This window comes from Schistocerca serialis, chromosome 8 (genome assembly GCF_023864345.2).
Source record: "Schistocerca serialis cubense isolate TAMUIC-IGC-003099 chromosome 8, iqSchSeri2.2, whole genome shotgun sequence".
NCBI classification, from domain to species: Eukaryota; Metazoa; Arthropoda; class Insecta; order Orthoptera; family Acrididae; genus Schistocerca; species Schistocerca serialis.
In genome coordinates this window covers 328,543,486-328,831,843 of record NC_064645.1, presented here as the reverse complement: position 1 = coordinate 328,831,843, position 288,358 = coordinate 328,543,486, and the positions used below count along the sequence as shown (strand labels likewise).

The 288,358-nt window shown below is 44.1% G+C and overlaps 1 protein-coding gene across 1 annotated transcript; it reads right to left on the bottom strand.

The window, feature by feature from the left end:
- Nucleotides 1–72,450: 72,450 nt before the first annotated feature.
- LOC126417003 (E3 ubiquitin-protein ligase TRIM9-like) lies at nucleotides 72,451–222,520 on the bottom strand. Its single transcript, XM_050084890.1, has 10 exons — nucleotides 222,443–222,520; nucleotides 218,515–218,610; nucleotides 215,578–215,811; nucleotides 211,601–211,757; nucleotides 176,840–176,872; nucleotides 170,982–171,121; nucleotides 150,162–150,300; nucleotides 95,039–95,263; nucleotides 76,525–76,697; nucleotides 72,451–75,191 (listed from the first exon to the last, which is right to left on the bottom strand). The coding sequence occupies exons 1-10, from the start codon at nucleotides 222,518–222,520 to the stop codon at nucleotides 75,072–75,074; spliced, it is 1,395 nt and encodes a 464-aa protein (XP_049940847.1). The 3' UTR covers nucleotides 72,451–75,071.
- Between the last annotated feature and the right edge of the window lie 65,838 nt (nucleotides 222,521–288,358).

The window sequence follows — 288,358 nt, the reverse complement described above, 5'->3', positions numbered from 1 at the left end:
ACTGGTATTTTCAAGACAAAATAAATTATTTCAGCAACAACAAAAAAACTCTTTGGAACATAGCACAAAGTGAGACACGAATGTGTGAATTTTTTAGGCTAGTATTGAACCGATCGAAGATATTCTCAGAATTGTGGAACTAGCAGATAATTTAAGTCTTTTCTTAGTGAGTAGGATATAGTTTTCAACTAAAAGCCTTTCAAAACAAGGTTAACACATTTCAACCCCCTTTCAAGTGTATTAGTTGTTTTGTTAAACATAGCAAATAATTTTCGATAGCAGAAGTTCCTGACACAGTAGCGTTCGAAATATTGTTTCAAATCGCTTACAGACGATAATTGCTCGCGATATTACCAGCAATGCATCGTTCGTCTGCTGGGCATTTAATAAATAATTCACCAACAGAATTATCTGTTGTGTGAAATCCGAGGGGCACACAATGGCGTACGAGGTCATGTCAAAGTGATACTCACAGCTACCTCTAAATTACTTAACACAGAAATGAAAAGCAGCATTAAACAAAGACTGCTGTTGAGTCGGGTCTATTGCGTACAGTACCAATTGATCGTCAAAGTTGGCAACAAAAACAGTCTCTATATGATCAATACAAGATGGGTGAGGGGAAAGTTCCACGCTTTGAGGGGTGACAGTTTGGGTGATTCTGAATGAAAGGCATCACACGGACATATGTTTTGCACTGTTGCACTTCGTTAGTATCTAAGAAAACTAGTAAAAATAATAGAGAACAAGACAAATGTAGGCAGCAGTAAATGAAACATAGTGATGTGATGTTTTCTTTAATTGTGTACATTTCCTCACAAAGGATGTTCAAAAAGTCCACCGTCAACTACAACGCATTTTGCACCTCTTGTGTTACTGATCTGAGCCCATTTGTACAGTCCTTTACTTGAGCACATGCATGTAAAATACGAGTGATAAGTTCCGTGCAATAAGAAATGCCTTGGCTGTTGTTTCCGTCGACATATCCGTAACTGGAGCAGCATCAGCTCAACTGGTGCACAAGTCAATTGCTGCAAATACGTATCAGAATCTACTGCTGGAAGCAGCTAGGCGACTAAGTCAATGTATATGTGCGTAAATAAACGTGTGGTTTCAGAAAAATGACCTATTCCTTCAGCTTTCAGAGTCTTGTGCGACTGAAACCCGTCTGTAACGACCACGTAGCGTAATTCCGTTTTGGTTGTATTTGCATGTAAGTGCTGGTGAAGAAGGACATGCGACTGACGGGCGTGATTTTCAAACAGCTGAATGTCGGATACAGTTGACAAAAGGTCATACGTTCATTTAAGTTTTTTGTTCAGAATCACCAATACTATCACCCCTCAAAGTATGCACCTTTCCTCCGGTCTCACCCTGTATAGAGATTACTTTTCACGGAAATGTACAATTTTCGTATTCCGATTTTCCTGTAATGACAAGATTTTAAAAATTCATATTTCTCCAACACAAACTGCCTCAGAAAATCCTTAATAAACAGTCTGAAGGAGTGCATTTGCAGTCAGTTATTCTGAATATAAATTCAATGTCTAAGATCTCCATATTTGTTAAGTATATGTGCCTATGAGACTGTACGTTATTCCGGACAGAAAAATCTTCTGCAGCAGAGAGGATTCGGTATTTTTATTTTATTTCACAGTGACCGGTTTCGACAGAGCCTTGCTGTCATCATAGGATCTTCGTAAAATTCTTATTGACGTTCATACACACATGTACATACGTTAATAAGAATTTTTCGACGGCCCGATGATGACAGCCAGATTCTGTTGAAACAAGTCATTGTGAAATAAAGTAAACATACCAGTCAAACTTGGCTACACAAGACTTTCCTATTGAGCGGTAATTTCCAAGAATGATTGCCTATTGAAGTCGCGGGGTCCAAACGACACATATCGAACGTGCGATTGTATATCGATCATGCGAGTCTCGTGGCGGGTGTTATGAGTATGTTTACGGTGGTCACTACAGCAACGGCAAAAGAAGAGCGTTAAAAAACCACTTGCAATTACAAAGGACAGGACTTACCTTATTCGTCGTCGGTGTTATCGTCATGTGAAAGTCCATGTGATGTGTACGCTAGAGGGACGATTCCCTTTTTCCCACAGCCTGGGAAAACTCTGCCAAAATCACGCAAGAATATCGGCAGAGTGTCACATGCTTAAAAGTTTTCCCTGCAAACGCTAGTTGTGGAAGTAGAGGTACTGAAACAAGTACAGGTCGTCTCTTTGTCCTGGACGCCCTTCTCTTTTAATGGAAGACTTCACAGATCACCATCCGCTCAATATCCTGTGTGTGGAGACTGCGGTCATCCGAAGACACAAACTCCATAGAGTGGTTCACGAATTCGTGATCGATTCCTTCAGCTTTCAGAGTCTTGTGCGACTGAAACCCGTCTGTAACGACTCCCTGGTACTAAAGTACCAGGTAGTATGAAGTGCTTTATCAGACCCACTAAAGTGGCCTTGTCTCTGGACAATACTCTGACAACGAAACACTTCCGTTAGTCTCTTTCTTTTCCACTGAATACCCAAATGCGATCGATTTCACTTTTTGGTATTGCAGATAACTCAGTTTCTGATGCTGTTGCTTGCAACGTGTAGTCTCGAATCCAGCACGATGGAAGAATTACGCTGATCTGGATGGATAACATGGAAGAGTCGAACCACGTATTCTTCCTGATACTCGTTCGTTTTCCGCACTGTCTGCAATGGAATTGAAACGGTATTGCCAGCATCGAAACTCCTCTTGCGAAATTTTACACACTTTGCAGCTCCACAGTCAACACAGTCCCTCCGTTCGTCGTCCGGTAGAACTCCACATTTGCTGTAAAAAGTCAAACAATTTTCTACGGTGGATATGCATGGAATGAGATTTTTCCATGTGAGAGAATTCGCCGAAGAAACGTCAGGAACACTGGACATCACACTCTCCATCCACAGAAATCACCAGAGTTTCCCAAGTAAGTCGCAAATAATTCGCGGAGAACAGAGCAAGTAAATGAACGACGCAAAACAGATAAACATAGCAATCACAAATAACTGATCATAACGCCCGCCTCGAGACTAGCATGATCGATTTACAATCGCACGTTCGATGTGAGTAGTTTGGACCCCGCATCAATGACAGATCGTTCCGTATGAGCATGTACAACCTATTTATTTGTTATTAGTCCGTAGGAAGATGTAATCAGTTTAACGCCTGTGTTTTGGATGTCATAGATTGGCAGAACTCAGATGTTAGTTGATGCCTTATGCCTTATCTTCTGACTGTTATAGTTACTCCGTGCTCTTGCTGAATTTCACGGTATTCCTTTGACTGGGAACGGACACGTTCATTTTCTCGCTTGTCGCCCCCCCTCAAATTGTCGCTGAGCAACGGTGAGAACCGCTGCAGAGACTTCTTTATTGTTGAGAACTGCACGAAATATTGCTTCCTCCAAGAGGATATGTTGGAAATACAGCGTGGTGTCAAATGTCATGGGGTATCTCCTAGTATTTAATCGAACCTCCTTTTGCCCAGCGTACTGCAGCGACTCGACGTGAAATTGAATCAACATGTCATGAAAGTCATCTCCAGAAATATTGGGCCAGGCTGCCTCTACAGCCGGCTGTGATTGCGAAACTGTTGGCGGTCACACAAACCTTCGATAGGATTCATGTTGGACGATCTGGGTCACCAAATCATTCGCTCGAAATGTCCAGAACTTTCTTCAAACCAACTGCGTACAGTTGTAACCAGGTGACATGGCGCACTGTCATCCATAAAATTTCCATCTTTCTTGGGACCATGAAGTCAGTGAATGGCGGGAAATGGTCTCCAAGTAGCCGGACAGAACCATTTTCAATCAATGTTAGGTTCAGTTGGACCAGACGGCACTGTCAATTTCTTGTAAACACAGTCCACACCATTACAGAGCCACCACGAACTTGCAAAATGCATTGGGTTGGTGGCTTCATGCGGTCTGCAAAAACTCGAGGTCTACCATCAGCTTTTACCAACTGAAATCGTGACTCGTATGACCGGGTCACGGTTTTCCGGTTGTCTATGGTCCCACCGGTATTGTCACGAGCCCAGGAGAAGCGCTGCAAGCGATAGCCCGCTGCTAGCAAAGGCACTCGCGTCGGTCGTCTGCCGCCATAGCCTATTAATGCCATATTTCGCCACAGTGTGCTAACGGATACGTTAGTCGTACGCCCACATTGATTTCCGCGATTATTTCATGCAGTACTGCGTGTCTGTTAGCACTGTCAACTCTACGTAAACGCGGCTGCTCCCGGTCGTTAAGTGTATGCCGTCGGCCACTGCGTTGCCTGTGTGAGAGGTAGTGCCTGAAATTTGGTGTTCTCGGCACACTCTTGACACTGTGGAACTCGGAATATTGAATTCTCTAACGATTTCCGAAACTGAATGTCCCATTCGTCTGGCTCGAAATGTCAATCCGTTATCGAAATCCGTTAATTCTCGTCGTGTGGCCATAATCACGTCGGAAACATTTTCACATGAATCATCGGAGAACAAATTACAGCACCGCCAATGCACTGCACTTTCATACATTGTGTACGCCGTACTACCGCCATCTATATGCGTGTATATGGCTATCCCACGAATTTTGCCATCTTAGTGTAGTCACCACACAATTAAGGTAACTAGCTAGCGACAACAGCAGGATCGTAACAGAACTGTGGCGTCGGGGGTAATGCCCGAGAATAAGACAGGAGATAAGTAACGAAAAACTAAAATCGGAAGCAAAAGTGGAAATACCAGCAAAATAGGTTAGGCAAGACAAGTCTTACGCTATTTAAAATAAACAGTAATAAATAAATCTACCGAAACCATTCTGATATTATGATTTGATATTCATTACGAATTGTAAAGGTCAAATAACAATCTCGAACAGTACCTGATTGAATCTTTAGAACGAGAGGAACAATATGTGAACAGTTTTGGGCGAGGATACGACGGAGCATTGATCAGACAATTTGTCAGAAAAGAAAAATCGAGTGGTAATTTATGTCTAGTGCAGCAGAGGCAAGAGGCTCATCAGAACGAAAACTCATATTTGTAACCAAATGAGAATATTTACAGTGTTTTCTTTTCTTTTTCCTTTTTTTTTCATTCAGCATGCTGAAGTGCTGAGTGAGACACGGTAGGTGGGCGATGTTTCGTCGAGTTGTGTACCGTGAACGCACACAGGACGAATGCAGAATGGGGAGGTGACATCATTTTAGGTACTCCCAAGACTATATTTGCGCTCCCAAGACTATATTTGCGCCTGCGTCTGATGATTCTGTCTTAAAAGCATTAGATATTTTAATTTTTGATCCAGAAGACATATTAGAACCGAAGTATTCAAAGGTTACAGCTTGAAGAGGCAGGTTCGATAAATAATTTTTCGGTTTTTTAATTCTTCACTGGAAGTATCACTATCGGAAACATGATATTTAACAAATTTTGAAAGAAAAGTGATAACTAAATAGGATACTTTGGCTGCATAAGAGACTCAGACTGCGTTTCAAGGAAAATACAAGCATCACAAATTGTATTCGCTTCTTGTTGTAGTAATTCAAATTTATTAGGAAACATGAACATTCACACTGGGTGGTGGATAGCGAACAGAAAACAAGATAGTTCCTCACAAAAAATGATCGTAGTTAATTTTAAACTTCCAGCTTATTTTTGCAGTGACCTCCTTTTCTTATACACATTTTGATATGCTCCTAGTTCGTCAGCTCCTGCATCGGTGCCGTGCTTTTACACAACATATCTTCACTTTTCGGACAGCTAGGGTGAGACTCTCCCTCCCAGTGAAATTAAATACTGCAAGTGGTGAATGAAAACCGTAAAAGTTTGTTTGACAGGTCGAGTTTGCTTCGAGTTATTTCCCTGCGAGTAGTACTCCAGGAAAGAAATTATATGTTGTGAACGAACTGTAGATCTTACATTGTCTATGACTACTGTCTTCCCTTCTTAGTGAAGATAAATAAGACGGGGTGGGTTGCGCCTTGAGAACGGGCGATTCCAAAGAAGGAATGATTCCACTCCGTCTGGCCACTATCTAGCGTCTCAGGGTCACTGAACCGACACATCACCCTCCCATAACGACCTGTGAAATGATAACGATTTTAGTTAAGGAAAAATGAAGTAAATAACGTGCCTTTATTAAGTAATAAGTCAATTTGTCATGAAGAAGTAATAATTTGGGAAGTTGCTGCTTTTCTTTCTTTTCAATGGAGAGGCGCCCAGATAATAACTGTTTAAACAAGTAATAAGATGTTTCAGATCTGAGAGGTGAGGATTTGCGTGTGGAAAAGTATACGCGGTGTCGAAAATCTTGGAACACACTGTGTCTGTGCAGCGCTTAATTGACATTCCAAACGGTCTCTCGGAAAAAGCGAGCACCACGCAAACCGACGAAGCAAAATGTAAGTAAACAGACAGGGACGTGCATCGCCAGGAATACTGATTCAAGAGAAAAATCGTTGTGGAAAGTGTGTCTAGACTATGATCAGCCGGAAATGAACAGCAAAATTCCGAATGGAACGTGGACTATGCAGTACTTAAGCACAGCACGCACATAAGTAGTGATGCTACAAAACACGTGTTAGTTGGTTGCGTGTTCCATTGATCAACCGCACGGTACGGTAGCCGTTATGATGTGGAACGTGTCAAGTGCACAAGCAATGCACATATGAAACAGGAGGGTGTTACAAAAAGGTACGGCCAAACTTTCAGGAAACATTCCTCACACACAAAGAAAGAAAATATGTTATGTGGACATGTGCCGGAAACGCTTACTTTCCATGTTAGAGCTCATTTTATTACTTCTCTTCAAATCACATTAATCATGGAATGGAAACACACAGCAATAGAACATTTGCACTGAAATGAGGATTGACACATTTTTGGATGAATCATTGGCAGAAGTGTGCTTGTGGAGGCCAATCAGCTGCTGGTAGTGCCTGCACACACTGTACATGGTACGGAAACAACTGGTTCTCCCGTAGCACTCTTCATACAGTGAAGTGGTCAACGTTACCTTGTACAGAAGCAACTTCTCTGACGCTGACATTAGGGTTATCGTCAACTGCAGGAAGAATTGCCTCGTCCATTGCAGGTGTCCTCGTCGTTTTAGGTCTTCCCTAGTCGCGAGTCATAGGCTGGAATGTTCCGTGCTCCCTAAGACGCCGATCAATTGCTTCGAACGTCTTCCTGTCGGGACACCGTCGTTCTGGAAATCTGTCTCGATACAAACATACCGCGCCACGGCTATTGCCCCGTGCTAATCCATACATCAAAGGGGCATCTGCCAACATTGCACTGACTGCAAAACCACGTTCGTGATGAACACTAACCTGTTGATGCTACGTACTGATGTCCTTGATGCTAGTACTGTAGAGCAATGAGTCGCATGTCAACACAAGCACCGAAGTCAACATTACCTTCCTTCAACTGGGCCAACTGGCGGTGAATCGAGGAAGTACAGTACATACTGACGAAACTAAATTGAGCTCTAAGATGGAAATTAAGCGTTTCCGGACACATGTCCGCATAACATCTTTTCTTTATTTGTGTGTGAGGAATGTTTCCTGAACGTTTGGCCGTACCTTTTTGTAACACCCATATATATATATATAGGGTGAGTCACCTAATGTTACCGCTGGATATATTTCGTAAACCACATCAAATACTGACGAACCGATTCCACAGACCGAACGTGAGGAAAGGGGCTAGTGTAATTGTTTAATACAAACCATACAAAAATGCACGGAAGTATGTTTTTTAACACAAATCTACGTTTTTTTTAATGGAACCACATTAGTTTTGCTAGCACATCTGAACATATAAGCAAATACGTAATCAGTGCCGTTTGTTGCATTGTAAAATGTTAATTACATCCGGAGATATTGTAACCTAAAGTTGACGCTTGAGTACCACTCCTCCGCTGGTCGATCGTGTGTATCGGAGAGCACTGCAACATACATCGTGTTTCTAAAGAATGATCTGCCAACGTTGGTCGAAAATGTCCCACCGGAAACGTGTCGACGTATGTGGTATCAGCATGATGGTGCACCTGCACATTCCGCAATTAACAATAGACTGACCCTTGACAGGATGTTCGACGGGCGTTTCATAGGACGTGGAGGACGCATAAATTGGCCAGCCCGTTCTCCTGATCTTACACCTCTGGACTTCTTTCTGTGGGGTACGTTAAAGGAGAATGTGTACCGTGATGTGCTTACAACCCCAGAGGATATGAAACAACGTATTGTGGCAGCCTGCGGTGACATTACACCAGATGTACTGCGGCGTGTACGACATTCATTACGCCAGAGATTGCAATTGTGTGCAGCAAATGATGGCCAACACATTGAACATCTATTGGCCTGACATGTCGGGACACACACTATTCCACTCCGTAATTGAAAACGAAAACCACGTGTGTACGTGTACCTCACCCCTCATTGTAATGTACATGTGCGTCAGTGAAATAGACCAATAAAAAGGTGTTAGCATGTGGACGTAATGTGCTGTTCCAGTCTCTTCTGTACCTAAGGTCCATCACCGTTCCCTTTGGATCCCTCCGATACCCACGATCGAACAGCGGAGGAGTGGTACTCAAGCGCTCTCCTCACGTTCGGTCTGTTGAATCGGTTCGTCAGTATTTGATGTGGTTTACAAAATATATCCAGCGGTAACGTTAGGTGACTCACCCTATATATATATATATATATATATATATATATATATATATATATATATATATATATATTACAATACGGAGTTAAAGATTAAGATTTCTGTTATTTACCCCATTCCCTTAAATGACAAAAAATCCATATACTATATTTATAGATTTATTCATTCCTATTCAAGAACTTATACATGGTATAGAAGAAATTGTCAGGGAGATATGATTTCAATTTATTTTTGAAGATATTACTGCTGTCTGTCAGATGTTTTATGTCATCTGGTAATTTGGTGAAAATTTTTATAGCAGCATATTTTACCCCTTTCTGTGCCAAAGATAGGTCGAGTAAAGGATAGTGTAAGACTTTATTTTATCTGGTATTATAATCACGAATGTCACTGTTGTTTTTAAACTGGTCCATGTTGTTGAGAACAAATTTCGTTAGTGAGTAAATGTACTGTGAGGCTGTTGTAAGATTTCCCATCTTTTAAAAAGATGCCTAAAAGATGTGTGACTTTGAACCCTACACATTATTCTAACCAGTTTCTTTTGAGCAGTGAATACTTTTTGCCTACATGTTGAGTTACCCTAAAATATTATTCCGTATGACATCAGAGAGTGAGAGTATGCGAAGTATGTTAGCTTACTAATTTCTATATACTCAGAATTGGCAATTATTCTGATTGCAAAAGTTGCTGAACCTAGTCGCTTTAGAACATCCAAAATATGAATTTTCCAGTTAAGATTCTCATCTATGTGTACACGCAAAAACTTAGTATGCTCTACCCTGTCTACTGACTTCTGTTGATGTGTTATATTTATTGAAGGAACTGTACTTTTTGCAGCAGAAAATTGGATGTACTGTGTTTTTTCAAAGATTAGAGCAAGCCCATTTGCAAAAAACCAATTAATGATTTTTCGAAACACCTTATTTGTATCATTTTCATTTGGAGTTTCTTTCACTAGATTAATAATGACGTTTGTATCATCAGCAAACAGTGTCAGTTCAGCTTCCTGTTTCAGATAGGAAGGGAGGTCGTTCACATATATCAAGAACAGTACAGGACCCATGACTGAACTCTGTGGAACACCTAATGTAATTTCACTCCAGTTAGATGAAGTGTCAAGCTTATTTAAATCACCTGTCCCATAAAAGGAAACGTTGTGCTTCCTGTTCTGTAGGCATGACTTAAACCACTCATATGCTATTCCATGTATACCATAGAATTGTAATTTCTGTTACATAATGTCATGGTCCACACAATCAAATGTTTTGGACAAGTCAGAGAAAATTTCTATTGGTGAAATATTACTATTCAAAGACTTTTGTATGTGGACAGTGAAATTGTAATTGTTGTCTTAGTGGAACAGCATTTTTGATATCCGATCTGTGATGTACCAATTATCCCATTACTTTTGAGATGTCTAACCACTCTTGAGTACATTACTTTATCGAATATTTTTGAAAATGCTGTAAGCAAGAATACTGGCCGATAATGATTGACATCCGTGGTGTCCCCCTTTTTGTAGAGAGGCCTGACAATAGCATATTTTAACCTGTCTGGGAAAATACCTTGAATTAGTGACGCATTACATATGTGACTCAGAAAATCAGCTGTAATTGCTCCACATTGTTTTAATATCTTATTAGAGATGTCATCTACTCCAAGAGAACATTTATTTTTCAAAGATTTAATAATTTTACTTATTTCACAAGAGGTTGTTAGGTGAAAGTTAATCTGACAAATTTTTTTCAAAACAGACTCTTCCATTTACTGCCTGCCTTTTCTTTTGAACTGCTCTCATCAATTTTTTCTCCTACACTTAAGAAATGGTTGTTAAATACATTAGCTACTTGAGTACTGTTGGTTAGGATGGTCTCGTTCTCTTACTATTAACCCCAGTGGTTACTTTTCCTGTCTCCCTCCTAATAACATTCCATATTGATTTGATTTTATTGCCGGAGTCGTTAATTTCTTCTCTAACACAAATATTTCTTGATTTTCTTGTAACTTTTTTCTCAGTATGTTACAATAATTTTTATAGTGTAAAACAACTTCTGGATCTTTAGTAGTTCTTGTTGTCTCATACAGTTATCTCTTCCTTTCTGACGACACTTTAATGCCTGTAGTAATCCAAGGTTTATTTGAAAAGTGTGTGGTGTTACGTTTAGTAATTTTCTTTGGGAAACAATGTTCAAAAAGGGATATAAGTTTATCAAGAAATATGTGAAACTAGTGTGAATGACAAACACCAGTCACTTCTTCACAGGTGTGATTAAGACCTATTTTGTGAGCTGATGCTAGCCCTATCTTTTCATGGCCACTCGGCGAGGCGAGATGTCTTGTGGCCTGGACTTCGCGGCCGGGAGAGCGATGCAAGTTTCCATCCTTCCGTCTCGCAGCAGGATCCCTGTCTGGACCGGCGGACAGTGTGTACCGGCCAGGTGAGCGTCACGCGGTCTGACAATGTCGTCATTAATGAAGGACAAAAAAATTATATTAACTTAAAAAAAGAGTCCCCAGAACAGTACAAAAGCTGGAAATTTTTCTACTATACGCAGTCTTTCCAAATCGTTGAAGAACACTGAAACTTTACATGTATTTTCGAAACATCTGCGTAAATGTTCTCAATATGTTACAAATTGAAGTTTTCAACCATAACTGGTGTCTTTCATACCATTTATATATATATATAGTATATGTGATTTCAATATTAAGGTAATCTGACACACAGACATACAAGCCGCAACACGTTAAACAAGTCAGATGCTGTAGTCTGAGGGCTCCAGGAGGGTTTTCCATCTCTGGCTTTCCCATGATTTGTAGACAGAATGGGGGAACACTAATTTACATATTTCCCTAGGAGTACCCAAAGTCTTTTCAGGACTATGTCAATTCTGACACACAGTACATAGTAGTTTACACCACATTTCAGGGACAAAATCGCAACTACAGTAGCAAATTATGTACCACACATGCCTGAGGGCAATTACTTATCTATTTATGGTATCAATCTAAACGAATTGTCTATTGTCAAATGTTCAAAAATGAGCAAATCTCAGTTACGTAACTATGTGTAACAATCTCGACGGTACGTGGAACGTTTAAGCCACAACAAGTTATTTTCACGGCTTTAATACTCCAGGCGGCATTGTACCGTATCCTAGAACTGACTTTAGTAAAAACGTTAGATATGCGGTAAAAATACTCATGTCTAATTCGCAAGGTGAACTGAACCAAAGATGATCACTACTGGCCATTAAAATTGCTACACCACGAAGATGACGTGCTACAGACGCCAAATTTAACTGACAGGATGCTGTGATATGCAAATGATTGGCTTTTCAGAGCATTCACACAAGGTTCTCGCCGGTGGCGACACCGACAACGTGCTGACATGAGGAAAGTTTCCAACCGATTTCTCATACACAAACAGCAGTTGACCGGTGTTGCCTGGTGAAACGTTGTTGTGATGCCTCGTGTAAGGAGAAGAAATGCGTACCATCACGTTTCCGACTTTGATAAAGGTCGCATTGACGTTTATCGTATCGCGACATTGCTGCTCGCGTTTGACGAGATCCAATGACTGTTCGCAGAATATGGAATCGGTGTGTTCAGGAGGGTAATACGGAACGCCGTGCTGGATCCCAACGGCCTCGTATCACTAGCAGTCGGGATGACAGGCATCTTATCTGCATGGCTGTAACGGATCGTGCAGCCACGTCTTGATCCCTGAGTCAACAGATGGGGACGTTTGCAAGACAACAACCATCTGCAAGAACAGGTCGACGACGTTTGCAGCAGCATGGACTATCAGCTTGGAGACCATGGCTGCCGTTACCTTTGACGCTGCATCACAGACAGGAGCGCCTGCGATGGTGTACTCACCTGGGTGCACGAAAGGGAAACGTCATTTTTTTCGGGTGAATCCAGGTTCTGTTTACAGCATCATGATGGTCGCATACGTGTTTGGCGACATCTCGGTGAACGCACATTGGAAGCGTGTATTCGTCATCGCCATACTGTCGTATGACCCGGCGTGATGGTATGGGGTGCCATTGGTTACACGTCTCGGTCACCTCTTGTTCGCATTGGCGGCACTTTGAACAGTGAACGTTGCATTTCAGATGTGTTACGACCCGTGGCTCTACCCTTTATTCGATCCGTGCGAAACCCTACATTTCAGCAGGATAATGGACGACCGCATGTTGCAGGCCCTGTACGGGCCTTTCTGGATACAGGAAATGTTCGACTGCTGCCGTGGCCAGCACATTCTCCAGATTTCTCACCAACTGAAAACGTCTGGTCAATGGTGGCCGAGTAACTGGCTCGTCACAATACGCCAGTCACTACTCTTGATGAAGTGAGGTATCGTGTTGAAGATGCATGGGCAGCTGTACCTGTACACGCCATCCAAGCTCTGTTTGACTCAGTGCTCAGGGGTATCAAGGCCGTTATTACGGCCAGAGGTGGTTTTCTGGATACTGATTTCTCAGGATCTGTGCACCCAAATTGCGTGAAAATGTAATCACATCAGTTCTAGTATAAGATATTTGTCCAATGAATACCCGTTTATCATCTGCATTTCTTGTTGGTGTGGCAATTTTAATGGCCAGTAGTGTAATATTGAGTAGCATGAGTGTGCGATGTCGCAGATAAAGACACAGGCATTACAAAAAGCAGATGGCAAATCTTTTATTTCATGAAATGTTTCATATCTCTTTCTAGTATCGCCGAACTGAACGGACACACTAACATTTTGCTCGATGTATATCTCTCAAGGTGTGTAACAATTAATAATTTCTTAGTTTGTGTTTTAAAATACATTTATTACTGTAAAATTTAAATTAATATTCTTTTGTTTGTGTAAAAGTAGCGACTTGTGAGGGTACGATATTAAGATTAGTGATTTATTCCCATTGCTAATTGAATCAATTTTGTGAAAAACGACCCAGAGAAATGAAGTACTGAATAACAGCCGTAAGAAATTTCAGATTTTGCTTCAAGTTTCACTTGTACCGGACTGCGTCTGCAGAGTACGTTATGTAGAAACAGCTAGAACGGGGAAATCTTACATGATATTCAATGAGCTTAACCAAGTAAAATATGTATTTCCTTCATATACATCGAACCAGATACCTGAGATGAATTACAGAGCTCACGTTTCAAAGAATTTCTAGCCGCTGGTGTGAAAATACGATTGCGTATAACGTAATAATACCACAGCTCACCAAGGACATTTAACAGGTATATTGAAAGTAATTCTTCTCAAAGTTTATTTGAAAGTGAAGTCATTAAAGTTACCATTTGCATTTTAAACTTCAACGTGTTTAAAACAAAAATAATATTCACCAAGTACTTTTCATGCTTTGCTGAGATTCATAACAAACTACACCAGTGTAAAGAGCATTTATTTTTTTATTATTTCACGCTACACCGGCCATCTAGATTCAGGTTTTTTGTTATATTACTAAATCGTTCCAGGCAAATACTAAGATAGTTTCTTTCGAGGGCATGGCTGATGTCCTTCCCCTTTGTTAACAAAACAATCCATGCCTATGTTCCATCTCTTATGACAACGATGTCGATGAGACGTGAAAACGCTAATTTGCTTTATTTTTTTCTTCAAATCTTCCTTCTTCCCTTTGCAAGCACGTGGTTATATCAAGGCTATTCGCGATCGGTCGTGAAATGGATGAGTTGGATAGTGTCTCTAGTATGCCCGTCAATCGCGGACGTTCCTCTGTTCAATTCTGAATGACAAGAGAATACGTAAAGGCACCTAGAAAATAGTGTCTCCCGCTAAGTATGAGGACCAGATGAGAGATTTCGCTTAATGTCGTGCAGCCCACATAACATAACGGTCACACAATTCTCGGCCGTACTTTGAAAGGGCAATGAAGATGCTCCTGCAGCATTCTGCATGGGAAATGTTTGATCAGCCATAGCACAGCACATACTTGTCTCGTCCTGAGTTACATGTCCGCCCACATGAACCGCTGGCTATGAAGACAACGTTTCGGCACAGACAACAAGCTGTAGATGAGCGTAGAGAATTGACGGAAAAGACAGGTGGCTGCCTTCTATGACGAAGGTTATGGAAAGTTGGTACAACGCTACGACAAATGTCTAATCCGGAGAGGCGGTTATGTAGAGAAATAGCTGTAAGGTGTAGCTTCCTATTGCAAATAACACTTTTTTAATTTTCGTAATGGTTTCCAATTCGTGAACGAGTGGAACTTACTTTCCGAATAGCCCTCGTATGAGTTCAGGGTCTCCAACAGGCCAAACAATGATTGGTTCAAAAATGGTTCAAATGGCTCTGAGCACTATGGGACTTAACATCTACGGTCATCAGTCCCCTAGAACTTAGAACTACTTAAACCTAACTAACCTAAGGACATCACACAACACCCAGCCATCACGAGGCAGAGAAAATCCCTGACCCCGCCGGGAATCGAACCCGGGAACCCGGGCGTGGGAAGCGAGAACGCTACCGCACGACCACGGGATGCGGGCAACAATGATTGCATTCCTCTATTACATGCAATGGAACTCACTACATCGCCAGCATTGTTTTGTATTAAGTGATTTTTTCAGCATTTCTGGTTAAGTATTTGCACAGCAGACTGACGACAAACGTATCAGCGGCTCTAGCACACACTTCAGATCAACTTTCAACGAATGCTCAGAGGAAACCAATGTTTCGTGTGTTCAGGCGACAAGATTTTTGCATTTAAGTAATGTTCAGAGTTTTGTCTGGCTAAACAAACACCCACATTACCTGGTAGGCCGTTCTACAAGACGAATTACATCGCACTCAGAGTTTCATAATCATTGCCTCCCTTCCCGCACCCCTCACTTAATTCATTAATCTAGCAGCACTGGGTAATTATTCCTGTCTGGGAGAAATGAGTCTGTTTTCTGTTGCACTTGCGAAGGTTGAGAGGTGGCATGAGCCCCCTCTCATATTTCTATCTTACGATTTTCCTCTCTAATTGCATGCGGTGAAAAGTTGCTATTCCTTCACACGCGGACTTCCCACGCAGCGTCTCTCGTCACCCAGGTGGTCCGGTGACAGGCCGGCTCTTCCGATCTTGAAAGGGTAAGCCGACAGGTGTCAGGGAGTCGAGTGAATGCTTTCCAGACGCCGACATTGTCAAAAGATACGCCCGGAGGGGCCTGAAGTAGCGGCTGGACTAGAGGTTCCGTTACTTCGCAGAAACTTAGCGAAAACACTTTCTGGCGGGCTACCAGCGAGGCGTGGGAATGACTTGTGTACCCAGGCAGTTGTGGCGGGAAAATTTCCGCGTTTTCTGCAAAATAGTAACTGTGATTGGCTTGCTCAGGGCATAGCTCCGTGACGTAGCAAAATCAGCGCAGAAATTGGTGCCAGGAATCACCATTGGTGGAATGGTAGTGCTCCGGCAATAGAGTGGAATTTTCCGCCGGTTTTCGAGTTGCTGATTGGAACGTTTAACGACGGCCACTGTCGTGGGGGCGGGAATGTTCGGTGTTCGGCCTGTACGGGTGCTCAAAGGAGGTCGGCTCTCGCCTTTCAGTCGGAGTATGTTACAAGACTGAGCCCTCGCCGCTCTGGACAGCCGGCCTTCCGTTGGCTGTCTAATATACTTTTATTTAATTGTAACTGTTTGACGAAGTTGCTGAAGTTTCGACTTCAACGTAACTTTCCGAGTACAGTTGGCAATTGAGCGTTCTGCGTACAAGCGGCCTATGTTGTCTGTCTTGAGCAGTTTTGGCTAAAGTTGACTGTATCGGAGTTACAGTGTGACTTCGCTTGATAAAACCAATCACGGTAGCGTCAGTGATTGTGTGGCGAGCCTTCTTCGTCTCCCTCAGATGCGCATTTGTATTGCTAGGAAGTCTTCAGTCTGGAACAAACAGACCAGGGTAATTAGTTTCGGGCTATACTCGCGACGGGACGTCAAAGCAACCAGCCATCGCCTCTGATACGCCATATCGTGTTCTTGCAGTTAAAAAGACAGTTTGGTAATGTATGTCCGCAGCACCGGCAGATAGGGATTTTCCTAGGTGATAATCAGAGCTAAGCAGAGCGCGCCTGTTCGTCTTTCTCTAACTTTGTTCTGTCTTGGGTGTTCATCGTCTGAGTTCTCACTAATGTAGCAGCAATTAATGTTGGGTTAGCTGTGTGTCTCTCTTAAGATTTGAGTGGCAAGGAATTGGCTCCACATACCACTTCGTCATAATCCTCACAATCTAGTTTAGGGACAACTTCACCTTCACAGCGTTTGTTTGAGTATCCAATTTGAGCCAATTTGATGTATTGTAAATGTTTCATGTGTTTTTGTTTATTATTTTGTGTTTAGTCTTAAAAAAAACATATAGTTATTTTGGACAGAACTTTCATTCTGTTAATCAGTAGAGCAACCCTATCATTTCTCACTACGTTAATGAAACCTTCCTTTATTTAATTTATTTATCAAATTAAATTATTGCAGGTGCCAAACTCTTTTCTACTCCACTGGCAGGGTTGATTACAGTCAGTTCGCGTATTTTTTCTTAATCCATGTGCAACAGCAAAAGTCAGATTTAGAATAGGGGGGGGGCTTAGAGCATCATTTACATATGTAGATTCTAGAAGAATTTAGTGTTAAATACACTGCTAGCCCCGGCAACTCGCATAAAATGGCGACCCTTAGCCTCGGATCTTTCCTGTGAATCACTGATTAACAAACAGTATTCTTAGTAGGAACATTCAAATTTTTTTCTCTACTATTTTTAATGATTAGTACCCAAGTTCTTTTTCTTGTAATTCCGAGATTAGTTTTTATTAGCGGCGCATGATTTTAGTTTTTGGTACAGTATATATTTTTTGTTTGTTCATTGTTTTTTGTGTTTCTTTGATGTGGTGTCCGTACCACATCACATTTTGTTGGGTTTGTGGGCAGTTTCCGTACCACAACAAATCGTGCGTGTAGTTACAGCGTTGGAATGGCGTTGTTGAAATTTTATGTCTATGTGAAAAATATTGGGAGTAGAAGATTTTTATTGTGAATTTTAGATAAATTAGTTTTTTCATGAATGATCACGAGCTGTAAGGCACCACTATTAGCGAGCGAAACTAAAACAAAAGTGAATAGCATAATGGATAAGAGGCAGGTTACTGACGAGGATAGGTTCGGAGATGAGATGGGCACATTTTTAGCAGCACCGGACGACGGGGTCATTGATGAGGAAGATGATTTGGACGCGATCCTAGAGCAACGTCGCGACCATGATAGTGAGGTAGAGGATGAAACAGAGACAGGCACACAGGTCGAGACGGCAGCAGAAGTTTATAATCAAACGAACGAGTGCTGACAGAGGCCAGCTCGGTCACGTCAGAGCTCTAGTGCCCAGGTGTCCAGAGTTACATCACCCAGGTGTGACGAGGATCAAAATGATGACATTAACCCAATACTAAGCTTCCTACGATCAATGAAAGAAGAAGCTGACGAACAACGTAAGAAGGAGAAGGAAGAAGCTGACGAACAGCGTAAGAAGGACACTCAGGCAATAATTTCGCATATAGGGAAAATTCGTGGGGAATTACTAAAAATAAAGAAAGAATGTGGAGAAGCAAAACAAATGTCACTGGTAGCACAAAAAGTAGCAGGCCTAGCCAAAACGGCAGCAACAGGGGCAATGAAAGTCGCAAAAGTAACTTCTCAACTCGCAGGTCGCTTGCGACGTGCGACACAAGCCCACTCAAAATCCCTAGCGTTCTTAAAGACTCAAGATAATATCGCGGTTACGAACATCACGAAACGAATGAAAGAAGTAGAGAGTCGAATAGCAAAACTAGAGCGAAACGGGTACACGAGCACTGCGCGTTCGGATACCAATGATGGAGTACACAGAATTGTGTCTCCGAGGAAAAGCCCGCCGTGCTCTAGCCCAATGACCGAGTGCGGAACTAACAATGCACACGCAGAAACAGCGAGTAATAGCTCAATAATTGTAGCCCACTTAGGAGAGTGAATTCTGAGTGCCACTTCCACTGTGATACAGAGGTAGCACATCACAGTTATCAGCAAGATAGAACAGGACACTCAGCAGACGTGCAAGTATGGGAAACGAGTGACAACAACAGTGCGAGGATCAGACAGGATTTTGATCACAATCACTTCTTGTCGATGCTAAAATTCCAGAAGTTCAAAGAAAATGGAGGGTCGATGCATCCGAAGAGCTGGGTGATGCAGGTTACAAATTCATTACCATCGTCATGGCCAACCCAGGCAAAATTAGAATTCATGTGTGGACACATCGAAGGCCAAGCCGCGGAAAAGAAGCGAGGTGTGGCAGCGACGTGTCGGACTTATCAGGAATTTGTTGGTGCATTCCTAAGGACCTACTGGTCAAAGGAAACGCAAGACAGGATTAAAGAGGAAATAATATTTTGCCCTGAACTGGAAGTGTCCGGACAAAGGAGCACAACCAAATTTTTTGATGATTTACTCAAGAAGAATCAATTTTTAGATAGTTCATATAGCAAGGGAGAAATCATCAAATTTTGTTTTTCCAAATTGCCAGTTAGGTACCAACAGACACTTGTCGGGAAGTGTGGATCTGACATAGAAGCATTCAAGAGTCTATTGCGCGAACTCGAAGTAGTCTTTGATAAACAAGACGCAAAGGACAGGAGGAAGGGGCAAAGTAACAAATACAACGGGCCAGGGAAACAAGACGACAACAGATCGCATAATCGCACTGGTCAGTTAGGAAACCAGGGTTACGGAAATCAAGGTTACGCTATTCAAGGTTATGGAAACCAGAGATACGGAAACCAGAACGTCAGGGAACAGGGTCAATCTAGACAAGGAGTCTGGGACAGGTGGAATAACGAACGGCAAAGCGACCGTAATTGGAGAGAGCGAAACCAAGGACAACAGGAGAACCAGGAGATTGAAACTAGACCCGCAAATCCTAATGCACGTCAGAGGAGGGGTAGTCTGACAAGGGATTGGCGCTCGTCCATAGGACTCCACCACATCTCTCACACAAAGAAGTTCGTGGAACAATAGTAGTTTAAGTGGTGTACATAGTAGAATAGGCAAATATATGAATCTTTCTTCGGGAAACAATAATCGTTGCATTAATAGATTAAGATTGTTAATGTATTAACAGGCTGCGATGTCTTGTAAAAGAATTTACGGCTGCTAGTCTTTTTTTTTTTTTTTTTTAGTTTATGTTCGCGACTTCCAATGTCGATGGAGTAGGAGGCACTACAATTCCATGAGCAATGTTTTTGTCCTTTCCTGTCTGGTGTCCATGTTGAGGGATAATGATGAGTGAGGAGAAGTCGCACAAACGGGCGCATACAAGAACGTGCTTTTAGAAGCGTTCTGAGAAGTCGTGATACGCTCTATAGCGGTCACAACCAGTTCGTGAGACGTTCATACCAATGCTTGCAGGCACGCAACAGTGCACTGCAAGATTGTGGTATATTGCGTGATTTCGAGGATGAACATGGGCAGTATAGTTTTTACAGCGATGCGCCAGCATCGTTGTCTTGCAAGTCGGGGTGAACCTGTGAGCGTTTGACTCCAATGGTGCCCTAGACGGTAGAAATGCGGGCATAAAGCCTATCATGCCAATGTGCTGGTTGGGGATTTAGCGTGCTGCTTGTGACTGTCACAGATGAATAAATGAATAACCAAGGAATTATACTTGGAGATTCGTGACATACTGTGTAGCTGGTGTGTGGTGGGCGACGGAATCCTCAACAGGAACCAGTCTTGGCTTCGTCATATTACATTGGAAAGGTGCGCTTTCATTGCTAAAAACTGCATCACATACAAAATTAAAATCAACTATAAATTTATTGTCCTGTATAGCCATGGCTAACCCAGTCTCTGGAGTTTCAGTGAGGCGTAGTGAGAACTCGGAGGCCATGTCGTACGGCGCGCACGTCACTGTCGTCGTCAATAGTGGAGAGCAGCGAGACATCTCAGTGTAACAGGAATTATGTAAGAGTATTGTATAACGTAAAAAAAAAAGGTACGATATACTAGGATAAGTTAAACTGTAGGATTTAACAATAACTAGATTAATATTGTGGGGGCTTTCTGCCACAAGTGTTTGGCTCGCGCCTGTTGAGATGCTATGTTTCAGGTCACCAAACCACAGACCCCAAGTGGAGGGACGACGGGCGACCGAATGTAGAATAGTTGCATGTACTTTATAACGCAGTAAAACTTCCACCTGCATAATCATCTAATTTATTCAAAAGACATAGAATGTAGATCATTGGCAGTTGGTAGTTAACTCTTGAGCATGTCTGCTGTCGCTCTGTATAAGTAATAGTAATATAAGTGCGGGCCCGCACATTTAGTTGTCCATCCAGTATAGCGTCACACACCATGTACAGTAGTGAGATCGGTCTCTACACAAATATCAAGATAAATTATTTTCATACACCAAGATTTTGTTATAATGATAGCCATAGATTAATAACTATAAAAGTAAAATAAGAGTGTCTGGAATGACAGACCATCAATGTGTCATTATGTAAATTTATTATAACATAGAAGGTCATCGGAAAAAGTTAGGCATAAGATTTTTGTCAGAACTGTGCAGGTGACGGGTATTGTGGCAATGCAGAGGCCAGCCAGAGCAAAAACAAGTCTTCGGCTACCTCCAAGAAGGGGGGTGTCCAGTCCTGTAAGCTGACAGTCACCGGGCCGTATACCTGAGGGATTAGACGGGATCCTCGCCGGGCCACAACGAAAGAGAGGCTGGCCGTTGACACTGACACGCGAACCACATGCGACAGCCTGCTAGCTCTCCGGATGCGGCAGCCGTTTGGAGGGATTCCCTGCGGCAGACCACGTTGTCGTGAGTACACGAAGAAGATCACATATCGTATCAGAACCTCCACCTCATGTGCCTCAGGACAGAAAGGGACGCTATATACTCACCTGTTTGGTTTTTACAACTCACTAGCATTGGCCGATCTGCATACACAAAGCAGTATCGTGCCACACACTCTAACAAATGAATGGTCTCATTTCTAACTTCTCCTCTCTATTAGAGAGCAGTTGTAGCAATCGTCGCTCCTAGTTCGATCCTGTATGGATGACCTCACACACTTGTGGAGTCACTCCACGTGCCATCATCCCTCGTCGAACTGCAATATTGGGAAACGTAAAGTACTGTCCAGCTAGAGAAGAGACCTAGACTAGTGATGTATCCCAACTAGCAGGCCTCAGAGACATTTAATCGACATGAGGAGAGCCTATAACTGTGTCTTCACCGTACGGCCATGACATATGCATGGGTCTTGCTGCAATCTCAACAGAGTACTGCAGATGCTCCAGCACACCATATTGCTGTTGCAACAACGTAGCAACAACACCCGACGTTTAGCCCTATGTGATGTCAGTACTGTGGAATTTGTGAAGTGCTTCGAATATTTCTAATAATGTGATTTAGTGCCTCATTCTCAGCACAGTCATGAACATTGTGCAATGTGCAAGCACAACTTGACGCCCCATGACCCTTGTATTTTTTCTTAAATTTCTTTCGCTAGTGTTGTTTTTGTAATGTATGTCATACCTTGTATGAGTTTGTGTTTTACACCGTAATTCTTATGTAAGTGATAGAGTAGTGTGCAAAAATTACAAATTACTGTATTGTTCTCCACACCATGTTCTTTTTTTGTATTTTGTATTTATTGTTGTGTGTATGCAAACAGTGTGCCAGAAGTCCCCATAATCTGAAGCAGATACCACCACTGTCATTGTGAATGAACCATCAGTTCAGGGAACATTTTGTAAAGGTTATTCTTGCTGCAGGGAGACAGAATGATTCGGAGGTTGTAATTAGATTCTGAAAGCTCACAAAGAGATTGTTAACGTAAACAGTATCATGTGTGAGTGAGTTCAGGTTAGTTTAATGATTCAAATTGTTGTAAAATCTTGGGCATTTAATTGCGGAGCACTCCAACTCTGATTGTAAAGAATAAATTGCTACATATTTGGCTCACATGCCCGGGCCATATTTAGAGAGTGAATATCTGTGTGAATCGGTGTTTGGAAGGGGCTCCCTGGGTATGGATGTGTGATGTGAGTGTTAGAGTTCCACATTAAGAAGGTGAAGTTGGCTACATCATAAATAATCCTCCCTCTATGAGCTGCATTTTTCAGTTGCAGTGATTTTTTTTTTTAATTGAGTGTGGCATGTGGAGTCAGTTGGTAAGATTGTTCTTGGGCGATTGACTCACTACCTTGCTCCTAAGTGAGCCAACCGCTCACCAATTTCAATCTAAAATGGCGTAGGTGCTATGAGAGGTGGCATGAGCCTCCTCTCATATATCTATCTTACGATTTTCCTCTCTAATTGCATGCGGTGAAAAGTTGCTATTCCTTCACACGCGGACTTCCCACTCAGCGTCTCTCGTCACCCAGGTGGTCCGGTGACAGGCGGGCACCGCCGATCTTGAAAGGGCAAGCCGACAGGTGTCAGGGAGTCGAGTGAATTCTTTCCAGACGCCGACATTGTCAAAAGATACGTCCGGAGGGGCCTGAAGTAGCGGCTGGGCTAGAGGTTCCGTTACTTCGCAGAAACTTAGCGAAAACACTTTCTGGCGGGCTACCAGCGAGGCGTGGAAATGACTTGTGTACCCAGGCAGTTGTGGCGGGAAAATTCCCGCGCTTTCTGCAAAATAGTAACTGTGATTGGCTTGCTCAGGGCATAGCTCCGTGACGTAGCAAAATCAGCGCAGAAATTGGCGCCAAGAATCTCCATTGGTGGAATGGTAGTGCTCCGGCAATAGAGTGGAATTTTCCGCCGGTTTTCGAATTGCTGATTGGAACGTTTAACGACGGCCACTGTCGTAGGGGTGGGAATGTTCGGTGTTCGGCCTGTACGGGTGCTCTAGGGAGGTCGGCTCTCGCCCCTTCAGTCGGAGTAGGTTACAAGACTGAGCCCTCGCCGCTCTGAACAGCCGGCCTTCCGTTGGCTGTCTAATATACTTTTATTTAATTGTAACTGTTTGACGAAGTTGCTGAAGTTTCGACTTCAACGTAACTTTCAGAGTACAGTTGGCAATTGAGCGTTCTGCGTACAAGCGGCCTATGTTGTCTGTCTTGAGCAGTTTTGGCTAAAGTTGACTGTATCGGAGTTACAGTGTGACTTCGCTCGATAAAACCAACCATGGTGGCGTCAGTGATTGTGTGGCGAGCCTTCTTCGTTTCCCTCAGAGGCGCATTCGTATTGCTAGGAAGTCTTTAGTCTAGAACAAACAGACCAGGATAATTAGTTTTGGGCTATACTCGCGACATTATCATCACCACGACGGGACGTCGAAGCAACCAGCCATCGCCTCCGGTACGCCATATCGTGTTCTTGCAGTTAAAAAGACAGTTTGGTAATGTATGTCCACAGCACCGGCAGATAGGGATTTTCCTAGGTGATAATCAGAGCTAAGCAGAGCGCGCCTGTTCGTCTTTCTCTAACATTGTTCTGTCTTGGGTGTTCATCGTCTGAGTTCTCACTAATGTAGCAGCAATTAATGTTGGGTTAGCTGTGTGTCTCTCTTAAGATTTGAGTGACAAGGAATTTGCTCCACATACCACTTCGTCATAATCCTCGCAATCTAGTTTAGGGACAACTTCACCTTCACAGCCGATGTTTGAGTATCCAATTTGAGCCAATTTGATGTATTGTAAATGTTTCATGTGTTTTTGTTTATTATTTTGTGTTTAGTCTTAAAAAAAACATATTGTTATTTTGGACAGAACTTTCATTCTGTTAATCGGTAGAGCAACCCTATCATTTCTCACTACGTTAATGAAACCTTCCTTTATTTAACTTATTTATCAAATTAAATTATTGCAGGTGCCAAACTCTTTTCTACTCCACTGGCAGGGTTGATTACAGTTAGTTCGCGTATTTTTTTTTTATCCATGTGCAACAGCAAAAGTCGGAGTTAGAATAGGGGGTGGGGGGGGGGGCTTAGAGCATCATTTACATATGTACATTGTAGAAGAATTTAGTGTTAAATACACTGCTAGCCCCGGCACCTCGCAAGGTTAGCTGCGACAGATAATTTATAGTCAAGTGGATTTTTTACTACGTTTCCTGAATAATCTGATGCATCAATTACTCTGCTTTTAGATTTTTTTATTCCGTAGTTAATTATTAGGTATATAACTTTGCTTCCATCGTTTTGAAACAGATAGCAGTAGTGGCAAGTGGCGGTGCAGGTAGAGGTCGTAAGTGTCAAATGGTTCAAATGGCTCTGAGCACTATGGGACTCAACATCTGTGGTCATAAGTCCCCTAGAACTTAGAACTACTTAAACCTAACTAACCTAAGGACATCACACACATCCATGCCCCAGGCAGGATTCGAACCTGCGACCGTAGCTGTCGCGCGGTTCCTGACAGCGCCTAGAACCGCTAGATCACCGCGGCCGGCTCGTAAGTGTCGTACAATAAGCTTAGGCATTTGTAAACACAACGGCAAAAAAATTGTTCTTTTTGTGATTGTCATTTTCTATTGAACATGTCAGTTTACGAGGCCAATTTCCGTTATGAGCGAGACGTTTTAATTTTCTGCTTTACCATGAAGAAATCTGTACCTGATGCTGATAAAATGCTGGTTATGACCTACGGTGAGGCACCTTTTAGTGAAAGAACGTGTTTCAGGGCTTGAAGAAGTCGATTTCCACGTCAAAACCGACATGACGGTGAAAGAGAGATTTTCGAAGCTACTGAAACCGACGGAATCAATCAAGTGAGTTCCTTATGAAAAGCAGTTGATGTGGTTGAGGCGAGCTCTGGAAAGACAGACGGCCGCAATGCAGTGATAGGGAGGTTACTTCGCAGCATGACATTGCTCGACACATGTTGCACGTCAAAACGCTCTTGGAAACGTTGAAATGGGAAGTTCTACCCCATCAGCTGTATTCTTCAGACACTGTTCCCGCTGACACACGGCTCAACTGACCAGCACCTCCGGGCATGTGAACAAGTGAAGAAGAGGATAGATTCATGGATCTCCTCAAAAGACATCCAGTTCTTCCGCCGTGAGATTCGTATGCTCTCCGAAAGACAAGAGAAACTAAGGGGGCGAGTCAAATGAAAGCCTTAAATTTGTAATAACAAATCGAAATTTCGCACCGTTATCCTGTAAGTTGGTAAGCGTGCTACAAACAGCATGCAGAGTGGCCTGTAGGTGACATCATAGTGCAGATGCACACATACCGTCGCAGTATCAGTATAAAGATGGCCGCCCCACTTGCGACTTGCACCATGGAAGAACAGCGTTCTGTTGTTCGGTTTTTGAGTAGTGAAGGTGTGAAACCTTTCGAAATTCTTCGACGAACGAAGGTTCAGTACGATGATGCATGTCTGTCCGAGCAGCAAGTCTACGAATGGAGTAGGAAGTACGCAAATGGTGTGACTTCAGCGGAAGATGCTCCTAATACAGGTCAGGCACAACGAGTTGTGACTCCACAGAACATTGCAGCAGTTGAAGCCATAGTAAAGTAAAACCACCGAGTGACACTGAATGACATTGCAGCTTGTTTACAGATTAGTCATGGGTCAGCACACCACATTGTGCATGATGTGCTCCAGTTTCACAAAGTGTCTGCAAGATGGGTGCCCCGACAGCTGACTCCTGAAATGAGAGAACGACGTGTTTATGCAGATGAAGAACTTCTTCGGCACTGTGAACGAGGACGGCTTCTTTGCAAGAATCGTTACTGAGGACGAAACCTGGATTCACTTCCACCAGTCGGAAACGAAGGAGCGAGCAAGGAATGCCGCCATTCCTCATTACCAAAACCAAAGAAGTTTCGAACAGAACCATCAGCAGGAAAGGTTACGCTGACTCTCTTTTGGGACGAAAAAGGCGTCATTTTGGAGCATTACATGCCTAGAGGGACCACTGTCACCAGTGCATCATATACAGATCTCCTAAAAAATCATCTGCGGCCTGCAATCAAATCAAAGCGACGTGGATTGCTGTCAGCAGGTGTCCTTTCGCAACATGACAATGCAAGGCCCCACACTGCCCGTACAACAGTTGCAACAATCACAGACCTGCATTTTGAGTTATCTTCCTCACCCACCATACTCACCAGACATTGCCCCAAGTGATTTCAATATGTTCGGACCACTCAAAGACGCAATGGGAGGAAAGAAGTTCCATTCTGATGAAGAGGTACGCCACGCGGTGCATGAGTGGTTGCGCCGACTACCAAAATAATATTTTTCTAAAGGAATTTATGCACTTTGTAAGCGCTGGAGGACTTGCATTGAGCATGGGGGAGATTATGTTGAAAAGTGATACAGCTTTGTACCACTTCTGCACAATAAATAATATTTTAAAAAATATTTAAGGTTTTCATTTGACTCACCCTCGTATTATGAGCGATGACCAATACTTTCAATCGTAAATTTTTTGTAAGTTTTTCACAGAAAAGCCTCGATCTTTGAGGAAAAACGGCGGAAGCAAAGTTGCCCACTTAATAAAAAAGACAACAGTTGACTTTCGAGGTGTAAATTCAACTTTCTACCAACCACGGGGTGAGCTGCAACACACAGACGGCTGATACTGTCTGGTGCTGGCGGCGCAGCATTCACGCTGCCTCGACCGTGAGCAGCAGCCGTAGCGTGTGTCCATGAGACGGAACGAGGCAGCGCTGGATGAGGGGCATCTGAAATCTTAAGAGCACTCCAAGCCGACCGGAAGCGCTACCGCTACGGGCCTCTTCCGCGGAGTTTATCTTGGCCGCCGCCGCCATTTTGGGCCCTGAATAATTGAGAACAATTTCCGGTATCCAGGGTGCGCCGACCCGGTCAGGAGGCACAAAGGGGCGGCCCAGGGGCTCTGCGGCATTTCTCCAGGCTTCCCTGTCCAGGTGCGGCCGTGCCCTGCCCAGCCCGCCTCTGGAATTTAATAAAGGACCAACTTTTCCTTCTGGTTTACTCGCCGTGTACTCTTATTAAAAAGTTCCTCGCTCTTTTGGTAATAATAAGACAGCTCTCCTCTGTAGGGAGGACTGGAGCGCCCTCCGCCTAATCGACTTGGAAATGAAAGGAGGATGCTGTCAAAAAATCCGTCTCCTTCAGTATCGATTAGCGAGAATGTTTGCTAAAAACTTGGGAGTCCTTCCCGCAACAGTGTTGTTTGCATAAAAATTAGGCTGTGGCCTTTTTTGATTACGGAGGGGTAACGGGATTATAGTCTCGGCTTCTGAAACAAGCCTGTGGCAGAACAAGTGTATAGCCTTACCAAATACAACTTGCTGCCCATGTCCAGAAGTAGACTTGACACCACACGGTGTCGAATACTGCTCTAACAATTAGAAAAATTATATCTTGCCTGCAACGCTTTACTTGCATTTTATTTACTCATTTATTTACCTTTTATTGACGTTTAATGTGTAAATGGGGTGCTTCTGTGTTGGCAGCGGTGTGTAGCGCTTTGCGTGGGATCTCTGACTGCGCTTTCTTTGTAACAGACTCTGTAACTGGTTATACTCGTTGTTGGAAGTTAATCGCCACTAGTGTTGGGCAGTTGGAAGTTAGTCGCCAGCAGTGATGGCACTACTGTTGGGCAGTTGGAGGTGAACAGCCAGCAGAGATGGATGTTGAATGTGAGAAGTTAGCAGTGATGGAGGGTAGAGGTCTGAAGTGTTAGCGTAGGCTAACGATCTGGAAGTATCCGAGTTGGAGATTGAAAATTATTCATGACTGTATATCTTTGTACTGGATGTCAATGACGATTTATATTCGTGTCTGAACTGGATGTCACATTATTAAGGTAAAAAATACATTATTTGGTTTGCAACAAAATCTTTACTTTACTAACCACATGCCCATCAGTAGTTAGTGGCTTTAGTAGTTAGAATCTTTTATTTGGCTGGCAGTGTTGACGCTCGCTGTATTTCAGTAGTTCGCGTAATGGAGTTTTTTGTGAGTAAGTGTTTAATGAAATGTATAGGTTATTGTTAAGATTTCTTTTTAGTCAGGGTTATTCTTTTGAATTAATTACTTGAAGTGAGGTTGTAATTTTTTTGAGCAGTCAGATTACGTTGCTCTAGAATGTTGTGGGTCAGTGTTGACGTGATAAGAAAAAGTAAAGAGAAAGTAGGCAGAATCAAATAACGTAGAAGTTTTATCTTCCCAGTCATCCAGCGATTTAAGTACAGAGGCACACATTTAAATAAAGAAGTTTCAAATGTAGATTCCACGCTGCCAACACCTTATCACATAAGTCGTACACGTGATTATTAAAAATAGTTGCATGAGGATATGAATAGCAAATAGTATCTAGTTGGTTAAATGTGAAAATGTTCCACGCAGCATAACTTCGATCTCTCCCCATGTTGTGCAACATTTCGGTTAGTTTACAATTTTAATACAGTGATTGACATTTCTTCCGATTTTTGATAAAAAATATCATACATTATGAATGACACAGAGAACACTATTATTGTACAATGTTTATTATTTATTTTCGAGGAACGGTTTTCGGCTGTTACGCCATCATCAGGTAAAAGTATAAGTATGTGGTGCAGTGAAATTTTTTTGGACCAAAGATCTTAAACTAACGCACCTACAGAGTATCTCCATTTGCAGAGATGAAAAATTTTAATGTTTAGATTAGGAATAAAACAAGAAGGATTATTTGAGTGTAAATGCAATGTAATCTTACGGTCATTGATAAGACAGTAGAGATGAGAGAGGTCATCGAAATCTCTGTGCTCGATTCTCGCAACCAGATTACCTGTGCATATGAAGGCGTCATGATCTTTCCTCAGTATGGATAACATCGCTGTAATCAGTAACCGGAACTATAAAAGTTTGTAAAAGTTTCTTTTTCAGGTGAAGTTGGAAGAACCTTTTATATTTTTGTGACGCATGGAGGGACGCCGATGTCTCCTTGCACTCGGCAGTGTTTTCATCTATTACTACTCCTAGACTCTTTTCTGAGGGAAAGAAATTGATATTTGTCCCATTTAGAGTTAAAGAGGTAGGCATACCTCATATTTCGAGAATTACCAATAAATACCTCTTTGATTTTGGATGGGCTTAGCTTTAACTCTATAGACTGCGTGCATTTTGGTATTGCACACATGTCGGTATTAAAACTCTCGATAGCTGTCTTCAGGTTAATTGGTTTTGTACTTAGATACAACTGGAGATCATCAGAATTCATGTGGTATTTGCGGTAGGAAAAAACTGATGACACGTCTTTTGCACCCTCCATTGTGACTTTATGGGCCAGATATGACACACTGCTGGTGAAACGCCAGGTGTGAGTGACATTATTACATTGCACTTCTGATTATTCGATCTATAAGGGAAAGATTAAGAAATAGCTAATTATAAGACTGATACGTGGCATGTATACTATAGGCTGGCGCAAAAGCTCTCCATGGGTCAAAGAAAGCTAAATTAATTCTACATTGCCTTCCAGGTCAATGTCCTGGTGGAGGTGGTTTGTCGATGCCACCCTCCGACTTTTTATGAGTGCTTGTACAGTTTAGTGTGTATCTGTGTTGCTGTGTATGAATGTCATGGTGTAACTGAAACCGGCACATAGCCTACTCGCCTCGAACAAAACAGTGAGCAACGCCGGACTTAATGACCCTCCGACAGACAGGTCACCATTAATAGTTTCACATGTCTTCACTCGACGGAACACTGTAGAAAGATTTGGAATGGTGTTAGTGTACTCCATATGCCGGAACACTTTTAACAGGTCATTATTCTTCCATGTGGGGATGTAGGAACACAACGAGTATCTCTTTTCCGACGGTTAGGACTGAACCAGAATGTGAAAGTTATATCGGCAAGAAACGTGGTTAGTTTGCTACGTCACAGCAGGCAGGCTCTGACCCTTGCCAGTCCACGTAAGCTGGCAGCGGGAGCTCAGTAGAGGGTGGCACGTCCGGAGCCATAAAAGTCCGTGCTGTCGCCACCCCGGCTCCAGTCAGTTTTAGGAAGAGAGGCTCACCGCAGTGACGGAGTTGTCAATCGACTTTCGTGGTCCTGTCGAGTTCTGAGATGTTAGAACCACTGATCATCTCCCATGGTGTTGGCAGAAATGTGTCACCTAGGGAACGTTTTAGTAATAGCAATTTACCAGTTTACGGCAATACTGACTTTACGACTTATCTTAGAAGAAAGATTAAGGAAAGGCAAACCAACGTTTCTAGCATTTATAGACTTAGAGAAAGCTTTTGACAATGTTGACTGGAATACTCTCTTCCAAAATGTAAAGGTGGCAGGGGTAAAATACAGGGAGCGAAAGGCTATTTACAATTTGTATAGAAACCAGACGGCAGTTATTAGAGTCGAGGGACACGAAAGGGAAGCAGTGGTTGGGAAGGAAGTGAGACAGGGTTGTAGCCTCTCCCTGATGTTATTCAATCTGTATATTGAACAAGCAGTAAAGGAAACAAAAGAAAAATTCGGAGTAGGTATTAAAATCCATGGAGAAGAAATAAAAACTTCGGGGTTCGCCGATGACATTGTAATTCTGTCAGAGACAGCAAAGGACTTGGAAGAGCAATTGAACGGAATGGACAGTGTCTTGAAAGGAGGATATAAGATGAACATCAACAAAAGCAAAACGAGAATAATGCAATGTAGTCGAATTAAGTCGGGTGATGCTGAGGGAATTAGATAAGGAAATGAGACACTTAAAGTAGTAGGTATTTTGGGAGCAAAATAAGTGATGATGGTCGAAGTAGAGAGGATATAAAATGTAGTCTGGCAATAGCAACGAAAGCGTTTCTGAAGAAGAGAAATTTGTTATTGATTATAGATTTAAGTGTCAGAAAGTCGTATCTGAAAGTATTAATATGGAGTTTAGCCGTGTACGGAAGTGAAACATGGACGATAAATAGACTAGACAAGAAGAGAATCGAAGTTTTCGAAATGTGGTGCTACAGAAGAATGCTGAAGATTAGATGGGTAGATCACTTAACTAATGAGGAGTTATTGGATAGAATTGGGGAGCAGAGGAGTTTGTGGCACAACTTGACAAGAAGAAGGGACCGGTTGGTAGGACATGTTCTGAGGCATCAAGGGATCACAAATTTAGCATTGGAGGGCAGCGTGGAGGGTAAAAATCGTAGAGGGAGACGAAGAGATCAATACAATAAGCAGATTCAGAAGGATGTAGGTTGCAGTAAGTACTGGGAGATGAAGAAGCTTGCACAGGATAGAGCATCATGGAGAGCTGCATCAAACCAGTCTGAGAACTGAAGACCACAACAACAACAACAATACCGTTGTGTCTTTCTATCATTTAAAATCATACGATATTAGTGCTTATGTTCGTAATAAGAACGATGCAGTGTTCCTTCGAACATGGATGTTCTGGTATGTTTGCTGTCGTGACTTCATGATTCTTAGAAATGGTGAGTGTGATTACTGTTTTCGTGATCGAATTATTTACGAACATGAAAGTAACGTGCGGCTTATCAGATTATGTTCGTTTTAAAAATTTTGTCTTCAAATGCTCAATCATTGTGTACCTCTTAGTGTTAATAAATGGAAACGTATAAGGGACTATCAAAGAGTTTCCTCACGAAGGCCGTACAATCCAGAATCGGTCTGCTAATCAGGCAAAACTGTCGTGAGCATCGATGCAATCGTCCCATCAACGCACAAGATTGAAGATACCGTGTTCTTGCTACCTAAAGAAATCTGTAACTGCCTGCTGCAAATCCTCGTCCGGCAGGAACCATAGACCCTTCAAGGTCTTTTTCAAGGGACCGAATTTCAAATGTCTAATTGTGCTGGACGTTACACACGAAGAAGCATCATTTAAGACGAGTATTTCTTCACATTTAATAAATATAATTGTATTACTAATTGTTGGAATCTTTCTAACTGTAGATACCCTATGCCGTCCTCCTGCATCTTCAACGGACCTATTTCTTGGTTTCGTTTCATTTGACCTGTTTATTCATTTGTTGACCACATGCATAACATAATATCGTCTACTTAAGTGCTTTGTACACCAGAATAACAAATGTGGTGTTACCATAACACTCTTCTGGCACTGTGAATGCGGAGCATCGTTATGGCAGTGGTGGCCGTTCTTTCACACGAGTTAAAGCAACAATTCATTATATATTCAACTAAAAACTTCACTGGAATTTCGGAAACTATTCCTGCGTTTTCTTTCTTTGAAAGTGAGAATCTGTCAACTTCACAATCTTTATACACACCTGTACTTCAAAAAGTACGCATACTTATTACGAAAAGCACTTAACAGCAAACTCCTCCAATGGTAAAAGTGTGCTGGTTGTGTAAAACATGTTATATATCGTAAAGCAGAAGTTACACCAACTCAAGTGAGTGATACCCGCCACTGCGAGGAAAATAAACATCTCCTTTGCATTTGAAAGTAACTGGAACAACGAAAAAAACAACACAAGGAACATTGCTGTACAGGTACCAGAATGCATTTCGCCCGCATGGGAACCCTAATAGAAGATTTTCTTGTTTAGAAAATAAATCTCCTAAAATAAATGGCTCGTAAATTCCTTTTATTCTTTCTAGATGGCTGAGACTAAGTTTCTATTTGATTATTTTTCAGACGTGTCAGCGGCTTACTATCTTGTTTTTCGAATGGCAGGTTGTTTTATTGGCTGATCAACGTGTTTTGAATATTTATTCCTATTAGCGTGTTTTCCCCCCCATGAACCATGGACCTTGCCGTTGGTGGGGAGGCTTGCGTGCCTCAGCGATACAGATGGCCGTACCGTAGGTGCAACCACAACGGAGGGGTATCTGTTCAGAGGCCAGACAAACATGTGGTTCCTGAAGAGGGGCAGCAGCCTTTTCAGTAGTTGCAGGGGCAACAGTCTGGATGATTGACTGATCTGACCTTGTAACATTAACCAAAACGGCCTTGCTGTGCTGGTACTGCGAACGGCTGAAAGCAAGGGGAAACTACAGCCGTAATTTTTCCCGAGGACATGCAGCTTTACTGTATGATTAAATGATGATGGCGTCCTCTTGGGTAAAATATTCCGGAGGTAAAATAGTCCCCCATTCGGATCTCCGGGTGGGGACTACTCAAGAGGACGTCGTTATCAGGAGAAAGAAAACTGGCGTTCTACGGATCGGAGCGTGGAATGTCAGATCCCTTAATCGGGCAGGTAGATTAGAAAATCTAAAAAGGGAAATGGATAGGTTAAAGTTAGATATAGTGGGAATTAGCGAAGTTCGGTGGCAGGAGGAACAAGATTTTTGGTCAAGTGTTTAGAAGGTTATAAATACAAAATCAAATAGGGGTAATGCAGGAGTAGGTTTAATAATGAATAAAAAAATAGGAGTGCGGGTTAACTACTACAAACAGCATAGTGAACGCATTATTGTGGCCAAGATAGACACAAAGACCATGCCTACTACTGTAGTACAAGTTTATATGCCAACTAGCTCTGCAGATGATGAAGAAATTGATGAAATGTATGACGAGATAAAAGAAATTATTCAGGTAGTGAAGTGAGACGAAAATTTAATAGTCATGGGTGGCTGGAATTCGTCAGTAGGAAAAGGGAGAGAAGGAAACATAGTAGGTGAATACGGATTGGGGGGAACAAATGAAAGAGGAAGCCGGTTTGTAGAATTTTACACAGATCATAACTTAATCATAGCTAACACTTGGTTCAAGAATCATAAAAGAAGGTTGTATACCTGGAAGAATCCTGGAGATAACTAAAAGGTATCAGATAGATTATATAATGGTAAGACAGAGATTTAGGAACCAGGTTTTAAATTGTAAGACATCTCAGGGGCAGATGTGGATTCTGACCACAATCTATTGGTTATGAACTGCAGATTGAAACTGAAGAAACTGCAAAAAGGTGAGAACTTAAGGAGATGGGACCTGGATAAACTGAAAGAACCAGAAGTTGTAGAGAGTTTCAGGGAGAGCATAAGGGAACAATTGACAAGAATGGGGGAAAGAAATACAGTAGAAGAAGAATGGGTAGCTCTGAGGGATGAAGTAGTGAAGCCAGCAGACGATCAAGTAGGTAAAAAGACGAGGGCTAATAGAAATCCTTGGGTAACAGAAGAAATATTGAATTTAATTGATGAAAGGAGAAAATATAAAAATGCAGTAAATGAAGCAGGCAAAAAGGAATACAAACGTCTCAAAAATGAGAGCGACAGGAAGTGCAAAATGGCTAAGCAGGCATGGCTAGAGGACAAATGTAAGGATGTAGAGGCCTGTCTCACTAGGGGTAAGATAGATACCGCCTACAGGAAAATTAGAGAGACCTTTGGAGATAAGAGAACGACTTGCATGAATATCAAGAGCTCAGATGGCAACCCAGTTCCAAGCAAAGAAGGGAAGGCAGAAAGGTGGAAGGAGTATATAGAGGGTTTATACAAGGGCGATGTACTTGAGGACAATATTATGGAAATTGAAGAGGATGTAGATGAAGACGAAATGGGAGATAAGATAATGCGTGAAGAGTTTGACAGAGCACTGAAAGACCTGAGTCGAAACAAGGCCCCAGGAGTAGACAACATTCCATTAGAACTACTGATGGCCTTGGGAGAGCAAGTCCTGACAAAACTCTACCATCTGGTGAACAAGATGTATGAGACAGGCGAAATACCCTCAGACTTCAAGAAGAATATAATAATTCCAATCCCAAAGAAATCAGGTGTTGACAGATGTGAAAATTACCGAACTATCAGTTTAATAAGTCACATTTGCAAAATACTAACGCGAATTCTTTACAGACGAATGGAAAAACTGGTAGAAGCCGACCTCGGGGAAGATCAGTTTGGATTCCGTAGAAATGTTGGAACACGTGAGGCAATACTAACCTTACGACTTATCTTAGAAGAAAGATTAAGAAAAGGCAAACCTACGATTCTAGCATTTGTAAACTTAGAGAAAGCTTTTGACAATGTTAACTGGAATACTCTCTTTCAAATTCTGAAGGTGGCAGGGGTGAAATACAAGGAGCGAAAGGCTATTTACAATTTGTACAGACACCTGATGGCACTTATAAGAGTCGAGGGGCATGAGAGGGAAGCAGTGGTTGGGAAAGGAGTGAGACAGGGTTGTAGCCTCTCCCCGATGTTATTCAATCTGTATATTGAGCAAGCAGTAAAGGAAACAAAAGAAAAATTCGGAGTAGGTATTAAAATTCATGGAGAAGAAGTAAAAACTTTGAGGTTTGCCGATGACATTGTAATTCTGTTAGAGACAGCAAAGGACCTGGAAGAGCAGCTGAACGGAATGGACAGTGTTTTGGAAGGAGGATATAAGATGAACATCAACAAAAGCAAAACGAGAATAATGGAATGTAGTCAAATTAAATATGGTGATGCTGAGGCAATTAGATTAGGAAATGAGACACTTAAAGTAGTAAAGGAGTTTTGCTGTTTAGGGAGTAAAATAACTGATGATGGTCGAAGTAGAGAGGATATAAAATGTAGACTGGCAATGGGAAGGAAATCGTTTCTGAAGAAGAGAAATTTGTTGACATCGAGTATAGATTTAAGTGTCAGGAAGTCGTTTCTGAAAGTATTTGTATGGAGTGTAGCCATGTATGGAAGTGAAACATGGACGATAACTACACTCCTGGAAATTGAAATAAGAACACCGTGAATTCATTGTCCCAGGAAGGGGAAACTTTATTGACACATTCCTGGGGTCAGATACATCACATGATCACACTGACAGATCCACTGGCACATAGACACAGGCAACAGAGCATGCACAATGTCGGCACTAGTACAGTGTATATCCACCTTTCGCAGCAATGCAGGCTGCTATTCTCCCATGGGGACGATCGTAGAGATGCTGGATGTAGAACGGCTTGCCATGCCATTTCCACCTGGCGCCTCAGTTGGACCAGCGTTCGTGCTGGACGTGCAGACCGCGTGAGACGACGCTTCATCCAGTCCCAAACATGCTCAATGGGGGACAGATCCGGAGATCTTGCTGGCCAGGGTAGTTGACTTACACCTTCTAGAGCACGTTGGGTGGCACGGGATACATGCGGACGTGCATTGTCCTGTTGGAACAGCAAGTTCCCTTGCCGGTCTAGGAATGGTAGAACGATGGGTTCGATGACGGTTTGGATGTACCGTGCACTATTCAGTGTCCCCTCGACGATCACCAGTGGTGTACGGCCAGTGTAGGAGATCGCTCCCCACACCATGATGCCGGGTGTTGGCCCTGTGTGCCTCGGTCGTATGCAGTCCTGATTGTGGCGCTCACCTGCACGGCGCCAAACACGCATACGACCATCATTGGCACCAAGGCGGAAGCGACTCTCATCGCTGAAGACGACACGTCTCCATTCGTCCCTCCATTCACGCCTGTCGTGACACCACTGGAGGCGGGCTGCACGATGTTGGGGCGTGAGCGGAAGACGGCCTAACGGTGTGCGGGACCGTAGCCCAGCTTCATGGAGACGGTTGCGAATGGTCCTCGCCGATACCCCAGGAGCAGCAGTGTCCCTAATTTGCTGGGAAGTGGCAGTGCGGTCCCCTACGGCACTGCGTAGGATCCTACGGTCTTGGCGTGCATCCGGGCGTCGCTGCGGTCCGGTCCCAGGTCGACGGGCACGTGCACCTTCCGCCGACCACTGGCGACAACATCGATGTACTGTGGAGACCTCACGCCCCACGTGTTGAGCAATTCGGCGGTACGTCCACCCGGCCTCCTGCATGCCCACTATATGCCCTCGCTCAAAGTCCGTCAACTGCACATACGGTTCACGTCCACGCTGTCGCGGCATGCTACCAGTGTTAAAGACTGCGATGGAGCTCCGTATGCCACGGCAAACTGGCTGACACTGACGGCGGCGGTGCACAGATGCTGCGCAGCTAGCGCCATTCGACGGCCAACACCGCGGTTCCTGGTGTGTCCGCTGTGCCGTGCGTGTGATCATTGCTTGTACAGCCCTCTCGCAGTGTCCGGAGCAAGTGTGGTGGGTCTGCCACACCGGTGTCAATGTGTTCTTTTTTCCATTTCCAGGACTGTAGTTTGGACAAGAAGAGAATAGAAGCTTTCGAAATGTGGTGCTACAGAAGAATGCTGAAGATAAGGTGGGTAGATCACGTAACTAATGAGGAGGTGCTGAATAAGATTGGGGAGAAGAGAAGTTTGTGGCACAACTTGACTAGAAGAAGGGATCGGTTGGTAGGACATGTTTTGAGGCATCAAGGGATCACAAATTTAGCATTGGAGGGCAGCGTGGAGGGTAAAAATCGTAGAGGGAGACGAAGAGATGAATACACTAAGCAGATTCAGAAGGATGTAGGTTGCAGTAGGTACTGGGAAATGAAGAAGCTTGCACAGGATAGAGTAGCATGGAGAGCTGCATCAAACCAGTCTCAGGACTGAAGACCACAACAACAACAGCGTGTTTTATGTTTCGTTTGTAAATTATGGACAATTACAACTCACTCTTGCGAGAGAGAGCACACTCGTAGTTGCATAACATCATATATTAAGAAACATACGTTAACTAAATTAAGGAGAAAGTCCCAGAATCTTTTAGAAAAGTGAAGAATAAAGAAAACTGAAAGTAGAAGAACATGAGGCAGCGCACCAGCTAAAGCTCACTTCATAGCTCTTCCCACTACACCACCATAAATACATCAACTCATGATTGTCTTCTTTAAATAACGTCAGATGAAGTTTTTAACTGTCCATCTGTCACTATCTTATATTTAATTTTTAAATATCTTAACAAAACTGACACTTTTCGAAAGTCCTTAACACTTTGCCGTCCGCACGTCTCGTACAAATTTATTCGCTTGGCGCCAGCAGCGCTAATTCGGATTACTTGGCTTGTCGCCGGCCGCTTATCACCTTTCCTTTGACAACAAGCTTCAAATCCGATGAATTTTGCGCGCTTTCATTTTTCCAGAAATCCTCTATTTTTCCGTATCGTTCCACAAACTCGAATTTTCTTTTCAGGTAACTTCTCTGCAAGTTCTACATTGTTATAATAATTATCCATGTAGAGGTGATGCCACTTTCCATAAGAAGGTGTGAAACGTCCCCTTAGAAAAATTAATGAATTACTGTGCTGATAAACCTCTTATATTATTTGATTTCAACAGCTGAGCGGAACTGAACGTACTCACACATTTCGCTCTTTACCTATTCTGATCGACACAATATTTTTAGCGCAACTCAATCTGACTTTCAATAATCCCTACAAAAGAATGGCCCTGATTAACATTAACCTATACCTTTCACAAATCACTTACCCCACAAAAATCTTCGTTACTCGAACTACTGCAATACAGCGAGCGCCACTACTGCCAGCTAAATAAAAGATGCAAACTACTGAAGGCACTAACTACTGATAGGCATAGTTAGCAAATGAAAGATTTTGATAAAGAACAAACAATGTATTTACCTTAATAGTGTTCAAAAGTCATTATATATATATATATATATATATATATATATATATATATATACACTCCTGGAAATGGAAAAAAGAACACATTGACACCGGTGTGTCAGACCCACCATACTTGCTCCGGACACTGCGAGAGGGCTGTACAAGCAATGATCACACGCACGGCACAGCGGACACACCAGGAACCGCCGTGTTGGCTGTCGAATGGCGCTAGCTGCGCAGCATTTGCGCACCGCCGCCGTCAGTGTCAGCCAGTTTGCCGTGGCATACGGAGCTCCATCGCAGTCTTTAACACTGGTAGCATGCCGCGACAGCGTGGACGTGAACCGTATGTGCAGTTGACGGACTTTGAGCGAGGGCGTATAGTGGGCATGCGGGAGGCCGGGTGGACGTACCGCCGAATTGCTCAACACGTAGGGCGTGAGGTCTCCACAGTACATCGATGTTGTCGCCAGTGGTCGGCGGAAGGTGCACGTGCCCGTCGACCTGGGACCGGACCGCAGCGACGCACGGATGCACGCCAAGACCGTAGGATCCTACGCAGTGCCGTAGGGGACCGCACCGCCACTTCCCAGCAAATTAGGGACACTGTTGCTCCTGGGGTATCGGCGAGGACCATTCGCAACCGTCTCCATGAAGCTGGGCTACGGTCCCGCACACCGTTAGGCCGTCTTCCGCTCACGCCCCAACATCGTGCAGCCCGCCTCCAGTGATGTCGCGACAGGCGTGAATGGAGGGACGAATGGAGACGTGTCGTCTTCAGCAATGAGAGTCGCTTCTGCCTTGGTGCCAATGATGGTCGTATGCGTGTTTGGCGCCGTGCAGGTGAGCGCCACAATCAGGACTGCATACGACCGAGGCACACAGGGCCAACACCCGGCATCATGGTGTGGGGAGCGATCTCCTACACTGGCCGTACACCACTGGTGATCGTCGAGGGGACACTGAATAGTGCACGGTACATCCAAACCGTCATCGAACCCACCGTTCTACCATTCCTAGACCGACAAAGGAACTTGCTGTTCCAACAGGACAATGCACGTCCGCATGTATCTCGTGCCACCCAACGTGCTCTAGAAGGTGTAAGTCAACTACCTTGGCCAGCAAGATCTCCGGATCTGTCCCCCATTGAGCATGTTTGGGACTGGATGGTGCGTCGTCTTACGTGGTCTGCACGTCCAGCACGAACGCTGGTCCAACTGAGGCGCCAGTTGGAAATGGCATGGCAAGCCATTCCACAGGACTACATCCAGCATCTCTACGATCGTCTCCATGGGAGAATAGCAGCCTGCATTGCTGCGAAAGGTGGATATACACTCTACTAGTGCCGACATTGTGCATGCTCTGTTGCCTGTGTCTATGTGCCTGTGGTTCTGTCAGTGTGATCATGTGATGTATCTGACCCCAGGAATGTGTCAATAAAGTTTCCCCTTCCTGGGACAATGAATTCACGGTGTTCTTATTTCAATTTCCAGGAGTGTATATAGCAGTTCATGACATTCAGTCTTACAAATTTACTGTCTCTGATGGACACACGTCCAGATCATCCGCTCTCAAAATTCCGCCATTTCTCTTCCCACGTCCACCACTGCTGGCGGCTGACCTCCAACTGCGCAACACTATGCGCTGTTAACAGCCAACAGCGCAAGACTACAATAGCATATACTCCAACAATGCAAACCAACCACAGCCTTCACACAGCACAGTCAGTGATTTTCATATAGAGCGCTACGTGTGTTACCAATATAAAAATCTAAACAGCGTACTTACAGGTGTCAATGGTTCCATCACTGTTTTTGCTAAACGTTAGCAAGCACCGGAATATATCTTGCATGAGGAAATGCATCCCGTACTCGAATCACACAGCATCCGAATGAGTATGCCATATTTCGTAATTTTCGACGGATTGTAAACTTAAAAATTTGACTGTCCACGCGACGGTATCATTCTTTCATCAGTTGAGATGTTTTGACTTAGATTAAACTTTTTTTTAAACTTTTTGGAAAAATAATCAGTTACGAATTGCACTTTGAAAAGCCGGTCGGCATTATGCGGTTTATTGTTGTTGTCGGAAAAATGTAAAAATGATAATATTTGTCTGAATCGGTGGCGGGATATCGTTTTGCGAAATATCGGTGTGTCTGTCAATGGATTCGTTGACCAGTAATAATCGATCCTTGCTTTTTTTTACAGTTTCCATAAGGACAGCAAGTCCAAACCATTTTCTAAGTTCGGGTCCCGTAACATAAACAAATTTGGCATTTTTTTATCTAGTTTCCTTCTGTTGCAATTTTGACTGTAATACTTGTTGGTTTCGTTGCTAATATATTCAAACAGATCGTTCCCAATATATAATTCGACGATAACCACGATGCTCTGTGTATCTTTGGGAAATATGTGTGGACCTGGAGATCCTTTAAATTTATTATTGGTTCTCAGTAAATCATAGTCTGTCTTCTTCGTCTGATTCATCCGTAGCGTTCGCCGAATTCTTCTTGGACGTATTTCACTATATTCCGATGATTCTGCTTCACTTTCAACTTTTTTTATATCCAATGTCTTCTTCCCAATCGGGCAAGTCCACCGGAACGTCAGACAAGACGATCGCGCATTCATGTAAACAATCGTATCGTCTGTTTCGTCTGCCATGATGAAAGTGCACAAGTACTTATAAAAACAAAAACCTTGTTGAAGTGTGTAACTTATTGTTACCTACACAAAACACCAACAGACTGAATAAGATACTAAAGTGCTGTCACCGGCCACTGCGCGGTACTATGCTCACGACACCATTGTGGTGTCGCCGGTCGGCAATGTGTCAATGTGCTGATTTTAAGGAACAGCGTGTATTCATAGGACATAAGCTATAATAAAAAGCCCCTACCTCCGCCTCCCTCCCTCCCGCCCCCCCCCCCCTCTCTCTGTCTCGCTTAAGCGAATTCCCTTCAACATTCTCCATCTAGACCAACTTTGAATCCATAAGGAACTGTTGTGCACAGTGACCGTAGACTGTAAGGAAGGAGAGACACATAGCAATATGTCGCAATTCCTTTAGTTTTCATTACTCTTGCATATCTAGATTACGGCTATAAATAGCCATCTTCAGTGAATTTGAGTTACTATCCAACAAATTAGAGGTAGTACATGTCACCGTATGATCTTAATGGTGTAGACATAGCTATACACCAGTAAGATCGTGTGGTGACATGTAATGCCGCGAGTTTGTTGGGCTGTAACTCAAATGCACTCATATGATTATTTATAGCAGAAATCTAGATATGCAAGAGTAATACCAAGTAATGGGATTGAGGCTAATTGCTGTGTGTGTCTGCCCTTTCTCCATCCAGTACAGCACCACCTTTTCTATAGTTGCAGTAAATCTGCATCGAGTTGTGCAGTTTCTGTGCACTTTAGCTAAGCTCTTTACTAATGTCCTTTTCTTTAATGATGCTAAAAGTTAGTGAAGGAATATCTCGGCTGAATATTATGAACATATCATCTTTGAATACATCCACTTTTTCCATTAAACCAGGAATTGTTTTTATTTTAATTACGACCTTGCCCCCCCCTTACCGCTCCCCCTCCCCACCCTCCGTCCTAACTTCTTCAAAGGACCCCTTGCAAAGAGAAACGTGGTTTCACCGTCCTTCAACTACTTTCCATATATGCTCACGATAATAGCAAACGAACAGCTAACTACCTTCACTGTTTCCGAAATGCTCATCCGCGGGCGCCTATCATGTCAGTGGATTTCCCAATTTGTAGCCCCTATCGTCGCTAGAGTGATTCCCCATTCGTCTCTGCTCAGCTTATGTACTTTCCTTACTACGTTACGTTCCTATAACATAACCAAATGCCTTAAGACGGGCAGTGGTCATAATGCTCGGCTCATAGGTGTATGTCGGAGTAAGGAATCCGTTTCTGATACTTCTTGGAACATACGCCATCGTAATTTCAACAGACTTCTTCTCCATGAAACACAACACCTCTCATATAGAGTCTGTGAGTGGCATTTGGCGAACATTACCGTAGCGCGCTTGTGTTTACTAACGAACCCCTGAAGAAACCACCCACTCCTTGTTCTATTCTCTCTGTCTTTTCTATTAATCGTACTTATTTCCATTCTGCTGTTCTTTCATGTCCTTTGCCGTCTCTGACAGAATTACAATCATCAGCAAATTCCTAATTTTTTATTTCTTCTTCCTGAACTTTAATTACCTTACAAAATTTCTCTTCCTCCTTTACTTGTTATTCAATGGACAGGTCAAATAAAATCGGCGAGACGCTAAACCCCTGTGTCACTCCTTTCTCAACAACTAGTTCCATTTCATGTACTTTGACTGCTATAACTGTAATCTGGTTTCTCTGCAAGTAAATTTTCACTCTCTGTATTTTGGTCCTGCTACCTTCATATTGCCTACGTGTTTCAGACGACATTACCAACAACTTAGCTAAATTTTGAAATGATATAGACGTAGGTTTGTCGTACTTCAACATATAAGGAGTGATCAAAAACTTTCCGTTTGAGGACGTTGCTGCAGCGTATACGTAATGTAGTGCGATTCCGATGGGGGGGGGGGGGGGGGGGTTAGAAGCACCGACGTGTAGACGAAGAATTAGTGTGGTATTCGTGTATTTCTTACGTGCGTGCGGTAATTACAGAAATGTGAACTATAGTGACGTTATTATCAAATGCTTCTAAACAGAACCAACATGCTGTTATTTTTTTCTTGGCTGCCGTAGAAGAAACACCGGGAGACATTCATGAGAGAATGAAGAATGTGTATGAGGCAGTATGGCTGTCTACTGCCGCCACCTGGGAAAGCTGCGACAAGGGGCGATGCTGCTTCATGATAACCCACGTCCCCAGATCGCAAACGTCGTAGCGAATAGAATACGCCAAGTTAAGTAGGAGACATTTGAGCTACAGTCCTATAGTCCTGATCTTTCCTCATGCGATTATCATGACTTCAGTTCCATAAAAAAGGCCTTGAATGGTCGACGATTCCTGTCGCGGAAGGATGTACAGCAGGCAGCTACAGACTCCTTCACACAACAGGACTCATTGTTTTACCAAACGGGTTTCTTCAAACTGATGCGTTGGTTGGATTATTTCTCAATGCTTAATGCTCATAACGATTCTCAACTGTACGGCCGTCGAAGGAAAACGATCTGACCGCCCCCTATATCTCCTAAGATAAGTCTTAGGATCAGTTTTTCTTTGTGTATTGCTACATTTCTCCGGAACCAAAACTGATTTTCCACAAAGTCGGCTGCTACCAATTTTTTTCCATTCTTTTCTAGCTATTTTGTGTCAGTGTTTTGCAAACATTGCTGCTTAAACTGATAAGTTCGGTAAAATTCACACCTGGCAGCCCAAGCCTTCTTTGGAACCGGCCTTATTTCATTCATCTTGGAGTGTAAGGGTATTTTGCCTGACTGACGTATTTCGCATACCAGGTTGAAGAGTCCTGTCATGGCTGGCTCTATATCTTTATAAACATCCCGCAAGCCACTACAAGGCGTAGAGTGGAGGATACTCGATACGACTGCTACTCATTTCCTTTCCCGTACAATTCACAAATAGAGAGAGGGAAAGACGAGTGTGTATATGCCTTCGTACAAGCCCTAATTGGTCTTATTTTCATGGTCCTTATGCAAAACGTACTTGGAATCGTTTTGCAGTCTGCTTTAAATACCAATCCTCTAAATTTTCTCAATAGTGTTTCGTGAAATGAACGTCATCTTCCTTTCAGGGAATCCCTTTTAAGTTCATGACGTACCTTCGTAATACTTGCCACTGCTGGTAACAAATCCAGCAGCACACCTCTGAGTTGCTTCGATGTCTTCCTTGGTGGGTGATGCCAAAAACTACATAATGAGCTACATTTTTGCTAAAATTCTCCCATTAAATCGATGTCGACCATTCGCCTTTCCTACAACCGTCCTTACATGCTCGTTTCCTAACTACTAATGCTGTATTCGAACATTATGGGACGGTTTTTCCTGTTCATTTGCATTAACTTGCGTTTTTCGACATTTAGAGCAAACTTCCATTCGTAACACCAACTAGAAATTTTGTCTAAGTTATTTTGTATCTCCTACAGTTACTCAACAACAACATCTCCTCGTTCACCACAGCATCATCAGCAAACAGCCGTAAATTGCTACTCACCCAGTTCGTCAGATCACGTATCAAGATTTACGTATATTGATAATATGAGCAGCCAGTCAGACAGATGGATAGGGCTTCATCAAGGGCTCCCTTCGACGCCTGGATTGGCGGAGTTCTAGTAAAAAATGATTCTAAGCACTATGGGACTTATCATCTGAGGTCATCAGTCCCGCAGACTTAGAACTACTTAAACCTAACTAACGTAAAGACATCACACGCATCTATGCCCGAGGCAGGATTCGAACCTGTGACAGTAGCAGCAGCGGTTCCGTGCTGTAGCGCGTAGAACCGCTCGGCCACAGCGGCCGGCGGAGTTACAGTAGGCTTAACCTACTTTGCCTCCATATCTTCTGCAGTTGTGCGCAGTGTGTGTTTCTCCTTATATTGCTGTTGCCATCACGTTGCTCTTCTCAGCTAGTAAGGCTTCGTGGCTGCCTGCAGCGCGGACAGCTGTGGCTGCCTGTAGCAGGCCAGACTACGCTGTTCCCGGCGCGGACGGTGTAGGGAGCGCCGCTTTTAGTCTGACTGCGTGGCAGCCGCGGCCCGGCGCTCAGCACTGCCTTTGCTACTCTCTGCAGTGTCTCGGCAAGGTGCGAGACCTTTTCGAGCACTGCAGAGAATGTAGAGACGACTGCAGCCAGCTCTGTGGGGTGCACAGCGGTTGCTGTGTGGCGCCTGGGTGCAGCTGGGTAGCGGGCGGCGGCTTGGGTGTTACCGCTCCCGCCGTTTCGTCTTCTTCGTTCCTTCAGCGGGAATAGACGCGTTGCTCGTCAGTTGTGCCCTCTCGGGCTTGTACCCGCTGTGGTGGAGACGACGGTGGTAGCGTCAGCAGCCGGTGTCATCCTCCTGTTTGCCGGCCTCTCAGTGGCCTGTACCCCTCGGGCACTCCTCACAGTATCCCTGTTTCTGATGAAAACTCGTCAAGGACAACGTAATGGATTCCACTAATTAAGAAGTCTTCGAGTGACTCTCATACACTGAAGATCCAAAGAAACTTTCACACCTGCCTAATATTGTGTAGTGTCCCCGCGAGCAACACGAAGTGGCATGAACTTCACTAATGTCTGAAATTGTACTGGAAGAAATTGACACCATGAATCCTGTAAGAGTACGAGACACTTTGAAGGAATTCTGGATGCGTGGGGTGTCGCATTGTCTAGCCGGAGATGTATCAGAGATCCCATTTCACTCCAAATTCACACGCCCCCACACTATTACAGAGCCTCCACCAGCTAGAACAGCCTCCTGCTGACATGCAGAGTCCATGGATTCATGTCGTTGTCTCCACACCGTACACGTCCATCCACCCGATACAATTTGAAACGAGACTGGTCCGACCAGGCAACATGATTCCCGCCATCAACAGTCCAATGTCCGTGCTGACGGGCCAGGTGAGGCGTAAAACTTTGTGTCGTGCAGTCATCAAGGGTAAACGAGTAGGCCTTCGGCTCAGAAAGCTCATATCGATGTTGTTTCGTTAAATGGTTTGCACGCTGACACTTGTTAATGGCCCAGCACTGAAATCTGCTGCAATTTGTGGAAGGGTTGCACTTCTGTCATGCTGAACGATTCTCTTCAGTTGTCGTTGATCCCGTTCTTGCAGGATCTTTTTCCGGTCGCAGCGATGTCGGAGATTTGGTGTTTCATCGGGTATTTGATGTTCACAAAACACTCATAAAATGGTCGTATGGGAAAATCCCCACTTCATCGCTACTACAGAGATGCTGTGTCCTATTACTCGAGTGCCGACTATACCACCACGTTCAAACTCACTTAACTCTTGATAACCTGCCATTATAGCATCAGTAACCGATCTAACAAATGCGTCCGACACTTGTCTTAATATAGGTGTTGCCGACCACAGCGCCGTATTCTAACTTTTTACATGTTTCTGAATTTGAATACGGATGGCTGTACCAGTTTCACTGGCGCTTCAGCAGATAGGCACCGTGTTGAACGCTTTTCGGAAGCCTAATAACATCTTACTGCCTGTTACCCTTAATTCGTGGTTCGCAGGATATCACATGAGAAAAGAGCAAACTGAGTTTCGCACGAACGATGCTTTCTAAATCGGTGCTGATTTCGGGGCAAGCTTTTCCTTCTCAAGGAAATGTCTTGTATTCGAAATCAGAATATGTGCAAGAACTCTGGGGCAAACGGATCTTAAGGATATTGGTTTGTAATTTTTTCTTATCTTTATCTTTTGCCCTTCTGATGTACAGGATTCACCTGCACTTTTTCCAGTCGCTTGGGACTTTGCATTGCGCAAGAGATTAGCAATAAATGCAAACTAAGTAAAATCGAATTGAGATTCCATGCGACCTGACGACTTATTTTCTTTTCAGTTCTTTGAGCTGCCTCTCTATGTCAAAAATGTTCAAATGTGTGTGAATTCCTAAGGGACCAAACTGCTGAGGTCATCGGTCCCTAGTCTTACACACTACTTGAACTAACTTATGCTAATAACGACACACACACCCATTCCCGAGGGAGGACTCGTACATACGGCGGTACCGACCTCGCAGTCCGTGACATGACGCCTCAAACCGCGCGGCTACTCCGCGCGGCCTTCTCTATGTCAGATATATCTATAGCTCTGTCTCCTTGTGGGATTCTGTGAGACGTCCAACGAAGGTATGCTTGTACGGTCCTCTTGCGTGAATGATTTCTTATGCACAATGGTTTTACTTTAATTTTTGGCAAAATATAATATAATTGTATTTATAAGTATGTTATTGGCTTCAGCTTTCCTTTTGCTGTCTGCTGCTGCCACAATAGGCTGGTCAGCGAATAAAGGGGTAGACTGTACGTAGGACCTGAATTTATTTGGATCTTTGGCAAGATATTTTGATAATATGACGGTAGAAGTTGCTGTATGCATCGTGATCTCTTTACGGACGCATAGATATCTGCTAAATTTGCCTGTTGTCATTTGCACGTTCTTTTTTAAACCGAGAGTGACATAGTCACCGCCTCCTCAGCATTTTCCGAATTTTTATTATTAAACCATAATGGGTCTTGTCCAATCTTAATCCACTTACTCGGCACATACTGCTCCAGAGCGCGATTCACAATCAGCTTAAACTTTACCCGTAATTCCCATATATCCATCATACAGGAACTAAATAATGTCCATTCATTGTCTAAGTGGTATGCTAACAATCGCTCTTTCTAGCAAAAATATTCTTCTACTCTGTCTGACAGATTTATTAACCATCATCTGTATGATGACATCATGACCACTAATACCTGTCTCTACACTGACATCTTCGATAAGTTCAGGTCTGTTTGCAGGTACAAGGTCTAAAATATTTTCGATGGTTGTGAGTTGTTGCACAAGCTGTTCAAGACAGTATTCAAAAAACGTGCTCAAAACTACCTCACAAGACTGCCTGCCAGCACCACCAGCAATGAATACATAGACGTCCCAAGGATCACTAATTCTGAGGGAACGTCGCCGGCCCCAGGGCCTTGTTTCTACTAAAGCCTTTCAGTACTCTTTCAAATACCACTATCCAGTCTTCGATCGCATCCTCATCTACATCTTCATGTCTTTCCATAACATTGTCTTCAAGTTCGTTTACCTTGGTACATTTCATAATGCTTCCAACATGAAGCTTTCCCTTTTGACTTAGCATGGGTTGGCCATTTGAGTTCTTAATGTTTGTATGCTTCTTCGTCTTTTTTCCAAACACCTTGAAACGTCCCCTTTCAACAATTGTACAAGACTGTGCTTAAACTGACACACAATGTTTTTAGCGCAACGCAATCTGACTTTCAAAATTCCCTACAAAAGAATGGCCCTGACTAACATTAAACTATACCTTTCACAAATCACTTACCTCACAAAAATCTTCGCTGCTCAAGCTACTGCAATACAGCGAGCGCCACTACTGCCAGCTAAATAAAAGATTCAAACTATGGAAGGCACTAACTACTGATAGGGATAGTTAGCAAATGAAAGATATTAATAGAGAACGAACAATGTATTTACCGTGATATCATCATATATAAATATAGCAGTTCATGACAAATTACAAAACTCCGCCATCTCTCTCCCCACATCCACCACTGCTGGCGGCTCACCTCCAACTGCGCAACGCTATGCGCTGTTCACATCCAGCTGCCTAACACTACAATGGCGAGTATTACAACAAAGCAAACTAGACACAGACTGCACACAGCACAGCCAGTGATTTTCATATTGAGCGGTACGTAACGTTGCCAAAAAGAAAACATAAACAGCCTACTTACATAGAGAAAACATAAACAGCCTACTTACATAGCCCCCATGCTCCCCACAAAAAATTTTACAAATCTTTTTTGGGCAGTGGCCAATAATGATTTGATAAAATTTTTCATAATTACAATAACAAAGAAATCAAATGCACACACTTATTGATACAATGTTGGTCAAAAGCTCAAATTTCCTCACAGTCTATAAAGATAGTCCTGATTCATCACAGTAAAATAGCAGTGTTTTTCTCAAAGTCTGAGCAGTAAAAGAAAATGCACACAGAAGTAGTGGATTTCCATGCAGTCTTGAAGAAGTAGTGTTGTCCTTCCAACGGAAAGACAGTGCTGACTCTTGACATGCAGACAGGTAATGGGCCACAACATAGCAAACCCACAGCAGAGTCATTTGACGTTTTGAAGAATATTGGTAGGTAGGTCATCACAGAACAGACCCACTGTAGTCCTGGTAGAGATTACAGTATTGGTGGGCCACCAGAGGTGCAGACCCACTGCAGTCCTTGTAGAAATAATGGTATTGATGGATCATCAAAGATGTAGACCCACTGTAGTCCTTGTAGAGATAATGGTATTGGTGGATCATCAAAGATGTAGACCCACTGTAGTCCTGGTAGAGACGGCCATCTGTTGCAAATGTGCAGGTGCACAATCACCATCGAAGACAATATAGCAAGTCCATAACCACCACTTGTGCACTCACAAAGTTTTTGGAATTGTCCTTAGAACCAGCAATGCTGTTATCCAGTCCATTGCAGAATTATTAACACACGTGCAAACACTAACAGTCCCTACTTCTCACATATTGTCCATGTACTATGACCAACAGAAACGTGTGCAGTGAAATGTAACTAACAAGTTAATAATATCATGAACTGGTGACAATTACAATTTTATAACATGAGAATACAATTACAAAGGTACAAAATGCATCATTAAAAACATAATAATACAGATAACATTTGTAGTAATAGGGGCTTTACAAAAGAATAGAAATAAACATATACATCAGTGTTACAGGAATTATGACATAAGTAAATACATAAAAGATCAGAATAACTTTCGAAACATCAACTTCACACATGAGCATTAAACAGAACGGAATTAACCCACATCCACCACTGCTGGCGGCTCACCTCCAACTGCGCAACGCTATGCGCTGTTCACATCCAGCTGCCTAACACTACAATGGCGAGTATTACAACAATGCAAACTAGACACAGACTGCACACAGCACAGCCAGTGATTTTCATATTGAGCGGTACGTAACGTTGCCAATAAGAAAACATAAACAGCCTACTTACATAGAGAAAACATAAACAGCCTACTTACAACCTCTCTGATTTTCCTACAGCTGCATCTATCTTTCCTCTACTCATACATACCTCTACAGGCTGCTGTCTCTCGTCTTGTCATTCTTGGTTCATCATTTTGCATTCTTTCTCAATCTCATTTTTTAGACGCATGTACGCTTTTTCGAGAACTGCATTTTACAGCATTTTTATATTTTCTGCTATCGTCAGTTAGACTCAATATTTTGTGTTCTATCAGAGGTGTTCTACTGGACCTTACCTTTTTGCCTATTTGATTCTCTGCTGTTTCCATCAAAGCTACTCATTCGCGATCTGTCGTATTGCTTTCGCTTTTTCAGTCCAACATTTGTAATGCTCTCTCTCTCTTAAACTCTCAACAAACTCTGGTTCTTTCAGTTTATCTGGGTCCCATCTCTTTAAATTCCAACCTTTCTGCAATTTTTATTTACTTTTAATGTGGAGTTTGTAAACAATAAATAATGAACAGAGTCCACAGCTGCCCCTGGAAACCACATACAGTTTAAAATCTAGTTTCTAAATATCGATTTCACCATTATACAGTCAATACGAAAACTTCCACTGTCCTCGGGTCTCTTCCACGTACACAACATTCTATCGTGATTCTTAAACCAAGATAATTAAATTGTGCTCTGTGCAAAACTGTATCAGGTGTCTCCCACTTTCATTCCTTTTTTCCCCCCATCCATGTTCTCCTCGTAATTTACCTCATCTTCCTTTTCCTGCAATATGATTCCAGTCACCCATCACAATTAAATTTTCGTTTCTCTTAACTATCTGAATAATTCCCTTTGTCTCATCACACATTCTTTCACTTCTTTATCATCTGTGGATCTACTTGGCATTTAAACTGGTACTAATGTCAAGTGCGATACCAGAAAGAATAGGACTTTTGTACAGGTCGCTACAGCGTTATCAATATAAATAAAACAGTTATCAAGCAGGAGTAGGCCTAGTAATAAATTAGTAAACAGGGATATGAGTAGACTGCTGTGAACAGCGTAAGCGAAAAGTAAAGGTAGAGTCTGTGGCACAAGCCTACGATCGGTCTATTGGCCTGACCATAGGTAAAATAAGTTACAGTCTTCATTTCACATAGCACTAGGAGGGTGCAGATGGCTAGCCTATTAACCCTGGAGAAGGTCTCAGGTAAACATATGATAGCATGCTAAGTGGACGTGGGGTCGTCGTTAAAGCACTGGAACGAGGAAACATCACCCGACCCTATCTGAGGTCAATCCCAGGATGCCCAGGCCTGGAGTCTAGTGCTCTACCCGCTATACCACCCAGGTCACATGAAGAATATAGTGAATCCATTATCTTAGTCAAGATAGACTTGAAGCCAACTAACACTTGTAAATTGTTCGCCGTTTGATAACTTTATGCACTACCCGCCATGAACCATGGACCTTGCCGTTGGTGGGGAGGCTTGCGTGCCTCAGCGATACTGATAGCCGTACCGTAGGTGCAACCACAACGGAGGGGTATCTGTTGAGAGGCCAGACAAACGTGTGCTTCCTGCAGAGGGGGAGCAGCCTTTTCAGTAGTTGCAGGAGCACAGTCTGGATGATTGACTGATCTGGCCTTGTAACACTAACCAAAACGGCCTTGCTGTGCTGGTACTGCGAACGGATGAAAGCAAGGGGAAACTATAGCCGTAATTTTTCCCGAGGGCATGCAGCTTTACTGTATGGTTAAATGATGATGGCTTCCTCTTGGGTAAAATATTCCGGAGGTAAAATAGTCCTCACTCGTATCTCCGAGTGGGGACTACTCAAGAGGACGTCGTTATCAGGAGAAAGAAAACTGGCGTCCCGCGGATCGGAGCGTGGAATGTCAGATCCCTTAATCCGGCAGATAGGTTAGAATAGTTAAAAAGGGAAATGGATATGTTAAAAGTTGGATATAGTGGGAATTAGTGAAGTTCGATGGCAGGAGGAACAAGACTACTGGTCAGGTGAATACAGGGTTATAAATAAAAAACCAAATACTGGTAATGCAAGTGTAGGTTTAATAATGAATAAAAAATAGGAGTGCGGCTAAGCTACTACAAACAGCATAGTGAACGCATTATTCTGGCCAAGACAGACACGAAGCCCACGCCAACTACAGCAGTACAAGTTTATATGCCAACTAGCGCTGCAATGGCGAAGAAATTCATGAAAAGTGATGAGATAAAAGAAATTATTCATTTAGTGAAGGGAGACGAAAATTTAATAGTCATGGGTGACTGGAATTCGATAGTAGGAAAAGGAAGAGAAGGAAACGTAGTAGGTGAATATGGATTGGGGGTAAGAAATGAAAGAGGAAGCCGCATGGCAGAATTTTGCACAGAGCATAACATAATCACAGCTAACTCTTGGTTCAAGAATCATGAAAGAAGGTTGTATACGTGGAAGAAGCCTGGAGATACTGGAAGGTTTCAGATAGATTATATAATGGTAACACAGAGATTTAGGAATTTTGTAAGACATTTCCAGGGCCAGATGTGGACTCTGACCACAATCTATTGGTAGATTAAAACAGAAGAAACTGCAAAAAGGTGGAAATTTACGCATTTGGGACATGGATAAACTGACTAAACCAGAAGTTCTACAGAGTTTCAGGGCAAGCATAGGGAAACAATTGACAGGAATGGGGGAAAGAAATACAGTAGAAGAAGAATGGGTAGCTTTGAGGGATGAAGTAGTGAAGGCAGCAGAGGATCAAGTAGGTAAAAAGACGAGGGCTACTAGAAATCCTTGGGTAACAGAAGAAATATTTAATTTAATTGATGAAAGGAGAAAATATAAAAAATGCAGTAAATGAAGCAGGCAAAAAGGAATACAAACGTCTCAAAAATGAGATGCACAAGAAATGCAAAATGGCTAGCAGGGATGGCTAGAGGACAAATGTAAGGATGTAGAGGCTTATCTCACTAGGAGTAAGATAGATACTGACCACAGGAAAATTAAGGAGGCCTTTGGAGAAAAGAGAACAATTTGCATGAATATCAAGAGCTCAGATGGAAACCCAGTTCTAAGCAAAGAAGGGAAAGCAGAAAGGTGGAAGTAATATATAGAGGGTCTATACAAGGACGACGTTCTTGAGGACAATATTATGGAAATGGAAGAGGATGTAGATGAAGATGAAATGGGAGATATGATACTGCGTCAAGAGTTTGACAGGGCATTGAAAGACCTAAGTTGAAACAAGGCCCTGTGAGTAGACAACTTTCCATTAGAACTACTGATAGCCTTGTGAGAGCTAGCCCTGACAAAACTCTACCATCTGGTGAGCAAGATGTATGAGACAGGCGAAATACCCTCAGACTTCAAGAAGAAAACAATACTTCCAATCTCAAAGAAAGCAGGTGTTGGCAGATGAGAAAATTACCGAAATGTCAGTTTAATAAGTCACGGCTGCAAAATACTAACACGAATTCTTTACAGACGAATGGTAAAACTGGTAGAAGCCGACCTCGGAGAAGATCAGTTTGGATTCCGTAAAAATGTTGGAACACGTGAGGCAATACTGACCCTACGACTTATCTTAGAAAATAGATTAAGGAAAGGCAAACCTACATTTCTAGCATTTGTAGACTTAGAGAAAGCTTTTGACAATGTTGACTGGAATACTCTCTTTCAAATTCTGAAGGTGGCAGGTTTCAAATACAGGGAGCGAAAGGCTATTTACAATTTGCACAGAAACCCGATGGCAGTTATAAGAGTCGAGGGGCATGAAGGGAAGTAATTGTTGGGACGGGAGTGAGACAGGGTTGTAGCCTATCCCGGATGTTATTCAATCTGTATATTGAGCAAGCTGTAAAGGAAAAAAAAAGAAATATTCGGAGTAGGTATTAAAATCCATGGAAAATGTTGTGGCGTAACAAGACAGCTGCGCCACACTGAAGTAGCCGAAAGGCACGCGTAATCTCACGTAGGGTATATAGAGGTCTGAAACAGGATACGTGATGAATGGTAGCAAGAAAAGTACGTAGCTGCTTTTATACTTAACTTTTAATCCTTGTTGTATACATCGTTCTTGATGAGACATTTCATACGATAACTATCAAACTATGTAAAGCTAATGGCGCCTTGCTAGGTCGTAGCCATTGGCTTAGCTGAAGGCTATTCTAACTGTCTCTCGGCAAATGAGGGAAAGGCTTCGTCAGTGTAGTCGCTAGCAAAGGCGTCGTACAACTGGGACGAGTGCTAGTCCGTATCTCGAGACCTGCCTTGTGGTGGCGCTCGGTCTGCGATCACACAGTGGCGACATGCGGGTCCGACATGTACTAAATGGACCGCGGCCGATTTAAGCTACAACCTAGCAAGTGTGGTATCTGGCGGTGACACCACATTCCTCCCCCGCAAATCGGCGAACGGTCTTGTTATAAGGCTTCTGCCCGCCGTGTGGAGGACCCCATGTTGACGTATGCGATGAGGTGGGGAGCCTAACAACAGGCGAGGCTGTGCCACCCGCACCCGGCCATTCGGTCCGAGGGGAGCTAGGAAACGCCTGAAAACCTAGTCCAGCGTGCACGTCAACATGCGGTGTATGCGTCCGTAAAGAGACAGGAGGGGCCGAAGGGTCGACCTCCATTGCGTCGGGGTACCCGACGCGCGATGACGTCATGTGGTCCGGAGCGGGCAAGAGTTCCATGCCGGAGGACGGCTGGTCACGGGAAGCGATCGGCGGCGCGTGACCCAGGGAGGCGCTTGGCGGCTGCAGCGAAGCGTCGAATGCGGGCGGCGCCGGCGGGAGAACAGGCGGCGGCGGCGGCTGCGGCGGCGCGTCGCCATGGGGCAAAATGGAAGGCATCGTCGGTAACACCTGGGGATGAGGCGAGCCAGTAGATGGGTCCCCAGGGCGCTGACCGGACGGCACCGTCGCTGAAAGCAGACGGGGAGCGGCAGAACCCGTGCGACGACAGAGGCGCAGCTGATTGAGATGCCGACGCACCTCACCAGAGGCCCCCAAAACCGAATACATCGCGCGGCCGAGGCAGCGAAGAATGCGCCCTGCGAGCCAACGCCGTGAACCTCGATAGTTGCGATAGAGTACAACGTCGCCTGGAGCAAAAGCAGGTGGCTGCCGCTGCACAGGAACCTGATGCGGCGGATGCAGCAAAGACATCAAGGTTCGATGAGGACGACCGTGGAGCAACTCAGCCGGCGAGCGACCATCTCGGGGCTGAGAGCGATACAATGACAAAAAGAGCAACAACGCGTCCTCCCGAGAATGCGACTCTTTCAACTTCAACATCTGTGACTTGAAAGTCCGGACCAATCGTTCAGCGGCACCGTTTGACTGAGGCGAAAACGGCGCGGATGTCAGATGTTGAATACCATTGGCCTGGCAGAATGACTGAAATTCTGCGGACATGAATTGTGGGCCATTGTCGGAAACAATAGTCTGTGGAAGACCTTCAATGCAAAAGATAGCAGACAACGCTTGGATGGTTTCAGAGGACGTCGTGGAAGACATCTGGACAACAAAAGGAAAATTACTGAAGGCATCTACGAGAACCAACCATCGAGCATTCCAGAATGGACCAGCAAAATCGATGTGCAAGCGTTGCCAAGGGGAAGTGGCGTTTGGCCATGCAAAGACTTTCCGCGGCGGCGCGGATTGTTGTTCGGCACACGCCATGCAAGAAGAGCACATATTCGTAATCGCAGCATCGATTCCGAACCAAGTACAGTGCTGACGAGCAAGTTGTTTCGTTCGCACTATACCCCAATGTCCTTGGTGAAGAAGCCGTAAAACAGAGGACTGTAACGACTCTGGACTGATCATTATCAGAATGCAACAACAAAACACCACGTCGAACAAAAAGTCTCTCCTTATGAGCAAAAAATCGGCGAACCAACGGATCCTCGATCCGAGACTTTGACAAAGGCCATTGCGTAGCAACAAAACGCAAAACGGTAGCAAGGACAGGGTCAGCAGCTGTGGCTGTAGCTACACGACGAAAATCAATCGGAAACGATTCGACCACTTCATCGGTTTCCGAATCAATGAAAATGCAAGCAAGTTCGGAAGAATCGAATGCTTTATCCTCAGCAACAGGCAAATGGGACAACGCATCGGCGTTTCCGTGCTTAGCAGTGGACCGATACAAGATATCGTAGCGGTACTGCGAGAGGAAAATAGACCAGCGAATGAATTTCTGCGCTGTACGCGGAGGTACAGGCTTGTTCGGATGAAAAAGCAACGTCAAAGGTTTGTGGTCTGTGATGATGGTAAAGTGACGACCATACAAGAAATCATGGAACTTAGTAACACCAAACACGAGAGCCAAAGCTTCTTTCTCTATCTGCGAATAATTTCTTTGCGCAGATGAGAGCAGTTTGGACGCAAAGGCAATAGGGCGATCATGCGAGCCAACTTTGTGCGCAAGCACAGCACCGATCCCGAAATCCGATGCATCTACCATCAACAAAAGGGGTTTCTGGGGATCGAATGGCGTAAGGCAAGTATTAGAAAGCAACGCCGATTTCAACTGGCGAAAGCCGCGTTTGCATTCCGGCGTCCAGACGAACGGAACACCCTTACGGCGTAAGCTATGAAGCGGAGCTGAAATGGAAGAGGCATTGCGCAGAAAGCGATGATAATAGTTAATTTTACCCAACACACTCGTAGCTGTTTTACATTCTGCGGCGAAGGCAAGTCCTGTGTGGCACGGAGGTGCTCAGGACTCGGATGTATGCCTTGGGCATTGATGACATGTCCCAGGTATGGTAAGTCACGAGCAAAAAACACACATTTGTCCTTCCGCAAGCGAAGACCATTTTGTCGCAATACCTGAAATAATGTTCGTAGGTGTGCTAAATGCTCGTCGGCTGTCTTTCCGGAGATCACAATATCGTCCAGATAGTTCGCAGCAGTAGGGACCGACGCACAAACAGTTTGTAAATATTGCTGAAACAATGCAGGGGCGGATGCACACCCGAATGGCAGTCTTTTGAAGCGGTACAAACCAAGATGCGTGTTAACCACCAAGACGCGCTGGGATTCGGCGTCCACTGGGATTTGCAAGTACGCATCTGCTAGGTCCAACTTGGAAAAGTATTTACCCGGTCACAGTTTATCAAAAAGATCTTCCGGGCGGGGTAAGGGAAAAGTTGCAATCACGAGTTGTGGATTCACCGTTGCCTTGAAGTCCACACAAAGTCTCAGTTTTCCGGAAGGTTTTGGCAAAATTACTATGGGTGAGGCCCAGAGAGAAGCTTGCACACGTTCAATTAAACCTTGTGATTCTAAATCGTGTAATGTTCTTGCGACCTCATCACGCAATGCGTGGGGAACATTGCGTGCTGGGAAAAATTTCGGTTGCGCGTTTACTTTCAGTTCCAAATGTGCTTCATAATTCTTAGCGTAACCAAGGCCCGGTGCAAAAATGTCTGCAAATTCTTCACATAGACGAGAAACACTGTCTGAAGGCACAGTCTGATTCACTGATAGGACCTGATTTACTATAGACATGTTAAACAACTGAAATAAATCTAAACCATCAAGTTCACTGCAGTAGAATAACGAAGAACGTAAAATGACACAAGTTTTGTTTGTCCCTTGTATGTTGCAAGAAGGCTGCACTGTCCTAACACAGGGATCTGCTGTCCTGAATATGTAGTGAGCTTAACAGTTGCGGCATGCAACGGAGGTTTGCCCAGTTGTTTGTACGTGTCGTGATTGAGCAATGAAACTGCAGCTCCGGTATCGAGCTGGAATGGTATGACCTTGCCATTAAAGTCCAAATGTACAAAAAGTTTATTGTCCTGCTGACAACAAGAGCGACTGTCTCGTGCAATTTGAACTGATACAGGGACAGAATCACTTGCTAATTGACGTGATTTTCGGCGACGTCGACGCACAGTATTTGTGGGACGCACACAGTCACTGTTAGAGAAAGTGGCACTGGACGAAGTGTAATTAACTACATGAATGTCCATGGGCGAAGGTTCACGAGCCTGAGTGTCCTTGGTTCGATTCCGGCGCGAAGCAAAGGGCCTGGAATGATTAAGAGTGTCTGATCTGAGCTTTTTCTGGCAAACACTTTGAACATGTCCTTTCTTATTACAGAAAAAGCAAATAGCTTTGCGTGACGGGCAATTTTCACGCGAATGTCTAGTAGCACAGCGCGGGCATGATTTCACTGCATTTGTATGTTGGCGCGGCACACCTGGTTTAGAGCGTGGTGGCAGCTGCTCGGACGTGCGCGAGGGCAGTTTACCGGGCCGCGCAGCGCGCCCGGCAGCCCGGTTAATGTTACACACTGCTGGCGAAGTTGCAAATGATTCCTGAGCAAAGTCAAGCGTGTCCTGTCTATCCAATATGTCTATCACTTGCTGAAGGGAGGGATTAACGAGTTTCAAAATCTGCTCCCGTATGTGAACATCAGAAACGTTCTGTGCTATTGCATCACGTACCATAGTATCTGAATAAGGGAGTCCACATTCACACTCAAAAGCACAATCCCTTGTAAGGCCTTGCAATGTTGCAACCCACTCCCTATTAGTCTGACCGGCCGTACGTTTTGTACGAAAGAACGTATACCTTTTGGAACGACATTGACTGTTTCTTTGAAATAGGTGTCCAATGCCGATAAAATTTCTTCGTAGGACAGAGTTGCTACGTCGCATCGGGGAAACAATTTCACTATCACACGGTACGTTTGCACCCCTACACACGCCAGTAAATGAGGTTGCCGCTCGTTACCTTGAATTCTGTAGGCGGCGAGATGAAATCCAAACTGGCGTGACCACTCAGTCCATGTCTCTTGGGTTGGGTCAAACTTGCGAAACGGCGGTGCAACTGCATGTTGTGGCTGCGGTAGTGGTGAAGCGGTGGCTGCCGCATCGTGTTGCAGAGCACGTTGACCCTGGATGAGCTGTCCAAGAGCATCCAATAATGCCTGCGTCTGCTGATTCTGCAAGCGATAAAATTCGGACAGTACATCTGGCGAAGCCATGACACAAGTAAATGTAAGCAATTAGAAAGAACAAGACCCTTTCTGTTGTCTCATCGCCAACTGTTGTGGCGTAACAAAACAGCTACGCCACACTGAAGTAGCCGAAAGGCAAGCGTAATCTCACGTAGGGTATATAGAGGTCTGAAACAGGATACGTAATGAATGGTAGCAAGAAAAGTACGTAGCTGCTTTTATACTTAACTTTTAATCCTTGTTGTATACATCATTCTTGATGAGACATTTCATACGATAACTATCAAACTATGTAAGGCTAATGGCGCCTTGCTAGGTCGTAGCCATTGACTTAGCTGAAGGCTATTCTAACTGTCTCTCGGCAAATGAGGGAAAGGCTTCGTCAGTGTAGTCGCTAGCAAAGTCGTCGTACAACTGGGGCGAGTGCTAGTCCGTATCTCGAGACCTGCCTTGTGGTGGCGCTCGGTCTGTGATCACACAGTGTCGACACGCGGGTCCGACATGTACTAAGTGGACCGCGGCCGATTTAAGCTACCACCTAGCAAGTGTGGTGTCTGGCGGTGACACCACAGAGAATAAATAAAAACTTTGAGGTTCACCGATGACATTGTAATTCTGTCAGGGACAGCAAGGGACTTGGAAGAGCAGTTGAACGGAATGGACGGTGTCTTGAAAGGAGGATATAAGACGAACATCAACAAAATCAAAACGAGGATAATGGAATGTAGTCGCATAATTCGGGTGATGCGGAGGGAAATGAGACACTTAAAGTAGTAAAGTAGTTTTTCTATCTGGGGAGCAAAACAACTGATGGTCGAAGTAGAGAAGATATAAAATGTAGACTGGCAATGGCAAGGAAACTGTTTCTGAAAAAGAGAAATTTGTTAACATCGAGTATAGATTTAAGTGTCAGGAAGTCGTTTCTGAAAGTATTTGTGTGGAGTGTAGCCATGTATGGAAGTGAATCATGGACGATAAATAGTTTGGACAAGAAGAGAATAGAAGCTTTCGAAATGTGGTGCTACAGAAGAATGCTGAAGATTAGATGGGTAGATCACATAACTAATGAGGAGGTATTGAATAGAATTGCGGAGAAGAGGAGTTTGTGGCACAACTTGACTAGAAGAAGGGATCGGTTCGTAGGACATGTTCTGGGGCATCAAGGGATCACCAATTTAGTATTGGAGGGCAGCGTGGCGGGTAGAAATCGTAGAGGGAAACCAAGAGGTGAATACACTAAGCACATTCAGAAAGATGTAGGTTGCAGTAGGTACTGGGAGATGAAGAAGCTTGCGAGGATAGAGTAGCATGGAGAGCTGCATCAAACCAGTCTCAAGACTGAAGATCACAACAACAACAACATGACCTACTAGCTGAGTGCCTGGCGTTGTATATATTTCTTCCAGTCCATCTCCAACTACATCCCCTCTCTGTCCCTCTCCTCTTTCAACCCCTCTCTATCTATCTCCTCTATCTCTCTCTCTGCCCACCTCCTTCATCCCCTCCTATCCCACTCTCTGCCCATCTCCTACTGCCTCTTTCTTTTTCATCTCCTCCTCCTCCTCCCTCTCTCTGTCCATCTGCTATTCCCCCAATCTGCTCCTACCCCATCTGTCCATCACCTGCTCTTACCTAAAATTCCATCGCCTCCCTCCCCCCCTTTTTGTCCATCTCCACCTCCCCCTTCACCGTCCATATCCTCCTCTCCTCTTCTCTGCCCATCCTCCCATCCCCCCTGTCCTGCCCATCTTCTCCTCTTTCCTTTCTCTATCTCCTCCTCTTCCCTGTCTCTTTCAATTTCACCCTCCCCTCTCTCTGCCCTCTCCTCTTCCTCGGTATTTGTCTCCATCTCCTCGCTGTCTGTCCATCTCCTCCTCCTCCCCTTCTCTCTCCACATTATCACTCTCGCTCCAATAGGAGACTGGTCGTTCTTACCCCAACAGTATTTCTCTCCACATCGTAACTAATAAGTGTACCAAATTTAGTTGAAATCGTCCAAGGAGTTTAGGATGACCCCCTTTTCGTGTTTGCCCTCATACACACATGTCAGATATATTTCAAATATATTAAACATATTTCTCACCTACTTGTATACCCTGCATCTCTAGCGAATTTCACCTTGCAGTTTCATTTTCACGCGCCACTATGTTTACGACGTCGTATCTCCTTATCTGTGTGCTGTACAATGATACAATTTTGCAGGTACATCCAGAGGTATATGTAGTTATTGTCTTCGAAATGTGTTGCGAATAAAATCTATAGTGAAGACGTAATGCATGATGCGGCATTTTTCAGTCATCTCAATGTATATGACGTCATATCCCCTGAACTGTGTTTTGTACTATTTGACGTCATGTCTCTTGAACTATATTTCTTAAAATGGTATAATTTTGCAGGCACATTCAGTGGTATATGTGAATACTCTGAGTAAAAGTGTCGCAAAGTACAGTTAGTAGTAAAGAAGTAGTAATTCAAAATGTCATGCCTGATGCGGCAATTTCACGGCATGAACAACGAAAATGTAGTAAGTGAGAAACTTTTTTCCTTTCATCGTTTTGTGTCGGTTGTCAGCAAGTAATAAAGTAGATTGGAGAAACATTTGACATTTGCTGAACATAATTTCGAACATCATTCTAATCACGTCAAATGTTTCTCTAATCTATTTTGTGTTTTTATGTTTAGACAAATTACACTCCTGGAAATGGAAAAAAGAACACATTGACACCGGTGTGTCAGACCCACCATACTTGCTCCGGACACTGCGAGAGGGCTGTACAAGCAATGATCACACGCACGGCACAGCGGACACACCAGGAACCGCGGTTTTGGCCGTCGAATGGCGCTAGCTGCGCAGCATTTGTGCACCGCCGCCGTCAGTGTCAGCCAGTTTGCCGTGGCATACGGATCTCCATCGCAGTCTTTAACACTGGTAGCATGCCGCGACAGCGTGGACGTGAACCGTATGTGTAGTTGACGGACTTTGAGCGAGGGCGTATAGTGGGCATGCGGGAGGCCGGGTGGACGTACCGCCGAATTGCTCAACACGTGGGGCGTGAGGTCTCCACAGTACATCGATGTTGTCGCCAGTGGTCGGCGGAAGGTGCACGTGCCCGTCGACCTGGGACCGGACCGCAGCGACGCACGGATGCACGCCAAGACCGTAGGATCCTACGCAATGCCGTAGGGGACCGCACCGCCACTTCCCAGCAAATTAGGGACACTGTTGCTCCTGGGGTATCGGCGAGGACCATTCGCAACCGTCCCCATGAAGCTGGGCTACGGTCCCGCACACCGTTAGGCCGTCTTCCTCTCACGCCCCAACATCGTGCAGCCCGCCTCCAGTGGTGTCGCGACAGGCGTGAATGGAGGGACGAATGGAGACGTGTCGTCTTCAGCGATGAGAGTCGCTTCTGCCTTGGTGCCAATGATGGTCGTATGCGTGTTTGGCGCCGTGCAGGTGAGCGCCACAATCAGGACTGCATACGACCGAGGCACACAGGGCCAACACCCGGCATCATGGTGTGGGGAGCGATCCCCTACACTGGCCGTACACCACTGGTGATCGTCGAGGGGACACTGAATAGTGCACGGTACATCCAAACCGTCATCGAATCCATCGTTCTACCATTCCTAGACCGGCAAGGGAACTTGCTATTCCAACTGGACAATGCACGTCCGCATGTATCCCGTGCTACCCAACGTGCTCTAGAAGGTGTAAGTCAACTACCCTGGCCAGCAAGATCTCCGGATCTGTCCCCCATTGAGCATGTTTGGGACTGGATGAAGCGTCGTCTCACGCGGTCTGCACGTCCAGCACGAACGCTGGTCCAACTGAGGCGCCAGGTGGAAATGGCATGGCAAGCCGTTCCACAGGACTACATCCAGCATCTCTACGATCGCTCCATGGGAGCATAGCAGCCTGCATTGCTGCGAAAGGTGGATGTACACTGTACTAGTGCCGACATTGTGCATGCTCTGTTGCCTGTGTCTATGTGCCTGTGGTTCTGTCAGTGTGATCATGTGATGTATCTGACCCCAGGAATGTGTCAATAAAGTTTCCCCTTCCTGGGACAATGAATTCACGGTGTTCTTATTTCAATTTCCAGGAGTGTATTTCATGACACAACTGATTGAGTTTTGCTACTTCCTTTTTTTTTACTTTTAACTTATGGTCGAAAACCATGATGATGTTGACGCCTTATTTGCTTTCCTAGCGTCTTCTGTTCCCGAAATGTCCCGAATTTAGTACTTGGTTCGAAGGAAACCATTGTGGGAGTTAAACATCGCACCATCGTAACTTCTTATGCGCAAAATAGCTAGACCCTGATAAGATAAATTTTGTAACACCTCATTTGTCTTTGTAGTATCACCTGTTGTTGAAACGTTCTAAATTTTGTACTTGATTCGAAGAAAGCCATTATAAAAAAATTAGCACTCCAACGCAACCTTTTTTTACGGAAACAGCCACGCCTTGAAAGGATGAACTTCTTGACACCCCATTTAATTGCCTAGCGTCTTCCTTGGGGAGCACTAGATATCATTTCTCCTTCACTGGACGATTTCCCGTCAGTTACTGCAAACTATTCTCTTTCACATAATAAATGACGAATCCAATCGCAAAACTAGGACGATACTCCATAGGAACCCCATCTGATTAGAAGCCACTTGCGAGGAACGGTGTCCAAATCCTTTCGGAAATCTACAAAAAATACTAAATGAATGAGATCCCCTGTCGGTAGAACTCATAACATCGTGTGTATAAAGGGCCAATTGTGTTTAACAAGAACGACATTTTCTGCATCCGTGGTTACTGTACGTCAACAGATCGCCTTCTTTGAGATATATCATAATGATGGAACAATATGTTCCAAAAATATTACTGCAAATCGATGTCAGCGATAAGAGTCTGTTGCCGCTGGTAAAATTTATGAACAACCAGAATCTCTTCGGTTTGTCTGCCAGATTTCGAGACAGAGTTTCACTTTGGAGACTATTAAAAACATCTCGCATTTACGTCTGCGCTATATTTCGAACTTCTGTAAAACACTGCCAATCTTGGATATTTCAAGCTCTTTTAAATATGGGGGGGGGGGGGTCTGCTACATGTCTTATTAATTTATGTGGTATAAATCTTTAAACTGCCATCAGTACTATTTCTTTGAATTCAAGGAACGTCTGATCTTACACCAACTGTTTGACAAAGTTCCTGGCTGCAATATGTATGCCCAGTTCTCGTCATACGAAGGTCTATCGTAACCGTTTTGGTGGTCCAGTGGTGGTGCAGTGGCGAAACGTTGCATGGGCCTATTGAACCCAGATCTTTGAACACAATACACTTACCGGTCAGCGTGGTCGTGAAACTGAACTCCTTCCCCGTGTGTGTCTTTTCCGGCGTTCTTTCTTCCATGACTTCACTTTTATGGATGAAAATGCACTACCGCATCTAATTTCGCAGGTGGAGAAGCTCTTGGAAGAAGAGGATATTCGGCGAATGGATTGGCCTGTGTCGGTCGCTGTGGCCGAGTGATTCTAGGGGCTTCAGTCCGGAACCGCGCTGCTGCTACTATCGCAGGTTCGAATCCTGCCTCGGGCATGATGTGTGTGATGTCCTTAGGTAAGTTAGATTTAAGTACTAAGTCTAGGGGACTGATGACCTCAGATGTTACGTCCCATAGTGCTTAGAGCCCTTTGAACCATTTTGATTGGCCTGTCCTTTCCTCGGATTTTGATGGGATGATTTTGAGCTTTACTGCAGCACGTCCACATGCTCCAACGACCATCCAACAGTTATTAACCTCGTTGGTGGAGGAATGGAACGCCCTTCCACATCCCTTTATCAGTCTTGTGGCCAGCAGAGGAACATGTTGGATAGCTTCATTGCCATCTGTGGTGATCATTTACCCTATATCGAACCACGGTCCGCCTTTTTGTAGTGTCCAGGGGACCATCGTCAATCGCGATGACATCAGTGTATTACTTGTCTTTGAATAAAGTACTATTTCTGTTCGTCTCATTACATATTTCTTTCGATTACCTTATGTACCACAATGTAGCATGTACTGTCCAATTTTCATCGAGATATTTTACTCGACAGTGGCAAATCGTGCGAAAGTTATTTCGTTCTTACGTTTTGCCACCATTGTAGTTTGGAAGAAGGAGACTATCACTTAGGTATACTCCGGGCATCTTCTACTCCGCTTTTTTAAATGGACATTTTTGCGCTTATTTTTGGTGCATCGGATGTTACCGCATGTAGTCCTGCCATAGCCAGCTTAAGTGTCATTGACGATGATAGCCAGTAAAGCTACCAGATTGTGGGGATGTCGACTACTACCTGCTGTCCCAAATATACCAATCATTCTCTTTACGATGAAGACTGTGATTTAGCTAATTATCTGAAATGTGATAGGACACCTTACTGCTCGTCAAACTGTTGGTGTCATATTAGATGACGGAAATGTCTGCAGTATGCTCATCATAAAGGTGTAGAAGAAAGGATAATACTTAGTCACCGAGATAACTGAAGTAAACATCCTGGTTCTTTTCCAAGTGGCTCTGAACCAGTGGGCTCAACTCATGATATGAAAAACACTCCAAACGATCATCACTGCACTGTTGGATGTCTTACGTATTTTGAAAAGTGATAAAATCGCTATTCCTCGGGTCACAATACTCAATTTCAGTCAGCTATTGTCCAGTTTCTTTGATTCCTGGACGACTGAAGACGTGGTGTTTTATGCACCGCTGTGACCAACGACCTTTTGTAAAGTAACCTACTCTATTTGTGAATTTCATACAGTTTCCTCTACAATTTTCGCTTGTAAAATGCTGTAGATGGAGCTGCTTTCAGTGACAACAGCACTTCCTGTTATTTGTGAAACTGAATGTCACTGACAAAGCTTTACATTTGTCCCTAGTCCCTATCAGCTAAGATTTGTTTATTGCCGCTGCTGATACGCCGTGTTACATAGGTACAAGTGGTACACCATTTCTTGTAGACACGATTTGTTGACGCAACAAAAATTGGACAACTCGATTCACAGTCTGATCATGGGCATTTCCAAACACGATAGATCCCTCTTCTATTTTGTCGCGTCCCGGCATTGAACTCTCTCACTGTACTGAGTCCATACAACTGGCTGACTCAGACACACATGACTAGCCAGTGGCCGGCCGGAGTGGCCGAGCGGTTCTCGGAGCTACAGGCTGGAACCGCGCGACCGCTACGGTCGCAGGTTCGAATCCTGCCTCGACCATGGATGTGTGTGATGTCCTTAGGTTAGTTAGGTTTAAGTAGTTCTAAGTTCTGGGGGACTGATGACCTGAGAAGTTAAGTCCCATAGTGCTCAGAGCCATTTGAACCGTTTGAACTAGTCAGTGGTGAAGGGTCATGTGACTACGTGACACAAGTTCTGTACCATTTAAGGCACACCTAGCTTTCCAGTATGCTCTCTTAAGAAGGGGTAACTAATATTTCACCCAGTGAACTGTTCTGGACAAGCGATACCATCGCTTCGCAACTGTAAGGAAATTCGGAACCACTATTCGTGGTAAACTCATACTAACAGCCGAGTGCAACAATCTCGATTAAAAGCTAATTGTGTCAAAGTCGGCATTTAATCACGTTCAACAAAAAACTATGTTGCACCGACCCCGATCAAACGTAAGTGAGGGAGTTCACGGCGGATAAATTTGACCATGGCTCACGCCTGGTTTTCTAAAGATGACCAGGGTTTTATAAGCACGCAGTTTTAAGATATCAACGTGTTTCAATGTATTGAGACACTCATGGTTTCATATCCCATACCCTTTATGTAATACGAAGCCAGAAAGTTTATTAAATTCTGAATCACGCTTACTAGAGAAAAACTAAACTGTGCCTCCACGTATTGCCTGTTTTTCTTTAGCAAGGGAACCGCGCAACAATCGAATTTTTTAATATACATCTCCCCTGGCAGTTCGTTGCAACTCTCGAAAATTCTCAAGAAAATCGTTTTCTGTGATTTTCGACCACGTATAATGTACTAAAATAAGGTAGATCCTTTTCGGCAAGGAGGATGGTACTGTGGCAGCTTGCTTGCTAGCTGCGTGGAGGGCCTGTGTTCGCCTCGTAGTTGATTCAAATTTTTAAACAAAGGTGCTAGTTCTATGAACATTTACGTGAAGTGTAAAAAACAGAGAGATGGAAAAAAATTTATTTTGTAGTTTTTTCAATTATCTAACCTTGATTCGCAATCTTTTATAAAAGATCAGTAATAAGGATTTTTATTTGCAGTATACGGTTAGAAACAAAATGACAAGCATTTTTGGTAAAAATGACAGATATGTAAATTAGCATACATGTCATGAATTTTATATTATTTAAATAACGTAAATATTCGAACTGTGAGGGAAAAAAAACGAAAAAATAATATCTGAAACGAGTACTGTATATTTTATCTTTTATACTGCAGCCATCAGCCCTTTTATTTTCAAAAACTATTGCATTTACACTGACCAATTCGACAAGCACATCTGTTTGAAACTTTTAAATATTTTGTGTTGTTCTTTTGTTTTCTATTTCGTCCAACAAAAACGAACTGAAGTGGCAGCACGTGATAATGACACTACTCACCAGCGATTGTCTAGAAAACTAATGTATATAGGCGTTTGTGTGAAAATTCATATCTCTACTAACATCTTTGCATCTCCAGGTCGCTTTACATTGCAGTATACATAGTTAACTGCGTCAAATATACGGTTGGCTTAAGACGTTTTGCTGACTGGCGACTGACGTCTGTGCACCACACAGACAGTTTAAACGCGATTTACTTTTGACTGAGATCACGTAACTTCGGGTACCTGGCTTTCTGTTTGAGACTGGTGCACTAGGCCATAAATGGTGGGTAAACATGTTATTGCCAAAGAAGTAAATCATTGGACAGTTATGCACTATATGTCTTAAGTGTCTAGGAATTCGTTCATGCAGGAACGATTATTGGGTCGAATCATGTGTCAGAAGGGATAATTTGATAATTGGAAAGTGAAGCTCATCTGTAAAGGAAATTTATATACTAACCGGATTTTTTAGTATTGTCAAGATGCTTGGTATCTTCATGGAGTCTGCTGAATTAAAATATCTAAGCAATTCACAGGAGTACTACCCTTGACACACTTCAATCTTACTTTGAGACATTAAGAAACTTGCCAGTGGAAACAAATGGTTCAAAGACAGACAATGAGTTTGAATTAGGCAAGCACAAACCTGATTTGAAGCAGTTCTTCTTACAAATCACTGAAGTGAATTCCTTGTGACACTCTCCTACCTACACTGTATACCTGTGATGCTTGAGTACCAAGCACAAACCTGATTTGAAGCAGTTCTTCTTACAAATCACTGAAGTGAATTCCTTGTGACACTCTCCTACCTACACTGTATACCTGTGATGCTTGAGTACATGCTCAGTTGAGAAGATCATCTATCTTTGATAATCTCACTAAGCAGTGGCTATCCTGGATATGCTGGTAAGGCATGCAGTATCCATATTATCAGTTGCATGTATGTCTTAATTGCACACTCACCTTGGTTTTCTCTGAAGTGGAGCTCTGCACTGCAGTCCTCCTTGCAGAATTCTTCAGCAACGCTGTAGTAAGTTTGAAACTCATTTGGAGTTTCAAACTTTCACTTGTGCCAACTAATTCTATTTACATGATGGAGAGTGGAGACAGATGACTATGTACTTGTACATTCCTAAAGCATGTCTTCAGTCTTTTCATTGTGGAAGGTGGTCATTCTACTGATGATGAAGTCACCAGTACGGTTAATATAAGTTCACAGAGCTTATAGAATTCTGGAAGTCTAGTGTGAAGTTCATTTTGATACATGAAACTCTGAATTCTCTTCACAGACATAGCTCCAATATGTTGTGAAGTGGACATAGCACTCACTTCAAACTCTATTCTAAAAATATCAAAAACTTCCTTTGAACCCTATATTCTCCTTAAGTCTTCAGACACCTTCTCAGGAAACACCTCTGCAAGAACTGAGAACTTCTTTGAGTCAAACATTTTAATAAGCTTTCGGTCACACAGCGACATTTCACTGCATGATTCTAGTATGTAATATCTCAAGGTAGATCCTTCTGTAGTCATCCTTTACACATTTTTCTGTGATGTTTCCCTTTCTTCTTTTCCTTGGAGTATCATGTATGATTTCAGCTTTGCACCATATTTCTTTTTAAACCCATCGTATCACTTACATCACTTAATGCATGAGTGCAAAGATTTATTAAAAATGCTTATGACAACCACTTCAAAGGATTAGAAATAACTGCCAATCAGTTGCAACATATAAGTTTATTTGAAATCCATTGAAGCACAGCCATTTTTAAACACTTACTGTAACCTAACTATTACAATCACTCATTTAGTGAAATGGCTGGAAAAAATATCATTCAGACACATTAAGCACGAATAATTCATCTGTTGCTAAACTCACTACTTCTTGCTGCATTTGGGGGTAGCAGAAGAGAAAACATGCGAAATCCAACTTTCCTGTTGCATCATCTACCAGTGTTACACGTGAGATTTGTGTGATGTCACAAATGGCCAAATGGGAGTTGAGACAACTATATTGCCTTGCTTATACATTTCAAGAACTATCACAAGGAAGTGCCCATGCAGGTGCACCATCCCTTGTGCAACACAGAACTAGCAGTCAGTTCAGAGGAAAGAAAATACAGACTGTAAAGTTGGTATTATATCATAATTTAATTATTATGAATGGATAATAATGAATATTTGTGACTTAATGACTCACATATTTAAACAAGCATGCAGCCATGCTCTATTTGTCCCTGTCGTTAAGATCCATACTTAATCATATTGGACTCAGTTGTATGAGTCTCCACATAAGCAGATAACATCACTAATACCAACAGATTGTTTTCATATATGTCAGTCCTGGAAACAGTCTCAGTTTCCTGTTTTGTCTACATTAACATTAAAAGAGATACTGGCCTTATTTATGGCAAACACTTGCTACAAAAAATCACCTGGAGCCGTACCATACTGTGGTAATTCTACTGTCTCCTTGTGTCATCAAGAGACTGAAAAAAATCCGCTTTTTGAGTTTCATATCAGGCATATGCTCGTTTATCAATCAAAATTTTTAAAATTTCTAGATCTTCTATGTTAAACTCATCTGCCTGTCTTCTGGTACATTATTATTTACAACCAGGTCCTCTTAATACCTTCTTAAGTTTTCATGTAAAAATTGACTGCAGACCAAAAAAAGATCCAAATAACCAATATGTATGAAACTGAATATATCTAATAAAATGTCCAGTGCTTGCAGTGATCTCATACTCTATTAATGTAAGTATGTAGATTTCCACAGATTTCTGCAATAACAAAGTGATGACGGACCTTAGATACAGTGTAACATAAGGCTGTATAATGACACTGACACACCGAGCGAGGTGGCGCAGTGGTTACACACTGGACTCGCATTCGGAAGGACGACGGTTCAATCCCGCGTCCGGCCATCCTGATTTAGGTTTTCCGTGATTTCCCTAAATCACTCCAGGCAAATGCCGGGATGGTTCCTCTGAAAGGGCACGGCCGACTTCCTTCCCCGTCCTTCCCTAATCCGATGAGACCGATGACCACGCTGTCTGGTCTCCTTCCCCAAACCAACCAACCAACCAATGACACTGACAGAGAAACTATCATTCTAGATCCCTACCACAAATTATTATAATGTGTTTACTTGAGTGACAGTTTGGAGAATGAAAGTCCTCTCAAAAACCATCTTCATAAACACTTTGAGAAATATCAGTGTAGCAGAATATTTTCTGTAATGAATAGACACAAAGATAGTATTTACTTCATTTCCTTATAGTAGATTCTATTGCAAAATATGCATATTATTCAGTTCCTATGAATTTCTAAGAATGGGCTTGGATTATGCTTAAATATGAAACTTCCTGCAGCATACAGTACACCTCAGCTGCATACATTTCTTCTCTCCAGTTATGACAAGAGAGATCTAGTATCCCACCAAGGATCACTAGACCTGTAGAACCAGCATTTGTCTCATTGGTGGAAGAGTGTCACCCATGACCTTGCTGAAAGAATCATTCTACCTAATTTACCTGCTGCAATGTAGAATGAACTTTGGTCTCTATACATCAAGAAATTTGTATCAGGGTAATCTTTTTGTGAAAGGTAAATAAATCAGCTAATCATATTTCTGGATGAGGAAACAGGATGAATACCCAAGCTATACATGTTATAATAATACAGTTAATCAAAGGTGATCACATAATAAAATCTGATTCTCTATTTGTATATATTACCATTAAGTAGACCATACTGAGGTAAACCACTCACATTATGAAGTTTATATTTTCAGAGTACCTGTCACTATATTTGTTTAGGACCATCTGAAGTAAATAGTTACATTACTTTGCAATGGTGTGGAATAGCTTATCTTTCATTACCCTCTACACTTCATTCATGTAATATATAAAAAGAAGTGAATATTTTTACAAATATTTGAAGTTCACAACTTATATGATTTCTGGGACTTGCAAAACAATATTCAGTTGCATTTTAACTATTTTATTAGCAATAACTTTCAATATACAAATTTACAAGGGATACAAATTTTGTGCTTATAAAATATTAGTAACACTTCAAGTAATTTAAACATGAGGACCACTGTTTCTTCAACTCTATAGACTGAAGACTATGTAAAAGAATGTATATCATGGCAGGTTATGTACCACATAAAATTAATATTAACTGATTCACTGTAACAGACAAGAACTGCAATTATAACAAGAAACAGTCACTAAATTTACTGAAGAAACATGTTGTTCAAACAGATATATATACTAAACAATGAAGTGTGAACAGATTGTGTGGTAGTCGCTAAATTACATTATAGTTTATTCAGTGGGAGAAAAATATTATAAGTTAATTTGTGAAGGAATAATCTTTGGCAGCATGTTCTGCAGGTATATCAAGCATATAGTTACATTTTACTGTACAGACAAACTGTTTTCTAAAGACATGGATACATCTAATGTAACTTTATACTAGCACATCCAAGAGTTAGTCATGAACTTTGCAATGGCAGAATTGTAAATTTCTGTGTATTGACAAAATTTCACCTTACAAACATATCTGAATCTCATAAAAGTTTCCAGTTTTATTCTACCTCTGTGAATCTCATTGTGAGTAATGCAATTCATCTTGAAGTATCATGGAAAATGGGATAATTACTCATCCCTTAACACCAAATACAATTCAAATTCAATAGAATAAAAGTATCAAAAACTTTTAATAGCCACAGCAATGCAGTTGCATCTGTATAGGCTATAATGCAGTTCTATATACAGCTATGATGTACATTAATTTTCATCATAATGATCATTTTAAAAACTATTTTTCTGGCAGTGACAATACCAAATAGAAGTTTTTTTTAAGAATAAAAAATCCACCAAATATAAATAACACTTATATTTCTTTGAAACATTTAAGGACAATTTCTGGAAGTTTTGAAGTGGATGGTATTTTATTACTAGTCATAAAACTTATAAAACCAGTGGTGTTAGCATTTTCTTAGTCTAGGCAGTTTTAGCTTTCTTCTGAATATCAGTCTTTGGTGATGGCTTCAGTGAGCATATAAGTTATTTATAACATCAAGAGTCTATGTAGCTTTTGCTTATGAATTTAAAAATGTAAATTGAATTCAGTCAAATAAATCAGTCATCACATTTATGTATTATCTAACAGCAGTCATTGCTTCATGTTGCCTTGAAATACAAATAGGAAAAAGGGGTTTAAAGTACGCCTGACAATGAACAATTTTCGTATATAGCAGTAGGTGATACCCAAACCCCAAATTCAATCTTTGAAGCATGTCGGACCATTATGTTCTCTAAAAAAAATTCTGAGCTGATATACTTTAAAAAATTACTTTTAATTTTAAGAATGTTTGTGTCTTGTCCCATAAACAAATATCATCCTTGAAAAAGTTAATTTCAAGTCTATTTTCTCCCATAAAATAAACTACATATTTCACCCACTAGTAAATACAAATGAAATAATCCACACATTGGAACTATTACAAATACATCAATACGATTGCTCTTGTTTATCACTACCAATAACTTATGACAGGTGTGGATTTTACATATAATGAAAATTATGTATCTGTTTTATTTACCATTTGATAAATATTTACATACAATAACATAATTATGGCATCTGGATATTATTTCTTTTGGACGATAGTGCAACATCCATAAATTCTATTACAATAATTACAAAGTGTAGGTAATTTTATAACAGGAAAATCTAATTATCAGGCCCCAGTTCTGAGCTAATATTTCTCAACTACCTTTCATAGAATGTATCACCCACTTGTTCACTAGACTGGATTTCCCTCCTAAAGACAGGAAGAAAGGGCAGGATAAGGGGCAGTGGGAGATCCTTCATTAAGGTCCATCTCTTTCTGTGTGGATGAATATAATTTCCTCGTTTATGTAACCTTCATCTCCACTTGATTCAGAGAACTTGTGTGGTAGTCCGTCATAGTCTCAGACCAGCAAGGTTCTGTTATCATTAGTTACCTGTTTTCATTGCTGCAGAACCTGGTTGCTAAAATAGACAATATTTATTGTGGAAATGCTCAACAGTATCTCAGTGTGTTAACTACAGACATCATTGCTCTGTCAGTCATGTAGTCATTTCTGAATGTTTAAAACATTCAATGTGATGATAACTTTGGGCAGGAAAAATTGTGTGTACACATATTAATCCTGTGCACATAATGTTTTATCTTATCCATTCGTTTAATCATTCACATGTCTTTCATGAATCTACATAAGGGTAAAGAAAAATAGGATTAAGGTCTGCTTGACTGAATATTCTTTGAAGAATGTAACAGTGGAACACGTCTTTGTTGATATGTCGACTCGTTATAAGAGTTTCAAATAAAGATGGGTTGGAATATGAAGCATCTAAAATGGAACCAAGCAGTTTGCTTGGATCTAAAGAGTCTACAGTGATATCTGGAATGCTCTCGGTAGTGAGGAAGTGAAACTTGTCGCATCGTCAGAGAGTGTCTGTTATAATCTAGAAAGGAACCACTGTTCAGAGGTCAGTGTCAGTGGATGGGAGGCGTTCCGGCACTTCGGTGTCCTCAGGAGGAAGAACTGCACTGCTGGCCGCCTCTGCTGCTGGTGCCTCCGGGAGACCCGGGAACAGCTGTCCTCAGCTCTCGTCCGAGTCAGATGGTGGATCCAGGGCCGTGTGGAGGGTGACTGCCACTCCACGGTTGAGGCTCACGGCTGGGTAGAAGACGCCATAGAGGCCATGGAACGCTATGGGCCCCTGCAACACAACAGGAAACTGGTCTTAATACCTTTGTATCATCAAAAATGGGCACATGCTGGCTAAAATGTAATAGGAAACATAGAGCAGGTGGGTGGCATGAACCTATCAGAATTATCCAGAACGATGAGTAACTATGCAGTTGCATATTTTGGTAACTGATAGCTATGTTTTAATGTTGTACTAAAACGACAAGTCTAATATCATTGCAAAACAATCTGTGAATGAAGAAATAAGTAATAAATCAAAGCTCTGTCTGGCTGTCACGATTTACAAGTTTACCAACTTTGGTCATGAATGCTGTCAGTTTGAGAAATCTACTCTGTAGGAATCAGCATGGGTTTCGAAAAAGACGATCGTATAAAACCCAGCTCGCGTTCTTCGTCCACGAGAGTCAGAGGGCCATAGACACGGGTTCCCAGGTAGATGCCGTGTTTCTTGACTTCCGCAAGGCGTTCGATACAATTCCCCAAAGTCGTTTAATGCACAAAGTAAGAGCATATGGACTATCAGACCAATTGTGTGATTGGATTGAAGAGTTCCTAGATAAAAGAACGCAGCATGTCATTCTCAATGGAGAGAAGTCTTCCGAAGTAAGAGTGATTTCAGGTGTGCTGCAGGGGAGTGTCGAAGGACCGTTGATATTAATAATATATATAAATGACCTTGGGGATAACATCGGAAATGCAATCCGAAAACAAAGGAAGTAGGTTACAGTACACTTGTTCGCCCACTGCTCGAATACTGCTCATTGGTGTGGGATCCGTACCAGATAGGGTTGATAGAAGAGATAGAGAAGATCCAACGGAGAGCAGCGCGCTTCGTTACAGGATCATTTAGTAACCGCGAAAGCGTTACGGAGATGATAAATAAACTCCAGTGGAAGACCCTGCAAGAGAGACGCTCAGTAGCTCGGTACGGGCTTTTGTTGAAGTTTCGAGAACATACCTTCTCCGAGGAGTCAAGCGGTATATTGCTCCCTCCTACGTATATCTCGCGAAGAGACCATGAGGATAAAATCAGAGAGATTAGAGCCCACACAGAGGCATACCGACAATGTTTCTTTTCACGAACAATACGACACTGGAATAGAAGGGAGAACCGATAGAGGTACTCAAGGTACCCTCCGCCACACACCGTCAGGTGGCTTGCGGAGTATGGATGTAGATGTAGATGTTTAGCAAGGAAGTGAGTGAATTAATTTATACAGTAACCTTCCCCAAAACTGGTAATCATTTACCAATGGTATATTGAGACTCTGGAAATTCCACTTTGAGGGCAACAAAATTTACTAGTGTGTCTCACAATCAGAGCTGAGTTCCCCAGTATGTACCTGTGGTTCCTCATTGACGTAGAAGCTGAGGGTGTGTCGCTCCAGGTCTAGCAGCACACCCACGGTGCAGCCAACTTGAATCCCACCCTCGCACCTCTGTTCGTGAACGCTGTCGTGCATGAACCACGACCGCTGGCGGTCGATATACATGCTCCATCCCTTGTCATCCTTACCTGCAAAACACATGCAACAAACTGTTACTAGATAGCAGTAATGATTATTACATCAATATTTATTTGATATTACAGAGGATTAGATAATGTAACTTAGGAATATTTGCTGGCAGGGAAGCAGTGACACACACTGCAGATGATTGGAGCATTTCAGCTCTGACACTCTCAATGCAGCCTTTAAGTCTGCTGATACCAGTGTGCATTGGAGATCAGGAGTGTAATAATCAGATATAACTTGAATACAGTATTAATTTAATTTCATATAAACAACTTATAATGTCAGGAGTTGGGTATTTTAGGTCAACTCAAGGAGTTTTATTATTAATCATATGACTGATTTCTTAAGATATGGTGACCATTTGTTCCAATTTTCCCAGGACAGCCCCTTTTTTTCTTCGGAAATGTCTCGTTGTCCCAAAAGTGTTTTTGGTGACGCTTCAGTGTCCCACTTTTTTGCGATTCCGCTTGGTTAAGGTATTTTATGCTACTTGACGTTAGATTATCAATATGCTGCGCACTGTGCAAATACACTGAGGGGACAAAAGCCACTGGATAGTATGCACATATAAACATGGTGGTAGTATCGTGTACACAAGGTATGAAAGGTCGGTGCTTTGGTGGAGCTGTCATTTGTTAGGTCGAGCAGGATAGGGTGGCCGATGCACAGTTTCCCGTTTTCATCCAAAGAGCTGGGTGAGTTCATTCGAGTGTTCAGAAGGGGAAGCCGACAAGTGCTTTCACCTTTCGTCCGGTCAGCGATCACAGAATCGACGCGCATGCCCTTCAGTTTTTGTCAAAAAATTTTACAGAAAATCGAAAAAAATGCAATGAGAAATAGGAGTAGTTATGATTTTGCTCTGGTGCATATTATATAACATGTTGCTGCGAATGAAATTTAGCTAACATATTGAATTTTTTCTTTAGAGTTGGTTGGAGGTCTCTACCTGTCACCAATCTTGAGAAAATTGATCTGACATAGCGCACTCATTTGCGATCGCACCACTCCAGCGATAAAGCCAGAGTGAAATTCCTAATATTTTTTAAACGGTTCGAGATATCGAAATAAGATTTTAGCAAATGATATCACACAAAGTGAAAGTATTTTGCCATGTGGTTATTATGTGAAACTTCATTGTATACCGTGTTATTCCACTAACTGGAGAATTTTCCGATGGAAGAATATTATTTTTAAGGGCCATCGATAGCTGGTGAAACGAGAAATGCTGTCGGCTTTGCAACAACATTAGTGAAGTCAATACACGTTTGTTTTGTATCTGGGATGTGCCTTCTCATAAGATGCTGACCTTACTTTTCCTCAGTTCCTAACTTAATAAAAGTTAATAAATTACAGTCTCAGAATTCTCTTGCAGTGGCGTCTGCACAACATGATAGTAAGGTGAGACTCTGTAAACTCCGCTGTATTTTACCGAAAAATAAAATTTTAATATGGCAACAAGAGGAAGATGTAGGTTTATTCAAAATTCCTCACTCGTGACTCGTCCCTGAAAGTTACAAATCGTTAACAAACCAGGCGAAAATAAATCGCTGCACTTTCGGCGGCATTCTTTTTACGTACTAACCAAAGAAGAGGTGACAGATCTTTCTGAATGGTCACCATGCAAGTGTGGACGTGGAAGGGCTCATCCTAATATTTACGAAAAATGTGGGTGTTGGCTTCAGTTTAGAACGGCATTTACCCTCCAGCGCTCTGAGCATCCCCCCACCACTGCCGGTCTCGCCACGCTTCCCCAGACGACTGTTCATCTAGCGGCCACGGCATTTTGCGCGTACGTTTTCTCTGGTTATTCATGTGGGAAGGTTTCCGACGCGTAATTACACAACACGACAGGAATCAATAGATTTTCAGCGCGGAATGGTAGTTGGCGTGACACGCATGGAACATTCCATTTGGGAAATCGCTAGGAGATTCAGTATTCCGAGATTCACAGTTAAAGAGTGTGCCGAGAATATAATCCTTCAGGCATTACCTCTCATCATGGACACCACAGTGGACGACGGCCTACGCTTAACGGACGAACGAGAGCAGCGGCGTTTGCATAGAGTTGTCAGTGCTAACAGACAAGCAACACTCCGTGAAATAACGAAATCAAGCGGGACGTACGACGAACATATCAGTTAGGATAGTATAGCGAAATTTCGCGTTAATGGACTACAGCAGCAGATGACCGACGCAAGTGCCTTTGCTAACATCACGACATCGTCTGCAGCGCCTCTACTGGTCTCGTGATCATATCGATTGGACCTTAGGCGACTCGAAAACCGTGACCTGATCAAAAATGGTTAAAATGGCTCTGAGCACTACGCGACTTAACTTCTGGGGTCATCAGTCGCCTAGAACTTAGAACTAATTAAACCTAACTAACCTAAGGACATCACACACATCCATGCCCGAGGCAGGATTCGAACCTGCAAACGTAGCGGTCACTCTGCTCCAGACTGTAGCGCCTAGAATCGCACAGCCACTCCGGCCGGCGTGTGACCTGATGAGATGAATACTGATTTCAGTTGGTAAGAGCTGATGGTAGGGTTCGAGTGTTATGCAAGCCCAACGAAGTCATGTACCCAAGCTGCCAAGTCACTAGTGATGGCTTCACAATGGTGTGAGCAATGTTTACATGGAATGGACTGGATCCTCTGGCCCAACTGAACGGATCACTGACTGGAAACGGTTATGTTCTGCTACTTGGAGAGCACTGGTAGCTATTCGTGGAATTTATGTTCCCAAACAGCGATGGAATTTTTATGGATGATAGTGCGCCATGTTACAGGGCCGCATTCATGTTAATATTTTGCACTTTTGGTAGTACCGATTTATGTTCACTGTTTCGTCATGCCAAAACGAAGAAGTAATTTTAACAGCAATATGAAAATGAAATTACTTTTACTATTAGCAGAGGGTGCGCAGCTCATGGTCTCACAGTAGCGTTCTCGCTTCACCGAGCACAGGGTCCCGGATTCGATTCCCGGCGGGGTCAAGGATTTTCACCTGCCCCGAGATGACTGCGTGTTGTTGTGTTGTCTTCATCATCATCATTCATTCCCATTACGGTCGGAGGAAGGCTACGGCAAACCACTTCCATTAGGACCTTGCCTAGTACGGCGGTACGGGTCTCCTGCATTGTTCCCCTACGCTCTGTCAAGAGGCATGGAACTTCATTTCAATTTCCCATTAGCAGAAGAGAAACTGTAGAATGTACAGGTGCATTATGCAAGTCAGACTATGCTGTTGGACATGGAGGACGGTCTGGTATTGTGAATCGTTAAGACGAATAAATATCGCTCGAGTGTTCAAAGGAAAAAGCACTTTTGATAAAATACGTATAGTTAAAAGTACGGACAATTCATCAATCAACGTATTATAACTGTTGAAATGACATTATTTGCTAGGGAAGTTGTGATTATTGGCGTATATGCACCCACGAACGACACAAAAGATAAGGAGAAAGATACATTTTGGGACACCCTCAGGAGACTATTGAAAAAATCCCAAGAAGAAAGGAACTGATTATCATGGGAGATCTGAATGGAAGGGTAGGAATTAGAGAATCTTGTAGAATAGTAGGAAAACATGGAGAGGACGAATATAATGACAATGGGGAACGATTGATTGCAATTTGTGAACAATTTGATCTAAAAATTACCAACACATTTTTCAAACATAAGGACATTCATAAATATACTTGGCAACAGAACATCAAAGAACTTCGTTCTATAATAGATTATATTATCATTAGGCAAACAAGTAGTTTCAAAGCAGTAGACGTCAGATCTTATAGAGGAGCCCAGTGTGGATCAGACCACTATCTAGTTAAAATGAAGTCTTTCTGGCCATGGAAGAATGCAAGGAGTGATACAAGTAACATAAATAAAACGAACCAGACTGAGAAAGATGAAAATTTACCTTTTAATATTGACAGCCTACAAGACGAAAGTATCAGAACACTCTTTGCGGCCAGGATGGAAAGGAAACTGGCTGAATCATTTGAAGGAAGTACAGAGGAAATATATGACTATATAAAAGCTAATGTGAAAATCATAGCAACGGAGGTGTTGGGTAAAAAAGATAGCAACCACAACCGTGCAGCAGAGTGGTGGTCAGAGGAACTAAAGGTCCTCCTTAGAGAAAAACGAAATGCGTTCCTTCAGTGGTTGAATGATAAATCAGAAGAAACAAGACCAATATACAAGGAAAAGAAGAATGAAGTGATGAAAAAAATAAGGATGGCAAAAAATGAAGCATGAGAAAGAACATGTGCCAAGGTGAATAGCAAATTAGGATTTGGGAGAGCAAAAGAAGCATGGTCAGTATTGAAAGGGCTTCGACAGGATACAAAAAGCAAAACTAGTCTCCAACTGATAACACAAAAGGAATGGGAAGAGTATTTCCAAAAATTATTAAATGAAGACAAAGAAGAATATCTAGAAGAAGGAACAGGGGAAGATAAAGGACATGAAGATGATGAGATCCAGATTTTAGAAAGTGAAGTACTTCAGGCGTTGAGAACAGGAAAGAATGGTAAATCACCGGGACCAGGCAATATCAATCTGGAGTGTCTGAAATATGGTGGTGACAAAATTGTGAAACTGATAACGTAGCTCTTCAACAAAATGATACATGGAGATTCAATACCCAACGAGATGAAACTAGGTTACATTAATACAATATTTAAGAAAGTGGATCGCAAAATTTGTTCAAACTATCGAGGAATTTGTGTTACAAACACATTAATGAGAATTTTTGCGGAAGTAATTAAAAACAAACTGGAAAAAAATTTTAGAACCCAAGAAGAACAATGTGGATTCACGGCTGGGAGATCATGTGTAGATCATATTTTCACATTACGACAGATTTTGGAGAAACATAGGGAAAAATCAAAAAATATAGGATTAATTTTCATTGATCTAGAAAAAGCATATGATACTGTTCCAAGAAAATTACTTTGGAGAGCACTACATATGGCAAACATAAACCCTCCCTTGATTAAAATAATACAACAGATGTATAAAGATAACATTTGCCAAGTGAAAGTTGGTAATAAACTTTCACAGAAATTTAGAACAAGCAAAGGCCTTTTACAAGGTTGTCCCATGTCACCATCATTATTTGAAATCTATACAGATATTAGCCTTAGAACATGGTCTCGTAAATGTAATAGTATGGGATTAGAAATAAGAGATGGAGTTTACCTACATCATTTATTATTTGCTGATGATCAAGTAGTCGTAGCACAAGATGGGGAGGATGCTACCTATATGTGCAATCAACTAGCAGTAGCAAACAAAACTTGGGGTTTGAAGATTAATTACCAAAAAACAGAATACTTGACTAATGATTCAGATGAGCTATACATTGAAGGAAAGAAAATCAAAAAGATAAACACTTTCTGTTATTTAGGATCCATTTTAGAAATCGAGGGAAAATCAGAGTCAGAAATCAATAAAAGAATTAGTAGCGGAGGGAGGGTCATTGGGATGCTTAACTCAGTCTTATGGAGCAGGAATGTACTGAGCAGAACTAAAAAACGAATATACAAATCCATATTAGAGAGTGTGGTTCTGTATGGAACGGAGACCTGGACAATTAACATGAAGCACATTAAAAAATTACAAGCTCTAGAGATGGACTTTTGGAGAAGATCGGCAAGAATCTCCAGGAAAGAAAAGATAAGGAACACCGAAGTAATAAGGAGAATGGAAATAAAAGAAAGAATATATGACGTAATGGATAGGAAGAAATTACAGTGGTACGGGCATGTACGACGAATGGAGAAAACCAGAATACCAAAATTGATACTGGAGTGGGAACTGGAGGGGAGAAGAAGAAGAGGACGACCAATGACCACCTGGCTCCAAATTGTACAGCACACAATGAGGAGAATGGGCGCAGAGGAAGAGGACACACAAGATAGAAACACCTGGAGAAATATTTTGTGATTATACTTTAAGAACGTTTATTGTTTGTATTGTAATTTCCAAGTAAATTATTATGTTGGAGATAAGCCTCTGTAATGAGGAAAAGCTCAAAATAATAATAATAATAATACAAGTACGGTGACATTGGATCAGAATAACTGTAAAAAACCATTTGGTATCATCTGCGTGCGTGGGCACAAAGCTAAATTTGAATGTTCATTAAATTTTGTCAACATAATTTGTGTCCCGTTTTTTGCTTCAATGTCCCAGATTTTTTCTAAACTATTTAAAATGTTCCGTTTTTTTAATAAAAATTAAATGGGCACGCTATCTTAAAATCATTCCTATACTTTCACCCCTGTGTTCCTGAGTCAATGCTAATATAATAAGACTATGGGATGATTTACTTTTGTATGAAACCATAAAAGCTAGCCTAATTTTTTTATTGTGTCCTTCTACTCAAACTCTGCATGAAAAATGACGCATCAAGTACATTTACATAACGCGTTGTGAGATGTTTAAATTTGTACTGTGTGCGCTGCAAAACTGAAGGACGAGGTAGATGAAGTAGCATAAAATATTAACAATTCGATGGAAAGGAGTAAAAGTGCGGAACCCAGAGGTCTTCCAGTCTTGCACGGAGAGCTGAACGTCACATGCTGTGAAGTCATCGTCACTACATTGCCAAATGGGACTGGCCCGGAAACACGAAGTGGTCAAAGGATTGGGAAGAGAAGTATGTCTCAATCAATGAGCACTGTGGTAGTCTTCTTGATTATAACATAGCCTGGAGACAACAACTGGATGACTTCACATCGGGAAAAGTCATCGAGAAACTGGAAGAAAGAACAAATGTGACGAGTGTAGCCCAGGCGTTTGGTATTTCTCATAGCATTGTTTCACGTGCATTGCGAACGTTCTGAACCATAGGCGCTGCTGCCAGAAGGAGAGGAGAGGTCGACCATTATCAACTAACACAGCGGATGACCACTACAGCGTACAAAAGGCAAGACGGGACCCACGTCAAACAGCAGGTGGAGCTGCAACCACACTTAACAGGACTGCAATCCATGCAGTATCACGCTCCATAATGGCATGGCGACTATATGGGAGAGGTCACTTTGCCCAGTGTATTGTGTTCTGTTGACACCCACACACTGATAGTACCATCTGCAATGGTGTAAAGACCATACAGAATGGACCAACGAGGAAAAGGGGCACGTACTCTTCTTGGATGAGAGCAGTTTCAGTCTTACATGGCGAGAGGTGGGAACTCTTAAAGCATCCAAGAGCCTTGTCGAAGATCATCGTTTTGGTGGTCCAGGTGTTATGGTGTGGGGAGGCATAGTGTCGCATGGGCGTACTGACCACCAAATCTTTGAACACGGTAGACTCAGCTGTCACTGTAGTCCTTCCCCATGTGCGCCTTTTCAGGGGTGCATTCGGTCGTGACTTCATTTTTATATATGTTAAACCGTGACTACACTGCAGAAGGATGCACTCTAGGAACGAGAGGATATTTAGCGAATGGACTGCCCTGCCCGTTCCCCCGACTTAGATTCCACTGAGCATCTGTGGGACACATTATGGGACCATACTCCACCACGTCCACATGCACCATCGATCATCCGGCAGTTGTCAGCCGCGCTGATGGAGCAGTGGAACGCCCTGCCACAAGAGCTCCCTTCCAACAATATGGCTGGCATGGGAGCAAGTTGCACGGCATGCACTGCATTCTGTGGCGATCACAATGAGAACCATGTCCCGGGTTTTTCAATCTCCAGGGGCTCATGATACGTCGTGGTGATTTCAGTGTAATTATTGTTCATGAATAAAAGTGTCATTTGTAATGATCTCCTTGCCCATTTCTTTCAGTTACCTTCTGTACTGTACTGTGGCAATGTTTTCTATGTATGGTCCAAGTTTCATTGAGTTATGTTGTTTGGCAGTGACACATAAGTTTTATTTTGTCTGCAAGTTTTGCACACCTGTGTGGTTGCTCTTACAATTTAATTTCGTTTATATGCCAACTAGCTCTGCAGATGCTGAAGATATAGATGAAATGTATGACGAGATAAAAGAAATTATTCAGGTAGTGAAAGGAGACGAAAATTTAATAGTCATGGGTGACTGGAATTCGTCAGTAGGAAAAGGGAGAGAAGGAAACATAGTAGGTGAATATGGATTGGGGGGAAGGAATGAAAGAGGAAGCCGCCTTGTAGAATTTTGCACAGAGCATAACTTAATCATAGCTAACACTTGGTTCAAGAATCATAAAAGAAGGTTGTACACCTGGAAGAATCCTGGAGATACTAAAAGGTATCAGATAGATTATATAATGGTAAGACAGAGATTTAGGAACCAGGTTTTAAACTGTAAGACATTTCCTGGGGCAGATGTGGATTCCGGCCACAATCCATTGGTTATGAACTGCAGATTGAAACTGAAGAAACTGCAAAAAGGTGGGAATTTAAGGAGATGGGACCTGGATAAACTGAAAGAACCAGAGGTTGTAGAGAGTTTCAGGGAGAGCATAAGGGAACAATTGACAGGAATGGGGGAAAGAAATACAGTAGAAGAAGAATGGGTAGCTCTGAGGGATGAAGTAGTAAAGGCAGCAGACGATCAAGTAGGTAAAAAGACGAGGGCTACTAGAAATCCTTGGGTAACAGAGGAAATATTGAATTTAATTGATAAAAGGAGAAAATATAAAAATGCAGTAAATGAAGCAGGCAAAAAGGAATACAAACGTCTCAAAAATGACATCGACAGGAAGTGCAAAATGGCTAAGCAGGGATGGCTAGAGGACAAATGTAAGGATGTAGAGGCTTGTCTCACTAGGGGTAAGATAGATACTGCCTACAGGAAAATTAAAGAGACATTTGGAGAGAAGAGAACCACTTGTATGAATATCAAGAGCTCAGATGGCAACCCAGTTCTAAGCAAAGAAGGGAAGGCAGAAAGGTGGAAGGAGTATATAGAGGGTTTATACAAGGGCGATGTACTTGAGGACAATCTTATGGAAATGGAAGAGGATGTAGATGAAGACGAAATGGGAGATAAGATACTGCGTGAAGAGTTTGACAGAGCACTAAAAGACCTGAGTCGAAACAAGGCCCCGGGAGTAGACAACATTCCATTAGAACTACTGATGGCCTTGGGAGAGACAGTCCTGACAAAACTCTACCATCTGGTGAGCACGATGTATGAGACAGGCGAAATACCCTCAGACTTCAAGAAGAGTATAATAATTCCAATCCCAAAGAAAGCAGGTGTTGACAGATGTGAAAATTACCGAACTATCAGTTTAATAAGTCACAGCTGCAAAATACTAACGCGAATTCTTTACAGACGAATGGAAAAACTGGTAGAAGCCGACCTCGGGGAAGATCAGTTTGGATTCCGTAGAAATGTTGGAACACGTGAGGCAATACTGACCTTACGACTTATCTTAGAAGAAAGATTAAGAAAAGGCAAACCTACGTTTCTAGCATTTGTAGACTTAGAGAGAGCTTTTGACAATGTTAACTGGAATACTCTCTTTCTAATTCTGAAGGTGGCAGGGGTAAAATACAGGGAGCGAAAGGCTATTTACAATTTGTACAGAAACCAGATGGCAGTTATAATAGCCGAGGGGCATGAAAGGGAAGCAGTGGTTGGGAAAGGAGTGAGACAGGGTTGTAGCCTCTCCCCGATGATATTCAATCTGTATATTGAGCAAGCAGTAAAGGAAACAAAAGAAAAATTCGGAGTAGGTATTAAAATTCATGGAGAAGAAGTAAAAACTTTGAGGTTCGCCGACGACATTGCAATTCTGTCAGAGACAGCAAAGGACTTGGAAGAGCAGTTGAACGGAATGGACAGTGTCTTGAAAGGAGGATATAAGATGAACATCAACAAAAGCAAAACGAGAATAATGGAATGTAGTCAAATTAAGTCGGGTGATGCTGAGGGAATTAGATTAGGAAATGAGACACTTAAAGTAGTAAAGGAGTTTTGCTATTTAGGGAGTAAAATAACTGATGGTGGTCGAAGTAGAGAGGATATAAAATGTAGACTGGCAATGGCAAGGAAAGCGTTTCTCAAGAAGAGAAATTTGTTAACATCGAGTATAGATTTAAGTGTCAGGAAGTCGTTTCTGAAAGTATTTGTATGGAGTGTAGCCATGTATGGAAGTGAAACATGGACGATAACTAGTTTGGACAAGAAGAGAATAGAAGCTTTCGAAATGTGGTGTTACAGAAGAATGCTGAAGATAAGGTGGGTAGATCACGTAACTAATGAGGAGGTATTGAATAGGATTGGGGAGAAGAGAAGTTTGTGGCACAACTTGACTAGAAGAAGGGATCGGTTGGTAGGACATGTTTTGAGGCATAAAGGGATCACAAATTTAGCATTGGAGGGCACCGTGGAGGCTAAAAATCGTAGAGGGAGACCAAGAGATGAATACACTAAGCAGATTCACAAGGATGTAGGTTGCAGTAGGTACTGGGAGATGAAGAAGCTTGCACAGGATAGAGTAGCATGGAGAGCTGCATCAAACCAGTCTCAGGACTGAAGACCACAACAACAACGGTGCTAAATGTCACAAAGTAGGTTTAATCTAAAAATAGCACACTTCAGTATAAACTACAGAAATAAATCATTAAGTGCAGTTTGAATAAGTTCAATCAGAAACTGCGAAATTCACTTTTGCATTAAATTTAGCGTGTGGCTCACAGAATTATATGTTTCAAGTACTGCAGTTCGACTGATACAAGATAAGATAAAATGATATGAATCAGTACAAGCAGATACATCTACACAGCACGGAGAAAAATTGTGTCGCGAAATTGTAACCCTGGATAGCTGATGCCAGTAGGGACCAAAATTACTAATGTTGTGTAGGTCGACAACGCACCATTTATAAACCACGGAAACTTGGCGCCACGCGCTGCTATTGGCCGTGGGATTGCCCTGTTGCGGTTCGTCGGTTGATGGGCAGCGCTGTGGTTGTCGGTTTACCGAGCGTGGCCTTGGATGCATCGCGATCTCCGGCAGCCAAAGCATTTGCGGTCATGCGTTGTCCAGAACATCCGGCAACAGGGCAATTCCACGGTCAATCGGAGCTCATAGCGCCAAGTTTCCGTAGTTTAAAAATTGTGCTGTCGACCTACACGACAATAGTAATTTTGGTTCCTACTGAAATCGCCTATCCAGGGTTAAAATTTTGTGACACAAGTTTTCTCCACCCTGTATATATGTATAGGTCATGATGAAAACTAAAGAACCTGCAGTCTTTCATTCACTTGCGCCTTTGTCCTGCTGTTCGCAGAGTCGGCACGGTTACGATAGGATTTGGCATGCTTAATTTTAAGGGGTGGCAGATTGCCCTTCCTGTCGCCACCCCGTACTCCTGGGACGGAATCAGTACACCCCAGCTGTCTGCGTGTAGAGTAAATCATGAAAGAGTGCGAACGTGTTTCAAATGTCTTCGAGTCGTGTAACTGAGGCGGGACGTGGGGACCAGCCCGATATTCACCTAGCGGGATGTGGAAAACCGCCTAAAAACCACATCCAGGCCGGCGCGCACACCTGCCCTTGTCGTTAATCCGCCAGGCGGATTAGATCCGGTTTCGCTGCGCCTACCCAAGTCCAGGAAGCAGCGTATTAATGCTCTCGGCTAACTTGGCGCGTCAGAGAACCTACAGTAGCTAAGAGAAGTTGAGATGTCCATTTTCCATCATCATATATGAGATTAAATATTATCAGTTGTACACTTACAATACTGTTAGATCCCAAAGTTTAGCAGCAGCAAGAAGTAGCACGATATGTATAAGTTGTCGATGCTAAGTTGAGCTCCCGTTCCCTACATGTTACCAGTAGTACATCTCGGTACACTTCTTGTCGACTGTCTTATGTTTACGACTGCTGCCTCCTCTAGTGATCTAACTGCTGCTTCTTGTCGACAGTCTTATGGTTACTACCGCTGCCGCCTCTAGTGATCTAACTGTTGTAGCACTATAGTGACACGACGAACTCGTGTTTTGTGAGTCGGCGGAAAAATAAATGGCACAACGATTGCGTTTGAAAATGAACAATGTATGACATGCTTTCACATAATCTTGTTACTTCCATATGCAATTGGTATCATAGTTACTAATTATCTATGCACACTTGCTTTAAGTAGCTTCATGGTATATCAGGCAGATAACGTCCCCCACGTTGCGTCTCTCTTCAACGTGGGCACAAAACTCTCCTTCCCACTTTCTCCCCACCTCACACTGAATTCAGCTCGAAGGTAAACTTAGCACCGATAGCCTATATCGACTTGTCTCGATATCTATGGAGTGGAACTACGGCATCTGAAATCAATAAAACTTGACATAAAAGAAGCATGGGTTAAACAACATAGTAATTACCAAAAACTTTCAGTGTCTGAGAGTATTATTCGTACTGGTTTAACAATAGTATACTTCGCGTCCGCCAGGCGAAGCCAAGAGAGGGCGTGAACCACATATGGAATTAGGAGTGCAGAGTTTTTATTTGTATACTGAGTGAATACCCATTAAGTCTCTGTGACATAATTAGTTTTTTGTGTCACCTACTTATTTTAGTTCTTATGGCATGTCATGTCTCGATACTGACCAACTCATCTATATGAAAAATTTTCATTTTGAAGTCTTGCCCCTTGCCCCCTCCCCCCCCCCCTGCCCCCCCGCCCCACCGCCCTGCCTCCTTCTCCTGTCCCACCGATACAGTTTCTGTGGACGCCCATGAGTATATCAATACTTCAGTTGGGCGTACTTAAAATGGCGTAACAACACCTGGTGACTAGTCCACAGGGTCACTTAGAGTTAAACGACGAATAGAGTCTGCGTACGTTTCAAACCGTTTCGTAGTACTTATTGCAAGGAAAGAGTTACAGTACTTAACTCGACTGACATTCAGCTCTTTGTGCAGTTTGACTGACGTGACATTTCACGTTACGTTTTTTATTTATATACTGGAATAGTGGAGCGTTATTAAATAATTGCGTTAGTTTCATAATGCTAACCTCATATAACAATAAATGTAATTGTGGTACCATCCATTCAATATTAAGGTTAGAGGGTTACCACTGAAATAAATCATAAGTTTTCTGTTCCTAGTGACCTCTTAAATACATTAGAAATGAGAATAATGCCCCAGAAGACAGACACCTTGGAGAAAAAGACTGTACAATGGAAATGTGATTTTATATGTAGTGTAATTAATGAGTCGTAAACAAACGTAAAATGTTTAATTGCTCATTTAATTACAGGGACGTAATTACCACTCCCACAGTGCCTGCGGGCACGGAGGGGAAGGCCACAAATCATTCTGTGGTTTGGTATACCTAAACATACAGGTAACAGTCCAAAAGCGCTACCAATCCTTTCCCTGATTCAGGACACATACAAATTATGCCTTAAAACAGTTTTGAGAGCATTTTCAACATTATTTTCATCTGAAAAACAGTAGAAGTTGAGACCATGGTGAAGTAAACTGTTGAATAAGGCGAAATCACGTAAATCCAGTATTACGGTCCTAGCTTTTCCGCTATAAGTCAATATCATTGTAGCTTGTTCAGTGGAATGTTGCGAGGGAAATCTCCCGCAGTGCTGACAACATTTGCAGCTCGTACTAAAATCTGACCACTTGATGTGATAGTAATTAGGCAAGGAAGTAACAAAGTTCCGTGAAAGGGCGTTATAGTGACGTCCATATTCTCATATGTTATTTATTTGTAACTGTGAATACGAAGTGAAAGTAAATTAATGTCACAGCTCAAGGTCAAACTGTTAACCACGTAATGGCTAGCGCAGTGGCAGTTGGTATAGACGTGCAAGTACGGTGGAAAGCGTGACGAAAACTTTCGAATTCTGTCACCGGATTCCGAGCAGTACTATGGGTCATTAGTTAAACAAAAGTTGGATTAGCTATACAGCAGGGTCACGTTACGCGAATGCAGTGGAGCCTGGCGTACAAAGAACTGAAACTGCAAGGTTACATGACGCAAACATTTACGTATGACGCAGACTAATTGCTTGGATGACTGCCACATGAGTGTGAAAGAAAAGGAAATGGTAAGTTACGTGTCCGCTACTTCCACTGAGATAGGGAAGTTTTCTGGTATTAAATTAAAAAAAGTGCGAGTTACGTTTGAAGAGTAGTATGGCAATCACATTTTAATTTAAACCCAAAAGATTTTAAAATATAAGTGCAAGTAATATAAACATAACTCGCCACATCTCAGCGACGCTGTTCGATGTACCCAATGCAGCTAAACAATCAAATAAGAAAATAATCTACTCACGGATACTAATACCTTCAAAGTTAATAATTGCAGTGTCTTGTTGTAATCAGTAATAAATTGCAATGATGTGCCTTTTTAAAATGGGTCTGTCTTCAGGAGCACTACTAACGTCAGGCTGTGGAATTTTTATATATTTGTTTAGTGTTATTTCATATTATTCATATCAAGCATTAGAAAACAAACATTCTAGAAAAACACATTACATAGACTACAATCATTCTTTTAGCTCAGTCAACAAAGATCAAAAAATATCTTTTTGCACAGTAATAGGGGGGAGTGTAACGGGCAGTGGTCGTCAAACTTGTTTGGTCACGGTTGCGAGGAGGCACGTCGGGCCGCAAGTGTAGCGATCTTATTGTTACTAATTGGTACGTTACATGAATCAGTATGTTACGAGCCCCCAAAAGACTAACTATAGTAAGACTGGAATATATAGGCCGGCGGCCCCCAGATACTACTCGTTAACAGTTTGCAGCATTCGTAACACTTCGTGAGTGTGTTAAGTGTTTCAGATTGCTGCCACAATTAGTGAGAAGTAGATGTGACACTGTAGTAGCCTGACGAAGTGTTGTTGTGTTGTCTGTGTGAGAGGACGGCTAATTGATTAATATTAGTTATTACAATTATGTTTAACAGCTTCACGTAGGCGCTGACAAATGTTTTTCTCGCATTGTGGCAGCACGTATTCAGACTTTTTTCCATCTAACGGCGCTGCTTTTCGTATTTCTCGTCGTAACGTGGCGATTGTATTCTGACGCCAGAGGCTGCATTGACTTTTACAAAAATAACCACAAATTATTCGATATCACATTTGTTCAGAAAGCTCTCTCGTTGAAGCGTCACAGAAAATTATTTTGTTCACAACTGTTCGCTGCGCCTGGCTGATAGGTAATACATTATACATTACTGTTTCGCTGGTAGCATAATTGGGATGCAATGAAGGCTGAACTACCTGCCGCTCAATCTCATTTGCCGTTCGTGGAGAATCATTTTAGGGACGGCACAACTATAGACTACAAATGGATTAACAACACTTTCAAAGTAAAGGACCCAATATGAGTCTGTACTTCATTGCGTGAGTGCTTTGGTTTTCAAAACCATTAATGAGAAGAGTTGCCAGAAATAATGAACGGACTTATCGACGGAACGTCAAAGCCAAGTGTATTTACTGTGTTTGGAGTTACTCGTTGAATTATATTCATACCGGTTCATACTGAAACACCAGGTTACTTTCTTTTACCTCCACCAGGCTCCTCTTCAATAACCTATTCGCTGTTACAACTTCGTGTTGGAAGCTATACAAAACTCACGACATTCGTTCGTCCTCACGATCAATTGCATCAAATAATAAAAGCCATGAATTAGTATTGCAGTATGTATAATGCCTACCTAACGTTAATGCTGACTGTTTATATAATATGAATCAGTGCGCTGAATGGCACATTTTTATGACTGACTGTGTAATTTATATTACCGCTTAACAACCGCTACGAATTCAAGGACTTTATTATTTTGATGCCACTCGTTTTATGTCTCCCAGTATGATGTAAATTTCTTCGAATGAGATCCTCGGACTGAAACTGGTTGTTTAATAAATAATAACAGCAGCTCTTGGCGACAAAATATCACATTTTTTCAAACTGTGGGGTTACATTCGTGTCTGTTTTGGCTACGATAACCAGTTTATTATACTGTTCGCAGTAGACCAACCGCAGTTCCATTTTCTTATTCATTCTTCGAGTTATTGTAGCGCGTATTACTCGTATTGTTGCCAGACCGTCATTAATCATTGCTGATAATCGTGGAAAGTGGTACACCCGTTTTGAGCGTATTCGAATGTGTTTTACTCAAAGCGTAATTTGTACACTATTGTTATTTATTGATCCATGAAGATCTGAGAATGCAAGCAAGCCGCTCCTTCTCCTCTTTGGTATTTCGGTTGTGAATCGTCGTGTCATCTTCAGAGTCAACTATACGGGATACTGACAAGTGTTTTATGCACTACTGGCCATTAAAGCTGCTACACCACGAAGATGACGTGCTACAGACGCGAAATTTAAGCGACAGGAAGAAGATGCTGTGATATACAAATGATTAGCTTTTCAGAGCATTCACACAAGGTTGGCGCCGGTGGCGACACCTAAACGTGCTGACATGAAGAAAGTTTCTCATACGTAAACAGCAGTTGACTGGCGTTGCCTAGTGAAACATTGTTGTGATGCCTCGTGTAAGGAGGAGAAATACGTACCATCACGTTTCCGACTTTGATAAAGGTCGAATTGTAGCCTACTGCGATTGCGGTTTATCGTATCGCGACATTGCTGCTCGCGTTGGTAGAGATCCAATTACTGTTAGCAGAATATGGAATCGCTGGGTTCAGGAGGGTATACGGAACGCCATGCCGGATCCCAACGGCCTCGTATCACTAGCAGTAGAGACGACAGGCATCTTATCCGCATGGCTGTAACGGATCGTACAGCCACGTCTCGATCCCTGAGTCAAGCGATGGGGACGTTTGCAAGACAACAACCATCTGCACGAAGAGTTCGACGACATATGCAGCAGCATGGACTATCAGCTCGGAGACCATGGCTGCGGTTACCCTTGACGCTGCATCACAATCAGGAGCGCCTGTGATGGTGTGCTCAACGACGAATCTCGGTGCACAAAAGGCAAAACGTTATTTTTTCGGATGAATCCAGGTTCTGTTTACAGCATCATGATGGTCGCAACCGTGTTTGGCGACATCGTGGTGAACGCATGTTGGAAGCGTACATTCGTCATCGCCATACTGGTGTATCACCCGGCGTGATGGTATGGGGTGTCATTGGTTACACGTCTCGGTCACCTCTTGTTCGCATTGACGGCATTTTGAACAGTGGACGTTACATTTCAGGAGAATTACGACCCGTGGCACTACCCTTCATTCGATCCCAGCGAAACCCTACATTTCAGCAGGATAATGCACGACCGCATGTTGCAGGTCCTGTACGGGCCTTTCTGGATACAGAAAATGTTCGACTGCTGCCCTGGCCAGCACGTTCTCCAGATCTCTCACCAATTGAAAACGTCTGGTCAATGGTGGCCGAGCAACTGGCTCGTCACAATACGCCAGTCACTATTCATGATATACTGTGGTATCGTGTTGAAGCTGCATGGGCAGCTGTACCTGTACACGCCATCCAAGCTTTGTTTGACTCAATGCCCAGGCGTGTCAAGGCCGTTTTTACGGCCAGAGGTGGTTGTTCTAGGTACTGATTTCTCAGGAACTGTGCACCCAAATTGCGTGAAAATGTAATCTCATGTCAATTCTAGTATAATATATTTGTCCATTGAATACCCGTTTATCATCTGCATTTCTTCTTGGTGTAGCAATTTTAATGGCCAGTAGCGTATTTATTGATCGTTACTAGAGCAAATTTTGGCTTGCGCCGGAGTAAGTGCTGATTTACACTTCTTGGTAGATTTAGACTGTGTGTCGTGACTGGAGAGAGGTGAGGATGAATCAGATAAGTTTTTTATAATTGCAGAAGATGCTGGGACGACATAATTCCCACGTAAGGTCTGTTAGCGGGTTTATTAACTTTCATGTGTTGAGGTCAGGGGATGTTGGAGGCCGAAGTACAGCCTCTGCTTGACCTCTGCATCTTGGACCGTACTGGCGCGTTTGACGTCGTCTACATCAGCGGCAACATGTGTCGAGCCCCCAATACGCATGCAACGGCACTCGTATAACTCACTTGCTCAAGGACAGATACTGACACTGTAGAGTTGCACGTCGGTCGACCAATGTATCGATCTTACTGTTAATTGGTAACCTATATATATTCGTTTGATATGAGCACTCAATACATTAGCTGCAGTAAGGGCGTAATTAGTTGGCCGCTGGATCCCAAGAAATGGTCGTTAAAAATCGGCACCACACTTCGTGTCGCCTAGTCTCTGCTTTAGACTGTTCATCCTCAGCGACCCTAAAGTTCTAACACTGTAATTCCCTGACGATTTGTTGTTGGTTGTCCGTGTGTCCGGATTCTTGTTTTGGTTCCTCACTTCATGATACCTAATGAAGTAGTGAGTGAGTGGGACTCACCGAGCATCTGGTCCCTGCAGACGTCGATGCGGGCGACGCCGAAGCTGGGGTCTGTGTCGGAGTCGTAGCGGTCGACGGTGAACTCCCAGTAGTGGACGCCGCGCGAGAAGCCGACGCCCGCCAGCGCGACGCGGTGCTCGTAGCCGTCGCAGGTGACCGTGCAGTTGTCCTCCGACAGCCGCAGCTCCGGCGGCAGCGCGCACGCGTCCAGCGTGAACCACGCCACTGCACAACACAACATGACGGTAACACGTCAGCCAGCATGGCAGTGGAGGCAGAACAACGTTACTACGGTCGGAGCGAAAGACATGCATGTGATAGAGAACATAATGAAGTCCTTTGTGAAGAGCCAGGCACAATTTTAAAATTATAATAGCAATCATAAACATGCGAGTGCAGGCTTTCTCGGCGAATTTCATATATGAAGTTGGGTTGGGTTGTTTTGGAGGAAGAGACCAAACATCGAGGTCATCGATCTCATCGTATTAGGGAAGGACGGGGAAGGAAGTCGGCCGTGCCCTTTCAGAGGAACCATCCCGGCATTTGCCTGGAGCGATTTAGGGAAAGCACGGAAAACCTAAATCAGGATCACCGGACGCGGGTTTGAACCGTCGTCCTCCCGAATGCGAGTCGAGTGTGCTAACCACTGCGCCACCTCGCTCGGTCATATATGAAGTCTTCACGGGTTGTCAGCCGAGTAGCATCGTCGTCTCGTAGCAACGTTTCGATGGAATGCATCTCCGTTATCTTCAGGCGAAATGTCGGGATATCGTCGGTCGCGGGCTTATATCTCAGCTGGACCGCTCTCCGCTTCCCACGGTCGGCCAATCACAAAATGGATACAGTGAGACACAAATAAGGAAAGCTCTGAAGACCGACCACAAGAAGAGAGACCAGATGACGACGAAGCAATGGGCTCTGTGTTCTTGCCATACGCGGATCCTCCAACGTCCAAGATCGCGAGAATTCTCAAGAAACATTAAGTGAAGACCGTTTTCCGCGCAGCAGGAAAAAACAAAGACCTTCTCGGTTCAATCAAGGATCCACTCGGTCTGACAGCACCAGGTGTGTACAAGATCGGATGCGAATGTGGGATGCAATATATAGGACAGACGCAACGCTGCATCTCACAGCGCCGCAGTGAACACAGGCATGTACGCTTGGGTCAGACCAACAAATCTGCTGTGGCGGAACATAGTATTGACGATAAGCACACCTTCGATTTCGAGGACACAAAGAAAATATGCAGTACAAACGGATTTTGCGACTCAGTAATCAAAGAATCCGTAGGAATACGGTTACACGACAACCTAATCAACCGCGACAGTGGCTACCATCTCAGCACAGCCTGGGAGCCTGCAATCAGGAAAATCAGAGAAGAACGTTCCGTTCCACCAAGGGCCGCAGACGGAGCAGACAGAGACGGACGCCGGGACTCGAACCCCGCGCACGAAACAGGGAGAACCCGAAATCGACCAAAAAATCTCGGATATTGTTCAGGAAGATTTTCGAGTATTTTTATATGAGATACCCACGGTCGCCGTTAGTTCCATACGGAGTGACAATTAAATATGATTTTTTCGCTTTCTTACCCAATTGTCTTACTTGAGAACACAGAGTAATGCAACGACACGTGGTTGCTGCTGCTCCGGAAACAGCTACCGTAGTGCTGTATTGCCGCTCTTCCACAGAGTTCAGTGAAATCATACACGAATAGCATATCGGACATCTCTTTATCAGAAAGCCTGTCTATACCACAGTATATCACAGTTAACGTATGCCCAATACTGCCGGGAAAACAATTCCGAGACAGAATCCGGCAGTACTCAACTCAAGCTTGAGGGTGGAGAGTAATATGACTATTACTACTGCCGGCCGCTGTGGCCGAGCGGTTCTAGGCCCTTCACTCCGGAACCGCGCTGCTGCTACGGTCGCAGGTTCGAATCCTGCCCCGGGCATGGATGTGTGCGTTGTCCTTAGGTTAGTTAGGTTTAAGTAGTTCTAAGTCTAGGGGACTGATGACCTCAGATGTTAAGTCCCATGCAGTCTGGAACCGCGAGACCGCTACGGTCGCAGGTTCGAATCCTGCCTCGGGCATGGATGTGCGTGATGTCCTTAGGTTTAACTAGTTCTAAGTTCTAGGGAACTAATGACCTCAGAAGTTGAGTCCCATAGTGCTCAGAGCCATTTGAAACATTTGTTAAGTCCCATAGTGCTTAGAGCCATTTGAACCATTTGGTATTATTATTGTCAACAGCAACAAGTGTGAGTGAACAGAACAAATTTCTTTTCAGACAAGGGACACAGTATGTACATCGTTCAGTAACTAATGCAACACATTTTATTCTCGCTCACTTTCGTTTGAGAAAATGCGGAATTTATTGTGGCACTTCGTAGAATATTCCTGCTTAAGCTCCTATAAGTTTATGAAGATACGATAGGTAGCGGTGCTGTGCATATACTTCAAAATGGCATCTCATGTGGAGGTACGTTCCAAGCAGAGAGCGTTCATTGAGCAACACAGATATTCAAAGGCACTTGTAGAATGTCTACGGATATCTGGCAGCGAACCAAATCATGGTGAATAGAGCAACGCTTCTGTCATCATCGCAACAAGGTCGCGAAAATTATCTGATCCGCCGCGCACCGGCCGGCGGCACACGCCTGTAATTCTTGCCATGTCGGAACGTGCGGACAGTCTCATTCGATGTGATCAACGCATGCAAGGGAACTTCTTCTCCATGACGACGTAAGGCCTCACTCATGTCTCCACACCTGAGAGGAGTTCACAAAATGTCATTGTGCAGTTGTTCCTCATCCACTGTACAGCCGGGATCTCACGCCTTCTGACTTCCATCGGTTTGGTCCACTGAAGGATGCATTCCACAGGCAGCAGTACGTGTATGATGAGGAGGTTATTGATACAGCAAGACGTTGGCTCCAAAGTCGTCCAGTAGAGTCGTACCATAAGGGTATACAGGGCCTCTCAGTAAGGTGGCGTTAAGGCCGTCGCATTGAACGGAGATTTAGTTGAAAACCAGGGTTTTTCAGCCAGAGGAGTGGGGAATGATATGGTGTATTGAAATCCTGAATAATACCAACCCGCTATCAGAAAAATATGTATTGCCTTACTTATTGAAATGCCCTCGTATTTTCAGTTCAGTACAAATACTTATAACGACAAATGGAAGTAAGAACTCAAATGAAATGGGATTACTCTGCAACGAGCCACCAGATATCACGCGTGTCTGACACCAAAATACTAAGCTGATATGAAACTTCCTGGCAGATTAAAACTGTGTGCCGGACCGAGACTCGAACTCGGGACCTTTGCCTTTCGTGAGCAAGTGCTCTACCATCTGAGCCACCCAAGCAGGACTCACGCCCCGTCCTCAGAGCTTTACTTCTGCCAGTACCTCGCATAGTTCCTTCCAAACTTTACAGAAGCTCTCCTGCGAACCTTGCAGGACTAGCACTCCTGAAAGAAATGATATTGCGGAGACATGGCTTAGCCATATCCTGGGGGATGTTTCCAGAATGATATTTTCATTCTGCAGCGGAGTGTGCGCTGATATGAAACTTCCTGGCAGATTAAAACTGTGTACCGGACCGAGACTCGAACTCGGGACCTTTGCGTTTCGCGGGCAAAGGTCCCGAGTTCTGTAAAGTTTGGAAGGTAGGAGACGAGGTACTGGCAGAACTAAGGCTGTGAGGACGGGGCGTGAGTCGTGCTTGGGTAGATCAGATGGTAGAGCACTTGCCCGCGGAAGGCAAAAGTCCCGAGTTCGAGTCTCGGTCCGGCACACAGTTTTAATGTGCCAGTAAGTTTCATCCCTGAACAAGATTCGAAATTTTGTATGTGGAGTTCGGGTTCACCTTGTATTATTATTTGTAATAGCAAACGCTCACAATTGTCCATTATAAAATTTGTAGCATTACATTTCGGCATTTCGGCAAAGAAGATAATTTGATTGAGCGCCGAACATTTTCCAATTACGTTAAGTAATCACTATGGCAACCAGGAGGGAAACTTTTGGAAGTGAAGCTGTTAGCTTCATGATTAACAAGGAGCGCGGTACCAACAGGAAAGACAGTTTTATGCTGGCGCTGCACGCCCTCCCGTCTGGTTAGGTAATCACTTTGACGGCCAGGAGGAAACCTGTAGGAAGCGGAGGCCTCCCGGGCCCGGAGACGGCGCCGCGTCAGCGCCATGATGGATATCCCGGGGAGATTACCCGCCGCTAATTGGCGCTCGGCCTATCCATCACGGCGCGACGTCACATCCCGCACCTGGATACAAACTTGCGTTGCGCTGCGCCGGAGAGGTGTGCTTTTACACGAGATCTCGTATGGCGCGCCACGTGTCTCTGCCGGACTTGAAATGCGTCAAGCTGAGACGGAGTGGCATGTAATCTCTCATAATGCTGCAGAGATATTCCACAGCCGCGCAGGAACCTCACCACCAACGGCACTATTAATTGTCTTTATTTATCATCGTCGTTTATTGTTTTCGTTTAAGATCCCACGACAGGGACACAATGAATTCTGTACATTATCTCGGCGACTCATATACTGGTTTCCTGCCATCCTAAGTAGGGCCGCTGTTACAAGAAATACTGAATAACCAGCCACAACCAAAGATCAGATGAGAGGTTGATAGCTGTCAGGTAATTCCTCGACCACACTACTTACAGAAATATCGTCAATATGAGAGTAGTGTTATACGTAAAAACGATCCCTGGGCAAACAGAATCTCAAACTCTCATTGCGTCTGAAAAGAAACAATATAAAACATATTAAATATAATCATGAAGCCACAGTGTCTGACCGACGACCTCAACAGTTTGTTCCCGTAGAACCTTACCTACCTTACCACAGTGTCTTTTGCTCATTCTAAACGAGTCTTGGACAGAATGCACTGTTCTGCTTTGTATCCTCTGTTTCCTCTATCAGTGCTCTGTCTAACGGGAGATTTAAATGCTACCTCGTTCCATGGTGGACTACACTGTCAATCAGTTTCACAAGTGAAACTTCCTGGTAGATTAAAACTGTGTGTCGGACCGGGACTCGAAAGGTCCCGAGTTCGAGTCTCGGTCCGGCACACAGTTTTAATCTGCCAGGAAGTTTCATATCAGCGCACGCTCCGCTGCAGAGTGAAAATCTCATTCCAGTTTCACAACTATCCCAATATTGGATTTCCTACAATTACACTTGCGCGGTCATTCCACTTTAACTCGCTCCGTTCGCCTATACCTAGATAAAATTGACGTGACTACTTTCAATGACTGTCTGACAATCGTGTAATGGCCAAGAACTTGGCTCGTGTGCAGTGCTCTTGCATGTGTGTGAGTCTCTCTCCCCCGAGTGCACACTTCCCCCTCTACCAAGCCATCCTGTATGACAGGGTGGGGGTTGGAGGGGGGGGGGGGGAAGAGGAGGAAGCGGTGGTAGGGGGACACTGCGAAGGTTCTGCACGTGGCATGAGGCTATGATTCGTATTTATCAACAACATAGATCACAAGAAAACAAATTACTAGTATTGCTGAACAATTTTTAGCACCCTGAAGACATAATAAAAATTATATCTGGCGCAAACTGTAGGCATTCAGACAGACAGAGTTTCACACATTTTCCTTACTCAGGTGGCCATGCAGAAGCGTATTATCTTGTTTCATGACAGAAAGAAGTCTTTCACTCAGATATGTTGATCAAAACATTGATATTACTTACGCAACCTCATTATGGAGATGTGGGAACTCTTCACAAGGGAAACAACGTAGAACTCCTGGACAGCTTTAACGTAACAGAATTTGTCTTTAAAAAGGGGAATTACATTCTAGAGCGAGTAGTTCCATCTGAAGATGTACAGGGCGCTTTCAGCTGAAATGGCGAATAGTCTCAAAAACAGTTCAAAAACAGATTCAAAATTGGCTGTGTCCTCAATATTTTAGAAATCTGTTCGCATAATTCTTTCAATTATAGAATGCATTGTTCAAAATACGCTTTCCCTTTCACGCCAGTAAGCTTAGGAAATTGACGATGTTCCTTGTCAGAAGTTGCCCCTTCCACAATGCGATTTTCTTTTTAAATGCATTCACTTTCACCATGGAATGTTCCTTTTTGCTTCAAGAATTCAACAGCAGCGGTTCTTAAATCGGAATTTCGTTCCATGTATGTTCTCTGACTTAACTTACGTTTTTTCAGTAAGATACAGTCTCCATACTCTTAATTCAGTTCCATCAAAAACTGTTGCAGATGGCAAAATAATAATGCGTACGACTTCAGAAAATTTGCTGTTTGCACCACCAGTCCCATCACGTGTTCTATGCCTACATATTTAACACGAAATGCTCCTTGATGTAGAGAACAATGAAGCCCGTACAAATCGTCTGTCGATCCTTAGCTCTTTCATCGTCAACTAAATTTTTAAATTATCTCTGCGTGGTGATGTAATGCCGTTTCACAGCAAATCTGCGGTACCCTTCGATTATGCGAATACATAATAGTTATTAAGAGTTCTCATTCTTCTCCTCTGTAATTCCGATTGCTTTTTAAAGGTCTGCGACGGAAGATAGCAAGGTTGCTCCTTTTTGCGGAAATTGTCAGTGAACCTATGAACAGAGTCGCATCGCACTGGTAAATGAACTGTCGCTCCATACCGAGGGACCGAGTAAAACCGAGATGTACCGAGTAGTGGCGAACCGGTTGGATCCTCAGACCGCGCGCGGGAAGCACATTGTGCACACGTGACGTTTTGAAACCGTGGCCGTCCCTGGTGTAATCATATAGTAACGGATCTTTACGCCTATTTATGGGGAATACATTACGCATTTTTATATTGAACAACAGCTACCAATCCCTGCTCCCAGCGTCTATCAACTGCAGGTCTTCCTGAATTTCGCTAAAATTTTCAAGCGTTTCAGCTATGCACAGGGTGTACGGATTTAAGGTTCTGTAGCATTTATTGCATTCAACTTACAAATGCAAATAATACAAAAAATGAAAGAGCAACTCAATCAGTTTGATTTGTATAGCAGTGCGCAAAGGGAAGTGTATGGAACGACCAAGAGGGACTAAAGGACGTGTTGAGCGAGTGAGAGTCATTCACGCGTTGCCCTAAGAAATCGGTTCGGAAGGCTAGTCGTGAGTTAAAAGTTCCAGCCACGTCTTTGTGGAGATTTTTAAGGAAACATAGCTACATCCTTATCGTTTGCTGTTCTTACAAGCTCTAATGCCAATAGACTACGGTTTACATGGCGGCTTTGCAAACGAAACGTTTCTGCATGACGTTGAAGATTTCCTGAATCCTGTCGTGTTCAGTAATGAATCGATATTTCACATGACGGGAAATGTGGCCACTCATAATGTTTGCATATGATGGTCAGCAGTGCCCCACGAGATGGTACCGTTGTAACGAGGCTTCCCTAAATAAAATGTCTGAGCCACGTCCCGGCGAAAAGTTTATGGCCACCTTTTTTCGGTGAAGCAACTGTAACTGGTGTTTTAATCTTCATGCACTGAAACTATGACTCTATCCTCAACTAGAAGAAGCTGAACCGCAGAACTTCGTTTGGCAGCGAGATGGTGCGCCGCTTGACTAGCATAACACAGTGCGCTATTGGTTAAACGACGTTGTAACCGACCGCTGGATTGGCTACAAAGGGCCATGTGACAGAGCTCTTTTTTTTTTAGGCGACTTTGCTGAAAGAAATTATTGTTGAACACCCGAGAGGAAATTTTAACCATCTGAGAACGTTACCAGAACAGTTCAGGTTTGTTCTTAATAATTAGCGATGCGACAGGTAAGAAAGATCTTGTAAGAAGTATTGTCACCAGAAGTGAAGCTATAGATCACATTGCGAATTTTGGCAAGTGGAGGTTCAAATGCATCTCTACAGTAGATAATGTCCGTTCTACACGTAGATGTTTAACTTTCTTGTATTTTTAGTAATTCATTTATGTTTTTCCAATGTAATTAATTTTGCTCACCAGCTCAGTTATCGTCAATCCATCGATGTCCAGGCCTTGTAGGACTGCCTGAAGTGCATCAATAAGTCGCTGTTTCTCTCTGTAGCCAGAATCATTGAAATCCCGTGAACACTTACGCAGAGCAACAATGTCCAAGAAGCGAATAGTTTGCTCCGTTTGCAACTTTGTATTTCACTTAATCGCAAACCACTCGCAAATACTATTTCCGTGTCGCCAGATTTGGAATAAGCCGGAAGTCTTTAGTTTCATCAGCGACTTCAACAACAAAGCTCAGCGCATGTGCAAAGCGCGATAGCGCACTTTCGAAACTTGGTTTCGCAAGTTATTATCGTCGTTGAAGATAGCCTTATTCAGCGTCGGGCCTGGTGATATAGTAGTAAAGGGCGTGCCTAGATACAAGATGTAGCGAGATTGATTCCCGTCGGATTGATGAAAATTTTCCGTATGCCTTTAATCAAGCCTTCACCTTTCAAAAATGTGAGGAGTCGGCAAGAACGACGCGTGGTTCGGATTCCTTGTTAAACAATAACTCCCCTTTCCCTGGTTGCATAACTGGGGTAGGTCAGTGAAATGGAGGTCGTCGAATTGGCGTCCAATTGAAAGACCTGCAACCGGCCATTGAGCTCCGTGAAATTATTATCATTAGACATTTAATAATGTTGCGAAGAGGTGCCTAGGCTGCCTAACGAGTGAAAAAGGTGCGTTCTTGGCGTACCCGATGACGGCGAATTCTATTTGGGGTGGAACAATTTGGATAAACTCGAGTGTAACGACGGGTTCACACATGCAGTTGAAGTGCCGCCACAGCTCGTGGCATTAAGTAGAGGCACTGCGAGCTACCCTTCCCACAGGACGTGACAAATTCTATGTGTTTGCACAGTTTTCAGCGTGGCGGCAGCTGAAATCATATAAGCGGATATTAATGTTTTAATGCAGGTTATGGCATTAGAGCTGCGACAAGACTTAAATACAAGGAAAAAAGAACGTATATGTTTGATCCGAAAATAGAGGTCAGGCAGCAATAAAATAGGTAACAAACACATTTTTAAAATAAATAGAATTGAAGGTGAGAATGCTGTCTGCTAAGGCAAACCAACCAACAGCAGGCAAAATTTCAGAATTTTTTATATTCGTTAATGTAGGTATTTTGCGTACGATACCTCTATTTTTTTTGTTTCACACACTCAGGGTCTGTTTCGCGCATTTAATCCACAATTTATATACTGCTTGGCCTCTCAAAGTACGAAGTTTGTACAATTACATGAAATGCATTCGCAGTTGCGAATAAGGGGAGCCATCACATGTATAACGGACTGACGACAATGAAAATTCGTCCCCTACCGTGACTGGAATCCGGATTTCCCGCTTTACGCGAGTAGTCGCCATAACCGCTTTGGCTATCCGTGCACGAATGAAGGCCAGAGCCAAACTTCCCTATGTCGTCGTTCATGCTTTACGACGTGCAATTATATATGTTATGTAATTCCGGTATGGGGGAGGGGAGGACATGTTCATTGAAAGTCACTGCCTGGTATCCGCGCATAAATACGATATTGCAGTGCCTGTGTTGTTAAGAAGTGCGTGTTTGTACACACGCACACTCGTACACACACAACTGCTGCTATAGGTTGTCGTTCTTGTAGCTCTGAAGCTGCAAAAGTGTACCTGCAGACTACAGTTTCGAGATTTTTTCACTGTGAGTGAACGACAACACACTGAAATCGAATGGAGAACAGCAGCAATTATTCACGATAACTACCAAATAATGCCGGTTTTTCGAAGTACAGCCACCACAGAGCAGTTGAACGACGCTTTTCAGTGACGGGGAAGTCTAGTTGCGACACAAACTACAACCCAATTGAAACTTTCGTGGCACGAAAAAAGTTGCATCTCTTGAGTGACGCCACTGAAACCTGGGTGTCCATATATGCAACTGCCGTGCGGTTCTAGGCGCTACAGTCTAGAGCCGAGCGACCGCTACGGTTGCAGGTTCGAATCCTGCCTCGGGCATGGATGTGTGTGATGTCCTTATGTTAGGTTTAATTAGTTCTAAGTTCTAGGCGACTGAAGACCTCAGAAGTTAAGTGGCATAGTGCTCAGAGCCATTTGAACCATATGCAACTGTGGCGCCACTACAGAATGCCACTAGCTAAGGCGTCACTTAACTTGCTTGTGTGAACCCAGCTTCAGTGTGTGGGAAATGAGACGAAGCAGACGGGACGCGGGAGGTGGCAGCGTCAGCCGCCACGTGTCCAGAGGTGAGGTGAGGAGAGGAGGGGAGGGTTGTCAGAGTGGTGGGCCGTAACTCAGCGCTGTCGCCGCCGTCGCCGGCGCTGGTGGGCACAATTAGCACGCCATTAGGGACGGACCGCGCAATTTGCGTGCCTGCCACATCCACGGCCACCCCCTCAGCGTCGGTAAGAGCAACAGCGCCAACACCGGCGGCACACGCTCCCGTAGCGTACTCTGTGCAGTACGGTGTTATTCATAAGCACTTGGCAGCTACTCACGAATGTCCACTGTCGGCTGTAGTTATCGTATGGTACCGCTAGTTGCTAGATATGCTAAAGCTGTAAGGACGAACTGATTTACGCTGGGAAAATATTAGTTCCAATTTTGGCCACCAGGTGCAAATCTGGCGCTGTGAAAGCAAGAGAGACGCGAGGTAGTGCTTCCATACGTAACTGATTACAAACAAGATGTGAACAGAAAAGGTCAAATAAGTGAGAGAGGCGTAATGTTTTGTTTTATTCTTAACCACTACTTACACGATTTGTTCAACATGAGCACCGGAGACGTTGACGAGATGCTGTATTCGCAAAACGAACTGATCAACAGTGGCCCGCAGGAGTTGTGCTGGAATCTGGGCACTCAGAAACGTGTATCTGTACACTGGCCTACGGATTATGTAGAAACCGAAAATTTCCTTGGCAAAAGCATACTTTTAGAAATCCCCAGAGCAAAAAGTCACATCGATTCAAATCCAGTGATCTTGGAGTCCATGCATCTGGAAAACCTCAAGATATAACACATTTGTGGAAGGTTTCTTTAAGTGAATCTCCCACTGTCCGAATGGGACAGGCCGAATGACATGAGATGTTGCCCGATGTTGCATGAAAACAGTTATTTCCACACAGCTGCGCTCTTCCAAAGCTGTAATAACTTGATGTACAAGGTGGTCTGCCGGCCGGTGTGGCCGAGCAGTTCTAGGCGCTTCAGTCTGGAAGAGCGCGACCGCTACGGTCGCTGGTTCGAATCCTGCCTCGGGCATGGATGTCTGTGATGTCTCTAGGTTAGTTAGGTTTAAGTAGTTTTAGATGTTCAGTCCCATAGTGCTCAGAGCCCTTTGAACCATTTTTACAAGGTGGTCTCGATATCGTGCACACATCACGTTATACCTGACAGGCCTTCTGGGTGTATTCTCTTCAAAGAACGGACCAAGAATAAAGGTGTTTGTGAATCCACGCCACACAGTCAGATATGGCGAGTGCAGTAGCTCTTCGTGCGCAACACGCGATTTAAAATTACCCAAAATTCGTCAGTTCTGCGTATTCAGTGCAACCTATAGTGCAAAATGAGCCTCCATAGAACATTGACCTACTGCATGTAATCAATTTCGATCCGTGACAGAAACCTAAGAGCAACTTCAGAACGTTGCTACGGATCATTAGGTTTCAGTCGCTGCACCTGCCAGTCAGTCAGGCCGTGTCCGCTGCCGCGCAACGCCTCTCAACTTGCACGGTCATTACCGCTCCCACCACTTAAAAAATTTTAAAAAAGATTTTTAAATTTTAACTACCGCTTTCACCAGATGACGGTATATTGGACATGAATGGTGGGGAGTGGCTACAGGGCAATGTTCAACGTTACTATGTTATAAACAGCGTATATTGCCTGAGGATGCACCAGTAAGTGGTGCGAAACCGGTCGCAGATTTAATAAAAATCATTCATACAGCCAGTGCGGAATTTTCTTTGAAAAATGTCGAAGTTTGGCTGTGGTTGCCCGCCCTACAAAACAATATGTCAAATGATAGTACTCTAGTGCTGCCGAGCCACGCAGGATCATTCTGCTATAGTTTAATGTATGGAATAAACTTAGATGTGGAGAAGTGAATGGTCGGTAATGTTGAGCAATCCCAATATTTCTAATTACCATTATAACGCTATAGGGACATTCGGTCCCGTGGTGATCGATTTTTCTTTCACTTCTACTTCCCTCTCCTTGTTTCCTTTTATTTGTACATTTTTCTGTTGGTAAAGTTGTAGAATTTCGGCGTTGGTGCTGAATATCATACAGGGCGTCCCAGAAGGAATAGTCAGTATTCAGGGATATGGCAGGAATGATTTTTCGAAACAAAGAAGTCTAGAAAACATGTCCTCTAAACAGGATACCTTAAGGGCTATGAACACTTGCTCAGTAGAAGAGATGTGTTTCACAGTAGCAAAGATGAACGAATGCTTGTTCTTAAGATATGCATTTCAGAGCTCATGTTTACTATACTTTTCTTGTTAGAATTCTCGTTCGAGTCATATTCCTGAAAATTGACCATTCCTCAAGGACGCCTTGTATATTCAGTGTCATTCTGAAAGAAATACAAAATGTACAGAATATAATTACCCGTCGTAGACTCACAAGACGACGGAGTCCGGTATAACAGCAATCTACACACACAAAAATATAAAAGTTCGTTTGTGTAAAATAGTAAAGCGCCATAAATTTATCACCGATAGCTTTGAAAGTTTGACACAACGTTCATTCAAATAGGTGCATGCTTTTATAACCCACTAGAGCGCCACATATAATACATAAATGTATGTGTGATAAGTAGAGGGGAAACCTCCATAAAAATGTAAATGTTCATTTATTCAAAATCTTAAATCTCTGAATGTTCTTGTCCGATTGCTTCGAAATTATGACACAACGTTGCATTCGAATATCTGCGTGTTTCTATACAATTATTTTTAATGTAGATTATTCATAAATAAGTATGTAGTATATACAGTGGAGATATTACCAAACATCTCGAACAGTTCTTGAACAGTTTACTTTCAATTGTTACATAATGCTCTAATAAACATTCAGACAGATACTTGAAACGTCGTTAGCAAAGAAGAATATTATGATTGGAATACTACTACAGATTCTGAATATGCAATAAAAATATACAAGACTCAAGGTCAGAGAGAGGGAGGTAAGTGGATACAGACAGAGGGATGCGAGGAAACAGAAAGAGGAAAGGAGGAGATGGGCAGAGAGAGGGGGAGTAGATGGCAGACATAGAAAGGGGAGAGGAAGTGATGGAAACAGATAGGAGAGTGAGTGAGTGAGTGAGAGAGAGAGAGAGAGAGAGAGAGAGAGAGAGAGAGAGAGAGAGAGGGGGGGGGGTGGGGGAGTGAGAGAAGGAGAGAGAGAGAGAGAGATAGGGACGGAGAGAGAAGGAGGTGCCAGGAGCAGGTGGCCAGAAAGGAGAGAGAAGATTGACAGAAAGTAGGAGTGGAGGTGAAGGACAGAGGGAGGGGACGGAGGAGGAGATGGACAAAGGGAGGAGGTGGACAGAGATATGGGGAAGAAGGAGATTATAACTTACAACCAATTCCCATACATGTTAGAAATATGTGCTATCTCTTTTATTTCTTTTTCATTCAACCAGACTGAGCCACAACAACGTGTGGTGGGGAATAGCTAATAAATAAATAAATAAACAGTCGGCGCGAAGTTGCAAGGAAAGAAGACAGCTGAGTCAGGAAAACTTTGCGTTACTCCGAGTCCGTCGAGGATGACGAACTTGTAGAATACGAAAAATGCTGAGTCGATCTCGAACTGCATGACACGAGAAGACACGCGAGTAACGAAACGTTATAGGCAGTAACAAAACAGTACTTGGTGTCTCGTGGGATACTCGTTACTCAGTAACGAATACATACGGTGCGCCAGAGTCCTACTGGTGGTCGTCCAGCGAGACGGCCCCGCGGGAAGCTGGCGGCCTCGCACCTCTGCCGAAGCGGAGGCGCCGCAGAGGCAGAGTGGCGCCAGATCGATAGGGCGGCAGCCAGCCGGCCGGCCGGCACGCGCCGCTGCCCTCGCCGTGGCCGCCGCCGCGCCACACACCGCGGCTCGGCCCGTTTTTAAACCGCAGCGGGCGACCACCCACCCACCACCCACCCAGTCTCCCTTATCTTACCGCCGCGCCGGCCGCGTCACGCCCACCGTGCTACAGTACGTCGCGACGCCACGACTGGCGCTCTGACACTACTGCTACCGCTGTGATGGTACCCCGCTACCACACATCCAGTGACGCTTCGTGCTTGGCGTCCACAGTCAAATGAAATTTTGAAAGACACATATCTTTTCCGCCGTTGACGGAAATGCTTCATTTTTCAATGCACAATTGCAAGTTTCGGCACATGGGCCATTGCCAAGTGCATCTCGAACATAACCGCTGTTTGGAAGAACTTATATCGTCACGTGACGGAAATAAGCAATCTAACACATTCATTAAAGTTTTTTTAACTGTCGTGATCACAATAATACACAAATTTATGTGGTACGTTTTTACTGTACATCAATTTGTTACTGTTTTATTGCTTTTATAAATAATCTACGTCTTTCATCCCGGTAAATTTTTCACTTTTAGGGAAACGTAATTTTCCGATTGGCTCCATAGGTTCGGAATTGCACTTAATAACCTTCTTTACATGACAAATGGTGTATTCAGTGCTTGCCTCTTTAGTGAACATGGTGGTCTTTTACTATTTTTACGCTCTAACACCTTTTAAACAATGAACGTCTTAAGTATTTTAGGTGTTCACTTAAACTGATAGGTATTTTTCATTTTTTTACATCACTCCGAGATACATTTACTGATGATGGTGTTGTAGCCTACGTGCATATAAACACTGATTCTCTAGTGAGACCGTTACATTATCACAATTTTACTTTTAATTATTTTGAAGTAATATATATTCTTAAATATCGTTAAATTCATTTTAACTTAGAGGAAATTTTCTGTTTATTGTTATTTTTCAGATCTGAAGATAGTTGTCCCGCAACCGAAACTAGCAATCAACAGGTTGTAAACTAACGTATTACTGTGGTCAAGACAATTAAAAAAATTAAGATAACATCAGCTGTCATAGTTTATAACGAAGGTGATATATCTACTACAAATGTGTAGGTATGAATTTCGTGAATGTCTTATACTTAAGAAACTTGCTTTTCTCCGTTCTCTAAATTTAAAACAAGAAAACTAGAAGGTAAAATAAAAACGTTAAAGAAACTTTTCAAACATTAAAACACTGTACAAAGCTTGTGATCATGAAAATGAAGCGCTTTACTGCCACTAAAAGTAGAAGGACCTGCCCAGAGAAAAATGGTATGTTGTAGGAGGGGAAAATGTTAGGTGTTTATGACGGGCGGAGGGTACCGTTACAAGTATAGAGCATTAATGGATGGTAGGGATGGAGACGGAGTAGATGGGGAGACAGGAACGGAGGACTGGTTTGGAGTGTAGGTAAGGTAAATATTGCAGCGGAGATTGTGCGGAAAAATAATTGTTAAAAAAATTCAATACGTTCCGCCTTTTCTGACTTATTTCGCATTAGCCAATCAGGTCGTCACAAGCGCAAATTCAAGCAGCCTGTCAGAGGCGGTGTCAGCAGACGAGTTCTTCGTTTAATTTCCTCAAACTGAACAAACATACGTTTTGCTCACCTAACTCAGAATCTTCACTTCCGAAGAACTGGACATAACGACAAGTGGTTACTTACAAACCCACAGACGTCTGCGCATTACCGTTTTTTAGGCTTCAACTGCTTGAATCTACGTGCGCAACGACCTGATTCGCTAATATCACTGTTAAGTAACTCGGAAGCGCTGCGAAGTATGGAAACTTTTCCTTCACAATTATTTCTCGGCACAACCTACCCTACAACACTCATACAAATTTTCAGACTGTTTATTACCACCCTGTATGTAATGTTTTCTATGTTCCATGTTAAAAAACATTTTGCAGTTGTGGTTAGGCTGCAGAAGCACTTAAAGTGGTATAAGTGTGGAAATTTCATTCATGTATTTGAAATAAAACTGCTGTTTATTACAGTCTCAGCTGCGATAAAAAGAAGACCAAGAAGTCGCAAGCACAACGTAAAATACCTAGATTTTTGCTGATGATAATGTGATCTGCGGAGAAACAGAGCTGGTAGTGCCATTAAGGCTAGAAAAAAGAAAGTCAAAAATTCCAGAAGCACACTATTAAACTCAGTGAAAGCCATACCAGTATAAACGGCAGTGGACAGCGAAGGGTGACCAAGAAACTGCAAGCTAGATAATTACACCCTGGAAACTGTGGAAAACTTTTCCTAACTTGGAAGTGTAATATCTCGAGACAATTTAGCCGTCAAAGAGACTGTAAATACCGTTTAGCGGAGCTCATCCTTCTATCGACTGGTTACAGCGGTTCTATGGTATCCCACAGTGCCAAGAAATGTAAAAACAGCTACTTCAGAACAGTCGTGACATATGCTGCCGAGCAGTGGCGGCCGCGAATTCGGCTCGCGAGCCGTGCTCTGGCACGAATACCACAGATCTCAGCCTAGCTGCACACTTCCCCCACTGCCACAGCACGCTGTCCGAGCGTGGGGAGGAGGAAACTGTGAATCCGACACATTTAAATGGCAGTGCAGTCACACTGCGTACAACTTGGTATTTCACAACTACAATTCTCGACAACATAGTTCAGACACAAAAGGAATGCTGAGTATTATTTAATACTTTTTGCCATGCTGAAGACACAGTCTCGTTTCTTCTGGGACAAACTGCCGACATGCGGACAGACACAGATACTTTCACATTTTTTCGCACCCAGGTGACTTATTTAGTTTCATAATCGAAAGAAGCATGTCACACACATACATTGATCGAAGTATTGTAGCACTTCTGAAACTTCGTTATGGAGAATAGGAAACTCTGAGAAGAACAATGTAGACGTCCTGGACAATTTCAACCTAAAATAATTTGTCTGTAAACCGAGGCTTGCATTGCAGATCAATCAGTTGCACTTGGACTTGTGCATTTCATTTAAAACGGCAAACGGTATCAAATTCGGCCAGAAACTGAATGTGAGATGGGCAGTGTCCTCAGAACTCTTAGAAGACTACCCCTGTAATACTTGGAGGACCACGACAAATAGCTGAACCCTCGCATTTTCTTTAATACAAGTGAGCTTAGGGAACTAGACTGTGTTTGGCAGAATTTTTCCCTTCTACAACGGAATTTTCTTTTTAAATGTGTCCCAATCAAATCAGAAGTAAGTTGTTTAACATCTTGCAGTATCTTACTGTGGGCAGTGTACAGTCGAATGCACTAACACTGTAATGTCTGCACTCCACACAGATGTTCTAATTTTCGTTCCTACACTCCTTTTTCCTTCATAAATTTGACAACAGTGAGTTTTAAATAGAAATATCGTCCTCGCATGCCCACTGACTCAACCAAAATACATTACAATAATATGTAAAAAATCTCCCTATAGTTCATTTAGTTCCGTCGAAAACTGTTGCAACTGAAATGGAATAACGCATCTGGCTTCAGAAATTTTATAATTCCTCCCACGAATGTTTTTACATGCCCGCAAATCAAGCGTAAAGAGTTTGTTGATGTACAGAACGGTGAATCCCAACTGTCGATTGTCGTAATTTTTTACTCTTTCATTCTCAACTAAATCTTTAAATTCTTTCTACATAGTATTGTAATGTCGTTCTGTACAAGTCTATTACGCGATTGCACAGTAGATACTGATAATTCTCATCTCTCTCTGCTTTCATTCCCATTCGGTTTTAAAGGCTTGTGACGGTAGATCGCTAACTGCCTCTTTTTGTGTAAACAGCCACTGGACCTGTGAACGTACTTCATACCACGAACAAGTAGTAAATGGAAATGAGCGTTTGATGTCATTGGCCGGGAGGCCCCTTGCGGGGCAGGTGCGGCCGCCTTGGTGCAGGTCTTATTACATTCGACGCCGTATTGGGTGACCTGCCCGCCAGATGCGGATGAAATGATGATGAAGACAACACAACACCCAGTCTCTGAGCGGAGAAAATGTCCGACCCGGCCGGGAATCGAACCCGGGTCCCTCAGCATCACAGTCCACCACGCTGACCACTTTTTTTTTTTAGAACCACTTTTTTTTTTTACAAACACTAAATGAAATGCATCCTCTGCCAAAAAGAAAGAAAACAAAAGATTTTAAAACAAATCACAAATTGAAAGAAACAGGGATGGTGTTTTTATTTATTTATTTTCAATAAGGATCACTCTGTTAAAAGGAACATATAGACCATTTCATCGTATAGTATGTGCATTACATAGTGAGTGGTGAGAGAAGCGTGAGGTTCATCATCAGCTGTCAAATGTGCACACCGACTGCACCCGGCACATTCCAACTGCGTGGGGGGGTCAAGGAAGACTGCCTGAAGATAATTGGCAAAGGTTTTCCGATAGTGTGACCATCTATGAACCTCACTGTGGGCTTGCTGCAAAAAATACCAAAAGTCAAGTCGCGACGTGGCAGTATCCCCATAGAGGTACGCGATCGTCCAACCTTTGATCCAGATGATCGACTGTGATTTAGGTGCCGGAAAGTAATCACTCTCCGGATGTAAGAAGGAAGCAGGTGTAATATGTCGCGGGGTCACACGGAGGTAGCAAGCCACCATCTGTCTTCCTAGGAGCCAGACGTCCTCCACCGCGATACAAGTTAAGCGGTGATGGTCGTCATCCACTTGGTGACATTTCGGGCATAGTGGAGTGTCCACTAGTCCAATTGCATGGAGCCGTTGGTGGGTGTTGAACTTGCCACAGGCGACAGAGAATCACAGTGCCCGAACGAAGGTAGGAAAGAATTTTTGGTGCACATGTCTCCAAATCTTCGGCCAATGCAACCTGGGGTGTTTCAGTTCAATTACATTACAACTTATCCGTCGTAGCAGCCAAACATAAAAATCCTTCGCGCATGGCGGTCTCGTGCGCGGAAGCTCGTCTCTGATATAACTAAGTTCCACGATAAATGTTGAGACATGCGCAAAATGTGGCGTAATGTTGCCCACCGCCACCGGAGGTGTGAGGGACGCTGGAATCAGGAGATCCAGTAGGCGGGATGTAAGGGAATCACGCCCGCTACGCCATTGCTTATACATTGTGGCTGGAAGGAGTGCCGTCGCACGGCAGTGAACATTCGTAAGTCCGAGTCCCCCCTTGTCCGTAAGGAGAGTGAGCGTTTCGTATCGCACCTTGAGGGGCGATCCAATCATCACGAAATAGCCTAGTGCTGATTGAAGTCGACGTCCGAGCGTGAGTGGTAGGGGCAAGATCTGCGAAATATGCACCATTCGAGAAACCACATAAGTGTTCAGGTACTCGACTCGCTGCAAAGGATCAAGGCGCCGTAGGAGATGTTGTCGGACCATGGTACGTGTTGTCTGTAAAATACGTCGGTAGTTAACTGCTGCAGTATGTTTTACAGATGAGGTAAAGTCTATGCCGAGATAGCGGAATCGTTGCACATAAGGAAACGGACTGATTTCTTCCGGCGTAAGGCCCCTTCCCACCGGCATTGCCGCCGATTTGTTCATGTTCACTGCACTACCCGCCGTCACACTGTGGTCCAACAACAGTTCAAGGACCGTCTTCACCTCTTCCTCAGAACGAACGAGCAGCAGGAGGTCGTCCGCATAGGCACGACATTTGAAGGTGTAGCCCCGTAGTTCCATCCCAGAAAGAGAATTGGTGAGCCTCCCAATTAATGGGTCCAACGCTATCGCGAACAGCAGCATCGAAAGAGGGCAGCCCTGGCGAATGAATCGTCGAATTTGAATGGGCCCTGCTATACGCCCATTAACCTGTACCAAGGATTGTGCGCCCCCGTAAATCCTTCTAATGAGACCAGTAAAACGGTCTGGAAAACCCATTTGTTCCAGTACAGCATACAGATAGTTGTGGAGCACCTTATCAAAAGCACTGTCAAAATCAACCGCCACCATCGCCGCTTTAAGCTGGCACTCCTCCGCCAGCGCTATCACATCACGGCATTCGCCAGTAGCTGTTTGCACATTCACCGATCCACCCGGTGTCGTCTGTTCCGGAGAGAGAACGCTACGAATTAACATACGACATCGGGACGCTAGCAACCGTGCAAAGATCTTATAGTCGGCATTAAGCAGGGTGATGGGGCGATAATGTGTGACCGTAATTCCTGACTTCGGTTTATGTACTAGCACCAGGAGGCCTTCCATAAAAGCCGGTGGAATAGGCGCATCGGAATTTAACATCTCGTTGTACATTTCCGTCCATCGCGGTGCCATTTCGTTGCGAAATTCGCGATAGAATTCAGCAGGAAGCCCATCAATGCCTGGGGACCGATTCAACGCACCTTGTGCGATCGCATCATGTACTTCCTCACAGCTAATGGCTTCCAGTAAGGTTCCCGCGGCTTCCACCGTCAGTGTACGGGAGACGGACGTGGCTATACGGTCGAGGTCATCGAAAGAGGCTGCTTCTTCCCGATAGATGTGTTGGTAATGGTCGACGAATGCAGAGACAATGACCGCTTGTCGCGTCACTCTTCAGTCTTCGCGGTTAATTAATTCCCGTACCAAAACGCGTCGTCGGTGCTTTCGTTCATTCACGACGTGGTGCATGGAAGGAATCTCGTGCATTATCGTATCGTGACATCTGGCGCGAATCATGGTTCCCTGAAGATGTTTCCGAGCTAAAGCCACTAGTTTAGCTTTTATCCTTTTGCGTTCGATCCAGATGTCCTGTCCCGGCGGGCCATCATCCAGGTCGTGCAGTGCTGCAAAATAAAAGTCGGTGGTACGGCGGCGCCATTCTGCCATATCCCTGCTATATGAGATGAACGTACGGCGAAGCGCCGGTTTAGCACAAGTCAGCCACCAATCAAGCATCGTCGCATACCTTCCAACCCTTCGCTCGCACATCGTCCATGTCTCAAGGATCCGTTGACGGCATTCAGGATCATGTAGATGTTGAATGTTTAGTTTCCACGGGGCCTTACTGTTCCACACCTCACTACGGGGAAGAAGCACCGTACAGATGTAAGCGCTGTGATCGGAAAATGCCAATGGCCAGCGTTCCGCGTCCTGGACATCATTTGCATGAGCCCGTGAGATATAAATGCGATCTAATCTGCTCGCCGAATGACTTGTCACATAGGTGTATCCCGGTGCAGCTCCATGTCGTAATTTCCCCGTGTCACTAAGTACAAGGTCGTTGACAACGATTCGCAACTCCTGGCTGATGTTTGCTTGCGGCCATTGGTCTTTCTGGCTGAGAACACAGTTGAAATCTCCACCAATTATTACACATTCAGAACGTCCATGGAATAGGGGAGCAATGTCTTCTGCATAAAATCGCGCCCTTTCCCGCCGCCGATTGTTTCCCGACGGTGCATAAAGATTGATGGTGCGTGTCCCAAACGTCGTGAAAGCCATTCCCCTGGCCGACGGAAGATAACACACGTTTTCCACTGGGAAGCCATCTCGCACGTAAACTGCCACCCCACTCCCATTGTGATCTCCATGTGACGAATAGGATTGGTAGCCTGCGATGTACGGGAGTGCAGCTATGTGGACTTCCTGCAGCAAAGCAATATCCACATCAGATGCCCAAACCGTTTCCTTCAATAGGTGTATCTTGGCCGGTGAACGCACGTCATTGATATTTAATGTCGCAATACGGTTCGCATGGCGTTGAATCCCACTCTGTCGAGGCGCAACAACATCTCCCTGCACCGGCGCCGGGGGCTGAGTGAGAAGACGTTCTCTCGCCCCTCTCCCTTCACCTTCAGCAATTATTAGTCCGTCTTCGTGAGTGCCGGCTGCCTCTGTATGACGTCCGGCGCCTCCTCAATATCCTCATACCACATCTTTTCAGGCTGTGATATATTCGTGTCCATAGCCACAGCATCTGCATCTGGAGAGCCAACTGGCTGTGATTTCTCTTCAGCATCATCACGTCCCGGTACCGTCAATGTGACAGACCTCTGTGGGTCGGATCGAACAGTTCCCAGTGCCTCATCCTGTTTCGTAGAGGCTGTAGTGTCGTCTTGGTCCACAGGCACATCGTCGTCGGGGCAAGGGGAGCCATCCCGAGGAGGTCGTGCGACGCCGCCGTTTCCTCCTTTTCGGGGAACGCTGTTTGCGTGATCTTCCGTCCGTGTCCTCAGATTGCAGGGAATCACGGCTGCCCGACAGAAAAGCATCCGTAGGAACTGGAAGTGTTTCGAGTCCCATCGTTGAACTTCGCGGGAGTTCGGTCGAAACTAATGATGTCGTCTCAGAGTGCGTTTCAGACGGAACAGCATCCGAAGTGGCTGGAACTGCTTCTTGTACTATCGGTGTGCTTGGTGGGAGTTCGGTCTCATCTGATGTTGTCGCCGTAGATTGTATGCTCGACGGAGCAGCATGCTCTGTCATCCCGACGTCTGCGACAAGGTTTCGGAGAGTGCCATCTTGATCTTCCACCGAGGCTGTGTCCTTTCGGTCATCAGCGGACGCAGTGAGGGCTTTGGCATAGGTGATCGGTAGTACTGTCATCGCCGGCGACGGCTCCCGCACATCTGAAGGCAGTTGCGTAATCCGCCGTTGCATACAGTTCGACCTGAGGTGTCCCTCCTGGCCACATCCAGAACATGTACGTGGTTGACCATCGTAAATCACCACCGTCCGACAACCACCAATTGTCAGATAGGACGGTACATGCTTCTGAAGATCAATAGTGATCTGCCGCACTCCGTTAAGAACGGGGTATGTGGCGAATTGTGTCCAGCGTTCTGCTGTGTGACCATGTACTGTGCCGTATGGCTTAAAAGCCTCGATAACTTCGTCAGCCGGGAGCTCAAATGGCAGCTCAAAAACACGTATTGTCCGTATACCCAGACCAGCATGTTCTACAGTTACCGTGCCGACATTCCCGTCACTATAGCAAAATCGTAGACCTGCTTTTGTCGCCTGTAGAAGTCTCTCACACGCCGCGTCATTTACCATCTTAACATACACCGTGGGGCTAACGATGGATAGGTGAATTCCGATAATATCGTTTGGCGGTATCTTGACGTCCTCTCGAATGAATCGTTCCACTGCTAAAGCCTTTGGTCGTTCGTAGTCTTTGCAGAAATTGAATCGTAATGTAGTTTACCTGTACTTGTTCGCCATGATCGTTGTTACTAGCCCGTGTGCAGACTAAGTTCACAACTAAACAAACACTCGCACACACCGCACAGGCGGAAGTATCGGACCTCCGCTTCGCACGGCCGCTAGCGCCGAACTGTAACCCACTCAGCTGTCGGGAAGAACACGAACAAATAGGGAAGGTTAAGCAGCACTGACACCACTATTCTGCCGAACTGAAGAGAATTGTTCCGACAGAAAAATGACATGTCCCCATACTTAGTGGAATTTCGCGCTACATCGAGTACTTCCGAGAACGACCGAGATAGGCCGAGGCTGAGGCAGCATGCGGCCGGCACTCCTGGGACGAGTGTGGTTTGACAGGCCGTGGCCTGCCCTGCTTTGATTGTTTCTGTTCCGTCTGTTTCTGCGTGTGTTGTAACGTTTGTTTTCCTTGTGGAATTTCGTGGCGCTTGTGTATATCATATTTATTATTTACGCATGGCATATATGTATTTCAGGCCACTGAGGATGCTTCATAAATAAAAATCGAAACGCATATGGCATAAAAAAAACAGTCTTACATTTACTTGCGCAGATGGATCAAATCTCCATCAAGATAACAGTAATAACAAGTTAGAAGCAACTAAGGAAAGACAGAAATCATTTAGAATAGAGAGGTAATCTCTTGACGCACCCAAGAAGGATAACAACTGATCGATGAGATTTCGGGATTGCATCCGGATCATGTTGACTTCTTGCCACGATATTTCGGCTGGCAATCGTCCAGCCATCTTCAGGTGAGTGTCCGTCACTGGAGACTGCAAGTTCCCGGAGTCAGCTTTATAGGAAAAAATTGGCGCGAAAAGACATGCGCATTGGTCTCCGTCACAGGAGCGATCTCTATCGAAATCCGCGCCCTCTGGAGCTACTGTTCCATCTGTGGCGCGCAGGCGCATGCGTAAAGGTGAAAACTACATGTCCGCCCTCTGTCGGAATGCGCGCCCGCGTCCCTAAAAACAGACGTCAGATCTCGCCAGACGTGTCATTATGAATAAATTGTCTTCTCTCAGAGGAAATTAGAGAGATCACCGGGTCCCAAGCCATGTCCAGTTGAAAACCGCCATCACGATTTATAAGGTTTTTCGCTAGGCGTATCTCCACAGACTCGTTAATTACTGAATCCCAGAAACTATTCGCTGGGGCCAAGATTTTCGTGGTAGAAAATTCCATAGCGTGTCCTGTGTTAATACAGTGCTAAGCTATGGGTGGCTTACTGGGCTGTGAAAGGCGAGTGTGGCGTTCGTGTTCGACGCACCTTTCATGTACTGTGCGTGTCGTCTGACCGACGTAAGCTTTGCCACACTGGCAAGGAATTTCCTCTGAGAGAAGACATTTTATTCATAATGACACGTCTGGCGACATCTGACGTCTGTTTTTAGCGACACGGGCGCGCATTCCGACAGAGGGCGGACATGTAGTTTTCACCTTTACGCATGCGCCTGCGCGTCACAGATAGGTGGTGGTGGTGGTTAGTGTTTAACGTCCCGTCGACAACGAGGTCATTAGAGACGGAGCGCAAGCTCGGGTTAGGGAGGGATTGGGAAGGAAATCGGCCGTGCCCTTTCAAAGGAACCATCTCGGCATTCGCCTGAAACGATTTAGGGAAATCACGGAAAACCTAAATCAGGATGGCCGGAGACGGGATTGAACCGTCGTCCTCCCGAATGCGAGTCCAGTGTGCTAACCACTGCGCCACCTCGCTCGGTGCGTCACAGATAGAATAGTAGCTCCAGAGGGCGCGGATTTCTATAGAGGACGCTCCTGTGACGGAGGCCAATGCGCACGAGTTTTCGCGCCAATTTTTTGGTATAAAGCTGACTCCGGGAACTTGCAGTCTCCAGGCGATCATCATAGGCCGCACCACCCACTCCTTCCGCCTACATGATTTCTACCTCACCATTTATGGCCGTCCTATCCACCGCACTCCTACCCTCAAATACCTGGGCCTCACACTCGACCGCCACCTCACCTAGACTCCCCATCTCCTTACCATCCAACACAAAGCTCACAACTGCCTCCTCCTCCTGAAACTCCTGTCCGGCCGGACGTGGGGTCTGCATCCTTCCACCATCCTTAGCACCTACAAGTCCTTGATCCGCCCCATCCTCTGTTATGCCAGCGTGGCTTGGATTTCCTCCCCTCCCCGGTTCTATAAAGCCCTCCAAATCCTCGAACGCCATGCGCTCCGCCTCGCCTTCCGCATCCGCCTTCCGTACCTCACGCGCATCCTCTCGACCTCATCCCCTTCCCCCACCTTCTACTTTTCCTTGAACATATCCGCACACTATATATTGTCCACCGCCTTGATCCTCTCACCCCCTGGTGTCTCCCTTCCTCTCCACCCCCAACCTGTTGCCACGCCTTTACCGTTGTGTCCCACCCTCTCTACATCTCCACATCCTCCATCTACCCCTCCCAGTTGATGAGCTTTGCACTGACATCTACCCTTCCTACCAACTCTAACCCCATCTTCCTGCCTCAGGGCTCCCTCTCCTCCCCCGCCCTCCTCCTGAGCGGCTTCCCCTCCTACTCCCCCTCCCTCTCTTGTGCCCCCTTTCAGTGCCTCTGCACTTCCCCCTGCCTTGTCTTCCCTCTTCATCTCCTGCCCCACATGTCTCCTGACTCTTAGTGTACCCGCTGACGCCCCTACTCTCTTCATCCCGCCGCTTCCCCTGCTGCCCCTTGCTCTCCCCTCCTTTCCATCCTCTCTGACCTTTCCCTCAGCAGGTCCCACCTGGCAGTTTTATTCTTCGTCGTGTGTGCTCCAATTGGGTTTTAAGTGTGTTGCTACGGAGTGTTTTTAATACTGTGGCCGACTTTTAACCTGTGCATGCACATTCAGTGTCTTCTCTGTTTTAAGAATCACCAACTGTGATTTTTAAATTTGTGGTGACTTTTTAAACTGTCCCCCATGAACGTCCACATGTCAGTGTATTTTTACCTCCATTTTCTCCCCTTACTCTGTTTTATGTTCACCTTTTTTATCGCCTTATGTATGTATGATTTTATTCTTGTTTTAGTTTCGTGTCACTCGGCTGAAGAGCGGCGGATTGTGCCGCTGACAGGCCTCCCCTGCCCATATGGGGCAGGGGAATGAAATTACAATAAAGAAAAAGAAAAAAAACTTGCAGTCTCCAGTGACGGACACTCACCTGAAGATGGCTGGACGATTGCCAGCCGAAATATCGTGGCAAGAAGTCAACATGATCCGGCTGCAATCCCGAAAATCTCATCGATCATTCAATACGCCGGGAAAACTTCAAGAATCACAGGATAACAACTGTCAACCTGATGCAGGCTTGTTGCACGCGAAAAGTTTATTCTTCTGCTCCTCAGTGTGTGACTGCTGAGTTTCCAGCGAGGAGTCTAGTCTGCTGCTCTCCTGTACGCGACAGTCCTGAGCTGCACGCGAGAAGTTTAGGTTGTTGCTCTCCCGTACGCAACGCAGAAGGAGCGAGGAGGCGGCGGACCACAGAAGCGTCGCTGGCGGGCGGCTCCCCCGCAGGCACAGGCGCGCTCGCGGCAGTGGGCGCCTGGAATGCGGACGAACGAGAACGAGGGTCGCAGCGGCGTCGCGCCGCAGCCGGCATTATTGATCATGACAGGCGGCCGGCCGTGCACGCGCCGCACGCACTACGCACTGCACGGCCGTGTCGCCCGCGCGCCCGCTCCCTCGTCGCGTCTCTGTGGCTGCTGCCGCGCCAGAAGGGTTGCCTACCCGCCGCAGGCGAGGGGCTCCCGGCGTCGCATCCGCAGCCGTCTCCACGGGTGGAGCAGCGAGCGAGTGCGGCGTCACAGTGCGTGAACTGCGACCAGCGGCGGTCGCCGTCCTCCGTCATCACCGCTTGGCAAGGGGACGCAACTCGCCGTTTTGTGACGAAATTGAAATTGCGACATTAGCCGCAATCAGACAGAGAAATAATTTCAGTATATAAAACATTCTCGGTATTCTTGCCGCGTCAGTTCTGGATAAAATCTCGAGCTTCCGACGATTACCTCCATCGTCATCTCCCGGAGCTGCCTGTCTTCACTGCTGCTGTGGCAGCCTCTTTATAGCCCGTGGATGGCTTCTGATTGGTCGGCCTGTGATTGGTCGGCGATTACGTACTGCTGTCGCAGCGGGTGTGACTGTGTGCGCTGGTGGCGCCACCGCTTCCGTTGGAACATAAACGTATGAACGTTGGAAGGAACGTCTCTGGTGCTTCTCTGTATCAAGCGCTCGTTTCCATGCACAGCTCGGACGGTATCCGCTATCGCGGTTAAAGTTCTTGTGGCTAATTGTTACTTCAACAGCCTCCTTAACAAAAGAATCCCAATACATAGAGGCATGGGGACAGAACTTTAGTTTCATCGAACAATATTTTATGTTTGTTTGTGAGGCTGTGCTCCGAAATTGCCGATGCTCCACACTCACAGGACGAAACACCGATTGCAGTTCTTCCTTTTTGTGGCGGGATTTCCAGGAAAATAGGAAGACCCCTTCGCAGACGAGGTATAAAACCGATTTTTCGTCCTCCTAAGAAAATTAAAGATATGATGCGCCCTGTTAAGGACAATCTCGGCCTCAGGGTCCCTGGAGTTTATAATATACCCTGTGAGTGTGGAAGCAATTACATAGGTCAGACGATTCGTACCGTTTCCGACCGCTGTGCAGAACACCAACGCCATATTAAAAATAGAGAACTGGAGAAATAGGCAATTTCGGAGCACAGCCTCACAAACAAACATAAAATATTGTTCGATGAAACTAAAGTTCTGTCCCCATGCCTCTACGTATTGGGATTCTTTTGTTAAGGAGGCTGTTGAAGTAACAATTAGCCAAAAGAACTTTAACCGCGATAGCGGATACCATCTGAGCTGTGCATGGAAACGAGCGCTTGATGCAGAGAAGCAGCAGAGACGTTCCTCCCAACGTTTATACGTTTATGTTCCAACGGAAGCGGTGGCGCCACCAGCGCACACAGTCACACCGTCTGCGACAGCAGTACGCTATCGCCGACCAATCACAGGCCGACCAATCAGAAGCCATCCATGGGCTATAAAGAGGCTACCACAGCAGCAGTGAAGACTCCTCTTCAAGCTCCAAACCTTCGCCCTTCCCATTAACTACGTCCGTCTGATCGGTTCCTTTCTCTCCCACCGTCCTTCCTACGTCACCATCCATAACACGGATTCCTACACCTTTTTCCCCTCCGCCGGTGTGCCCCAAGGCTCCGTCTCCTCCCCCCTTCTGTACCTTTTGTACACAGCAGACATGCCGCCGCCGTCACCCCTCGTCCACCTTCTCCAGTTTGCCGATGACACCACCTTTCTTGCCATTGCCCCCACCCTGCAGCGCTCCCAACACCTTCTCCAATCCCATCTTGACCGGTTCACCGCTTGGTGCAACCAGTGGTTGCTCAAGGTCAATCCCTCCAACACCCAGGCGATCATTGTAGGCAAAACAACCCCTTCCTTCGGCCTCCTTGATTTCTATTTCACCATCTATGGCCGTCCTATCGCCCTCACTCCCACGCTTAAGTACCTTGGCGTCACCCTCAACCGTCGCCTCTCCTGGACTCCCCATCTCCGGACAATCCAAGCCAAGGCACGCTCCCGACTCCGTCTCCTCAAGCTCCTTTCCGGCCATACATGGGGTCTGGACCCCTCCACCATTCTCCACACCTATAAATCCCTCATCCGCCCTATCCTTTGTTACGCCCATCCGGCCTGGGTGTCCGCCCCCCCCCCCTACCTTTTATAAATCCCTACAAATCCTTGAACACCATGCTCTCCGCCTCGCCTATCGCATCCGTCTCCACTCCCTCACGCGGATCCTGTATGGTCTCATCCCCTTTCCCCACCTCCTCCTTTTCCTTGACAGGATACGGATCCTGTACACCTCCCGCAAACTCGATCCTCCTCATCCGCTTGTCTCACCCATCCTCTCCCAACCCCACCCGCTGCTGCGCCTGTATTCCCACGTCCCACCTGGTCTCCATCTCTCATCCCTCCTTACCCTCTCCTGAGGTGGCTTCCACCAGCTCCCTCTCCCTGATGATGTCCTCCTCCCCTCCTTCTGCCCCTCCTATCAACTTTGAACCTGCCCCCCCCCCACTTCCAGTGTCCTTTCCTTTAGGCACCCTCCCTCCCTTCTCTTCCCTTCCCTTCTCTTTCCTTTTCCCCCGTCCCCTCCCTCCACCCCTCTTCCCCTGGGATTCCCCTCCCCCATCCTCCCTCCCCCATCTCCCCTGCCCATGGCATCCCTGCTCTCCCCTCTCCCTCTCCCACTCCCTTTCCCGCTCCTCCTCTCTTGGCAGGTCCCCAGACTCGCACACGCTCAGTGAACATTCGCGCGCCGGAGATCATCGCCATCAGTGTCTCGTGTGTGTGCCTTCGTTTGTGTTTAGTGTTTGTTCGCCGTCATGCCACCACTGTTCACGTGTACCGTCGCCATCATCCGTGTTATGTGCGCCGTGTCAACTAGTGCTTGTGATGTTTCTCGTCCAGCGTGAACGGCTCCATGTTTTTTGTTTTTTAGTGTCTACATTTTTTGCCCGCTGTTTTTGTCTTCTCTGTGCCACCTCTATGTTTTACTTATTGTAAAACTAAGGGCTGAAGAGCGGCGTCCTCTGCTGCTGACAGCCCGCCTTGTGTAAGGTGATCAAAATCACAATAAAGGGAAAAAAAAGCAGTGAAGACAGTCAGCTCCTGACGATGACGATAAAGGTAATCGCCGAAAGCTCGAGATTTTATCCAGAACTGACGAGGCAAGAAGACCGCGAATGTTTTATATATAAGTACTGTCGCGAAAAACTTCGTTCCCAAATAATTTCAGTGATGACAATTGAAAATTTGTGCTGGATCGTGCTCTAACCCGGATTTCCCGCTTTACGCGACCGGTATGTTTCTAATCACTTCGGCTATCCGAGCACGCTTCGCTTCCAACTCAAATTACGTGAATAGCGTCTCTTGTCCGAAACCGTCACTGCTAGCGGTATCACGCCGATATCGGACGACGATGATTGCATCTGCACGAAATGATATTTAACTGTCGTCAAGGCGCATGTATCTATATAAAAAATCTCGCCTTTTTGTTACAGATGCAGTTTTTTCCCCAATTTCTTGGTCCCCGTACAGACCTCTATTTGCATCGATTGACTATACCGTCGGTTCTTGGTACAATATTTTACATAATATGAATGAAACACATACAATATTGATGTCACATTCTACAATATTTATTATTTGCTTCTCAAACCTGTTACACCATCATCAGATACATCATTGCACCTGATAATTGCGTAATAGCTAAGTATCGCCACGTAAAACAAATAATAAGTATTGTAGATTATCATACCAGTGTTGTGTATGTTTCATTCATAACAGACCATTATTGTTTCCGTTTCTAAACTGCACTTCCACTATACTTACTGACCCTACGATTTCCCTTACAACCTTTTCTCAATTCTTTCCTATTTCTCCTGGTGTCACTCGAAATGTACATCCAACAGCATAAAGAGTTCCTCGTATGACAGCTGAATTGTAGTCTGTTAACACTTAACGTAACAAAATCGACAGATTTAAAAATAATTTCTGTAGTACCACAACGAACTACGATAGGACCGTTACTATTCACAACGTATATAAATGATCTGGTAGCAAGCGTCGGAAGCTCTTCAAGACTATCTACAGGTAATGCGGTCGTCTATAAGAAAGTAGCAAAGCTGCAGAATGGCCCGCATAGGATTGACGAATTGTGTAGGCTCTTGCAGTTGACCCTGGACGTAAATAAATGTAACTTATTGTGCATACCTAGGAAAAGCAACCCTTTACTGCACAACTACACCGTTGACAAATTACTGGTTCAGATGGCTTTAACCACTATGGCACTTAACATCTGAGATAATCAGTCCCCTAGACTTAGAATTACTTCAACCTCACTAACCTAAGGACATCACACACATCCATGCCCAAGGCAGGATTCGAACCTGCGACCGTAGCAGCAGCGCGTTTCCGGACTGAAGCACCTTGAACGGCTCGGCCACAGCGGCCGGCCGAATTACTGGGACCATTATCTACGGCAAATTATCTTGGAATAACTATCCAGAGCAACCTTAAGTGGACTGATCACATAAAATGAATTGCAGGAAAAGCAAATGCCGCATTGACATTCACAGGAAGAATCTTAAGGGAATGTAACTTATTCAAGAAGAAAGTGGCTTATACAGCGTTTGTGCGACCGGTTCTTGAGTGTTGTTGATCAATCTGGGAACCTTACAAGGTAGGACGTATAGAAGATACAGAGACGATCCAACGAATAGCGACGCGTTTCGTCACGGGACAGTTAAGTAGGCGAGAGAGCATTACCGAAATGCTCAAGAAACTTCAGTGGCAGATCCAACACAAGAAGCGTTGTGCACCACAAAGATGTTTGCTATTGAAATTTCGAGAGAGCACTTTCCGGGAAGAGTCGGACAACATATTACATCCTCCCACAAATATCTAGCGAAATGACCACGATTAAAAAGTGAAATTAGAGCTACTCAGCAATCATTCTTCCCATGAGCCATTCGCGTGTGGGACGGAGAAGAAGTACCCTCCGGCACACACTGTTAGGCGGCTTACGGAATGTGATGTAGATGTAGACAGGCATAGAATAGAATTGAATGACAGATTATTTTCACTACAGTCACCTTCAACCGGATGGAACGACAACTCTCATTTCGAAGCTCTTGCTTTATTCGCCACTTCATCTAACCCGCCACCGGCTGATAGGATATGTGATGTTATTTCTTTGATTACAAAATCGAGTCAAATTTACAAAGAACTTGGCAGTACGACCTGACTTATCACAATGATGTTGCACCTTTCCTGGCCAGGATGTATGCACTGGTTAGGTTAGAAGGGGAGCCATAGGACCCTTGTATCCTCTCCGTGAGGCACGTCAGTCTACAACTGTCGTAACTGGTTTTTGATGTCCTGGATACCGTCTCTGGGAGAGGGTCGACATCCGAGCTGGTGCCACAAATGTCCTACCGTGAACGTATCTGAGGATCTCATTGGTGACGTGAGCATTACAACATCGCAGACAGTTCATAGAGACACGTATGATATGTGGACGAGCGTTATACCGTTGAATAACGGAACCACGATACTGTCACACCATACCTGACATATGAGGACACCGGATGTCAGTGACGTACCGTTGTGCTGTCCGAGTTCCCTCAGTCACAATCACCTGTGACCTGAACTCAGAGTGATGCCTCCGTGTACCATGATGCTAGGAGTAACTCTGCCGTTCGTCACGAAAACATTAAAAAGAATGGAACCTCTCCCCGGCCGCCATGACCTCCAGCGATTGTCATAGGTGTACTGCTGAACCTAGATTCATCGCTCAGCATAATGTGCGCCACTCATCGGCATTCCATGCTTCCCGGACATGGCACCATTCCAGAAGGAGGAGGAGGAGGAGATTATTGTCTGACGTCCCGTTCACATCGACATCATTAGAGACGGAGCACAAGCTCGGATTAGAGACGGACAGAGAAGGAAGGCGACCGTGCTTTTTCGAAGGAACTATCCCGACATTTGCCTTAAGCGATTTAGGGAAATCACGGAAAACCTACATCTGAACGGGCGGACGCGGGTTTGAACCGTTTTCCTGCCGAATGCGAGCCCAGTGTGCCAACAACTGCGCTACCTCACTCGATGGCATCATTCCAAACATGGCCGTTTGGTGTTGTGGTGTTATCGGCATCCTCCACAAAGGACTTAAAATGTTACAGGTATTCCATTACTTGTCCTCAGTCAGCAGGCGCAAATGTGAACGGGTCACGATGTGCTTCATGCACAGGACGGCGATCCTCCTTGCTGGCACTGACAAGGGGAAGGCCTCAGAGACGGCCAACCGATTCGATTCAGATTTGGCAGGTCGCTTGTGTACAATCTAAAACGAAGGAATCTAAGATATTTTGGGTCAACATCCCCACGTTTTTGAGAAAATCGCCCCTAAAGGTTATGACGAGCGATCGACTCAAAGTTGGCGGGATCGATAGATAATTGTAAATAGAGCCTTTTTCATTATGAGGTATGGGGTCCGAAAACGCACACTTTTCCAGAAATCGAGGTAAGAAACTTTTACAACTGCCGCGTCTGTGCCCACAGGGTTAACGCCTGTCGCCTACAGCGCCGACAACGCCGGCACGGTAGCTCAGCGTGTTCTGTCAGAGGGATAGCTGCCCTCTGTAATAAAAAAAAAACTGAGTTAATAGATCAACAACGAGCTTACAAGGGTGTCTTGCGACGTCCGCCCTGATCAGATGCAACGAACGAAAACGAACAAAATGAAATTAAAAAAAAAAAAAATAGCGCAACGGCCAAGGTAACTGGCTGGGAATCGGAAAACCCGGGTTCGAATCTCGTTGAAACCTAGCGGATGTTATTCTTTTAGTTTGTATTTTTCCGTATCCCAATTGATAGGTATAGGAGGGTTAACAAGGTAAGTAAATTAATAAGGAATTATAATAATCAGGTAGGCAAACTAATTTCCCGAACGCCGTGAGTTAGTAAAGTATTAAAATTTTAAGCCTTGTCACATGAAAACAACTCCGAGTAGGAGTGCTGCGAATTCCTCACGAGGGATCAGAGATAGCCAACCGTGCGAAGCTTGTTTACAGCGAGGCACGGGACAGAATGCACACGGGGAGAGTTATGTTGTCCCGGTTGCCTCTTCGTCATTTCGTCATATCATAGGGAAGGAACAGTGTAGCTGTCGAAAAACTGCATTCATTAGATGCTCTTGGTGCCGTGAGTATATTTGTTTCGAATGTTTATATGACAAGTAACATCCATCTAGTTGTTCGAAGAAAAGTGAGGACACGTAACAGTGACTGGAAGAGCCATTGTAAAGTAACCTGGAGTAACATTTTAGTTGTTTACTATCCCAAGAGGTTTGAGAAATTTATTTGCCTACTTTATTATCATTCCTTGTTGATTTACTTACCTTATTAACCCTCCTATCCCTATCAATTGAGATATGGAAAAATACTAACCAAAAGAATAACATCCACTACGTTTCTTCGACATACGCAGCCAGTTACCTTGGCCGTTGCGCTATCGGTGCTGTCGGCGAAAAGCGTTGACCATGTGGCTACAGAAGCGGCAGTTGTAAAAGTTTCTTACCTCGATTTCTGGAAAAGTATGCGTCTTCGGACCCCATACCTGGTGATGAAAAATGCTCTATTTACAATTATCTATCGATCCCGCCAACTTTGAGTCGATCGCTCGTCATAACCTTTCGGGGTGATTTTCTCAAAAACGCGGGGGTGTTGACCCAAAATATCTTAGATTCCTTCATTTTAGGTTGTACACAAGCGACCCACCAAATCTGAGCCGAATCGGTTGGCCGTGTGTGAGGCCTTCCCCTTGTGAGACGTGGTCGACCAGAAACTTGACGACAAGTACGCCTTCCCTCACGTTCCCATGCAGTCCAACACTGGACCACTAGCCGGCCGGAGTGGCCGAGCGGTTAAAGGCGCTACAGTCTGGAACCGCACGACCGCTACGGTCGCAGGTTCGAATGCTTTCTCGGGCATGGATGTGTGTGATGTCCTTAGGTTAGTTAGGTTTAAGTAGTTCTAAGTTCTAGGGGACTTATGACCACAGCAGTTGAGTCCCATAGTGCTCAGAGCCATTTGAACCATTTTTGAACTGGACCACTATCAAATAGGATTACTCCACAGATCTGCATATTGCATCATTTGACCAGCCTGCCAAATGGAGCCACTCAATGAGGCCCCTTTCAAACCCTGCCAGGGGCCGATAATGCTCACACGACCAAGCGGCAGTTCGCTGTTCTTCACAGTGACCACAAAATCTGACGCTGTTCATCCTCGTTATATACCTTACTAGGCCTGGCATCACTAAACGCGAGCAACACTAATATACTCTGGTGGCCGTTGTGCCTGTTACAGAGAACCGCAAATCTAATCATTTACATACCAGCCAATGGTGTGCGCGTGTGCGAAGACAGCCGATCATGTCTTCTGGGCGGCTAAACCTTTTTTGTCAGGAGGTGTATTTAAATTTATCAGCTTTATAAATTTTTCTATACGCAGGATGTTTCAACAGCAATAGTAAAGAACCCAGGAGGTGGTAACATAGACTAAGTAGGATAAAACATTCCGTATAGCATTTGTCATATTTTTATTTAGTACAGTGGTACAGGTGATTACAGAGATAAGCGTTGATACTCCAGTTGCCGTGACTTTATTTATCGTTTGTCATTTTTATTTTGAAGTTCAAGTTATAAAGTTGTGCTCGAGTTTACGTATCTGAATTCTGAACAGCAATTGTGATTTGTCGGCTATTCTACCCTACAATCTAAGCGTGCCACACATACACTCCTGGAAATGGAAAAAAGAACACATTGACACCGGTGTGTCAGACCCACCATACTTGCTCCGGACACTGCGAGAGGGCTGTACAAGCAATGATCACACGCACGGCACAGCGGACACACCAGGAACCGCGGTGTTGGCCGTCGAATGGCGCTAGCTGCGCAGCATTTGTGCACCGCCGCCGTCAGTGTCAGCCAGTTTGCCGTGGCATACGGAGCTCCATCGCAGTCTTTAACACTGGTAGCATGCCGCGACAGCGTGGACGTGAACCGTATGTGCAGTTGACGGACTTTGAGCGAGGGCGTATAGTGGGCATGCGGGAGGCCGGGTGGACGTACCGCCGAATTGCTCAACACGTGGGGCGTGAGGTCTCCACAGTACATCGATGTTGTCGCCAGTGGTCGGCGGAAGGTGCACGTGCCCGTCGACCTGGGACCGGACCGCAGCGACGCACGGATGCACGCCAAGACCGTAGGATCCTACGCAGTGCCGTAGGGGACCGCACCGCCACTTCCCAGCAAATTAGGGACACTGTTGCTCCTGGGGTATCGGCGAGGACAATTCGCAACCGTCTCCATGAAGCTGGGCTACGGTCCCGCACACCGTTAGGCCGTCTTCCGCTCACGCCCCAACATCGTGCAGCCTGCCTCCAGTGGTGTCGCGACAGGCGTGAATGGAGGGACGAATGGAGACGTGTCGTCTTCAGCGATGAGAGTCGCTTCTGCCTTGGTGCCAATGATGGTCGTATGCGTGTTTGGCGCCGTGCAGGTGAGCGCCACAATCAGGACTGCATACGACCGAGGCACACAGGTCCAACACCCGGCATCATGGTGTGGGGAGCGATCTCTTACACTGGCCGTACACCACTGGTGATCGTCGAGGGGACACTGAATAGTACACGGTACATCCAAACCGTCATCGAACCCATCGTTCTACCATTCCTAGACCGGCAAGGGAACTTGCTGTTCCAACAGGACAATGCACGTCCGCATGTATCCCGTGCCACCCAACGTGCTCTAGAAGGTGTAAGTCAACTACCCTGGCCAGCAAGATCTCCGGATCTGTCCCCCATTGAGCATGTTTGGGACTGGATGAAGCATCGTCTCACGCGGTCTGCACGTCCAGCACGAACGCTGGTCCAACTGAGGCGCCAGGTGGAAATGGCATGGCAAGCCGTTCCACAGGACTACATCCAGCATCTCTACGATCGTCTCCATGGGAGAATAGCAGCCTGCATTGCTGCGAAAGGTGGATATACACTGTACTAGTGCCGACATTGTGCATGCTCTGTTGCCTGTGTCTATGTGCCTGTGGTTCTGTCAGTGTGATCATGTGATGTATCTGACCCCAGGAATGTGTCAATAAAGTTTCCCCTTCCTGGGACAATGAATTCACGGTGTTCTTATTTCAATTTCCAGGAGTGTATTTTAAACTGCTGAGTTTCCGGATACGGTGTTTCTGTACAGGTTTTGTAATGTAAACGCTGCTGCTGCTTCTAGTGAATGATGGAGACACTTTCACTCCTTACTGTATCAACAAAATAGTCTTAATATCGGTGGTCCGATGAATACTCGCACTTTTATTTTCGAGCCATGCTCATACAGCCATCTCAACAATGGAATGTCAATTATGACGATACGAATGTAAGAATAACGCTACAGCCAGTCCCCGAACGGACGAAATCTGCGACCAGGCCGGGAATTAACCCCGAGCCACTTCGCTTACAAACCCCCGCGCTGACCCCGCAGCTGCCGAGGAGCCCGCGCCTTTGTGAAACGGTTCAAATAGCTCTGAGCACTATGGGACTCAACTGCTGAGGTCATTAGTCCCCTAGAACTTAGAACTAGTTAAACCTAACTAACCTAAGGACATCACAAACATCCATGCCCGAGGCAGCATTCGAACCTGCGACCGTAGCGGTCTTGCGGTTACAGACTGCAGCGCCTTTAACCGCACGGCCACTTCGGCCGGCTTTGTGAAACGCTTCACTGTAAGCGTGTGCTGTAGTCTGATAGACAGTCAGTTGACTGCGTCTTTTGTGTTAGCGCATCGTCTTACAAGGCCTAGGATCTACACTTCCTTGAAAACGAGCTTCTAGCATTACAGGAAGTGGTTCCACCACCTACAATGGTGGACACGTTCTTCCACTACTATGGTGCCCTTGAAAATTGTAGTCGTCAAGTGACACAGCATCCAGAACGACTTTTGCTCACAGCTTTCGACTCCGTCGTTTCCGAATCAGGCATCCTTACTTCAAATTGACACATTTACCCTTCTCCACCATTCCTCAAAGTCTGTAACACCATCACGGAATAACCCTGTATAATGTGTACAAGAACCAAGAAAGAGAAATAACAGTTGAAGACGGGGAAGGAAAAGCTCGAATTATGGAGGGTATAAGAGAGCAATGTAGTCTTTCACTCTAACTGTTCAATCTATACACCGAAAAGGAAATGACGGAAATAAAAGAAAAGTTCAGGATACGCATTAAATTCAAGGTGAAAGGATATCAACTATAAGAGTCTCTGATAATATTACTATCCTCGGTGAAAGTGAGGAATAATTGCAGAACGTTTTAAATGGAATGAAAAGTCTAATGAGCACACAGTATGAATTGAGGGTTAACTTAAGAAAGATTAAAGTAATGAGGAATAGCAAAAAAATGGCTCTGAGCACTATGGGACTTAACATCTATGGTCATCAGTCCCCTAGAACTTAGAACTACTTAAACCTAACTAACCTAAGGACATAACACAACACCCAGCCATCACGAGGTAGAGAAAATCCCCGACCCCGCCGGGAATCGAACCCGGGAACCCGGGCGTGGGAAGCGAGAACGCTACTGCACGACCACGAGATGCGGGCAAGAGGAATAGCAGAAATTACACTACCGCTAAACTTATCAACATTGGGAACCACGGAGTAGAAGTAGTGAAGGAAATTCTGCGGCATTGGATGCAAAAAATCACCAAGCAGTGAAGCAATTATGCTATACTGGAAGCAAATTATCACATGACGAACGAAACAAGGAGCAAGGAGGACATAAGAATCAGACTGTCACGGCAAAGCGTACATTCCTGGTCTTAAGAAGTCTCCTAGCATCAAACATCGGCCTTAATTTGAGGAAGAATTTCTGAGAATGTATGTTTGAAGTATAGTGTAGTGAAACATGGACTGTGAGAAAATAGGAAAGGAAGAGAATCGAAGCGTGTTATACAAGGGTACTGAAGATTAGGTGGACTGGTAAGATAAGAAATGAGGACGTACTTCGTAGAATCGGCAAGAAGAGGAACATTCGGAAAACATTGATAAGAAGAAGGGACAGGACGATATAACATGTGTTAGGACACCAAAGCAATAACTTCCATGGTACTCGAGATAGCTCTAGACCGCAAAAGACTATAGGGTGAGACAGAGGTTGGAATATACCCAGCAAATAATTGACAACGTTGGGTGCAAGAAGTAGTCGGAAAGAAACAAAGTAGAGACATAGGCCCGATTCTCGGCGGTAATTCTTTGTTGATAAAACTTCTAAGCTGCCTTTGTAAGCGTAGACCAGATGTGGCTTACATTCAAAGAAATAGTATCGACAGCAGTTGAGAGACATATATCAAATAAATTAATAAGAATTGGTACTGGTCTCCCGTGATACAAAAAAAAAAAAAAAAAAAAAAAAAAACAGATCAGAACGCTGTTGCAGAAGCAACGAAACCAGAATGTCAAATTTAAAATGAAACAAAATCCCCAAGACTGGCGAAGGTATATAGAAGCTCGAATTTAGCACAGTCTTCAATGCGAGGTACTTTTAATAATTTACACAGCAAAATTTAGTCTCTAAATCTGGCAAAAGAGAGTCTGGTTATATGTAAAGACCACTAGCAGCAAGACGCAAACAACACCATCACTGCACGATGGTAATGGCAATGTTGCTGGTGACAGTGCCACTAAAGCAGAGTTACTACATACGATTTTAGGAAGTTCCTTCACCAAAGAAGACGAAGTTAATATTCCAGATTCGAATCGAGAACAACTGCCAACGTGGGTAACTCGGTGTAACGAAGCAGCTTAATCACTTAACAAAAACAAGGTATCTGGAACAGTTTGTATGCGAAATAGGTTCCTTTCAGAGTACGCTGATATAAAACATCCTCACTTGGCAATCTTATACAGCCGCTCGTTAATCGAAAGATCCGCACCTAAGGACTGAAATATTGCACAAGTCACACCAATACTGAAGAAAATAAATAGGAATAATCAACTGAATTACAGGTCCCTATAATTAACGTCGATTTGCATTAAGATTTTGGAACATATACTGAGTCCGAACATTGTGAATTATCTCGAAGAAAACGATTTATCGACAAACAGTTATGACGATTTCAGAAAATATCGTTCTTGTCCAACACAAATAACTCTATATTCTCACAAAGTAATCATTGCTACCGACAGGGGAAGTCAAATTGATTCCAAATTTTTAGGTTTCCAGAAGGCCTTTGACACTGTTCGTCAAGGGCGACTTGTACTCAAATAGCGGGCCTACAAAGTATTGCAACAGTTGTGTGACTGGATTCGTGATTTCCTGTTAGAAAAGTAATAACACACGCATATTCAAAAAAATGGTTCAAATGGCTCTGAGCAGTAAGGGACTTAACTTCTGTGGTCATCAGTCCCCTAGAACTACTTAAACCTAACTAACCTAAGGACATCACACACGTCCATGCCCGAGTCAGGATTCGAACCTGCGACCGCAACGGTCACGCGGCTCCAGACTGTAGCGCCTAGAACCGCTCGGCCACTCCGGCCGGCACACGCAGATTCATGGAGTAAAACAGAAATAATATCAGTGGTTCCCCAACGAAGTGTTGCAGGCTCTCTGTTCCCGATAAATGATTTAGGAGACAATACGAGCAGCCCTCTTGCATTGTCTATAGATGATGTTGTCATTTATCGTCTTATAAAGTAATCCGATGAGGGCAGCTCATTTTATACAATTGCGAAATAGGGGTAGGGTCTCACCGATATGAGTATGGGGGAGACAGTGTTGCACGTATGATACGCGGAGTGGGCGGGTAATCATAAAATGAAAGATGTTTTTCGTTGCGGAGAGATCCTTTCGCGAAATTTCAGTCTCTAACTACCTTCTCCGAATGCAAAAATATTTTGTTGACGGACACATACATAAGGAACGTAATAAAACATGATAAATCGCAAAAAGATTTACGTGTCCGTTTTTCCCGCAGGAAGCTCGGGAGTGTGACGGTACAGACATGGCTTGAGGGTGGTCCGATGAACTCTCTGCCACGCACTTAATTGTGAATTGCTGGATAATCATGTATATGTAGATGTCGAAACGCCTGTACGTATTTCTATGCCATTCAAATTTGTCTCGTTCTGGTGCCTCTTGTGAGATACCTCGCTCCTTGTTTCGCGGACCACGTTTTTGTTCGGACATAAGCACGCTATGTTTTGTCAGTTCCGCAATTGTCCCTCTTTAATACATTCTCCTCTCGCATAAAATGTAGATTTCAATAAAGATCTTTCAGCTTAACGGCCGTTTCTCGCCAGCGGTCCCAGATTTTCTCGGCGAACGGACGGAGGCGATTCGCCATTTTACGACGGGATCGTGCGTGGTCGCTTTGCAGCGTGTACGGCGCCCGCCCGCGGCTGGCGGGGGATCGTAATGTTTTTACAGCGGCGCAAACCTTCCGACAATATGAATTATTCCGCCATAAACTCCGCGTTTACGCACGCAGCGACAAACTGGGGCACAATAAAGACGTGAATAACGGTTGAATACGATTCTGGGAAATGGCTGAACTTGGATAGTTCTAAGAGACAACAATCTGCAACAAAACTTTGCACGATACAGTGATGCAACTATTCAGTCTGGAGACGGTGGATCACGGTTTGTATCAAGCATCGTAGATAATGGCAACAGTTCACAGTTACTAAAGTGTTCTGCCGTTTACGCACATCGGAGAAGTCTAGTTAATCACATAACCAAACTGTGGTTGTGATAGATGTATCTCAATATATATCTACCACGTCGTCGATCAGTCTACGTACATGTGTTATTTTTAGTGTTGTGGTCTACAGTCTGAAGCCTGGCTTGATGCAGCTCTCCACGCTACTCTATCCTGCGCAAACATCTCCGAATAACTACTGCAAGCTACTTCCTCTTAAATCTGCATACTGCATTCCTCTCTTGTCTCCCTCTACAATGACTTTTACCCTAGACATTTCCCTCCAATTCTAAACTGGTGATACCTTGATGGATCATGATGTCTCCTACCAAACGATCTTTTCTTTCAGTAAAGTTCGCCCCGTATCCTCCCCCTTTATACGCAGTGAAGCATGAAGTAGTACGTTCGAGAGAGACAGATGGGGACAGATATATAAGTAAATTCACGTCGCCAATCTCAGGAAGTGCAATAGGGATTTTGGTCTGGATTTCACTAATAGATTCACTGATCGTTTCAAACATATTATAGAAGCTAGCGACCAGGCGTGTCTTTGCACGGGTAGCAATCAGTATCTAAGGCCAGATCACTTGACTGGCTTAGCGTATTTTATTTGGGGTCAAGAACAAAAATAAGAAAGCAACGTTAAGTAAGTGAATACCATCACTTTCATTTACAATCTATGCGATCTGACCAGCATGTCTGAAAGCGTGAATGTTGGTGTGTTTCATACGGAATTGGGATTTGGAGTGACATCTCATGCCAGTCATGGAAGCACATCGTGATGTAAGTAATACGTAAAGAACCTATGTAAATATTGTATGCGAATCTATGCCAGTCAGGAATTTATTTGTGTGTGTGAGAGTGACTCATTGTATACCGTAGTCTGGCTGAGGTGGCACAAGTGAAAGAAAAATAAGAAGAAACTCACGTGATGTACATGATTAGCTCTTGTTGCAGTGCTCCTCTCTTGTGAACCTTAGTGATGCATTGTTGAATCACGTCCACAATTCTTTGTTGTGGACTTTTTATGGCAGACTTCTTTGGCGTGCCATGCAATGAATCGTGTCCACATCTAGGTTTAATTCAAGGAAACAGAAAGCTGGAATCTGAGTCATCTACTGCGTTGCTGAGGAACTATATACATACAAAGCAAAGCCGTTGAAATACTTTTTCCGAAAACGTTTTCCTAGAAGCACAAAAGTAAAACACCACTTTTTTTTTTTTTTTTTGGATTCGCATGGTTTCTCACCATGCAACTGTTCTCAAATTATTGCAGGGAAACTGTTGGTTAAAATATTTGATTATTGCAAATTGTAAGTCTCATGAAACGACCTGATGATGAGATGCTCATCTTTTCATTACTGATACAGTTTCTAGCCAAACGCTCTGCCACTAGACCATCACACCAGATGCGAATTAGTTCACTCTTTCTGATCCCCCAAGAGACTGATGCTCTCTCGTGTAATGGTGAATGTTCGCTAGGTTGCAGTAGCATCGTTTCCACATCTGAACTTTTAATCCACCTCACAGTTCACATAATTTCTACGAGATATTTACAAATTAAATACAAAAACCTTCCTAGTGAGTCAGTATAGCTGTTAGTCAACCTCGGATGATCAGTTTCTGAGATTAGCCTAGATATACACACGGACGCGAGGAAGTGGCCTGAATTTTTGTACACCATGTTCGGAAATTGCCGTTACAAACTTCTAGGACTTGTAGAGGGGAGTGAGTACATAATATTGGTGAATGGGGACCAATGCCTGAAAACTCAACGATTCCGTTCCACGACAGTTTCAATTCAGATGTTTAACTCATCCACTTCTGAGTGAGGAATTGAATTTGGCGTGACACAGTACAGTTACTAGCTAACAATTTGAAAGGAAACATAACGAAACATTCATTTATCACTTAAGCACATTTTTTTGTATTAATACTTAAACATTACGTGCCTGCATTGATCCAAGACAAAAGAGAACCCAGCACACTGTATGTACAGGACAAAAAAAATGGCTCAAATGGCTCTGAGCACTATGGGACTCAACTGCTATGGTCATAAGTCCCCTAGAACTACTTAAACCTAACTAACCTAAGGACATCACACACATCCATGCCCGAGGCAGGATTCGAACCTGCGATCGTAGCGGTCGTGCGGTTCCAGACTGAAGCGCCTTTAACCGCGCGGCCACTCCGGCCGGCGACAAAAAAAATAAAAAAAATGGTTCAAATGGCTCTGAGCACTGTGGGACTTAACTTCTGAGGTCATCAGTCCCCTAGAACTTAGAACTACTTAAACCTAACTAACCTAAGGACATCACACACATCCATGCCCGAGGCAGGAGTCGAACCTGGGACCGTAGCGGTCGCGCAGTTCCAGACTGTAGCGCCTAGAACAGCTCGGCCACTCCGGCCGGCCTATGTACAGGACAGTACTGATGCATTACAACAGCGGCTCGATGTGGCGACCCCCAACCTTGTTACACACATTGTACCTATGAAGCATGTTCTGGTGCGCACTCTCCATCCCGCCTGGTGTGTCTTCAGTTTCTAGTGCAGCTGCCAGAAATCGTACTAGCAGATCTTCCACTGTCTCTGCAGTAGTCTCGCTGCAAGGTAGACTTTAAGTGACAGTAGGTGACCGTCTGACGCAGTACACGTCATTCTGTCTACTCTATTGCATACCAGGACAAACAACTCTGAAACTTTTCTCTTTCCATCAACAGGCCTGGATGGTTACATATCTGAGTTGAAACTGTTGTACAACGGAAACGGTACATTTCTGAATATGGGTTCCCATTCAGAATATTATGTACTCATTCTGCTGGATAAGTTCAAAATGGTTCAAATGGCTCTGAGCACTATGGGACTTAACTGCTGAGGTCATCAGTCCCCTAGAATTTAGAACTACTTAAACCTAACTAACCTAAGGACATCACACACATCCACGCTCCAGGCAGGATTTGAACCTGCGACCGTAGCGGTCGCGCGGTTCCAGACTGTAGTGCCTAGAATCGCTCGGCCACTCCGGCCGGCCCTGTATAAGTTCTAGAAGTTTTAACGGGAATTTCAGTACAATGTTTATATAGAAATACACACTCTCCTGTGAATCAAAAGAGAATTGTGCTCGAAGATGGACATGCTTGTCGATACACGTTAATACCGTTGCACTTCACGCTACGAAGTTCGTGAAGTTCGTCTAACGGAAAGCACTAACGCCCTGTTGAGGGCTGGGTAACTATGTAAGTAGGCTGTTCAGGTACAGTCATTCATTAATTTTCTAAGGGGACGTTTCAACTACCCGCTGTTTTCCCAACAATACAGGCATATCTGTAGAATCCTTTTAAAACTTCAGAGTTCACAGGTTAACTTAGCGTCAAGTGAATATGCATTAAAGTCGAAACTCTCTCCTCAACCTCAAAGACGGTGAGAAGAGTGTGTCTCATCTATACGCAAAGCAGAATTTAAAGCTAATGCACTTTTCTTGGTAGTAGTTTACGTCGGTCTTTCCTGGCGTCCCACTCTTCTAACGACGAGCGTCAGGAGTGTTTGAAATACACAATAGTATTCACGCCTTGCCGCAGCCTCGCTACTTTAAGTCAGCCAACAAAATTACCCAGACAAAGAACTCGACATGCAGATGAGAGGGCGCAGTAACAGGGAGGGCGGTTACTGCTCGAGAGTTTCGGATGCGGGATTCGGGGGTGGGGGGAGGGGTGAGTCAGCGGTGTTTGGTGTCGCCACCCCCGGCCCGGGCCAGACGGAGCGATAACTGGTGTCAATTATGTCACGCGGCAGATTGAATTTAAATTGGAAATCTGGGCTGTCTGCCGTCTGCTCCCCGACCAGCTAGTGCCCGCGGCGGTGGCCTCTGACGCCGGCTAGAGGCGGGGTGCTTGTTGCTGTCATCTGCATTCGTTACCGCCGAACACCGAAGAATTGCGTCACTTCTGCAAACGAAGTCGAGCTACAATGTATTCTCTGGAGGTTGGAAGCGAATTCTGCCAACAAAGTTTCTCCAGTGTTTTAATGTACAGACGAGGTCGCCTGTGCCGAGATCTACTCGTACAGACCAAACAGCGAAGGTCCTCACTGCCTGCATTTACGCCCTTCGTGACTTTTGTTTACTGGAGATTACGCTGTGATCAAAGGCATATTTCTGTGACTAACGTTTCGGTTCTTAATTCTGCAGGCATCATCAGCGGCTATAAAGACTCAGATAATTGTTTTAAAATCAAACATGCTCTGTTCGGTTTTTCGAACCTTGTTGAGATGCAATTCATCTCCAAACACCTGCAGCTCATCTATCAATTACCTCCCCCATGCTCACCTGTCTTCACAGAACCTACTCTCCAACACCTCATAACACCAAATTTCTCAGAAGACACACTCGGTTCTCATCCTGAGAGAGCTTAACAAGAAAAATGACGCACCACGGAAGATCCATCCGAATGGGAAAGAACTCGGTGCATGTTATGTACATATAAAGGCAAACAAATGATTACAGTTTCAGAAAAATTTGATGATTGAGCCAAGAGAAGGAGTTTCAAAAACTGAGCAAGTCAATAGGGCATTGGTCCACCTCTGGCCCTTACGCAAGCAGTTATTCGGCTTGGCATTGACTGACAGATCTGTTGAATGCCCTCCTGAGGGATAACGTGTCTAATTCTGTCCACTAGCGTGTTGGATCGTCAGCATGTCGAGATGGTTGGAGGTCCCTGCCCATAATATTCCAAAAGTTTTCAAATGGGGAAAGATCCGGTGACCTTGCTGGCCAACGTAGGGTGTCGGAAGCTTGAAGACAAGTAGCAGAAACTCTTGCCGTGTTCGGGCGGGCAGTGCCTTGCTGAAAGGTAACCACAGGTTTCCTTACTATGAAGGGCAAGAAGACGGGGCGTAGAATATTGTCGACGTACCGACGTGTTGTAAGGACGCCGCAGATGACGATCAAAGTGGTCCTGCAATACGAAGAATTGTCACCCCTGGCCATGACTCATGGTTGTCAGGCCGTATGGCGGGCGACAGTTATGTTGGATCCCAGCGCTGTCCAGAGCGTCTCCAGACCCGTCTTCGGCCTGGAGTCTCTTTAACTGGAGTATAATTGTCTTCAGTGATGAGTCTCGCTTCGAACAGAGCTCCGATGATCAGTGAAGACGCGTATGGGGACGCCACAGACAGCTGTGGGACACCAACCTGACTGTTGCCCGCCATACGGCCTCACAACTAGGAGTGATGGTACGGGGTGACGTATATTTTCATTCCAGGACCCCATCCGTTGTAATCCGCGGCACCCTTACAGCATAGAAGTACGTCCACGGTACTCAACGTCCCGTTCTGTTGCCCTTCCTGCGCTTACATTTCAGCAAGACAACGCCCGCCCGCACACGGAAGGCGTTTCTACAGCTTATCATCCTGCTTTCCAAACGCTACCTTGTCCTGCAAGGTCGCCAGATCTCTTCCCATTTGAGAACGTTGGGAGCATTATGGACAGGGCCCTGCAAGCAGCTCGGGGTTGTGACGATCTAACGCCCTAGCTGTACGTAATTTGGCACAATATCCCTCAAGAGGACGTCCAATAGCTCCATCAATCAATGCCAAGCAGAATAATTGCTAGCAAGAGGCCAGAGGTGGACCAACATATTACCAACTTGCTTAATTCGTGAAACTCTTTTCTTGAATAGTTCATCCACTTTTTTAAAAATTGCTATCTTTTTTGTCCGTACAACTACATAAGATCTGCTGATTTCCGTCCAGTTTGGATAATTTTTTCATGGGGCGTTCTTTTTTATTTGATTTATTTATTTATGTATATCTTAGAGTGTATCGTCACTCGTTTATCTTTCATAATCCTTATTTTTTGTAAGTGAAAGACCAAGGAGTGGCAACGTAGCCACAGCTGCCTTGGCCCTACAGAAAAGAAAGCAAAGTAAGAAAATAATAATGCTGCTAATCTCTTGGAAAGTATGTATGAATGAAGAGGAACCGAGACAAAAAAGCCTCAGTCTTACTTCACTTTATCAACAGGTTCCACAATACTCTTTTAACCCCTCTAGGGGCACGCTACAGCGCTGTCGCACAGTGTTTTCAGTTCCTACCAAGATTACAGACATTGTGACGTGACTGCCACATATCGCTTCTTGTTATTGTTTCATTTTTCTCCGCTTATTTCGTGGTTATATTATTGTGAGCACTGGACTTGTGCACCTGAGGGTAAAATTTTGTTTTGTTCTCATTGAGAAGGTTTGGCCTCAAGCTCCTGTTTGTCAGCAGAAGGCAGTAGTCAGTGAATCTCGTCAGGAGGGGTGAAAGTCCACTGGAAGTTGAGCAGTTTTCGCGGAAGTACACGCATGGCCTGCTCTGTACTTTTGTTGGCCTTTTCTACACGAACATCAAAGGAGGGGACGCCGTGGCACTGCCCGATCTGAGTAAGAAAGTCAGTTTCTTTCACTCCAAAATTTTGGTGTGTTATAATCAAATGAGTCGTCCCCACCCCTCCCCCTCCACAGTTCTTGCCGGCTGGAGTGGCCGAGAGCTTCTAGGTGCTACAGTTTGGAACCGCGCGACCGCTACGGTCGCAGGTTCGAATCCTGCCTCGGGCATGGATGTGTGTGATGTCCTTAGGTTAGTTAGGTTTAAATAGTTCTAAGTTCTATGGGACTGATGACCTCAGAAGTTAAGTCCCATAGTGCTCAGAGCCATTTGAACCATTTTTCCACAGTTCTTAGTGTGAAGAGGCCACCCTACCGGGTACTCACTGCTCCAGGGCAGGACCCAACTGCTGTTTGTAAATGTCCTTTTTGTATGCCAAGAGTGGGCGTTGTTGCTGCATTTCACCCTCCCTTTTTTTTGTAAAATAAGTAATATTCTCGTTCATCACATGGGCAACAGCACTGAGTCGCCCTCGGCGCAGTGGTTAGCACACTGGACTCGCATTCGGTGGGAGCCCGCGTCCGGTCATCCAGATTTAGGTTTTCCGTGATTTCCCTAATCGCTTTAGACAAATACTGGGATGGTCCTTTGAAAGGGCACGGATGATTTCCTTCCCATCCTCCCCTAATGCGATGGGACCGATCACCTCGCTGTTTGGTCCCCTCCCCCGAATCAACCAACCAACCGCTGAGTGGCCAACTCCATGGACACGCTTTTTCTTAGGTTAGAAGTTGAGGGTTTAGAACGAAGACCCTGGCGATTTATGTCCCGGTCACTCTCTGGTGCTGATTGCACCAACTAGCTGATTTTGGAAAAATGTCTCACAATTGCGGCAGCGCTATCCATATTCTGAGCGGCGCACTACTACTTGCTTTCCAACGCAACTTGTGCTGCTTAATTGGTTATAACATGTGCCAACCTCTGGTGACGTTAACTTTGAATTCACAGGCTGCCCAGATGAGGAGATCTTGTTATGTTTTCTCTATATAGTCTTCCACATAATTTGGTACCATCCCACAGTGTTAGCTTCATTTTGTAATTTCATCTAAGATTTCTGAGAACTTTGCTCTCTGGTTGTTAATTTTGTATGAATTACGTCAGTCATTTAAAGCAAATAAACATCTCTTATTTTTCAGTTTTAACTTAGATTTCTAGGACACTTACTGTACTGCAACTTTACACTGGATGGGCGGGGACTCAAACCCCGACATTACCGTTTCGCCGCGACTGCAAACTGTTTTCCTCGCACTACAAGTTCGAGTGTTTCTCTCTACAGCGTCAGCTGCCATTTCATGTGTTTAAAACACTTCCTTATTACTTTTTATGAGACATAATAAGGCTACGACTGTTATGCATTTACGAATCATCACTTTCCGCTCGCGCACGTGCGAGCGCAGATGAAAAGGTCTGCCGTTTCCCGTTAGAGCTAATGCGGGAGTGCGGCGGGCGCTAATGTAAGAGCAATGGCACGTGCGTGGGCCCGTTCTGAAGGGGAGGCAGCGCCGTCACGCCAGGTGCATCGATCTGCCGGCGGGCAGCCGCTGGGGAGTCGAGCGGTCCGGCCGTGCAGTTTGTCACGCCGCCTATCTGCCGCGTGTAAATTCGCCGCAGTGACTGCCCTGCTGGAAATCACCGCGGGGGACCGACAAATCTGCCCGTGTCGCTACGTCCACAGCCGCGACAGGTTGACGGGCGCAGAGGGTGGAAACTGCAGATCGCCCACTGGCATCACGCAGCGGTTTCATCACGTTGATTTTTTTCTTCAATGATCAGACGTACGTGTAGAACAAAACCTAGACTTCAGATTAAAAAAAAAATACAGGATGTTCGGAAATCTCCATTTACAAACTTCTAGAACTTGTGGAAGGGAGTGAGTAGATATACTACAGGACATTAAAATTGCTACACCAAGAAGAAATGCAGATGATAAATGGGTATTCATTGGACAAATATATTATACTAGAACTGACATGTGATTACATTTTCACGCAATTTGGGTGCATAGATCCTGAGGAATCAGTACCCAGAACAGCCACCTCTGGCCGCAATAACGGCCTTGATACGCCCGGGCATTGAGTCAAACATAGCTTGGATGGCGTATACAGGTACAATTGCCAATGCAGCTTCAACGCAATACCACAGTTCATCAAGAGTAGTGACTGGCGTATTGTGACGAACCAGTTGCTCGGCCACCATTGACCAGACTTTTCAATTGGTAAGATATCTCGAGAATCTGCTGGCCAGGGAAGCAGTCAAACATTTTCTGTATCCAGAAAGTCCCGTACAGGACCTGCAACATGCGGTCGTGCATTATCCTGCTGAAATGTAGGGTTTCGCACGGATCGAATGAAGTGTAGAGCCACGGGTCGTAACACATCTGAAATGTAACGTCCACTGTTCAAGTGCCGTCAATGCGAACGAGAGGTGACCGAGACCTATAACCAGTGGCACCCCATACCATCACGCCGGGTGATACGCCAATATGGCGATGACGAATACGCGCTTCCAATGTGCGTTCACCACGATGTCGCCAAACACGGGTGCGACCATCATGATGCTGTAAACAGAACCTCGTTTCATCCGAAAAAATGACGTTTTGCTATTCGTGCACCCAGGCTCGTCGTTGAATACACCATCGCAGGCGCTCTTATCTGTGATGCAGCGTCAAGGGTAACCGCAGCCGTGGTCTCGAGCTGATAGTCCATGCTGCTGCAAACGTCGTCGAACTGTTCGTGCAGATAGTTGTTGTCTTGCAAACGTCCCCATCTGTTGACTGGGGGATTGAAACGTGGCTGCACGATCCGTTACAGCCGTGCGGATAAGATGCCTGTCATCTCGACTGCTAGTGATACGAGGCCGTTGGGATCCAGCACGGCGTTCCGTATTACCCTCCTGAACCCACCGATTCCATATTCCGCTAACAGTCATTGGCTCTCGACCAACGCGAGCAGCAATGTCGCGATACGATAAACCGCAATCGCGATAGGCTACATTCCGACCTTTATCAAAGCCGGAAACGTGATGGTACCCATTCCTCCTCCTGATATGAGGCATCACAACAACGTTTCACCAGACAACGCCGGTCAACTGCTGTTTGTGTATGAGAAATCGGTTGGAAACTTTCCTCATGTCAGCACGTTGTAGGTGTCGCCACCGGCGCCAACCTTGTGTGAATGCTCTGAAAAGCTAATCATTTGCATATCACAGCTTCTTCTTCCTGTCGGTTAAATTTCGCGTCTGCAGCACGTCATCTTCGTGGTGTAGCAATTTTAATGGCCAGTAGCGTAATATTTTGAACTGCTATAACCATTTGAAAACATGTTCGTAACGCTACCACTTTAACAAGTAATTGTTTAGGGGTGACCAGGTATATCACTTGTTTTACAATACCACTCGTTAATAGCCAAAGAAATAGCTCGTGTACTCGTTGACGTCTTCTGTTCACCGAGATACAGTGCGGCCTCTTCCAGTTCGGGTGAGCGGCCTCTCCTGTCACGCCTGCTGAAGCTGAAGGTACCCTTTCTCGAAGCTGTTCCGTAATTGCGGCTAAAAGGGTATGTGGTGGAGTCGGACCTTGTGGAGAACGATCCTGATAACTGAAACGTGCAGCTCTTCCATTACCGTGAGCTTCGCCATTCAGAAGGATCATGCCGGTGCCTTCTGCAAACGTGTACTCAACTGGTCAAACGACTCACAGAACCGTCAATGAAGCTGTAACCAGGTCAGACAGGTAGGGTGAACGTCAGATGACATCAGACAATCCGACGTACGTACCCCCCACAATGACTACCCTGCTCCATACCTACCTAGCAAACATGTTTTCAAAAGGCTGTAGCACGGAAACGTTTTCGGATATGAGTTCCTGTTCGAAATATTATCTACTGACTGCCCTATAAGACCGAAAACTTTGTAACGGGAATTTCAGAACACCCTTTGTAACACACGAATTAACAGGTAAATCCATCAACTCAAGCATAGCCAAACTTTGATGACGGCGGTGCCGATTCATATACTTGATTAAGCTCGCGAGTCATCTCGCCACGAGACGCGACAGCAGCGCCGCTAGCGCATGAATTCAAGACTGTGGCGTCCATGACATTAATGCACTATGTGATCAAAAGTATCCGGAAACCCCCAAAAACATACTTTTTCATATTAGATGCATTATGCTGCCACCTACTGCCAGATACTCCATATCAGCGACCTCAGTAGTCATTAGACATGGTGAGAGAGCAGAATGTGCCACTCCGCGGAACTTACAGACTTCGAACGTGGTCAGGTGATTGGGTGTCATTTGTGTCATACGTCTGTATGCGAGATTTCGACACTCCTAAACATTCCAGTATCCATTGTTTCCGATGTGATATCACTATCACATCGGAAACAGTGGATCTATGAGTGTTTAGGAGTGTCGAAATCTCGTTCGTAATGTGTGATAGGCAGACATCTATCCAGACCATCACAAAGGAATTCCAAATTCCATCACGATCCACTACAAGTACAATGACAGTTAGGTGGGAGGAGAGAAAACTTGGATTTCACGGTCAAGTGGCTGCTCGTAAGCCACACATCATACCGGTAAATGGCAAATGACGCCTCGCTTGGTGTAAGGAGCGTAAAAATTGGTTTAACAGTGGAAAAACGTTGTGTGGAGTGACGAATCACGGTACACAATGGGGCGATCCGATGGCAGGGTGTGGTTGTGGCGAATTCTCGGTGAACGTCGTCTGCTAGCACGTATAGTGCCAACAGTAAATATCGGAGACGGTGGTGTTGTGGTGTGGTCGTGATTTTCATGGAGGGGGCTTGCACCACTTGTTGACTTGGGTGGCCCTATCACAGCACATGCCTAAATTGATGTTTCAAGCACCTTCTTCCTTAGCGGTGTTGAAGAGGAATTCAGGGATGGCGATTGCATCTTTCAACATGATCGAGCATCTGTTCATAATGCACGGCCTGTGGCGAAGTGGTTACACGACAATAACATCCCTGTAATGGATTGGCCTGCAAAGAGTCAACATCTGAATCCTATAGAACAACTTTGGGATGTTTTCGAATTCCGACTTCGTGCCAGGCCTAACCGACCGATATCGATACCTCTCCTCAGTGCAGCACGCCATGAAGAATGGGCTGCCATTCCCCAAGAAACCTCCCAGCGCCTGATTGAACGTATGCCTGCGAGAGTGGAAGCTGTCATCAAGGTTCCAGCATTAGCGATGGAGAGTGCCACGAACTGGTAAGTCATTTTCAGCCAGGTGTCCGGATACTTTTGATCAAATAGTATATGCAAATCGTAAACCATCTAAATGAATGTCACCCGTTTCTCGACACGTCACGCTGACAAATTATGCCTCAAAACTCACGATTTTGAGAGTAGATTCATTTTATTTTCACCCGATCTTCAACTATTTACATTTATTTAAGCGTCGTGAACGCTGTTAGTTGTTTATGACGATTTACAACAACTGTCTTAAAAACTTCAGTGGCAAAATTCTGCAAACCCGTTAAATAAATAATGTTCACAAAACGTAAATAAATGTAAACATCTAAAGATGGGATTTGAGCTATACTGAAATATGATCACGGAGAAATTAATGTCAATGAATGGAAGTGGTTGCGCCTACTTCTTTATAAATTGCCTTAAATTTCGACAGCTGCACAGTTGTTATGCATCCATAATGCAGAAGAATTATTTAGTAATGTTAACACAGGGAAGAATAGAAAAATAATATACTGCGATCAGATAGGCAATCCAGGCGACAAGCAATTAACAGGATCTCTGTGCTTTTTGGCAACGGGAAGGTCATTCGAACGTGTTAATATCCACAAACACCATTAGCAAGCTTTTTTAAATAAGTACAAAAATCCTTTCGTGACTGTTTATGTTGGCATGGTTTGTTACTGTAACATTAAAAAAATTAATTCACCAGAGATTCGTTCATTTTAAAAAGTTCAAAAGCCTGATTCACTTGAACATAGTATATATCAGCTATATTATGTGAAGACAGCCTAGAAAAATACAAACAACAAAATGGCGAATTGCAAAACCGATGTCACTCTCATTAACATGCTCTCTATGTCTTGGTGTTCCTGAAAATATTTTTGTCAGCATCAGTACTGATCGTAAATATTTCAGTATTGAATATACGGCAATACTCGCCCTCACACGGTCGTTATACCACTTGGCACGAGACCTATCGTTCTGCGCCTCTTCATGTGCTCATGTGCTTTTAGAGCTGAGAAGAGCGACGTTACTCGATGGATGGGCATGCTAGAGACACTGTGCAACACATCTGTCCAAAGCTTCAGCGGATTTTCACTGTGGTTTTAATTTCGCGACCGATCAGATCTTGAAAAAACTGTAGCCCCGGTAGAAAGAAAATTTTTTTCAGTTTGGGAACTGAGAACGCTAAGCCTCACGTGTAAGTGATATTCGTAATAAATTACACATGTAGTTTGAAGGAACTCCTACCGTAGAAAAAAAAGCCTTCGAATTAATAATGAGAAGAAAAAACGGAATAAACAACAGAAACTTGAGACTGAATATCCGAAAAGCTTGTTCGTTCCTTTTTTGTTTGTAACTGGAGCCACTGCAACTTAAAAAAAAATAAAAAACGCGATCAGTCTAATTGATAATAAAGCTACCTTTCATTCGTTTCCTTCCCAGTAGTCAGTTAACATCTGACGCTGTTCAAACTCCTTATATACACTACAAGGTCATGCAACAACTCTAAACACGTACAAAGTTAACACACTCTGGTGTCGTTCTATCAGTCACAGAGAAATGCAACTCTAATCACTGACTTACCCACCGATAGTGTGTGCGTATTCAACGTTACACAGTCATCGACTGTATCTTGTGAGCACTTCACATTTTTTGTCAGGCAATGTAGTTCACAAACTGAACAACAATAAAATCTCGCTGGAGGAGGTTTAGCGTACCCTGATCCCACTTTCCCCTCACAGAGACGCAGGAAATACGTTTCCAATATCCCCGTAAACTACGAACAGACTCAAAGTCTATTCGTGGTTTGTGCTGGGAGACCCATAACCTGGCCACGGATCCATACTTGGTGTGGTGGAAGCGACTGAAGTGACAGTGAAGGGTGGGACTCACCTTCCGCTGTCTGGAGGCCGATAAGCTCGCTGTAGTCTCCCTCGCCGGTGCTGTTGAAGGCCTTGACGCGCGCGTTGTACATGGAGTTGAAGTGCAGGCCGTCCACCGTGCATATCGTCTCCTTGCCGCAGTAAACTTCCTGCGGGCACAAGACACAAATCGCTACAATCAACAGATTAGGGTTCATATATTTTTTAAATGTGGAGGACCAATAACGACAGCAGTCGTCTGGACAGCACGACATGCTCCCATGCGTTTGACGGGGGTGTGATTCCCAGTGACTGACTGGTCCGGCCGCAACATGTGTTTTACGTGGTGGCACCTGAAGATGAAGCTTTAAGATTCGAAACCGCTCATGGAATAAATTCAGAAAATCACTAGCAACTGAAGCGGATTTTTATTCTACGGTGCAAATATGTTTCACAGTAGCGGATGTTCACGTTATCAAATACAGAGTGGTCCAGAAAAATATAGACACCATTTGATATTTAACATCTTTGGAATAAAATAACATATCGTTGCAATTTTTGGGCAGTAGAGTAGCCCACTGGACAAACATTGACAAACATGTTATCTACCGGGTGTTAATGTGTGGTGTGATGTGTCATCCTGCAGTTTGATTGGCCCATTCTTCTTTGAAGGTACCGCAACCGATGAGGTGTATCTTCATACGCTGCAAGCATCGATTTTATCTACTATCCGAGAGGTGTTTTGAAATGAAAAATTTTACCTGCAACAAGATGTGGCTCTCCCTCACTACCCCAGAGATGTCAGAGCCTTCTTGGATGAAAATCTACCTGGATGATGGATAGGTCGAAGACTAGCTGTTGAGTACCCACCACGGTCTGCAGACCTTACACCTCTTCACTTCTGTCTATGAGGACCTTCAAAAATGAAGTTTATCAACAGAATCCAGCTACACTGTTCGAGCTAGGAGAAACCATGGAGGCGTCCTGTGCAGCTATCACACCGGTAACACTCACAGACATAGTTCGGTCAACAGTTCAGCGCAATCGACGTTGTTTGGCTGCTAATGGGGGTCACTCTGAACATATGAAATAATCTTCCCTCCGTGCAAGAACTGTAATGTTATGTCATTTTGTCCACTATACTGACTATACTGGACCCCTCTGTACTTCATACAGCCAACAGTAGTTACGAAAGTGCCATGTTAAATAACTACAGCTTCTGCAATAGAATAGCAAAGAGAGTTCGAAGTACAAACATAAGTTCTTAATGAAAAATTGAAACACTAACACTATACATCCAGCAGCAGTTACAAAAGAGCCAAGTTAACATTAGCGTAATTTTCATAACAGAACAATGATAAGAGTGTAAAGTACAAAGATAAGATTTTAATATAAATTAAAAACATATAATTACTATCCAGGTTTCGAACTGGGCCGCTCCGTAATGAAAAGACATCCGCAGCAAATTAAAACTGGAAGATGAACAAAGGCGTCGTTTACAAAGATCAGTTCTTAATGCAAAGGAAAAAACACAGACGTCCCAGTTTTCCAACTCGTGTTGTTCCAACGAAGTACAAGCTCCACACAACTTAAAGGTCCAAGCTGAACATCGGCGTCTTTTAAATAGTTCGTGAGCAAATAATATCTATATACAAGGTGGTCCATTGATCGTGACCGGGTAAAATATCTCACGAAATAAGCGTCACACGAAAAAACTACAAAGTACGAAACTTGTCTAGCTTACATGGGAAAACCAGATGGCGCTATGGTTGGCCCGCTAGATGGCGCTGGCATAGGTCAAACGAATATCAACTGCGTTTTTTAAAAATAGGAACCCCCATTTTTATTACATATTCCTGTAGTACGTAAAGAAATATGAATGTTTTAGTTGGACCACTTTTTTCGCTTTGTGATAGATGGCGCTGTAATACTCACAAACGTATAACCCGCAGGTTCAAAGGAACTTCCAGATACGGTATAGGAAGCACCCAATGTTGCGGCGTTCGATACGCCGGTCGTACAGGATCTTTATGCACACAGGAAGCGTTGGTGTAAAACATTATACTGGGCGACGCGGAACAATTGAAGCCTCACGGTTGGCCTTGCAAAGTTCATCGCAGAAGTCTCTTCGGCGGGCGTCGCAAGAGCCACGAATCCCTAAGGCGGCAGTGCACCGTTTCCCTCGCACGCGTTTACAGATGTATTCACACCGACGGCAACATTTGCACTCATTGAAACCAGACGATAAGCCACAGCTTATACAGTTCGCCGTGAACGTCATTCGCCGTATAGCGGAGGATAGAAATTTTCTAAACAACTTGGCATTTTCTGGTGAAGCAACATTTCACTTGTGTGGTAAGGTATACGAACACAATGTTCGCCTCTGGGGCACAACACAACCGCATACTGTGACGGAAGATATACGTGACAGCCCGGAAGTGAATATGTGGTGATGTTTGACGGCTGATCGCATTGTAGAATAATTTTTTCTCGAACAAAACAGTTAATTCTAACAATTACCTTGTTTTGCGTTACCACAACTGGCTGACCGCCAAGACACAGTCGCTTTCCAACAAGATAGTGCACCGCCATATTGGGCTAAGATTGTGCGAGATGTTCTAGATCAGATGTTTCCAGATCGGTGGATTGGTAGGGGTTGTCCAATTACCTGGCCTCCTAGGTCGGCTTGACATTACACTGATGGACTTCTTTCAAGCCGGCCGGCGTGGCCGAGAGGTTCTAGGCGCTTCAGTCTGGAACCGCGCGACCGCTACGGTCGCAGGTTCGAATCCTACCTCGGGCATGGATGTGTGTGATGTCCTTAGGTTAGTTAGGTTTAAATAGTTCTAAATTCTAGGGGACTGATGACCTCAGATGTTAAGTCCCATAGTGCACAGAGCCATTTGAACCAACTTCTTTCTATGAGGGTACATCAAGGATGGAGTGTACCAAATGCCCGTCGACAACATTAGTAATTTAACGAACGGAACTGTTGCTGCCATTACCGCATTTGATAGGGACATTCTGCGCCGAGTGTGGATAGAGAATGAATAAACACTGGATGTTATGCGTATCATGAAATGCGTATATGCTGCAATTGATAAATGGCGTAAAAACTTTGAGATATACTACGTTACATAAGCTAAACATGGTATGAGTAACTTAATTAGTTTGTATGCTTTAACATTCTAGAGTGGTACCGTATCTTTTGAGGAACTCGGTACATACAGTTTTTCAGATCATTAGTAAGAGTATCGTATTTAATACTATTGTCGTATTCTGACGAATTCTGCGTCCGAACAGGCCTTGGAAGGCCCAACGGTACCGACCGGCCGTCGTGCCATCCTCTCAGCCCAGGGGCGTCCCTGAATGCGGATACGGAGGTGCATGTGGTCAGCACACCGCTCTCCCAGCCGTTGTCAGTTTTCGTGACCGGAGCCCCTAATTCTCAGTCAAGTAACTCCTTAGTTTGCCTCACAAGGGCTGCCTGCATACCGCTTGCCAACAGCGCCCGGCAGACCGGATAGTCACCCATCCACATGCTAGCCCAGACCGACAGCGCTTAACTTCGGTGATCTGACGGAAACCGGTGTTACAACTGCGGCAAGGCCGTTGGCCTGTTCTGACGAATACTGACAGAAAATTCAATTAATGACATTACGGAATACTTCAAATTCGTAGATCCATGCACACATAAACCACAAGCCGGATAAGCAAGAGCTTGCTGTTACATGCAAACATGGCGCGTTGCCAGTGATACTTCACGCTAAAGTCGTTGCAACAGCAGCAGCAGTGGCAAAGACAGCAGTGGCAAATCTCGACAAGGAATCGCTGGTGCGACAGTACCGCCACTACACCTGCAGAGTGTCTGCCGGGGGTTTAAACGAAACAGCTCGGAAAGGGAGTGCACGAGAAGGTATAGCTGTGGCGGGTCTCCAGCGAGGCATTTCCGCAGCAGGGAAACACCACCTGCGCCCTCGCACAGCGAGACGAGGCTCTGGCTCTCCGGCGCCCACTAGACGCGGTACAACACGGCTCCGCCTCCTCTCGCTGCCTTCCCTCCGCTCCTTCGCCGCTCCGTCGCCTCGGCCCAACCTCTCGCCGGAGCAACTTAATCTGGGCTGGCTGGCTGGCATTAACGATCCCGCTCGCGGAGCCTGCGAGACCGCTCCGTCCCAAAAGAAAGGCGACGAATTAACCTTTTACTCCCCATTTACGTTTAGACAACGGTGTTATCTCGCCTCGAGTACAACAACGGGCGGCGGTTATTGTCCGCCCGGACGGGTAGAATAACAAACAATGAGAGGCCGTTACTTAAAGCGGCCGGCGGCGATAGACGTGGCTAATACATTGTGAGCGTCGGTACGGCTCAGCTCGACCCTCCGTGCTCGTAACAACTGGCAGGTGTTGGTCCCGCATGACCCCGGCCGTCTCTCATTACAATGCGCTGCGTGCAGGCCTACAGGCTGTACACCTTCCTCCACCAAGTCTATTTTACGCTAGCTATATACAGCTACTTGCTGACGACGGCGGGTAAGTATACTGTACATGTATCTTCTATATAAATAAAAATATAGATGTTCGTTTGTACGAAAACCCTAAATCTCTGAAAGTTCTTCACCGATTGCTTTGAAATTTTGGAACAACGCTGCATTCGAATACATGCGTGTTTTTATACGCCTACTAGGCCGCTATATGGTATATAAATACACCAAGAAGAAATACAGATGATAAACGGGTGTTCATTGGACGAATAAATTATACTAGAACTGACATGTGATAACATTTTCACGCAATTAGGGTGCATACATCCTGACAAATCAGTACCCAGAACAACCACCTCTGGCCATAATAACGGCCTTGATAAGCGTAGGAATTAAGTTCAAATGGTTCTGAGCACTATGGGACTTAACTTCTGAGGACATCAATCCCCCAGAACTTAGAACTAATTAAACCTAACTAACCTAAGGACATCACACACGTCCATGCCCCGAGGCAGGATTCGAACCTGCGACCGCAGCGGTCACGCGGTTCTAGACTGTAGCGCCTAGAATCGCTCGGCCACCTCGGCCGGCCTAGGAATTAAGTCAAACAGAGTTTGGATGGCGTGTATAGGTACAGCTGCCCATGCAGCTTCAACACGATACCACAGTTCATCAAGAGTAGTGATTGGCGTATTGTGACGAGCCAGTTGCTCGGCCACCATTGACCAGACGTTTTCAATTGGTGAGGTGATCTGGAGAATGTGCTGGCCAGGGCAGCAGTCGAACATTTTCTGTATCCAGAAAGGTCCGTACAGGACCTGCAACATGAGGTCGTGCATTATCCTGCTGAAATGTAGGGTTTCGCAGCAATGGAATGAAGGGTAGAGCCACGGGTAGTAACACATCTGAAATCTAACGTCCACTGTACAAAGTCCCGTCAATGCGAACACGAGGTGACCGAGACGTGTAACCAGAGGCACCCCATACCATCACGCCGGGTGATACGCCAGTATGGCGATGACGAATACACGCTTCCAATGTGCGTTCACCGCGATGTCGCCAAACACGGATGCGACCATCATGATGCTGTAAACAGAACCTGGATTCTTCCAGAAAAATAGGTTTTGCCATTCGTGCACCCAGGTTTGTCGTTGAGTACAATATCGCAGGCGTTCCTGTCTGTGATGCAGCGTCAAGGGTAACCGGAACCATGGTCTCTGAGCTGATAGTCCATGCTGCTGCAAACGTCGTCGAACTGTTCGTGCAGATGGTTGTTGTCTTGCTAACGTCCCCATCTGTTGACTCAGGGATCTAGATGTGGCTGCACAATCTTTTACAGCCATGCGGATAAGATGCCTCTAACCTCGACCGCTAATGTTACGAGGCTGTTGGAATCCAGCACGGCGTTCCGTATTACCCACCAATCCCATATTCTGCTAACAGTCTTTGGATCTCGACCAACGCGAACAGCAATGTCGCTATACGATAAACCGCAATCGCGGTAGGCTACAATCCGACATTTATCAAAGTCGGAAACGTGATGGTACGCATTTCTCCTCCTTACACGAGGCATCACAACAACGTTTCACCAGACAACGCCGGTTAACTGCTGTTTGTGTATGAGAAATCGGTTGGAAACGTTCCTCATGTCAGCACGTTGTAGGTGTCGCCACCGGCGCCAACCTCGTGTGAATGCTCTGAAAAGCTAATCATTTTCATATCACTGCATCTTCTTCCTGTCGGTTAAATTTCGCGTCTGTAGCACGTCATCTTTGTGGTGTAGCAATTTTAATGGCCAGAAGTGTATATAAACTAATCATCCAGAACATTATTACCACCTACGTAACAGCCGGTATGACTTTGGCACGGATAACAACGGCGACGCGATGTGGCGTGGAAGCAATGACGCCTTGGTAGGTCGCTGGAGGGAGTTGCCAGCACACCTTCACATACAAGTCACCCAATTTCCAAAAATTAGGGGGCGATGAGCTCTGGAGCCACGTTCAGTCAGCCGTTAGTGTGTTTCTCGAACCACTCCATCACATTCATGTCCTTGTAACATAGCGCATTATCTTCCTGAAAAATGTCGCTTCCGTCGGGAAACATTACCGTCATGAAGGGCTGTACAATAATCCTTGGCCGTCAGGTGCATTTTATGAACTCCACTGGACCCATGGATGCGCACGTGAATGTTGCTCAGAGCATAATGGAGCTGTCGCCAACTTGTCTCCGTCCCACAGTACAGGTGTCAAAGAGCTGTTACCCTGGAAGGTGACGGATTTGCGCCCACCCATCGGCATGGTGAAGAAGGTATCAGGAATCATCAGGCTATACAACGTTCTGCCACTGGGCCAACGTCCAGTGCCGATGTGCATTGTAGCTGCAGAAATCATGGTGTTAACACTGGCACATGCAAGGGTCGTAGGCTGCGCACACACATCGTTAGGAGTGTTTGGTGCACTGTGTGTTCAGACACACTTGTACTCTGCCCAGCGCTAAAGTCTAATGTTAGTTTCGCCACAGTTCGCTGCCTGTCCTGACCTAACAGTCTGCGCAGCCTACGACGTAAGACATCTGTAATGAGCGGTGGCCGCCCAACCCCACGACCCCTGCTAGCGGTCTTACCTTGGTTTCGCCACGTGTTGAACACTCGACAAGTCGTGCTGTTTCCGAAATTTTCGTGCCGAGCCCCCGGGCCATCACAATCTAACCTTGGTCAAACTCAGACAGATCGCGCGCCTTCTCCATTCTACACACAGACAGCACACTCACTGATACTACATGCGCCGTGCATGTGTCTGACTAGCGGTCATTCCTCGCAAGGTGCCGCTGGGAGACGCAAGGTGACGATAGAGATACGTTGTGAGTAAAAAATCTCACGCTTGTTTGTTCGATGTATTAAATTTCCGATTTTTCTGGAATTTTGACATAACTTCGCATTTCAGTCTGCGCATGATTTTATATATCTATTGGGGTGCCATGTAGTATACAAATATATATTATGTATATTTTATATAATGTACTTTAGCTTTATGTTTTTACCCGTAATGACAATTTATGTCCGAAAAGGAGGCAGTCTGTTGCTTATAGTATTAACTGCTTCATCACTTAATTTCCAAGGCCTGTTTCCGTGTTTCCTTCCTTTAATATTAGGGGCATTCCCAGTAGTTTGAAGACTAGAAACTAAATAGTGAAGCTTCCTTTTTGATATTCTCTGCTTTATCATACATAAGTTACGCAGACTATAGCTTCTTTCACGTCACTTCCTGTTTGTTCTCCAACTCTGCTTGTAAGGTGTATTGTTAAATCTTACTTCACATTCACCTTTCCTAGGCCTTGTGTGAGTATCTTAAATACATAAACGACATCATACAAATAAGCATTCTGCAACTCTACAGATTCCATTAAGCTGAATTCTTTTAAAATAAGTTGACTGTTATCTTCAGGCCCGTTGTCGAAAACTTTGTAACGTACAATGTAAGTTTTGTCCCAACTCATCGAACAGTGATTAATCTTCTTGTTTACTTGAGATATGCGACACTTTCACTACAAGCATCACCTTCCATATCAGCATTTTCACAAAAATGCGGATACTTTGGTCCATTATATAAAGACCTCTACGTAAATGCTTAACGTGCCAAACAACGCACAGAATTACAACAATGTTTGAGAACAAATGTTTGTCGGAGTTGCGATCTGTATCATGGCTTGTGCCCAACTTTACAGACCAGCACCTCTTGGACTAATCATTGTTTCATTTGGACTGAGTTCTTCCTTTCCCTGTACAGCTTCTTTCCAAAGCTCATTTACAGTATGAATGGAGTTGTTTTTTTGCACTTACTATAGTAAGAAGTTTTGGGTCTGTTTCATACTTTCATACTCCGGTGAAAACTCGAAAAAAGATCAAGCTGTTTCTTTTCCTGGACCCTTCAGGTTCTTTTGTCAATTTTATCGCTAAACTCGTTTCTGTTACTCCTCACTACTTTCGTCTTTCTTTGGTTTGCTGTCAAACCGTAGTGAGTGCTCATTAAACTGTTCATTCAATTCAACAGGCCCTGCAGCTCTTCCTTTTTTTCCTGAGAATGGCTATGTCATCAGTGAATCTTCTCACAGATATCCTTTCGACTCTGTTGTAGACGTGCGAAGAAACTGCACCAAGACCATGAACACTGTCCGCGGTTTTCTTTGGCAGTACGAACTACAAGCCTTCATATTCGTCTCTGGGAGTTAATGTTCCAAAAATTAAATTAAAAATGTGTCTAGTCTTCCGGTTCTGACAAACTTTTTAGGGAGAATTACTTCGGTCATAAGGGCAATGCCGGAACTCGAAATACTCTACGATATTACCAAATGCGACCTCTCTGCCCTGTTACCACCTTGCCTGGCGTTTGTTGAACATAACTGGACGCTGCTCGAACAGCCGGCGCTATTCTTCAGTGTGGAGGTGCAAACGCATAAAAACATAAACAAAGGGACAATTATGATATTTTCAATCTACATCAACATCTACATTCGGTGAACCGCTTTACGTTGTGTGGCGAGACTCACTTCCGACGTCAGTGTCATCAGTCTCTCCTGTTCCGTTAACGAACGGTGTGAAGAAAGAACGACTGTCGGTTAGCCTCCGTATGAACTCTAAACTTTCTTATTTTACTGTCGTGTACACTTCGTAATGTAAATTCAGAAGAAGTGATATGCTGGCTGAGTTTTCTTAGAAAGTCTCCTCTTGGAATTTTAGAGTAATCAACTCCGTCCAGCAAAACACTTCTCTTGTAGCGTCTGCTGCGGGAGTATATGAGTATCTGCGTAAAGCTCTAGCGTTTCCTAAATGTTTATCTTTAGGTTTTCTCTGTAGTTCACGCGAGGTGTAATAAAAAAAATACGGTGAATCGATTTTTTTACCAGCAAATGCTCACGTTACAGCCATATGATGTAATTTTTCCGACAGTCTGATCCGTTGAGGCAGGCGGCGTCAAGTTCGAACACGTCCTGACTTCAGGTTGCCTTCCATTCAGAAGGCTGTTGCACTCAGCGACTGTTATGTTGACTTGTAAATAACAGATTTCAGCTATCAGTCGTCCTTTTTAATTCTTTTTATTGGCAGATCCAGATTTCAGCTAGAAACCAGCCATTCTAATACACTATCATTTTCGATCCATGCATGTAATGCCTGTTGGTCGGGCTTCATCCACAGTTCATCGAATACGCTTAGGTGAGGTTGTATTTACCGCGTCTGTCACGCATCATGGATTTCGAACGCGTGAATGTTAAGTTAGGTTTCAAATTGCGAAAAAACTGCCAGGTAAACTCACGAAATATTGAAATCAGTACATGACGATAATGCTGTAACTCTGAAGTCTGTTTATAAGTGATGAGAGCGATCTAAAAGCAGAAACGAGTCAGTAGAAGGCGAACAACGTTCAGGACGTCCATTATCCTCAAAAACAGAAGAAAACGTGCAAAAAGTGGCAACAATTGTTCGCTTAAACAGGCAAATAACTATTCAAGAGCTTACCGAAGAACTGAGCGTTCTCTAGGGGTCCGTGGAAAGCCTTTTAACCGATAATTTGCAATTTGTTCTCACACGTTTGAGTGCTGAACAGAAAGAAATCGTATGTCAGCTGGCGCGAAGTTGGAAGATCGTCTACATTCATATCCAAACTTATGCTCTAAGTTGTAACTGGAGATGACCTTGACACGAAAATTCAGAGTTCCCAACTGCAAACCAGCGTATCTCCTCACCGTAAAAAGAAAAAGGCACATTAGTCAAAATCGAATATCAAAGTCATACTCATTCATTTTTGCTGATATTGAGGGCTTGGTCCGATTGAAGTTCGTTACAAGGGCAACAACTAAAAAGACGAATTTTACGAGGGTGTACTGCAACGTTTGCGAAACGATGTACGAAGAAAGAGAGCAGAAAATTGGGACAGCGGCTTCCTTCTTGATCACAACAAGCCGACACGTCACGCCTCGCTTTTAGTTCGCAAGTTTTGGCCGAAACAAGTGCTGTTCCTGTCTGTCTACATCCAACGTACTCACCCGATGTAGCACCATGTGACTTCTGGCTCTTCCCAAAAATTAAAACTGTGCTCAAAGGAAAACTTTTTGACACCATTCCTGACGCTGAGAGAGCCACGACAGAGCAGTTTGATTCCAATTTGAATCTATTTATTCGCGCCAAATGGCTCTAAGCACTATGGAGCTTAACATCTGTCATCAGTCCCCTACACTTAGAACTACTTAAACCAAACTAACCTAAGGACATCACACACATCCACACCCGAGTCAGGATTCGAACCTGCGACCGCAGCAGCAGCGCGATTCGAGTTGAAGCGCCTAGAACCGCTCGGTCACAGTGGCCGGCTCTAAACACCCGTGAGCCGCCTAGACGCTGGATAACAAAGCGTCTGGGGCACTGAGTCAAATACATGGAGGCCCAATGGGATCGAAGAAAAACCCGTGGCTATCAAGCTACATTCCTCCTCTCAAAGTTCATCTAAAATTCGTATATCTGTTACAGAGATGACACAGTTATGGGTTCCACACGCACGTTTGCCGTCTTATTCTGTACATTCACCTACTTCAACGAAAGCGTGGAGTCTTAGCAAGTGACTGACTCTACATCCCAAGTAAATATGAAACGATATTCTACCAAACTCACGCTCTTCCTAGTTATACTGCCCTTCTGAAGCAGACATTCTTTTTCCAGCATAAACTAGATAAAACCTGTTTGCCACAAAGTAGATGCCGTCGGAAATCGTCCAATGAAGAACTATCCTTATTCCAGCAGGCTTCTCCCGATCTGTTTGATAGGTACTGACCCCGTCGTACTCATCAGAATATGCCAGGTGAGAGTCCCGTTTCTGGGCAGCATGCGGGCCGACATCAGATAGCGTCGCCAGTGAAGGCATGCGGGCTTCTTTCCTTCCCGTCTTCCGGTGTGGCTACGTTCCCCTCGAGTAGGTGCCGTGACTGGGCGGATTCCTAGCGGCATAGCACGACGCTCGGGACTCAATTGAGACGTTATTGTGGCGGGGAATGTAACAGTCCCAACGAGTCTAATGTGAAAGCAGAACTGTTACTTACGATGTATTCAGAAAGTTGCTAACGGAGCGTGTCAAAGATCTGTAGACACTGATCACAAAGCGTGAACATCATGATTAACATGAACCTGCACTACCAGTACCCTGTAGCGAATCATCACCTAATGTAATCGTGCCAATCGTAGGTTTCCCACGGAGAAATTACACGGCCCAGTAACATTAATGTGACCGCCGCCTATATTTGACGTCGACGTGCAATAACAACTTACAGACGGCAGGTGGCAGCAATAGAAGTGGAAGTTGTATAAAGCGTGTCGGGGGAGGGGAGAACGCGGAAAAGGAAAACAGTGCGGTTCTAGTCGTAATGCGGAAAATGCGCGATTTATCTAACTTCCAAAAGGGCATGGTCGTTGGCTTTCGGGCCAAGGGTGGAACCATTTCCGAAACGGCTAAATCTGTAAAATATTTGTGTGCCGGTCTGGTGCAAGTATACAGCGAATGGCCAAAATGGCGTCATCCAGAACCGACGCCGACGCAGCTGTGGTGCGCCAAGCACCATAGATTACAGCGGTGAACGACAGCTGCTGAGATGTATACGGGCGAATAGACGTGCAGTTGTTCAGTAAGACCGCTCGCATGAACAGTGTTTCCTCAACGGCCGTTCAGAGAACATTGCTACATATGGGTCTCTGCATCAGGCGCGTGTTTAATGCACCCATACTGTCTACTGTTCATCGGCGACCAAAGCTGGAATTTAAACGCCAATACCGCAACTGGACATTCATTCACTGAGTGGCGACAGGTGATCTTTCCAGATGAAGCGGCAGTCGTCGGAAGGGTCCAGACTGGAGGAGGGAGCGTTATGGTCTCGGGAATGATTTCGTGGCATTCCCTGGGTTATCTCGTCATTCTGGAAGAATGCATCTATACTTGGGGACTATGTTCACGCCTTATATGCAATTCGTTTTTCCCTGGGACGATATCATATACCAGCAGGACAATACAACTTATCACACAGCTCGCAGTGTACATGTGTTGTTAGAAGAGCACCAGGATGAGTTTACCGTTCTCCCCTATCCAACAAACTCACCAGACTTAAAGAGAGTCGAAAGTCTGTGGTATCACCTCAATCGGGCTCTTCGCAGAAAGGATTCCCAACGGAGAAACCGAGCGCAGCTGTCACTGCACTGGAGGTGGCATGGCTCCATATCCCTGTTGGTTAAAAATGGCTCTGAGCACTATGGGACTTAACTTCTGAGGTCATCAGTCCCCTAGAACTTAGAACTATTTGAACCTAACTAACCTAAGGACATCACACACATCCATGCCCGAAGCAGGATTCGAACCTGCGACCGTAGCGGTCGCGCGGTTCCAGACTGTAGTGCCTAGAACCGCTCGGCCACTCTGTCCGGCTATCCCTGTTGGTACCGTTCAGGAACTCATCGACTCTCTTCCTGCTCGTATGGCAACAGTCCGCTCTGTAAAAGGTGGTTATTCAGGCTTTTGGCAAATGCTCACGTTAATGTGACTGGACAGTGTATCTATCAGTTCTGAAGCAGAGCAAAGTGGTATTTTCTCCTTTTTTAAGAATCTACAGTATTTAGAGAATCTATGGTATACAGAGAGAGTGAAAGATTTAAGATTTCCTAATCATCATCATCAACACCAGCACCAGAACCACCATCATGAACTCCACTTACAGGGACTAGGCTGTCTGCCAGTTTCCTCTTCAAAGGTTACTGTTGAGCCCTCCCCGTTTTGGTCCTACCAGAGTTTCTTGTTTTTCACACTGTATCTCCATAATCGTTTCGTCAATCTTTCTTCTGGAATTCTGCTCACATGCTCTTTCCACCTGTTTCTGTATTTCTCTACTGCGTTGTTTCTCCCTTCGTTATACAGTTCTTCTCGATTTTTTTCATTCGTAATCCGATATTGATGTCCGAAACTTTTCGGAGTTTGGAAATCGCGGCTGGTTAGGCTCTACAGACGTAGAGGTGACAAACTGCCCTAGAGGAGAAAACCCGGAAGGCAAATCCTGCAGACTCAGAGGTAGTGAAGTGGCAATCCCCCCGGCTGTGCGAGCCTGTAACGAGACCAGGGAATGCTCAACCACTGGCACTCTTCAAAGGAAAACAAACCCTGTGGGGTATCAACGGAAACGACCTAGATATACATTTATGAATGAAATTCTGTGGACTGTCAGTATTTCGGTGTTTTAGACTTTTATTTCCAATATGTGTTACGGAACGAAAGTGTCGTAGTCAGCATGTCCAGTACTCACTTGAGAATCTTCCTCAGCATGACTGCTTTACCAGGTCATAACGAAAAGCCGCAAGCGAATATCGAATACCCTGACGGTGGAACTTTCGTTTCAGAATACACCTCGAAAACAATTATCTAAAAGTAGAAAGGCTTTTATACATAAATACAGAGGGAAAATTTACTTCGGTGAGCGATGTTGGGGTAGAAATAATGCAACAGGGTACTATCTGTTTCAAAATCGACCAAATATGCCAGATAACCTTTAGCCCTGGTGATTCGGTGACTCATTGCGTATATATGTATTTCCTTTTACAGCGGTAGTAAAGTAGAATTAAGTATCCGAATATTCCCAAATCTGGGGTGACCATCGGTCTCATAGACTGCGATGAAAGTCAGAATACCAAACTCCTCGGAGTTGCTTTTGTTGGTATCGGGTGAATGACTTCAGTTCCATTCTGTTCGTTAGGTATCACTGATTCGTAGCAACGGAAGTGTGTACGGTCAGCGCATCACTTCATCAGCCGTTAAAGTTCAATTTTGGAAACTGGAGTCACCACTTCTGCTTCAAATGGCTCCCAGTTATCCTTCAAGAAGTCCTCTGTGTGACAGACACATGTCGTGCTGTGGAGGGGCACCACAGTTCACTTTATCACACAGTGTCCACAGCGTCATTGTCGTGAGTTACATTGGCCACTGACAACATATACTTGCCGCGCGGGATTAGCCGAGCGGTCTAGGGCGCTGCAGTCATGGACTGTTCGGCTGATCCCGGCGGAGGTTCGAGTCCTCCCTCGGGCATGGGTGTGTGTGTTTGTCCTTAGGATAATTTAGGTTAAGTGGTGTGTTAGCTTAGGGACTGATGACCTTAGCAGTTAAGTCCCATAAGATTTCACACACATTTGAACAAATACTTTTTGTTAGGTAATAGCTTACTTGTACAGTTTTTTTCAGCAGTGAATCCCTATCTGAACTCGGTTGTTTTTTGTATCAAGGAGGATTCTCTGACAATGTGACTTCGTCATTAACTACAAAATTACAAAAAGAAACGTAATTGTAGTGTAAAATTATACTATTTTCAATTCTTCAGTTTTTTACCAAATAACCATAAAAATTCATGTTTAATAGGTGTGTATTGTTTGACCATTGAATTATATTTCGTTTTCGCCTCTCCCTTATAGAAGATAATATAGCTTCTTCCCCCTTGAATTGCCTGCTGCAGGTTTTGGTGAATGCACACTCCTCCGCAGAAAAGTGAAAATTCATTCTCAAACAGCAGCAGCCCCCCATCGCACTGGTATTCCGGCGGCCTTGATATCGACACTCGCATATCCATCACTATGAAGTCTAGCCTCCTCTTCTACTTTAATGAACTCACCTAAATTTTCGAAGTAAAGAATCGAGGTGAGCGTTCAAAACGTAAATCTTGAGGGTCACCAAACAGACTAACTCGTCAAACTGCATATTGGCTGTAACAGCAGCGTTATAATTTAATGTGGGTGCTTCCTGCTGTCTAAGAATTCCGTATCCACCTCGCTGAATGATACTCAAGCTTCCGTCTCGTGCACAGCCATTTTTGACTCACAGTAAGAATCGAACATTTTGAAAATGTCAAGTAATTTAACGCGCCTTTGTTAGGTGAGGAAACATTTTACATCTTTATACAAGGCTTTCATGTACTGTTTCATTAGGCCCATCTTAGTGCACGGGGGCAGTAACATATATTTTTTGGATCCATGAACTTCTTGCGCAAAATGTTCTTCTCACAACACTTTAAAAGTTTTCTTCCAAGGTTAGTTTATTTTGGACCAATATTGATTTCTTGCCCTGCAATCCCATTCACAATTAATATTCTTAGTTGAATGTATATATGTAGCATTAAATTGGCTTCTTCTTTGCCCTTTCCAGTTGTTCTACGGGATCGGCTATTGGTATATGGTTTTAGCACCTTCAATGTTAAGTTGGTGGTTGGATGCCCTTCCTGACACCATAACCAACACCCTCCTCCACTCTCCCTTTCCTCTCCATGGGGACGGAATTTGTGCGTGTACCCCATCAGCCTGCGTGTAGTGAAACTCTCTTGTTCAAGTATGATTTCGTTTCTCCAAGTGTTTCCATATTGTCTATCTGAGGCGAGACGTGTGTAAGAGCTCGGTATTCACCAAGTCGCATGTGAAAAACAGCCTAAAAACTAAATCCAGCGTGGCGTCCACACCGAACCTCATTGTTAATCTGCTGGGCGGATTCGATCCAGTGTTAACACGCCTCGCTGTGTCCCGGAAGAGGGCGCTTCAACGTGTTCGGCTATTTGGGCTGGCCTGTCAGTAAACTGGCTAAAAATCCGGGCATAAACAACAGAAAATCGGTGGATTATACGACTTACTCGTCATCGGATTAGGATTAAGTACACATAGAAACCTAATTGAAGAAATTAATTTATACTGAAGAAAGGATTTTCTTCTTTGTCAGTCCTTCGATGTTAACGGGCTACCACGAAATAGTTGCTGAAACGATTACAGTGCCATCAGACTGACAACAGTAAAAATGAAGGTCCAAATACGTGAGATTTACTGGACTTCCGCCGGCGGGAGTGGCCGAGTGGTTCTAGGCGCTACAGTCTGGAACCGCGAGACCGGTACGGTCGCAGGTTCGAATCCTGCCTCGGGCATGGATGTGTGTGATGTCCTTAGTTTAGTTAGGTTTAAGTAGTTCTAAGTTCTAGGGGACCGATGACCACAGTAGTTAAGTCACATAATGCTCAGAGCCATTTGAGCCATTTACTGGACTTCTCTAAGACAGAAATTCCACTTGTGGCTACGTAGAGGACTAGAAGCCATGTAATATTCTCAAAGTCATCCACTTCTATATCTTCGTACATACTCCGTAAAACACCGTACAGCGGATGGCGGTGGGTACCTTGTACCGCTACTGGTTACTTCCTCTAATATTCTACTCGCAAATGGAGGAAATGAAAAACGGCCGTAGGAAAGCCTTCCTATGAGCTCTGAATTCTCGTATTTCATCTACATGGTCCTTACGTGAAATTTACGTTGGTGACAGAAGAATCGTCCTGCAGTCGGCCTCAAATGCTGGTTCTCTGAATGTCTGCAGTAGTGCCTTGCGGAAAGATCATCGTCCTTCCTCCGGGGATTCCCATTTGAGTTCTTGAAGATAGTACCTCGTGGTGATCTAACCAAATCTAGCAGCCTACCTCTGAATTGCTTAGACATCTTCCGTCAATGCGACTTGGTGGGGATCCCAAACACTCTAACAGTATTCCAGCACGGGTTGCACTAGCGTGCTATACACTGTATCTTTTATGGATGAGCTACACTTTCCCAGAATTCTCCCAATAAAACACAGTGGAGTATTCGCCTTCCCTACTACCAATCTGATTCGTTTGCCCAGTTTCTTGGTCTCAGTGAAATTTATGCCACATCATTGTGCTTTTGGTGGTGATTAGAAGTTTCGAATACTATCTCGACACCCCGAATGTTCACTTTGTACCGCTCACTTTGGATGGCGATAATAGATCGGAATCTAATGCCGCCTGTGCTGCATTATTAGTCGGTTCTTTGCGGCACCCTCCTTAAAGTCAGACCTGGCGCTCATTTATAGCTTCAACGCCCCCTCCATGCCGCACTAGAACGGCTTACATCGACCAACAATAAGTGGGGACCATCCCGTGAAGCCTTGGTTATTCTACGCGGTACCGCTCTACACTGCGGCACTCCCTTCACGCAGAAAGCAGATGAAATCTTTAACGGTATTCACGCTGGTTTCCTGTCATCGGAGCCCTGTCATTTCCATTGATCAAGGCTTTGATTACACGCTAAGGCTACGCACCTTCCGATCAATTCCGCGCCGCTGCGTCTTCGTTCTTGAAGGCCAGCTATCCGCCCGCCTGCTGCATATGAATAGCGCAGCGGAACCTCGTGCCGGTAGAGTGCGTAATGAGGTGGCGTCTCGCTCCGGCTTCATTGTCCCGTCAGCTTTCACCCATTAAAGTGTCGGAATATTTTATCATGAAAGACTGAATACGTCTAGGTCGAATAAGGTACCCGTTGGGAAAATTGCCGCATAAGAAATGTAACACGTGTCCCTGAGCGCTATCGCTGAGGCACAAACGTAACATCATAATGGAAATACCCAAAGAATTCCTGATTTTGTTTAAGTAAACGAATACTGATGTCAGCTCTCATTTGATGAAGTTGCAAACAAGCGTGTTGATATACGAAGCCTGCTGAAAAGTAACGCCTCCTAATTTTTTATGTGAAAGCTCTTCAAGCTTTTTAAACAAAACAAATGTTATTAACATTCTACATTTTTATTCTTCATGCCCACGTATTTATTGTTCAACATAGCCACCCTGGCGACGAACGTATTTCCTGCAACGAGCGACCAGTTTGTTGATACAGTCACTGAGGAATGTTTGACAGAGCAACAACTTCACCTCTGCTTGCACCTCTTCACTATCAAACTGAAGTCCTGGATGTCGTACTTTAAGTTTTGGAAACAGATGAAAATCAGATGGGCCCAAGTCGGGACTGTATGTTAGATGATCGGTGACAGTGAACCCAAGGCGTCGGATTGTAGCAGATTTCGCAGCGCTTGTGTGTGGTGTGGCATTGTCATGCTGAAGAAGTGGGTACTCTGTATGAGGACGAACTTGTCGAATACGTCCTTCCAGTTTTCCAAGGGTCTCGCAGTACCTTGCACATTTTATTGTATTGCTTTTAGACATGAATTACCAATACACCACCGTCGGCAAGTGATGGTTGAAGTGATCACTGTAGCAAATATCGACTAATACCAATATTGCTGGTCTCTGTTTTGATCACAACCGAGGTAGATTCTTCCTACACGTCGGTCAGGGGCCTGAAGATGGCGTAGCAAACCGCCGAAACTGGTTGCCAAATAAAATAAGGTTGGAAATTCGACGGCTGAAAGGTGTTTAATTAGACATCCTCTTGAAAACCATTAGTGACATTACATCTTATTTCAGGCATCATTTATTTACCATGTTTCGCATTATATCTGGACGCTACGTAAGGTGGAAAATTTGCTATCATGAGCTGTAATACAGAGCGGTACTGCAAAGCATAGGGAGCCCATTTGCACAGCCGGTAAGTGGCGAAGGAGGATGGTCGCGTCATTTATCTCTGTATGGCGTTGGTTGTGTGTGACGAACCGGCCATTGCATAGGAGTGTATATAGCAGAGCTGTTATAGACACCGAGGTACCCGACATACAGGCGTGTAATAACTACTTTTTCTGTCACAAATATTAACAACAAGAAGCCACTTTGAACATAATAAGTGGCAGGGGTAGTCTAGGAGTTATTAAAGATTCTTTGCTATTATTAAAATACTAACTGAGAATCCGGTGTTGCCTAGGTATGTATTTATTCCAATTTTATTAGCTGATCTCCTCCATCCCACTCTCCCTGTCCATCCGCCCCTCCCCTTCCATTGTTTCCTCTTTGTCCAGCTGCACCATCCCCTCTGCTTCCATCATCTCCTCCTACCCTCTCTCGTCCATCACCTCATCTTCCCTTTCTGTGTCCATTTCCCCCTCCCTTCTATTTGTCCACGGCCTCCTCCCTTCTACCTGTGTCATTTTCTCCTTTCCACTCGCTGTTCACCCATCCCTGCATCTCCCTTTTACCTCCACGTTATAGTCCCCACCCCAATAGCAGATTGCCAATTCTTACTCCCACACTATCTATTTCCAAATAGTAAGTAATATGAGTACCAAGTTTAACGGGAATCGATCCAAGGGTTTCGGAGGAGAATTTTACTCGTGGTTTTCCCGGGTATGCACGTGTCACATGTATTTCATAAGTATATAACAAATTTCACAAATATTTGTACAAATTTGTATCACTGGCGAATTTTGCCCTGCAGTTTTATTTTCAGGCAGATCACTGTTTATGACGTCCTACCTCTTGGACTATGTGTCGTATAGTGATATAATTTTACAGGTACATTAACTGGTACATGCGATTATGGTCAGAAAAATATAGTACTAAAGCAGTAACAAATTGGAAGGTCGAGCCTGATACATGAACAGCGATAATGTAATAAGCGATAAACTTTTTTCGTTTCATCATTTTGTAGTCGATATTAGCGAGAAAAATTCTCGTATGTGTTTGAAATCATGTGTAAAATTTGTTGAAAGTTATTAAGTGCTCTCATTCTAAAATAGTGGGGGAATATAGCGTGGTTATTTACGAGTCGTCATCTAAGCTTATTTTCCACCGCCATCCCCACATGTTTGAGAGGTACATTGTTCTTACTACCACAGTGGCTCTTCCCAGACAATAAGTGAGATGTGTACCAGGTTTGGTTGAAATCGATCTAGTGGTTTAGGAGAAGATATGGAACAAACACACATACATCCACTTTTATATAAGAAGAATAAGATCCACATTTCATATTGTGAAAATACGGCCTGTCTTAGTGACAAGGTGGTAGGTCACTTGTAATGGCACCAAATAAAATAAAATGAAAATAACACGAGAGCGAGTAATTCTTTCCTTGCTGTCTCACGTGAAAAAAACAAGCTGAGTTTAGCTCAAGTGCTCCTGCTTCACCATCTACGGACTCGTGGCTATACTGAGAAAGAAACATTGAGGTTTAGTTCAGGAGCGGATCTTGCACATTTACAAAAATTCGCAAATACAAGAAACCAAAGATCAGACTGCTTAACGGTCAGTGCATCTGATTTCTTTCCTGAAGACAGAGGTCAAATTCTCGGTACTGCCAGTATTTTTCTTCTTTTTTCCTTTTTTTATTTTTTTTATTTTTTTTATTTTATTTTATTTATTTTATTTTTTTTTTTTTTTTTTTTTTTTTTTTTTTTTTTTTTTTTTTTGCGGGATGATTAGAAACCAATGGGGGATCAACTTGAATGGGAAGCAGAAGCTCTGAAGCTGACAACGGCTGAGATGTGTTGATCCCAAGTCCTTCCACACCACACCCTAATGCCCCTATATGGCAGGGGACGACACGGCGGCCGCGCGGCCTCCTGGGCGTGACGGCAGAGCAAGGCGGCACTCACCCTGAACTCGCCGCCGCTGCCGTCGTCCAGCTCGAGGACGTAGCCCTCGACGAAGGAGGTGGGCGGCGGCTGCCACGCCACCGTCACGCTGTTGTTCTCGGCGCTGCACTCCTCGGGGATGATGATGGGCGCCGCGGGAGCTGCAGAAACGAAGTCAACTTCAACATTCACGGTACACTGGAAACACACAAGTAATATACTGTTACCCATTTCAGCTGCACAATTGTAATAGTTTTTCTTGTTAACAATCAAGCCGGAAAACGCGACTGAGACCAAAAGGGAAGTGTGCTTCATACTTTAGGTTTAAATAAGCTACGAGCACGCTGCATGCATAGAACCAAAGAAGGTGAAATCGTCTAGGTTGATAGGACGCGTTGTGTTCCTCTTCATTCACTACCTGATCAAAACTACCAGGACATTGCTACGTTATGGAGAATCTACCAATAGATGTTGGTTGGTTGATTCAGGGGAGAGGACCAAACGCGAGGTCATCAGTCACACTGGGCTACGAAAAGATGGGGAAGGAAGTCACCCGTGCCCTTTCAAAGGAACCATCCCGGCATTTCCCTGAAACGATGTAGGAAAATAACGGCAAACCTAAATCAGGATGGCCGGACGCGGATTTGAACCCTCCCAAATGCGAGTCCACTGTGCTAACCACTGCACCACCTCGATCGTTATCGTTAGATGTCACGAGAGTCGGATCTGCCTGTCTAAAACCAGGCACTGTGTATTCTATTCTCAGTAGAGGAGAAGTAATAGCAGAATGGGTCGGTCACGAGACCTCAGTGACTCTGAACGTGAACTAGTTACCGGCTGTCGCCTGAGTAACAAATCCATCGGGGTCATTTCAATCCTTCTAAGGATACCCAAAATCGATTGTTGATGTGACTCTGAAATCGAAACGGGAAGGAACAACCACAACTAAACCAAGCCACGGCAGACCTCCTGTAATGAAGGACAGGGTCTGTCGAGCATTGCGAAAGGTTTGTGTAAAAAAATGGCATGAAATTAGAGGAAGGAATCACTCATGAGTTCCAGAGAGATACCAGCAGTCCAGGCAGAACAGTGACTGTGCGTAGGGGGTAGAATGAGTTACGATGGTCAAGCAGCTCCTCATAAGCCACACATTTGTGTATTCTGTATTAAGTGATGTTTGAGGTGGTCTAAAGACCGACACCACTGCACAGTGCATGACTGGAAACGAGCGATTTGGAGTGATGCATCACGTTATACTCTGTCGCGCCCCAATGGAAGGGTTGGGGTTCGACTAATGCCTCTACGTGTAGTGAAGTACCGAGAAGGTGGTGTTACGGCATGAGATTGATCTCCGTGGTTAGGGTATGGTTCCAAATAAAACTATAATTGCGGAAGGTTATAACCAAAAGCTCGAGGACGATAACTGTTTCTATCAGCCTGACAATGCACGTCAGAAAGAAAAATCAATGGCGAGATAATGTCTTGAATGAGATGATCAGTACAGTACTGCTATTATCAGCCCTTATTTCACCTATGCTAACCTGAACGGTGCACACGCTAACTTTCTCACGTTAATTCTTTCTCGTCTTCTGGATGAAAAGCCGCTAAGATCAAGATGGCTTATCTGGTACCAAAACGGTGGATGTCCAGGAGATAATGAATTGCGTGTATGGCGTTTTCTGAACCGAAGGTAACCTGGCAGACTGGTTGGTCTTAGATGAACAGTAATTGGCCTTGTTACTTATTAGACTCCTGACACAACACCTCTCGGTTCAAAATGGTTCAAATGGTTCTGAACACTATGGGACTTAACATCTGAGGTCATCAGTCCCCTAGAACTTAGAACTACTTAAACCTAACTATCCTAAGGACATCACACACATTGATGCACGAGGCAGCCGCTTGACACTCCTCTCGGCTTTTTTCCTTAGGGATGCGATATTCCAAAGGCTCCAGAGACGATGGAGGGAAGTATCGTGATTGTTTCTACGTAATTCACTTCATCAAGCAACACTGAAAGCAGGGATGAATTCTTTCATCCATCGCTTGGACCAGTGTATCACTGTCCATGATCACCACTTTTCAGCATCTTTCAATCATTTCGTGTCCGCAGTGGTTTGCAGTACTACAAAGCGGTATTAAAGATCGTCGTTTATGTTTCTTATTATGTAGAATTTTGTGAACATGTAATACGTTGCTGAGCATGTGCTGAAGGGAGAAAATGGAAAACTAACTAAAAAAATAGGGTGCTGCTTAAAAAAGATGTACAATTGTTCATATCCTCTTAACGAATCATGCTGATTATTCTCCCTCTGGAAGCTAAACAATATTTGCGTGATACATTCGTTATTTTACTTCTTGACTAAAAGTTATTTGGGGTGATCAAGATCGATGGGACAGCCTGTATATTCTGCGCAGAACACAGTGGAATGTGTCTTGTTTCACTGTTAGCTACTCCTTGTTTCAGTCGATTCCACTATCGGGTGAGCAAAGTGGCTGTTGCGCGCCTCAGTAGGCGCTCTAATTTCTTTTATTTCCTTATTTCTACATCAATATTAACCAAATCCTTAGTGTTGCGAGATATTTTTCTCAGATCAGATGTATTGACAATTTTCACCGCAAACTCCACCTCATCTGTCCAATTTAGGAATTACTATTAGAATAGCCGTGAACTGAATGCTTCCCATTTGCTGAAAGGTACAGATCCACTACTGGAAGTTTCAAGTATGATGGATGTCCGTTTTCTCCATTATGCTGTCTAAAGACACGACTGAGCCTTTTTTCACCACTGTAGTTTCTTCTTAGTCCCATGCCCTAATACCAGAATGACGTGGAATATCATCGATTCTTCGTGTTTCGTCCTACCCAGAACAAAGCTTATCGATGCTGTCGTATCTCTCTCTCTGTCTCTCTCTCTCTCTGTCTCTCTCTCTCTCTCTCTCTCTCTCTCTCACACACACACACACACACACACACACACACACACTTTGTGCATCTGTGTGTCTCTTGTGATCACATAGCCTTCAGCAGTGAAGCCTTTGAAGGAGGGTCATGTTGCTTACGTCTGCATCTCCGGTGCTAATCCCCGACCGATACATATCGCCTTACAAGCGATGAGCCGACGCCACAGCTGCAACCCTGGCGGCGCCGGACGGAATCACCGGAAGACTGCCGGCTCTGTATACGACCGCTAGCTCTCTCGCCTTCACGGTCGTTGACCTCTTGTCGATGTCTTGCGGAGGTCATTAGCACCAGTCAGAAGGTGCTCCTCATCTCTGTGTGTTTTTATGTGTGCGAGAGAGCGAGTGCGGCGATACATCATCGAACTGAATGTTCTGCGCTCCCGTACAAGTCATATCGTCAAGCTTTTGGTAACACCACCAAAGCAGTTTCATCTGCACCCCTATTGGGGGTGTTACCCAGGCCGATGGAAAGCTACGACACTAAAAAAAGTACTTGAAATCTTTTGTAAGTCGGCCATCAAACAATAAATACGCCAAAAGAAGCTTTGTTTTATCACGTGGTATGCGGTTAGAGGAGACCAAAACGACTGAGCCAAATAATCGGAGGAATCTGTAATTACAGTAATAAAAGATGCAGGGTTCGAGAATATTAATCTGTGGTAGTCGAGTTCTAAGATCAAATTGTGGGAAAGCCTATTTTTGATGAGACAAACTGTCTTCTTCTACCTAAATACTCGGCCCAATCATATAAATGTGAGAACCGCTTACGTACAACGTCAACGTGCAATAACCACTCACAGGTGATAGGTTGCAGCACTAGTAGTGCAGAGTATATAAAGCGTGTCCGGAGCGTGAAAAGCAGTGCACTCGTTGTCGTATTGCGTAAATGAAGCGATTTATCTGACGTCCAAAAGAGCGTGATGATTAATTTTCGGGCCAAGGTTGGAAAAAATTATGAAACGGCGGAGATGTGTACGGGCGAAAAGACGTGCAGTTGTTGACCAACTGACCGCCCAGATGAACCAAGGAGCCATCAATAGTGTCTCCTCAACGACCGTTCAGTGAACGTTGCTGCGTATGGGCCTCTGCAGTAGGCGCCTGGTTCATGCACCCATGCTGACTGCTGTTCCTTGGCGACGAAGGCTGGAAGTTGCTCACAATTACCGCTACTGGACGTCCACTGAACGGCGAGAGGTGGGCTTTTCAGACGAATCACGTTTTGACAGATGTACGGCCCTGCAACAGCCGTCGGAAGTATCCAGGACAGAGGGCATTCCCTGGGTATTCTTGTGCTACTGGAAGGCGCAGTGGATCAGTACAAATATGCAAGTATCCTTGGAGACAATATCCACCGCCACGTGCAGTTTGTTTTTCCGCGGCACGACGCCATCCGCCGATAGGACAACGCAACGCGTCACGCACCTCGCAATGTACGTGAGTTCACTGTACTTCCCTGGCCACCAAACTCCCAGGATTTAAGCCCAATCGAGAATATGTGGGGCCACCAGGACCGGGCTGTGCGCGCCATTGATCCGCAATCGAGAAACGTAGCTCAGTTGACCATTGCACTGGCGTCAGCATGGCTCCTCATCCCTGTCAGTACCTTCCACAGCCTCACTGACTCCCTTCCTGCACGACTCGCAGTGGTCCGCACTATAAAACGTGTCTATTCAGGCTTTTGACAAGTGCTTTAGTTAACGTGACTGGGCAGTGTATTATGCCATTACTGCCAGTGCGTTATTACGTACGTCGCAGAACTTCCAATTTTGCTAGTAAGGTGTACGATGAAATTGAATCACATGCTTTGCTCGCATCATTCAAAACATGCGATATCAAGTTCTTACTTAATGTCAGAGGCTGTTAATGCCTCATCAATAATTTCTGTAACAGCTGAGGTGATATATCATCGCTTTTTGGAAACAAAAATGATATGGCCACAGATTGTGCTACACAAAATAGCTACTTAATGGTCTTTTGACTATTGTTGCTTCACGATGTTGCCATTGTAATGTAAGTATAAGACAGAGGACTACAAAAAGTTATCTACCCTGCAGCAGTACTGTGCCAAGGGAATAACTCACCCGACCCCGCCCTCCAATACCAATCGTAACGTCGGACTTAGTACTACAACGTTGCTTCCGGCTACTAGAAAACCTACTCTGAAAATACCATTTGCCTCGAGATCTTCAAAGTAATCTGGAACCCGTGCCACTTTTAAATGTGGTATTTATCATAATCAAAGATACCAGCCAGATGAAGAGTTTAAGTCGAGAACCATAAAAGAATGAACCTGTGAGTAGCTGGCGTACATACAATACGACACCTTAAACCTATCGATGTGACAGATTTAAAAGGATTATCAAATCAAATTGCTCACAAGTAATGTGCGGGAAAATGTGTCACATAGCAATAATGATTCTGTCTTCATCCTATACATTGACACATCTCAGTCTCCACACAAATGGACAGGGCAGACCATTGAGGGACTCTCGGTTCGTTAGAATAAGATCCAAGAGTGGACTGAGTCAACGACATTCCTAACTAGAAAATTAGAAATTTAATAGTGCGAATTTACAGCTACGTTAAACATTTTATGTTGCTAATATACTGCGTTTTCCAAATTCTACTGAAAGCATGTTCCAGCACAACGTCACTAGCAGTGAGTGAAAAACTGCATCCTACATTTTATTTCAATAAATAAATAAATAATATCAATGAAAATTTTTAAGACATACTGAATGCCAAATATGATACACAATTACTCGTAGAATAAAAGTATTTTTCATCAGGAGCGTGAATATCAAGTGATATCACATTTCCTCAAAGCAGTTGAAGTATGATACGCAGTCACACTGCATACTTGTACGCTACAGACTACAGCTACGTGTTAGAGCAGACAAGAGAACATTAGTTTACCTGCAGGAAGCCTCTCTTCTCCTTCCGCGGCAGCTGCGGCCCAGAAGAGAAGAAAACAAACACACATTATAGAAAAGGGGCAGTAAAGCGACAGGTGCGAGAGAGGTCATCATGCGTAGCAAAGAACTAGAAAGAAACTGCGTAGCAGATCAATTTCAATCATAAAATCATCGCTTTGCGCTTCAAGTGCAACGAGTGACTGGCTGTAGTTTATGTGATACTAACGACATTAGTGTTGGTATAGACCAGTTGTTCCAACCTTTGTGAAACCATTACTCCTGAGTGCAATCAGATATTAGATATTACCCCCCTAATCTTGACTATTAGTACCTAACAACATTATAGAATGAAAAAGAATTTTCTTTGAACACTTTCTTCTTTAAAATAACCAAAGATAAATGATATTTAGTTTTTGGTATTCTATTACACCACGAACTAATAAGCCAGTGAGACAATTGGTACTGCTCCGTTCTGATAACATTTTTTAATAGAATTTCAAAGCAATTTTCAGCGCATTGCCAGTGCTACCTTCAATTCCTCCTCAACAAAGAATGTTAACAATTTATATTGGGGGTAGACATTTGTAACAAAACATGATTTTCTGCACCACTCATCTCCATGGTGGCACGTGCTTCGCCCACACCCTGCTTCTCCCTTTAAAACCAACCAAATTAAAATGTGTCCACCATACTTAGGTCTAATGTGTGTAATCGCTTCACTGATCAACTCTTTACCACTGAACTGAAAGAAATTACGACTACCATTAATAATAATAATAATAATAATAATAATAATGTGTAGTCTCTACAGCAGTGTAGTATCCATTTCATAGTTACTGTTGTGTTGTGCTGTCAATTAGTTCGTTTGTTGTTGCAAAGTGAACAACATAGGCAACTTAAAGAGGTAGTAGTAAGGACCAAGAAAAGATAAAATGTCTCAAAAACATAGGCTCTACAACGCATATCGTAAGAGCTATGAGCAAGTGTTCAATTGAGAAGGTTGTTTCACAGCATCGAAGATGAACAAATACTCATAGCTCCTCAGGTATGCTTTAGAGCCCATGTTTTCTAGACATTTTGCCTGTCTTGGTCCATACCACCACTTATGGAAGTTGCATACCTTACATTCTTAGCAACAATAGTATCGGTACATGTATTTACCTGTCAGAGATATCTGAATAATTTTCTATTGTAACTTTCGACACACTCGTTTCCAAACCAGAGAACCTTACCTCAAACTGATACCTTTATCATTCTCCATCATCCTAGAAAGTTTGTAACGTCACGGATTCACCCTGTATATATTAATACATTAACAGGCGCCGGCGCCTTAACTTTGATGCTCTGCAGCATTGTTGGATGACGTTTCCGGTCTTGGGTTCCTACGTAAAACTTTATCTACTGAGTCCCCTCTACAGCCTCTATAAGTATGTAACATGAATTATGAAACAGCCTGTGTTTACACTGAAGCGCCAAAGAAACTGGTATAGCCATGCGTATTCAAATACAGAGATAAGTAAACAGGCGGAATACGGCGCTGCGGTCGGCAACGTTTGTATAAGACAACAAGTGTCTGGTGCAGTTGTTAGATCAGTTACTACTTCTACATTGGCAGGTTATCAAGATTTACGTGAGTTTGAACGTGGTGTTATAGTCGGCGCGCGAGCGATGGGACACAGCATCTCCGAGCTAGAGATGGGCTTTTCCCTTACGATTATCTCGAGAGTGTACCTAGGATATCAGGAATCTGGTAAAACATCAAATCTTTGACATCGCTACGATCGGAAAAAGATCCTGCAAGAACGGGACCAATGACAGAAATGCAACCCTTCGGAAAATTCCTGCAGATTTCAACGCTGGATCATCAACAAGTATCTGCGTGCGAACCATTCAACTAAGCATCATCGATATGGGATTTCTGAGCCGAAAGCCCACTCGTGTAATCTTGCTTTACGCCTCATCTGAGCCCGTCAACACCCACATTGGACTGTTCATGACTGGAAACATGTTGCCTGGTCAGACGAGTCTCGTTTCAAGTTATATCGAGCTGACGGACGTGTACGGGTATGGAGACAACCTCATGAATCCATGGACCCTGCATGTCAGCAGGGGACCGTTCAAGCAGGTGGACGCTCTGCAACGGTATGGTGCGTGTGCAGTTGGAGTGATATGGGACCACTGATACGTCCAGATACGGCTCTGACAGGTGACACGCACGTAAGCATGCTGTCCGAGCACCTGCATCCATTGATGTCCATTGTGCATTCCGACGGACGGCAGTTCCAGTAGGAGAATGAGACACCTCACACGACCAGAATTGCTACAGAGTGGTTCCAGGAACGTTCTTCTGAGTTTAAACACTTCCGCTGGTCACCAGATTCCCCAGACATGAACATTATTGAGTATATCTGGGATCCCTTGTAACGTGCTTTTCAGAAGAGTTCGTACTCTTACGGATTTATGGACAGTCCTACAGGATTTATGTGTCAGTTCCTTTCAGCACTACTTCAGACATTAGTCGAGTCCATGCCACGTCGTGTTGTGGCACTTCTACGTGCTTGCGGGGGCTCTACACGATATCAGGCAGGTGTGCCAGTTTCTTTGGCTCTTCAGTGTATCTCGTTTTTACTGTCATACATGCATGGTACGAAGTATGTGTGTAGTGGCTGGACTACGAAAGGAAGACATTCGTACATTTGTTTCACGAACTGTAACCTCAACCACGTTGTGTTACGCATTGAAAGAAAATGAATTATTGGTAACGTATGTAATCAGGATTTGAGTTTCACGAGATAGTGATAACAGTAATGATCATTTTAAAAATTTAATTTCGTTACTGAAACAGAACTGATTTTTTTTTTTTTTTCCTGTTCAGAAAAATACATTTTCCTCCTCTGGGGCTGTTACCCTCAAGTTGGGAACTACTGGTGTAGACTATTGTTTACTAAGACAATTTGAAAGAACTGGAGCCGCTAACAGTTAAACACTTGTTTCTGTAGACAGGACTTTTCCCATCTGGCGAATACTGGCTGTCAACAATGGGATTCGAACCCAGGCTTTATTCTTGCAGGTGAGCTATACGGGCAGTCCTGGCAGTAATGCAGGCTTCGTTGGAGAACTTCTGTAAACCTTGCAAGGGAAGAAAGAAGGTTGTGCTGGTTTTAAATTGTTGAAACAATCGCTGAGGTGTTAGCTGAAAAGGATATCGTTTGCGAAAGGCACTTTCCTCTCTCTCGTAACGAAAACGTCGTCTATAGTGATAAACTTAAGTAAACTTTTCTAAAGGAGGAGACACAAATTTAAGGGACTAATAAACGCCACCCCTCTAAACTTCTTAATGAACAGATTGAATTCACGACCAGTGCCTACTTTTCGTTATATGAGAAGCTGTTGCAGGTTTTATAACCTGGTACAGATATGCTCCTCCCTCTACTGCACACATTTTTCTTGTCTCCGTTTCGGCGAATCTGTTGTGCCTGCATTCTTTTTACCCTGGTCTGTTATGCTGCTTTCAGTTCATTTATTTATGTATTGTACATGCAACAATCCGCTTTTGAGCGCTACCTTTTACGGTACATTTTAACGGTAGCTCAATGTCATACTTTTTTCAGCCGTGAAGCTTTTATTAATTTCATTACTCACTCTGTCCATTTTCATTATGCGTTGGCTTCGTGCCGCCATCAGTTCCTCGGATCCGATTTTGGTATGCCTACTCTGTCGGTGACTTTTTTTATCGTTTGACAAGCTGCAGTCAGTTAACTTGATTGTAATGCATATGGCGCTTACACTTATTTGCAGCTTCCCTTTAGAATTTAAACTAAGATTTCTCTTTTGATCCACGGTATAAGTCTTGGTCCCTTTTAAATGCATTTTAATAAATTTACTTTATATGTACGCAAACGTAGTCTAAGATTATATTTCTAACTGTTTATTATGCCTTGGCAAACTGTAGTCGGCCAATTACGTCTAGCACCCAAGTCTCCTAAGCTGTTACAGTTGATAGCCTACCATTATGTACATTTTTATACCACTTGCCAGTTTATCTGTTTAGATCAACCTGATGATAATCAGAGTGATCGAAACCGCCAACTGAAAAAACAAATACACTCTACGATAAAAAAAAAAACGACGCACCGTGAATAATTTACTCGAATTTAATCGGAAATCGGGAGATGTGATGTACAGGTATAGACAAACAAATTCTTAAAATATCAGAAAAATTGATAATTTATTCAAGGCAAAGAGCTTCACATACTGAGCAAGTCACAAAGTGAACAAGTCCACTTCTCGCCCTTATGCAAGCAGTTATTCGGCTTAGCATAGATTGAGAGAGTTGTTGGATATGCTCCTGAGGGATATCGTGCCAAATTCTGTCCAAATGGCGGATTAGATCGTCAAGATTCCTAGATGGTTGGAAGGCCCTGCCCATAATGCTCCAAACGTTCACAGAAGGGAAGAGATCTGATGATCTTGTTGGCCAAGACAGGGTTTGGCAAGCAGGAGGGCAAGTGGCAGAAACTCTCGCCGTATGTGGGCGGTCATCTTTTTGTTGAAATGTAATCCGGGACGGCTCGCAATGAAGGCGTAGAATATCGTCGATCTACCGCTGTGCTGTAAGAGTGCCGCGGATGATGACGAAAGGGGTCCTACTGTGAAAATAAATGGCCCCAAAACATCACTCCTGGTTGGCGGGCCGTATAGTGGGCAACAATCAGGTTGGTATCTCACCGCTGCCGGGGGCGTCTCGCGTCCTCGGCCTGAAATCTCATTGAAAGAATTTTCTCCAGTGATGAGTCCCACTTCCTGCTGAGCCCCAATGAACAGCGAAGACATGTCTGGAGACACACCATCCAGCGGTGGGATACCAACAACGCGTTAAAGGAAGGCGACGCATCACTGCCACAACACACATTACCATGAAAACTGTAGTGGAACCTCGCTTATGCTGCCCTTGTTAAGCCGCATCTCCGATTCCACAGTAACTGTACAGTATTCGATAGTACGGAAGTAAAAGTGGAAAAAACCGACGACAATCATGAAATTTTAAATCAGTCAGCCGCAATACACAGGTCCTTGCTCGGTGTCAGTTAACAAGTTTACACTGACTTGTTCACAGCTGTTGATTCAAAGATACGACAAATGTCTAAGACGGACTGGTAACTATGTAAGGTATTAGCTGCAAAATGTAGCTAACTGTTCCATATAAAAAATATTTTGAATTTTCACTGTGATTTCCATTGATAGTACCGAAATGAACAAATAGAACTCGTAGATACACAATAAAATAAAACGTATCCGGACCCCTAGTAGTGGAAATTAATATAGGGTGTGAAACTTCCTGACAGTTTAAAACTGTGTTCCGGAAAGAGACCCTAACTCGGGACCTTTGCCTTTCCCGGTCAAGTGCTCTACCGATCGAGTTACCGAAGCACGACTCACGACTCGTCCTCACAGCGTCACTCCCGTCAGTACCTCGTCTCCTACCTTCGGAGATGAGCTGCTGTGAAGTTGGGAAGGTAGGAGATGAGGTACTGGCCAGGTAAAGCTCTGAAGGCGGGTCGTGAGTGGTGTTTGGGTAGCCCGATAGGTAGAGCAGTTGTGCGCAAAACGCAAAGATCCAGAGTTCGAGTCTCGGCCCGGCACACTGTTTCAATTTGGCAGGAAGTTTCATATCAGCCCACCCTCCGCTGCAGAGTGCAAATTCCATTCCGGAATATGGGTCGTGTTCACCCCTTCGTCTTTATGACAGCTTGAACTCAGATGGAGACACTTTAAATGAGGTGTCAAAGTCTGCGAGGAATGGCAATCTCTTCTTCCTCAAGAGCCGAAACCAGAGAAGCAGTGATGAAGGACACTAGGAGCTGGAGCGAAGTCGACACTCTGACTCATCTCAAAGATATTATATTGGATTCAGGTAGGGAATTTGGACAAGCCAGTCCATTTCAAGAACGTTGCTGTCCACAAACAAATGCCTCGTAAGTGCTGCTCTGCGATAGGGGTATTTGTCTTGCTGTTACAGCCATCATCTCCGAACTGTTCCTCTACTGTATGAAGTACACCATGGTGAAAAATGTGTTCGTATTCTTCCACGTGTTTTCTTGAGCGCAATATGGACACCACACCCCCAACCACAAAAAACGATTCCATACATACCATCATGTCCTCCATACGTTACTGTCGGCACTACATGATGGGGTGCAGCGTTCTCCAGGCATTCGCCAAACCTAACCCTTCCATTGGATTGCCACAGGAAATAGCGTGGTTCATCATGCTATATCATTCGATTCCAAACGCCTACTGTTCATTGTCACCGCTCTTCACCTGCTATTCAGCGTCATAGCCCTCTACACATGTTTAAGAGTTGATTAGCAGTGACTACACAAAGGTGAGCTGGGAAGGTAAGGGAATTAGAATTAATGGAAGAAGGCTTACCAATTTGAGATTTGCTGATGATATTGCCTTACTGGCCAAAGACTTCACAGAGCTCCAAAACTTAGTTACAGATCTTGCATCGGAATGTCAGCTGGTTGGCTTGAACACGAACCTTTCTAAAACGAAAGTAAGTCCAACAAATGGGTCCCAGCTGGAGATGTGAAACTCAAGGACAGTCTATTAGAAGAAGTCAGTGAATGTGTCTACCTTGGCCAGATTATAAATATGAAGGGAGACATAAGGCCAGAAATCTATCGAAGCATCAAGCTTAGCTGGCAAGCATTTGGGAAGAATTCAACAGTATTCAGATCAAAAATGCCAGTAAATCCGAAGAAAGCAGTATTTGATCAATGCATTCTTCCTGTGATGACGTATGGCTGCGAGACATGGACGCTGAACTCACTTACAAAAGGGAAACTTAGGACAGCACGGAGAGCCATGGAGACATCAATGCTGGGCTATACAAGAAAGGATAGGAAAAGGCCAGATGACATCCGGTCTGTGACGAAGGTTAATGACATCTTAGAGACAGTAGGTTCCTTGAAATGGCAGTGGGCTGGCCGCGTCGCAAGAAGAAAAGACAACAGATGGACGAAGCTAGTTCTCGAGTGGAGTCCGAGAGAGCACCGGAGGCCTAGAGGAAGACCACCAGACAGATGGGACAAAGACATCAAGAACATCGCTGGTAACACCTGGCAGAGAACTGCCCAAGACCGTCCCACTTGGATAAGACTGCTGAAAGCCTACCTGAATCCACGACTCGAAGAGGCCACATCATTTAATGATTGAATTGGCTGATGATTATGATGATGATGACACAAAGGTGTGGCATATGAGGTGCTAGCTGATCATTCCGCCCCATTTCTTTTAATCCCTACGGGTAGTCATTGTATTGGATGGAGTGCTGGTAGTACTTTGGGACTCAAGAGTGAATTCTTCTGCTGATTTCATGAGGTTCTTTTTTACATCCACCATTCGCAATGCTCTACGGTCCCTACCCTTCAGTAGATGATGTCTGCCAGGTCTTTGTTTAGCTGTGGTTGTTCCTTCTCGTTTCTGCTTCATAATCACATCAACAACAGTCGACATGGGCAGTTTTAGAAGGTTTGAAAAGTCACCTCGTGACTAGTCCACCTTAGAAGTCACTGAGCTATCGTGACTGACCTTTTCCACTGTTACTGCTTCCCTACTGGCAACACAGTTCTCCCCACCACATTTTATAATGGCGAGTCTACCTCTCATGGCATATAGTGGTCAGTCTCGTATTACATACGGGTGTGCGGGTACTTATGGTCAGACAGTGCTTCCCCCGTGCGGCCAGCAGTCTCGGCAGCCACGCCGCCTCCGCACGACTAGCAGGTGACAGACGCGACTCAGGGCGCCATGTTTGCGCCCCGGCGCGTGCCAGGCAGCCGTTAAGCGCCGGAACGGAATGCGTCGCCGTGCCTCGCGTCCGCAGGTGCGGGTTGCGTGTGCGCGCCCGGCGTTCCTGCTCAGAGCACCGGGATAAACTGTCCTGCCCATGCGTTTAACTCGCTAAATTTGCTTAAGCCTTACACCCTTGCTGCTTTTTTCATAAACTGGATTACTGCTCCCTAGCTTGACTAGAATTTGCTTACAGGAACGAGCAAGAATACCTCTGAGACACTTTTACCGATTCTTACATTAACTGAAGCCTTCGATACCGCTTCACCAACTCACAAGCGAACTGTCACCTTTCAGCCTAAGCTAAACCTAGGACTGCAGTGCAGATCAGTCTTTCAACAAAGCCTATGATCCAAAAAATAGTACTAATGCAAAATATATCGTCAACCACTTTTTCAAATTCTGTCTCCGCATGAACTCGTACAACCTCGCGTGCTAAAGCAGCACTACGTCAAGGGACGTATGGTTTCGGTAGGCTCAGATGACTCCAGTTTTTGACAATGCGTTAAGTTCCACGCCTGATATGCAAGTATGGAACGTCTGTAAAAATATCCATCAACTATTTGAACAATACCTTCTTTCGAACGAAGCAGTTTCCAGCTACCATTTTTTTAAACATAAAAATAGGAAAAATAGGTGAAAGTCAGAGACCGCCAAACGCAGTGAATAGGACAATTGTTCCAGCGATACATGCTTCAAAATCCTCAGTCTTCCCCATCGCTAAACTACCTTTAAGCGAAAATGTGGTTATGAGAATCTTACTACCTCAGACGTCATAGATCATTATAATTTTTGGTAGCCAGCCGGTGTGGCTGAGCGGTTCTAGGCGCTTCAGTCTGGAACCGCGCGACCGCTACGGTTGCAGGTTCGAATCCTGCCTCGGGGATGGATGTGTGTGGCGTCCTTAGGTTACTTAGGTTTAATTAGGTCTAAGTTCTAGGGGACTGATGACCTCAGATGTTAAGTCCCATAGTGCTCAGAGCCATTTGAACCATAATTTTTGGTACTTTCTTGTTGTTGTTGTTGTTGTGGTGGTGGTCTTCAGTCCTGAGACTGGTTTGATGCAGCTCTCCATGCTACTCTATCCTGTGCAAGCTTCTTCATCTCCCAGTACCTATTGCAGCCTACATCCTTCTGAATCTGCTTAGTGTATTCATCTCTTGGTCTCCCTCTGCGATTTTACCCTCCGCGCTGCCCTCCAGTACTAAATTGGTGATCCCTTGATGCCTCAGCACATGTCCTACCAACCGGTCCCTTCTTCTAGTCAAGTTGTGCCACAAACTCCTATTCTCCCATTTTCTTATGAAGCTCATTATTTTCTGTGTTTGTATCAATTTTTGTGTATCGTAGTCATCCAGCTACACCTGATCAAGCTGTGCCCACTGGTTCAAAATAACCTTTACCTGTCGACAACGTTTCGCGGTGTTTTACTGGCGTTGCCGCTGTGTGTGCGCTGGGCGTAAGATCTGAGTGAGCTGCATTTGGCAATTACAGTTGGTTGGTAGCATTCACGAAGTGAGGTCGCATCGATACGTGTGCCACGGCACCAAAGGCTGCTTTGAGATGCAAGCGACGCAAGGGCCCGCTCAAGTTTAAAATTGCTCTACAGAATGTACCATAATTAGCAGCAAGAGCTGACACGAGTGTAAGCATGTACGGGACATGGTGCGCCGAATATGTCGCTTGGGTGGAAAAATGTTCTCGAGGCTGCCCTTCATGGCACATTGTCGCGTTAAGAATTGTTAGAGGTGGGAAGTTCGATATTGGATTTACTAATCGTTGTAGGATTTGTGGCTGAGTTTACGTTTCAGTGTCAAAGAATTTCTCGAAAGGCGTAACATACAGGAAGTTTCAGACGTCGTGAATTTTTAAATTACTGGTGATCGTCTAAGAAATGACATAATAATAACGAAATTTTTTTAACTGTAATTGACTAATCTGATTTACAGCCTTCATTGCCCGCATCATTGCTTGATCTTATGAATATTTTACTGTACCGTAGAAAATAATACTACTGTTGACGTAACGCTGTGGTGGCATGTGACGTAATGCGTGTGCAAATAGAGACACAACGTTGACAATATTTATTTTATTTCCATACTAATTTTTTTGATGTAGGTTGTGGTCGCAGGCTGATTTGTAGCATAGACCTAAGTCCACGTCAGGTTGAATCGGCAAAGTTAACAAATGTTATAAAATGATAACTCAATGGCCAAAGAAGGCGGTTGGTGTCAGCAAGTTTACCAACTGCCCATATCACACACATTTCGACAAGCTTAAAACGACGTGCGACGTCAGTTCTTCTATCTGTTCTAAATAAGTCTTCGCTGACAGTTACAGCAGCATTATAAACGTTGCAGATAGTGTGTTATAGCGAACAAGAATTAATTTGAAAACGAATTAAGGTATACTTTTTGTATCTTTTACATTCTTCTTGAAAACACAGTTATATGTTCCACAAGCCACTGCACCTACAATGACGGACCTACAATGGTACGTAGTACCAATATCAGCGATTTTTTCCCCTATGCCGTTCATGTACTGGGTAAGGGAAAATTTCCTATCTATATGGCTCTATACGTGTACAGACATCTCTTATGATCTCCACGTGAGATATACATAGGTAGCGACATAACGGTCCCACAATCTTCCTCGAATGCAGATTCTCTGTGCTTATAGAAGAGGTACGAGGAGTCGATTTAGAAGAGACAGGGGATCCAGTATTATAATTAGAATTTAAAAGACACTTGGAGGACTTCAGATCAAATAAGGCAGAAGGGATAGATAACAGTACATCAGAGTTTCTAAAATCATTGGGGGAAGTGGCAACAAAACGACTATTCACGTTGGTGCGTAGAATGTATGAGTCTGGCGACGTAGCATCTGACTTTCGGAAAAATATCATCCACAAAATTCCGAAGGCTGCAAGAGCTGAAAAGTGCGAGAATTATCGCACAGTCAGCTTAACAGCTCATGCTGACAAGAATAATGTACAGAAGAATGGAAAAGAAAATTGAGGATGTATTAGATGACGAGCAGTTTGGCTTTAGGAAAAGTAAAAACACGACAGAGACAACGACGTTGCGGTTGATAACGGAAACATGACGAAAGAAAAATAAAGACTCGTTCATAGGATTTGTCGACCTGGAAAAAGCCTTCGACAATGTAAAAAGTGCAAGATATTCGAAATTATGAGAAAAATAGGGGCAAACAATACGGAGAGACGGGTAATATACAATATGTACAATAGCCAACAGGGAATAATAAGAGTGGACGACCAAGAACGAAGTACTCGGATTAAAAACGGTGTAAGACAGGGATGTAGTCTTCCCCCTATTGTTCAATCTGTACATCGAAAAAGCAATGACAAAAATAAAAGAAAGGTTCAGGAGTGGAATTAAAATTCAAGGTGAAAGGATATCAGTGAACAACCTAATGAGTAGAAAATATGGACTGAGAGTAAATCGAAGAAAAACGAAAGTAACGAGAAGTAGCAGAAACGAGAACGGCGAGAAACCTAGAATCAGGATTGATGGTCACGAAGTAGATGAAGTTAACGAATTCAGCTACCAAGGCAGTAAAATAACCAATGACGGACGGAGCAAGGGGGACATCAAAAGCAGACAGCAGCGGCAAAAAGGGCATTCCTGGCCAGGAGAAGTTTACTAGTATCAAACCTAGGCCTTAATTTGAAGAAGAAACTTCTGAGAACGCTCGTCGTAAGTCTGGAGTACGACACTGTATGGTAGTGAAACATGGAGTATGGGAAAACCGGAACAGAAGAGAATCGAAGCATTTGAAATGTGGTGCTACAGACTAATGTTGAAAATTGGCTGGACTGATAAGGTAAGGAATGAGGATGTTCTGCACAGAATCGGAGAGGAAAGGAATATGTGGAAAATACTGATAACGAGAAGGGCAGGATGATAGGACATCTGTTAAGACATGAAGGAATGACTTCCATGATACTAGAGAGAACTGTAGAGGGCAAAAATTGTAGAGGAAAAAATTAAAAATCACTCTTTTAGCATTCATGCATGTTCTCCACAAACCAATCAGTTTTTCTCATTCGATTTTGAGGAAATTTATCTACCCAAAAAAAAATCCTTCTTTGCTTCTTACAGTGTGATATCACGGTGCGGTAATGAACTTGTTTTCTTTTTGATGTTTCCCATAGTTAATTCGAATTGTAGTACAACACAGCGACTTTTTCTTTTCTTTTTATTTTTTTTTTAAGTCGCTGGTCAGTTTACGTTTGGTACGTTTAAGGTCATAGAGTGCTGTGCATCAAAAGTATCTATCTAAAATATCGAAACTGGTTTTAACGCTGGGAGGAGAGTCATATGTCTTTCCAGTCTCGAGTAAATAAGGTACATATTTGCAAATTGTCCGTGTCGAGTCTGGCAGCAACACGCCACACACGAAGCTATTGCTGCCTGCTGTGTGTTGTTACTTGTCATATCACTCCTGAGTGTCCCACGAATAACCGTCGCGTTTCGCGACACTTATTGCAACATGTTGTATCGCATATCCTATCACCACTGTGAGAACCGAGCCTAACAATTTGTACCTTTTCTTTTCTGTTTAGTCATAATTCTTCTGGACAGACTGAGGTGACCCACCTCGAATTCCTCTCCTGTGCCAACCACTTCACCTCAGGCTAGCACATGCAAACTAAATCCCCAATTATTTGTTGGACATGTTTCAATTTTTGTCTTCCCCTATAGCCTTTACCTTCTACAGCTCTCTCTTGTACATTTGATGTTATTGCCTGATGTCATAAGACATGTTCAATCATCCCATCCTTCACCAAATGTTGCTTTCGTCGCCTATTCTGCGGAGAATCTCCTCATTTCTTATCTAATCAGTCCACCTAATTTGCAGGATCTTTAAGTAGCATGGCGTCTCAGAGCTGCGATTCTCTTCTTTCCCGGTTTCCCTACATACCGTAAATCCTGTGCTCCAAACATACATTCTCAGACATTTCTTCCTCAAGTTACAGCCCATATTTGACACTAGTAGACTTCTCCCAGCCATGAATGCCCTTTTTGCCCGTCTAATCTCCTTTTTGCGTCTTCCTTCCCTCGTCCGCCATGTGATAGTTTGTTTCCAAAGTATCAGAATTCTTAACATCGTCTTCTTTGTGGTAACTAATTCTGAGGTTTAGCTTGGAGCGGGAAGAACTGGCTGTAGGTGAGGCAAGTGGTAGACCTTCGAAGGACACTGCTTACAAATTACTCGTGCGTCCCATCTTAGAACATTTCTCAAGTGTGTGGGACCAACACCGAACAGGACAAACTGAGGACGTTGAACATGTACAAAGAAGGACGACACGAATTGTGTGACTAGCGAAATAGGGTCACGGATATGCTGGAAAAACTATATTGGCAGGCCCTTGAAGATATACGCCAATCATCCCACGAAACACTGCTTACAAAGTTCCGAGAACCAGAGTTCAGTGGAATATCTAGAAATACTCTGCATTTTGCCATTTATTTCTCCCGTAGTTACCACAAAGACAACACCAGATTAATTTCAGCCCGCAAAGAGGCATTAAAGCACTCATTCTTCCTTTGCTCCGTATGTTACTGTAATAGGAAGAAACGCTGAACTGGGTGGTGGAAACTGCTAACTGCACAGTGAAATCTCTATGTGATTGTTTCGAAAAACAAATATAAAAATAAAAGAACGCAAATCAGTTACTTTATCTGTAAGGCAATATGTCACGTCTTTCATCAGTAGAGTTACACGTCCCGTCGACGATGTGGTATTTAGGACAGAGGCAAGGATGCAGTTGGAAAGAAGGCTTTCCGTTTTCAAGGAAACCGTGTTGGAATTTACTTAAGCGATTTCAGGAAACCATGGAAAAGCTAAACGAGGAACTTTTAACCACTGTACCATCGAGAGAAAGAGAGAGACAGAGAGAGAGAGACTAAGCCGAAACAATGTGACGTTGCCAGTTTCCTCTCAGTCACTCTTGCATTTCTTTCATTCCACATCACACGCTTCAAATTTTGTTCCCTGTTAACAGGCAATTTCTGATGTTCCTTTCAAAAAGTTATATCAGGTTTGGTTTTTCTTATTTTATTCTCAAAATCGCCGGATAATCTGCAAGCTGCATAGTCGTCGGAACTTGCTGTAATTTAAATACGAGTCTGGATATGTGTCGACTGCTGTTTGTGACGTAGTTGAAAAAAAAGTATCAAGTTCAGTAAACGACCTGGCTGGCCTGCTACGGCACACTTTTACTTGGGGGTGGGCGTGTAGTGATAATGACGCATCCTCTTTCACGCTGCCTAGCGGCAGAACGTTCACCTTACGTCAGACACAATGAAACCGTGTAACGGTTCTCTCGCAACTATTAAATTTTAATTCCTTGCACGACCGAGCGCCGGCCCCGTTAAGGAAATCCATTTTCCGTTGGTGGCCTGACAAATCGGCACGGGAAGACATTCGGGATGCAATATTCATGACACTGGAGCAATATTCGCCACGCCCGGCTGCCTGCGGGGGTGGGGCGGGGAGGAGGGAGTTTGCCCAGGTAATGAAGGTAATTTATATGGGCAATAAGGGCGTAATCGATTTTGTCTCAAGTGAGGCGTAAAACTGCACCCAACCGGGCACTATGCAAATGCCAGCCCGCGGGGCATTTGTCCCGCAGTAAGGAGTGCCTCCTAATGGTGTACATTTCGCGTGAACAACGGCGCACTCTGGGGTGTCGGCCAATTGCTCCCGAGGCGCAAAAGAGGCCGCTTTTATTATTGCTGTTCCTCTTACTTCATTGAACAACGTGACCGTGGAGGAACATGGTGAAATTAGGCGGGTACTGCGAGGCACATAGGGCACGTTTTTAACAAGGAACGTGGGCTTCACGCTGAATCCTGGATTCCATCTAAATTTACGCTCCGCAACCAACTGCGCATTGCATGGCGAAGGGTACAGCGTACCAGTATTATCGATTTTCTTTTCCATTCTATACGCGTACTGAGCGAGGGAAAATAACTGCCTACAGAGGTTGGACGAAAATATGGAACCACCACAAACACAACGCATTATTCTCCCTAATACGGTGCAGGAAACCCGTTGGCATTCAAAACAGCACCCAGTCGTCTCTGAATGGATAAATACAGATCTTGTGTGGGATTCAAGAGAATCTTATGCCCTAAATCCTGCAAAACAGTGGCCAGATTAGGTAACGATGATGGAGGTGGACAGCGCTGACGCACCTTTCTCTCCAAAGTAAACCACAAAGTCTTGAGTCTGGTGACTGTTATCGACAGGGAGATGCGATAGTTGATCCTCGTGCTCACACAAGGCCTGGACGATACGAGCTATGTAAGCAGGGACCCTGTCGACTTGGAACACATCATCATCATCATCATCATTGGGGAGCAAACACTGTACCATGGGATGGACCTGATCAGCCAGTATAGTCAATACTTGGCAGTAATTCCATCTTGTAGAGTAACTATGGGGTCCACGAAATACCACAATATTGCTGATCAAATGATCACCAGACCTCCGCCGTCTTGGGGCTGAACATGACCATGATTTGAAAACAGTGTGTGAAACACGACCTATTCGACCAAATGGGTTTTACGGCTTCGGTGCTACGTTTTTCTGTTACGAGCATTTACATCACTGATGTGTAGTTCTGGAATTCCAGCTCGCCTTGCAATTTTCTGCTTATGGAGCTCCCTGAGAGTTGTTTTGGTGCTAACAGAGATCGAGGGTGCCACATTCATTTCTGCAGTGACTTTTGCAGTCATCGTCCTCTTATTTTTCGTCGCAATCCTCTTCAGTGACCGTCTGTCGCACTTTCGTATGCGTTGTGATTTGGCGGATGATGTTTTTCGGCTTTCCCTTTATGAGGTATAAATGTTCGATACGGTGCCTCTTGAAACTCTAAATATATCCGGTACCTTGGTTGCGGAAACACTCACCATACGAGCAGCAACAATTTGCCCTCGTTCCAAACCGACTTTGCTCCGACATAATTCACTCACAACTGCACAGGACATTCTTCTAACCACGACTGACGCTTGCAACCTATTGAGGACAAATTTATAAGTTCCGTTCGTGGTCAGATACATGAGTACAACTTGCAGGCCGGTCCAGCATCTGCATTTATGACCAAGCTTGCATATCTGGCCATGTTTCCACATTTTTGTCTAATCCCTGTATACGCTACCTCTATACGTACCCTTACTTCTTTTATCTTAGTGTCGTTTACGATGGTGACAGCGAAGTGGTCGCACGGTTTCTTTGAATATAGGTTCTCTAAAGGGTATGGAGAAAACACTATTGCCTTTCTTCCAAGAATTTCCATTAAGTTCCCAGAAAATTTCTGTTATCCTTTCTTGTGGGTTAAGCCAATCTGTTGCCACCCTATTAGCGCCTCTCTCAATTCGTTCGATGACCGTTGCCATGCCTGTTTGACACGGATTCCAGACACCATACGAATATTAGTGCTTTTCAGGCAAGAATGATTACGATTTTTACGGTCATAATGTCTCGCGCTGGAACTTAATCTTATTATATTCTGTTAACTTAATGTGCAGCAAACACGACATGGTAGTTTCATTGTTGGTACTGCTGGTTCGCGCCTGTGAGAAGGGAGCAAGCTGAGACATATTCACTATCACCTACCGCAACATTGGGACTGACGGAGATGAACAACATGCGGCTTTGAAATACTTTTTGTCTCAACAGACCATCAGCTGACGTCTATGCAATGTTACAGGAGGCCTATGGCGAGTCTGTTATTTCCTGTAGCACAGCTCAAAGATGGTTTCAATCGTTTAACACTCCTAATACCACTGGGGTCAATGACCTCACAAGCATACTGGGCGTACTAGAGTCACTGTCCAACACATCTGTGCAAACCTTAATTACATTTTGATTGTGGTTTGCATTTCGCGACTAATCGGACCTTAATGGACGAACAGGCCTCGTATTTCTATGTGGTATTATCTGCATTAACATTTTAATATTTCATTCTGTCAAAGGAGTCTGGTCAGCTATCGATGGTAGGTACAGTCACTGACTTGATTTGGAACAATGAGGTGAACACTGCTACGTACCGTCGCTCTAGACAGCGAGAGAGAGAGAGAGAGAGAGAGAGAGAGAGAGAGAGAACAATGTGGCGTTGGCAAATTTTACAAGTGGTAGTCAAATGAAAACCGAACGCCCGCTATAACGGGACCATGGAATGGTTTCATTAAGACATTCATCCCACTGGAAGTCGAGACGATCAATTCCTTTTTCGTAGAACGCTGTCGGCCGCTGACAGATCCACCTTTGCACTTTTTCGTCCAACTGAAACTGACGTTCATGTACGTCTTTCTTCAGGTCGCCATAGATGCGAAAATCACATCGGGAAAGATCTGGGCTGTATGGAACATGTAGCAGTGTTTCCCAAGCATAATGCTGAAGCGCAGCCTCTGTCCTATTGGCAGTGGGAGGAGAGGCGTTATCGTGCAACAGGATGATTCTGTCAGGGTGTATTCCTGGGCGTTTTTGTTTCGTGGCGTGCCACATCTTCTGCAAAGTGTCTTCATAGCGCTGCACATTGGTAGTGGTTCCTCTCCGAAGGAACTCGACTATCAGAGGAATTATGCTGATGGACGATAAGGCCCATCCCCACACTGCCAATCGAACGAGGGCTACGCTTCGGCGATATGATTGGGAAACACTGCTACATCCTCCATACAACCTTGATCTTTCGCATTATGATGTTCACATCTTTGATGGCCTGCAAAAATAAGTGCGTGGACGTCAGTTTCATTCCGACCAGTAACTGCAAAAGTGGGTCCTGTTGTGGATCTGTCAGCTGCCGATCGCATTGTACGAAACAGGACCGTCCGGTTTGCCAGTGGGATAAATGTCTTAAGGCGTGTGGTGATAATTTTTCAATGGAAACATCCCATGATCTCCTTGTGGCGGGTGTTAGGTTGTCATTCGATTGCCTCTTATACATTTAGAGTTCCACATCACAGCTTGTTCTGCTGTCCCCTGTTGACTGACAACGCGGGCACTAAGTTTATATTTCTGCTGCTCTGTTAAAAAAACTGATTCTCTAGCGACCGACAGCCGTAATATCCTACTGGCCATTAAAATTGCTACACCACGAAGATGATGTGCTACAGACGCGAAATTTAACCGACAGAAAAAAGATGCTGTGATATCAAAATAATTAGCTTTCAGAACATTCACACACGGTTGGCTCCGGTGGCGACACTTACAACGTGCTGACATGAGGAAAGTTTCCTACCGATTTCTCATACACAGACAGCAGTTGACCAGCATTGCCTGGTGAAACGTTGTTGTGATACCTCGTGTAAGGAGGAGAAATGCGTACCATCACGTTTCCGACTTTGATAAAGGTCGGATTGTAGCCTACCGCGATTGCCACTTATCGTATCGCGACACTGCTGCTCGCGTTGGTCGAGATCCAATTACTGTTACCAGAATGTGGAATCGGTGGGTTCAAGAGGGTAATAGGGAACGCCGTGCTGCATCCCAACGGCCTCGCATCACTTGCAGTCGAGATCACAGGCATCTTATCCGCATGGCTGTAACGGATCGTGCAGCCACGTCTCGATCCCTGAGCCAACAGATGGGGACGTTTGCAAGACAACAACCATCTGCACAAACAGTTCGACGACGTTTGCTGCAGCATGGACTATTAGCTCGGAGACCAAGGCTGCGGTTACCCTTGACGCTGCATCACAGACAGGAGCACCTTCGATGGTGTACTCAACGACGAACCTAGGTGCACGAATGGCAAAACGTCATTTTTTTTCGGGTGAATCCTGGTTCTATTTACAGCATCATGATGGTCGCAGCCGTGTTTGGCGACATCGTGGTGAAAGCACATTGGAAGCGTGTACTTGTCATCGCCATACTGGCGTATCACCCGGCGTGATGGTATGGGGTGCCATTGATTACACGTCTCGGTCACCTCTTGTTCACACTGACGGCACGTTGAACAGTGGACGTCACATTTCAGATGTGTTACGACCCGTGGCTCTACCCTTCATTCGATCCCTGCGAAACCCTACATTTCAGCAGGAGAATGCACAACCGCATGTTGCAGGACCTGTACGGGCCTTTCTGGATACAGAAAATGTTCGACTGCTACCCTGGCCAGCACACTCTCCAGATCTCTCACCAATTGAAAATGTCTGGTCAATGGTGGCCGAGCAACTGGATCGTCACAATACGCCCGTCACTACTCTTGATGAACTGTGGTATCATGTTGAAGCTGCATGGGCAGCTGTACCTGTACACGCCATCCAAGCTCTGTTTGACTCAATACCCAGGCGTATCATGGCCGTTATTACAGCCAGAGGTGGTTGTTCCGGGTACTGATTTCTCAGGATCTATGCACCCAAATTGCGTGAAAATGTAATCACATGTCAGTTCTAGCATAATATATTTGTTCATCGAATACCCGTTTATCATCTCCATTTCTTCTTGGTGTAGCAATTTTAATGGCCAGTAGCGTATTTTTCGATCGTTGCTGCTTACAGTATCACAGCATATTTAACAGCGGCGTACACACCAAATGTGGTTTTCTTCGAAGGTAGTAATCTTATTCGTATGGTTTTTTGGGCGTTTATCACTGTTTCATAAAGTCGATGTATTACTCATGTGGCTGCCATATATATCTCAAACGGTAATGAATAGCTGATCACTACCCCTTTTTCAGGAACCACCTAGCACGTAACAGCTGATATAAAGTGTAACACAGCAAAGTGGTATACTGCTGAACGTATCAATATGATTAGTATTCGGCCAACACCCTTGAGCTGATGAAAAGCATTTGGGCCCTCTACCTATGTGTATAAAGACGTTACGAAACTGGCATAAAAAGCTCCATTGGTGCGCAGGAAGACATGTGCTTCCCTGGTCCCCGTCCCAAAGCACCGCAGTGGACAACACACAAAGCAGAACGAAGAGCGCGGGCACGGAGCGCAATGTAAATTAGATGTCAATGTGATAGAGATACAACACAATTCAAGCTGAGACCAGCTGCCTTCACAATAAGGCGTCTCGTCAGGACTACACAAAGGGCTGCTTCGCTTTCTTTTTTGTGGACGGCCGAGACGCTGCAGCAGCGCATTGGTAACCAGAATGGAGAATGGATGTGAGTGATGTGTGTGTGTGTGTGTGTGTGTGTGTGTGTGTGTGTGAGCACGCGCGTTTTGGGCGGAGAGAGACAGTCTGTGTAGGAGTGATGAGAAGCGGGAAGCGGTGTGGAGAGAAACTAAGACATTGTTGTACTGTTCTGATGTCAATGAATCTGTTTCTGCCATCTCTGGCCTGCGATATGTATTTGCTCACTGTGTGTGGGTCGCTAACAGTGGTCTGTCAGTGAGCTCAGTACTACAATGGACTGACTATTCAAAAGATTTTTTGCCTAGAAAACCGTGACGGCCTTTGCTGGAGCCGCCAGGTTAGCGAGGAGTCATCAGAATCGATTATACTTTTCCTCCTCACGACTTTGTATTGAATGTGTGCATCTTTGGACAAAAATTGTTAGAAGTAGAGTTGCTTCCCGATGCCGTAATCGATGGACGACAGAAAGTGGTATTCAGTTCCACAAGTAAGTTGGGTATGCTGTACGAGCAGTATTCAAAAAATATTGGAAATTTTGGTTTTTTCAAATAGTTTTATTTATTCGTCTACATCAACGCTGTCCCTCTCAGAATAGTCCCCATTAGACATGGTGTTTGGGTTATAAGTACAGATATTTTTAGTAGTGATTGAGGACAGCGTACTGAACTATGCGTCAGTTCTTACTTCACTCTTAGACTAATAATTATAGCTATTAGATGTAGTATTTTTTAGGTTGGTTACTACCTTCAAGTACATGTGGTAAGAGCAAGGCATTAACGCTTATTTTTCCCTGAGCAGCAGATCAGGTGTTGAAGTGTAGATGCGTGGAAGCAACGGTTAGTCTATACTGACAGGCATAATCCACTTAGTGCTGCAGTTACGATCGTGTAGAAAAGATCGGATAGTAAATTATGTAATGTGTCTGCGGGAAGACTGTTAGTAGTTAAGGTACCAATGATCACTATATCTACACTTACACCCCTAACACACGATATCGATGGATCGATGGTAGGCAATGAAGACCTCGTAACTTCATCTGTCTGGCAAAATCTCGTATTTCCAGTAACCAGTAACTCCATTATCAAAGGGAGATTTTAAAGTTCAAAGATTTCTATAACGAGTAAATCACTAGGCTTCTACTATATAGCTGCAAATGTAGCAACTTTATCTATTTCACTTTGTATAATTTTTAAGAAAGGTTTTGGCTTCTCCTGTAAAATTCAGCAAAATAGAGGTAGAAGGTTTTCATTGCCTACCATCGATGTATTACATACTTCTGTCTGCACTTTTTCCCAATCCCTGAAAATCTTTTGGACTTCGATCTTTGAGTAGATTGTTTTTAGCTCTCAGTTATGTGTTTTTAATCTCATCCTCACTTGTGAAACGGCGGTTCTTTAAGGTTTCCTTCATTTTTAAGAACAGGAGAATGTCACACAGGGCCATGTCTGGTGAATATGGAGTCTGCGGCAACAGTATTGTTTTCGACCAAAATTCCGCGATCAGGCAAAGAAATGTGGACAGGTGCATTATCATGGTACAAGAGTCATGAATTCCTTCGACACAATTTCTAGGTACTTGAATGTTAGGTAGTATTCCTAACTGACTGATTTTTTGGCAAGAACTCAAAGTGTACTACGTCGTTAAAATCGAGAACTTAGTGAGTATAACCTTCACATTTGAACGCTCTTGTCGAGCGGTTTTCCGTCTTGGCAATCCAGAATTCTTCCGTCAGGACGATTCACCTTTAGTTTCAACGCCATATTCGTAAAGCCATGTTTTATCGCCTGCTATACACATTTCAGTAGTTCTGCATCGTTGTTTGTTTCATCTAGCGACTTCTGAGCAACTCTGATTCCGGCACGTTTTGTTAGGTATTCAATGACTTTAGAATAAGTTTTGCTGTCAGACGTTTCATATCCAAAACATGTCACAAAATAGTTTCTTAGCATGAGCCCAATTATGTGGCAGCATTAACTCTTATTGTGATATGGTGACCGGTCATGACCATTTCTTTCACTTTTTCGACGATTTCAATGGTTAATAATGTGCTGGGGCGATCAGGGCTCACATCACCTTCAACGTCTTCATGGGATTCTACAAAACTCTCATAAAACCCAGGAAGACACACCAAAAGCAATATCTAACACTCTTCTGCGCTTTATTCCGTTCCTATAGCAAAATTTAATATAGTAAATGATGTTGTTATAAACACTACCGCCGTTCACATAATTGACTATGCCGTCACTGCAACCTATTACGCACCATATTTTTAATTATCTTCGACAGCGCTTAGCCGATTTCTTTTTTTTATTTTTTTGACTCTCGTTATATTACACATGTTTCAAACAGATCTGAAGATGGTTAGCGATGACCGAAACCTATGATAAAAACAATTGTGCTCATAAACTGAAAAAAAAGAAACATATTTCTCCCCAAGTTGGCGCTAGCCAGCAAGATATTTTCGCATGCGAAGGAGAAAGTTGCCGACTAAAATTTCATGAAAAAATCTCACAGCAATGAAAAACGCCGTTGTTTTATTGATAGCTACCACATTTCTCTTAACATAACTATTATTTCATGATAATACAGAGCGCGCTGTTCTTCTCTGAGCTTTTTCAATGTCCTCCGTCATCCCTGTTTGATCCCATACCACACAGAATACTCCAGAAGAGGACGGACCAAGGCTAATGTAGGCACCCTATTAACTATATTTGTTGAATCTCCCACATATACTGTCAGTAAAATGCAATATTTTGTTCCCCATGTCCACAACATTTTTCATGTGGTAGTTCAAGTTTAGGTTGTTCGTAACTGTATTCCCTAGGTATATAGCTGAATCTTCCACCTTCAAATGTTTTATTTATCGTGTAACCAAATTTACGTGAATTCTTTTAGCACTCTTGTGGAGGACCTTATACTCTTCATTGTTTGGTGTCACTCACCATTTTTTGCACTATGCTAATGTCTTTTCTTAAATCATTTGCAGTTTGTTTTGGTCTGCTGACGACGTTGTTACGTGGTAAACAAAATCATCATCTGCAAACATTTAAGGGCGTCGCTCGGATTATCTCCTAGTTCATTTACTTATGCGTATGTTAAGAACAACAGGGGGCTTGTAACGCTTCCACAGGGACTCTTGAACACCACTTCTGTTTCACTAGACGACTTCCCGTTAACTACTGTGGACTTTGACCTTTCCGACAGGAAATTACGAGTCCAGTCGCACAGATGAAACAATATTCCGTAGACTCGCAATTTGATTACACATCGCTTGTGAGGCAAGGTGTCAGAAGCATTCTGGAAATCTAGAAATCTGGAACACACTTGAGGTCTCCTGTCGATGGCACTCATTACTTTGTGTGAATTAAGTGCCAGTTGTATTTCAGAAGAACGATATTTTCTGAACCCATGTTGGTTATATGTCAATAGACCGTTTTCTTCATGTTACTTCATAATGTTGGAACACGGAATATATTCCAAAACCAAGGGAAACCAAAGAAACCCCAAATGTGGACACTCTATCGGGAAACTCCTTTCACGTTGCACCAGGTCAAGATGATCTCGTAGGTGTCAATAACGAGTTAAATTCTGCAGCCAGCGCCGGCCGCGGTGGTCTCGTGGTTCTAGGCGCGCAGTCCGGAACCGCGCGACTGCTACGGTCGCAGGTTCGAATCCTGCCTCGGGCATGGATGTGTGTGCTGTCCTTAGGTTAGTTCGGTTTAAGTAGTTCTAAGTTCTAGGGGAGTGATGACCACAGCTGTTAAGTCCCATAGTGCTCAGAGCCATTTGAACCATTTTTCTGCAGCCAGCGTCTTGACACATTGCGTTGACGATCAACAACGAATTCACAAAATGCGATTACCTTTCCGCAACTCCTGTAGATATTTCAGAACAAATGAAAATTTATGCCGCAGTGGGACTCGAATCCGGATTTCCCACTTATCGCCAGCGGCAGCCTTAAGAACTATTTTTTTCATTTTGTTCGGTATTGTTATATGCGTTTAGTCTGGGTGAACGTCACAATTTATCCGTTCAATACCTCTTCCGCTATCCGAGTACGCTTCCAGGAGCGGCCAAAATCTCCATTTGTCCTGGTGTCTACTTTCCCTTGCGCTTGCACCATATTACCTTGATTCCCGTACAGGGTGAGACAGTTTTCTCGCGTTATTGCCTTGCTATGGCGTGAAATACAGCAGCGCACTGTCCGAGACACTGCGTCCATGATCAACAGCCTCTTTCAATTAAGAATGAGCTCGGCAGTTGCAGTTATGGTGCCGCATCATTCATAATTGAATGCGGCTGTTGATCGTCAACGCAGTTTCTCAGGCACTGCACTGTAGTATTTCATGCCGTAGCAAGGCAATGACGAGAGAAAACAGTGTCTCGTCATTGTGGGAAACCTGGTAATGTAGAGCAAGCAAGCACAAGGGAGCGTAGACACCAGGGTAAATGCAGATCAGGGCCGCTACTACAAGTGTGTTCGGATAGCCGAAGTAGTTAAGGCGACCGCTCGCGACAAGCGGGAAATACTGGTTGCAGTCCTAGTCGGGAACATATTTCATTTGTTCTGAAATATTCTGCAGCTGATACGGAACCACAACCGCAGTTTGTGAGTTTTTTTCATAATTAAAAGCGGCTGTTAACTGTCGACGCAGTATATCAGATAGTGTACTGCAGTGTCTCATGCCACAGCAAGGTAATGACGACAGAAAACAGTATCTTTTCCTTGGGGGACGCACGGTAGTGTAGTGTTAGTACGAGTAAGACTAGACACCAGGATAAATGGAGATTTGCTAGGATTGCCGAAGGTGACCACTCGCAACAAGCGGGAAATCCTGATTCCTGTTCCGGTCCAGCTCAAATTTTCATTTGTTCTGAAATATTCTACAGCTGATGCGGAACCACAATCGCAATTTGTGAATTTATTCTTACGAGTTAAAGTAGTCGTAAGCCTCTCCATTGACTCTTCCATAGGCTCTCTCACCTGCTCCGCCACACAATACAGGTCGTTGATATGTTCACGATTGTGGTTTCACCCATCTCTGTTCGGGCTGGCAACAGAAAGGACGTGAGACCCAGATACCATCAGCGACACATATTACTTTGCTGATGCGCATTTTGGTGGCCGTGGGTGCATGTAGATGCCGAGATACGGACTCAGCTGTCTGTGAAGACACGAGTACAATACGGATCGTAGATTACCGCGCACCCTTACATGCCGAGTGGGAGTCTCCGGCTAGAACAAAAGACTGCTGATGGCGATCCGTCTGCACGAAACACCAAACTCTGGCAACACAGATATCAGAACGATAGTAAATTCACCTCGTTTCTCTTCATCCTCGTACTAACAGGCTTCAGTTTTTTAAGGCGAAAATAACAGAGGAGGAAAACAATGGAACGTAGAATTTTGATCGTCTCCTTACCGCACGTCGTTCATGTCTTTCGAATTTAAATAAAGGTTATAGATAAGGTAACGAAACTCGTTTAACGGGAAAGGATGCGAACATAAACATTATCGAAACACTGACTGAACATCACTTCTCTTAATACGATAACCGTATGGCTTAAACAGTGCTCCACGTTACATTAAATTTTCTACAAAAATCTTAACACACACTTCATGTGTAATTGGTAGTATTCTCTATCTGATAAAAAGTATGTGGACAGCTGGTATAAAAAAGGGCGAGGAATCAGAATGAATAAGTAACTGCAGAATGGGTCGATCAGTGGATCTTCTGATGACATTACTAGACGGTAAATGGCAGCATCACATACAGACAATCTAAGAGGGCTGTCTCCTTAGTAGTTTATATATGGCTGGTTGGTTGATTCGGGGGTAGCGACCAAACGTTGAGGTCATCGGTCCCATCGGATTAGGGAAGGTTGGGGAAGGAAGTCGGCTGTGCCCTTTCAAAGGAACTATCCCCAGCATTTGCCTGAAGCGAGTTAGGGAAATCACGGAAAACCTAAATCAGGATGGCCAGACGCGGGATGGAACCGTAGTCCTCCCGAATGCGAGTCCAGTGCGCTAACCACTGCGCCACCTCGCTCGGTCGTTTATATATGTTTAAGCCAGTGGTTCCCAACAGGTGGTCCGCGGACCCCCAGGGGTCCGCGAGCTATGCCAGAGGGGTCCGCAATACGCTTTAGAACAAAAAATATATTAAATGTATTTCGTATGATAAGATTTTTTGTTTTGGCCGCTTCCTGCATGAGCAGAGCTTTAGCAAACGCTATCTTCTGCGTCTAGCGTCTTCCTAGAGCCAACTGAAAGTAGCTCAAATAGTTCTGCTATATGCCTTAGACTGCGCGCGCTGCCTCTTTGCAGCTGACAACTGACAGTCACTTTACACAGAAACTCGCATTTCAGACGACAATCGGCCATTATTTTTTTAAGGAGTTTGTTATACTAAACACCCAGATTTGAAGACAAAGATTTTGAGCAATAATAAAAAAATTTAACAATAACAATGATGGCTAAATTGAAAAAGTTTTAAGCTCAATATTTCTTTTTCAGTAATGAATATGTCAATGTTTCTTTTTAAGTACCAAAAATATAAAACGTATAAAAAGACTCTTAATTTGGCTTTTTAGGTAATTGATACTGTGATATAACAAGGTACCAATCATGATCGATGAGGGGGTCCTCGAGAAAATTTTGTTGGGAACCCCTGTGTTAAGCAGAAAGATTACAACACTTCCCCGGGGAATCCCAGGTACTGCTTCTCTTTCACTAGACGATTTCCAGTAATTTCTACGAACTACTGACCTTTCTGGCGGGAAATAGCGAATCCAGACTCACGGCTGCGGTGGTACCCCATACGAAGTTTGATTAGAAGCCGCCCGCGAGGTATGGTGTCATAAGCCTTCTGAGTATGTATGTTACCTATCGATAGCACTCATTAGTTCTTGTGAAAAAGAGCCACAGAAAAAGTGGATTGATTGGTTGGTTGGTTGGTTGTTTGGGGAAGGAGACCAGACAGCGTGGTCATCGGTCTCATCAGAATAGGGAAGGATGTGGAAGGAAGGCGGCCGTGCCCTTTCAGAGGAACCATCCCGGCATTTGCCTGGAGTGATTTAGGGAAATCACGGAAAACCTAAATCAGGATGGCCGGACGCGGGATTGAACCGTCGTCCTCCCGAATGCGAGTCCAGAAAAAGTGGATCCTGATTGTAATAAGTAACGAAATTTACAGTTAATTCTGGATGACTTTTACGTTATTTGACAGTTTCAATATTTTCATATAATATCTTATGTATAATGCGACAATGATTTGAAGGCCGAAAAAGGTTGTGAATTAACTATTATTGATCAGCAGCTCTTGACTGCTGAATTATATAGTTTTGCAAATGTGAAAGTTCGTTCTAAGAAAAACTGACGACAGGCAACAACAGCTTTGAATGAACATGCTGCGAGTAAGAAATCCACGTTTTTCGATTTCTGTACGCCTCCAGTACGAAGCATTCGAATGCTTGGCGTAGACGTTCAGTGCAGACAGCGTATTCGTAGCACTGGCACTCAGCTGCCTTCGGAGACACTGTGACCGAATAAAATGCGGAGCACGTCGCCACAGTGGATACGCCCCACTGTGTCTGGCGGGAATGTGATTACTGTGTACGTGTGCGCCGTGAAACTCTCTGTGCATACGCTGCTAACTGTGATTATAACTAGAGAGAGAATCTTGAGGAGATACTACTGACACAGCTGGAGCGAGGAGAAAAAATGACACGAACTTGTGAAGCCCCATCATTCTCTTGTATAAATCATGTGGATCGTACAGGTAAATTTCGGATCACCAGAAGCAGCTCATTATACCATTTCCGTTTCACGTAATTTTTTGCACGCAGACGTACAGAGGTCGGTGCGGCGTGGAATAAAGTTTTGAACGAACAGGTGAAAAGAAACGAGTGTTGGCCAACAGTTAAACAACTACAGCTTAACAAAATATGTGAACTTAAATGAAATATAGTAAGTATAGTATCACACACGATCCGCAAGCTGCTTCCGTCACTGTACGTTACAGGCACAAAAAAGTAAACGCTTCGTACCCTATTATCAAACTATAGCCTGTAGAATATTGCAAACATTTGATTTTCAGTATTTCACATAATTATTGACCGAGTTTCAAAATTTAAAATCCTGTCATAATCTGATTATTAAGAGCTACAATCTGACGTTAAATATTCAACACATTAAGTATTAAAGTTAGAAATTAAAGTTACAAACTGTGTATATTCCTTGAGGTATCATAACTGAGAGTACGCAAATAACCCAGACCATACGGGATGTTTCAGAAGTGATGGTCACTAATCCACATATGGAAAATACAGGCCAAAAAATTATTGGAAATCTCCAATAAACGTTGGTCCGCAAATCAACCGTTGCCAAGGTATCGCATTAATTCGAGTTGGGAGCCAACTGTAATCGCCTCTGGATACCGCAATATTTACGTTCGTATCTCATAGTTTGAGATCGACTATCTGTTTGTTTACGCATGCGCAACTACTTCCCTTTCTCTCTCCGTGCACTGTGCCGCACCAGCCTCACAATCAGTTCCTAACGTGAAGGCACCATGGACCAACGAAGAGTACACTGACATGCACTTAATGTATGGCAAAGCTAATGGTAGTGCCCTTGAGGCTGGCCGATTGTATGGAGAAGCTTTTCCTCTCTGCAGGCAGCCCGAGAGGCGTACATTTAGCCAGTTACATCAGCGCCTTAGAGATGCCGGGACTTTCTCACTCCATGTACGAGAAGGTCGACCCAGATCCATGAAGAAAGGGCGTTATGCATTGTACACGAACGTCCGAATACTTCAACAAGGAGGATTAGTACACAAGAGCGTGTCCTGAGTCACAGCAGTGTGTGGCAGATTTTACACCGGCAAGTACTCTATCCATATCACCTCCAGAGAGTGCAAGCCCTTAACAATGCAGACTTCCCTTCTGGAGACAATTTCTGACATTCGGTGCAACAACAGTATACCCTGAATCGCCTGTTTGTAAGCAGTATTCTGTTCACGCATCTCTGGATTTACCCGTGGCGGTATTTTTAACTACCATAACTGTCACATTTGCGCCGATGTCAATCCTAATGCAACACACGTATCAGTAACGTTATACGTTGAACGTCTGGGCAGGACTGCTCGGAGACCGCATAATTGGACCCCACTTCTTACCACAGACACTAACCGGACAGCAGTACATGCGGTTTCTGCGGACTGTACTTCCAGATGCACATGATGATGTCTTACTGAACCAATACCTGAAAATGTGGTTCATGCATGACGGAGCTCCAGTAAAGTTTCATTTACGAGTGTGCCGGCTGCTACCTCGGACGTATGGTCGTCATTGGATAGGTGTGCTATGGCCTCTAAGGTCTCCGGATTTTAATCCCGTGGACTTCTGTGTGGAGTCATGTCAAAAGCCTGGTCTACGCTACCGAGGTCAACTCTTATGAGGAATTACACTTGCGCATTGAAGCAGCCGTGAATCATTTACAGAATTCCCCGGGACTGCCTGACAGGATTCGTAACTCATTCCAGAGATGATTTCAGCGTTCCATTCAGACATTCAGACGCGTAGAAAACATGTCGAAAATATGTTGTATTTCGACAACGGTTGATTTGTATTCCCATGTTTTAAAAAAATGGTTCAAATGGCTCTGAGCACTACGGGGCTTAACATCTGAGGTCATCAGTCCCCTCGAACTTAGAACTACTTAAACCTAACTAACCTAAGGACATCACAAACATTCATGCCCGAGGCAGGATTCGAACCTGCGACCGTAGCGGTCGCGCGGTTCCAGACTGACGCACCTAGAACCGCTCGGCCACACCGGCCGGCTCCCATGTTTATTGGAGCTTTTTAGTTACTTTTTGCCTGTACTTTTCATGTGTGAATTATTGACCATGGCTTCTGAAACACCATGAATACATCCAGTATTTGAGAATTAGAGCACTTACCGACTTTAAACAAACAAGATTTCAGACCTTTCTGAAACTTTTTCTCGGGAACACCGCCCTACACCATAAAATAATGAAACTAAAATGAGAAATGTTTATCGCTTACTACATTTTCGATGTCATGCAGTACAATTTCAGTTCCTAGTACGATGATATAATTTATGACTTCTTTGCTACTAACTCCGCTCGAAAAAAATTTGCAAACCGTATCCACGTATAGCACTAAATGTACACTGAGATGACAACAGCCATGGGACAGCGGTATGCACGTACCCCGACGCAGATGGGGGTACTATAGCGTACACAAGATATAACAGGGTATTGCTCGGATTCCATGTCGTGGCAGTTTTAGGTGGGGTCGTTTGATTTATGGTTGCTGAAGTTACCGGTAGAGGTCGGGCCTGTCCCACCTCTTTTACAGCTCTGTCAACCATTACCGAATGCCTCGGGTGTTCTCCGTTTTGTTTTGCTTTGTGTTGTGCGTTCCTTGTTGCTCGTTTCCTATTTTGAAATCCGTGAAGACGCTGCTCCAGATCCATCACAAGGTTGGAGTACGACTCTCGCGACCCCTAAAAGGAAAGGGAGATTCTCAGTGCGAATTGGTGCTCGTAAAATTATGCTTAATGTGACGGAGGGCTGCGAGGTGGAATTGAAAGCAGAAAGCTGCTATACAACCTACCACTGAAGCCCGTAAGATAGCTACCACTTACACCCGCAAAAGTGTACGAACATTAGATAGGATTACGAAGTTCGCAAGCTGTCATACAGGCGAATCGCCTGATAGCCCAGGAAAGAAAAGGTCACTTTTAGTTGTAATTTGTACTGTACAAGTGTAAAGCTGTTTATTTTCGACGATGCTTACAACTAGGCAGCTGCTAGGTTGAAATTACTTTATTTTTATTTTGTTTTACTTAGGAAGAGACGCAGTGATACTCAAGAAGAAGTCGCCGAATTCAGTAAATTAGTTAAAAGGAATACCATAGCGGAGTTCTACACACAATAGAAAGTAGTTCAAATGGTTCAAATGGCACTGCTGTGGTCATAAGTCCCCTAGAACTTAGAACTACTTAAACCTAACTAACCTAAGGACAGCACACAACACCCAGCCATCACGAGGCAGAGAAAATCCCTGACCCCGCCGGGAATCGAACCCGGGAACCCGGGCGTGGGAAGCGAGAACGCTACCGCACGACCACGAGATGCGGGCAATAGAAAGCAGTACCTAGCGTGGCAAAATTTCTTCCAGTGCTGCGTGAGAAGATAAATTGTAGATGGGGCAGTACCTCATTAAAAACTTTACTAAAGTCGATGTGACTCTTGTGGAAATCATTAATGAACAATCGAAATCTCTTGTTAGAAAGTGGTGACATTGTTCTATGGCCGTCCTTGCACACATGAAGAGCATCAGGAAAGCTCAACAAATATTTTTTTTTTTTATCTTGATGAGTCGTGGATTGATAGCAATCTGACATGCAGCAAATACTGCCAGAGCCCAGAAGACGAATTGGTTGTTATGATGTGGAAAGTACCTCCAGAAGGATGATAGTGGCAAGTGTTGGCTGAAAGACGGGTTAGTGAAGGAAGAGGAGCTAAAGTTCTGGACGAAATCGACGCAAGGAGATTATCATGGCCAAATGAACTCAGAGAATTGCGAGAAGTTGTTTTCGGAGATGTTACTCCAAAATCTTCCGCAAAATTCTGTCACTATTAAGGACAATGAGTCGTATCATTGTAAGCAGGTGGACAAAACAACAAATTCAGTATACTATCCTAGGGTGGCGATGGTAGAATGATTGCGAAAAAGGAAAGTTAAATGCAATGACAGAATGACAAAGGCTGAGATGTATGCTCTTGTGCAGGCGAATAAACCGAGTGAAAAGATCGTGGTTCGCCTACCGCGGTACAACTGCGACATGAACGCAGTTGAACTTACATGGTCGAAAATTAATCAGTACGTGAGGGAGCACAACATCTCTGACGACATGTTTGCAGCCAATCTCAAAAAACTGACGGACAATGCATTCAGTTCAAAATGGTTCAAATGGCTCTGAGCACTATGGGACTCAACTGCTGAGGTCATTAGTCCCCTAGAACTTAGAACTAGTTAAACCTAACTAACCTAAGGACATCACACACATCCATGCCCGAGGCAGGATTCGAACCTGCGACCGTAGCGGTCTCGCGGTTCCAGACTGCAGCGCCAGAACCGCGCGGCCACTTCGGCCGGCTATGCATTCAGTTCTGTCACTGAAAACGTTTGGGATTGGTACTGCAGAAAAGTGCAAAAGGTGGATCATGATTACAGGAGGCGCGATGGCGTAGTAGTGATTGCAGTTGGCGACATTATTATACGTACTAATGACTCCAGAGAGGACTCATCTAATACAGACAGGAGGGCTGATCCCGCACGGACACAGCAGATAATGAGTCTTCACGTACCGACACGGCCGAGAGTGACCGTGAAAGAGCCTAAAATAATTCTTCAGACTGTATCATGCAGTATGTAAAGATTGTATAAATTGAATTACATCGGTTTTCTATAATAAACTGTGTTTGTCTGCAATTTATATCATTTCTGATACCTGTTACGCACTTTGTAACGATAGATCTCTTCACTGGTTTCGGCATTCACTATCACCATGCTTCACATCTGCTTTCACTGAAGCGCGACACACGGGTGTAGACTGCACGCCCTGGGAGGGGCAGGCGCGCCTCTCTTCTCCCCTCTACGGCCGCAGTCCTCGTTTGTTTACGCCCGCGGCCGACTGCCACGACATATAGTGTCCAATTAATAATGCATTGGCGGAGCTGTTATTTGTACTCAGGTTATTCATGTGAAAAGAAGTCCGATACGATTATGGCCGCACGAGGGAAGTAACAAACTCTTAATGCGGAATGGTAGTCGGCGCTAGACGCATGAGACATTACATTTCGGAAATCGTTAGGCAATTTAATATTCCGAGATGCACGGTGTCAAGACTGTGCTGAGAATACCACATTTCTGATATTATCTATCACTACGGACAACACTTAACGACCGAGAGCAGCGGTGTTAGCGTAGAGTAAAAAATAAAAAAAATTCAGATGGCTCTAAGCACTATGGGACTTAACATCTGAGGTCATCAGTCCCCTAGACTTAGAACTACTTAAACCTAACTAACCTAAGGACATCACACACATCCAGGCAGGATTCGAACCTACGACCGTAGCAGCAGCGCTGTTCCGGAGTGAAGCGCCTAGAACCGCTCGGTCACAAGGCCGGCTGCATAGAGTCGTCGGTGCTAACAGACAAGCAAAACTGCGTGATATAACAGTAGGAATCAATGGGGACTACGACGAACGTGTCCGTTAGGAAAGTGCAGCGAAATATGGCTTTTTAATGGGCTACGGCAGCAGATGACAGACACGATACTGCCTGCAGCATCTCTCCTGTGTTCGTCACCATATCAGTTGGATCCGAGACAACTGGAAATCCGTGGCCTGGTCAGATGAGTGCAGATTTCAGCTGCTAAGAGCTGATGGTAGGGTTCGAGTCATCTGTGCAAGCTGGTGGTGGCTCCATAGCGGTGTGGGCCACATTTAAATGGAATGGATGGTGTCCTCCGGTCCAACTGAACCGATCATTGACTCGAAATGGTTATTCTCGGCTACCTGGAGACAATTTGCAGCCATTCATGGGCTTCACGTCCCCAAACAACGATGGAATTTCAGTGGATGACATTGCGCCAAGTCAACAGACCACAACGATTCGGATTTGTTTTGAAGAACTTTCTGGACAACTTCCTGGATCTGGGCACTCAGATCGGCCGACATGACTCCTGTCTAGTATTTATGGAAAATAATCGAAAGGTCACTACATGCACAAAATCCAGCACCGGCAACACTCTCGCAATTATGGGCGGCTACAGAGGCACCACGGCTCGGTATTTCTGCAAAGGACTTCCAACGATTTGTTGAGTCCATGCCACGTCATGTTGCTGCACTACGCGGGGCAAAAGAAGGTACAAAACGATATTAAGGGTATCTTATGACTCTTGTTACCGCAGTGTACTTGCCAAATTATATCAATGTACAACACCTTTTTCAGGAGATATGACGTCATAAACACTGAGATACGTGAAACGAATTTTCCTTAAAACGAACCGCTCTTTACGAGAGTACACTCATCCAGTGTTTGATAATGAGAGTACTTAACGACCTTTAACCTTCTTGGATCATAGTTTCGAAACTTTCCTAAACTTGTCCTTTATGCATGTGTAATTCTCAGTGAATAACACGGAGTTAATAAAATCAATATAGTTAAGGTTTTGTGTCTTCATAGACGGTTTACATGCATAACGTTAAATATTTTGATTTTTAAAGTCATCCAACATTTTATGATTTTTTTTGTACCTGAGAGATCCATTCTATAATAGGGGACTGCTGGTATTTATCAACTACACCTTACCCCATCGTTAAGTCACCAAGTGACAAGTTAATTTCGTAGGATGTCTTTCTAAGGTCTTTCAGGGTTTTCAAATACTCTTAACGAATTGTTACCTCTGGAGAAGAATGTATGCTTTTGTGAAATTTCCTGACAGGTTAGAGTTTAGTCCCAAAGAGCAAGTGTGCAGTTTGGAAAGTAGTGGGGCCTGGACACAGCGGTAGTTAGAGTTATTTCCCTAAAGACAGAAGAGTCGAGATTCCAGTTCAAGTTCAGCGTACAGTTTCAAACCTGCCAGGAAGTTTCGCTAAGTATGCTTTGATACTGGACGCTCCGTTCCACTGGCCAGCCACTCGTCGCACTGTCTGGGTGGAAGTGGGCAGCGGAAACTTACGCTTCATCTGGATGAAGTTGAGCTGCTCGATGGCTCGCAGCACAGACTTGTCGTCCAGCGTGAGGTCGAACTCGTGGCTGAGGCGGGGCGACGCGACCACGTCCTTGTGCCACGTGATGTCCACGTTCGCCACGCGGTTGATCAGCATCGAGCCCACCTGTGGAAAGACACACCTAAGTAAATGTATCCCTGAAACAATGATATTTTCGTGTGGCTCGATGGCCTGGTGCATGTCTTTCAGTTGGACACCACATCCGTGACTCTCGTGTCTCTAAGCTACCCCAGTTATCCAACGATAGAAACGAGGCCTACAGTTTATCGTTGAATCTGAACCACGTACCGTTCCTCGCGATCCATCATATCATTAAGAGGTGAACGCTAGGTTAAAACGAAGACAGAAAAATTCGTGATCCCACCGATATTAAATCCTGCGACCTCACGGTTTCCAGACACGAGCTTTAATACGAGTACTAGACCACCAGGCCTGACGATGCTATATTGGTAACATTTCATTGGTGTAGTCGGAATACGAAGCCTAGACATAAAATTTTAACAATCTCTTCGAAAAAGTAAACTTGCGCATTCCACTCTCTCTCTCTCTCTCTCTCTCTCTCTCTCTCTCTCTATCTATCTATCTTTCTGTCTGTCTTTTTCCTTTCTTCAGTTTCATTCCTGCAGTCCACGCCGCTAGAGGAATGAAAACAAAACTGTACAGCCCAGTGCCCGATGATACAGTTGAGCATCGTGTGGTGATTCGTTTTCTGCATTTGGAGGGGAAAAACGCTGCAACAGTTCATGCTGACATAATATACTCTTTGCAGGGCATCCACAACTGTTGCTAAAAATTTTCATGATGAATAAATCTGCTGTAGTTGCACTTGACAAATTATGTATTAAGATAAAATCGTACACACAGGATTTAAACACCATCTTGAGGCGCTGGGGAAAAAAAGAAAGAAACTGTGACAGATACGACATATAATTTATCAACATGAAAAGGGTTCATTTAGATGTGAATATAATTTTAAATTTATGAAGCAGGATGCGAGATCCTGTGTGGGTGAGGCATGAAAAGGTTCTTTGAGCTAACCGGTACCACAAAGAGTAAACTGGGCCTAACCAGAAAAACCACCAATGTATCAACAGGCAAATACTCATCACCAGCTTAATGTAACCTACAAACCAACTTTGAACGACCAGACATTAGGCATAGGCTTAAGAAAGAAAAAGAAAGCGTGAATGCTGCAGAATGCCAATTTGTGAACCTCGTAGGTAACGTATCATGTAAGTATACTGAGGCGACTCATTGCAGTTCATGTCTACAACATGCGACGGGCTGGGTACATACTTGGTAAGCTACTTTTGACGTGTACAGATTGGCATTCTATGGCATTTATGCCTTTATTTTACTTTATTAAGCCTATGCCACATGCCTGGTCGTTCAAAGTTTATTTTTAGGGTACATTAGGCTGGCAACGCGTGTTTATTTATTGATATATTCATGATTTTTTTCAGTTAGGTCTCATTCACCCAGTGTGGTACTGCTTGTCTCAAAAAACGTTTTCATGCCCCATCTGCACTGGATCTCGTATGCTACTCGATAAATTTTGTGGATTTTTTACATGGCTGGTACGATTTTCTAGTGCGCAATCAAGGCATGACAAGATATTCACATTGTATGAATCCTTTTAAATTAATTTTAATAATAGTATCTCTCTTAGTTTCTCATCTGTTTTTAACGCATGAAGATGGGATTTACATCCTGAAACTCGGGTTACTTTATCTAAATAAACGATTTGTCCAGTATAACTGGAGCGGATTTATTCATCACGAAAAATTCATACTGAGTGGGTGAAAGTGGAGAGCAACAATGCAGCATAATATGATACAGTGGTCATGTGGCGCAGACGATTCCAGTGTGGTCAGAAAAGTCCGAATAAAGAAGAATGAAGTGGCCTACCATCTCTCTGTGAAGGAACAAGAATCACAAAAGAAATGGAGGTCTTGTGGTAGAAGATCAGCGACTCACAAACGAGACAAAAGTGAAACTCATGCATGGATCAGTTTTCGATATCTTGTGCGACTTTTTGAACATGATGAATGTCGAAGCTCACTGTGTTCTGTGACAGCCAACACCCACTGAAGAAGTCCGCTGAATAGAGGTAACATCGGAAATTTTGCACTTGTGTCAAACCAATAGAGATAACTTCTTTAGACACAAAATCATCATTGACAAGTGCTAGGTGTATCGCTACGATCCCAATACAAAACAACAAGGCAAGCAGTGGAAAGATATGGATCCACTACCGCCGAAGAAGGATCACCCACAATTTACGACGCCATCGACAATGCGCCAGCTCATTCTGCACAGAGCACCTCGGACGAGAAAACCATTGCTTGGCAGTAATTTCTTGAACGACCCGTTTTTTGAACGATGAATATGCAGACTTCTACAATCAAGGTCACCGCAAAGTCAGCCATCATCAGGAAAAACGTGTCTCCTTGAAGGGTGAATGTTTATTGTATCATGGCCGCAGTTATATATTTTGGAGGTGATAAAACGCCTTAAGTAACTCTCACGGGAAACGGACAGCAAGTTGCAACTGGTGCAGCAAGCTCTGATTCCTTGCAGGCATCCAGGTAAAAACGTAGTCCTACCAACTCACCTCCATTACAGACACAGCCCTACGATGCCTGGTAACAATAATCCGATGAGTTCACTAGTGAATCCGGTGCAGGAGCTCGGAATGTTAAAGGGTAAGGCTTGGAAATCAGATGTGGCCCTTTCAAAGAGCCGATCTTGGAAATTGGTTATGTGGTATTTACAGAAACTATGGAAACCATAAATATAAGTGATTAGACAAAGACTTGAAAGTCAGTACCCCCATATGTGAGTCTGGTGTCGCATCTACCACACTACACTTGGTTACCTATTAATCTGATAGGACCCATCATGTGTAGCAGTTGTGGTAGACAAACATCATTAACCTATTTTCTGCAGTGACGTGTCCAGTTCACTATGGAGAAGGTAGTCCACATATTTGACAATGGTACAATAGGGAAACACTTATAATATATGTGGGCACTCATGCAACAGATGTGGGCAGTTGCCTGACAGATGCAGGCAGTAGCTAAGAAGAAAATGTGGCCATAGCACTCATACTTTTAAAATCATTAGTTTTATAGCTCTTCAAGTATTTTCAAACTATTTAACCTCCTCTATCATAGCTGACATTATTTGTTATTTTATTACTACTATACACCTTGACTATTTTATAGTATGATACGCACCAGTGTATGACTACCTTGACATGTGCTGAAACACCTACGAGAATGACAAAAATATCCCAAAATAGTTGCACATCAAGGCAGATGGTTCCCGAAGACATCGTTGTGCACTAGGAATGCAGTTTCCCAACAGGTAGGCTGTCACACAACAAAAGCAAATCGCAACAATAGGCAGTTAGTACTGCTACTGACAGTTTCACAACAAACTCATAGTTGCATGAGAGATGTGTGTCTGCGCAATGGCCAATTGCATAACAGTTAACTGACTAATAGACAGTTGATAACAGATGGTTGATCAACAAATGGTTGATCAACAGATGGTTGATCAACAGATCATTGAGCAACAGACAGTTGAGCAACAGACATTTTAGCAACAGACAGTTGAGCAACAGACAGTTGAGTGACAGACAGTTGAGTGACAGACTGTTGAGTAACAAATGGTTGAGTAACAGGTCATTGAGCAACAGGCAGTTGAGAAACAGACAATTGAGCAACTGATGGTTAGGCTACAGACAGATGAGCAACAGACAGTTCTGCAAAATACCTTCTGCAGGATGGAAAAATCAATTACCAGTAGTCCATTACCAATAAGGCCCATCCTGTATTAGCAAATTAAAAAAGTTGATGAGCCCTTGACGTAAACATAAAGGCATTACTTATAGATGTACTAAGTTTTGCAGTATGCTGACCTGCAGGAACGCCGCCGAGTCGGTCTCCTTGAGGGCCTCTATGCAGAACTGGAGGAGGCCGGTGGTGCCCTGGAGGCGGCACGTGCAGGCCGACACCTGGTCGCGCAGCGCCCGCAGCTTCAGCTCCCGCTGCTGCCTCACGAACTCCAGCAGCTGAGCGCGCCGCGCCTCGATCGCCTCGATGAGCGCATCGCACTGCGCCGACACCGTCGCCTCGAACTCCGCACAGTTCTCCTGGTAGGCACAAGCGAAGGCACAAGCAGTCAACGCCTTTTCTCGGTATGGACTATCACACACAATCCAGCGAAGGCAAACTAGAAAGCAAATACACAGGTTTTTTTTCATTTATAATATCTTATTATTATTATGTAAAAGACTGAACGAAAACAGAATTACTACTTCTCATAGCAAGATTTGACGCCACCTAGTGGTGTTTCGGGCACATGACACAGTAGGGAAAGGTAATGAAAAAATATAAGCGGAACAGAGGGTTTGGAACATTTACCTCAATGGGGTGGCAATTCTATGGACAGACATTTCTGCAGTGTCTCGTGCTCTTTCTGGGATAAGCAGCTTATTGTAGGTAGTCTATGAGTTGACGAAGCCACTGAATGTGAAAGAAAAAAATCTGGTTGTGGTGAGAGACTCATTGTAGTGTACTGAGAGGTCTAGGTTTGGTCAGAATGTGACAGTTCGGCTTTTAGTTGGTGTGGCCAACGAACGTGCAAGGAATAATCCTCGTTGTCGTAACATACTGATGTGTAGCTTACACCGAGGTCTAGGTTAGTTAAAAATGTGACAGTTTGGTTGTGAGCTGGTAAGGCCAGCGAATATGAAAGCGAAAAACCACCTGTAGTATCTTGGACTCTGCAGAAACGCCAACACACTGTATCTCCACACAAGTGTCACTCGCACAACTGTCACAAACTCGAACGTGGACGGATATAAAATCATTCTAGCGACGGTACGGGCCTCTGGTGGGAGAATCCACTGATAGTAATATCAGAAATTGAGTCCGCCTTGATGCAAAACACCCTGTTGTTCGTTTATTTTTTTATTATCCCAAAATAGTTTCGGCGACAAATATCACCATCATCAGCGGTTTTTTTTAATCTGAAACATACAGAAAATGGCATGGTTGTACAAACACAGTAAAACGTTATTACAATTTTACAATTCGTCTTTTGAAGTATAATTTTCTATTGATACTTTCATACTACCTTATTTATTGTACGTTACAGCATGTTTTAAGCAAATATTGGCGCTGTTTGCGACATATTTTCTGTGCTCTTTTTTTCTGTTGCAGTCTTTTTACTTAGCGAACATCACGTCATCTGCAACCATGTGAGCGGCTGTTGGTAAGCAAATACTAAAAGGTGAACTTCGTATGTCAGCAGTATATACGAAGTTCACCTTTTAGTATTTGTTTACCAACAGCCGCTCACATGGTTGCATATGACGTGATGTTCGCTAAGTAAAAAGACTGCAACAGAAAAAAAGAGCACAGAAAATATGTCGCAAACAGCGCCAATAATTGCTTAAAACATGCTGTAACGTACAATAGATAAGGTAGTATGAAAGCGTCAATAGAAAATTATACTTCAAAAGACGAATTGTAAAATTGTAATAATGTTTTACTGTGTTTGTACAACCATGCCATTTTCTGTATGTTTTAGATTTAAAAAACCCGCTGATGATGGTGATATTTGTCGCCGAAACTATTTTGGGCTAATAAAAAAAATAAACGAACAACAAGGTGTTTTGCATCAAGGCGGACTAAATTTCTGATATTACTATTTTTCTATGCAAACACGGACAAAATGGAAGAGTTCCAAGATAACATTATTGAATCCACTGATATAAACGACTTTAACACAGGACAGATTGTAATGGCTCGACTCTTGGAACTGGCCATCTCCGAAACGACGAAGCTGGTTGGCTCCTCGCGTGCTACTGTCGTGAGCATATGTGAAACCTGGTTGAAGGATAGTGAAACCATGGACAGGTGACAAGGTATTGGCGGTCCACTCATCATAGAACGTAGGGGTTGCCTCCTAGGTATAGCAGGATAGGCAGTGATCAGTGGCAGGTATGACAACAGAGTTTAGTACTGGTGCAGGCACGGTTGTTCCGAAACACAGCGATCGGCGCCGATTTTGAACGTGGGGTCTGCAGTAGACGACCCCCCTTTTCTCATGCTGACCCAGTGATATAGCAAAGATGATTGCAATGGACATGGAACCCTCGAAATTGGACCACGGATCAATGGAAACGTGTCACCTGGTCGAATGAATCACTTTTGTTGTTACACCAGATAGATGGCTGGGTCCAGTTAAGCTGTGGTGGACTGTCGTCCACTCGAACAGCTACTTGAAACATGAGCCACGTCACAAAAGTAGATCTGTAGCGAAGTATTATGCGAAGGGGGATATTCATCTGGGCTTCCATGGTACCTGTGGTATTAATCTAGGACACCAGGATATCTTTGGACAACTTGAACATTATTGGGGACCACCTGTATCCGATAATGCTTGATGCCTTCCCCAAAAGCGTTGACATTTTCCTGCAGGATAACTGCCCGGTCACAAGTCCAGAATCGTGCTACAGTGGTTTGAGGAGCGTGATAGTGAACTCACTTGATTGTGTTTGCCACCAGATTCGCCTGATCTGAACACGCTTGACTACGTCTGGGTCACTATAGTGTTCCAGCACCGTTCCCACAAATCATTAACCCATAGTTTACTGAAACTGCCTGGCCTGTGCTTACAAATGTGATGCCGCATACTACGCAGAATAGCTACTGCACTGCGCTCCAAGAACGGACAAACACGCTATTGAGTAAATGGCTATAATGTTTTGGCGCCTCAGTGTATCTCAGCCTCCATTCAACTAGTGGTATGTACATCATATGAGAGGCATGTTAGTGTGAGTACTCACGTTCACTTTATCGCTCATGCCCTTGAGCCGCTGTATGAACTCCGTGGTAGAGCGGGCTTTCTCAGACAGCTGCTGCAGGTTCTGCGACAGCTCCGTCTGCAAGACAGAAAGACAAAAATGTTAACACGGTGCTGACGATGCATTCGTCGCCGCAACTGAAATGGTACTTACATCTCCCCAAACATGCATCAACTAAAAACTCATCAAGACACACACACACACACACACACACACACACACACACACAGAGAGACACATCTTAAATAATTTCTTGACTTTACCCTCCCGCAGCAGGCCTCCAGTCCTTTTGTGATGGCCGTTTAACAGTATCATGATGTGAGTACAACATTCTGGAGTGATGACACACGAGCTAACGTGGATTTATATTCTCTACACAATGTATGATGAATCCAAAAAAAAATTATTTCTTTAATTTATTCCGTTTATTCTTAAGGCTGCTGACAGTTCGTCACTGAACGACAACGTACTGTATAGTGTCCCTTGCGTTACATCATTTCGGTAACTAATCGTTCACATGAATAATTTATAAATTTTTAGAAATAACCAGCCAGGAAACTGAAGATAAAAAACGGATTTACTTCTCCGCAAGTACAATTGATGGGGAAAGGTTAACTATATTAACAACTGAAAGTGTCGGTGAAAATGATAATCCACGAAACATAATAAATTCTAAGATAAGACTAATTAATCCTTACTAAATTGAGGGTTACCGTAGCACTTACTTCCGCCCATCCCTTCAATTGTAAGGACACTTGAGAAGTTGTAAGCAGCAAGACGAAAAGACTTTAAATTATAAAAACAAATAACTGGACTGCAATTTATCACGCATGTTCTTCCTTGTATATGATTCTTTTTCGTACAATAAATCACTTTAAATAGTAACGAAGTTTACACAAAATACAGGCAAAAAAAGCAATAAACGTTGGGAAATTTGAATGACGAAGTGGTGGTGTAATAAATACTGTTTATCGCTCCCGTTTCACTTCCATATTAAGCTAGAAGTAATTTCTAAAACATTTTCTAACACACAAATTTATAATAGGAAAATCATTTACATACATTGGGAGTGAGAGGGAACATACTGTAAATGCAATCTTTGAGAGTGTGGTGGTACTGCATTTTAAAAGGTAAAAAGGCTGAGCAAAACGCAAATACAAAAGGAGCAAACAGTTTTTCCTGGAAAAACTGTTTGTCCAGGAAATGCAGTACCACTACACTCTCAAAGATTGCATTTACATTACGGTCCCTCACACTCCTCAATATTCCTGCATTTATTCATTTCTGTTTATGTTGGTGACATTGCGTAAGTTCCTTATATATTCTGTAGTTACATTGATCTTTCTTCTATTAATTGGTTTATGTACCACTCTCCATGTTTTCTACCTCTTGAAGTAGGCTTATCAAGTACTAATTTTATTTTATTTTATTAGTCTTGTTTATTAATAGAAACTGTTATGTAGGCATCCTGTTCTTTCTTTCTCTTAAAGTTTCTTCCTGTCTACTCCATTTTTATTTTTATTTATTTACTGTTTAAAATTTTTTACTTTTTACATTGCATTACCACCACACTATCAAAAATGTTACTTACTGAGTGTTCCTGCTTCAGTGTGGAGGTGTGACTTCCATTTCAATGTTGTTTATAAACATTGTAACTTCTTTGGTGACAATACTGAGTAAAAGTCTGATGATGGCCTTGTAAGCCGAAAACCGGTTAACACAATAAAAGTAATATTATAGAACAAAACCAAACTAGTGCTTTTCATTTATTATAAAGTTGTTCTACCAAGAACCGACGGAAGATTCAGTTAACATATATCACTAACGTCGATTTGGAGTACGATTCTGGAACATATAATGAGTTCGAATATTATGAAGAAAACAATGTATTGACACATACTCAGCTTGGGTTCACAAGCAATCGTTGTTGTAAAACACAAGTAGCTAATTAATTCTAGATTTCAAGATAGATTTTGACACCAGTCCTCACAAGTGACATCTAATCAAATTGAGTGCCCACGAAACATCGCCTCAGTTTAGCGAGTGGAATCGTCATTTGCTGTTACAAAGGTAGCAGTTCGTATTAACTGACGGAAATGCATCGAGTAAAACAGAAGTAATATGTGGCGTTGCCCAAGAAGGTCTTATAGGATATCTGCTGTTCATGATCTATATAAACGATTTAGGGGACAATCTGAGCAGCTATCTTAAATTGCTTGCAGATGATTCTGCCATCTATCGTCTTGTAAAGTCATCTGATGATCAAAACCAATAGCAAAATGATTTAGACAAGATATCTGTATTGTGCGAAATGTTGCAGTTAACTGTAAATAATGAAAAGCATGAAGTCAAAAAATGGTTCAAATGGCTCTGAGCACTATGGGACTCAACTGCTGTGGTCATAAGTCCCCTAGAACTTAGAACTACTTAAACCTAACTAACCTAAGGACATCACACACATCCATGCTCGAGGCAGGATTCGAACCTGCGACCGTAGCGGTCGCGCGGTTCCAGACTGTAGCGCCTAGAACCGCTCGGCCACTTCGGCCGACGAAAATATTTCGTTGGCGCCCTCCTACACAGGAAGAAATTAACATCACAATAGAATAAGAGAAATCAGATTTAAGTCTTCGTTTTTCCGTGTGCTGTTCGAGAGTGGAATAGTAGAGAAATGGTTTGAAGGTGATTCGATGAACCCACTGCTAGGCACTTAATTGTAAACAGTAGATTAATAATGCAGATGTAGGTATGTATTGCGTGAGGGAAAAATTGTATTTATGGTGACTTTCTGGAACTTTCTGATCTCTTTGTCAGTCTGTGGAAAATGTTTCATTTAGTTGTTGTTGGTTCATATAAAAACGTTAATCGTCGTCGTCATCACAATAATTCTCGTACCGTCTTTTTACTCTGTCATGTTGGTAAAAAAGAAAAGCTGCGTAAATGTTATTTTTATAATTAATTCCTCAACCAGTGAAAAAGAAACGAGAGTACACCCATATACAATTAAATAACTGAACCCATTTGTCGACAAGATGATTTTTAAACTTCCTGGCAGATTAAAACTGTGTGCCGGACCGAGACCCGAACTCGGGACCTTTGCCTTTCGCGGGCAAATGCTCTATCACTTGGTAGATTAAAACTGTGTGCCGGACCGAGACTCGAACTCGGGACCTTTGCCTTTCTACCACTTGGTAGAGCACTTGCCCGCGAAAGGCAAAGGTCCCGAGTTCGAGTCTCGGTCCGGCACACAGTTTTAATCTGCCAGGAAGTTTCATATCAGCGCACACTCCGCTGTAGAGTGACAATGTCATTCAAGATGATTGTTATTTGGTTTAGGCAACACGGTCGCTCTAAAACCCGAATTAATATTTGGTAAATAAGTAAATTTATAAACGTAACAGTAGACCACCTACGGCGTCGACGAAGCGCTAAATTCTTTATCTCCCTCCCGCCTGCAGAGAGTGCAACACGAGAACGACGCACACGCATCTGACGCGCCTAATACAGACGCGCACGCACTGCCGGGCAGTAAACACGCGACGCCGGAATAACGAGCAACTTATCAGATCCGGGCGTTAAGAAACCCGAGAGCAGAGCGGGAGAGCGCCGGCAAGTAGCGGAGCCGGAGCCGCGACATTTGCGTGGCGGTTCCCGCGGGAGCTCCTTAAGAAGGCCACCGCCCCAGCCCGGCTTGTTTTCTGCGACGTCGCCTCTCGTTAAGGCCCCCCGCTGATCCCATGGAGTGCCGCTAAGCGGGCTTTGCGTCCCCAGGGCGGACCGCGCGGCCAAATCCCGCTCTAAGCGCGAATTCGCGTGCCGCCGCACCATTCATCTCTCTCTCTACTGCCGGCCCGCAAACAAAAACGCCCCGCTGGCTAGCTGGCTGGCGCTCTCCGGCTGTTGCTAATACCTCGGCGACCTGCTGACGCCTCCCTGAAAGCGTCTTCGCTCGCATTAGGGACACCTCTGCTGTCTGCTGGTGCCGCATCTTCCTCTTCTTCTTTTCCTTCTTCTTACGTTCTCTTCCCGCGGTATACCACCCGCAGTGGCTCCAGCCAGGCGCTCGTCCAAGAGGGGCTCCACTGCAAAACATTTTAGTACAGACGTTTACATTTTAACACCAGCTAAGTACCCGGCGTTGCCCGGTTATATATTTATTCTAATCTTCTATTAGTCCACCTCCTCCTTCCACTCTCTATCTCCTCCGAAAACCCTCTATATACAGGGTGATTAAAAAGTCTGTATAAATTTGAACTTAATAAACCACGGAATAATGTAGATGGAGAAGAATTGACACACATGCTTGGAATGACATGAGGTTTTATTAGAACAAAAAAAAAAATTTCACAAAATGTCCGACAGATAGCGCTGGACAGCAAAACGTCAGTAACTGCTACCGTGACGGGTGAGAGGTACTCCGATATGTTACAGAATCGCATCATTCCCAGCCTGGCTGATAAACACCTGCTGGAACGTACGATGTTTATGCAGGATGGGGCTCCACCCCATATTGCAAGACGCGTGAAAGATCTCTTGCGCGCTTCGTTTGGTAATGATCGTGTGCTCAGCCGCCACTTTCGTCATGCATGGCCTCCAAGGTCCCCAGACCTCAGTCCGTGCGATTATTGGCTTTCGGGTTACCTGAAGTCGCAAGTGTATCGTGATCGACCGACATCTCTAGGGATGCTGAAAGAGAACATCCGCGACGCCAATGCCTCACCGTAACTCCGGACATGCTTTACAGTGCTGTTCACAATATTACTCCTCGACTACAGCTATTGTTGAGGAATGATGGTGGACATATTGAGCATTTCCTGTAAAGAACATCATCGTTCCTTTATTATTGCTATTCTGATCAGATGAAGCGCAATCTGTCGGACATGTTTCAACTTTTGTATTTTTTTGGTTCTAATGAAACCCCATGTCATTCCAAGCATGAGTGTCAATTTGTACCTCTCTATCTATATTATTCCGTGATTTATTCAGTTTTTATATTTATACTGACTTTTTGATCACCTGGTACATCTCCTACACTCCCTCCCTTTATCCACAACCTCGACCCCCCCCCCCCTCCCATTGTCTCCCCATTAGGGATGGCGGTTATTGCTGAAACATCCGGTTTTCTGTTATATCGTCTTTTTTTTTCACGCCAGTTTGACCCAATTATTAAAATCGCTCAATGTGTTCGGTTTCTAAAATAACCTATTTTCGGTTCTTTATTCCTATTATTTCCCGTTATTAACGTAGAAATCCGACAAAGGTTAAAAAATTTTGGCTCTCTCAGGTTCATAAGACACGCAATGAAAATATTACATTAAGTAGGCAAATAAAACATAACTTAGTCCGGCCGGTGTGACCGAGCGGTTCTAGGCGCTTCAGTCTGGAACCGAGCGACCGCTACGGTCGCAGGTTCGAATCTTGCCCCGGGCATGGATGTGTGTGATGTCCTTAGGATAGTTAGGTTTAAGTAGTTCTAAGTTCTACGAGACTGATGACCTCAGATGTTAAGTCCCATAGTACTCAAAGCCATTTGAACCACTGTTCGCTGCTTTTCTCGATAAGTGATAAATGGCTGAATATTACGAAGAAGCGCTAGTAAGCTCCTATTGATTCTAATTTTTGAAACACTCCTCAAAAATCATGTAGTAATCGAGGATCATACCACTATTTGGGCATTACGAATCTGCTAAAGGGTGAAAACTGAGGTCAAAGAACTCTGGTTTTCGTGTTAATTTGGTAATCTGTCCTTTTTTTAAGGATAGCTAGCAGATAAAGACAGATATATTTGGACAGTGGCAGCAGATCTGCTACTTTCTATTTTATACTATGAATGAACTGTCAAATTTTTGATTTATGACTCTTACCACAACTTCCTTCCACTTTTGTTATTCCATGGAACTGGTAGACAAATCCTTAATCCTTTAAAGCAAATCAAGCATTGAACTTCTTTGGTATGCCACTTCTTAAAAATATTTCCAGACTAGGTTGGTTCAAATGGCTCTGAGCACTATGGGACTTAACTTCTAAGGTCATCAGTCGCCTAGAACTTAGAACTACTTAAACCTAAATAACCTAAGGACATCACACACATCCATACCCGAGGCAGGATTCGAACCTGCGACCGTAGCGGTCGCGTGGTTCCAGACTGTAGTGCCTAGAACCGCTCGGCCACCTCGGACGGCCTCCAGACTAGGTAGGACTGGAGCTATTCTGTGATACAACGGATGTACGGTGACTACAGGAAATTACCGTATAGGTTATCGAAAAACGAAAAATGTTATCACTGCTGCTATGGATAATTGATGTTTCATTTCTTTTACTCGGTTACTAACAAAAGAAACCTGTTATAACCGAGACTAAACAAATACCGAAAAGCACCGGTTATTCAGAACTAAAATAACGGTGTCGGTTTTACCCGGTCGGTTTTTCCCATCCGTCCTGCCCCTCTCTCTGCCTATCTCTCCCTCCCCGCTCTCTCTGTCCATCTGCTCCTCACCCTTAGTCCACCTCCTTCTCCTCCTATGTGCATCTCCTCCTCTTCCCCTGGTCAACATTTCCTGCCGTCTTCTCTCTCCACAGTAACACGCTCACCCCAAGAGGAGACGGTGGTTCCTACCACCGAACTATTTCTTTCCAGATCGTTACTAACATGTGAATCAAATTTGGCTGAAATCATTCCAGGGGTTCAAAATCAGCTTCCTTCCCGTGGCTTTGCCCGCGTACGCACATGTCTAACATAATGCACATATATTTGACATATCTCTCACGTATTTGTATACGTATTTCACCTGTATCTCAAGCGAAATTAATCCTGAAGTTTCAATTTCATGCAGCTCAACGTTTATGACGTCGATTTCTTGATCTACATGCTGTACAGTGATACAATGATATAAGTCTGCGGTTTACTTTAGAGAGAAAGATACGTGACCGCTTTCACCTCGATTATGCACTTGCCACTTCTATGCGGAAAGTATAGTATAAGACTCTTTTGAAAACCACGCAAAAACTGTATTTGTCCGAGACGTATGGTAGCTATTTTGAATGCCAACGGTTTTTCTACACCGTATTAGTCTTAGCAATGTGTTGTGTTCGTGGTGTTTCCCTATTTTGTCCCCCCCCCCTTCCCCCTTGTAAGCAACAACTCACTAATCGTGTTAGCCACTGAAACAAAAACAAAGATTCCGTCCACTCAAATTTCTCCTTTTTCCCCAGAGCAGTTCCCACAACACTTAAGAAACAAACCCATATGTAACTTTACACAGACACCACAACTCAAATAAAAGACGAACACACAGCGACGGCTCGAAACATAATATTCAGTAAACACATACGACTAACACACTGTGAAAGCGTGAAAGGGAAGTGCTCTACCGGAGAAATGTGATCGAAAACGGCGAAAATTTGGCATTCTGGTGTACGCAGGGCAAGTAACTACTACTCCAGCACGACAGATCTAGCATAGTAAGGTCACAAAACAGTAAGTAGAACTTTACGAAACTTCCTCTCCAAAAAGTAGTTTCTTATCGAAGAGAAAGAAAAAATCACTTCTACACAGAATTATAGAAACTTATTGGGAATCACTATACAAAGCAATTAATATATTGGATGTTAGTGTAGACGTGCGGATACTGTGATCGTTAGTAGCTTAATAAGTACCCGTTCAGTGTGTAAGTTGTCCTATCTCTGCGTCTAACAGTTTTCTCGCAAATACGTCACATAATTTACTACCAAATGTTTTCAATACGATTGTCACTGCGCTAGTAAGTGTATTACACCTGTCTGTATAGACTAAGCGTTTTGTGCCCATGTGTCCGCACTTCAACAACTTACCCGCTGACCAGGAGAAAAATAAGCATTAATGGCCTGCTCTTGCCACATATACTTGGAGGTACTATCCAATCTAAAGACATACTACTCTTAATAGCTATAACTCGTAGACTGCAAATGAATTAAGTACAGATGTGATGTTGTCCAGTACATCGTCCTCAGTCACCAATAAAAAATATCTGCATTTCTACTCCTAACACGTTGTATATATAAAACACACACCGAAAACGCTTCATAAATAAAAAGAAGCGAAAGGCGTATGGCACACCACAAATACCCCTCCATGTAGTTGGACAGACAAATAACACTCTAAGAATTCAGAAGAATTTAAGGAACGACGGAAAACATAAAAGGTGATGATCAAAATCCAAATTTTACAGCTAAATTGCGGATAATAAAATTGTTGGTTTGCTGCGGTATGCCATTACATTCTTCTGTCTGCCTTACTCTTCATTTCCGCATACGTAGCGCACCCTACATCCCTCTTAATCTGTATCGTGTGTCACTTCATTGTTAGTCCCAGGAAATTTCTTCCCTCGACAGCTCCTTCTGCTATTACTCCAATAATGTACTGTGTCTTAAAATTCGTCCTACGAGTTTGTCTCTTCTTGTTTGGATGTGCATCCACACAGATGTGGTTTCCCGTGTTCTTCCCAGTACTTCCTCACTACTAACTCTATCTCTCCAGCTAATCTTCAACATCATTTTCTAGCATCAGATCTCCAGGGCTTCTAGCCACTTACCCTGCCAGGAAATTTAATTTTACAAAACTTGTTGATCTCACGTGCGGATCCAGTCCTGATTTTGCTCACTTCGCTGTACCGAGAGTTGGCGCTCTGCACGTTACAAAACGCGAGCCAGCCCACCGAAAAAAGGAGTAAAAAGCATTTTATTCGCGTGGAATTTTTATTCCCCTGCAGGCAAATTCAGTAACGGTTAAAGAGGAACTGCTCACTGAAAAATGACTTCGAGGCATTTTCCCCACAAATTCTTACCTTCTGTGCTACATGAAGCGTGAGAAAGTGTAGGCAGGACTGCTGGAAGGAGTGTGATCCAGGAAAAAAGGCCAGAACAAAAGGCAGTTGCTGCAATACAGATAAGCCAGGAGCGGTTCCGAGAGAGGGAGGATACCGTGTAAAGAGGGAAGGCGTGCCAGTAGGTGGGGAAACAGCTCGGCCCATCTGATAGTGAAGAGGTAGCCTTGTAATTAGAGGGTCGTTAGCAGTTTTGGCCGCGTGCAGACATTGCCTCCAGCACAGTTGCTACGCACCACATAACCGTGGCAAGAAACGTCTCCACCTACTGGAACATCATGCCTCCGTGTTTTGCAGCGGTTACCAAGGAAACTATGCTAAACCCTTTAATTAGGCTGTTCCAGAAACTTGGGGTTGGTTCCACGAAATTAGTCTCATTCATACTCGTCTTCGTGGATATACTCGATGCAGCGCCTGGTGACAGCTGATTTCCTTGGTTGTTTTAGCAGGACGTGCCGATAGTGTTCCTTGCATATCTCGTCAACTCTGCTGATAGTCTACCTCATGTAAGACATACCATATTGGCGGGAATTGCGGTGCACGCCCGGCCCTCGGAGTGCTATAACCATTCAACATTACAAAGAAGACTTTCTGTCTTTGTTGACTGAATCGAAATTCGCGGGATCCCATATTTCCGTAGGTGCCTATCGATCTTTCCCAAAATGGACTAGCATAAAGAAAATAAGCAATTCTCCGTTTTTCTCTTTATTCATCAGTCTCAACCTTCACGCTGGGCGCTATCCGTAACGTTAAATACAAGAAGAAGACGAAGATAGAGAACGTCTGTTTCAACTTTTCTCGTTCTATTTACCGGCAACATAAATGTGTCGTCCTCCGCTATACACTACACCGGTTGGAACACTGTTGGCAGAAGCAACGAAAAAAGAACGTTAAATTTAAAAGAAAGCAAAATGCTCATGATTGGCGAAATTTTAGGGAAGCCTAAATGTAGTGCGATCTTCAGCTCGAGATGCTTTTAATCCTTTTCACAACGAATATCTGTCTCAAGATTCTGGAAGTGTGTAAAGAACAACAGCGGAAAGACTCAACCAATACCTTCACTGCGTGACAATGGTGATTTTACTGATGACAGTACCAGTAAAACAGAACCACTAAATACGGTTTTGCGAAATTCCTTCACCAAATAAGTTGGCTAAGTAGGCTAAGTAACTCCCAACGTGAGTAGCTATCTGTTACACGTTGATATTCTCGGCGTAGCAAAGCAGCTTAAATCACTTAATAAAGGTAAGATCTCCGCTCCTGATTGTATACCACTCAGTTTCCTCTCAGAATATGCTGATATAATAGATCCATACTAAGCAATCGTATACAACCTGTAGCTGAAAATTGGAGAGTTTCACAAGTCATAATACTACTCAAGAAAGGAAATAGGAATAAGTGAAAATTTGTCGTAAGTTCCTATGTGACCAAACTGCTGAGGTCATCGCTCCCTAGGCTTATACACTACTTAATCTAACTTTAACTAACCTACGCTAAGGACAACACACATAACCATGCCCCTGGGATGACTCGAACCTTGTAAGTAGGTAGGCTGTTTATGTTTTCTTATTGGCAACGCTATGCAGCGCTCTGTATGAAAATCACTGGCTGTGCTGTGTGCAGTCTGTGGCTAGTTTGCATTGTTGTCTGCCATTGTAGAGTTGGGCAGCTGGATGCGAACAGCGCGTAGCTTGGCGCAGTTGGAGGTGAGCCGCCAGCAGTGGTGGATGTGGGGAGAGAAATGGCGGAGTTTTGAAATTTGTAAGACTGGATGTCATGAACTGCTATGTATATTATGATTTTTCAACACTATTAAGGTAAATACATTGTTTGTTCTCTATCAAAACCTTTCATTTACTAATTATGCCTATCAGTAGTTAGTGCCTTCCGTAGTTTGAATCTTTTATTTAGCTGGCAGTAGTGGCGCTCGCTGTATTGCAGTAGTTCGAGTAACGAAGATTTTTGTGAGGTAAGTGATTTGTGAAAGGTATAGGTTAATGTTAGTCAGGGCCATTCTTTTGTTGGGATTATTAAAAGTCAGATTGCGTTGCGCTAAAAATATTGTGTGTCAGTTTAAACACAGTCATGTGGTAATTTTTCTAAGGGGACGTTTCAACCTCCAACGGGGGCAGCCGCGCGAACCGTGGCAAGACATCTCAAACCGTGCCACTACCCAGCGCGGCGAAATAGGAGTAACCCGCTAAATTACAGACCCATATCGCTAACGTCGATTTGCAGTAGGATTTTGGAACATTAGTTTACTCGAACATTATGAGTTATCTCGAAGAAAATATCATTCTTGTCAAACATAACTATCTCTTTATTCTCATGAAACAATAAGTGCTATTGACAGAGAATGTCAAATATATTCCATGTTTTAAATTTTCAGACGGCTTTTTGCACCGTATCTCACAAGCGACTTTTAATAAAATTGCGTGCCTGCGGACTAACGCCTCTTTTGTGCGACTGGATCCGTGATTTACTGTCAAAAAGGTCACAATTCGTAGAAATTGACGAGAAGTCATCGAGTAAAACGGAAGACATATCTGGCGTTCTCCAAGGAAGTGTTAAAGGCCCTCTGCTACTTCTGATCTAAATAAGCGATTTAGAAGAGAATCTGAGTAGCACTCTTCAGATTATTTACAGATGATGCTGCCATTTGCCGACTTATAAAGTCATCAGATTATCATTGCAAAACTTTAGACAAGACATCTGTGTGGCGCGAGAAGTGCCAGTTGACTCTAAACAATGAAAAGTGTGAAGTCATCCACATGAGTACCGAAAGGAATTCGCAGAATTCGGTAACACTAAAAATCACACGAATCTAAATATTGAAATTCAACTAAATACTTAGTGATTACAATTAAGAACAACCTAAACTGGAACGCTCGCGACGATAATGTTGTGGGTAAAGAAAATCAAAGACTACGATTTATTGGTGGAACTCTTACAAAATGCAACAGGTCTACTAAAGAGACTGCTCACACCGCACTAGTCTTCCCTCTTCTGAAGTATTGCTGTGCGTTGTGGGATCCGTATCAGACAGGACCGACGGAGGACATCGAAAAAGTTCAAAGAAGGGCACCTCTTTTTGTACTATCGCGAAATAGATGATAGAGCACCGCGGATATGATACTTGGAGTGGCAATCATTAAAACAAAGGCGTTTTTCGTTGCGACAGGATCTTCTCATGAAATTTCAATCACCTACTTTCTCCTCAGAGTGTGAAAATATTTCGTTCACACTCACCTACACAGAGAGGAATGATCATCATAATAATTGTTTTCTTTGTTGTTAATTCATCCCTTTCGCCTCATGTTGGTGGGGGGAGGGGGAAGTGGGCGGGGGCTGTCAGTGGTACATGCAATCCACTCTTCAGCCAATGGGCAGCAAAATAATAAAGTATATGAAAAAACAAGAAACAGTCAGCGGACATACGAGGGGTGTCCAGAAAGTAAGTTCCAATTGGTCGCGAAATGGAAACGACTATGAAAATCCGATAAAACTTTGCACAGATGTGTTGGGTAGTGTCTCTAATATGACCCTAGATAGTATCACGTCGCTCTTCTCATTTCTGAGCTCACAGTGAGCGTTTAAAGATGTCTACAAAATAGTGTCTCCCACCAAGTACGAGGGTCTGGTGAGAAATTTCGCCTGAAGCTATGCAGCCATCATTACATAACTGTCGTGCGGTTTCTTCTTCAAGGAAATTCTCAGCTGCATCCTGCAGGGGCAATGAAGATGCTCCTGCATCGTTTTCAATTGGAAATGTTTGATTGCCCACAATACAGCCCGTAATTGTCTCCCTCTGAGTTTCATCTCTGCTCAGATGAACAGCTGGCTATGAAGACAACTTTTTTGCACAGACAACGAGCTGTAGGCCAGCGTAGAGAATTGGCGGAAAGCACTGGCGGCAGCCTTCTATGATGAGGGTATTAGAAAGTTGGTACAAAGCTACGACAAATGTCTAAGTCAGAACGGCCTCTACGTAGAGAAGTAGCTGGAAGGTGTAGCTAACTGTAACAAATAAAACATTTCTGATTTTCACTGCGGGTTCCATCTCGTGATCAATCGGAACTTACTTTCAAGACAGCCCTCGTATATACACTAAACTTTAAACTTTTTAAGGGTGAAAAATAAAATGGAAGTTTTTAGATATAGGATGGATGACTTTTTGCACTGGCAGTTGGAATCAGCAATAATAAAAGGTAAAATGAAAGAATAAATGCGCAAATTTAAAAAGTTTATAACGCGTTGCAGAAACATGGATATGTAAAAGAAGCACTTTTCTGTCACTAGAAATTGGAAGGATCTGCCGCGGAATAGGGAGTCAGTTGCTGAAGAGGGATAGGTTGGCTGATGAAGAGGGTAGGAATGTGGTGGTGAAAGGATAGAGGATTGGCGCATTGTAGCTATGGGGTACGAGTGGCTGTTGGGACAGAAGAAGGGGTGGAGTAGAGAGAGGAATTGTTGATACTAATATTTGTTTGGAAAGAAAGTCAGAAGGGAAAAAAGGAGGTAAGGATGTGTGGGGAGGGATTAGAGAGGAAGTCCTGCTAAGCTAAGGTGGATTCAATGAGGTGGACCCATAGCTGGTAGGACGGATAAATGTAGGGGCAGAGTTCACGTTGTGGGAGGGGGATATGTTTGAAGTTTCTTTGGGAGAGCATGTGGAAGGTGTGTAGGTGGAGGGTTGGTGGACTGTGTTGGTAAAGGCATGGCAGCTAAGAGGATTGGAAAAACAGAGAGGAAACGATAGAATTATTGGAGTCGAGTTTGCGGATGGTGTAGATTGTTTGGAGCTGTTCCGTGCGAGTGAGAAGCGGCGGGAATGGGATGAGTTGGTAATGGATCCTTGTGGGGGAAGGTAAACGGATGTAGAAAGCGAGGTGGAGTGCATGGTAATCGTGGATCTAGAGGGACTTACAGAACTTGGGAGGGGCGAATATCTATGCAACATTTGCCTAACAAAGGGTTGTGTGGATTAAGGATTTGTACATGTGAAGAACAGTAGAGGGGTGTTGTCCCCATGTTCGGGCAGTTAGTATTTTTAGTTTTTGTAATCTACTGTTGGCTTTCTGTTGGATGTTAGTAAGTGGGGTTTCCATGTTAGTTGCCGGTCGAAGGTTAGTCCTAGGCATTTTAGTGTGTTAGTTAGCTGGATGGGATGGTCATAAACGACGAAGCAGAAGTAATGGAGACGGAAAGTACGGATAGTGCGTCGTGTAATTATTGCCTAGGTTTTGGAGGGGTTGATCTTAAGCAGCCATTGGTGACACCAGAAGGTAAAATAATTGACGGGGATTTGGAGCGATCGTTGGGATTTCTGGAGCGTAGGATGGAGGACGAGGAAAGCGGTGTCATCAGTATACTGAAGGAGGTGAATGGGAGGGGGTGGTTTGAAATATCAGCAGCTTATATGAGGTAAAGGAGGGGGGTGAGAACGGAACCTTGGGGTACTCCAGCAGTTGTGGTGGAAGGTATGGGAATTGGTGTTGTTAACAAGGACATAGGACGGGCGATTTGAGAGGAAGGATGCAATAAGGCAGACACAGTTGATGGGAAATGCATACGTCTGGAGCTTGAAAAGGAGTCCGGAATGCCATAAGCGGTCGTGGGCTTTCTCCAGGCCAAGGGAGACAAAGATGGCGGATTTACGGTTGTTGAGCTGTTGGGATAAGAGGTGGGTCACGTTCAGAGTTGATCATCAGCAGAGAAAGAGGGACGGAAGCTACACTAGGTAAGAGGAAGGAGGTGATGGTGCAGATGGCGGTGGATGCGACGGTGACATAATAAAATAAGAGAGAAAGATTACAGTGTTGGTTTTTCCCGATCGCTGTTCGAGAGTGGAAAGCTGGAGAAATAGCTTGAAGGTGGTTCGATGTTCCCTCTGCCAGGCCTTAACTGTGAATTTCAGAGTAATCAGGTAGATGTAGATGAACTCTGGCTTTGGCAAATAATATACAGTGTTTTTTTTTTTTTTTTTTTTTTTTAAATTGGATGCCCTTCCTGCCACCACAGCCGACAGCTACCTAAGGGACGGGCGACATGTGCGCCACCTATCCGTGAAGCGTGTGAACTTCGTTCTGCGTGTGATGGCATTTTAACGATTTGTGTATCGTATTACACCAGGCGAAAATTGGAAACCACCCCAGAATTTGGCTAAAAGAGCGTGGGAAACCGCCTGAAAAACATACTGAGTCTAGCTGGAGCACCATCCATAGTCATTGATCCACCGTACGTATTCTTTGTGGGTCTGGTTTAACTAGAGTGTTGCACTATATTAGCAGGTAACAGTCGTTCTGTTTCTAATGCACCGGAAGAAAACGTGACATATCAAATCAAATGCACCACGACGAAGGATGTTCTAATGGCAACGAGAAGTTTCGTCGATCGATTTAAAACGCAACGCACGTCCCTGGAAACTTGCGACACTCTTTCGAGATCTCGCTGCGAAATCAGTTTTCAATATAAAGTACAAAGTTCCGTGAGGAAACCGCAGAGATCTTAGAGGTATCTGGTTCGCACCTAACGACCAAGCTGCCTTTCTTACGACGTCTTCAATCTTAGGCAATCAGCAGACCCGACGCCGGTCTGTCCCGAAGGGCAGCCGTCGCCGTCCACGAGTATTGACGGGTGTGAGGAAGGAGCGCTTTGGCCCTGGTATGACGACACAGAGAGGGAGAGGGGGTGCAGAATAGGCCATCTGAGGGCCGGTTACCGTAATTGATTAGACAGGGTGTAATCCCGGACCAGCAGGGGCGGGCATCCATCTAGATTGGCGCTGAGACGGGAGGGTAGGGGCGGCCTTGAAAGGAGCGCCCCCCCCCCACCCCCCCCCCCACCCCTCGCCCTTATCTACGGCGCATAATGCTCGCAAAAGACTCCGCGCCGACCCTCGCTGGATTAGGCGCATCTTTTCCGCCGAACTGCAGCCATCGCTGGCGCCCGCGAAATGATTAATGGCCGGATTCACAGAGTGTAGCCATTATCTGCGGCCCGTCGCCTCACGGTGCGAACTCCTTCCGCACGCGCCGGCGGGCTCTGATCGGAAAGAACTACCGGGCTCTCCACGAGCTGCGGTGTGACGGAGGGCAGACATGAACTCCGGAACACAGAAAGGTCGAGGAAGACTGCGGCGACCTCCTACTCTAATTCCGCAACCTGTCGTTCATGTAGAGCAGCGCGTATTCCGCCAAACAGGTGCGTCCGGCAACGAAGCTTGCGCACAGTGAACAAAATAAAATTGACACGTAAAATATTTCACGCTCCCAACTTACATAACCTAGCCTAAATGCGGGTAATGTAAGGCGGGCCGCCTATCTTAAGCTGCATCAACTATTTTCCAGGTAACTTTTGGAGGGCATTCTGAAACGTAATATCTTCGAATTTTTAATGTGAAAATTCCTAAAGCATTTCAAGTAAACCAAACGTTACTAACATTCTATATCTTCATTCTTCATGTCTACACATTTATTTCTGAAGATAGCCACCCTGGTAACAAACAAATTTTCCCAAGAAAAACCCACCATGGTTCAATAACAAAGTTAGGAAACTACTTCGAAAGCAAAGAGAGCTTCGCTGCAAGTTTAAACGCAGCCAAAACCTCTCAGACAAACAAACGCTAAACGATGTCAAAGTTAGCGCAAGGAGGGCTATGCGTGAAGAGTTCAGTGAATTCGAAAGTAAAATTCTATGTACCGACTTGACAGAAAATCCTAGGAAGTTCTGGTCTTACGTTAAATCATTAAGAGGATCGAAACAGCATATCCAGACACTCTGGGATGATGATGGCATTGAAACGGAGCGTAAAGCTGAAATACTAAACACCTTTTTCCAAAGCTGTTTCACAGGGGAAGACCGCACTACAGTTCCTTCTCTAAATTCTCGCACAAGCGAAAAAATGGCTGGCATCGAAATAAGTGTCCAAGGAATAGAAAAGCAACTGAAATCACTCAACAGAGGAAAGTCCACTGGATCTGACGGAATACCAATTCGATTCTACACAGAGTACGCGTAAGAACTTGTCCCCCTTCTAACAGCCGTGTACCGCAAGTCTCTAGAGAAACGGAAGGTTCCAAATTATTGGAAAAGAGCACAGGTAGTCCCAGTTTTCATGACGGGTCGTCGAGCAGATGCGCAAAACTATAGGTCTATATCTCTGACATCGATCTGTTGTAGAATTTTAGAACATGTTTTTTGCTCGCGTATCATATCATTTCTGGAAACCCAAAATCTACTATGTAGGAATCAACATGGATTCCGGAAACAGCGATCGTGTGAGACCCAACTCGCTTTATTTGTTCATGAGACCCAGAAAATATTAGATACAGGCTCCCAGGTAGATGCCATTTTCCTTGACTTCCGAGAGACGTTCGATACAGTTCCGCATTGTCGCCTGTTAAAAAAAGTAAGAGCCTACGGAATATCAGACCAGCTGTGTGGCTGGATTGAAGAGTTTTTAGCAAACAGAACACAGCATGTTGTTCTCAATGGAGAGACGTCTACAGACGTTAAAGTAACCTCTGGCGTGCCACAGGGGAGTGTTATGGGACCATTGCTTTTCACAATATATATAAATGACCTAGTAGATAGTGTCGGAAGTTCCATGCGGCTTTTCGCGGATGATGCTGTAGTATACAGAGAAGTTGCAGCATTAGCAAATTGCAGCGAAATGCAGGAAGATCTGCAGCGGATAGACACTACTTGGTGCAGGGAGTGGCAACTGACCCTTAACATAGATAAATTTAATGTGTTGAGAATACATAGAAAGAAGGATCTGTTATTGCGTGATTATAGCGGGCGTGCGGAACGATTTGAAGGAGGTGGCTTATAAAAAACTCGTTCGACCTATACTTGAGTATTGCTCATCAGTATGGGATCCTTACCAGGTCGGGTTGACAGAGGAGTTAGAGAAGATCCAAAGAAGAGCGGCGCGTTTCGTCACAGGGTTATTTGGTAAGCGTGATAACGTTACGGAGATGTTTAGCAAACTCAAGTGGCAGACTCTGCAAGACAGGCGCTCTGCATCGCGGTGTCCAGGTTTCGAGAGGGTGCGTTTCTGGATGAGGTATCGAATATATTGCTTCCCCCTACTTATACCTCCCGAGGAAATCACAAATGTAAAATTAGAGAGATTCGAGCGCTCACGGAGGCTTTCTGGCAGTCGTTCTTCCCGCGAACCATACGTGACTGGAACAGGAAAGGGAGGTAATGACAGTGGCACGTAAAGTGCCCTCCGCCGCACACCATAGGGTGGTTTGCGGAGTATAAATGTAGATGTAGATGTCTTGGTACCGTCACTGTAGAATGTTTGACTTTGTTGACCGAGCCACTACCTCACCTCTACTTGCACCGCGTCATCACTGTCAAAGGTAAGTCCTCGAAGGTGTTATTTAAAGATATGGAGATACATAAAAACCAGATGGGGCTAAGTCGGGACTCTATGGAAGATGATCGATGGCAGTGAACCCGTGGCGTCAGATTGCTGCAGATGTCGCAGCGCTCGTGTCTCGCATTGGCATGCTGAAGGACAAGGTGCACCGTGTATAGACGAATTCGTATCCCTGAACTGCAAGTGAGATGAACATTACTGATTTTCAGGTTTCTTCGAACTGGTTAGATAGAGTCAGGAAATTATACGGAAAAGGAAGTTGCAAAATTCCGTAGTTTACCTCAAGTAAATGTATAGAGATGTCATTAACAGGTAATATTATAGAGAAATTCGTAGCTGACGTGAAGACGAAGCTTCTTGTTATCACCTAAAAGCTACGTGTTAGGCCAGTCAGTCAGTCCTCGGTCAAATCGCACTTTATCATTTAGAGTGAAAAAAAAGACAGAATCACTTGTGCAGTCGATGAATGCTTTGAGGCATTCGTATACGACAATGCCAGTGATAAGTATCAGTGTATTACTGTTTCCACTACTTTATCTCTGTATTCAGGAACATCAACGCCAACTACCACCAGAAATTTGAAAAACAAACATCTGAAACGGTTTCTTACAATTTGCAGATAATAATTCATTGCTTTTGTTGGACTCTTGGCCTGGACATAACGACAGCCCTGACTTTAGAAGGACGACGAAAATACTGCTAATATGATGAAGTCTTTGCCTTTTTGTAATGTTGAAGAGTGGGATTAAAATTCAGGGTGAGAAACTATCAACGGTAAAATCCGCCGATGACATTGCTATCTTCAGTGACAGTAAGAAATGCTTAATTGAATCTCCTTCACGCTGTTTCCACCGCTCCACTCTCGAACACCGCACGGGAAAAAAGAACACTTAATTCTTTCCTTGCGAGCTCTGATTTCTCTCATTTTATTGTGATGATCCTTCCTCCCTATGTAAGTGGGTGCCAAGAAAATATTTTCACACTCCAAGGACAAAGATGGTGAAACGAAACGAAAATTGTTTTATAGATTTCCACCCCAACCCGCGTATCATATCTGTGACACTCTCTCCCCCATTTCGTGATAATACAAAACGAGCTGCCTTTCTTTGAACTTTTTCGATGTCCTTTGTCAATCCTATCTGATGCGCAATGCACACCGTATAGCACTACTCCGGAAGAGGGCGGACAAGCATAGCGCAAGCAGTCTCTGTAGTAGACCTTTTGCATTTTCCAGGTGTTCTGCCGATAAACCGCAGTCTTTGGTTTGCTTTACCCACAGCATTATCTATGTGGTCGTTCCAATTTAAGTTATTCGTAACTGTAATCCCTAACTATTTAGTTGAATTTACAGTCTTCATATTTGTTTGTTTTATCCTGCAACCGAAATTTAGAGGATTTCTTGTAGCATTCATGTGAATGATCTCAGACTGCCGGCCGGAGTGACCATGCGGTTCTAGGCCCTATAGTCTAGAGCAGAGCGACCGCTCCGGTCGCAGGTTCGAATCCTGCCTCGAGCATGGATGTGTGTGATGTCCTTAGGTTAGTTAAGTTTAATTAGTTCTAAGTTCTGGGCGACTGATGACCTCAGAAGTTAAGTCGCATAGTGCTCAGAGCCATTTGAACCATTTTTTTTATCTCAGACTTTTCCTTATTTTGAGATAATTATCACTTTTCACATCTTAGCGATATCTACACTCCTGGAAATGGAAAAAAGAACACACTGACACCGGTGTGTCAGACCCACCATACTTGCTCCGGACACTGCGAGAGGGCTGTACAAGCAATGATCACACGCACGGCACAGCGGACACACCAGGAACCGCGGTGTTGGCCGTCGAATGGCGCTAGCTGCGCAGCATTTGTGCACCGCCGCCGTCAGTGTCAGCCAGTTTGCCGTGGCATACGGAGCTCCATCGCAGTCTTTAACACTGGTAGCATGCCGCGACAGCGTGGACGTGAACCGTATGTGCAGTTGACGGACTTTGAGCGAGGGCGTATAGTGGGCATGCGGGAGGCCGGGTGGACGTACCGCCGAATTGCTCAACACGTGGGGCGTGAGGTCTCCACAGTACATCGATGTTGTCGCCAGTGGTCGGCGGAAGGTGCACGTGCCCGTCGACCTGGGACCGGACCGCAGCGACGCACGGATGCACGCCAAGACCGTAGGATCCTACGCAGTGCCGTAGGGGACCGCACCGCCACTTCCCAGCAAATTAGGGACACTGTTGCTCCTGGGGTATCGGCGAGGACCATTCGCAACCGTCTCCATGAAGCTGGGCTACGGTCCCGCACACCGTTAGGCCGTCTTCCGCTCACGCCCCAACATCGTGCAGCCCGCCTCCAGTGGTGTCGCGACAGGCGTGAATGGAGGGACGAATGGAGACGTGTCGTCTTCAGCGATGAGAGTCGCTTCTGCCTTGGTGCCAATGATGGTCGTATGCGTGTTTGGCGCCGTGCAGGTGAGCGCCACAATCAGGACTGCATACGACCGAGGCACACAGGGCCAACACCCGGCATCATGGTGTGGGGAGCGATCTCCTACACTGGCCGTACACCACTGGTGATCGTCGAGGGGACACTGAATAGTGCACGGTACATCCAAACCGTCATCGAACCCATCGTTCTACCATTCCTAGACTGGCAAGGGAACTTGCTGTTCCAACAGGACAATGCACGTCCGCATGTATCCCGTGCCACCCAACGTGCTCTAGAAGGTGTAAGTCAACTACCCTGGCCAGCAAGATCTCCAGATCTGTCCCCCATTGAGCATGTTTGGGACTGGATGAAGCGTCGTCTCACGCGGTCTGCACGTCCAGCACGAACGCTGGTCCAACTGAGGCGCCAGGTGGAAATGGCATGGCAAGCCGTTCCACAGGACTACATCCAGCATTTCTACGATCGTCTCCGGCCTGCATTGCTGCGAAAGGTGGATATACACTGTACTAGTGCCGACATTGTGCAAGCTCTGTTGCCTGTGTCTATGTGCCTGTGGTTCTGTCAGTGTGATCATGTGATGTATCTGACCCCAGGAATGTGTCAATAAAGTTTCCCCTTCCTGGGACAATGAATTCACGGTGTTCTTATTTCAATTTCCAGGAGTGTAGTCTAAGTCATTTTGCAGTTGGTTTAGATATTCTGATGACTGTAACACACGGTAGATGACACCATCAAGAGCTAAGAATCTAAGAGGGCTGCTCAGAGTGTCTCCTAAATCGTTTATACAGATCAGGAACAGCAGAGGACCTATAACACTTTCTTGGGGAACATCATACATTACATCCGTTCTACTCAATGAATCTCCGTCAGTTAGCACGAACCGTTACCTTTCTGACAGAAAATCACGGATCCAGTCGCATAACTGAGACGACCGTCCGTACGTACGCAATTTGATTAGAATCGCTTGGGAGGAATGGTGTCAAAAGCCTTCTGAAAATTTAGAAACATGGGATCAATTTGACTGCCAATATCACTCATTGTCTCATGAGAATAAAGAGCTACGTCTCATACTAACGATATTCTCTCAATCCGTGTTGGCTGTCAGTCAATAAATCGTTTTCTTCGAGATAACTCATAATGTTCGAAAACAGTATATGTTTCAAAATCCTAGTGGGTCTGAAATTCAGCAGATTACTCCTGTTTCCTCTTCTGGATATTGGTGTGACTTGTGCAACTTTCCAGTCTTTAGGTACGGCTCTTTCAACGAGCAAACAGTTGTACGAGGGTTGCCCAGAAAGTAATGCACTGCATTTTTCTTTTTCTTTTTTTTCTCAGGCGAAAACAGTGCTACGAATGCGAAACGTTACGTATGTATTATCTGAGGTCTGCTGAGTGAGCGCGCCAAGTTTCCGTCACTTCCGACAGATAGCGTAGCTGCAGGACAGTTTCGAAATGGAGTCTGTAGGTGATGTACGTTACAAGCAACGTGCCGTCATTGAATTGCTCACTGTAGAGAAAAAAAAATTGTGGGGAATATTCACAAACGCTCGGATAATCCCGCGCGCTCCACCATTAGGACAAGGATAGGTACAGACAGGGCATACATGCCCTTGTTTCGCGCTGGAGGAAGGCCATGAAACGGGATGGAGATTAAGTGGAAAAACAGGATGTGTAGATAAAATACCATTCTTTCGTGTGTGTAATTTTCATTATGTTCAATAAAGAATTGTCAAAGAAAAAATTCGGTGCATTACTTTCGTTTATGTTCGGTGGGTATGAAGCTATTGCATCAGCATACTCCGATAGGAGCCTGATTGGTATACAATATGGACCGGAAGCCTTTCCTTTTTTAAGAGACTGTTTCATGTTTGCTCCTTAGTTGTTGATGCATGGTGTGCTGCAATATCTGCGAAGTGACTGAGGTACCGTTTGCTCCTGTACGGATGCACGAACGTGGGCGAATTTCGGCTGTCGACAGCAGAGGGGAGTGGAGTGCGGGTACGTGGAATAGACGGCAGCTTGGCAACGTCGCAGCCAGCGGCGTGGTCCGTGCCGTGCCGTAATTAATAATCACCCCTTAGCACGTCCCGGCGGCGGCCCTCGTAACTACGGCCGGCAGCCCCCGCTAGCTGCTGCAGTAATTGAATTGTCCCGTGATAAGACAGCGCGCCTTGCTGCCGGGCCCAACTGGCTACCTGCGAGCACGCTGACGCGGAGACCCACTTCGCGCTGCCGCTGTAGCGCAGGAGGTAACAACAGGCGGTAAGTGGCACTGACTAAGACCATTTCATGTCACAATAACCACCATCAACTGAATAGCTCGGCAATACATACTGTACAGCTCATTGCACCAACCTCAATGAAAAGTTAACAGCTATAATGTTGTCTTTTAACCCTACTTAACGCAAAATTCTGGTGCACTGACCTTGATAAACGTTAAACAAGGGAGTTGACCACGGTTAAACTTGACCTTGGTTCACGCCCAGTTTTCTAGAGACGACCAGAGTTTTATATTGTGAAAGGTATTAAGACGACAACGCGTTTCGATGTACTGCGACAGATTCAAAACTGAACCGACCTCAATCAAAGTTAAATGAGGAAGCTCACAGTGGCTAATCTTGACCTAGGTTCAGGCCCAGTTTTCTAGAGATGACCTGGCTATTATGACTCCATGGTATTAAGACGGCAGCGTGTTTAGATGTACTGACACAGACCCAAGGCATCATGTACTGTATTCTACACTTATTACGAAACCAGAATGTTTATTAGTTTATAAATCAAACTTACCAGGAGTAGAATTAAACATCGCCTCCACATGTGACCACATTGACTTTTTTTTTGTATTTTGCCTCCACATGTGACCACATTGTTTATATTTTTGTAACAAGGGAACCGCAGGACCACATGACACTCGGAAACATGTAATTTTTTTATATATTTTTGGTAAGCGCATTTCAAAATTCATATATACCTTTCCCAAAGCAATTCGATATTACTCTCAAAAATTCACGAGAAAATAGACTTCTTAGGTTTCTGACCATGTGTAATAAGCTACAATAAGATTTTTTTCGATAATTAGTGTGGCTGTATGAGAGCCCTGTGTTCGATTCCAGATGGGTTCAAAATTTTTAAACAAAGGTGTATGTTCGATGACGTTGATGTGAGGTGTAAATTACAGAAAGATAAAAAATTAATTTGCATTTTTAATCAAAGAATCGTGATTAACAGTATTTTATGAAAGACTGGTAACTAAGAATTTTTGTTTGTGACAAAAAATGGAATTTTGTGAGCTGTGTATAAGTAATAGGACTTTGATTTTTCATAAAAATGACAATTACAGACTTTAATTATCATACATTTGATGAATTTTATATTTAAATGATGTAGGTGTTCAAATTGAACTGAAACAACGAAAAAAATTATGACTGAAACGAGGCACTGTACATTTCTTATCCTGTGTTGCAGCCGTCCGTCCTTTTACTCTCAAGAATTAATACATTCGCACTGAGCAAATTGCAGAAGCATATCCACCTCATAATCGAAAAAATTGGTGTTGTTCTATTGTTTTCTGTTTTGCCAAACATAAAGCAGCAGACTAGTGGCGAGGTATAAATACATTTCTGCATGTTGACGTCCGCGTCCGTAGCGTAACGGTAACGTTACCGCCTACCACGCCAAGGGGCCCGGGTTCTATTCCCGGCTGGGGCAGGAGATTTTTCTCCGCTCAGGGACTAGGTGTTGTGTTGTCCTCATCATCATTTCATCCCCACATCCGGCGCGCAAGTCGCCCAATGTGGCGTCGAATGCAATAAGTACTTGCTCGCGGCGGCCGAACTTCCCCGAATGGGGGACTCCCGGCCCACAATGCCATACGCTCATTTCATTTTTTTGCATGTTGACGAACGTGAGAGCATCTGACAATGACGTCGTTCACCAGCGATTATCTAGAGAATTTATGCACATAGACGGTCATGTGCAAATTCATATCTCGGTTAACATCCATGCACCTCCAGGGCGCCTTCCATTGCAATACGTTGAGTTAACCCTGGTCAGATGCACGGATGGCTCGTGACTGTTTGCTGACTGGCGACTAACTTTGGTGCATCGCAGAGACATTTTAATTGCGTCTTACTTTTAACCGTGATCGGGAGACTTTGGTTACCTTGCTTTTCGACCGAGGTTGGTGCACTCGCCCAGTAGTCTGAGCCGTAGCGGAAGCTAACTTGTCACGTGACTAGGTACAGCCACTTTCCAATTCAAGGTCGTTACTCCCAACAGAGAGCGAAAGCGGAAAATGCCTTCGTGACCAGTGCCTAATAGTCGTAGATGAGTGCTGGGTGCATCACTATGAGCCTGAGACAAACTACTCCATACAGATTCAACCAATTGACGAATTTACGAACGGCTGCCAACATAAAGCACGGCGGGAAGTTCTCCAAGGGGCGTTTTCCAGTCCATGACAACGCCCAGGACACGCTTCACGGAGAGCTTCTTTGGGATCTCAGATTTTGCCACACCCCACGTATTCTCCTGACCCTGGCACGTAGTGACTTCTTCCCGTTTCCTCTGGTGGAGAAACTATTGCGTGGGCGCCATTTGCAGAAGTACTACAAAGTAATTTTCGAGGTAGCACTTTTCCCTGAGGGTCCAAAATTCAGATCTAATACAAGGTCTCCACCGGTTCAGCCACAGTTCGCAAAAAATGAGCCACATCGAAGAGTGAATGTGTACAGGGTGTTCGAGAAGTCCCACGTATACTTCCTGATTTTGTACAATTACTGAAATAGATAACTGTTTTTCTTTTTCTTAACAATGACTGAAGAAACAGACACTGGTGATGGTCTTGTAGCTGTACTAAATTTATGTGCAATTGCAGAATCTTTCAGGCATTAGCTGCAATAGATATGTCGACACACGAAAATTTGTGCCGGGCGCTATATGTTCGTCGCACCTGAAGATGTCGGCCAGTTGCGCTGATGAAATATTGTGGAGTTTTCACTATGACATCCAACGTCTCGCCCGAGAACCATATATACAACATGTCCGTCGGGAAAGCCTCAAGCAATACAACCGTGTAAGTTATTCCCTGAAGTACACTCCTGGAAATGGAAAAAAGAACACATTGACACCGGTGTGTCAGACCCACCATACTTGCTCCGGACACTGCGAGAGGGCTGTACAAGCAATGATCACACGCACGGCACAGCGGACACACCAGGAGCCGCGGTGTTGGCCGTCGAATGGCGCTAGCTGCGCAGCATTTGTGCACCGCCGCCGTCAGTGTCAGCCAGTTTGCCGTGGCATACGGAGCTCCATCGCAGTCTTTAACACTGGTAGCATGCCGCGACAGCGTGGACGTGAACCGTATGTGCAGTTGACGGACTTTTTGAGCGAGGGCGTATAGTGGGCATGCGGGAGGCCGGGTGGACGTACCGCCGAATTGCTCAACACGTGGGGCGTGAGGTCTCCACAGTACATCGATGTTGTCGCCAGTGGTCGGCGGAAGGTGCACGTGCCCGTCGACCTGGGACCGGACCGCAGCGACGCACGGATGCACGCCAAGACCGTAGGATCCTACGCAGTGCCGTAGGGGACCGCACCGCCACTTCCCAGCAAATTAGGGACACTGTTGCTCCTGGGGTATCGGCGAGGACCATTCGCAACCGTCTCCATGAAGCTGGGCTACGGTCCCGCACACCGTTAGGCCGTCTTCCGCTCACGCCCCAACATCGTGCAGCCCGCCTCCAGTGGTGTCGCGACAGGCGTGAATGGAGGGACGAATGGAGACGTGTCGTCTTCAGCGATGAGAGTCGCTTCTGCCTTGGTGCCAATGATGGTCGTATGCGCCGTGCAGGTGAGCGCCACAATCAGGACTGCATACGACCGAGGCACACAGGGCCAACACCCGGCATCATGGTGTGGGGAGCGATCTCCTACACTGGCCGTACACCACTGGTGATCGTCGAGGGGACACTGAATAGTGCACGGTACATCCAAACCGTCATCGAACCCATCGTTCTACCATTCCTAGACCGGCAAGGGAACTTGCTGTTCCAACAGGACAATGCACGTCCGCATGTATCCCGTGCCACCCAACGTGCTCTAGAAGGTGTAAGTCAACTACCCTGGCCAGCAAGATCTCCGGATCTGTCCCCCATTGAGCATGTTTGGGACTGGATGAAGCGTCGTCTCACGCGGTCTGCACGTCCAGCACGAACGCTGGTCCAACTGAGGCGCCAGGTGGAAATGGCATGGCAAGCCGTTCCACAGGACTACATCCAGCATCTCTACGATCGTCTCCATGGGAGAATAGCAGCCTGCATTGCTGCGAAAGGTGGATATACACTGTACTAGTGCCGACATTGTGCATGCTCTGTTGCTTGTGTCTATGTGCCTGTGGTTCTGTCAGTGTGATCATGTGATGTATCTGACCCCAGGAATGTGTCAATAAAGTTTCCCCTTCCTGGGACAATGAATTCACGGTGTTCTTATTTCAATTTCCAGGAGTGTATTAACAGATGTGCTATCATACCGTCCATTTTTCTTGTAAATGGTTTCCGTGTATTTCTACCCTCACCGATTCTGTGGAGAACCTCGTCATTTCTTATCAGTCTTCGTGAACCCAAATTTTTAAGGTTAACTTTATCAGTAATCTCATTTGTGCTTACAACAGCCTTGTATAGCACCACGACTCCCTTCGATTCTCTTCTTTTCAGTTTTCCCCACAGTCCATTATTTACTTCCATACAATGCTGCGATCCAGACGTGCATTCCCAGAGATCTGTTCCTCGATTTAAGGCCAATGTGTTATATCAGCAGACGTCCACAGGTCAGAAATGTCCTCCCTGCCCGTGGTGGTATGCTTTCTATGTTCTCCTCGTTTCGACTGTCATCTGTACTCTTGCTTCCTAGGTAACAGAATTCCTTCACATCTTCTTACAAATTTTTAAGTTTAACTTTATCAGTAATCTTATTTGCGTTTCTCATCACCGCTTTCGACTCTCTTTCGTTTATTCTCAGACCATATTCTTCATTCAATAGAGTGTTCATTTCGTTCACAACGTTCAGCAATTATTTCTCGCTTTCACTTACGACTGTCTTGTATTCACCAAAATGACAGCCCAGTCTTAAGAGTTAATAGCAGGAGAAAGCTTCATGAGCATAAGAAGGGAAAAGTTACGGCACAGGCACGCAGTATTGAGCACAGAGCATGAGAACAAGCTTACATAAAATATCAGACGCTTTAAGTCACGTAGAAGGAAATACTTTCATCGGATGACGCCACAGAGACGCCAGTTGCGCTTAATAAATTACACCGTAAACCTTAAATATCATTCCAGAGCTAGAGCAAGATGGAGATAAGGGGAAGAGTCTCTGGAAAGGGCACATAGACGTTATGAAGAGCCTGGAACAGGCCTAAAACGAGACTTTACACAGACGCCTTCCTCCCTCCATTCATCCTCAGGAAAACAGAGAATAATTAGAGCCAATGAGAAGGCGAGGGTCCTTCAACACTACGCCACGCCAGAGACTGGTGGGGTCAAAGGGGAAATTGGTTAAGACTCGGAAGCAGATTCCCCGAGGAGAAGTCACGGCAGTTAGAGTAGACAAGAGCAGACCACACAGAAGTTAGGCAGGTCCTAGTGGAAGTGGAGAAAAAGCAGTACTGGCAGAAACAGCCGAAGCTATTAGCAGAACAGGGCTGAGCAGAGTCATCTGCAGTAGTTTGGAACAGTAGCTGGAGTTCTAGCATGGCAGCTGACGACTCCCGCGTGTCGCGGGCGCAGAGGCAGTTGGCACAGGCAGGTTCTCTTAATGAACGTAACAGTGCTAGTTACTCATCATCTCCGTGTAAAGACTTGGTTCTTCACGGATATAACTCATTTACATCAAATGCGTACTGGGTTGAGGATATTCTCCGAATAAAGTGAGAAGTTGTAAAATACTCGTAGTATTCGTCATTCAGTACTAACTCAAATCCTTACTTTTGTAATAACAGAGTTCTAACAACACAGCCAGTCAAGGCTCCCCCTCACTTAAACCGACTATCACCCTTTCTCTGAACCCGGTCGACCAGTCCCAAGCTGCTCTCACATTTCGGACGAGACAGTATAACATATCATCAGCGAATCTTACCGTTGATACTCTTTCACACTGAATTTTAATTGCACACCTGCACCTGTCATTTATTTCCGTCATTCATTCTTCGACGTAGAGATTGAACAATATGGGGAAAAGCACTTCTTGCCCAGTACCCTTTTCAATCTGAGCACTTCGTTCCTGGCTTTCATTCTTAGTGTTCCATATTGGTTCCTATACATACTGTGTATTACCTGTCTTCCTCTCTAATATACGCCTGCTTTCTGGTCTTCCATTCTTACGGTTCCTTATTGGTTCTTATACACACTGTATATTACCCGTCTTCCTATCTGCACACACCAGTCTTTCTAAAAATTTCGTATGTATTGCACCATTTCATGAAGAACCCTCAACTAATATGTATCTAATGACACAGAACGAATGAAGAAGGAAGACAAAGGCTGGAAGCATTAATAAACTACCGTACCCGCGAGTCGTTATCCCAGTCCAGTCCATGCGTGCGCGGGCGGAACGATCCGCGCGCGGCGCTGTTGGAATGGGACGCATCGCAGAGGGTGCGCGTTCTCATTTGGCGCGCTGTCAGGCCGGCTAATAACCCACTTAAAACTCTCCCTCTGCCCGCCCTCCCCCCTGCCTCCCCCTTTATTGTTATTAGTCGGCGCACACGCGCACTCGCTCCCACTGGGGAGCAGCGCGCAGGCGAATTCGCGGAGCGCGTCTGTTTAACGTTGCGCGCCGCCATCCTCCTGTCAGTCACTGGGCAGCCTGTCGGGTGGAGGAATGCGGTGGGGTTGGCACCCCTGCGGACGCGGCGACCATGTCGCGCGGTTTCCGCAGCGCGGTTTACTGCTGTCCCGACATTAGTCCCGCTCTGAGGACTCCGTAGGGGTTGATTCCGTGTCGGAGGGCGGTGCAACCGGGGGAGGCGAAACCAGGCTGTCGCCGGAATGTTCGCTGCCACTGTGTCCCGCACTGTGTTTCAGCAGCTTCTTCGTATGCAACGCCCGTTGTACACGCCTGATTTTCTTGTCACAAAGGGCTACCTTGGGAAGAGGTCCACTTCGATTTTCTTGTACATTGAAGCACCAAAGGAACTGGTATAGACAAGCATATTCAAATATGTATTAAAATCCATGGAGAAGAAATAAAAACTTTGAGGTTCGTCGATGACATTGTAATTCTGTCAGAGACAGCAAAGGACTGGAAGAGCAGTTCAACGGAATGGACGGTGTCTTGAAAGGAGTATATAAAATGAACATCAACAAAAGCAAAACGAGGATCGTGGAATGTAGTCGATTTAAGTCGGGTGACGCTGAGGGAATTAGATTAGGAAATGAGACACTTAAAGTAGTAAAGGAGTTTTGCTTTTTGGGCAGCAAAATAACTGATGATGGTCGAAGTAGAGAAGACATAAAATTTAAACTGGCAATGGCAAGGAAAGCGTTTCTGAAGAAGAGAAATTTGTTAACATCGATTATAGATTTAAGTGTCAGGAAGTCGTTTCTGAAAGTATTTGTATGGAGTGTAGCCATGTATGGGAGTGAAACATGGACGATACATAGTCTGGACAAGAAGAGAATAGAAGCTTTCGAAATGCGATGCTACAAGAGAATGCCGAAGATTAGATGGGTATATCACGTAACTAATGAGGAGGTATTGAACAGAATTGGGGAGAAGAGGAGTTTGTGACACAACTTGACAAGAAGAAGGGACCGGTTGGTAGGGCATGTTCTGAGACATTAAGGGATCACAAATTTAGCATTGGATGGCAGCGTGGAGGGTAAAAATCGTAGAGGGAGACCAAGAGATGAATACACTAAGCAGATTCAGAAGGATGTAGGTTGCAGTAAGTACTGGGAGACGAAGAAGCTTACACAGAATAGAGTAGCATGGAGAGCTGCATCAAACCAGTCTCAGAACTGAAGACCACAACAACAACAACTACACCAAAAATGGTTCAAATGGCTCTGAGCACTATGGGACTCAACTACTGAGGTCATTAGTCCCCTAGAACTTAGAACTAGTTAAACCTAACTAACCTAAGGACATCACAAACATCCATGCCCGAGGCAGGATTCGAACCTGCGACCGTAGCGGTCTTGCGGTTCCAGGCTGCAGCGCCCTTAACCGCACGGCCACTTCGGCCGGCAACAACTACACCAACAACATGTAAACAGGCAGAATGCGGCGCTGCGGTCCGCAACGCATATATAAGACAATAAGTGTCTGGTGCAGTTGTTAGATCGGTTACTGCTGCTAAAATGGCAGGTTATCAAGATTTGAGTGGGTTTGAACGTGGTGTTATAGTCGCAGCACGAGCGATAGGAGTCAGTATCTCCGAGGTAGTGATGAAGTGGGGATTTTCCCGTACGACCATTTCACGAGTGCACCGTGAATATCAGGAATCCGGTAAAACAATCAAATGTCCGATATCGCTGCGGCCGAAAAAAGATGCTACAAGAACGGGACCCACGACGACTGAAGAGAATCATCCAAAGTGACAGAAAACCCTTCAACGAAACACCATCAATAGGGGCTTTCGGAGCCCAAGTTCCATTCCCGTGCCCTTGATGACTGCACGACACAAAGCTTTACGCCTCGCCTGGGCCTGTCAACACCGACAATGGACTGTTGATGAAAGGAAACGTGTTGCCTTGTCGGAGGAGTCTCGTTTCAAATTGTATTGATCAGATGGAGACAACTCCATCAATCCATGGATCCTGGATGTCAGCAGGGGGTTGTTCAAGCTGGTGGAGGCTCTGTAGTGGTGTGGGGCGTGTGCAGTTGGAGTGTTATGGATACGACGCTGACAGCTGACACGTTCATAAGCATCCTGTGTGATCACTGAGCCAGAGACTTGAAATTTTAAACATGTTTCAGAACTGGACGACAATACAACATGAGCTAGTTTTCTTTTCGGTTAGGTCGTTAGCGATGAGATGTGGGGTGAAAAATGTTCATAGCGCCTGACATCTCGGCGGCTCTTCAGGACTGCCAGCATCATCAGATACATCTCTGATTATGATTCGGCAATCGTTCACGATCATTTTTCCAATTTTTCCACGATTTCATCGGTTCATGATTGCTGTGGTAACCAGAGCGCTCGTCATCCTCAACGTTATTACGGCATTTTTTGAAACGCTTGTACCATTCGTAATTGCTTCTATTCCTGAAAGAAAACTAACGAAAACCAATATTTTACATTTCCAAAATGTTACTTCACTTTATTCGGTGTTCATGTCAGTAATAAAGTTTGATAGAACATTTCTTATCTACTTTTTAAAAAATAAATAAATAATAGCTGACACTATTGACAACATACTATTCATCAGGTGCGGCTAATACTGTACATGTACTTTCCAGACATGTTTACCAACACAACAACGATGAATCATCGTGAATTTTACTGAAACAACACGCGAAATTACAAAATTCCCGTTCTCTTTTGAAAGTGTATTCACTGATCTACCGACAAGCGCCTGACCTTGCACATTTTTCGTAACGCAAGCCGACTACTGGAAGTTTTTGGGAATTAGTATGTCTTCAGTGACACCGTTGCTACAGAGAGCAAACGCATCAGTCTCCTTATGAGCAGCATTAACATCACATTCTCACACTTCGACGATATGGAGCAGCCCTCGTCACGCCACTAGCCGCCAGCCACTACGCCCCAAGGAGCGAGTGTAGCGCAGGTTGCCATAAGAACAGGCGCCATGACTTCGATCCACTTACTGCGATCTAATCCACAGCTGCAAATTATACCTCTATTGCTGCCTCGCGGCGCCAACATTACACTCCAATCCAATAGCGACGGCCGTTCTACAGTGTACCGGTCTGCATGGAATACTCTGTCGTTCTTTTCTTAATGCTATTATGTCGGTTCCGGTGCTCAAGCGGTAAAGCGGATGTCTGGAAACAGAAATGTCACTAGATCGAATCCCGGACCGCGGAATTCTCAGTCTCATTATAACCTAGCCTTCATGTTATCAACGATATGAAAATTCGCTGGAAAAATGTGCGGTTAGAATTCCATCTTAAATTGTAAGTCCATGTTTTCCGGTAGGAACAAAGTGCAACTTCTAAGTTGTAGGGTTCAATCTTCCTACCGAGCGAGGTGGCGCAGTGGTTAGCACACTGGACTCGCATTCGGGAGGACCACGGTTCAATCCCGCGTCCGGCCATCCTGATTTAGGTTTTCCGTGATTTCCCTAAATCGCTCCAAGCAAATGCCGGGATGGTTCCTTTCAAAGGGCACGGCCGACTTCCTTCCCCGTCCTTCCCTAATCCGATGAGACCGATGAGCTCGCTGTCCGGTCTCCTTCCCCAAAAATCAACACAACACAACCGGTTTCAATCTTCCTGTTGGTCCACGAATTATTTCGGTTCTTTGGCGCTTTCTTCACTTCTGGGAAAGATATGTGTATCTGAAAAAGGCAAGTGACTTTTGGTCGTATTCTCAATCTACGTCAAACTCAGATCCCCTCAAATACTGTGTGATAAATTAGCTCAAAGACTGGGGGCAGCTTTACTTTATATTTGTTACGATGTCTACCAAGTCGCAAATATTACAGATTTCATAAACGTAAATTACTGAACCGTAGTTTATCATTCATATATTTCATTATTTCGTTATTTCTCTCTCTCTCTCTCTCTCTCTCTCTCTCTCTTTCTCTCTTCCTGCATTCGATTTCTTCATCAGGTACAAATGGTACACAAGCCTTCGGTTCTTTCCGATGTTATACATGTTGTTGCGGTCTTCAGTCCTGAGACTGATTTGATGCAGCTTTCCATGCTACTCTATCCTGTGCAACTTTCTTCATCTCCCAGTACCTACTGCAGCCCACATCCTTCTGAATCTGCTTAGTGTATTCATCACTTGGTCTGCCTCTACGATTTTTACCCTCCACGCTGCCCTCCAATACTAAATTGGTGATCCCTCGATGTCTCAGAATATGTCCTACCAACTGATCCCTTCTTCTAGTCACGTTGTGCCACAAGCTCCTGTTCTCCCCAACTCTATTCGATACCTCCTCATTAGTTATGTGATCTAGCCATATAATCTTCAGCATTCTTCTGTAGCACCACATTTCGAAAGCTTCTAATCCCTAGTTGAATAAACTATTTATCGTCCACGTTTCACTTCCATATATGGCTACACTCCATACAAATACTTTCAGAAACGACTTCCTGACATTTAAATCTATACTCGATGTTAACAAATTTTTCTTCTTTAGAAACGCTTTCCTTGCCATTGCCAGTCTACATTTTATATCCTCTCTACTTCGACCATCATCAGTTATTAGGCTCCCGAAATAGCAAAACTCATTTACTACTTTAAGCGTCTCATTTCCTCATCTACCCGCAGCATCACCCGATTTAATTCGACTACATACCATTATCCTCGTTTTGCTTTTGTTGATGTTCATCTTATACCCTGCTTTCATCATACTGTAACTAAAAGCGCAAAAAATCTTTGCTATTATCCACTATATTTCAATCTGAGGCACAATTTCTTTTTCTTTCATTAATTATAGCTACAGTTAGCGGCAAGCAATCACGTAGTGAAGTGTTAGTTTATTTACAAAATTAACTTCGGGTCATATTATCCTCCTATTCAAGTTAAGAGTACAGAAGGCTTACAAAACTATTCTTTAAGTGCCGTGCCCAGCAAGAACGATTATTTGGCACGCTTCCCACGGAAGTGATTCGAAATTAGATTCGAAAATAAAGAAATATTTCAGTGACTACCTCATTTCAACTAATGGTAACTGTAGTTAATTTGATACAGGGACGCGATGTTCAATAAGATCCACAAGAAAGAGCGTAAATTTTTCTTTTATTATAGCAGCTGCTGTTCTAATTATTGACGATCAGAACTATAGTAGGATAGACAGAGAGAACAAGTTCCACATTCAAACAGCAGACATACTGTCTGAGAAGCTTCCTTTGGTATACTCCCCATAAAGACAAAAGCGGTGTCAAAATTAGATAAAAAATTACAATAGAGCCACCACTTATTCAAATAAAAACGACCAACAGAAGAAGCAGTTGTGACCAACCGAGAAAGACGCACGGTTGTAAATTACAAGCATCAATAATGAGTTACTGAAGCAGAGTTGTCCTACCCTATTCTGGAAGACCAGGAGAAAAAGAAGAAGAAGCCATTTGCGAAATTAATTATTGTCTCTTTGTAGTGCACAACTTGCATTTCCCGCAGTCGTAACATTCATTTCAGATGATGAAAACAACATGTGCTTTGATGTCACAACACATCGCTTCAAAATATATAAACACTTAACACATACACAACAACGTTCTCAACGAAGGATGTAATGAGAGAAATTTATTAGTATGGTTCCAATCCTCCGATTCTGACTAACTTTTATTGAGGTTTCCCTAGATTGTAAAGAGTATGCTGCAGCTGGAAATCCCTCCCATTTATTCTCAACAGCGATATCCCATTTGTTACAATACCTGCTTGGCAGAATAGATCTGCGACTCTTTAACGTGCCGGAACTCGAACAGCCCGCTTCACTCTTAGGAGTGGAAAACGATAAGCGCAGGGAAAAAGGTGTGCGTCAAAAGGACGACTTGCAAATGAATACATGTAATTTTACCATAATCAAGTTCATATACAAGAAATTGAAAGTAGTTGTGAATGGAGACAGCGACAAACATACAAACGCCTATGCTAACGGAGTGTTTTCGGCGTAATAATAAATTATCTGTCGAATTAGCGGATAGCATTGTAAATGTGATCATGAACAAGAAAAATAATTCAAAGCTTTCACTTCACAAAACCGAGACGCGCTGTGTTTGGCGAATTACATCAGTCCCCGTATTAGCGACGTATCAGCTACGTCTGTTAGGAGTACTGGCGTGACCACAAACAGTTAGTATTTAATACACGTTTCATGTCCGAAAATTAATCGAAATCCAATTATTCATTTAAACATTTTAATCACGCACTCCGCTAAGGGTTCTATCCGGCCACGCCGGAAATTGTCCCTGGCGGCTGACGGGACGAATTTAATTCTTTAATGAAAACGCGAAACGGCAGGGAAAACGTATTTTCTGATTTCACATGCAGCAAAGTTTATTTCCAGTTGACAAACCTCCCGCTTCGATTGCTCGAGCGTTCTGCACATACGGAAGAATTAAATTCCAGCAAATTAAACATTAACAACAAAACGAAAGTTGTGTTAGAAAATAAAAAGTTGAGAGGGATTTCAGTGTTCACAGAAGACTGGTTTAATTGCTCCGGAAAACGTATCACCGCTATATGTTTTGGAAACATTTTTTTTCCAAAGGACGGCGCAAACAATAACACGATTCAAAGTTACATGCTGATGCATTCACCTTATGTGGGGAAACTGAAGATATTATGGAGACATCTTTGCTTTAACTGGTTGTTCGGTTAGTTCACTGTAGAGTATTTTATACATTGTGAATGAAAAACACGCTACACTTGCATAACATTCTACAATATTCATTATTTCTTGACTAATCGGTTTCCTACTGTTACACTATCATCAGGTGTGAAGATAATCATGTGTGCTGTCAGTCTTGTGAGACCAAAGATGTTGAACCAGGTGTATTGAACGAGTCCCTCAGTTGGCTGTCAAAGATGACAAGTAATAACGTTTGATATAAGACTAAAGAGAGGAGAATTATTTCACTAAAAACATGAAGTAAAAAATATTTAACTTAGATAAAATGTATCACACATTTAGATAGTGGACTACATTACAAATTACAATAATTCTTCAGAGAAGATATATAAACTGAGCAATATAAACTTTGCTGAGACCACAATGGTCACACTACTGCCTTGGTGAACTTAATATTGCATAAAAAAAATTGTTCAGGTTGGACGTAGTGGATAGAAGACGTGTGGCCTTCCGAAAGATAAATGAGAACAGGCCAGAATTCCAGCAAAGTAAACACATGTCTTTATTTTCAGAAGAGAGACGTAAATGTTGCAACCGACAAAAGCCGTCGTGAGTTTGGAGAAATTTATCACGGTGTAAATGTTAGGGTAAGTGATCTGGATGGCGTAGATGATGTTTGGTTTGTGGGGCGTGCGGCTGTGTGGTTATCAGCGCCCATAGATAGCCCCAATTTTCACACAGTCCAGTTTTTATACAATTGAATCTAGCGACTGTCGAGAATGATAATGATGATGATGATGATGATGATGATGATAAAATGATGAGGACAGCACAAACACCTAGTTCTCGGGCAGAAAAAATCCTCAACCCGGCCGAGAATCGAATCTGGCACCCCGTGATACAGAGGCAGCAACGCTAGCCACTAGACCAGGGATGACAGGAAGAGGAAGTGCCAACTGCAAAAGGTTTCCAATCTTCTATACTCTGTTATCGATCCTCTCCCTCCTCCCAGGATCTCAGTAAATCGACTGCAGTTGCATATTTAGGAAAATTCCAGAATGTGGCCAGAAAGGTAAAATCTACGATCTTTAAAAAAACTTTTTACATCTACAACAATACTGGACATCTTTTGCCCATTGGTAAAGACACCACATCTGTTTTCGAAAAGAGAGGAATATACGAAATCACTTGTACATTCTATATAGGCATATAGGCCGCTCTGGCAGGGCCATTTCTTTTGTATTAATTATTTGAAGTCAGGTTGCAATTTTTTTTTTTTTTTTTTTTTTTTTTTTTTTTTTTTTTTTTTTTTTTGAGCAGTCAGATTACGTTGCGCTAGGATATTGTGGGTCTCAGTCACTCAGCAATTTAAGTACAGCCACACTCATTTAAATATAGAAGTCCACGCACTACCCTCTGTGCCACATCAAAACTGCAACGAGCCGCTCTAAAATCGTTTATCGACATTGTCGGATCAGATGAGAATACTGTCGCAATGGATACGCACTGTAAGTGAACGTCAGCCATGTGTCGACAGTAAAAGTAATGAAGTAAGCTGCCTTGAAATGGACTCAGAACAAAGTTGTGCCTTTAATTAGTTTGTATGGGGAAGGTGCAGAGTTATGGAATGTACAGGTACTGGATTACAGGAACAGAGATGAGAAGCAAACTGGGTTGGCTGAAATAACTATAGTTTTTAATACGTCCACAGATGAAATTTAGCACAATATTCTCAAGTCAAGGAATCAAGCAAAGCAGTTTTATAACAAAGATTAATTAACATAGAGAAAAAAGTGAGGATATGTTTGAAAGTAATCATTTTGGAACTCGGACAACTGACATTTAACTTCTGGTAATACAGCTGTATGTATAATTTGTTCTGACGTTGTATTTATTTATATTATTATATTGGGTGATGAAGAAGAGACCTTCAGGGATTTACGAATGGGTAGTTAAGTTAATACAGGTAAAAACATTCAAAGAAATGTACGTCCGGAAATCTTCATCTACCATCTATCCCCTCTATTTGGCTTTCGGACGTCTGTGGGTATCGAGATGAAACTGATTTAGTGTTATTTCATTTTAATTCTTACTTTACTAAATATTAAAGAGAATAAACGTAACTGATGCTAGAAATATTGGTATCACAAGCAGTCTATCTTTAACAGTAATGGATTTACGTATAACGATGTCTAGATTGGCAATTTTGGATCCATTTTTATAAACAGTGTTTCTTACCTCTCCTCTGCTGTCATTTTCGTGAAATTTCAATGTTGTTATGGATTTGCCATCACAAACTCTACAGTGAAATACTTGCTTGCTCCAAAATCATCTCGCCACCTAATCCACTCTCTTATCCAACAAGGACGCGATCGTTTACGTTTTTTCTCTTCCTCCACGCACACAACTACGACAGACAAATTTCGTGGTGAGTGATCTCTCAGCTCTCACAGACACTCTCTACGCAAAGTCAGGGACTGCACCAAAAAGTATCTCCAGATACGTACAGAAAGTATTAGCAAACAACTATCAGGCAATAACTATCAGCTAGAATTCGCCCCTAGCGCAAACAATTCTACCAGTACTATCTGAGAGAAACAAACTGTCTGACAGCAAAAGACTCAGACATATTTTAACCAGTATGGTTGGGAGAGTCAGCGATCTTACTTGTGATAATTACTTATCGCTCTGGTATATGTAGACTGTATACATTGGACGAAATGGACGTAATCTTAAAACACGTTTTATGGAACATATCTCAGGAGTCTCACGAAATAAATTTATGTCTGGATAACACATTGTAAATGAAGTACATACAGAAGGTGACAACACCAACTGCCTACCAATATTAAATAATTCTTCATTTCTTTTAAATGAACAACTAGATTTCAGGAAACGGCCTTTTTCGATCTTTTTAAAGAAATAATGTAACCAATTGATTGCGTCACTGTTTTTATATTTTATTTTCTAAATCGTTTTACGAATATTGGTGCTGAATGTTACAGCAAAAAAAAACCTTTTATAAACACCGTTGTATATATTTTATGACTGTAATACCCTCATAACTCTTATTATAATTTTAATAAATTATCTAAAAGTATTTTTTGTCTTCACGCTACACTGATTTCCTCACGGATTATATTTATTGCAAATGTCGTCTAATTCTCCCAGTCTTTTATAAATCACGGTATTCTCTAAGTACACTGCAGAAAATTTCGAGCAAATCGCCAATTCAGTCAAAGTAAAGGCCACCTGGTCAACGTCTGCAGGGGAATAACGTAATCTACATACGTCTTCGGTCGGCAATAGACACTATACAACGTCGCCTAGACGACAGCGTGCTAGACCATGGTCTTTGACAGGCAACGGCCAACACATAGTCATTTCATGGCAACGGCGTCGCTATCAAGCCCCAACAGGCACCATCAGCTGACGTTCGACAACATTCTATATCGGAGAACTTGTATTTAAAGTTTACTTAAGTTAAGTAAATGTTATTAATGACCTTCACTATTTATTTAAACAGTAGAACTTGTATAATAACGCATGTATAACTGTACTGTTAGTTTTATACTTCATTCGCACGTCATAAATATTTTTATGTAGAGTAAGACCCCATTGGCTGTAGCTAACGCAATGCAGCAAATTGACGCGCCATCGAGCGCTATTTAAAGCATAGCAGTATAGCCACTAGCAGCAGTTACCGTCTTAACAACATGCAGCTGCTCAGCAAATCGCCAGCTCGTGCAAATGGATAAAACATCACGTCTTGTTAGCTTAATCTTTGTACATGTTGCGCAAGACTGACTACTCTAGAAAACGTTGTGAGCGTGGGATTGATCTGAGATGTACCCTTTACCCTGTGGCTTCTGCAAGATGCAATTTCCACCTCCACACTACTACAGAAGTCAGACAGACGCTCCTAACGTTCTAAAGAGAAATGCCTGAAAAACTTTCAGCAACAAATATCTTCTGGAGTCGTCCGTTGTAAGGAAATGACACAAAAATTTACAAAATTTCTTACGTAACTAGTGGGATACTTGGGTACTGGAGTAGTGCTAGTTAGTTTAAGAGAAACATGAAACTAACGAAAATTATTATTTATTTTGCAAAAATTCTGAGAAATCACAATGGTACTTTTAGTTATGAATTGAACAAGTTATATCCTGGTTCTTTTCGGAATGTGAAGTTACCTCTCAAGGATAGGACTCGCTAATGAAATTTCTATACGAAGTTTAAGATTGTTATTGACTTGGCAGAATGGCTGAGAGACACGTCTACTCAACTTGAATAATTATCCGTTAGAATGTTGCTAGGTAGGGTCGAGGCTGTCACGTGTGAAATGCAGTGAAGGACACTGTTGTGGACGAAGTATGGGGCTCGCAACAGCTGTAGCGCACAATACCGTAAGCTGCGATGATTGCTGTCTGCGCCGCTCGCTGCAGACAAATAAGATCGCCGCTCGCTGCTGACAAATAAGATAACTCTTGTTCTATCTGGATTGACCTTCGCCAATCAAACTCTCCCTATGCGTTGATGAAGTCAAGGACTCCTATTCGCCCCTAGTCTAGCTATTGGCATGGTACACCGGTCAGATAACCAGTCCATAGCGATGCCACTCAAAAATTCGCTCGCAGGCGTTTAACTATAACTCTGTCCGTTCACACCGCACAATAAGTGTGGCGGCCAACACAGTGAACAACTCTTAATTGCAAGGACTCAATATAGAGTCGCATTTCAATTTGCTCTCGACAGAGGTGTTCTCCCAGTGAAGTACTGAGGAGAGACTTGTTCCTCACTCTTTGAGGACATGTACGAGCATGCACGCTCCTGTTATGCGTTCTCGCTCCAAGAGCGACAACGGAACGGCCCCTCTCCACGCCAGACATGAAGGGGTATATCTTTTGGTGTCTTCCATTACTCCTTCAGCTCAAGGCGTCAGAAATATCGTCTGCCAATCAGCATGGCTCTTCTAAAACGGGAGAATGACGTTTCGTTTAAGGCGACCAATCCGGAAATCTGTAGCATCGGCGTTTGGCGTTTGCTGTCTCCCTGTGCAAATCTCTGAAACTGCGTGCTATATATGTAAAGAATGCGTAGGTTGGGCGCTCCCACACAATGTAGCGGAATTTGCTTTTAAGCCGAACACGGGGTCGTTCTTTCACTCGGGCAAACGCTGTCTGCTCTAAGGGCGGTCACCGGCCGACGTAGATAGGTTTGGACCGGCCTCCTGGCATGCGGTTGCTCTCCCAAACTAAAAGCTCCTGTGACCGTCGTGTCTGGAATTTGTGAGTGTACGCCAGCCTCGAGTATTTCAACCACGGTGCGCTTACTTGTTATTTGCATATTGTTTACATGAATTCATACAACATTGACTTTATCTTATCGATTTTGGGTTCAAACGAAGTGTCTTGATGTGCAGAATGTGATTGTGAGGGCGGAATATGTAACCAATGAAGATCAGGAGACCACAACGTCTTACAGGGGTTACTCTTGAACGCACTTGAGGAGCTTCAAATTTTTATTCATCGAAAAAATAATTCTTCATTCCTTTTAAATGAACTACTAGATTTTCAGGAAACGGCCGTTTTCGATCTTTTTAAAGAAATAATGTAACCTATTGATTCCGTCACTGTTTTTATATTTTATTTTCTAAATCTTTTACGAATACTGGTGCTGAATGTTACAGCAAAAAAGACCTTTCATAACCGCAGTTGTATTTATTTTATGACTGTAATACCCTCATAGCTCTTATTATTAATTTTAATAAATTATCTGAAAGTATTTTTTGTCTTCACGCTACACTGATCTACTAACAGACTATATTTATTGCAAATGTCATCTAATTCTCCCAGTCTTTTATGAATCACGGTATTTTCTAAGTACACTGCTGAGAATTTCGAGCAAATCGCCAATATAGTCAAAGTAAAGGCCACCTGGACAACGTCTCAAGGGGAATAGCGTAATCTACAAACATCTTCGGACGACAATAGGCTCTATACAACGTCGCCTAGACGACAGCGTGCTAGAGCATGGCCTTTGACAGGCAACGGCCAACACATAGTCATTTCATGGCAACGGCGTCGCCTTGAAGCCCCAACAGGCACCATCAGCTGGCGTTCGACGTTCGCAGAACCTTTTGTATTGGTGAACTTGTATTTAAAGTTTACTTGAAGTTAAGCAAATGTTATTAATGACTTGTACTATTTATTTAAACAGTAGAACTTGTATAATGACGTATGTATAACTGTACTGTTAGTTTTATACTTCATTCGCACGTCATAAATATTTTTATGTAAAGTAAGACCCCATTGGCTGTAGTTAACGCAATGCAGCAAATTGACGCGCCATCAAGCGCTATTTATAGCATAGCAGTACAGCCACTAGCAGCAGTTACCGTCTTAGCAACATGCAGCTACTCAGCAAGTCGCCAGCTCCCACAAATAGATAAAACATCACGTCTTGTTACTTTAATCATTGTACGTTTTGTGCAAGACTAACTACTCTAAGAACCGTGTACTTTCCGGGTTGGCCGGGCGGTTCTACGCGCTACAGTCTGGAACTGCGAGACTGCTTCGGTCGCAGGTTCGAACCCTGCCTCGGGCATGGATGTGTGTGATGTCCTTAGGTTAGGTAGGTTTAAGTAGTTTTAAGTTCTAGGGGACTGATGACCTCAGAAGTTAAGTCCCATAGTGCTCAGAGCCATTTGAACCACATTTTTTTTAATGTTTACAGTGATATAAGTCTGAAGATGGCGTACTATATGTGCCGAAACCGGTCATTTTAAATAAATGATACTTTGCGATCGTGACTGTTTCTTCATAAGTAATTCTCACGAGTATCCCAGCTCTTAGGATGCAGACACAGAGGGTGACGTGACGGGCAGATACAAGCTGGAATCAGCGCGCGGCGTTCATCCCGGAAAGGGCTGTCATTACAAAGGCATTAGCGCGTCGGCTGCGAGCGCCCACCAGCGGACAGTGCAGCGCGACAGCTGCGTGAGGCGTTGTGCTCCAATTACGTCATCCGGTGGCGGACGGACGCGCGCCAATCGGAAGCCCGTCGGACAGGCACGCATCGGATTACAGCGGCACGCGCCAGCGCCGCTCTACAGTCCTGTGGACAGCCGCTCCGTGCCAGCATTGTCGGCGTCTCTAATGGATGCACCGGCCACTCTGCGTGCCTCCGCTGCCGCTCATTGTCTGCGCGTGAAACGGGCGCGACAGAGCCGACCGCATTTTTAACCCCGCCACAATGGCCGACCCATACCCAGCGGCTGCACCAGGCCACTACGTCACACGCACTGCATCTGCCAGCCACTACATCTACATTACTGTTACTATGAGACGCTCACCCGGTCACCCAACGCCACTTGGAGGTTGCCTCTGTGATGGTTTGAAGGAACAACAAGAATTTGACTTTCAGTGTTCCATATCTACACTGAAGCGACAGAGAAACTGGTATAGGCATGCGTATTCAAATGCAGAGATATGTAAAGAGGCAGAATACGGCCCAGCTGTCGGCAACGCCTATATAAGACAACAAGTGTCTGGCGCAGTTGTTAGATCGATTACTGCCGCTACAATGGCAGTTTATCAAGATTTAAGTGAGTCTGAACGTGATGTTATAGTCAGCGCACGAGCGTTGGGACACAGCATCTCCGAGGTAGCGTTGAAGTATGAGTTTTTCGGTAGGAACATTTCACGAGTGCAGCGTGAATATCAGCAATACTGTAAAACATCTAATTCCCGACATCGCTGCGGCCGGATAAACATCCTGCAAGAACGGGACCAACGACGAATCTTTCCGTGTGACAGAAGTGCGACCCTTCTTCAAACTGATGCAGATTTCAGTGCTGGGCCGTCAACAAGTGTCAGCGTGCAAACCATTCGACGATACACCATTGATATGGGCTTTCGGAGCCCAACGTCCACTCTCGTACCCTTGAAGACTGCACCACACAAAGCTTTACGCCTCGCCTGGGCCCCTCAACACCGACACTGGACTGTTGATAACTGGAAACATGTTGCCCGGTCAGACGAGTGTCGTTTCAAATTGTATCGAGCGGATGCACGTGTACGTGTATGGAGACATCCTCACGAATCCCTGGACCCTGCATGCCAGCAGGGGACTGTTGCAGCCGGTGCAGGCTCTGTAATGATGTGGGGCGTATGTACTTCGAGTGATATCGGCTCAGTGACATGCCTAGATACGACTCTTACAGGAGATATTTACGTAAGCATCCTGTCTGAACGCCTGCATCCATTCATGTCCATGTGCATTCCGACGGACTTGGGCAATTCAAGCAGGACGATGCGACACCCCACACGCCCAGAATTGCTACAGAGTGGCTCCAGGAACAGTCTTCTGAGTTTAAACACTTGTGATGGCCACCATACTCCCCAGACATGAACATTATTGAGCATATCTGGGATGCCTTGCAACGTGTTGTTAAGAAGAGATCGCCACCCCGTCGTACTCTTATGGATATACGGACAGCCCTGCAGGATTCATGGTTTCAGTTCCCTACAGCACTACTTCAGATATTAGTGGAGTCCATACCACGTCGTGTTGCGGCACTTGCTAGAGCTTGGGGTGGGGGGCGGGGGGAGGAGTATACGATATCAGGTAGGTGTACCAGTTTCTTTGGCTCTTCAAAAGATTCAAAATGAATGGGACAAAAAGAAAGTACACATGGTGACATGCAATGATAAGAAACAACAAAAATGATGTACTTCCTTCCGATCAAGAGAGCTATACGCTGCCTGTCGAGACATGGTCTGTAGCCCAGCTAAAAAACTAAGCTCCACCCGAACAGGCTGTTTTGACTTGGCAAGACAGCCAAGCCACTACGAGGTGAAGCCGAAAAGCACGCGTTAAAGCTCACGCAGGCTGGCGTGAGGTCTGGAAAATGACAAGGTCTTTATAGTAGCAAAAATATTACGTAGCTTCTTGAATACTTAACTTTAATCCATAATTGGTGAACATCGGTCTGACGGTACACGCATCACAAAATAAATAGCAAATGATAATGGCGCCTTGCTAGGTCGTAGCAAATGACATAACTGAAGGCTATGCTAACTATCGTCTCGGCAAATGAGAGCGTAATTTGTCAGTGAACCATCGCTAACAAAGTCGGCTGTACAACTGGGGCGAGTGCTAGGAAGTCTCTCTAGACCTGCCGTGTGGCGGCGCTCGGTCTGCAATCACTGATAGTGGCGACACGCGGGTCCGACGTATACTAACGGACCGCGGCCGATTTAAAGGCTACCACCTAGCAAGTGTGGTGTCTGGCGGTGACACCACACAGGCCATGAAGACCCAACGATATCGAGCAACCTCCATGTCATCCTCATTCCATAGGCGTCACTGGATGCAGATATGGACCGGTATGTGGTCAGCGCACCGTTCTCCCGCTCATATGTCAGTTTATGAGACCGGAGCCGCTGCTTCTCAATCAAGTAACTCCTCAGTTTGCCTCACAAGGGCTGAGTACATCCCGCTTGCCAGCAGCGCTCGGCAGACCAGGTGGTCACCCATCCAAGAGCTAGCAGAGCCCGACAGCGCTTAACTTCGGTGATCTGACGGGAGCCTGTGTTACCACCACAGCATTTAGAGCGCCACGAACACTTGTGAATGTGGAGCAATCGGCACCCTGGCTCACATCGTCTGGGAATGAGCCATAAGACAAGACGTTACAGACCATAACAGAAACGCATTTGAAAATGCAACAAGATCATTTGTAAGAATCTGCGCATATAAAAATCACACCCTCACTACAAGCGATATGTGTCGAACGCTCAACTCTCGATATGTTGACACGACGAAAGGCGAACCTACTGAAAACAGAAAGACATTACAAAAATAGCACCTTTTTCAGTCATATTAAAGAACTGAATAATATCACTTACATTACCAACCAGGTATATCGCCGTCGTGCACAATACCGTGTCTAGTGTAGCCACCATTCCTTTTACGCCGTACCCAGTTTACACTTTTGACATCTTTTCGGAAAACTGGGGGAGTCTCACAGCCCGTACACAAACGTTTATCTTGCGTAGTTTGTAAGCTACAGCTGGTGAGTCCGGAAACGATCGTATTAACAGGTTATGTCAGTATGGCCATAAATTTGACATATATACACGTTCAAAGTCAATAGTTTCTCACCGGGGTACAAAAACTGGAACAGGTGCATAAACAAAGAATCAACGGCAAGAAAACATGATTGACCACGCACTAACAGAAAAATTCAGTAAAACAAAAAAATGGATAAAGATATAGCGTCGCGGATTAGTCGCATATTGTGATAATGACAATCTCAATAGAGGGTAGCCACAAAGAGCCTGAAAAGCTTGCAAGGGTGTTGTAGCGTAGGATTAAGACAAAAATTCCATACATTGCGCAGTTTCTGATTTAATTAGCATTGAAGTTAGCCAGTTAGGCGGATGCGTGCCAGTCTCAAGCGGCCCACTAGAGACAGTGTCGCCAGATCTGTTCTTTGTTTGGTTTTCTAAAACCGAACAAGAGAGCGATACAGAAACCGGACATGCGACGGTAGTGATGATCGAACCCTAGCCAAAGACTGAGAAGTTTCGTGTGCTATCTCTACGCTATGAAAACAGTTGACACTAATGTTATATGGAGTGCCGCTTGAATTTGCGAGCGCAATGGCCTGACTGCCGAACTTCAATGCTAATTAACTCGGAAACGCTACAACGTATCGAATTTTTTTCTGAACAATTATTTCTCGGAAGAACCTACCCTGAAAAATCCTTACCAGCTTTTCAGAATGTCTCTGACCATCCTACCGACCGAGGTGCCGCAGTGGTTAGCGCGCTGCACTCGCATCCAAATTAAAGCTAATTCCGGGATGGTTCCCTTGAAGGGGCACTGCCGATTTCCTCCCCTAAGCTTCCCCAACCCTAGCTCGTGCTCCATTTCCAACGACCTCCTTGTTGACGAGAAGTTAAACAGTGACACCCCCCCCCCCCCTCTCTCTCTCTCTCTCTCTCTCTCTCTCTCTCTCTCTCTCTCTCTCTCTCTCTGATCATACTGTACATAAAAGGAAATGTCCTGACTGACTCAATGACTCATCATCGCCCAGCCGGAATCGCTAAGGACAGAAACATGAAATTTCGAAAGGCTGTAGATCTTATACTATAGGCATTGTTAAACAAGGGATTTTTCGAAAATTTCATCCCTGAGGGGTGAAATATTGGATGAAAGTTTTTTTTTAATAGTATGACGCTATGAAGGCAATTTTGAAGGTACAACTACGAAAATTAGTACTTGTTTTCTCGGTCAGAAATAAAAAGACCCGTGTTTCAGCATTTTCGGATTTACATCCCCTAAGGGGGTGAAACAGGGGATGAAACTTTTTATTAAAGCATTTTTAAAAATCTATGAAAATTTTTATTTGGTTTTTCCGTTAGAGGTAAAGAAATATGTGATAGGGGACGGAAGTTTGTATGGAAATATCACCACAAGGACTCTAAAGGCGGGATTTAAAAAAACCTTCGGCTTCAAAATCTTCCATAATCGCTTTTTGGTCACAAGTACATTCGAAAAAGACTATGCTTCTAGGCGTTAATGATTGTGAAAAGTTTAGAATGTGTTGCAATTTGTGGACTAAATCAAAGAAACGCTATTTAATAGTCACTGTGACAATTCGGCTTTGTCAAAATTGCATAGAAAAAGAAAGAAATGGTCATTAATACATCAGTTTCTCAGTGGACCTAATATATGTTTATAAAAGTATCATTATCGTAATTACTGCGCAAACGCGAGCAAACCAGTGGGCGTTAAGTTCGTGTAAAATAAAATTTAAAAAAATAATATGTCTCACAGAAAATACGTATCAGACCCCTCACAACGTATTCAACAATATTACCTAAAAATATTTTCCCTCTGTTTATTCTGCATTTTTTCCGAAGTAGTGGAGGCTTGGGAATTGCTTGTAGCCGTATCCCCTCCCCCTCCTCCGTTCATGTGATCGAGCGACTGGAACAGGTAGCGGTTCCTGCAACACTCTCGAGCAGAGTCCTAGAACTACCGTAAGTGGCCATAGACAGTCATAAGTAAGTGCAAACTATGATAGTTTTCCTAACAGACTTGGTCAGTTGAGATCGTACCTGCGTTACCTGTACGTTAGGTGTGTTCCATATCTATTGGGAGTTACCTCATATCGACCGCTTTGTTTACACGTGCGATCAGATTTGAAGAGCGGAGTAGCCTACGAAACAATTTTGTTCTACGTAGTTATCCTCCTGTATGTAACTTAAAAACAAACGGTATTTATAGCAAAATTGAAATTGTCAACGTATAATTCAGGTTTCATTCGAAAATTGTTGATTTGTAATGTGAAACAAAGGTATGTTGTAACAAAAATTAAAAGAAATAAACCCATAGATTTCTCATACAGTGCTAAGATAAAATTAAAACAAAATAAACTCAAAACTAAAATATATTAAACATGGCTTCAATACCTCGTCGAGAATATACGAGGATAATCCCAAAAGTACGGTTCAAATGGCTCTGAGCACTATGGGACTTAACTGCTGTGGTCATCATTCCCCTAGAACTTAGAACTACTTAAACCTAACGAAACTAAGGATATCACACAACACCCAGTCATCACGAGGCAGAGAAAATCCCTGACCCCGCCGGGAATCGAACCCGGGCGCGCCAAAAGTAAGGGCTCCCATTTTTTTATAAGTACAGAACTCTATTTGTCTGGCAGTTGGTCACACTGTTATGAAGAGTGCTTCACGCGCTCTGTGTAAACATGCGCACGCCGCGCTGAAGCGCTCAGTCTTAGCTTGGCAGTCGTTGAGAATGGAGCTCCCGTTGAATGCTACCGCCAAGTCCGAACTGCGGGCAGTTATTCGGTTTTCGAACGCAAAGGGCACTGCACCGATTGAAATCCATCGCCAATTGACGTAAGTCTAAGGTGAGTCGTGCATGGATGTCAAAAATGTTCGTAAGTGGTGTAGGGAGTTTGCAGCTGGTCGGACCGAAATTCACGACGAACAAAGGAGAGGGAGACCGTCAATTTCTGAGGAGTCAGTGTTGAAGGTTGAGCGAAGATCAGCGTATCATCCTGGATGATCTCCGCACGTTGGTTCCTGAGTTTTCCCGAAGCTCCACTCATATAATTTCAACGGAAACATTGAACTACAGGAAGGTGTGCGCAAGATGGATGCCACGCGTGCTGACTGAGAACCACATGCGGCAACGGGTTGATGCTTTCCTCTCATTTCTTCACCGCCTTGCAGCCGAACAGAACAACTTTTTGGACACAATTTTCACGGGTGTCGAAACCTGAGCATACCACTTTACACTTGAGACCAAGCAACAATCCCGACAGTGGCGTCATCCTTGTTGGCCAGAGCTGCGGAAATTCAAACAAACACAGTCTAACGGTAAAGTCATGACAACCGTTTTTTCTGGATCAGAAAGGGGTATTGTAGGTCGACTTTATGCCCACTGGGACCACAATTAACGCTGTCAGGTACTGTGAGACTCTGAAAAAGTTCAAACGGGCAATTCAGAACCGGAGAAGAGCCACGTTGAGCAAGGTCGTACACATTCTCCATGACAACGCTCGCACACACATCGCTCGGAAAACCGTTGCTCTCTTGCAACAGTTCCAATGGAACATAATCACCCACCCACCCTATAGTCCTGACTTGGCGCCCACCTGTTCCCTAAGTTAAAAGAACATTTGGCCGGAAAGCGATTCGGCTCCGAAGACGAGGTGAAAGAAGAGGTTCATAACTTTCTGAACAGCATGGCGGCGAGCTGGTATGACATGAGCATACAAAAATTTCCACAGCGTCTACAAAAATGCATCGACTGAAATGGTGATTATGTCAAAAAATAACTAAATGTTCAAGCTGTAAAATGATGTAAACCATTGTAGAAATAAACAGGTCTATGCACTTATAAAAAAATACAAGACCTTACTTTTGGGATTACCCTCGTATAAAGCATGTTTCTATTATTCATAAATAGCTTTCGTATTTATCAATAATAAAGAGAAACTCCTGTCTTTGGTCATGATGAAATTTTTATTGAGTACAAAACAACAACAATAAGTATATAGGATTTTTTATGTTGTGTATGTAAACTGTACTTGCATCATAAGTAATTGCTCTGGTCATATAAAACTGCAAGAGTTACGCGATCAAGTAGTTTTTATTACTTACAAAATTCAATTTATGTTCTCTAAAGATATAAAATACACGATGAATTAATCCCGAATGACGTGAGGTTCTAATTACGTGAAAAACAGAAAACAAAGTGATGTCGTCGGCTACCAGTTCCTCTCTTATACATTCATTGACGTCTCTTTCCTTACCAATGCTACCAATAGCACCGATAATGCTACTATTGACTACGTCATTTATGTACTATACCAAAACTGCCAAATCAGAGTTTTGCTAGACCACAGCTCTACTCTCAAGCTTAGTTTTTAGTAAGATTTTTGCTGTTTGTCGTTTCCGACAAAAAGAATTTTTGCCATCGAACGGAACGCGCCTGATTACGAAGAACTCTCCCTGCAGCTACGGTGGGCAAAGACTAAGACGCAAAGTGGTGAATAAATAGCAGCGAAAGCGCCGGAAGTGCGTAGATCGACAGGCAACGGTCAACAACAGAAGAAAGTCGCCCAGCAATCAACTCACTTTTTATTTTCGCGAGTTTTACTCTGTTTTATACTCTTTTATGAAGTCGAAAAGATAAATAAAAACAAACAAACCCAGACGTGTAAGATCGTTGACCACTTTGCCTTGCTAGAATAGGTGGTGCAATAGAAGAAGCAAAAGCCGTTCCATTGTCCAACAGCTGTCCGGAAAGTTTACTGCCAGGCCGCAGCTGGGGGCCTGAGCTATACACTCTCCATGAAACTCGTTGGGCATAAAGCAATGGAGTCTGGTCCTGACACAGCTTTGGGTGACAGAGGCGGCCGTATAATCTCGCGGAAACGAGTCCTCGACGCTGCTTAATGCGCCTCTTTTGGGATGACCGCTGCGAGCGTAAACTGCTGTTTGCCAGCACCAGACGAGCCTTTCAGTGCTCCGGTTGCGTTACTGCTCTTAAAATTGCTTTACAGCGCGGCGCAGTGTAGCCGGCCAGATGGATTCTCGGCGACACGGGAACTGAAAAGAAAGAGAACTTATTGCAAGAATATCAGAGAGCCACCAATGGAAGTTTCCACGGAAAGCTTCTACTTGCTCTGGTAAGTCCCATAACTACACTTACGTTTAAAACTTACATCGCTCATCGGCACGCCTGAACAGAATGCGCGGTGCAGAGTACACAGTGCTGTTGTAGTTTCGCTTATCAATCCTACATCTATAAATAGTGATTTTGTGATAATGTCAGCAACTTTCAGGGACGATGGACAAGTGAAAATGTATCAATCTCAGGTAAGGGACCCTGGTCCAGAAAGTACCGAATCGAAAGTTATAACCGAACATCGTCTGATGCCTCTGACTGCCGAAGTCTTCTACTGCAAGCTCTTTGCTTTCCATATTTTGGAGGAAGCAGTATGGACCAAAACAAGGAAACATTCTCTAGTAAACATAGGCTCTAAATCGCATGGCTTAAGAGCTATGAGCACTTGCTCAGTGGAAGAGGTGTGTTACACAAAAGCACTGATGAGAAAATGCTCATAGTCTATATCTCAGATTTACTGGACTTTTTTCCTTGTTTAGGTACACAATACCGCTTAACAAGATATGGAAAGCAAAGAGCTTGCAGTACAAGTGGTCCACTGCCACATGTACCGGAACGATTTTCGCTTATAACTTTCGACTCAGTCGTTTCCGGACCACAATCCCTTTCCTCAAATTGATATATTTACCCTTCTCCATCATCCCTTAAAGTTTGTAACAGCATCATGGAATCACCTCGTATACATACGTCACAAACCACTTTACAGTGCATGGCAGAGTGTACTTCATACAAATATTGTCCATTTTCTGTCCTAATCTATTCACACGTTGAGCGAGGGGAAAAGCCACTATCTATATCTACATCTACATCGCTACTCTGCAATTGACATTTAACAGCCTGAAAGATGTTTATTCAAACAACTTTCAGACTATTTCTCTACCGTTCCACTCTCTAACAGCGCATGGGGAAAATGAACAGTCAAATGATTCTGTACGAGCTCTTCAAATGGTTCAAATGGCTTTAAGCACTATGGGACAACATCTGAGGTCATCAGTCCCCTACACTTAGAACCACTTAAACCTAACTAACATAAGGACACCACACACATCCATGCCCAAGGCAGGATTCGAACCTGCGACCGTAGCAGCTGCGCGGTTCCGGACTGAAGCGCCTAGAACCGCTCGGTCACATCGGCCGGCTGTACGAGCTCTGATTTCTCTTGTTTTATTACAATGATCATTTCGCCTGATGTCGGCTGACGGCAACAAAATATTTTCACATTTAGAGAAGAAAGGTGACTGTTGAAATTTCGTTGCCAACCCGACTCGATTTTCATATTTGTGATACTTTCCCTCCTATTTCGGGGCAATACAAAATTAGCTGAGCCTTTTTTGGATTTTTTCGATGCCTTCCGTCAATCCTACCTGTAGCATACCACACAGCAGTACTCTAGCAGAGGACGAACAAGCTTAGTGTAGGCAGTCTTTTTAGTAGAGCCGTTGCGGCTTCTAAGGATCCTGACAATAAAACGCAGTTTTTGTTTTGCCTTTCCCACAACATAGCTACGTGATCGTTCCAATTTAAGTTGTTCGTAATTGTAATTGCTAGGTATTTAGCGTACGTACGCACCTAAATTTCTTTTGTTCCAGGAATACTGGGCGCAAAATTCACAGACTTTTCAATGGGCGCAAATTTCACTGAGCACAGCAATTTCATACAGTTGACCGAGCGAGGGACATTCCTAACCTACAGAACTTTAAAGTGTCCGCCTTGAACAGGTCTGCGCACCTACCTAACAGCGGTATGCCCATCTTTGGGACCGAGCGAGGTGGCGCAGTGGTTAGCACACTGGACTCGCATTCGGAAGGACGACGGTTCAATCCCACGTCCAGCCATCCTGAATTAGGTTTTCCGTGATTTCCCTATATCACTTCAGGCAAATGCCGGGATGGTTCCTTTGAAAGGGCAAGGCCGATTTCCTTCCCCATCCTTCCCTAACCCGAGCTTGTGCTCCGTCTCTAATGACCTCGTTGTCGATGGGACGTTAAACACTAATCTCCTCCTCTCCTCCTCCCATCTTTGGGGCCGATAACAGAGGCTACGCGTCCTGGAATGGAAGCAATGAGGCCTTGGTAGGTCGCTGAAGGGAGTTGGCACCCCCTCTGCACAAACAAGCCACCTAATTCCCGTAAACGCCACGTACAGTCACATCCCAGAGGTGTTCGATCGGGTTCATATCTGACGAGTTGGAGGACCAGCGCATCAACTGGAACTCGCCACTGCGTTTCTCGAAGCAATCTATCACACTCCTGGCCTTGTGACATGGCGGATTGTCTTGCTGAAAAATGCCACTGGCGTAGGCCGGCCGCGGTGGCCGTGCGGTTCTAGGTGCTACAGTCAGGAACTACGGGCTGCTACGGTCGCAGGTTCGAATCCTGCCTCGGGCAGTCCTTAGGTTAGTTAGGTTTAAGTAGTTCTAAGTTCTAGGGGACTGATGACCTAAGATGTTAAATCCCATAGTGCTCAGAGCCATTTGAACCATTTGAACCACTGGCGTAGGGAAACATGATCGCCATCAAGGGATGTACATGGTCTGGAATCAGTGTACGATACTCCTTGGATGTCATGGTGCCTTGCACGAGCGCCGGCCGTAGTGGCCGTGCGGTTCTAGGTGCTGCAGTCTGGAACCGCGAGACCGCTACGGTCGCAGGTTCGAATCCTGCCTCGGGCATGGATGTGTATGATGTCCTTAGGCTAGTTCGGTTTAACTAGTTCTAAGTTCTAGGGGACTATTGACCTCAGAAGTTGAGTCCCATAGTGCTCAGAGCCATTTGAACCATTTGAACCTTGCACGAGCTCCACTGGAGCCATGGAGCCGCCGACAGTTGATCTCCGGCCCGCAGTACAGGTGTCAAGGAGCTGTACCCCTGGAAGATGACGGATTCAAGCTCTCCCATCGGCATGATGAAGAATGTATCGGGATTCATTAGACCATGCTGCGCTGTGCCATTAGGCCAATGTCCAGTGCCGATGGTCACGTGTTCATTTCAGTCGTAGCTGCCGATGTCGTGGTGTTAACATCGGCACATGCATGGGTCTTCGGCTCCGAAGGCCAATCGTTAGAAGAGTCCAGCTGACTGTGTGTTCAGACACACTTGTACTCTGTCCAGTATTAAAGTCTGACGTTAGTTCCGCCCAGTTCACCACCTGTCATGTTTTACCAGTCTACCCAGTCTATGACGTCCAACATCTGTAATGAGGGCTGGTCGCCCAACCCCATGGTGTCTGGACGTGGTTTCAGATTGGTTCGGCACATGTTGAAGACAACAATCCCCACAGTATTCCTCAGGCATCTGACAAGTCGTGCAGTTTCTGAAATGCTGTGCCAAGTCTCCGGGCCATCCCAATCCGCTCTCGGTGAAACTCCCAATTTTACACACGGACAGAACGCTCGCTGATGTTACATGCAACTCGCGCGCGCTTGTGCACGTGTGTGTGTGTGTGTGTGTGTGTGTGTGTGTGTGTGTGTGTGACACTAGCAATCATTCCTCGCTAGGTGAAGGTGCTACCGCCTGAGCGGGTTTAGATCGATAGCAGGTAGGTAGCCATAACGTTTTCAGAGACCAGTGATTTAGTCGTGTGATGGAAGATACGCATATACAACATTTCTTGACAAATGTGCACAATGTATGCTCGTAGGGTACCACTGTACTGGTGACGTTGGAACATAAGTCTTGCTGCATCAATAATTTCCCCATCATCCGCGTACTGCTTCCTGCCGAGACCATCCTTCATTGGGCCAAACATATGGAACCTCTTCACGGTCTTCTGGTAGATGGGGAGCAACCCAGCGGACGCGCACCTTTGAGTACCCCAGCTGGTGGACGTGCGTCAGCTCTACCAACTGAGAGATCCAGTTGAGCAGAGAGGTGTTCGATTGTAATCTGTTGGTCACCTCGAATGAGTGCGTCCGCACGTTCCAGTATGGTAAGAGTCAGAGCTGTGAACGGCCGGCCGGCACGTCGGACATAGGCCAGGTTTGTGCGACCTCGTTGCGATGAAGACAGACGTCTCGCCCAACGACTCACCGTTCTTTTGTTCACCGACAAGACTCCGCAGAGGTTCCGCAAGTGCCTATGAATATCGGTGAAGCTCCAATTTTCTGGCCAAAAGAAACTCTGCTTGAAACGCACCTGCGCTACAGACGCCATTTGTAAGGGTTCGCCGGCCGGAGTGGCCGAGCGGTTCTAGGCGCCACAGTCTGGAGCAGGGCGACCGCTACTGTCGCAGGTTCGAATCCTGCCTCGGTCATGGATGTGTGTGATGTCCTTAGGTTAGTTAGGTTTAAGTAGTTCTAAGTACTAGGGGACTGATGACCTCAGAATTTAAGTCCCATAGTGCTCAGAGCCATTTGAACCATTTTTTGTAAGGGTTCGTAAAGCGTGTAGCGTGCGTGTAATGCGTAAAGCGTGCAACTTCATGAAACTATAGGGGCTGAAGCGGGAGTATTCCACGACATCCCATAGCAAATTTCGCATTTTTTCAACCCAAATTGTCCGAGAAAAAATTGTAGTGCATCACTTATCGAACACCCTTTGCAGTTTCCTAATGGCACACCAGACTTCCGTACCAAAGTCTGTATAATCTAAGGATTCTATTGTTCGATGCCCGATCTTTCTTAGATCCAAGGATTCGAGGAGACCTGTAGAGGTAAAATTGCTAACTACCTGACCACAGAAGCGTTCCACATCGGATTACAAATTAAAGACGTCACAGATCGCATCTCACTCTGTTCGCTTTTGGCAGCGGCGCTTAAAATAACGTATAGCAATTTGCAGCGGATTCCCCCTGTATGGCGGTTTCAAAGCGTCTCCAAACTCCCCGTCTCGAGTTGCCGGCGCGGCGAGCCACTCTTCCGCTTTCTAACAATGCAGCGCGCCCCCACTGCGCGGAGCCCTCCTAATTAATTAAACAAGTGTAATCAAAGTTGTGACGGCCGGCTATTAGACACCGGCTTTGCCTACGCCAGTGGCGCAAGGGCGCCCGAATTACGGCCCGTGATATCGGCGGATTATTACCGCCGCAAACCGCACATCGGAACGGCGTGCGTCGGCGGGCACCGCAAAGAGTTCCGGCCTTAATGGTCGCGGGGCGACCGCGCAATACCGCGTAACGGGATATTATCGCCGACACCCCACACGCGCCTCTGCGGTACGTCACGGCAGGTTTATTACGTGTTCCGTGGTAAACGCGTAACGGGACGCTGCAGCGTAGCTGGCTGTAAAATGAAGATCGTGTTGGCTCCTGTTTCGCACAGTTCGGTGTGTATAAAACAGTCTGAAAGGTTACCGTCGATCTCTAACTACTTCAGATTGAGTAAGATTCGACATACTTAACCGTTAGCTTCCCAGCTCATTTTTTGTCACACTCTGTCCAAGATGCGGTCTGACAGATCGCTACGTTTAAATAGCCATAAGAATCTCATTCAGCAGTTTCAGTGAGACAGTTCAGTTTTTTACAAGGGTGAGTCAAATGAAAACCTTAAATTTGTAATAAAAAATCAAAATTTCGCGCCTTTATCCAGTGAGTTCGTAAGCGTGCTACAAACAGCGTGCAGAATGGCCTGTAGGTGGCAGTATAGTGCAGATGCACACATTCCGTTGCAGTATCAGTATAAAGATGGCCGCCCCACTTGCGACTTGCACCAGGAAAGAACAGCGTTCTTTTATTCGGTTTTTGCGTAGTGAAGGTGTGAAACCTATTGTAATTCTTCGAGGAATCAAGGTTCAGTACGGTGATGCATGTTTATCATAGCAGCAAGTCTACGAATGGAGTAGAAGTTTGCCAATGGTGTGACTTCAGTGGAAGATACTCCTCGTCCAGGTAAGGCACAACGAGTTGTGACTCCACAGAACAGTGCAGCAGTTGAAGCCGTAGTGAAGGAAAACCGCCAAGGGACACTGAATGACATTGCAGCATGTTTACAGATTAGTCATGGGTCAGCACACCATATTCTGCATGATATGCTCCAGTTTCACAAAGTATCTGCAAGATGAGTGCCACGCAGCTGACTCCTGAAATGAGAGAACGACGTGTTGATGCTTGTAAATAGCTACTTCGGCACTTTGAATGAGAAGGTGATGGCTTCCTTGCAAGAATCGTTACTGGGGACGAAACCTGGGTTCACGTCCACCAACCGGAAACGAAGAGAGCGAGCAATGAATGGCGCCACTCTTCATCACCAAAACCAAAGAAGTTTCGAACAGAACCATCAGCATGGAAGGTTATCTGACTCTCCTTTGGGATGAAAAATACTTTATTTTGGAGCATTACATGCCTAGAGGGACCACTGTCACCAGTGCATCATACACAGATCTAAAAAATCGTCTGCGACCTGCAATCAAATCAAAGCTACGTGGATTGCTGTCAGCAGGTGTCCTTTTGCAACATGACAATGCAAGGCCCCACACTGCCCGTACAACAGTTGCAACAATCACAGACCTGCATTTTGAGTGTCTTCTTCATCAACCATACTCATCAGACCTTGCCCCCAAGTGATTTCCATATGTTTGGAACACTCAAAGACGCAATGGGAGGAAAGAAGTTCCGTTCTGATGAAGAGGTACGCCACGCGGTGCATGAGTGGTTGTGCGGACTACCAAAAGAATTTTTTTCTAAAGGAATTTATGCACTTTGTAAGCGCTGGATGACTTGCATTGAGCGTGGGGGAGATTATGTTGAAAACTGACACAGCTTTCTACCATTTCTGCACAATAAATAATATTTAAAAAAGTATTTAAGGTTTTCATTTGACACACCCTCGTATGTAAAGGGTTACATGAACCAGACACAAAAAATATATTCAAATAAATTTTGAAGTTTATTTTTACAAAACAACCGCATTTAAACAAGAAATTACACAAAATGAACATTATATAACCTGATAATGTTAATGCTACGAAAACTCAAATACTCTGCACTCTGAATTTTACTTTTTGCTATGTTTTATTGTTTATTTTACACGTAACAATAAAAACATAAAAAACTGACAGAGAACTATAAAAAATTAAAAGTCACACTAGTTTTCTTCTCAGAGGTTTTCTTTGCACTCGCTGGAAATTTCTGTGGAGAAATCAACCTAGACTGGCTTCTTGCAAAAATTACAAATATATATCTTTCTCTTCTTTTTTTAGGCCAGAGCTGGAGCATGCTTTGCGTTTTTCCAATCGTTCGACAACGAATTCTACTGCATCCAAATCAAGGTGAGCGGAAACATGAAGTTCACGGGATTCGTTACAGTTATCGACTCGCTTTTTATCTGTGCTGTCACCCACGAGCTTGTAAGCTTCTTCAAAAACTTAAACCGACTCACCCGAGCATTGTCTTTGCAGGAATTGTGAGGTACAAATGTGTTCACCCCACGTATGTCCAACATGCGAAAAAATAATGCCATTGGCCGTTGTTGGAAGAGGTTTCGATGACCAGCGATATTTGTTTCAGCTAAATATGTGTCTAGCAGAATGTTTAGCTAAAGGTTCAATCTCTACGACTCTGTCTTCATCACTCCGATCACTTCTTTCATTCAAGGATTTCACAGGTGGCAAAAAAAATTCGTCTTCAGATTCACACTGTGCCTATTCTCCTCCGCCACACACCGCTTGCTGGCTAGCGGAGTACATATGTAGATGTATATATGTTGTTGTTGTTGTTGTTGTGGTCCTCAGTCCTGAGATTGGTTTGATGCAGCTCTCCATGCTAATCTATCCTGTGCAAGCTCCTTCATCACCCAGTACCTACTGCAACCTACATCCTTCTTAATCTGCTTAGTGTATTCATCTCTTCGTCTCCCTCTACGATTGTTACCCTCCACGCTGCCCTCCAATACTAAATTTGTGATCCCTTGATGCCTCAGGATACGTCCTACCAACCGATCCCTTCTTCTAGTCAAGTTGTACCACAAACTTCTCTTCTCCCCAATCCTGTTTAATACCTCCTCATTAGTTCGCCTGTCTCGTACATCTTGCTCACCAGATGGTAGAGTTTTGTCAGGACTGGCTCTCCCAACGCCGTCAGTAGTTCTGATGGAATGTTGTCTACTCCCGGGGCCTTGTTTCGACTCAGGTCTTTCAGTGCTCGGTCAAACTCTTCACGCAGTATCGTATCTCCCATTTCATCTTCATCTACATCCTCTCCCATTTCCATAATATTGTCCTCAACTACATCGCCCTTGTATAGACCCTCTATATACTCCTTCCACCTTTCTGCTTTCCCCTCTTTGCTTAGAACTGGGTTTCCATCTGAGCTCTTGATTTTCATGCAAGTGGCTCTCTTTTCTCCAAAGGTCTCTTTAATTTTAATATAGGCAGTATCTATCCTACCCCTAGTGAGATAAGCCTCTACATCCTTACATTTGTCCTCTAGCCATCCCTGCTTAGCCATTTTGCACTTCCTGTCGATCTCATTTTTGAGACGTTTGTATTCCTTTTTGCCTGCTTCATTTACTGCAATTTTATATTTTCTCCTTTCATCAATTAAATTCAATATTTCTTCTGTTACCCAAGGATTTCTACCAGCCCTCGTCTTTTTACCTACTTGATCCTGTGGTGCCTTCACTACTTCATCCCTCAGAGCTACCCATTCTTCTTCTACTGTATTTCTTTCCCCCATTCCAGTCAATTGTTCCCTTATGCTGTCTCTAAAACTCTGTACAACCTCTGGTTTAGTCAGTTTATTCAGGTCCCATCTCCTTAAATTCCCACCTTTTTGCAATTTCTTCAATTTTAATCTACAGTTCACAACCAGTAGATTGTGGTCAGAGTCCACATCTGCCCCTGGAAATGTCCTACAATTTAAAACCTGGTACCTAAATCTCTGTCTTACCATTATATAATCTATCTGATATATGTATATATGTAGATGTACATATTCTGAAATATGTTCAATTTCAATTTCTTTGTCGCTCTCTAATCCAACATCACTTCCTAAACTGTCCTCATCAATTTTAAAACTGTATCCTAAAAGTCAGGGTGCATAACATGAATAGCAGACGAAGACTTGGCTACTGAATACACAACAGCGGTGTCAGAGACCGCTAGCAAGAAAGAATCAGTAATAGTGTAGATTCACGTCACATTGCAGTGACTACTGACAAAGGTACAAATGGTTCAAATGGCTCTGAGCACTATGGTACTTAACTGCTGAGGTCATCAGTCTCCTAGAACTTAGAACTACTTAAACCTAACTAACCGAAGGACATCACACACATCCATGCCCGAGGCAGGATTCGAACCTGCGACCGTAGCGGTCGCGCGGTTCCAGACCGTAGCGCCTAGAACCGCTCGGCCACACCGGCCGGCTACTGACAAAGGAAATCACTGTAACTTCGGAAAAGAACAACTAGTTGACGCTGTAATCTTCTACACATCGGTATCGACTATTACAGTAATGAAAATTTACCCCACCACCCCTGTACCAGAGACATTTCACCCTCCACGACAGTTTGGCGTTTCTTGTGTGCCGGCAGCAAGGTGTTGTAGTTTTAACTCTTTCATATCTGAAATCGTTTCTGGAGGAAGGACAATTTCTGTTTATGTGGTAATGTTCTTGAGTGACTGTTTTAATGATTTTAGGTGCTACATTTGTACAAACATGTGTATCCGTTTTCAAAACATATTTTATGGACTTGGCTTCATTTTATGGACTAAAATAACTAATTTCGGAGTATTTCCATTGTAATAAATAGTAAAATGATCATATAATAATTACCATGGAAAATAACAACAACAATATTCAATGATGCAGTGGAATATAGTGAAGCAAGCACATCCGAGTTTTCTGGCGGTCACGGGCTGCTGCGCACTGCTACGTTGACCTGCTGATATTTTCATAGTGATGTTTAATCGTTGGCACTACTGTGCACGATGAATATGTTGAACATTCACTTCAGATTTCCATTGGCAAAAATACTTCTGTTGCAGCTAAGACACAGTAAAAGTTAATGTACACAATTTGACGTCAGTTTGCAGCAGAGTTTTCGAGCATATACTGTATTCAAACGTTATGAATCACCTCGAAGGGAACGATCTATTGATACGTAATCAGCATGGTTTCAGAAAACATCGTTCTTGAGCAACGCAGCTAGCTCTTTATTCCCACGAAGTAAAAGCCGCTATCGACAGGGGATCTCAAGTTGATTCCGTATTTCTAGATTTCCGGAAAGCTTTTGATACCGTTCCTCACAAGCGACTTCTAATCAAGCTGCGGGCCTGTGGGGTATCGTCTCATTTGTGCGACTGGATTCGTGATTTCCTGTCAGGAAGGTCGCAGTTCGTAGTAATAGACGGCAAATCATCGAGTAAAACTGAACTGATATCAAGTGTTCCCCAGGGAAGCGTCCTGGGACCTCTGCTGTTCCTGATCTATATAAATGACCTGGGGGACAACTGAGCAGTTCTCTTAGGTTGTTCGCAGATGATGCTGTAATTTACCGTCTAGTATGGTCATCCGAAGACCAGTATCAGTTGCAAAGCGATTTAAAAAAGATTGCTGTATGGTGTGGCAGGTGGCAGTTGACGCTAAATAACGAAAAGTGTGAGGTGATCGACATGAGTTGCAAAGGAATCCGTTGGAATTCGATTACTCGATAAATAGTACAATTCTCAAAGCTGTCAATTCAACTAAGTACCTGGGTGTAAAAATTACGAACAACTTCAGTTGGAAAGACCACATAGATAATATTGTGGAGAAGGCGAGCCAAAGGTTGCGTTTCATTGGCAGGACACTTAGAAGATGTAACGAGTCCACTAAAGAGACAGCTTACACTACACTCGTTCGTCCTCTGTTAGAATATTACTGCGCGGTGTGGGATCCTTACCAGGTGGGATTGACGGAGGACATCGAAAGGGTGCAAAAAAGGGCAGCTCATTTTGTATTATCACGTAATAGGGGAGAGAGTGTGACAGATATGATGCGCGAGTTGGGATGGAAGTCATTAAAGCAAAGACGTTTTTCGTCGCGGCGAGGTCTATTAACGAAATTTCAGTCACCATCTTTCTCTTCCGTATGCGAAAATATTTTGTTGAGCCCAACCTACATAGGTAGGAATGATCATCAAAATAAAATAAGAGAAATCAGAGCTCGAACAGAAGGGTTTATGTGTTCGTTTTTCCCACGCGCTGTTCGGGAGTGGAATGGTAGAGAGATAGTATGATTGTGGTTCGATGAACCCTCTGCCAAGCACTTGAATGTGAATTGCAGAGTAATCATGTAGATGTAGATTGTAGCCAGGGAGTCTGAAACGGTTAACGACCGGCGGCGTATAAACGAAGAACCACAGAAGCGTTTAAGGACAGCTGCAAAGCGCCTGCAAGAAATGAGTGTTACCCTGACTGCTCAACGGTTAACAGTCCCGAGAGGCAACTTTTCGTTCGTCTTCCTCGGCCCAATCAACAATAGCGTCTCGCCGAGAAAGCCCGATGCCTTTAGCAGCAGCAGCTCCCGCGTAGAGGGGGGAATTCCCGCTTCATTCGGAAGGCAAACCGTTCCGGGATCTGCGCGCTGAAATCCACCCCACAGGCGGCGGCAGTTCAGGAGGGATGGGGGACAAATTACATCAGGGACCATTCCCGGAATTACATTACGGGATGCAGCACGCCAGCAGCAGCGGCGGCAACGGCGGCGGCAGCAGGCTGGCGGCCGAGACCGAGCCTCCGGGACGGTATTGGAGAGCGAGAGGCGAGCGCGACACAACAGATCCGAAAAACGTCCGCGGGCGGCGGGGGAGGAGAACGAGTGAGGGAGGCGCCGCTCTGAGGAGGCGGAGGAACAGAGAAGAGGAACGGGACGTCTTCCTCCTTTTGTCGCGCCCTGCGAGGCCACTGAGGGAAAAATAAGGGCCCGCCCGGCGACAATTGCCCGAGATTTTCAGCCCAGCGGCGCCCGCTCGCGCTCCTACGTACACTTTTTTCAGCTATTTTTGTGCCGGCTCTGTTACCCCGCCGGCAGAGCGCGGGAGAAAAGGATCTGAATATCTCTCTCTTCCCTCGGAGAGCTCCGCATTCGACTGTCGGGCCGAGCGGGCGTATGATTTGTCGCCCGGCCCAGGAATCCGAGCGGTTATTTACTTTATGCGAGATAGAGAGCTGCCAGCGTCGACCTGTATACAAAAGGCGGGGACTTTTAGCGGGAAAGCGCAGTTTCGCCCGTCCGCGCAGCGCGCAGTTCTATTCTTGTCTCTCTGCGACTGTCATATCTCTCAGCGACTGCTTTTTCACACTTCTGCTTTTTCGGTTGCGGGTCTACACATACTGTGACTAGCTCCGGCAACTAATGAGAGTTCCCTTTCCTTTCAGCGGTTTTTCTGCCTACAGCGGGAGTAAGCAAAGTACTCGTATAGGTGTATAAATTAAGTGGCGCGCCGCAGCTGGCTTCTCTCTTATCCTTCACCAAGTGAGGAAGCTGCGTCCAGAGTGCATCTCTTGATCCTATGTGACTGTAACAAGTGTCTGCAAAGGCGTCCGCTTACGCTATGCTATCCCTTTCCTACAAAAATTAAGTTTTAATTGAGTTCATGTACTGTAGGAGGGGCGTTCAATAAGCAATGCTACACTTTTTTTCTGAAACCAGGTTGGTTTCATTCAGCATTCTAATACATCATACACTACTGGCCACTAAAATTCCTACACCAAGAAGAAATGCAGATGATAAACGGATATTAATTGGACAAATATATTATACTAGAACTGACATGTGATTACATTTGCACGCAATTTGGGTGCATAGATCCTGAGAAATCAGTACCCAGAACAACGACCTCTGGCCGTAATAACGGCCTTGATACGCTTGGGCATTGAGTCAAACAGAGCTTGGATGGCATGTACAGGTACAGCTGCCCATGAAAATTCAACACGATAACACAGTTCATCAAGATAAGTGACTGGCGTATTGTGACGAGCCAGTTGCTCGGCCACCAATTACCAGATGTTTTCAGTTGGTGAGAGATCTGGAGAATGTGCTGGCCAGGGCAGCAGTCGAACATTTTCTCTATCCAGAAAGGCCCGTACAGGACCTGCAACATGCGGTCGTGCATTATCCTGCTGCAATGTATGGTTTCGCAGGGACCGAATGAAGGGTAGAGCCACGGGTCGTAACACATCTGAAATGTAACGTCCAACGTTCAAAGTACCGTCAATACGAAAAAGAGGTGTCCGAGACGTGTAACCAATGGCACCCCATACCAGCACGCAGGGTGATACGCCAGTATGGCGATGACGAATACACGCTTCCAATGTGCCTTCACCGCGATGTCGCCAAACACGGATGCGACCATCATGATGCTGTAAACAGAACCTGGATTCATCCGAAAAAATGACGTTTTGCCATTCGTGCACACAGGTTCGTCGTTGAGTACACCATCGGAGGAGCTCCTGTCTGTGATGCAGCGTCAAGGGTAACCGCAGTCATGGTCTCCTAGCTGATAGTCCATGCTGCTGCAAACGTCGTCGAATTGTTCGTGCAGATGGTTGTTGTCTTGCAAACGTCCCCATCTGTTGACTCAGGGATCAAGACGTGGCTGCACGATCCGTTACAGCCATGCGGATAAGATGCATGTCATCCCGACTGCTAGTGATACGAGGCCGTTGGGATCCAGCATGGCATACCGTATGACCCTCCTGAACCCACCGATTCCATATTCTGCTAACAGTCATTGGATCTCGACCAAGGCGAGCAGCAATGTCGCGATACGGTAAAACGCAATCGCGATAGGCTACAATCCGACCTTTATCAAAGTCGGAAACGTGATGGTACGCATTTCTCCTCCTTACACGAGGCATCACAACAACGTTTCACCAGGCAACGCTGGTCAACTACTGTTTGTGCACGAGAAATCGGTTGGAAACTTTCCTTATGTCAGCACGTTGTAGGTGTCGCCACCGGCGCCAGCCTTGTGTGATTGCACTGAAAAGCTCATCATTTGCATATCATAGCATCTTCTTCCTGTCGGTTAAATTTTGCGTCTGTAGCACGTCATCTTCGTGGTGAAGCAATTTTAATGGCCAGTAGGGTATTATTCCCCACTCTCTTGACTACAAAGCCATAATATTTAACATAACCTCCGTTCAGAGCGACGGCCTCACGCCACGTTACTGGCAGGCCCTGTATGCCCACACAATTCCACTCTACCGGAAGACGTCAGAACCGACATCTTGCTGCATCAATAACCTCCCCATCATCCACGTAATGCTTTCTGCTGAGTGCATCCTTCATTGTACCACACACATGAAAGTCGGAAGGTGCGAGATCCGTGTTGTAGGGTGTATGAGAAAGAACAGTCTAACGACGTTTTGTGAGCTCCTCTCGCCAGCGTGGACTTGCGTGAGGCCTTGAGTTGTCATGGAGAAGTTCTGAAACGTCCCCTTTGAACAATTTTTACAAGACTGTGCTTAAACTGACACACAATATTTTGTTAGCGCAACGCAATCTGATTTTCAAAATTCCCTACAAAAGAATGGCCCTGACTAACATTAAACTATACCTTTCACAAATCACTTACCTCACAAAAATCTTCGCTGCTCAAGCTACTGCAATACAGCGAGCACCACTACTGCCAGCTAAATAAAAGATTCAAACTATGGAAGGCACTAACTACTGATAGGGATAGTTAGCAAATGAAAGATATTAATAGAGAACAAACAATGTATTTACCTTGATATCATCATATATAAATATAGCAGTTCATGACAAATTTCAAAACTCCGCCATCTCTCTCCCCACATCCACCACTGCTGGCGGCTCACCTCCAACTGCGCAACGCTACGCGCTGTTCACATCCAGCTGCCGCTGCCCAACACTACAATGGCAGACAACAATGCAAACTAGCCACAGACTGCACACAGCACAGCCAGTGATTTTCATACAGAGGTGGCGTTACCAATAAAAAAAACCTAAACAGCCTACTTACATAGCCCCCATGCTCCCCACAAAAAATTTTACAAATTTTTTTGGGCAGTGGCCAATAATGATTTGATAAAATTTTTCATAATTACAATAACAAAGAAATCAAATGCACACACTTATTGATACAATGTTGGTCAAAAGCTAAAATTTTCTCACAGTCCATAAAGATAGTCCTAATCATTCATCATAATAGTAATTACAGTTTTTTTTCACAAAGTCTCATTAGTAAAAGAAATTGCACACAGAAGTAGTGGATTTCCATGCAGTCTTGAAGAAGTAGCGTTGTCCTTCCAACGGAAAGACAGTGCTGACTCTTGACATGCATACAGGTAATGGGCCACAACATAGCAAACCCACAGCAGAGTCATTCGACGTTTTGAAGAATATTGGTTGGTAGGTCATCACAGAACAGACCCACTGTAGTCCTGGTAGAGATTACGGTATTGGTGGGCCACCAGAGGTGCAGACCCACTGCAGGCCTTGTAGAAATAATGGTACTGGTGAGTCAGCAAAGGTGTAGACCCACTGTAGTCCTTGTAGAAATGGCCAGCAGCCATCTGTTGCGACTGTGCAGGTGCACAATCACCATCGAAGAGTCTTGCAGACAATATAGCAAGTCCATAACCACCACTTGTGCACTCACAAAGTTTTTGGAATTGTCCTTAGAACGAACAATGCTGTTATCCAGTCCCTTGCTGAATTATCAACACACGTGCAAACACTATCAGTCCCTACGTCTCACATATTGTCCATATACTATGACCAACAGAAACGTGTGCAGTGAAATGTAACTAACAAGTTAATAATATCATGAACTGGTGACAATTACAATTTTATAACATAAGAATACAATTACAAAGGTACAAAATACATCATTAAAAACATAACAATACAGATAACATTTGTAGTAAAACAGGCGTTACAAAAGAATAGAAATAGACATATACGTCAGTGTTACAGGAATTATGACATGAGTACATACATAAAAGATCAGAATAACTTTCGAAACATCAACTTCACACATGAGCATTAAACAGAACGGAATTAATAATGTCTAACATCTTTACAAAGTAAATAACATATTATTAATGCCAATTATATTCGAGGATAACAGTATTCCTCATCATAGTGAATGTAGCTTAATATTAAAAGAAAAAAAAAATTCTATGAAACTACACAGAGACAGGAAGAAAACAAATACTCAAGGGTACACAAACACATAGTGGGATAACACCAATAGGAAAGGACAGGGTTCGTTTTCAGTGTAACATTTGGTACTGCAGTCCAACCCAAAACTTCATATATCTTTCCTCTTATTTCATCCTTTGTTTCCACCAAAAAAATTCTATCTAAGCATGCTTTCTGTATTTATATGTTCACACATTTCTTACCTCAACATTTATTTCTAAGAAAATCCTACCTAAACCTGTTTTCTATACTTTTTTTCGTATAACTTCTCTATGCATTTCTTCCAATTCATCGCAACGCATTCTCTTAGAGGCTACCCCCTCTTAAGCTAACTTAAATCTACTGAGCTCAGATGCTAAACTAAGGGACGAGGCAATGCAGCAGCACAAAATAAGTAACACAAAGAGCAATGACCAAAAAAATGGAAAATTGCAAAGCAAGCTACAGTAAATCTAAATTACCAAGCAATTCAACATTACAACTAATATGAGGCAATGCGCAGTAAAAAAAAAAAAAAAAAAATCTGGCTTAGCAGAGTAACACAAATTAAAGTTCAGTAGCACTATGCCTGGCAAACAGCAGCTTATATCGAAACATGACATAGCTCAAGCAGAAAAAATAGTACACTAAAGATAACAATGCAGATAAGGCAAATGTATAATCACATCTTAATGTCTAAGCAATTAAAGTGGTGCACCACAACAACTTATTGTAAAAAAAATATTACCATGTATCTGAAAAGAATATTATGTATGCAGTCACTGTTACTAGTCCCTTCTTATTGTTCTTTCCTTTCCAAGTGCTCCTTTTTTGAAGAATGTGGATCACAAAATTATTATTTAATAGATCTGTTGACAGAAAGTGTTCACATTAGCAAATGCATTTAATTTTATTTTATGAAACCAATGCTGTAACACAGCTGGAAACCAGATATCAAGTGAAATAAGCAACTACGAAAAGCAAAGCATTAAAATATCATTCAATAGTCATGTGACATTTCATAAGTCAGTAGCTCTCAACTCTCGTAGAAAGACACTTGTCATTATAAAGGCCTCCCCTTTTTTTTTTCTACCTGTGCCGCTGAAAGGCTAATGGCTTTTTTTTCGGGCGGCTGTCGCCCAGGTGGGTGCCCGCGACGCATTACGTGCAGGTGGTCACTTAACTTTCTTACGGAAATATTTACGACAGCAGTTTCCGCTACAGTGACAGTCTCACATAAAAATATTTCACAGGTCAAGAATTTGCGTTACAAATCTGTAGAAACAAAACCCTATAAATATAAGTGTCCAAAAAATTTTCGCCAGCATTGTGATACATTCATGCATATACACACATTTCATAACTCTTAAAGTACGATTCTTGGTTTCCAACATACTTCTTATTCCTCATATACGGTAGCATCATCTTAATGATCATAAACATATCTCAACAGCATAGTACACATCGTCGTCGTAATAATAACATCATAACACCTCAGTCAAATCTCAAAAATGTCGTAGCTTTCTGCAATAATTTCAAAACCTAAAAAAAATTCTCTGCTCATGTCAAAAGTGTCATCTGCCTCAAACGTACTTTAAAATCATGATCTCATACCAAATACATCATTCAAAGCTCTCATAGTATCACAATGATTCCGAAAAAATATGCACAGTTTACAAAGTACAGACAAAATACAATTTCATAAGTGTGAAGTTACCCGACTGTGTATTGCGTAAACATGTGTCACTGATGTAGTAAAAAAATGTTTATCTCTCAGTTAAATGATCAGATAGCTGTGTAATTTGTGTGTTAGAGAAATATGGTACCGATGTGTAAAGTTGTATAAGCAAATACCATATTAGCTAGGGTTCCTTGTGGTTGCCACACACATGGTACACAAAGTAGGCGTGTACCCCCTGAGGATTAATGTAATTATACCCTCAGGTGTTACAGATTACAGCAATGGAATGAAATGTATCACGGAAAACTTTCTTTGTAATTCAAAAATCTTTAAAAATAAATGTTTTAAGTACAAAATTAATCACTCAAATACGTGTACTGTAGCGCTAAATGTGCGTCTTGTTGCAACATAATCTGTGTGGAAGTGTCGTAGTTATCGTCCTCCGAAAGCTAAGTTCTGCAGAAGTCAATGTACTTACCTCATAATACACAAAAGTGAAATGCTTTGCGTATAAATGTCTTAGTTATTACGCTTATTGCCGTGATGAGGAAATTACTGTGCTGTAACGTATTGTTGTGCTACGGAAAAGGCAGTCTCATTGTAGCTATACCACAAAAGTTACTACTAAAACATGTTTTACTTTGCAGAATAAAACAGAAAAACT

Coding starts and splice junctions, on each gene's coding strand:
- LOC126417003 (XM_050084890.1), bottom strand. CDS start 222,520: ATGCGGCACCAGCAGACAGCAGAGGTGTCCCTAATGCGAGCGAAGACG. Junction 215,812..218,514: donor GCATGAGCGATAAAGTGAAC/GTGAGTACTCAC, acceptor TGTGCCTACCAG/GAGAACTGTGCGGAGTTCGA. Junction 211,758..215,577: donor ACTCGGCGGCGTTCCTGCAG/GTCAGCATACTG, acceptor GTCTTTCCACAG/GTGGGCTCGATGCTGATCAA.